This window comes from Balaenoptera borealis (genome assembly GCF_965194805.1).
Source record: "Balaenoptera borealis genome assembly, chromosome: 15".
Classification (NCBI taxonomy): domain Eukaryota; kingdom Metazoa; phylum Chordata; class Mammalia; order Artiodactyla; family Balaenopteridae; genus Balaenoptera; species Balaenoptera borealis.
In genome coordinates, this window is record NC_138871.1 from 2,373,164 (window position 1) to 2,595,540 (window position 222,377).

At 49.0% G+C, this 222,377-nt stretch overlaps 3 protein-coding genes, 3 long non-coding RNA genes and 1 pseudogene across 15 annotated transcripts; 3 read left to right on the plus strand and 4 right to left on the minus strand.

Moving 5' to 3' along the window:
* Window positions 1-44,117: 44,117 nt before the first annotated feature.
* LOC309612133 lies at window positions 44,118-75,023 on the minus strand. The gene is made up of 3 exons (XR_014234998.1): window positions 55,209-75,023; window positions 54,799-55,020; window positions 44,118-53,488 (listed from the first exon to the last, which is right to left on the minus strand). It is a non-coding gene; the product is annotated as an uncharacterized lncRNA (long non-coding RNA).
* Window positions 75,024-80,540: 5,517 nt separating this feature from the next.
* Window positions 80,541-100,085, minus strand: LOC309612135. The gene is made up of 4 exons (XR_014235003.1): window positions 99,389-100,085; window positions 90,837-90,971; window positions 89,555-89,771; window positions 80,541-82,602 (listed from the first exon to the last, which is right to left on the minus strand). It is a non-coding gene; the product is annotated as an uncharacterized lncRNA (long non-coding RNA).
* On the plus strand, window positions 92,500-148,374 carry FHL2 (four and a half LIM domains 2). Of its 5 annotated transcripts, none has more exons than XM_082357474.1 (6): window positions 92,500-92,603; window positions 133,921-134,097; window positions 141,610-141,784; window positions 144,878-145,047; window positions 145,786-145,972; window positions 147,948-148,374. In XM_082357474.1, the coding sequence occupies exons 2-6, from the start codon at window positions 133,942-133,944 to the stop codon at window positions 148,097-148,099; spliced, it is 840 nt and encodes a 279-aa protein (XP_082213600.1). In that variant the 5' UTR covers window positions 92,500-92,603; window positions 133,921-133,941; the 3' UTR covers window positions 148,100-148,374. The 5 variants fall into 5 exon arrangements, with proteins under 5 accessions (XP_082213600.1, XP_082213599.1, XP_082213596.1 ...); XM_082357473.1 differs by lacking the exon at window positions 92,500-92,603 and adding an exon at window positions 123,635-123,881; XM_082357470.1 differs by lacking the exon at window positions 92,500-92,603 and adding an exon at window positions 124,026-124,205.
* LOC309612136 lies at window positions 114,690-117,205 on the minus strand. The gene is made up of 2 exons (XR_014235004.1): window positions 116,995-117,205; window positions 114,690-116,914 (listed from the first exon to the last, which is right to left on the minus strand). It is a non-coding gene; the product is annotated as an uncharacterized lncRNA (long non-coding RNA).
* A 148-nt stretch (window positions 148,375-148,522) lies between the features above and the next one.
* On the plus strand, window positions 148,523-149,659 carry LOC309612130 (large ribosomal subunit protein uL22 pseudogene; annotated as a pseudogene). The gene has a single exon. The product of its transcript is annotated as a large ribosomal subunit protein uL22 pseudogene (transcript).
* Window positions 149,660-157,110: 7,451 nt separating this feature from the next.
* Window positions 157,111-165,996, minus strand: LOC309612129 (ashwin). Its single transcript, XM_082357476.1, has 4 exons — window positions 165,741-165,996; window positions 163,310-163,476; window positions 160,186-160,567; window positions 157,111-157,702 (listed from the first exon to the last, which is right to left on the minus strand). The coding sequence occupies exons 1-4, from the start codon at window positions 165,840-165,842 to the stop codon at window positions 157,646-157,648; spliced, it is 708 nt and encodes a 235-aa protein (XP_082213602.1). The 5' UTR covers window positions 165,843-165,996; the 3' UTR covers window positions 157,111-157,645.
* A 313-nt stretch (window positions 165,997-166,309) lies between these two features.
* On the plus strand, window positions 166,310-217,784 carry TGFBRAP1 (transforming growth factor beta receptor associated protein 1). Of its 5 annotated transcripts, none has more exons than XM_082357448.1 (12): window positions 166,310-170,174; window positions 184,326-185,026; window positions 192,741-192,935; window positions 194,948-195,102; window positions 202,903-202,985; window positions 204,365-204,706; window positions 206,404-206,461; window positions 208,833-208,976; window positions 210,559-210,702; window positions 211,261-211,420; window positions 212,974-213,407; window positions 215,256-217,784. In XM_082357448.1, exons 1-12 carry the CDS (start codon window positions 170,035-170,037, stop codon window positions 215,430-215,432), a joined length of 2,733 nt encoding a protein of 910 aa, XP_082213574.1. In that variant the 5' UTR covers window positions 166,310-170,034; the 3' UTR covers window positions 215,433-217,784. The 5 variants fall into 5 exon arrangements, with proteins under 5 accessions (XP_082213574.1, XP_082213576.1, XP_082213578.1 ...); XM_082357450.1 differs by having other exon boundaries at window positions 216,767-217,784; XM_082357451.1 differs by lacking the exon at window positions 166,310-170,174 and adding an exon at window positions 170,183-170,601.
* Window positions 217,785-222,377: the final 4,593 nt, after the last annotated feature.

Here is a 222,377-nt window from a genome sequence, read left to right on the forward strand (position 1 = left end):
TCACCTCCGGGGACCAGGCGCCCGACCTTCTCCCGACTCCTCGCACTGCGCCGTCCTGCCTAGCAGAGCGGCCCAAGGCCTCGGGCCCTAAAGAATCCGGGGGTTGTGCTTCACCCAAGGTTCCCACAAGCGGCCTTTGTGTAGCCCACTCCCCGGTGCCCCCAGCTCCGGGGGCTGCTCAGAGAGCAGGAGACCCCGTGGGGACCCTTCTGAGGTCTCCCTGCCCATCCTTCTCAAAAGGACACCAGACAGAGCCCTCAGCAGTGATGCCACCAAGGCCCAGCCAGAACACCCCCTGCACAGGGGCACCTGGAGATTCTGGTCCCTCACCACCATCGTTTCTCTTTTCTTATTATCTTTCTTGGAATTGATGGCTTTGTTCAGATCCTCGGCTCCGGTTCCTTTCCGGGGTGCGTCACAGCAGGTGGACAGGGGGACCGCTCTGCTGGGGGAACCTGGCCGGTCCCCAAGGTGTTGGGACTGGTGCTGCCCTCACAAAGCCAAAGAGCCCCTTGATGGCCTGCTTGAGGTCCTGATGGGCTCAAGCTGTCTTCTGGGCTTGGACATTTCTCTAGAAGTTTCCCATTAAATGCATATTATATGGAAAACTTAAAACTCATTGGTTTGTGTAGTAAATCATACTTATCCCTAAACAAGCACAATGTTCTAAAGAAATGAGACTCAGCAGTTAATTTTTGCTTGTGGGTACAGATTAGCTTTTTCACCTAAAACACAGAAGAGCTGGACTAATCTCTCAAGATGACTTTTAACAACAGATATACGCTTTTGGAGTCTAGAGAGGGATGTAGTGGAGAGTTTAAAGGGAAGAGCCCTGAGGGTCCCCATTTGTGGTACCAGGTTTAGGAAACCGTGCGAGGCCCTGCCAACCCCTCCGTTCCGGGAGGGCCCTCGGGATCCCAGTCGGTCAGGCTGGAGGGCTTCTCTCCTTTGGGATGTACCCAAACCCGGGGAAGGGTGCTGAGGAGCTTGACCTGGAGTGATATTCCTGGTACTGTGGTGAGTACAGCCCAGGGGATCCCCTGTCTCTGTGACGCCCTAGCTATGGGGGACGGGGGAGGAGCGGGGCCAGGTCTGCACGTTTGCTCTGTTTCTCTGAGCAAAAGCCCTTCTTTCCGGGATTCAGAAACAATCGTACACAGGCAGTCATGGGATTTAAAATGGCAAACAGTGACCGTGGGAAATACATTAACAAGACAATGAAGGAAATAGCCCCGGCAATGAAGTCCCGTTGTGTCACATGCACCGGGCTTGATGGCTCTGTTCCTGCCCCTCGCTGCTTGGACACATCACCACGCACATCGTGGCTTGAAACAACGCAAATTTATCATCTCACATTTCTGTAGGTTAGGAGTCCAACCTGGGCCTCACCGGACTAAAATCAAGGCGTCAACGGGTCTGTGTTCCTCTCTGGAGGTCTAAAGGAGCATCCACACGCCCCGGGTCACGGCCCCGTCTTCCTCTTCAAAGCCGGCGATGGCGGGTTGAGACCTTCTCACATGGTCAGACCTTCTCTGACCTACTCCTTTCTTCCCTCCTCCACGTTTAAGGAGCCCTGCGATCACACTGGGCCCACTCAGATGACCCAGGATTATCTGCCTGTTTTAAGGTCATTGGTTAGCCCCTTTAAGTCCTTTTTGTCATGTGTTATCAGGTGAGTTGTGTCTCCTCCCCCCAAAAATGGTACATTAAAGTTCTAATCCCCAGGACCTCAGAATGTGACCTTGCTTGGAAACAGGGTCTGGGCAGATGTAACGAGTTGAGATGAAGTCGTAGCAGAGTAGACTGGGATCCTGATCCCGTATGACTGGCATCCTCATAAGAAGATGTCCGTGTGATCCCACAGACACCAGGGAGAGCAGCAGGTGGAGATGCCGGCAGAGACTCGGGCGATGAGGACCAGCCAGTGGTGCCTGGCGACCTGGCACCAACGCAGATGCCCTGCTGCTGCTCTGGCTGTGACGTGGGAACCAATCCCATGTTTCTGACCCGGCATCTCACTTCTGCCAGACTCTGCGAACCTGGGGGCTAACAGGTTAGCTTGCAGGTAAGACGAATCTCAGGCCCCTCGGTTACTGACAAAGGGAGATGCAGGCAGAAAGTCTGCAGAGCGGGAGAGCAGCAGCGGAGCGTTGCCACCAACTGAACGATTCAACGTTCGGGTCAGACGTCCCCGCGCTTTAGCTCACCTGCTTTGGGCATCGCTTGTCTACCCCAGTGGCTCTCCCAGTGAGGCCCCCGGGCCCGCAGCATCGGCATCACGTGGGATCCTGTTAGCCACGCGGATTCCTGGGCCACATCCCGGACTCTGTGATGAGCCTCCAGGGGACGCAGATGTACCCCCCTGGGAACCACTGGCCCGCCCTGTGGTCAGCACTGTGGCTGCAGGAGCCTGGCGTGGGCACAGGGAGAGCTTTCGGGGCCACTGAGGCCTGGGTGGGAGAGAGGCCAGGAGACAAGACTTCCGCTGTCCGCTCTCTGAGGCTCCCCTGCCTCTGCTTCTGTGGACGGGATGGAGTTTCTGCATTTTCCATAAACTTTGTCCTCTCGGCCCTCACCCCTAAAGGAGATCAGGCCTTTCTCTAAAAGTACACGCTGAAACACGCGGTGAAATCTGGCCACCCATTCTCAAAGACGCAACCTGGACCCACCCGCTTGACTGTTTCCCCCCGGCTCTCCCCCGCCCCGGAAAGAAGGGTCATAAAAAGAGGGATGGGGGCTGGGAAGGGGATTTCTGGGTCTCTCAGAGGGAAGCTTTGCCCACAGTGAGAAGTAACCTGAGGGGCGCCCTGCAGACGTGCCCAGCGGGGTCCTTGCACATGGAGGGGGCCTCACCTGGCTGGGAGGGGGCCTCAGTTCTCTCCGATGGAGGCAGGGAGGCTGCAAGAGAAGAAAGGAAGTGAGCGAAGTCTTAGGAAAGAGAGGGAGGCGTTCCATGTGCGTCCAAGTGACCTCCAGGCCAGAGCAGAACACAAAGGCTGCAGGGATCCTCCAAAGGCTTTCAGGGGACCAGGGACACAAAACAGATCCCACAGTGCACGGGGGAAGTGCCCGTGTGGGCCTCCAAGTGACCCACGCAAAGTGTTTATTTTTCTTCCCTCGGGTGATAATTACCTTGAAAATCCTCCTCGGTCCCGGAGCTTCTGAACAGAGTAAATTAGGATGAACAATATTCTTACCACGAAGAAATAGCGTAGAGGAAAGAAAACCATCCCTGACAGGGATCTTAGGGGAGTTTTTTCCTAACCATGATTTTGTCCTCCCCCCACTGCCAGATAAATCACAGCACCAAAAATATCCCATTCAGCGCTCGCTTCGGCAGCACATATACTAAAGTTGGAACGGTACAGACAAGATTAGCACGGCCCCTGCGCAAGGATGACACGCAAATTCGTGAAGCGTTCCCTATTTTTAGGAGATATGGGGATATATGCATATGTATAGCTGATTCACTTTGTTATAAAGCAGAAACTAGCACACCGTTGTAAAGCAATTATACTCCAATAAAGATGTTTAAAAAAAAATATTCCATTCACTACACACAAAGAGCTTTATTTACTAGTTAATAAAATGCTCAGAGCGGCAGCAGAAAAAACTTTGATACCAAAGCTTAATTTATCCAGACCCTTTTGTCAAATCATAATAAAGGGTTTACAAGGAACAGATCTTGCTTGGAATGGGCTGGCCACCCTGTGGGGGTGAGCGGCCCTCTCTGTGCACATCGTCCTTCAGTCTTTCCATTGGCACCTCCCACCCTGGGAATGTGTCCTGGGATCTATGGGATCCTGCATTTAATCCATTAATACCTTAGCTTCCTGTGAGCGACCACAGACCGCTGAAGATGCCCAGTGGGTCCTGCTCGTGAAGGATGTATGGAACATTTTATTAGTGAATTACCGACGCACCTAGGGTTGCTCCTTACTGTGAACAAGCTTCTTCCGGGCGCGTTGTCTTGACTAGATTTGAGGCACCCCGTACCCACACGTCCACCCTTAAAACTGTCTATTTTTGTGGGCTGAGATTTTTTTCACTTTGAAAGGGACAGTCTAGGCCCATGCAGGCGAAGGCATTAGCCACCACCTTAAGGGAACCCGCATCGCTGGCCCTGCGTGCAGCCGTCATACGGGGTCACGTGGATGTGGCCCAGTCTTCTCAGAGTGGGGACCCGGCCCCTGAGCTGGGGCAGAGAGGAGCGTGGCCTCCGTCCATCAGCATCACACGACGGATCCAGAAATGTGGTCCGTAAGGGCTGCTGGAAGGGGCAGCAGGAGGTTCGGACCAGGAACGACCAGGCAGGTGTAGCCTTGGAAGAGAGAGGCGGCTCTTATCCGTGTTTGCAGTTGGGGTGCAGTGTCCGGGGCAAAGCCAGGCTTCAGACCTGCCAGTCAGCGAGAAGGTGGCCCGAGGCCATAAAGAGGAGGGTGTAAGTCGGCGTCTGTTGAAACCCTGGGAAAAGGAGTTTAAAATCCGGCAGGAGGACCAGGGGTCCGGAAGGGGTCCGGACCAGCTGGCCTTGGGAGGGAATCACAAGCAGCCCTGGCTTCTGGTCTGTCCTTCCAGCCAGGGGACCAGATCTCATGCCAGCTCTGCCCCTTGTGCTCTGCGGCCCTGGACGGCCACCTCACCTCGCTGGCCCTTGTGTCCCCGCCTGGAAAGTCCGCACCCTGTGCTCGCTGGGAGCCTGGGCCCCTCTGGCTCTCATCTCTCTCCCTGGTGGCCGTCCCTCATGCCTGTCAGAACCGTGGTCCAGCAGACACAGCCTCACCCCAGCTCAAGTGTTTCCGGAACACTCTGGCAGGGATTGTGCCTGCGTGGTCCACAGCGCCTGAGATTAAGCCCCCGATCCTGACTGCTCCGTTGCCGCACCCCTCACGGGGCTCCCTGTCTGCTCTGCAGGAAACCTTGGCCCTGGACCACAGGGCCCGGCCGCTCTCCCCTCCCCATGCTGGGCTGGCAGGTGAGGAATTACTCATGTGGCTAAAAAGGGGCATCAGGGAACGCCCGCCCCCCCGCCCTGCCTAGAGTCTCCCGACCTGTCTTTCCCCTCACTCTTTTCTTTCCTGCAGGGCTGATGCTGGGGGCGAGAAGCCCCCCTGAACTGACAGACTGTGGCCTTACTGGGGCCCCAGGGGCCTCCCCGCCTGACGAGGTGGCCCAGGGTGTGGGATGCTGGCCTGGAAGGGACCTGAGCCCAGAGACCCACAGGTATGTTCTCTCGTGTGTGCATTCAGACACGTATGAGCTGAGGAGACCTGCAGGTAAATGCATGTATGTTCGGGGAGGTCTGGAGAGCTCACAGTTCTGTATCTGAGACAAATCACCAAACAGAGCCTGGGTCACTTGCTTGTCCCTGGTCGTCACAGGGTGTGTTCTTTTGGTCTTTCGCTGTAACCAAGGACCAAAAACCAGGTGGCTTCAAAGAACAGAAGTGTATTGTCTCACAGTCTGGAGGCTGGAAGTCTGGAGTCAAGGTGTTGGCAGGGCCGCGCTCCCTGAAACCCCTAGGGAGAATCCTCCCTTCCTCTTTCCAGCTTCTGGAGGGTGGTTGCTGCCACCATGGGCGTGACTTGGCTTACAGATGCATCAGTCAGTCCTACGTCTCCACGTGGCCTTCTCCCTGTGTTTCTTCACACAGCCTCCCCTGCCTGTCTGTGTCCACATTTCCCCTTCCCGTAAGGACACCGTCATATTGGATAAGGCTGCCCTAACGACCTCCTCACAACTCGATTACATCTGCAAAGGCCCTATTTCCAAATAAGGTCAGAGCTGGAGATACTGAGGGTTAGGACCTCAGCATGGCATTTGCGTGTGTGTTTGCGGGGGTCAGGGTGTTTGGGGAACACCTCAACTTATAACAGGGCTGGGAAAAGCTAAAACAACGCTTGCCAATTTTTCCAAGTGCAAATTTGGTATAATTACAGCATCTTCCTCCTCGATCAATGGGAGGATTCCATGAGGAGAGAAAATCCGTGCAAAGTTAGGACCCCAGGGCCTGGCGCTCGGCGGACACACAGTTCTTGCTTTTATGATACTTTCTACCCTGGGGTCAAATCATACATGCATTTAACTTGTGCAGTTTCAACTCTGTGTGCTGAAAGAGAGGACAAGTTATATAAATTAAAGGAACCAAGTAATAGGGGCTCTTCCACTCAAAGAGTGGACGACCTTGAGAGAGAGGGAACTTGGAGTTGAGATTTTCTGTTTCCTCAGACAGCCTGGGGCCCCAGCGTGGCTCACAGGACGTGTCCCCCCGCCCCGCGCTGAGTCCACAGTGGGAAGGCGTCCTGTGTCCCCAAATGCAGCTGAGCCACGTCCGGCCTGAGGACCCACTCTGAGGGGCAGAGCATCCTCTTGGGATGATGTAGGGTGTTCCAAGGGACCTGGGCTGGAGAAACACCCACCTTTCCTTACTGCAGACCCTGGCCTGACACGCCTCCTCGCTAGAAAAACCTGCGTCCCTCCATGTGGTTATTCTAACTTTTCTTTATCCAACGTCCTCTTCCCCAAGTCCCCAACAAGTGTTTCCACCCTGGTACCCGCCTTCCCACCATCCCTCCTGCACCCTTGACTCATCCTTGCAGGCACGAGCTGCCTTTATCCATCTGCGTCCCAACCAAATGTGACCCAACTTTGCTGTTTGCTTGCGGGGGCCTTGAGTTTCAGGGAAATAAGAGCACAGCCAGCTTGCTTGTTCCTTCGCATCAGTGCTCGGATCCTTATGTGCAGGGCTAGCGGGTGAGTGCAGGGCCAGGGAGGGTGCCATGTGAGGAGGGAACCTCCTTCCTCCAGCGGGCGGGCGGGGCTGGGGAGGGGAAGCCAGGGGCACAGGCAGCGGGGGAACGGCCAGCGCGGTGCTCAGAACCACCAAGAGCAGTCAGCCCAGCCCCCCGGAGGTCGGGCGCTGCCCTTTCACGTCAGGTCCGCCTCTTCTCAGCCTTCTGTGGCGGTAATTAGAAGAGGCGAGGGCTTAGCAGTTACTAAATGCAATGCTGGTGCTGCGGTAAAGTTCTCTGTGCACCCAGGCCACTCAGAGCGGCCACTCCTGCCCCGAGGGCTGCTCGGGGGCCCCAGGAACACCCTGCTTCCCTGGCGCCCCCATCTCAATCAAGGAACCACCTCCTTCCTCACCAGTGTTCCTCTCTAGCCTCGTGGCCATGATAACTGCCCGAAATTATGCTTACTTTTGTTTGTTTCCCTCCTCTGTGTCCTCCCCCAGGAAGGAAGGGCCTGGAGGACAGACTTCGCTGGTGGGCGAGTCTTCGTTACCGGAGGCTGACGTCACACCACTGTACTTGCTCAGCTTTCTAAAACTTGTGAAACGTACATAAACGGAAATTGACCAGCGCTGACAGTTCAATGACATGAAGTACATTCTCACTGCTGTGCAGGCATCCCCACATTCCGTCTGCAGAACTTTCTCATCTTCCCGCCTGGAACTCTGTCCTCATTCAACACAACTCCCCGCCCCTGCCCCACCATCTACTTGCTGTCTCTATGGATGTAACTCCTCTGGGGACCCCAAATGAGTGGAATCACACAGGATCTGTCCTTTTGTGCCTGGCTTATGACACTTAGCGTAATACCTTCAAGGTACCTCCAGATTGTAGCAGGTATCAGAATGTTCTTCCTTTCTAAGGCTGGTTCATACTCCACTGCACGTATAGAGCCCATTTTGTCTCTCCATTTGTTGGGTGATGGGCGCTTGGGTTGTGCTCATTCAACTTTTTAATGGAATTTTGTTTCAAGAGTGCTTGCAAATGTGAGGTGTGACGATCAGAAGTGTACTGCCTGACCCAGCGCAATCGATGGCCCAACATGTCCAAGAGGGGGTGACGTCTGAGCAGAAACCTGGATGAATTCAGTGAGGTGAGTGGGATTTGGGGCAAAGGCTCACAGGGGGGGGGCACCATTCAAGAACAGCAAGAAGACCACGTGAGGGGTCCCACAAGGAAGGCGGTGCTGGTACCAGGGGACGGGTCCGGAGGGCGGCGGGAGGACCGTGGCCACTGTCCATTGGTGGATGTCGTCCTGGGGACGTGGAAGCCACTGGAGGGCTTTGGGCTGGAGTTATGGAAACAGGGCTGTGTGGACGTGCCTCTCCCTGCTGCTGTCTGGAGCGGCCACGGCGGGAGGAGGTGTGAGAGCAGGGGACCCGTCTGGAGGCTGGATCGATGTTCAGAGAGGGAGGCAGAGGCTCGGACCAGAGCCACCTCGTACGGGGAGCGCAGCAGGGCCTGAGGATGGAGGGGACGTGCGGTGCAAAGAGAGGGAAGCATCAGCTGCACCCCGACCGGCTCCTGGCTGGGCAGCTGCTGGCTGTGGAGCAATTTCCTGAAACTGGGAGCCTGGAGGGAGGATGGGGGCTCAACAGTGGACATGCTGAGGCCAATTAGACACCCGGGTAGGGAGGACAGGTCTGGAGTCAGGGATGGAGGCTGAAGGTTCCCAGGCACCGGCTGGAGCCGACACGAGTGACGTGAAGCCAGAGCCGGGAGAAACTCCCCACTAGAGCCCGAAACCCAGCCCCGGGCTCTCGGGGTTCAGACCCCACGGTCCCGTCCATGAGACACCAAGCTGAGCAGCGCCGCTCCCATGTCCTCTACTCACTCTGCCGGTTGAGGGGCCGACGGGCCTTCCCGTGCGGCCGTCACCCAGCTTTGCTGCCACTGTGCTGGGCGTTCCTCTACTGGCCACCTCCAGCCCAGATGGCCCTAACCCTGGCTGCCCAATAAATCACCCAGGCAGTTTTAGAAAATACCACTGGCCTGGGCCCATCCCAGACCAATTGAAATCTAATCTTTGGGCTGGGACTCTGGCACCTGGATGTTTTAAAAGGCGATTCTGACCCACAGTCGAGGTCGAGAATAGATATTCCGTGTTCCTTCGTGCACACGGATGTGTGTGTGCATTTGTGCATTTTCACTTGTCACCCTGCCCGTGACAAAGGCCCTGGACTCGTCAGAAAGAGCGTCTTGCAGCCCATCGACCTGTCCTCGGGTTTCTCTGGTCTTAGGTACTAGACTCAGGTGGATTTACTGTGGTTACTAGAGCGAAAGAAAAAATAACTCCAAATATATTAGGCAAGAGAACACTTTAAAAATGTTCTTTCTATAGTGCATTATACATTCATAACACACAAATAAATTTTCATTTTAAAAAAATTCAAACAAAGCTAATAAAGCAACAGACCTACTTGATCTCCCTTTCCTTCTTCTGGGAGGTAATTATTCTACTGGTCTGTTGGGTATAATTTCAGCCAATTTTCCTATGCATTTGAAAGCACTTAAATGCACGAAAGTAAGTGTATTGGTTTGTTTGGGGTGAGTGAGTTTTCATAAAGGGGTTTACACTAAGTACACAACACTGCAGTTTGTTTTCTTTTTTTTCATTTTGACAATATGACCAGGAGCTCTTCTGTTACAGTGTGTACTGGTCTGGTCTGTTGCCCCTAGCTACGTGTGGCTAAGCTTAAATTAATTAAAATTAAATCAAAAAGTTTGGTTCCAGGGGCTTCCCTGGTGATGCAGTGGTTGAGAATCTGCCTGCCGATGCAGGGGACACGGGTTCGAGCCCTGGTCTGGGAAGATCCCACATGCCGCGGAGCAACTGGGCCCGTGAGCCACAGCTACTGAGCCTGCGCGTCTGGAGCCTGTGCTCCGCAACAAGAGAGGCCGCGATAGTGAGAGGCCCGCGCACTGCGATGAAGAGTGGCCCCCACTTGCCACAACCGGAGAAAGCCTGCGCGCAGCAACAAAGACCCAACACAGCCATAAATAAATAAATAAATAAATTTATTAAAAAAAGACGCCGGGGGAAGTGGGAAAAGAGAGGCACCCATGAGGCTGACTTAATTGTTTAAATATTTCCAATAAAAATCCAGAATTTGTATGGCTGCTGTGCTGAATGTTTAGTTAGATTAATCCTGCTTATGTATTTTAACTGCCCTTGTTGGCTTGGTTTACAGTTATTCATTTATTCATTCATTCATTGCCTAACCTGGGCCAGGTACTGGGGACACCATGGTGAACAGGACTGATGTGACCTGGTCCTCAGGGGGCTTCCTAGGTTTGGAAACAGACAAGCAACCAGCAAATGCCCCAGGGGAGTGAGCTACTCCTGCAAGGAAGCCCAGCGCCCTCTGGGAACATCTGGACAGGGCAATTAGCCAGATTTGGGGGTCTTCCCAATGAGCATTTTTCCTGTACCTCTAGTTCATGATTTACAGAATTAAGTACAATGGGCTCTAAGCTCTCTCTCTCTCTCTTTTTTTTTTATTTCCTTCCTTTTCGTGCTTTTCAAAGGGCAAGGTAAGATGAGTCCTCGGTACCAGTGGAACAGGATAGGGAACCTGAATCTTCTTCCTGGCTCCACCACCGCCTTGTATCTGATCAGGAATATGTTTTCTCGACTTAAGAACTGCATTGGGTTCCTTCAGAGCTGGCGCTTTCAACGTGGGGTTAGCGATGGGCTCAGTGGCTCAATACACCCTTGAGGCTGTATTCCAAATGCTTTTGATGTGCATTTTCTTGGGAAGATCATCAGATTTTTGAAGGTCCACGATCCCGAAGAGATGAAGAACCGGAGATCTAGGGACTTGAGGTGTTTGGAAACAACCAACTCAATTTTTCAAAATGTTCTATCTTTCTCCAGCTTGTGGTGTGGGTGGTGCAGCTGATGCAGGTGGTACAGGTGGTGCAGTTGGTGTAGGTGATGCAGGTGGTGCGGGTGGTGAAGGTGATGCAGGTGGTGAGTGAAGGTTATGCAGATGGTGTAGGTGATGCAGGTGGTGCGGGTGGTGAAGCTGATGCAGGTGGTGAGTGAAGGTGATGCAGGTGGTGTAGGTGATGCAGGTGGTGCAGCTGATGCAGGTGGTACAGGTGGTGCAGTTGGTGTAGGTGATGCAGGTGGTGCGGGTGGTGAAGGTGATGCAGGTGGTGAGTGAAGGTTATGCAGATGGTGTAGGTGATGCAGGTGGTGCGGGTGGTGAAGCTGATGCAGGTGGTGAGTGAAGGTGATGCAGGTGGTGTGGGTGATGCAGGTGGTACAGGTGGTGCAGAATACATGACTCAACCTGAGCTGGGGGAAGAGCAGTGAAGACGGGGGCGTGGCACAGGACACAGCCCACCTGTGGGCTCCAATCCAAATACGCCGAGGGCTCTCTTCAGGTCACACATCCCCCAGAGGCCCTGTCCCCCACCCGTCCAGGTGCCCTGGGGGAGGCCCTAACTTCGCAGGCACACCTGCCCTCTTAGGCACCACAGACACTTCATATACCCTATCTTATTCTATCCTCAAGACAAGACTCTGGGGTCAATATTACATCCATCCTTTTACAGATGAGGAAATTGAGCTTCAGAGAAGTGCAGTGATTTCACCAAGGTTCCACAACTTGCCAATAACTGGGGATTTCAACTCAGGTCCATCTAACGCACTGGTCTCACCTTGGTCTTCACGTTAGAAATGCTGGGTCGGGCTTCCCTGGTGGCGCAGTGGTTAAGAATCCGCCTGCCAATGCAGGGGACACGGGTTTGAGCCCTGGTCCCGGAAGATCCCACATGCCGCGGAGCAGCTGGGCCCGTGAGCCACAAGTACTGAGCCTGCGCGTCTGGAGCCTGTGCTCCGCAACAAGAGAGGCCGCGATAGTGAGAGGCCCGCGCACTGCGATGAAGAGTGGCCCCCACTTGCCACAACCGGAGAAAGCCTGCGCGCAGCAACAAAGACCCAACACAGCCATAAATAAATAAATAAATAAAAATTTAAAAGAGATAAGCAAAACATTCTCTCTATAAATTTAAAAAAAAAAAAAAAAAAGAAATGCTGGGTCAAGTTCCCAGACCTGAAGCCAGCCTCGACGGGTTAAATCAGAATCTCAGGGCTGGGCCCCAGGTGCCAAGCGATCACTCTGTGCACCGTTTTCCGTTTTGCTCCCTACACCAGAGGTAACGTTCTTAGGAGCCACTAACGAGAATGAGAAGCCTCCAGCAACTTCGTTTCCCAGGCAGAGACTCAAAGGCAGGGCTGTCAGCAACTTTGTAACGGCAGCCGCGCGATGCACACGGCTAACCTCAGACAGAGCGTGCAGTGGGCAGTGTGGTGCACAGACGCCCTTTCCTGAGGTCCAGCCGGCGTGCCAGGAGCTACCGCGTCCACGGACAACAGCCCTTGTCTCGTTCTCACGGCCTGAGCCGCCCAGGGAGTCCAAACCCGCCCAGGCAAGAGGGGTACTCAGTAGGTGCCAAGTGAAGGAAGCCTTACTCCTGAGACAAAGGCTGCTTCGCTGAAGTCGGCTGGTTCATGACCAAGAATAGGTGCTGACCTGGGGTTTGGAGAGGAGAGAGAGAAGCCTTTCCTGCCGGGCTTGGTCTCAGTGTAGCCGGCTAACAGCTGTTGGCTGGGGGCGGCAGGGATTGCATCAAAAAGCCATTTCAAGCCAATTCCCAGCCCAGATGCACTAGAAATTGCTTGACTCAATTCCAGTTCCATTTATATCATCCGAGAGCCCCCTCAGATGCTGTGTCTGTCACCAGCGGGGGTGTTGACTGTTAGGCAGGCAGAATGAAGGGGCAGACACAATGGATGGGGGAAGAGCATCTGCACATCAGAACGGGCTGTGCGGACCAAGCAGGGCTCACGGCGCAGAGCCACAAGGCCTGGGTGGCCACTGTGTGCCAGGTGCCAGCCTAGGGACCCAAGTCCTTATCCCACTGAAGGCAACAACCCCCGAGGCAGGAATTCTCCTCACTTGATAGGTGAGCCCACCAACATCCAGAAAAGTCGTTACTGAGCCTAAAGTCTCAGAGCTGGCGGGCAGAGGAGCTGGGATTTCCCTGGATCTCTGCGCTTTGTGTTACACTCTGTGTTTCTGAGCTAATGGCCTCAGGAAGCAGCCCCACCCCTGCAGACTGGGAGCTTTCCAGAACTCAAATAAGCCCTTGTGCTGCTGTCACCACGGCACACCCGTGAGTCACGTGCAGCTGCGTCAGCCACCAAATCCCAGTTTCTCCCGCTGGGTCATTTTCTCACAGTTGGCTTCATTTCATCTCAAATCGCTCAACATGAGGGCAGAGCTATCTGGCGGGGAAACTCAGATGAATCCTCCATTGCAGATTACCATCTCGAGGCTACCAAGAACCGCTCTGCAGGGACAGGCAATGAAGGCATCCATTTACGGTCATGAGGAGCACAGTGTCTAATACTGATTTTCAAAGGAATGACTCGGGGTTTCTTGCCGTGTTCTCCAGAATGATCTGCCAGCCCGCCACACATCAGGTGTGATCTGCGACGACTGTACAAACTGTTCGGGCTCAAAGTACGTGAGAGGAGACGCAGGACATGGCGGGGGAAGGCGCACATCAGGCAGCCCGTGCAGAGTGGGTATGTGGCTGCGGTCTGGGGGACTTGCTGTGTGCTTTGCACACCCCCAGCCCAGGGGGGTGGGTGTAGCGCTCCCAGGGGGTGGAGCAGACCCCCAGGCTTACGCAGAGAGGTGTTGGCCAAAGGTCACACGGCAGGTGGCCGCACCTCAATTTCCCAAGGCAGGCCCCTCGATACCTTGTAACTGCCCTGCCCGGATGGAAGGGCCCGACCTGGGGCGAGGTGAGGCTTCTCAGACCATTTGGCTGGGTGCTTTGGGAACGGGAGGGGCCGCAGGGCTCAAAGGGTCCCCGTCTGCGGCAGAGAGCAAGCTCCCAGGGTCCTCTGGTGCTGCCGCAGGCCTTCGGGAGAGACCAGACCTTGAGGCTGCTGCTGTTTGCAGATCCCACCCTCAGCCCCGTAAGCCCACGTCCCATCTGATGACAGAGAAGAGTCGGTTCCTTTATTCTCATGCTTCTGCGACCCCTCCTTTCTTTGAACCCTAGGTTTTTGTTTTTGTTTTTAATTTTTACTGGAGTACAGTTGCTTTACAATGTTGTGTTAGTTTCTACTGTGCAGCAAAGTGAATCAGCTCTACGTATACATATATCCCCTCCTTTTTTGATTTCCTTCCTATTTAGGTCACCACAGAGCACTGAGTAGAGTTCCCTGTGCTGTACAGTTGGTTCTCATTAGTTGTCTATTTTATACATAGTAGTGTGTATATGTCAATCCCACTCTCCCAATTCATCCCACCACCACCTTCCCCCTTGGTGCCCATACATTTGTTCTCCACGTCTGTGTGTCTATTTCTGCTTTGTAAATAAGATCGTCTATACCAATTTTTTCAGATTCCACATATATGCATTAACATATGATATTTGTTTTTCTTTTTCTGATTTACTTCACTCTGTATGACAGTCTCTAGGTCCATCCATGTCTCTACAAATGACCCAATTTCGTTCTTTTTTATGGCTGAGACTCCTACCTTTAGAGTGTAGGTTTTAGCTCCGGCTCTGCTCTCACTTGCTGGGTGACCTTGGGTGGGTCAATTGACCTCTGTTTCCACGTCTGTAAAATGGGTTGTGGAGGAAATGAAATGAGATTCCTGGAATAACTGAGGCGGAGTAGCATAGCTGTTAGGCGTGTGGTTCTAGAAGTTGACCTGTTGATTTTCACCCCAGTTCTGATGCTTCCCAGCTGTGCAAACTTGGGCAAGTTACTTAGTCTCTCATAGCCTCAGTTTCCCCATTTGCAAATGGAGAAACAATAATACCACATAATATGAGAATTATATAGGTTAATACAAATAAAGCTCTTATTGGTGCCAAAAAAAAATTCTCAATAAAGGTCCATTTTGTTCCGCTGGAGACATCTGGCAAGGAAGGGACACATTTTTGATTGTCATGACTTGGACGGAGCAGCTGGCATCTAGAGGCCAAGGATGCAGTTGAAAAAATATCTCACAATGGCCGAGATGCTCCCACAGCAAAGAATCATCTGGTGCAAACTGTCGCAGAGCCGAGGCTGAGGAGACCGTGGTCCAGGGAAGTTTTCTCCAGGCTCGTGCGTGGACCGGCCAGCCGCCCAGATCCACACAGGGACAGAACAGCGTACAGACTCCAAGGTCTGGACGCTGGCGCTCATGAAGCCGCTGTGGGATGCTCCTAAAGTCGCTGGTGTTCCCCAAGGGAGGAGTTGCGATTCCGTCCTGTGTCGCCTGCTCTCTGGAGCCCGTGCCCTGCTCGTGGCGGACGCGCTGGGCTTCGGTCAGTTTCCCTTTCCTGGCGTCTTTCTGCACCTCGGGGCTGCGGCATCGCTGAGGTTGTCTGGGTCATCCCCACAACAACCCGTCCTGGGAGGACCCTCTGTGCCCCCGGCTCCCACTAACTGTAGCTGTTCTCTGTTACACGGGGCGCCCACCCCCCCACAGACAAGTCCTGCCCTGGGCTGCGGGGCTCGGCCCCAGGGGAGCCTCCAAAGGAGGCTGGGTGATTAGCCCACCTCTTCCCGCCAGGCCTGTGGGCCCCTGGCCACCGCCAGCAGCTACTCAACGCTCTGCCCCAAACTCAATCTCCTCCAGGAAGTTCAGCCTCCACAGTGTCCGTAGGGACGGGTAGCTCCTCCCCAAAGATGACCTTGGCACTAACCAGGCTTCGGTGGCCACAGGGCTGGTCAGCAGCTCAGGAAGATGGGAGGGACTCGGCGGTGAAGATGCAGAGGTTCTGCCCAGCAGACAAAGATCAAATCATTCGCCACCTCCCCCGGGGTGTGTGGGCCCAGCAGGGCCTGGGGCAGGGCTGGGCTGGGGTCGGGCCTGCCCCAGCGGGAGGGTGTGCTCAGAGCCCCCAGCGCTGCCCGCTCCCTAGTCTGGCAGAGGCAGGGAAGGCAGGCTGGCAGTGCCCACCGGGCTTGGGGCTTGGGGGACAGCTGGGGCCAGTCGTTGAGAGAGAGAGATGGACCTTGGCAGGGCAAGAGCAGGCCTCCACCTCAAATGCCAACATCAGGGATGGGTAGAAACAGTCACTGATGGTCAGAGCGTTGGTGGGCTGCCCCTGAGGGTACAAGCCCCTCAGAAATCCCATCACGGATTCCGACGGCAGCACAGGACCTCCTGGAACGTTCTTGGACAGGAAACGGACAGGCTCACTTCTACCCGCTGAGATGGCAAAAGACATTTATGTGACAACCTCAAGGGAAGCTCTGCTCCCCAAGGCAACGCATCCCGAAGCCAAGACCCCCAGCACGAGTGTGCTTTCCGCGTTTTCAACGGGGAGGGACACTGACTTACTTGTTTGGTTGTCTTTAGAGCCACACAGTTGAAACCCGGCCCGCAAACTCGTGCTATCAGGCCTCGTTCATTGGAGGCCGCGGTCCTGCGGGGCCTCACCAGGAGAGCTCTGTCCAGCTTGCGGATGCACGAGCTCCCCGTTCAGATCCAGTCTGATCAATAGACCCCAGGGGATGTGCTTTGATTGGCAGGCGTCCAAAACTGGACCAGCGAGGAGATAGGCGCATACCCGGGTTCACAGAAGCTTTGTACACAACAGCCAAGGGGGGCGGTGGGGGGGAGTAGCTGAGGGTCCATCGACGGATGATGGATATACAAAACGTGGTCCATGCATACAATGGAATATTATTCAGCCTTAAAAAGGAAGGAAATTCTGACTCCTGCTATGACGTGGATGGATTTTTGAGGACATTATGCTGAGTGAAACAAATCAGACACAAAAGGACGATTACTGTATGATTTCACTCATACGAGGTCCCTGGAGGAGTGAAATTCATACAGACAGAAAGGGGATGATGAGTGCCCGAGGCTCGGGGAGGGGGAGGGGGAGCGAGTGTTTAACGGGGACAGAGTTTCGGTCTGGGAAGACGAACAAGTTCTGGAGACGACGTTGGTGATGGTCTCACAGCAGGGTGAGTGTGGCCAGCACAGCTGAACTGTGCACTGGAAAGTCGTTAGGACGGTAAATTCGATGTTATGTATATTTTACCACAGCTTTTAAGAAACAGATAACTGAAACTGAATAAATAAAAGTCGAAAGCTACTCTCTACGGTCCCCTGAGGAGCCCCAGCCTGGGGGGCCTCACAGGCCTGCATTACACACACCGGGAGCTCACCATCCACACAGAGAAGGTCGGGGGCTGCCTCCGGTCGGCGGACCTCATCCTCGGGGTTAGGGTTCCCCAGTAACCTCCCCAAGGCGGCAGCGAGGGCACAGGGAGGGCGGCTCTTGCTTGATGGTGCCCAAGCTCAAAGTCGTCGCCTGGCTGTGCCATCCGCTGGGTTTCAACCCACAACGCGGAGTCAGTACCTTGATGCCGAAGTGGTGCCGCTGGAGTGGGTCTGAACATGAGGGGCTCAGAGGCCCCGATGGTAGGAAACGGAAAGGGACGGCCTCTTGAGAATTCAGGAGTTAGGACCCCACCGATTTACAAGGAAACACGAGGGCCGTCCTGGGCATGATGGTGGCAGAGTCCTCCCCAGCGGGGCTTCGGGTGGGCGTGGGGGAAGGGAGGGCGTCTGCAAACCTCAGGGCACCAGCCTGCAACCGCCGTGAGCCCGGCCGACAGCTCCCGAGTGGGGTCCAAGCGCTGCATCCCCTGCTCCCAGCAGTGAGGAGGAGGGGAAGGTGGCCAGTGGCCTCCTGGGGTCCACTAACAGGGAGACCCCGGCTCAGGCAAGACCAAGACGTCTGTGCAGACTGGTCTCAACCTGCAGCAACAGTGTGTGTCCTTGGGAGGGACCCTGTCAAGTTCTCAGCCGCCTTTGTCCCCATCACCCCAGACTAACCGACCGCCAGGCCGTTTCAGGCCTCCGGTCAGAGGGGTTTTGCTGAGGAAGCTGTGTGCGCCCAGGAGCCGCTGCTCCGTTTCTGAAGCAGGAGAGCCGCTGAGAACTCCCTCAGAGGGACCCAGAAAGCGCCAGCATCTCAGCTGACCTCAAACCAGGTGCCGAGGTAGCTGCTCAGGCCCTCCCGTGTCCCAGGAGTGCATGGTGCACTCGCACCCGTCTTCCCAGTCTCCCCAGAGCTCCCTCCGAGCTCTTACAAAGCTCGGTCCCTGCTTTGTAAGGACTAAAAGTCCTCCGCCTGGAGACTGGAGAGTCCAATCTCAACTTGAAAGGCCTCACAAAATGTCCAGCAGGGTAGACAAGGGGAAACCCACAAATTAGAGCAAGTGCGACCAAGAATTCTAATGGAAAAGGGAAAACTGCTGAACCATCCAGAGTGAAAAAGCAGGCTGCCTTCTAGGATTCCAAGCCTCTCTCAAAGCTTGAGAGAGGCTTAGAAACCAGTAAGTGAAAAATCTGACCATCACATTACACTGTGACGGAGGGAGAGTGACCGGACTTCTCCACTGGTTCTTGCCAAGCCCAAGCCCCAGGCAAACATAGACACCAATAAAGCCAGGCCTCTTGGCTCCTTGCAAGGAGGAAGAGGCACAGAACAGCAGGGGATTCACCAAGGAGGGAAAAGCTGGGGTTGGTACAGGACTTGGGAAGAAGGTGGCGTTGGGGTGAAATTGACAGGCAGCAGTGTCTTCCTAACTCAGAGCAAAGCAGGACGGATGTCCATGGGTCAGGTCTGGACTGCAGAGTCCAGGGTCCTATTTCCTTGGAAATCAGGAAGGTTAGAAGCAGGTGGAATTTGTGTCCAGAATCCCCACATCCGAAACTTGGCGCCTGCAGCCTCTCTGTGTCAAGCAACTTAGATCCAAGAGCGGGATGGGCCCTCGTACCACTAGCGTCTCAGGAAGCGGCGTTCCTGACGGTCTGGGATCGGAGAGAGGAAGGCTTTCCGCGCACAAGTCGCTCTGACGCCTCACAGTGTCAGCGCGTCCTTGGGAGGAACACTGTCGACTTCTCAGCTGCTTCGCCTCTTCGTCTTTCCCAGACTGATGAAGAGCCAGGCAGACTTTACGTCCTAGGTCTGGGCTAGTTTTTATTCCTCACCTTCAGATCTGCTCGCCACCCCTCTCCCGCCTGCCCTCTGCCCCAGGGCTGACCGACGGGAACCACAGCAAGGGTTCCCATGCCCCCGGCTTCAGCTCGGGATGGTCTGACCCGACTGGTAGGGGGCGAGGGAGGGAGCCGGGAGGAGGAGGGCAGGGGCGAAGGCCCTCCCCGCGGGGCTGCCTGGACCTGCTGTGTCTCCTGTTCTGGCAGCTGCTCTGTGCAGCCCCCTGCTTCTGGGCTCAGGCAGCCACTCTCTCCCCTCCCCTCCCGGGGTGGGGGGTGGGGGGTGGGGAATGGCTTGGCCACCACGAAGCAGGAGCTCTGCTCACCCACACCTCTGTCGGTAGTGTCTGTGTAAAGAAACCTTCTTGAACGATCCTCGTTTGAGAGTGCCACCTGTTTCCTATTTCCTGACACAGGAGGTATAGCCAGTAAAGGTAAACATTATTTAATAGCTCAAGCTTATTAACATGTCATTCAAAGTTCATCCATCCTTGGGCAAGTCACACCGTCTCTCTGAGCCTTGGTTTCCCCATCATGGAAGAGAGAGGGGTTGAAGTGCTGTGCTGAGGCTTAAGTGAGATAAAATGTGTAAACCCAGTGTGTTAACTTTGCAAGCCTGGGCGCAGCCTCCTTGAGAAGGACGGTGCAGTCAGACACGCAGGCGTGGTGAAGGCGTCCTCCCTCCAGGCTGCTCCGCCTCCACTGCGTCCGGCGGGACCCGTGTTCCTGGAACCCAGCTTCCCACCCATGCCTCCGTGCTGCTCTTTGCGAAAGACATTCTTGACTCGACACTCCAGTCCTCCCACTGAGCCGCAGATTTCATGTGGAGTCACTTTGATATAAAAGATTTGTCAGGGGCAATGTTGTCATTCTGTAGCACATTTCTGGAAAAGAGCCTTGATTTGTCAGTTCCCAGTTCCCTGGGGACACGGAAGAGCTACAGTGACCAAGTTGTGCCTTTGGAAACTCCCGTGAAGCCCAGCCAGCTGTGCACTCATCACAAGCTTTAACTCAGTCCCAAAGCCTCAAAGATCCAGACACAGCACTGGTTCAAAGGATGGCCTCTGTCTCAGCCCTGAGCTCAGGCTTGTTTTATAGGTTCTGGGTGTATAGGTCCAGACTCAGGTACTTCTCTTGGGTCTTCCAGCCCAGGGACTCCTAGGGGACCACTGCACGTTGTGGGTAGGTGCTTCTTAAGGATGCTGGATCAAATGATAGTGCATGAAAAGTGGATTTTAATCAACTAAGTTTGGGAAGGGCAACATACCGTACCACCCTTAGAGATTTACAATGCACGTTGATGTCCCGAAGGCTCTGAGAAGTTCTGCAGCAGAAGAGCCTATTCACATCGTCCAACCTAGCCTTTCTCAAGCTTATTCAACTTGGAAAACTATTTTTCCATCTTTATAACACATGTTGGGAAATACTAATGTTAGGTCAATCCCAGAAGCTCGGATCTAACTAAAAGCCTGAGGTAGAGGCATCAATTTCCCCCCAGAGTTGTCACAATGGGAAACAACTGGGCACAGGAAAATTATATAGAGAGTCTTCTTAAATGGAAAACTATAGGCTGCAAGAAAGTTTTGACCCAAAGATTTTTCTCTCTTCCATTCTTTCAAAGTATAAAGTTATGTGTACCCCACATGTCCCCAGATGAGGGGCTTAGAACCCAGCATTTTATGTCTCCAAATTTTTCAGCTCAGTAAGCAGATCATACCAACTTCCCTGCCACAAACTTAACAAAAATGCAAAAATAAAGTGATTGCTAGAAATTCCCTAAAATGCCACATAGCTAGACAAAGCAACAGAGGGTTTGGATAAGGAAACGCACCTGCTTGGGAATTCCTACTGGGAATTCCCTTTGTGCCATGACCCTGAGGGGCCAGACTCTTCTCTCACCTGCACTGGCCAAAAAAAATCCTCCTCATCAGATCCAATTCTAAAGACGCCTCCTTTCTTGTCCCCCAAACCACACAACTGCCCGAGCTTCTCCATTTCCATCACCTCTATTCTTGTTCAGATAATGTAATGGCAAGTATGTATTTCATCATCATCCTCAGTTCCTGGCAGAGGTCTTCAAACCCTTGGAATTTCCTGAGTGATTAAGGGCTTGAGAAGAGTCTTCTATTATTTACAGCAAGGCCCTTTCAACCATACCTGGGTTTATGCTAATGAAGTGACTCTCGGAAGATGGGCATCGGGATGATTCCAGCAGGATGAATCAACCATGTGATGAGAGAGTCGGACCCTACAGCTTTACCCCCGACCTCTGGGGAAGGGAGAAGGGCTGGAGATTTGCGATCACAATGGCCAATGATCTAATCAATCGTGCCGACATAGTGGAAACTCCATAAAAATCCTTAATGATGAGGCTCGAGGATCTTCTGGGTTAGTGAACACGTGGAGGTGCTGGGAGGGTGATATGACCAGAGGGTGTGGACGCGCGGGGCCTCCTCCGCCTTGCCTTGGCCTATGCATCTCTTCCGTTGGGCTGCTCCTGAGTTGTATCCTTTATAATAAACCATAATAGGAAGTACAGTGCTTTCATGAGTTCTGTGAGCCACTCTAGAAATTTCTTCAATGTGGGGAGGGGATTGTGGGAACTCCCGGATTTATAGCCGGTTGGTCAGAAGTACTGGGACTTGTCACTGACGTCTGATCGTCTTGTGGGACTGGGCTCTTACGCTATGGGGTCTGTGCTTAACCCTGGGCAATCTCAGCATTGAATTGAATTGTAGGACATCTAGTCGGTCTTTGGAAAGGCACCGCACATTCGGTGTCAAAGGAGCCTTACAGACGCTCCCATCTTTTATTCCCAGTTACAACGCTGCCTCCTCCGCGAAGCCCTTCTGGATTGACCTAGATGGAAGCAACCTCTCCTTTTCCTAAACACCAACGACGCTCTGTATTACCGCTTTACAACTCTCAGCACTTTCTTTTATCCTTTTTATGTACCCGCATGTACCATCTCCCGCATTATATTGTAAGATCTCAGAACAGGAGGAGCCTTGCTTGGTTTTGTTTTCTATCCCTCACAGTGCCATATACATTTTTTTTTTAACTTTATTTATTTATTTATTTGTTTATGGCTGTGTTGGGTCTTCGTTTCTGTGCGAGGGCTTTCTCCAGCTGTGGCAAGTGGGGACCACTCTTCATCGAGGTGAGCGGGCCTCTCACTGTCGCGGCCTCTCTTGTTGCGGAGCACAGGCTCCAGATGCGCAGGCTCAGTAGTTGTGGCTCACGGGCCCAGCTGCTCCGCGGCATGTGGGATCCTCCCAGACCAGAGCTCGAACCCGTGTCCCCTGAACTGGCAGGCAGATTCTCAACCACTGTGCCACCAGGGAAGCCCGCCATATACATTTTTTAAAAACTCAGTAAATGTTAGTGAGACTCAGACATAAAAATATTTGTATTTCTGTTACTATTGTCTAAACTGCAGATGTCATTATTCTAAAAAGTGTATCCAGCTGTCCCTTTTGAAATTCTTACTGCCTTGCAAAATAAAATTTAATTTTACAGGAAAAACTATATTCGTTTTGACTGAAGGATACTCACCTGGAGACAAGCACAAACGGATCGCCTGCCTCTGGGCTCCAGCAGGACGAGAACGGCCCCTTGTGCCAGACTTGGACCAGCGCTGCGGCAAAAGGGCTTACCAAAAGCGGCAGCCATACCTGCAGGCAGCCAGGTGGATGCCAGGTGGACAGTGGCCTCTGACCTGAGCACAGGTATCGCAGGACAATGACAGCTTCACTGACGCTGAGGACAGCCCTTCCCACCCTCCCGTGTCATCTGGGTCTTTAGTGAGATTTCCTAGGGTCTAGAGTGCTAACACCCACCCTGCCGGTGTATTGGGAGCTGTGAGTCATAGGTACACAAAGGCGGTGCAAAGAGGAAAAGAACAGGCCTGGAATGTGGTCGTCTCTTTATAGCTGTATTTTACAACAGGACAAATTTTGGCAAGCGATTGAAACACCATGGCCTTTTAGACACACGGAAAACTCCACTCCCTATTATAGATTTTTCTAAGTGGTCCCTACAGTAAATCGCTTTTCCTCGTGAAAAAGAAAAAGCGCTCAGTGCACCTGACTGAGGAATAGGGGGGGCATTCCACTTTTGGGTTAGCTTCATCCCTGGAAGGTATTTTTCTATCTTTGAGAAGAAGTCTTTGCTGTTGACCACAGCAACTCTCACATAATAGCTGTCCAAGTAAGTTTTAATAATTCAGACCAGAGGGACTTCCCTGGTGGTCCAGTGGTTAAGACTCTGTGCTCCCAATGCAGGGGGCCCAGGTTCGATCCCTGGTCAGGGAAATAGATTCCGCATACCACAACTAAAAAAAGAAAAAGAAAAAAGGATCCTGCACGCTGCAACGAAGATCCTGCCTGCTGCAACTAAGACCTGGCGTAGCCAAATAAATAAATATTAAAAAAAAAAGATTTCAGACCAGAGAAAAAGCATCGATACACACCTGCCTTATTCTTCTGATAGCTGCGTCATCTCACTATTTAAGGCACTGATCACACAGTAAAATTATGCAAGAAGAGAATAAAATGGAATAAATTTACATTTTGGTTGTTCATTTTGTCTCCTTTTAGAAAATGCTCTGAGTAAATTTTATAGTGGCCTATAAAATTGGTAAATAATTGATTTGATAAGCTATCATCACCTTGACATCCAACTAACATTGATTTTGCTGTGGTAGCTTTATGCAGTTGAGGGTCATCATGAACTTTGGTCTGATTTGATGAAAGCAGTAAACTTCTCCTTTGCCAGTTTTACTGCACAAGTTCTGTTGACTGTCTTCACAGGCAGCCGACGTGTGCAGTCACGCAGGGCCCTGAGCTCAGCATTGCCGGTGAGGACAGGATTCGGGTGCAGCCACTCACGGGAACCCAGCAAGACTCAAGGTGAGGACAAGAGAGCTGTGTCTCCTGCTGAGTACGGGGGCCGCTGACAGCCCCCAAAAGCCATGCTGTCTTTTTTTTATTGAAGTATAGTTGATTTACAATGTTGTGTTAATTTCTGCTGTACAGCAAAGTGATTCAGTTATACATGTATACACATTCTTTTTTTATATTCTTTTCCATTATGGCTCATTACAGGATATTGAGTATAGTTCCCTGTGCTATACAGTAGGACCTTGCTGTTTATCTATTCTATATATAACAGTTTACATCTACTAACCCAAATCCAACTCCATCTTTCCCCCACCCCCTCCCCCTTGGCAACCACCAGTCTGTTCTCTCTGTCTGTGAATCTGTTTCTGTTTCGCAGGTAAGTTCATTTGTGTCGTAGTTTAGATTCCACATATAAGTGATATCATGATATTTGTCATTCTGTGTCTGACTTACTCCACTTAGTCGGATAATCTCTAGGTTCATCTATGTTGCTGCAAATGGCATTATTTCGTTCTTTTTTACCGAAAGCCTTGCTTTCTGTTTGAACCACAACTTACTTCCAACGCAGAAAGCAGGCAACAGTATCTCAACAAACACAAACAGCCAACGAACCCTATTCGATCCTTTCTTTCTCTTACTTCTTTACATCAGCCCCTCTTAGGTTGAAAATGACAAGAAGGAAAGGACAACCCGAGATACCTTCATTCTAGTCTTTCCTTCCTCATCTGTGAGCCAAAGACGGAGAGTGGTGGCAGAATAGCCACGTATTAAAAAGCAAAATAAAAACTTCAATAAAAAATTGAACTAGGTTTGTGCAGTGTTTCCATTGTTCTGTTAAGAACGAAATATGTATGCATGTATGAACTACGAAATACAAATTGTGAGATGTGGGAGATTTCAAATATGAGTTAAATGCTCTTACATTTGCACTTAAAAACAGCATTGCACAATATAAATATGTACAGTAAAACTCCTGCTATTGATGTAAAATTCTCATTTCTCTTTACTTAGAGTGACATTACCTAGCAAATAATACCACGACAAGCTGAAAGGGAAACCACGGGAGGAACGAAAAAACTTTCTATTTGAATTCACTTGAGAGAACTTTTTTCTTGCTTTTAAACAAGGGACCCCATATTTTCACTTCGCACTGAATCTCACAAATTACGTAGCCGGGCTTCTCGAAGCCTCGAGGTATGAAAATTCATTTAGCAATCACTCCCAACAGCTTACTTGCAGTAGAAAATCAGTTGACATTGATAACGTTGACCAGAAGGGGTTATCTGGGCCCTTCAATATGAAAGTTTTAGAAGAATGAGGAGTCAGCGCGGGAAAGAAGGAAGTCCTGTGCTGGGGGCAGTGGGCCCGAGTTCAGACCCGGTGCCTGGATATCCATCTGTTGTGGATGCACACGTGACACTAACCACCTAAAGGTCCGTCCTTTCCCCACCTGCGCCCCCAAGGCCTCGCTGCCCTCCTGCAGACACCCCACCCGCCCCCTGCCGAGGGTCCTGGGTTTCATCACCAAAGGGGAGCGTCTCGCCATCTTTCAAACACCCAGCTGGCTTCCATCCCCGGGCCATCCACACTCTCTTCCCACCTTGGCCCCATCTTGGTAAACGCCAGCTGCTCCTGAAGCTGCTTGAACAAGCCTCCCCGGTTACTATAGCGGCGCTGTTTCCATTGCAAACTAAGCAAACACAAGGAGTAGGATATTTGTGGGCTCCCGCCCCTGGGCCCAAAGAACACAGCGAGGACCACACTGGCCTCCTTCCCTGAGGCTTGGTCTCCTCCCCGCTCCCTTCGCGGCAGCCCCAGGCCCCAGCAGCACCACCTAGGTCCCCTCCAGGACGACTGCCTCACCGTTTCTAGAGGCAGGGCCCACACTGCTCTTGAACAAGCTCCCCTGGAAAGTCTCAGGCACACTGAAGTCTGGGAGCCTCAGCCCTACGCCCTCCAGCCACTCTGAGGGCCTGGGTGATGAAGAGTGACCAAACCAGTCGGGCCATGGCCCCCATCGTCTGGATCTCTCTTCCCTTTCGGCCTCCTCAGTGAATCCCCCAGGCAGAAGCAGGCAGGGGTCCCCACTTCCCAGGTTAAACGTGCCAGCCTGGTCCAGCCGGGATGTGAGCCTCAACTCTGTACCATCAGCAGGCTCGTGAGCTCTCCGTTCTGGCAGGTTTGCCTGTAAAACGTAGACGATCAAACCTCACTTGCCCAAAGCCCAGAGGCCTCCCTCCACTCGTAGAACAGGTCACTGGAAAGAGTCAGACGACCCCGTGCCGGCAGCGCATTTTAGTAACGATGTGTTTGGGAAGGCACAGAATGGCATCCAACACCCTGTGACTGCGGAGAAATCAGTTTCTATTTAAGGGTGAAGGGTGGCTTTTGCCATTAGAACAAAATAAATAAAATAAACAGACTTAAGATAGAAGGGGCTGAGATGGGACCTGTCATGAGAGGCCTGGGGAACGGGGAAGCCTCATGACCTCCCTTCAGTGGAGGGAGAAGCTCAGCCCTGGAGCATGCTTTGAACCCCATTTTTATCTGAGCAGCAGTTACTGTCTGAGACTCTGATGTCACGCAGTTGTCAAGTCTTCCCGGGAGGGAATAGGCGTCCCTTGCTCTCCCCCCGTCCTCCAGGGAGGCCCCAGATGCTCCAGCACCCCCACACCCTGATGCCGCTCTTCCCCAGCCTCTCACATGCTTCCCTGATGTGAGTTGTCGTCTAGACTCCGATTTAGGCATCAGTCGTGGCTGTCCCACAAGAGGCCCTGAGCACGCGCTCTCTGTCCATTAACGTAGCGGGATGGCCGGAAACTTACACTAACTTCAGCCCAGAGCTTCTTTCCTAGATCCGGGCTCGGATGTCCCGAGTGCAGCAGCAGGGTGTGGGCACTGAGAGCGGGGCGCAGGCCACGCTGCCCCGGGGGACTCCCAGCTCCACCACCTACTGCATTCTCTGCAGTGAACGGCTGGACGGCTTTGGGCTTACCTTTTCCTTCTGAGAAGTGGGGGTAATGAGGATGCGCTCCTCTTCCTCGACTCCCTGTTGGTACAGATCTCATGGCCCAGGTGGCCCCCCGTGGCCTTGGAGGGATGGGGCCCGTCCTGAGGCTGCTAGGAGAATTAAAGGTCTTCAGCGTGAGTGGTGGCACACAGTAGGTGCTCAATAATTGCTAGGTGTCATTTTCATATGTTCAGCACCTCACAAAATCATCCAGTATTTACAGCACGTTTTCAATAAATAACATCTATCTGTGTGTGCGTATTTTTATACATTTCAATTCATATTTTTCCCCCTAGTTGAGGATGACCAAAGGCAGGTCCCTTGTGTGAGATGGGATCAGGAAAGTGTGTCATGGGAAATGAAGATGTGGCTGGTTTTGTGCGATTTCACACAAGTGAGATTTTCTTCTTACTACGTCTGACATCTCTCATTCTCTTTTCTATTTTTTATCCCTTTTTCTCTCTTCTGAACTGTTTTATCCACATTTATCCCATCTGTTGTTAGATCCATCCACTGAGTTCTTCATTTTAGCTGTTGTTCTTTTTTTATAGTTTCCAGTTGTCTGTTTATATTCCTCATCTTGTCATCTAATTTCATGACATTTTAATCATAGTTATCGTTAAATCAGAATAACTCCAAAATCTGGGTCTCCTTTGGCTCTGTACCTATTGTTTGACTCTTTAAACGTTTTATTTTGAAATCATTTGAGACTTAGAAATGCCAAGATAATACAGAGAACTCCGGTATCTCCTTCAATCAGCCTCCCCGATGTTAACAATTTACCCAACCATCGTACAAGTTTCAAAACCGAGAAAGTAACGTGGGAACAACACCATCAACTGAACAATGGACTCTGTTTGGATTCCCACACTTTTTCTGCCGATGCCGTTTTCTGGTGCAGGAAAATTTCATCCCTCATCCGTGGTATTGCAGTCAGTTTAAACAAAGATGCCAAGATACAGAGAACTTGGAATCTATGGGAGTGGCTTCCCTGCTTGTTTCTCTAAAAGGCAGGAAGCAATAGTACTCAAATTTGCTTGTTGTATCAGAAAACCCTGATGAGCAACGGTCGTGTACGTGTGTCTTCCCGAGGTGGCCAGGAGGCTGCACCACGTCGATGCTGGGAATCTGCATCCTGGAGCTGGCGGCTGAGCAGGGGCTGGACTGAACTGTGGGAAAGGAGGAAGGGAGAGAAGCGGAGCTCACCTGGGATGGGACGGCTTCAGGACGAGGCTCAGGGTGCCCTGCACATCTTACTAGCTTCTTCTGTTTGGGGAGACTGCAAGAATAACAAGAAAGGCAAAACAGGAAGAGGCAGAAAGCTAATGAAAGGGAAAATGTTATTTTAAGTGCATTCTGCATGCCGGGGGCTTCACACGGGTTCTCTTTACCCTCACGGTCCAGGGATGTCCTGAGCCAGAGCCTGGCGAGCTCAGACAAGCTGCTCAAGTGCTCATGACTAAGAAGCAGTGGAGAAGCCAGAGTTCCAACTCAGTTCTTTCTGGTGCTTCCATCTTTTAAGAATGAGGGGTTTGGACTTCCCTGGTGGCGCAGTGGTTAAGAATCCACCTGCCAATGCACGGGACACGGGTTTGAGCCCTGGTCCAGGAAGACCCCACATGCCGCGGAGCAACTAAGCCCGTGGGCCACAACTACTGAGCCTGCGTGCCACAACTACTGAAGCCCGCATGCCTAGAGCCCGTGCTCCGCAATAAGAGAAGCCACCACAATGAGAAGCCCACGCACCGTAACGAAGAGTAGCCCCCGCTCGCCACAACTAGAGAAAGCCTGCATGCAGCAACAAAGACCCAATGCAGCCAAAAATAAATAAATAAAATTTAAAATAAAATAATTAAAAAAAATGTTAAATGAGGAGTTAGAAGGCCTGTCTAGAAGACACTCAGGATAAATTAGGAATTTGGGAGTAACACATATGCACTACTATCTATAAAATAGAAAACAACAATGACCTACTATAGAGCACAGGGAACTCTACTCAATGCTCTGTAATGACCTATATGGGAAAAGAATCTAAAACAGAGGGGATACATGTATGTGTATAGCTGACTCACTTTGCTGTACACCTGAAACTAACACAGCACTGTAAATCAACTACACTCCAATAAAAAATTAATTAATTTTAAAAAAAGAAGACAGGTACTCAATAAAGGACACATCAAAAGAGATAATAGGGAATTACTACCAGTCTAGCATTTTTCGTAGTGTTTCACATCTAACACATCTTATTAGAGATAAAATGTCCCAGCTCAGGAGGAGTCCTTGCCTCGTGTAGCAATGAAAACTTGCACAGAAGCTGGGACGCACAATGTGTGTGGCCAAAAGAAACACAATTTAGATGTAAATGAAGTGAGAATTCTGTGTCCCCAGCAAGTGGTGTTTTGCAAATTAAGCACAAGTTCAGGGACTTTCCTAGTGGCCAAGGAGGAAAGTTCTCCACCTGGTAAAATGCAGGGAGGGTCCCGTGATCTTACCTACAGCCGTCCCCCTGCCCTGAAGTGAGCTCCGCTTGGTTGTATGTTTTGAATCACGGGAGTTTTGTGCATGAGTCTAAGGTGAGGTGTCTTTTGCTCCTGGTCAGCTGTACCCACATCTATCAGTATTGTTTAGAAGAGATGACCGGCAGGAAGTTACCCAGTGTCCGCTCTGTGCCCGGCCCTGTTCCCCTATGTTGCCTCGATCTCACTTGAGACCCCCTTTCCACACTGACAGCACAGGTGGAGAAAGGGGCGAGGCTCTGGGTCACCCCAGCTGCCAGATTCCCAGCCTCAAGCTCCAGCGAGCTGCCTTCTCATCTGTCAACTGCGATTGGTATGTGTCTCACTCGCGGGTGGTGATGACTGAAGGAGCTGAGATTTCAAGGGCAAAACTTTCAGGTCTGTACTTCCCAGGACGGTTAGTAACCTGGAAGGAAGCCCTTTCATTGTAAAGGAAAACTTCCTCCCAGGCCATGCAATGTGGCGTGCAATTGTGCCCTCGCTTCCCGTCATGCTTTTTGAAGCATCTTGTCATCCCTGCTTCCGAGTCGTGGAATTTGAGTCACGGGCTAGTGCTGGGCCCGGACATCGAGGCTCTGATCTCTTAGGGTGGATGGGGAGGAAGGCAGAAACCAGCAGACCCCTTGGAGTTAGACAGATAGGAGTTGGTGTCGGATGGGATGTGAAGGGTGAGGGAAGAGAGGCGTTCTCCAGCCTGCACTCCGGCGTGGATGGCAAGGCAGGAAATCAACGACACAAGCGGAGGCGAACCCCGGGTCCAGAATAGCTGTCAGTACGCAGCGCTTCTTCCCTCAAAGCTTCAGCCACAGACAACACTCACTGTGTAACATCCTCTGGGTCTTGTAAAATTTGCTACAGGTGATTCTCATTTCCAAAGGATGCTTTTTACCTGCTTTCTCCAACGTGGGGTGAGAAGTTTCCTGACCGAACTGGCATCACTCAACACGCCCTGACAGATGTCTTCCCTGACCATGATGGCAGAGACACAGCTTCAAGACGACGTGGGAAAAAAAGAAAAGAAAAGAGAATAGAAAAAACAGCAGTGGTGAGCCCAGGACAGAGCAAGGCTCCGGGAGTGAAAGCACGAGCTCCCCGCTATGCAGGCTCTTCCTGCCCCCAGCCGCAGGTTTCCCAGGCGTGAATCCAGACACAACTTCTCCCCCACGCCCGTGCTCACTGCACTGTGAGAAATGTGCCCTCCGCACGGTCTCAGTGAGGCCGAGCCAGGACAGTCACCTGGACCCCTGCCAGGCAGCCGAGGTGCCACCAGCTCCAAAGGCGGCCCCTTCCGCTCTCCTCCGGCTACCGTCAGGGCCCTGATATCTCGGTTGGTTTATTGACCCACTTATTCATTCATTACTAGTCAAATATTAACTGGGGACACTCGAGCCAGGGTACAATGGACCCTGCAGTAAGGTGCCAGTCAAAGGCTCTTTTTTTTTTTTTAATGGAGGTTCTTTTTTTTTTTTTTTAACATCTTTATTGGAGTATAATTGCTTTACAACGGTGTGTCAGTTGCTGCTGTATAACAAAGTGAATCAGCTATACGTATACATATATCCCCATATCTCCTCCCTCTCGTGTCTCCCTCCCACCCTCCCTATCCCACCCCTCTAGGTGGTCACAAAGCACCGAGCTGATCTCCCTGTGCTATGCGGCTGCTTCCCACTAGCTATCTATTTCACATTTGGTAGTGTATATATGTCCATGCCACTCTGTCACTTCGTCCCAGCTTCCCTTCGCCCTCCCCACGTCCTCAAGTCCATTCTCTACGTCTGCGTCTTTATTCCTGTCCTGCCCCTAGGTTCTTCAGAACCACTTTTTTTTTTAGATTCCATATATATGTGTTAACATACAGTATTTGTTTTTCTCTTTCTGACTTACTTCACTCTGTATGGCAGACTCTAGGTCCATCCACCTCACTACAAGTAACTCAATTTCATTTCTTTTCATGGCTGAGTAATATTCCATTGTATATATGTGCCACTTCTTCTTTATCCATTCATCTGTCGATGGACACTTAGGTTGCTTCCATGTCCTGGCTATTGTAAAAGGCTCTTTACAAGGAGAAGATGTCATCAAAAGCAAACTTAATCATTGCAGGAAAGCAAAATTGAATTGTTAACACTTAAGGTGGAAACTGGAAAAGCTTAGGAGTTATTCCACTCACTCAGCCTGTGTCATGAAGCATTCTGATGCTGGAAGGCCCAGCACTTCCTAGGGCTCCCTGGCCAGCAGAAGATGGAGAATCTGTAGAAAGTTGTGGGCCGTCACCTGGTCATTGGGACATTAGGCCAAGCTCTGCACGGGCTCATTTCCTATGAGGACGCTGTTGTTATAGTCGTTTGAAATCATTACATCTATGCCCAGAAAGGGAAAATTATATAACCAGAGAAATAAATCGAATATTCTAAGGTAATACTTTGTCTTAATTTTCTAGACACTTCATGAAAGAGAGTCATTTATTAAACTGAAGCATCATTAGAAAGTGGATTCAATTCTCCCCCTCATGCACTGTGCTTAGACCCTGTGCACGAAATCCATACCAAGCCGAGGCTAGAAGTGCCCGGATCTGGAGATTAAGACACAGACAGCACTGAGAAACCAGGAGCCCAAGTGTTTGGGTTCGGCATCTTTTATCACATACCCTGAGGTCTCGTTCTCTCAGCTAGAGTTTTTGGAGGGAGGTATTAGGGATTTTTAAGGCTCCCCTACACCCTGGGTTTATACCCCCTGCCTACGTCAAGGGCACATGAATCTACTCCACCAGCTGTAAGCTCATTGCTGAATCTGGGCTCTAGCCTCCCTGGGCAGAGACAGGAGGGAAGGGGCCGGAACCTGAAGGAGCCCACCGGTGCTGGCCATCCCCGTTCTCTTCCTCCATGGGCAGAAATTCCTCTTCCGCAGCCCCTGAGCTTTGGAACTGCTCCGGAGAGAGCTGTATTTGAAACTGCCGAGCGCATACGCACGTTGTGTGTGATCTCTCCGTGGTGAAATGATTTTACAGTCTCACTGGAGAGGCCAAGGTGGCATCTCAGAGCCACAGGGACCCTGTCAGTCCCAGGCTCCATGCCCTGGCAGGTGAGGGTGTGCCTTCGTCTGGCCTTGGCTCTGCCCCCTAGAAAGCCAGCCCTCCACCATCACCTGCCCCTTCCCAGCAGCTGCGTCCAGCTGCCAAGCGTGGATCAGCTCACAGCGACCAGCAACCCTTCCGCAAAGTTTAGAGCTTTCACCGATCCTTGCATGGTCCCCTTTGAGTCAAGGATCCATTATTTTTTAATTAAAATATGTTTTATTGTTTATTTGATTTTTCCTTTGAATTTTCATGTGTCGAAATGAAAATGTCTAAGACTTTCTATATATGTGTGTCTATGTGGGTTGTTTGTTTATTGTTTGTCTGTGTCATCGCACTGTGGCTCTACGACATGGCACGCTGATTATAATCCTTCCAGAAAGACTAAGTGTTTTGTGGTGGTTTTAAAGCAGCAGTCGGCAAGCTTTTTTCTACAAGGGACCAGATACTAAATATTTACGTTTTGTGCGCTAGGCGGTCTCTGTCACAATCACTCGGCTTTGTCCTGTAGCCCAAGAGGAGCCACAGGCAATACACAGAGAGGGCGTGGCTGTGTCCCAATAAACTTTATTTATGAACTGAAATGTAAACTTTGTAGATGGATCATGGGGCACCAAGTTTCCTCCTTTGATCTTTTTTTTCCAACTCCTTAAAAATATAGGGACTTCACTGGTGGTCCAGTGGTTAAGACTTCACCTTCCAATGCAGGGGGTGCAGGTTCCATCCCTAGTCAGGGAAATAAGATCCCACATGCCTCAAGGCCAAAAAGACCAAAACATAAAACGGAAGCAATACTGTAACAAATTCAATAAAGACTTTAAAAATGGTCCACATCAAAAAAAAAAAAAATCTTTAAAAAAAAATGCTTCTTGCAGGACATACAAAAACAAGGGGAAGACAGATGTGGCCCGTGGGCCATAGTTTGCTGACCTCTGGTTTCAAGTTTTGGCACAATCTGATAAATATAATTTCTCCAAAGCTTTAAAGTTGCTGAGGCAAATGCGTCTCAGCCTGTACCGGGACGCAGGGCTTAGTCACACTTGTCGTGGCTCAAAGCCCCGCTCGGGAACCCAGGGATGTATTTTTATTCACTGGCCCCCTGCATCCCTCTGTCCAGAGACAGAGATGACACTGTGGTCCCTGGGTTCACAGAGGGTCCCCACCCCCTCAGAGCCCTGAAGTCTCTCCAGCCTGGGGTCTGCAGAGCCCCGCAGGATGGGCTCCTCTGGGTGTGCTAGACTGCTGAGACACTCTGTCCTCTGCCCCTGGACACACATGCCTCCTCACCGCCCCCCAGACTCTCCAGGTGATTCTAGGAAGTGACCTGGGATCTTCCTCCGCATCTGGGCCACCCCAGCGTTTCAGGGACGGAGCCACTCCCGTTCCTGGAAACGTCAGGTCCTCGGTCCCTCCCCCAGGGCTCCTGATCGTCTCTTGGATGGTCATTACCCACTGTGTCAGGCGGGGGTCTCCAGAGAAAGAGAACCTGTAGGAGACACACAGAAAGAGACTCATTTTAGGGAACTGGCTCAGGCAATGGTGGGCTGGCAAGTCTGGCTGCAGCCTGGACCCTCAGGCAGGACTGCTTTGCTGGTCTGGACGCAGAATACCTTCTTCTCCAGGAAACCTCAGGTTTTGCTCTCAAGGCCTTCGGCTGCATGAGAGTTCCTCCCACGTTATCGAGGGTCGTCTCCCTCCCTCACAGTGCACTGACCTCGGATGCTGACCACGCCTGCAAAAGTCTAGATTAGTGTTTGACCAAGCTCTCCAGGGCTCAGTCCGGCACCCTATGAGCCACAGTGGGGGAAAGCTTGGGTCCAGAAACAACCAAAGCTGTGTGGCTTTTACCCCAGCTGCTGATTTCTGGGTCTCAGTTTTCTCACCTGAAAACATGCGTAAGCCATACCTGCTTTCCCGGGCGAATCAGTCTGGGTCCAATCAGGAGACAGGACCACACAGTGATCTAAACAGGGGATGTTTAGTTGAAAGAATTATTAAGCTATGATTTCAGAAAGTAAATAGAAGATGTAAAGCAGCGGTCCTCAACCTTTTTGCCCTCAGGCACTGGTTTCGTGGAAGACAATTTTTCCACGGACTGGGGTGGGGTGGGCAATGGTTCAGGCGGTGATGCCAGTGATTGGGAGCGATGGGGAGCGGTGGGGAGCGGTGGGGAGTGGCGGGGAGCGGCGGGGAGCCGCGGGGAGCCGTGGGGAGCGGCGGGGAGCCGTGGGGAGCGGTGGGGAGCCGTGGGGAGCCGTGGGGAGCGGCAGATGAAGCTTTGCTCACTCACCTCCTGCTGTGCGGCCCGGCTCTTAACAGGCCACGAACCGGCACCAGGACGTGGCCCGGGGTTTGGGGACCCCTGATGTAAAGAGATCTCTCTGCGGTTCCCGGGGCCGAGGGAGAACGTCCAAGGGAGGACAAGCTCGGGAGGGGGCCCCACCCCAAGGCCGGGTGCCGACCTCCATGGGGAAGCGTGGTTGCGGCCTCTGGATGGAGGAGCAGGTGGCGGGATGCCCAGGGGGAAGCCGGTCCACAGGCCCCGGGCAAGCAGGGAATAGCCGGGGTGCAGGTGCGCCACCGCCAGCATGCAGGTGGGAGGGGCTGCTACAGGTAGGAGGCCTGGAGCTCGTGTCGAGGGGCCGCAGGGAGGTAATCAGCGGGCCCCTTCCTCGTGCCCGGCCCCCCAGAGCCCTGACCAGGATAGCTGAGTATGATGTTCCGTGTGAGGACGGATGCTCTGGGAGTTCTGCCCCCGGCCGCAGGGCAGGCGCTAACGGGGAGCCGGGAGCTGAGAGGCGCATCACGACCACTAGCACGCGGAATGCTTGGAGGCTGAGGGAGATGACGGGGGTGACACCCCTGGACGCCCAGTTTCCACCAACGGGCCGCAGCGGCCCTAAGAGCAGGCCTTTCTCTTTAACCAGAGTTTGCAGTTGGCAAACCTAAACCTCTCAGTTACGGCGTCAGGCAGCCCGTTTCCGGAGGTCGGGAGACCTGCCTCCTGGAGACCAACGTGAGGACAAAAAAACACAGGGAAGAAGCCCAAGGCCAGGTCCCGGGCCACACAACTGCTCGCGGCCCAGGCACACTTTCCTTGCTGCCTCTGCCTGCCCTGACACGGCTCGTGTTTGAAATGCCAGCTGACAGCCCTGTGCGAGCAGAGAAGGGCAAGGAGAAGGAACCATTTCCTTCATCATTACCCTCCCCATCTGTATTCCTTTCCTAGGACTTCAACCAGGAGACAAACAACACAGGTGTCTTGTCTCTGTTTCTGGAGGCCGGACGTCTGGGGTGTCACAGACTTGGTTCCTCCAGCGGGCTCTGATTGGGACTCTGTTCCAGGCCTCTCCCCTGGCGTCTGCTGGTTTGCTGGCAACTGACTTGCCTCGGCTTGTAATACATCCCCCGGATCTCTGCCTTCAGGCTCACCTGGTGTTCTCCCTGTGTGCTATGTCCAAATTTCTCCTTTTCATAAGGAAACCAGTCATATTCATTAGAGCCCCACCTTACTCCAATATGATGCCATCTTAACTAATTATATCTTAACTACCCTAGTTCCAAATAGGGTAGCATTTTGAGGAACTGGTGGTTAGGTCTTTAAGCTCTGAATTTGGAGGGAGGGACACCCTTGGACCCATAGCCCCATCCTCTTGCCCTTCGCAGGCTGAGGGTGAAGCAGGCGCAGGGTTGGGGTAAGCGCAGTGGAGGAGAGCAGGGGCCGCGGCAGGACGAGGCAACGCCCCTTCTGGGCTGCAGGACTCAGTACTAAGAGTTCTTACGTGTCCCTTCACGTCTTCCCTCCGTCGTCATCTTTTTGGTGTCTCATCTGCTCCTGACCTGAGGATCCCATGCTGAGCTGACCTGTTGACTTTCTACCCTCCTTTTCAGGTTTGCCTCGCCATCTGGAGGTCAGCTGTTTCCAGCCAAACCCATCCCTGCCTCATGGTTTCAGGTTTCTGGTTTCCCAGCTCCAGCGGCCTGGCCAGCTCCCAGCTGGGCTGCACTTCAGAAAAGTGCAGCCCACGGGGCCACTGAGGGCAAGGCCAAATGTCACTGAAGTCTGGGGTTATCCCTGAGCTATAGGGGCAGAGCGGTAACTGATGTTCATATGAGCATCTGAGTCACCAAAGAAAGGTGCCATTGGGTTCACCATAGACAGAAAATGAGTCCTTGTCTTAGAAACATTCCCATCAACAATTTATTTATTTATTTATTTATTTTGGCTGTGTTGGGTCTTTGTTGTTGCGCACGGGCTTTCTCTAGTTGCAGCGAGCGGGGGCTATTCTTCGTTGTGGTGCGCAGGTTTCTCATTGAGGTGGCTTCTCTTGTTGCAGAGCACAGCCTCTAGGCACGTGGGCTTCAGTAGCTGTGGCGTGTGGGCTCAGTAGTTGTGACTCGCGGGCTTAGTTGCTCCGCGGCATGTGGGATCTTCCCGGACCAGGGCTCGAACCCATGTCCCCTGCATTGGCAGGCGGGTTCTTAACCACTGCGCCACCAGAGAAGTCCCACCATCAACAATTTTTTAAAATCTGTAACAGGCTTCAGTTACCCAGGAAAAACCAATAGGCCGGTATATCACTGTGTCATGATGATCCTTCATAAATGAAGAATAGCTGGGTTAGCTGTTATTTTTTTTAAGAAAGAAGAAGTTGCAGTGACCTGTTTTTACACCAGATGGCAGAGTTGATTTTCCTTTGGCTTTTTAAAAACAGACTTCCCAAAATAACGAATTGGTCCATATCAAGTTGATATAGTTTGGGTTACACCTTTCCATGCAAGGACACAGCACACTAGAATTCCTTTACCCTAAACCCTTTCTTGAAGAAGTAGAATTCCAGGCAATCTAAAGAATGTGATTTTGGTTAGTTCATACCTATTTTGTCAAAGGAATGTGCGTTTAAATGATACCCGTGGTTACTTTCAAATTGACACAGTTTCTCATGTGGTTTTTAAATTTTTTATATACAATTATACAACCTATTGGCCGATCATTCCAATAGTTTATAGAACCTCGACTACACAGTTTCCCAAACGCATTTTTAAGAAATATGTCTGCTACTCTTAGCAATTATAAGGAACTAATTTGCACTCTTTCTCCTTCTTTTGTGTGTTATTTATCATCTTCATTTTATTTTTTTCCCCATTAAACTTGAAGAGCAAAAACTAAAATACGAAGAAAGAAATTCTTTTTAGCCACTAGTGTAATAAACATTCAACATGCCTGCGATCATAAAACAGAACTCTCTAGTTCCAGCAACAAATGACTATTTAGCAGACATGAATATCCACGCAGCCTGTACTACCATACACATTTCAGAATTTAGCCCTAGATTTTAAGACTGCAATTATAACCAAACTTTGGGACTATGAAATGTCTTCGTTTATTTGTCGTATGTTGGCATTTATACTGTTTATATATATATATATCGTCTTAGCACTGCTCTGTGCTACGAGCACGGAGGCTAATTTGCCATCTCACTCTCCCTGGAGCGCTGGGCTGTATCACCATGTAGACGCCCAATGGCGCCTGGCGTGGGTGGACGCACAGACACACAGTGAGAGGAGGGGGCCACATCTGCTGCATATAGATTCCCCAAATGCTTACATTTCATCCCAAATACTCAACAGTTCCGTTCCTACTTATCCCACATCCTGGATGAGATCATCTAAACCCAGAGCTCTGTGCTTGGCCCGCGATCAGAACTAATAATATTAATGTCTTTCTGGTCTCTACTTTTCCTCGGTCTATGACGAGAGCCCTTGGGAGCACTGAAACCCAGGGTTTATTTTATATGAAATAAACACTATAGTGCTGTGTGTCTCTGCATTACTGAAAAACAGCTGAAAATCCGATCTCACCAAAAACTAAAGCTAATTTGGCTAAAACAAGCCCCAAATACACTCAAGGGACAGCTTTCTCTGACTCTGCACCAGCAGCAAACTTGCTAATTTTTCCAATGCCAAGTTCTTTACTGTCAGTCGAGAAATGAAGATTTTTATTTAAAGACAAACTAAAGGACAGTGGTGGTGTATGGTTTGAATGCTGGATGTCTTCCAAGAAGTGATATGGTGGGGACTAAGCACACTAATTTTTTCTGTGACATTTAAACTAACTCATTCTTCACATTTAATAAACTTTGAAAGCCACATTGGGCTGGAGGAGGGTTTTTTTTTTTGAGGTTTTTTAATAGATATGAAAGAAAGGAAACCAAAAGTCTATGACAGGCAAAGGTTAAATCGGACTTTTTCTCATTCCATTCTCGTGTATTATTTTAACATCTATCGAGAGTGTAATATTAGTAAGAGCCAACCTTATTAGCTCTTACTGTGAACCAAGCATTATTCTAAGTACTTTACCTGTGTTAACTCATCTAATTTTTATAAAATAAAAACCTTATGAACAAAATACTCCTTTTAGAAGATGTAGCACATATATAGAATGGAATATTACTCAGCCATAAAAAGAAACGAAATTGAGTTATTTGTAGTGAGGTGGATGGACCTAGAGTCTGTCATACAGAGTGAAGTTAGTCAGAAAGAGAAACACAAATACCGTATGCTAACACATAGATATGGAATCTAAAATTTAAAAAAATAAAAGGTTCTGAAGAACCTAGGGGTAGGACAGGAATAAAGACACAGACATAGAGAATGGGCTTGAGGACACGGGGAGGAGGAAGGGTGAGCTGGGACGAAGTGAGAGAGTGGCATGGACATATATACACTACCAAATGTGAAATAGATAGCTAGTGGGAAGCAGCCGCATAGCACAGGGAGATCAGCTCGGTGCTTTGTGTCCACCCAGAGGGGTGGGATAGGGAAGGTGGGAGGGAGACACAAGAGGAAGGGGATATGGGGATATATGTAGACACAGAGCTGATTCACTTTGTTATACAGCAGCAACTAACACACCATTGTAAAGCAATTATACTCCAATAAAGATGTTAAAAAAAAAATACTCCTTTTAGCCCCATTGTGCAAAGGAGGACAATAAGTGCTGATTTTCTTGATTAGCTCGTGGGTACTGTGCACACCCACCAGCTACCCCATGGGTGGGGCGAGTGACCTCAGAGAAGCACCAGCCTCTGCCTGGGGAGGGGGGCGGAGCTTCCCCATGGAGCTGACCCTTAACCTGGCGTTACAGGGGGAGGAGGAGGGTCCCTCAGGCCCAGCAGCTCCAGGTGCGGCCACAGAACCGGGGCGGTGGGGAGGCCAGGCGCTGAGCGGGGCTGGGGGTCCCTCTTCCGGGCCGGACCGAGGACTCGGAATTAATCTTGCAGAGCAAGTGGTGGTTTTGAGCAGAAATAACTCAGTCTGTGGATGCAGAGGACAGAGCATAGCTAAGTGGAAAATGAGCAACGGTGGGGGAACCCGGGGCTTTGGGATCTCGGGGAAGCAGATGGGAGGACAGCCGAGGGCAGGGGTCTGTCCCCTGGCGGGGTGGCCTCGGAGGCTTTGCTCCCCGAGGCTCGACCTGGGGACGAGCCCAAGTTGGTTGGGAGGACTGAACGAGAACAGTGCTTGTTCGGGGATTCATCACGTCAGATCCTGTCCCCCCTGGTACAGACCCGTACCCCTCCCGCTCCAGGCCCTCCCCACCACCGGGCAGTAATAATAACCTAACGAGGTCAGGCACCGCCGAAGGTGCAGACCAGCCGGTGCCTTGCCGGCCTTCGCTCCGTCAGCCCCCAGCTCCCGGTCACCGGGGGAGTCACCAGGTCACACGATGTCATCCGGGGCGGCCAGGGTTCCAGCCCAGGTCCATCTGGCTAACTCGAGCTTCACGCTTGCCCTCTCTACGCAAGCAGGTGTCTGCTTCCCGAGAGCCCATGGCTGCCGGAGGAACTCCCCTTCCCCCGAGCCGCCTGCTTGGGGCGGGTGGCCTTGCTCCACTCGGAGCTGCCTTGCTGCGTTACTGTCGGGGAGGCAACGTTAGCAAACCGAGGGGAGCCAGGCTGACACGGCAGAAGAGGTGCCGTGGGGGCCGCGTGAGGACGCAGAGGCGGTGTTTCCGCGGCCCCGCAGCAATCGTGCAGCCAGGGTCCGTCCGGTGACGTTGCCCTTTCTCTCACAGGTGCCAAGTTTCCTTGCAGATCCTTTCTCCTCACTCCCCACCGGCCCACAGAGCAACGGACACGGGCCCTTGTCGGCGAGCGAGGACGGAGGGAGAGGGGCAAAGGGGCTGGGCAGGTGCTGAGGGTCGTGTTGGGAGCAGGGCTGTGGGGACGGGGGACGGCAGGTAGGGAGGTGGAAGAAGGAGGCCGGACCGGCAGGTGAGGGGCTTGGCCTCCTGGCTAAGGAGCACGGCTGTCACCCTGGCTACGCCTGTATCAACACACGCAGCTCTGAGCAGGCCGGCCGAGCACCACGGAGGGCTCTGGCGCATCTGGGCGACTGAACTACAAAAGCACAAGACTCATGCTGCAAAAATACACGGTTAGAAAGGAACTCAGGGCAAGAACCTGAAATCCTTAGATTCAAACCCAGTGTCACTGGTTACGAATGTACTGCTGAATCTGAGGCTCAGTTTCCACGTCTAGAAAATGCTTCTGTTAATTCCCAGAATTTGTGAGACTCGAATGAAGTAATATATGCGAAAACTCTAAATCATTCCCAAATGCAAGCTACTCTGTCCCCAAGGCAGCTGAAGCAAAGAGAATAGCGACACATCCCGTGAGCCAAGCACTTGTGTCCTGGGAGGACCCAGGTGCCGGCAGGGATGCGGGTGGAATGAGGGAAAAGGCGTTGCTCCTTGATGTTATTGCAGATGGAGAGAGACGTAGCCATGCTGGGCTCCTTAACGGGGCGCGTGCCGGGCAAGTGGCACCAAGGAAAGGCCCGTGGACTGACCTGGGGCCCAGGAAATGATGTGCTGGGAAAAACCGACCCACACGGCTTCTGCTGCTGTCAGGTCCTTTCAAGTGACGGGAGATGCAGGAACTTCCCTGGTGGTCCAGTGATTAGAACTCCGCGCTTCCTCTGCTGGGGGCACAGGTTCCATCCCTGGTCGGGGAACTAAGATTCCACAAGCCACACGGTGCCGCCAAAAAAAAAAAAAAAAAAAGAACAACAACAAAAACAAACAAACAAACAAGGGACAGGAGACACTGCTCCGAGCCACCCCTCCCTGTGGCCTCCTTTGGGACCAGACGAAACTTAGTGCTTTACTCCACGTGCACTTGAGAGAGGCGTGAGATGGGGCACCTGAACTGCTTTGGCAGCGAATCCAGAAAAGGCGAAACGGACGAAGGTAGAAAGGAGATAAATCGGCGCCTTAGAAACTTGGAAGAGCGGGGAAGGTGCTGATTTCAACTAAAAATAATCCTTAGAAACAAGATCCCCCGCTGTGGAATTTGTCTGTATATCTCGTACCTGACAACGGCTGGCCCCTCGGGAGCAGGCAGGACAGACGCAGCTGGAGCAGATTTGATCCCGGATTTACTGGTGTGAGGAAGACCCAGAGCGGCTTCACCCTGAGGCCAGATGCGGGCCGGAAGCCGGCTTTGTAAAGGGAAGCCCATAAAAGTCAGCTGGATTTCATTTCGGGGCCCCGTGCCCTGTGCGCGAGGCCTGCCCCACCCCCAAGGGCGGCAGGAGGAGGGCTGACTTACAAATTTCGTCTTTGGAAGATTCATCCATCATCTCCGGCACAGGGAAGAGGGGACCAGCCTTGAAGAAGTCCTGCCATGCTCTTGTGAGATACGGGTGGCTGGGATTATCTGAATGAAAGTGTGAAAATGGATTTCCAGTTTTTGTATTTTGATGGCGTTAAGCCATTTGAGTCCCATTAAGGGACTCCCATTAGCTGGGCAAATATACTCTAAAGAAGGTCAACACCCACTCTTCCCGGCATTCTCAGCACAGTGGGAAGTGTGCTGAGCATTAAAGCTCCTGATATTTATAGTCTGGACTGTACAAAATGACCGTTCCTACTGGGCCTGCTTTTGAGAAGGCCCAAAGGAAGAGATATTCATCTTTATCTGACTATTGCCCACAAAGACTACTTGGCATAAGATGTAATTTATGTATTCACATTTGATAACATGAGATGTGTGTAAAATGTAAGGAAATGGGGGAAAGTTGGAACGGTTTTCATTTGGTTCAGACACAGTCCCTCCAGATCCAGATTCTCTAGTGTTTAGGTCAAATTTCGCATGTCATTCTCATGTGTCATAGCCCAAGCCACAGCAATTCAACAGACAATGACCGAGCAGAACCAGCTATGGCTCTGGAGCAGAGATCACATCACTGAGACGCTGAAACATGTCCAGGAAACCACAGCCTTGTTTGCCCTGCAGGGAAGATCTCTTGGGACAAGGTATTGTATGTGTTTGCATCCCAGAAAGTACGCCTCTTGGAAAGTGCCCCATGACCAGGGTTGTATGAAAAGGAGGGAGGTAGTATGTACCACAGGACGAAGATAAGGGAGTGCGTGTGTCAGGAAGCAAGAATTTAAAGATGCAGAAACCAGTAAGTAACCTTGGAGGCTCTCAACCAGAAGAGAGTGACTTGGGGGGTAGGGTCCTGGAAGAAGGTGGGTCTCGGCGACCATTTGCTTCTTCCTCTCAGTTTCCTTTTCCCTTCCACGTCACTCGTTTTGTCATGGTGCTCTGCTTCTCAGTATGTGGTTTCTTCTTGCACCAAATGTATTCTAATTATACAAAGAGCTTGCAGTGCTGCCATCTTCCTATAAAATGACATATGACAAAATTACCAGAACAGACCTAGTGATATTTTACTTCTCATACCTACACTACAAAGCAAAGAAAATTTCCTTCTTACCTCTTCCATGGAAGCCTGAAAGGTCCACCAAGTCCTACAATATCTGGAAACACCCCTCCACACACAGATATGGGAGGACTGACATTTTACTTGTAACCTTCTCAGACGTGTTTCCTTAATTGTTGCTTAAGATGCTCCCACACAATGACCTCCCTGGTCTCCCCCGTCGCTGTGGTCCATCCCAAGGCTCCGGCTGTGAATGATGGGAGGGGGCTCACGGGGCTCTACTCCGGGAGGGTGAGGCTGGCTGGGGGAGGATAAGGGCAGCGCCTTTAGAAACGTGTGGACCCTGCACACTTGAGCTGGGAAATGGTGCCTTGAACAGAAGAAACAGGACGTGGATACTGACATGAGGGAGAGGACCTATGTCCATTTTCACTGTTTCAAAGTATAGAGATTAAAGACAATCAAGCATAGAGATGATTTTAAGATAATGGTATGGTGGAAACTATTAACAACAGATTCGAAACAATGAAAATAATGCAGAAAAAATGTGACGCAGAAACGGGGAGACACAGTCCAGGAATGCTGCAGCCTAGGTCTGCAGGTGTTCATGGAGATGTGAGACTTACTGTCTTCCTTCCTGCCTTGTGGTTATCTTACAGGTAACCTCAGAGGTGAGTGGGTCTTATTAGTAGTAGTAGTAGTAGTAGTAGTAGTAATGTCATGCCTTGGATTAAGGAAGAGGTCCGTCTAGAAGCTTCCGTGGGGCAGTGACATACAATGGAGCAATAACATGTCAATGGAAAAAGAACACAATGGAGAAAACGAACCCCTCTCAGGGCGATTCCTACATGTTCTCCTAAGGGAAGATGGAATGAACATGTCAATAAACCACCTAGCATCATGACAGGAGTTAAGTGAGAAAGGTCATCCCCAAAAGGGGATGCTTAAGAAATAGCCAACAGTCTTTACCACTTGCTGAATTGGGTTGGACCAATTAATTTCAGGAGTTTGTTTTGCTGGATGGGGTTTGCTCTTTGGGAACCAGAGCACTATTAGAGGCGGGGGCTTTCCCTGTCCTCCCTCTTGGATCCTGTCCCAAACAAAAGTCATCCTCTCTGCTAAAGAGATGGTCCACTAGTACTTAAAGAATATTGGTTTGAAAGAATTGCAGGTCGCCAAGTCTCAGTCAGGATGTGTATATGTGTGTCCACATTCCTGATACCATGACCGAGTACACAGCTAGCCCCGCAACTCAGTGATATTAGGCGTTAGTGTGGGAGATTGTCGACTACGAGGACTTCTCCAGTTACAGAATTTCTTCACTGAGAAGTTTTAATAATTTATTGAGACAAATGGACTGAGTTTCTGGAACTGAATTATTCTTGGAAAATCTAGAATATGTGGTCCTCCTACCGGGAGTTTACTGATGTAGTCAAATAGAATCACAAAAGCACTAATCCGACATGCATATCATGCTGTAGAATTGTCACTTTGCTACATAAAATAGATACGTAAGAAGTAGAGAGTTTATATAAATAAAACCAACATTACTTTTGTGACACTAAATCAGAATCTTAGGGTTTTCTCACGTGTCCTCCAATATCTATAGACAGTGTGAATTTTAGTAAATTACCCTCACGTTCCCAAAGCCACATCACTGCCGCTTACACATGGGGAGGTAGAGGGGGTTTGGATTCACTTTTCTCCTACCCATTCGTGTCACAGGCCACACCACTCCCACTAGCTAGAGCCATCACCCAGCTAGCATTACGATTCTAGATGCTAATGTTAAGTATTGAGACTATTATAGAAGCATTCATTTACAACTCGTAAAAGAAAAAAAGCCCTCCTTTCTTTATTGATAAGCTCTTTCCTTTCTCAACCTTGTGAAAAAGTAAAAACATTGTAAACGTTCTACTTCCTTTGGACAATAAGGAATGAAGGGGTTTTTTTTTTGGTTTTTGGTTTTCTAAATATCAGAATTGTTTCAAAGATACTCATTAAAGGCTAAATGGAAAAAACGGACTCAGCAAGAAAAGAGATTCTTGCAGATGGGGAGAACCTGACCTCAACACACTGGCAAGAGACTGGTTTGGACTGTTTTGTTTTGTTAGAACACGTGTCAGGGGGCTTCCCTGGTGGTCCAGTGGTTGGGTGTCCGAGCTCCCACTGCAGGGGGCCTGGGTTCCATCCCTGGTAGGGGAACTAAGATCCTGCAAGCCTGCAGCAAAAAAAAAAAAAAAGAATGTCTGGTTCTCATTTTCTAAAATTGTTAATTGGCTCAGTTTCAATGCTCTTAGGATGGATTCATCCAACACCCAAACAAGCAAAATTACCTAGACTTTTGTGAACGCATTTTCCGTACAAAGAATCCATGTGATTGTGCTTTTTCCTCACTGTTCACCTCTCCATCTCTGAGCACAAGTGCTTTGTCAGGCGACTCACCAACCTGATTACATAAAATTCAAACTGGAATTTGAGCAGGAAGAAGAAAAGGCCTAAAGTAAGTCGTAACATGTTCATTTCTGGAGAATAGAGGAGGTGACAGACACTGCATTTCAGGAAGAGTGAGACCTCACTCAGGAGCAAACACTGGGGAGAGGAGTGGACACAATTCTTAGGGCTTCAGGTGTGCATACGCTTGCAATTAATAAATATGCACCTAAGTTCTGTACTCGAAATAGATACAACTCCAAGCGCACCAAAACAACACTGAAACGTATCATCATAAGGAAGGTCAATTAAGAGGAAGATGGAGGCATTTAAAGGAAACAGTGTGTCAGCACAAGCAAATCTCTGATTAGATTATGTTTAAATATAAATCAGGTAAGTGAGGGCCAACAGAAGATTAGCATGAACCCTTACAAGTAGGTAGGCTGAAGTCCAGCGTGAAATGATCTTGGAAAGATGTTGAGAGCAGTGAAAACACTGTTTGATGTTGTTCTGTTTTAATATTTGTGCTCCACTTATTTAACTTCTCAGTTCCTGTTTCCCTTCCAAAAAATAATGCTAATAATAATAATAATAATAATACCTATCCTATAGAGCTTCCAGAGGATTAAATAACTATCATAGATACAGCACTAAGAACAAAGCCTGACATAAGGATTCAATCAGTGTTATTATTAGCTATTACTGGCACTCTGCTACTTCTATCCATCCAGCTTGTTCCTGGTCTACCATTTATTTATCTTCTGTAATAAATTACTCTCTTCACTGGCTAGAAATTTGTAATAGATGACCTCTACAGTTCTTCTCCATCTTTCAACATTCTATAAATGGTTTCAGCATCTCTCTCTATATGCTGTCTCTCGTGATAGATTATTTGTTCCTTAAGGTCACAGCTCTGTGTTTTAGTTTATTTGATTCCCCAAACTGCCCCACACAGGGCTGGGTACACAGCAAATATTCATCAGATAGTGAGTCTGGAACCTATAAGTCCATGTGTAAGTCCTAGATCTGAAGAAGGTAAGTAGAAGGCTAGGTCTGTCAAAATAATTTATTTAAGAAGTTCCTACCTGGGCCAGAAAAATCTCTTCATCATGAGGATGGATGTGGGCGTTTTACATGAATTATATCATTGAATCACCTACAAATCAGGGTTAAATGTCACTATCCACATTTACCAATTAATAAAATGGAGACTTACAGAGTTTAGGTAACTTGCTCAAGTGCTCATAGCTGGTGTGAGATGAAGCTGAAATCAGATCCCAGGACTGTCTGATGACAAGCCTGTGTTTTACTCACTAGCTCAGACTAAATGCATCTATAATGTGGTAAAAACATGCAGATTGGTATAATCCTTAGTCTCTAACAAAAGGAAATAGGAAAAAGATCACTGTGTTATTTTATGCTAATAAAAATAAAGCTGATGCCTGAGAGTTCTGGCGTCTTATTTCAGGCTGCTGGTGCTTGTGGGGACATGGTAGGTTTTACTCCAGATCACGGACGAGGCTGTCACTGCCTGAACTTGAGCTTGCTGACCCTGCCACTGAGGTCAATAGGTACGAAGCGATTCAGACTGGGGCGCTGCAGTTAAGAGGTTCTGAGCAGGGCTGGAAATCTGAGCCCAGATCAGAAAGGATCTCATTAACAGGACAAGGTTGACGCATGTAGCATCAGCAAAGAATATAAGGCAATAATGTAAATTGGTACATTATGCATTCCTGACTACAAGTAAAATGGTTTCAAAGGAGAGGGCAGGAACCTCTAGGGTCTTCTTTCTATTGCCTTGGCTCCCAACTAGACAGGTATGTTCTATGAAGGTGAAGGCACCCAATTGGGCACATGGACAGCCATTATACACTTTTCAAACGATTGATTCAGGTGTGAAAAAATAGCCCGGATGAAGATGGAAATGTTCTAATACCTGTCCAGCCCTCTGGTCTTCTTTTGCTCTAGAACCGTAGTTCTCAAACTGTGATTCACAGGCCCCTGAGGACCCCCAAGGCCCTTTCAAGGGGTCCTCGAGGTCAAAACTATTTCTATGATACCGCTAAAATGTTATTATTGCCAAAGAAAGAGTTGCTAAAATTGGCTCAGATGACACTTTTTTAGCAAAAAGGTATTTGTTAATTGAGGTGTGTACATTGTTTGTTTAGACATAATGGTATTGCACACTCAATAGACTGCAGTATAGTGTTGACATAACTTTTATGTGCACTGGGAAACCAAAGAATTTATGTGACTCTCTTTATTGTGATATTCGCTTTATTGCAGTGGTCTGGAACCAAACTGGCAATATCTGTGAACCAATATTTTTTCTAATGGCCAACACATGAAGTTAGAAACTATGCATGGCTAAAAGACTTATTCAAAGTACAAGATAGACCTGTGGATTTTAATGTAATAGAATACAAAAAGTTCATTCATATGGTTTCCACTTTGACACTGCAACTAACCTCAAACAGCTGACGCTCGTCAATTTTCCACGCAGGATCAAAGCATATTACCTACAATTATCTGAAAAGGCTGATAAAAATCCTCCTCCTTTTTCCAGCTAAATATCTGTGGAAGCCCAGATTTTCTTCACTCATTTTAGCCAAAACAACATAACACAACAGGCTAAACGCAGAAGCCCTGAATGGACAAACCCCAGGTCACCCAGCTAGAGTGTGGACATCTCACACGTCCAGGTCTCTAAACTCTCTTCCTTGGACAATTCAGAAAAGCCTTTCCCTGTGTCCGCAGACACCCGGTCATCCCTTTCTTTTTTTAAATTTTTTAATTTATTTTTTATATTTTTAATTTTTATTGGAGTATAGTTGCTTTACAATGTTGTGTTAGTTTCTGCTGTACAGCAAAGTGAATCAGTTATACATATACATATACCCACTCTTTTTTAGATCCTTTTTTCATATAGGCCATTAGAGAGTATTGAGTAAAGCTCCCTGTGCTATATAGCAGGTCCTTATGAGTTATCTATTTTATATATAGTAGTGTGTGTATGTCAGTCCCAATCTTCCAATGTATCCCTCCCCACCCCCATTGCCTGGTAACCTTAAGTTTGCTTTCTACATCCATGACTCTATTTCTGCTTTGCAAATAAGTTTATCTGTACCATTTTTTAGATTCCACATGTAAGCCATATCATATGATATTTGTCTTTCTCTGTCTGACTTACTTCACTTAGTATGATAATCTCTAGGTCCATCCATGTTGCTGCAAATGGCAATATTTCGTTCTTTTTTTATGGCTGGGTAGTATTCCATTGTATATATGTACCACATCTTCTTTATCCATTCCTCTGTCGATGGACATTTAGGTTGCTTCCATGTCTTGGCTATGGTAAACAGCGCTGCAGTAAACACCGGGGTGCATGCATCCTTTCAAATTATGGTTTTCTCCAGATATATGCCCAGGAGTGGGATTGCTGGGTCAGGTCCTCCCTTTCTGTTTCCATATCAGAACCCTCTAGAGTAGAGAATTGACAAGAAAAGCACCTCCCTAGGACAGGAGCCAGTAGTTATTCTCAACGCTGTTCTTTTGACCAGGCGGACTTTGGCAAGACTGTTCACACTCCTTGCTTCCTGTCTGCTGCAACAGCGGAGACCACCGCCTCCGAGATGCTGCCTTTTGGGTCCCCGATTACCCCCTTAAATCCGTTATTTCCTATGTGTTCTTCATGTGATACTTTTTCATCTTTTTTCCTACATAAAACATTATTTTCTTATGAAAAACTATGTTCTATTAAAAACGTATTCAGAATGTAAGAGCTGATGTTGAATTCTTTCATTTGTTTGACCATCTCATTGTTGACTTTGCTTTATTACCAAAGTGCCTGCTTTTCCCTTTCATACATATCTAAATCTATAAATGGAGAAACTGAATCATTCACACTATGATCTCTGAGATCACAATGGGGCATTAAAATACCCTATTTGGATTTGAGGGCGTTTATCACTCAGCTGGGGAAGGGTGGGCAGAAGTCAACCACAATTAAGTTACCATGATGTTAGCATTATTCTGATGTTTGTTTGAGATAACTTCTCAGAAATGTTATTCCTCAGGAAGAGAGTTTGATGTGTGTGTGTCTGTGTGTGTGTGTGTGTGTGTGTGTGGGAGAGAGAGAGAGAGAGAGAGAGAGGGAAGATCTAAAACAGAAGATTGGGAAGGAATTCTAGAGATTGTTCTACCATGTGACAAAAATACTGGGTTGAACTACATGAAATTCCCAATATTATACAATTTTGAACTTCAGAACTGGCCATTTTATATGATTCAATATAACTGCATTAAAAGTGAAACAGGTGGGATGTGGGCAGAGGGAGGAGGGGGCCTGGAGTGAGGCAGGACAGGGTTACAAAGTGGAAAATATTGGTGGTCACCCCTGCAGATAGCTCTTGGCCCGGGCAGGGGATTATCTATTCACAATAAGGGTCAAGTCAGTCCAGAAATTTTCTGGGGACTTATTGAGGAAATTCCCTATATAAGAAAGTTCCAGGAGGGCTTCCCTGGTGGTGCAGTGGTTAAGAACCCGCCTGCCAATGCAGGGGACACGGGTTCGAGCCCTGGTCTGGGAAGATCCCACATGCTGCAGAGCAACTAAGCCCGTGCACCACAACTACTGAGCCTGCGCTCTAGAGCCTGAGAGCCACAACTACTGAGCCCGTGAGCCACAACTACGGAAGCCTGAGAGCCACAGCTAGTGAAGCCCCTGCACCTAGAGCCCGTGCTCTGCAGCAAGAGAAGCCACCACAATGAGAAGCCCGCACACCGCAGCAAAGAGTAGCCCCCGCTCGCCGCAACTAGAGAAAACCCACGCGCAGCAATGAAGACCCAACGCAGCCGTAAATAAATAAATAATAAATTTATAAAAAAAGAAAGTTCCAGGAGACTCATTTACTCCTGAAATTGAAGGGTGGATTTAAGGCTCAGGTGGAAAATTTCCCTGTGAATCCTGTGATCTGGGGCTGAGAGAAATACCTAAACCTCAAGGGTGGGGCTGTGATGAGGGAGGAACAGAGCCTCAGAGGGTCAGGTAGATGATGAGGGTTAACAGTGCCTCTGAGACTACACACACGCACTCACACACACTCACACACACACACTCACACACACACACTCACTCACACAGCCCTGAAATGCCCCGGAGAGCATGTAACTGGGACCCATCACATAACTGATTCTCAAGCATCCCCCAGTGAAAGGCCTGACCGTGAGTGTGCTGGGTGTCAACAAATAAGATAGTTCAGATAAAAGGACAACTGAAAGGTGACAGAGCAGAAATCAGGGCTGTGGGCTTTGAAAGAGATCCCCTTACCCCTCTCCTCACATCCCTGTAGCTGTAGGATGATGGTAGCCAGGAACATCCAGGCTGAGAAAAGGCCATGCAAAGTCCCACGTCCCGGTGAAACAGAGCAGGACCATAGCTATGGTCCTTGCCCTTCTCAAGTTCTCTGCCTGTCTTTTATCTGTGGAAAAACTTTCACCAAAGAATAAGTTTAATCAGAGAAGTGAGAAAATGCAGAAGCAAAGAAAAGCAGTCAAACAGGACTATAGTTTATTATTAAATAATAATAGTTTAGTCAGTAAGCAAAGTCAAGGACCTTTAGTTCCTCCTCAAGGGCTCTAGATAATATTCTGAGCCATATCCTGTGAGCTGCCTTGTAGATACTGAAACCTCCACCCAGTGGAAGAAGTGAACTACATGATGACCAGACTGTAGCCGTAACATAAGCTGCCACAATTCCGAGAACTGGCCTCCAGGAAATGGAAACAAACCGACCCTGGAACTGAAGATGAACGGTACCTAAAACCATCAAGATGCTGCTGGTCAGACCACTGATGACCAAGTTCAAGATGCCTGTCAGAGCTGCCTGTGCTGTTTCTGCACAGAGCCCCTTCCCTCCGTCTATAAAAGCTCTTGCCCCCTGATTGCCAGAGGGGCCTCCAAAAAAGCAAACTTTCCTTTCCACCAACCTGGCCTCTTTATTGGCTTCTGAGCAGTAAGCAGCCGGACCCCACTTGCGGTTACACCGGGATCCCTCTCCCCACCTGAGCCAAAATTAGATGGCTGTGCAGATGTTGATAAAAACTGCCGGTTGGACCCTAACTCTTCGCTTTTGAGGACTGAACTAGAGTCCTTCAAACAGTGGGCACGAAGAGTACAGACAGCCAGCCTCAGACTCGCTCAAAATATCTTCCCCAGGGGCCCTCATTAGGTAGCAGGCTGCCCTTTCCAAGAATGTGTTTATCAAAAAAGCAACTGGAAACTGTGCTCTCTCTAGAAGTCTGCTAACGTGCGACGTGAGATAGCCGCACAGGCCTCTATTTGGAGAGCAGGACTGACTATTTATAATAATACCGGCTCAGGCCGTCGGCTCCCCTCTGGGACCTGCCTGCCTGCCAGCAAGATCAGGACGTTCATTCGCCCCCCAGATAGGCGAAGAGCGCTTTGCTACGAACTGCAGAGGCCACAGGTTCTATCCGCAAGCTCTTCCCTGCAAGGGTGGGCCTGGTTTTTGAAGCAAAAGATGAGTTTCCAGGAAGAAACAGTCAAACGAGTCCCTGACAGGCAGCCAGTCTACCCTCCTGGGGATCCCGCCATGATGCTTTCATGAGCTCTCCGCCCCCGTGGGGGCAACGGGAGGGGACCAGGCTGGTTCCAACGTCAGGAGCTTCAGGCAGAACACAAGGGAAGAAAGACGATTCTGTCCTGGAATTTTCAAACTTCGAAGTCAGGCTTCCGTTGTGCGTTTAAATTTTCTAGCCCAAGGAAGGGACTCTCCCATTCACTGGAAGGGGGGATATTGTGCTCTCCTTCTCCAGCTGGTCACTCGCCATTTATGATTCAGGAATTCTGATCCCAGTTCCGTGTGCAACGAATGATCAAGCCCAAGTTTGTGAAAGTGTACAAGAGAAAATAGTATATCCTGGTAATTCAAAATTACAGACCATCTTACAACAGGACAGGTTTGCCCTTCTGCTTCTGGTTTTGCCAAAAGTGCAAGCACTGGGCCTAAACTGGGTTTTCATTTTCATACTTTCCTTCTTTGAGAGTGAAATCCTTGAAAAGTTTCTGATCTCCGCACACACACCCAGGTGGGTCATGCGCTCACGGGACCACGGTCTGAAGGGAGCCTTCGTGCACAGTTTATCACCTTGGAAGAACCATCAGCAAAGCAACCGGCTGACAATGTCCAGAATCCAGCTGCCTCTGAAGGGCCCAAGTGGTGTGGATTTGTGAAAGCAATACCCTAGATAACAGGCAATAAAAAGCTGCTGCTTGTTTTAGAGGAGAGTTCAAGTATAATCACAATGAAAACTGCATCATAAATAGGAAGATCCTGGGGTTTCAGCAACTCTATGAAAAGCTGGTATTGCCTGATTGGGACCAGAAGTCCAAAAGTGAAATGTACAGGGACTTCTCTGGTGCCACAGTGGCTAAGAATCCGCCTGCCAATGCAGGGGACGTGGGTTTGAGCCCTGGTCCAGGAAGATCCCACATGCTGCGGAGCAGCTAAGCCCATGCACCACAACTACTGAGCCTGCGTGCCACAACTACTGAAGCCCGTGCGCCTAGAGCCCGTGCTCCACAACAAGAGAAGCCACCGCAGTGAGAAGCCCACGCACCGCAACAAGGAATAGCCCCCGCTCGCAGCAACGAAGACCCAACGCAGCCAAAAATAAAATTAATTAATTAATTAGTTTTTAAAAAATCTGTTTTTAAAAAGTGACATGTACAAAAACACACGTTTCTGAGTAAGGCATCGGTTGCTCTATTTCCGTCTCCTCTTCCTGAAGTCACCAGAATCAATGTCCCCTTTATCATCCAGTCTGGAGGCTGGACTGTGTTCCAGGGTTTGGACTTGGGCAAAACTAAGCTTGAATGCCGATTCCATCACTTGTAAGAACTAGTAAATTAACTCTGTAAAATTAAGCATTTTACTTCACCTCCCTGAGCATCAGTTTCTTCATCTGCAAAAGAACAAAAATAGACCATAAAATTGTAACGAATAAACGAGGTAATCTAAGAGCTTTTCACCCACATGCTGGGCACGTAGGAAGAGTTTCATGATGCCAGCGATTCCCCCCGGTTCTCCACGGGGATAAGCCTTCCAGTTCAGGCAAACCACGTCCGTCTCCTCTTTCTGGAGCTAATGTCTAAGCATCTTCACCACCCCAGCCTCATTCTCTTCCCTCCCGTTTCTACTCTATACTTCTTTGCCACAATGACAAGCACCATGCTTCCTTGCAAGATGATCTCTGGCAACAAAGAACAAAATGTTAAACTAAGTCAATCCAAGAATATTTATTTTTAAGAACATTTTAGAGTGTAGTACTAGAGATGTATACTTCAGACTTTTCAAAATGGAAGTTATAGTTCTTAAAATACTTTTAAAATGTAGTATCAGAACTTTAATAATCAAAATTGAATTACAATGGATCAAAAATGGAATTTGATCTTCTTTTCCAAAGGCAATTTTGGCTTATATAAAATGAGTACTATTATGCTATAAAATAAAGGGGAGATAAAGGGGATTTACCTAAGGCTTCTGAAATCTTGCAGTTTATGAATGTAAAATCTCTAATGTAACAGGCAGCAATTAAACCAAGCACTAGAAAACCAGCTCATAAAAAAAAACAGAAAAAAATGCAGAAGTAGAAGGATTTTTTTTTAAATAGCTAAAATTAATATGCTGAGAGCTAAGGGAAGATATTATATTCATGAAACAAGAATAGGATTCAATGAAAAGGAGCATTCAAAGATCAAAACAGAGATTTAAAAAAACAAATTTATGATAGCAAAAATGAAAATTCAGTTTAAAGAGGCTGGAAGTTAAAAATTAAAGAAACTCATAGAAAACAGAATAAAAAGAAAAAAGAAGGAAAAATAGAGAAGAAAAATCTAAGAAAATTCATGGCTTCATTCAAGATAATAAGTTGCTCTTTCTTTCTCCAGAAAAAGCAAACAGAGAAAATGAAGTTGAGAAAATAATTAAAGAGACCCTTATCTACATCCTTATCTCTCTCAGGTAGATGGATAGCAGGGGTCCAGATGGGAGAAGAAAGTGTGATACAGGGAGAACTCTCTTTTGCCAGTAGTCCTCGGTGAGTTCTCCAACATCCTAGAACAAAACCAATTACCTCTTGGGTCATTTACAAGTAAAATGGAGATGGCATGGGTGACAAAGAAACACAACAAGAAATCAGGTAGAAGGAAGGGCAAGAAAGCTCCTTCTGGTTCAAACTTCCCATTCTTTGAAGCCTTCACCATTCCTACATACCAGTCACCACGTCAGGATCTACCGAACAGAAAGAACTGGGGAGAGGAGATCAAAGAAATTATGGGTGGGGGGGTCATCCCACCACAGCACTCCAGGAGACACCATTAACCTCATAGTCACGGGAATCATGCCCTCTGGTCTTGAGCAGTGCACAAACCACACAGCCGGTCATGGTGGTCCTGGGGTGGCCAGAACGCTAGTCAGGTGAAGGTTTCTTTATACCTGCTCAGAAATAAGGAGGGAGAGATTAGTATCAAAGTCCCAGAAAAACAACAGCAGTAACAACAACCAGCTACCTCAAAACATATTCAAACTTAAGATGTCCCTACTTTGCCAAACTGTTCTAAGTTACATTGTACTATCCTAATCTCGGAGTCAATTGTACACGGAGACCCAGACTAACTACGCACCTGTATCATGTTTCTAATGAGTGAATATCTAACCATGTGCCTTAGTCTTCAAATGCCAGGCTTGGGAAACCTGGTGGCTGGGTTTTATTTATGGTGCCCTGTCCAGAACTCATTCGGGGGTTCTGCTATGAGGAAAAGAGCAAGTGGAGTCAAGAGGGTCGTGGGTAACAGGGAGGAGGTGGGAGGCCAGAGGCGCTGACAGCCGAGAAGGGGCGGTGAGCACGTGTCAGGGCCAGCACAGACCCCGCACACCTGTCTATTTTTATACAGCACTTAGCTGCCGTGTCACTGAGTCCCCAAAGCCTATTTTAAGAGATTCCACTTCAATGACTGATACGAAAAAACATGCAAATTCTGCCAAATGACTTCACGGAAAGGAGGTCTGGGGCAGCTTTCATCGCTGGAAAAGCAGAAATAACGCCTCCCTGCAAGTGTGTGGACATCAAGGGACCTAGTGAGACCATCATCAAAGGAAAAGAGGCCCTGGGAAGCAGACTCCCTGTGTCCTGTGACACGCTTTTGTAATTTTGTCATTACAGGTGTCCTGTAATATACCTCCTCACCCTTCCCCAGCATAGGTGAAGCGTCTGTTGCTTTTATTTTCCTGTTACTTTTTAGCCTTTCTTTGTAAGTGGTCCATCTTTGGGGGCAAAGATTTTATATTTATAAGAAACAAATAAAGGTGGACGAAAGATCGTGCTCCTCCCTCTCCTAACTTTCTCAGAAGGATGACGGGTGACGGCTGATGAGTTCCGGGGACTCGGGCTTGGAGGTGGTTTCGTCAGCATAAAGAGGACGCTGGATTCCTTTCCTGGAAGAGGCCACGCACCAAAATGTCCCTCTCTCACTGACAGTTTCTCGTGTTCCACGCACGTCTAATCGCAAAGCTGAGTCTGCCAGGTTCACGTCAGCCCTGGAAGCAGGATGCACTTCTTATCAAAGCACAAACGAGGCACAAGGGCGCCCTTTCGCTATCTTTATGGCAGGTGCTGACTTTTAAGCTTCCTGCCCAGGCAAGTTCTCCCAGATACTGATGACGTCTGATGCTCAGTAAACACTGAGGGCTCGGGGAGGGTTCCCGATCAACACCGGAGAAGAACCATCACACCAGTTTCTCTGAGTGACCAGGCGGACATCGGGCAGCCTGGCTTCCCTCCCCGGCCTTTCACACAACACCAGGCAGATCCTTGCACTCAGGTGAGGGATAAGGTGGTGCTGGCAGTTGACCTCGAAGGCCTAAGAGGCTATGGACCAGCCTCTTAACCCAGAGGATGGCCCTCACACCCCAGCCCGGGAAAATGCTCCCTACCTGAAGGGCTTTGCTGCCCCACAAAACCTAAGTGACTCGAGTCGATTGCTTGGAAAGGAAATGGAAAACAAAACACGATTTGGATAATTGTGGTTAGAAAAATAGCTTCAGGATCCCTTGGCCTGAGTGTTCAGAAGACCCAGGGGGCCTGAAGAATGCAGTGGGTTCCGGGAAGGCGGAGATGAACACTCATTCCTCTAAAACACCCAATTACCAAGTTTTCATTTGTTTTCTTGGAACCAAAAATGTCTGAAGAGAGGTCGTCCTCTTTGGCTGGGGTGCAGAGACGTGTCTAAATTGCAGTCAGAGAAGACAAACAAGGCAATGGCAGAACATCTAATACTCATTAAACTATCATTTCAAACAAATTCTAATTCTAAGCCAACAAGAGGCAGGCAGTGAAGAGTCAGCTGAAGGAGGCAACGTTGGAAGACTTGTGCATTGCTGGTGGGAGCGCAAAATGGTGCAGCACCTGGGGAACACTTCTTCAAAACAGTACACACTGGGGCTTCCCTGGGGACACAGTGGTGAGGAATCCGCCTGCCAACGCAGGGGACACGGGTTCCAACCCTGGTCCAGGAAGATCCCACATGTCGCAGAGCAACTGAGCCCGTGCGCCACAACTACTGAGCCCACGTGCCACAACTACTGAAGCCCGCACACCTAGAGCCCGTGCTCTGCAACAAGAGAAGCCACCACAATGAGAAGCCTGCGCACCACAATGAAGAGTAGCCCCCTGCTCGCCGCAACTAGAGAAAGCCTGCAGCAACGAAGAGCCAACACAGCCAAAAATAAATAAAAATAAAACAAATAAATTTTTTAAAAAATTAAACATAGAGTTACCACATGATCCAGCAATTCCACTGGAATTGCTAGAATAAAAGTCAGTGTATAAATGGGCCTGTCTTTTACTTCCAGTCAAGAACAAATGATGAGATGGTCTTGAAATTCTTTAATCATTCCTGCTGATTGACTTGCAAATGTGCCTAATATGAATGCAGATGCATACGTTGAAATGTTTTTATTATAGAAATAACAAAGATTTGTTAAAGAAAGGAAACCAGAAAAAATATTAACAAAATAATAAAAATTAAACTAACACAACATTGTAAAGCAACTATACTCCAATAAAAATTAATTAAAAAACAAAACAAAACAAAAATAATAATAATAATAATTATAAACATTACCTGCAATTTTATCATCTAAAGATGACGTCTTAGATGTTTGGATGTATATCCTTTCAGTATGTTTTCTGTGCACATGGGTAGGTGTTTTTACGTGACGTCAGTGGAGTTGTGTTACATATGCATTTTTATATCTGCCTTTTTTCACTTAATATGACCGGGGAGCATATTCTCGTGTTGCTACCTACCTGTCCCTGTCTCGTGGGTAAATCATAATTCGTTAAGACATCTATTATTGCACATCTAAACTGTTTACAATTTTTTACTATTATAAATTTATTTATTTATTTTTTTTTTTTTTGGCTGTGTTGGGTCTTCGTTTCTGTGCGTGGGCTTTCTCTAGTTGCGGCGAGTGGGGGCCACTCTTCATCGCGGTGCGCGGGTCTCTCACTGTCGCGGCCTCTCTTGTTGCGGAGCACAGGCTCCAGACGCGCAGGCTCAGTAGTTGTGGCTCACGGGCCTAGTTGCTCCGCGGCATGTGGGATCTTCCCAGACCAGGGCTCGAACCCGTGTCCCCTGCATCGGCAGGCAGACTCTCAAACACTGCGCCACCGGGGAAGCCCTTTTACTCTTATAATGACACCACAGTGAGAGCACATGTCGCTTTGAAAAAGATATATCTGGTTTCCTGCAGTTGCTGCCCAAGCTCTGTGAAGTCGAGAGAGGCCACCGGGTTTTAAATACATCTTCCCAGCAAGCAAAGCAGTCAAATGTCTGCCGCTTGTTCGTGGAGTGAGGCCAAGCTGTTTTCACACCCAGATTAAAAGGGGAGACCAGCCAAACGCTCCTGGACTCCCTGTTCTCAGTGGGCTTCGGACATTCAGCAGGAGAGGTGACCCTGGAAGGCCATGTCCCCCTGCAGGCCCTGGGGGCGGCGTGGGTGGTGTGTCACTGGGTCCCGCTGCACCCAGGATCGGTGAGCAGACGTGGGCCCAGGACAGAGCCGCAGGCAGGCGGGTCCTTGGCCTGAAACTTTTGCCTTCCCTGTTGCGCTAGGTCGTCACGGTCGCTTGGAGAAGCAGGGCTGCTGGAGCAGGGCCTCCTGCCTGCGATCCCCGCCCACTCCCCTCTATCCCCCCATCTCCCCCATCCCAGCCATCTGCCCAGCAACTGAACCTTCCCCTCCGTCCACCCTGCAGGCTCCTCGCCGCGGCCACTGCTCGTCTGTCTCTCTGCTTCTGTTTAACGAGGTCGTCCTCCTGGCAAAGATTTAGGTACGATTTATGTTTGCTGGGGCGGGGAGAGAGGAACAGAACTCACAACCAAAATAGAACAGTTAGCACAACATTTTTTCCTGCTGAATGTTGTCTGGCACCGGATTATCTGGAATCCATCTGTTCCCAAAAGAATTGTAGAAATGTTCAGAAAATTAAAAAAAAAAAAACAGTTCGATAGGGGTCATCTTGCAAATCCAACCTGAAAGAAGAGAACCAGCCCAGGGCCTGCAGAGGGGCCTCAAGAGGAAAGCAAGAAGAAACGAACAGCGGCTCCCAGGCGGCATTCTGAAGGCAGTGCTGGGCCGCAGGCAGGCCCTGGGGTCACATTCAGTCCTCCAGCAAACACGGGTCCACTCGCACCACGGCCAGGCCGCCCTCGGGGACTCACCGACCACAGGCCTGCTTTCTGGGCCTGGCTGTCTGGTCGGCCTGTGGTCACCACTGTCACATCGATGGGCAGCTGACCACACAACCCGCCTGTCACCCAGACGAAGGAGCGAGAGGTCGTGTCCACCTGGGGCTGAGGCTCTCCCCCGGGAGTGATCATCACCCCAGCCCAGGAAGAACGGGGGTGACAACCCCGTGATAGAGACTGACGGCTGCTCCTGGTCACATGCAGGTGCGGCCACGTGCTCACCCACCAGGTGGCCCCCCAGCCTGGCCCAGGAACCCCAGCATCAGCCCCAGCTTCTCTGCCTGGGCACCACGGGTTCACCAGACGTCCCGGGGAGCAGGCGTCTCCCAGCACTGGGAGGAGGGGGTCAAGGCCAGCAGAGGCAGCACACCTGGGGCTCATAGCCCAGATCCAGATGGCGGATGGCTTTGCTGCAGCTTGTGGAGCATTTTGAGAAAGCTAGGCCGCTATTGAAAGATAAGTTTTTACAGAACGCTCTGGATTTCCAGATTCTCTGGGGAAATGGCAGGAGCTGGCACTGCCGGGCCTGAGTGTCCCCAGGGCAGGATGGCCCCTTGTGCACCCCCAGGGCTGCCTGACGGCTGCAGCCAGCGTGTCACCACCTTTCCAGCCGGGCCCCAGCAAGGGTCCTCCTGCGCAGTGTCACTCGGGCCAACAGAAGGAACAGAGTTGGGTTCAGAAGCAAAAGAAAGGGTTAGTTTTTGAGCAGAGAGGTGCTGTGATACCTTCATCCTTAAATGGAAAAACAAAGAAACTAACCCAAAAGGCCCCCTCCAGTTCCTTCTCTATTTTTCTGCTCCCCTCACAGCACGAGTCCTCGAAAGGGCTGGCTCTGGCAATTGTTGTCACTTCCTCACCCGCAAGGCCAGTCGGACTTTCATGGTCCATTTCCACTGGGACCCCTTGGTCAAGGTCGCCATGTCCTCCACTCGGCATATTCCAGCCCCTCAGCACTGGAGCCCCCATCAGTCCCTCCACTGGAAAGACGTCCTTCGCTTAGCTTTGGGCCACCACCTCCCTTGGTTTCCCTCCTTCCTTCCCTGTCACTCACCTCCACACCCAACCACCCTTTCAGTGATATGATTTGGTTACTCGGGACTTTGGTCTCTATCAAAGCTCCGAGCTCCATGCAGGCGGGGACTGATCTGGGCCATTTTCTTCTCTGTCCTGAGCTTCCAGACTTGCCTGGCGCTCGAGACAGGTGTGCTGAACAGAGAATGTGGAAACAGGCCATTGTTTGTGCAGCGCCCAGCAGGGCACAGAACTGTGTATGACTAACAATAGTACCTTAGTTTCTGCTGTAACAAATCACCCAGATTTGCTTAAAACAACAGAATTTTATTCTCGCGTTGTTTTTTGGGGAAATCAAAAGTCCGAAATCAAGATGCCAGCAGGGCCGCACTTTCTCCCAAGGTCTGGGAAGAACCCCAGGCTTTCCTCGGCTGATGGAAGCACAGCTCCAATCTTTGCCTCTGTTACGTTCTCCCTCGTGTCTCTCTGTGTCCAAAACTCTCTCTCCTTCCTCTTATAAAGACACCAACACTGGATTTAGGGCCTATCATAAATAAAGGATCTCAAAATCCTTAACTACATACACGTGCAAACAGCCTATTTGCAAACAATTCCACCTTCTAAGGTTCTTAATAGACATGAATGGGGGGGGGGCACTAACCCCCTACAGTCAGTTTGGATCTCCATTGATATTCAGATTTTCTAAATACCCAAAACAGCTTCTACCGATTCAGCTATTGTGTCTCAAAGATTTTTTGGTTCTTCAAGTCTTATAAAGAAAAAGTTTGTAAACTCGTGGAGCTGATAGTGGCATGACATTTTCTATCTAAAAACGTATCTTACTTTCTCTTATGTGACTTTTAATTTTACCTTGAGCTCCATTCCACCTAATGGAGAAGATCAAGTGGTCATTTCCAGGTGATGTCAGTCTGTCCTCAGTCAGTCCAGGTTGGAGTACACTGAGTTCCGGTTCCCACCCGCCACCAGCTCTCCCGTTTCTCTGTCATCCACAGTCCTGGCTGCTGTGTGAGCAGGGTCTCCGGGGTCCTTGCCCTCCGGGGACGTCCCTCAGGACTGAGAGCAGGGACCCCCAGACCCGCCGGCGAGGACAGACGTGGCGAGGACCCCACTCCAGCCCCTGCCTCCTGTCTGCCCTTCCTTCACTTTATCCAGGCTTGCGGGGTGGCGCAGGGGTTGGAGCATGTGAACAGCAGACAGGCCAGCTCTGCCCAATTGTGCTGTGCACAGATTTTTCCTTTTCTGAAACTGGATGGAGGTGTTTGGGGTTTGGCTTGGTCTTCATTTTTTAACTTAAAAGTCAAGAACTGTCTTTGATCTCGGTTTCTGCCATGCCCACTTTTGTCTGAGTTGGTGACGCATGCGGGCAGCCTGGTAAAGCAGAGGCCCTCTGGGCATGAGTGAGGCCGGTTACTAAAGCAAGGGCGGGGACCGAGTTTGGGTGCCAGGACACACCCCTACCTCACGCCATCCACACCTGCAAGAGAAGATCCTCCAGCAGACTAGACCCAAATGTTCTCCATTCACAGCACCCCAGGGTCTCAGACATTGTTCCATGGTGCCCCTATGTCAAAGAAACACTCAACAGTCTGTTTACTAAGTAGTTAGGTTCAAACAACTTGATAAGTGTTAATGCCCTAACAGCAGAGTAACCTATGAAAAAAATAATATGTATAAATTGAAAGAAAAAATAATTTTTGTTTCATTCTTTAATAAACACAATTTCTTACTATTTGGATGTGTGCCTGTCGGGCACTGAGCAACTTTTCAAACTTCAGAATCAGATGGGGGCTTCCCTGGTGGCCCAGTGGTTAAGAATCTGCCTGCCAATGCAGGGGACACGGGTTCGAGCCCTGGTCCAGGAACATCCCACATGCCGCGGAGCAACTAAGCCCATGCGCCACAACTACTGAACCTGCGCTATAGAGCCCACATGCCACAACTACTGAAGCCCACACGCCTAGAGCCCGTGCTCTGCAACAAAAGAAGCCACTACAGTAAGAAGCCCACGCACCGAAATGAAGAGTAGCCCCCGCTCGCCGCAACTAGAGAAAACCCTTGCATAGCAATGAAGACCCAACATAGCCAAAAATAAATTAATTAATTAATTAATTTAAAAAAAAAAAAAGAATCAGATGGAACACAGTCTGTTATGGACTGAATCGTGTCCCTGAAATTCATATGTTGAAGCCTTAACCTCCAATATAACTGTATTTGGAGATGGGGCCTTTAAAGAGGTGATTAAAATTAAACAAAGTCATACGGGTATGGCCCTAATTCAACAGGATTGGTGTCCTTACAAAAAGAGGAAGAGACACCTGGGACAGGTGTGCACAGAGAAAAGGCCAGGTGAGGACATAGCGAGAAGGTGGATTTAGGAGAAAACTGTTCCTCTACGCTCCTAGGTTCTATGCTTATGGGCCTGCAAATTAAATGAACAAAATACAGATTAATAGAAGAGCAACAATTTTTATTAATATTTACATGCATGAGAGTTCACAGAAAAGAAGTGAAACTCAAAAAGGCAGTTAGACTTGGGGACTCATATACCATCTTAACAAAAGAAGGGGGTTTGGCTTCCAGGGACGATAAATCCTGGGGAAGTTACTAGGAAATAGATGGGAGAACTAATGGAAGATAAGGGTTATGTTAATGAGGTCTTTTTATGCCAGTTCACCTGGTGTGACCTCCATCTATGACGAGTCACTCTTATCACCGGGGAGGGGGAGGGGCTGAGGGAGCACTTCTCAAAGTCTACTTTAGGCAGGTAAGGGAGAGCAGAGACCCCTTCCTGCAACTGTTGACTCCCAAATGGCTTCAGCTCAAAATAGTCCTTATGCCAAAGTGGCATATTTGGGGTGGCTTACCTGATGCCCTTCAACAGCACCCTGAAAGCCAAGGAGAGAGGCTTCAGGAGAAATCGACATCTTGATCTTGGACTTCCAGCCTCCAGGACTGTGAGAAAATAAATTTGTTGTTTAAGCCTCCCAGGCTGTGGTATTTTGTTATAGCATCCCTTGCAAACTAATTCACTATCACTTGTTTCCTTTCTTTTCATTTTATTTTATTACAGTGAATGTCTTTGGCAAAGAACAGAACTCTATCTGGTGCTGAAACCACAAATGACCTCGAGCTAATTGTCCACATGGGGGTGCAGATATCAAGGACGCAGTCTTCCCCATGAGGATTTGAACTATCTCAGGGCACTTCACCCACAGTGCAGGAACCATGGCATCAGACCAAAAAAATTAGGTCTCTCCCCTGCAAGAGGCACAGGTTTAGTAATATAGGCGAGTGTTTTCTTCTTATGTGTTCAAGCTTACTGCTTGCGTCTTCTGACTAATAACTTTTCATCTTTATAGTAAATATTATAAAACTTCATGGTTTTCAGTATTTAATATCAACCCATAAGCCAAGCACAGATACACCCATTCAATACCATTGAAGAAGAGAGCAAAACTGTTACGAACCCCATCCAAGAAAAGTGATGGAATTGCGAAGAGTTGAGAGGTGCAGGGGGTGGACGGCTATGACTTTCCTGCACTTACCTGGTGGAAACTCAGGAGGAAATGACTAAATGCAATGAAACAGAAAATAGAGGCTCAAGTACGTTGTAGACAGTTGTAAAAGTAGAATGAAAGCATTAAAAGAAATACTTTTAAAATGGAGAGGGACAGAGAAGATGGGGGAAATGTGATTGACCCAAAATCTACACCCACACTATGCAAAGTTAATAGATACAGCCTAAATCTAATAAATTACCAAATAGAGGAATAAACGTGCTTTTAAATTCCTTTAGAAGAACAAGAGGTAAAGGTGTGTCTCCCTGGGCAGTACTACTGTGTGTGAATGGGGAGAGGGGTGGTTCAAGTTGAAACAAGACTCGTTTACTTCTTATTTGCTGGCATTCCATTCACTTTATTGCTTTCAAAATAAAAGTTTGTTTCCTAAAAAAAAAAAAAAGTTTGTTAAATGGAAAGAATAGTATCCAAAACATAATACTGTATAGTATTATTCCAATATACTTCATCTATCTAGTTCTAACATATGTTCAAAAAAAAGATTGGAAGAAATAAATCATACTGCTAAGAAAGACTAATTCGGGATGGTGAGAACACCAGTATTTTAATTTCTGAAATTAGTAGGCATCACTCTTTTTTTTTTTTTTAATAAATTTTATTTATTTATTTATTTATTTATTTTTGGCTGTGTTGGGTCTTCGTTGCTGTGCGCGGGCTTTCTCTAGTTGCGGCGAGCGGGGGCTACTCTTCACTGCGGTGTGCGGGCTTCTCATTGCGGTGGCTTCTCTTGTTGCAGAGCACAGGCTCTAGGCGCGCAGGCTTCATAGTTGTGGCTCGCGGACTCAGTAGTTGTGGCTCAAGGGCTCTAGAGCACAGGTTCAGTAGTTGTGGCACATGGGCTTAGTTGCTCCGCGGCATATGGGATCTTCCCAGACCAGGGCTCAAACCCATGTCCCCTGCACTGGCAGGTGGATTCTTAACCACTGCGCCACCAGGGAAGTCCCTAGACATCACTCTTATAATCAGAAAAAAAAAATTATCTTGAGAGCTGGTACCCGGATTTTTCTCAGAAAGAGAACTGAAATTTCAGTATATGAGATTTTAGAAAACTCCATCTTAGCCCTTGAGGGATGGGTGAGAGCTGTAGGCACAAACACCTGATGACACCTGGGCAGCAAAGTAAAGGTGTCCCATGCCCCTTCTCAAGCTGCAGGGGCAGCTCATGCTCGACGACCACACCAGGTCACAGATACAGGCCAAAGCTCTGAATTACTCCTATTCCACAATCTGCTTTTCTACCAAATTCTTCGGCACTGTGGTCCCCACTCAAGACTTCAAATCTCTGTAAGAGCACAAAACAACCCCTTTCTGGAAGGATGGGTGTCAGGAAAAGTCTCCACGAGCTGTGAGAGAGAAATCAACACGGGCAGATTGATGCGAGGATCGAGGTCAGGTCAGGGTGTGTATCTGGGGGCAGGTGCGGGGCGGGAAGAGCTGTTGGCTCCATCAGGGGTCACAAGGAAAGCTCTAGTCCAGGACTGGCCTATTCCGTTTTGTCCAAGGAGCCCCCAGAAGACCCGAGCAGTTCTCACACCATGAGGCTGGAGTGGGCTCAGACTCACCCATGGTGGGCCTGTCTGGTTAGGTCAACCCAGACTTGAAACACGTTATAAAACCAAGGCTGTGTGCCCAAGAAAGCCTGCCAGGTAGGTGCCACAGCGACCATGAGACATAGCAGAAGCAGGCAATTTCTGCCCATGTTTTTGTGTCCCTTTTGAAGCTTCTCAGAATTCACTACTGAGTCTACCACCCTTAAGAAAGGGTCCAAGGGTTGCAGACTCTCATGCTTACAGCAGCCAGGAAAGTGTATGAATACATGAAGCAAACTGCTTAAGGCTGTAGGTGGAAGTGGGGAGACCCTGAGCTGGACGGGTGGAACCTCAGAAACCATGCGCACAGGATGTGGCCCTCCAGCGGCAGATGGGCAGCCATGGAGGAGAATCCAAGGCCAGGCTGATCAGCTCAGATCGTAAAGCCCCTGGAAACTCATGTCAGGCTTGGAGGCTTTGGCCCCAGCCGTGGCAGCCAAAACACAAAACCTTAAGTAGAATATGAGCTCCATCAAATCAGGTTACATTCATCAGCCTTTTACTCAATTGTTTGCTCCACTTTTTCCCCTTTCCTCCTCCCACCTACATTTTTCTTTCCAATTTAAGCCTTGAATTTCTTGCTTCTGGAATGTTACCGAAAATAGCTTACTCAGAAAACTTACTTTCCATAAATATACCGATTTATAAATGAGAGAACATGATAGCGGGAGCTGCAGACATTCCTAATTTGTTTTTGTTTGTTTGTTTGTTTGTTTGACTCTCTCAGGGACAGGATTATCCAATGCACACAATCTTTTCAGATCTGAACATTAGTTCTGGAGTCTTGACCGGAATTCCTTAAGCCAAAGGAGTTTCCACTAACAGAAATAAGCAAAAAAGTTTTATCCACATAAAGAATGTGGAGTTAATGGCACTTAGGATTAAAATTCCTCTTTTTGGTTACACTTGAATATGTCAGAACAAAAGATTAAAGAAGGAAAGATTATCTGATACCTTCACCTACCCCACCATGATGTTCTAGTACAGTTGGAGGATAGAGAGACACATAGTTTCTAGAAAAAAGAACTAATTGACAGAATTCACTAGTGAAGCCATCTGGTCCTGGGTTTTTCTTTGTTGGGAGGTTTTTGATTATTGATTCAATCCCCACGCTAGTTATAGATTTGTTCAGACCTTCTATTTCTTCATCAGTTTGTCTTGGTAGGTCATACGTTTCTAGGAATTTATCCATTTTGTCTAGGTCATCCAATTTGTTGGTATATAATTGTTCATAGTAGTCACTTATGATCTTTATATCACCAATTCTTCTCAAACTCTTGCCAAAAAAATTGAAGAGGAGGGAACATTTCCAAACTCAATGTGTGAGGCCAGCATTACCCTGATACCAAAGTCAGAAGAAGATACCACAAGAAATGAAAACTACAGGCCAATATCCCCGATGAATATAGTTGCAAAAATTCTCAGCATGATACTAGCAGATCTAATCTAACAGCACATTAAAAGGATCATATGCTATGACCAAGTAGGCTATGTCTCTGGGATGCAAGAATGGTTCAATATGAGAAAATCAATTAATGTGATATACTACATTAACAGAATAAGAATAAAAAGCACATGATCATTTTAATAGATGAAGAAAAAGCATTTGACAAAATTCAACCCTCTTCATGACAAAAAAAACTCAACAAACTAGGAAGGAAACAAACTAGAAGAAAATTATCTCAACAAAATAAAGACCATATATGACAAGCTCACAGCTAACATCATACTCAATGGTGAAAAACTGAAAACGTTTCCTCTAAGATCAGGAACAAGGCAAAGATGCCCACTCTCACCACTTCTATTTAACATAGTATTGGAAGTCCTAGCCAGAGTAATCAGGCAAGAAAAAAATAAATGAAAGCCTTCCACATCAGAAATGAAGAAGTAAAACTGTCTATTTGCAGATGACATGATATTATTTAGAGAAAACCTTAAAGACTATAAAAAACTGTTAGAACTAATTTTAAAATTCAGTAAAGTTGAAGGATACAAAGTCAACATTAAAAAATCACTTGGTTTTCAAAAAACTAACAAAGAACTATCTGAAAAGGAAATTAGGAAAACAATTCCATTTGCAATAGAACCAAAAAGAATAAAATATTTAGGAATAAACTAAGGAGGTGAAAGGCTTGTATACTGAAAGCTACAAAACATTGATGAAGGAAATTAAACAAGACAAAAACAAATAGAAATGCATATCTTTTCATGGATTGGAAGACTTCATATTGTTAAATGTCCACTTTACCCAAAGCAATTTACAGATTTAATGCAATCCCTATTGAAATCACAATGAATTTTTTAACTAGAAAAGGCAATTCAAAAATTTATATGGAACTACAAAAGACCATGAAGAGCCAAATCAATATTGAGAAAGAAGGATAGGGTATTTAAGGTGCAGGTTTTGGCTATTTTGGAGAGTTACTGTTTTCCTGATCTCTTCCATGTATATATGTTACTAAACTTTTATTTGATTTTCTCACATTTTAAAAAAAAAGAAGAAAGCTAGAGGAATCACACTTCCTGATTTCAAACTATATTATAAAGCTAAAGTAACCAAAACAGTGTGATACTGGCATAAATACAGACATATAAAACCATGGAACAAAATAAAGAACCCAGAAATAAATCCATGCATATACAGTCAACTGATCTTTGACAAGGGTGCCAAGAATACACAATGGGGAAAGGGTAGTGTCTTCAGCAAATGGTACTGAGAAAACTGGATATCCACATGCAAAAGAATGAAATTGGACCCTTATCTTACACCATAAACGGAAATCAACTCTTAATGGCTTAAAGGCTCAAACATAAGACTTGAAACCAAAAAAATCCTAGAATAAAACATAGGGGAAAACCTCCATGTCATTGGTCTTGGCAATGATTTCATGACTATGACATCAAAAACACAGACAACAAAAACAAAAATAAACAAGGAGGACAACATCAAAGTAGAAAGCTTCTGCATAGCAAAGGAAGAAGTTAACATAGTGATAAAGCAACTTAAAGAATGGGAGAAAATATATGCAAACCATCTATCTGATAAGGGGTTAATATCCAAAATATATAAGGAACTCCTATAACTCAATTTTTAAAAAAACTAATAACCTGATTAAATAATGGGCTGAGGACTTGAAGAGACATTTTTCCAAAGAAGACATACAAATAGCCAACAGGTAGGTATATGGAAAAAAATGCTCAACATCACTAATCATCAAGGAAATGTAAATCAAAATCACAATGAGATGCCACTTTACATCTGTCAGGATGGCTATAATTTTTTTTTTAAAAAGATAGTAAGTGTTGGCAAGGATGTGGAGAAACTGGAATTCTTGTGCACTGTTGACGAGGACGCAAAATGGTACCCCTGCTGTAGAAAACAGTACGGACGTTCCCCCAAAAAATAAAAATAAAACTACCATATGATCCCACACTCCATTTCTGAGTATTTATTTATTCAAGAGAATTGAAATCAGGATCTCAAAGAAATATCAGCACCTCCATGTTCATTGTAGTGTAACCGAAAGTGGGGTCTGGCTGCTCGCTTCTCAAAAGCCAATAAAGAGGCCAGGTTGGTGGAAAGGAAAGTTTGCTTTATTTTGGATGCCAGCAACTGGGGTGTGGCGGGGAGGGCGGACGCCTGTCCAAAGGCTTTTATAGACAGAGGGAGGAGGCTCAGTGCAGAAACAGCACAGGCAGCTCTGACAGGCATCTTGAAACTGATCATCGGTGGTCTGACCAATCAGCGTCCTCTTGATTGTTTTAGGTACAGTTCATCTTCAGTTCCAGGGTCGGTTTGTTTCCATTTCTTTGAGGCCAATTCTCGGAATTGTGGCAGCTTATGTCATGGCTACAGTCTGGTCATCATGTAGTTCACTTCTTCCACCGGGTGGAGGTTTCAGTATCTCTAAGTCAGCTCACAGGAGATGGCTCAGAATATTATCTATAGCCCTTGAGGAGGAACTAAAGGTCCTTGACTTTGCTTACTGACTAAACTATTATTTTTTTGGCCTCCTTTGACTGTTTTCCTTTGTCTCTGCATTTCCTCACTTCTCTGATTAAACTTATTCTTTGGCTAAAGTTTTTCCACAGACAAAAGCAGGCTGAGACATACAGAGGGGGGAAGGCACAGTTTCAGCAGCACCGTTTCAGCAGCACCGTTCACAACAACTAATATGCAGAAGCAACCTAAATGTCCATCATCAGATGAATGGATACAGAAAATGTGGTATATATACACAACGGAATACGATTAAGCCTTAAAAAACAAGGAAATCCTGCAATATGAGAGAACCTCCAGAACAGTATACTAAGCAACATAAACCAGTCACCGAAAGGCAAATATTGCATGATTCTGTTTATATGAGTTACCTAAAGCAAATTCAAAGAATCAGTGAGTGGAGTAGTCGTTACCAAGGGCCAGGGGAAGCGGATGATTGTGGAGTAGCCAATCAACAGGCAGAAAGTTTCTTTTAAGCAAGATGAAAAAGCCCTAGGGACCTGCTGTACAACGTCGTCCCCCATAGTCAACAATACCATTGATATATTGTGCACTTAAAAATGTATTAAGAGGGTAGAGCTCCTGTTAAGTGTTCTTACCACAGTGAAGTTTAAATTTTTTTTTAAAAGAAGAACTAATTGAGCACCTGGCTTACAATGTAAGGAGTGTGTTTTGATACCAAATATCTAAAGCCTCATTTTCTTTCTTTTTTTCTTGAGTCTTTATTGAATTTGTTACAATATTGCTTCTGTTTTATGTTTTGGTTTTTTGGCCGTGATGCATGCAGGATCTTAACTCCCCCACCAGGGATCGAACCCAAACCCCCTGCATTAGAAGGCAGAGTCTTAACCACTGGACAGCCAGGGAAGTCCCTAAAGCGTCATTCTCTACTGAATTAGTTGGCTTTTCGATCCTTGGCTTCAGAGCTCTGGAAGTGATCTTGACATGTGCTGTTCACCGCCCCCCCCAACCCTGTCCCCGCCCTCACGGGCTAACCCACCTTCTTTGGGGAAGATTGGTTTTCGAAAGAAAGAAATAGTATGTTTTCGTTTTGTTGGGTTTTTTTGTTTGTTTGTTTTTATCTGACCTCCTTTTTCTACTTCCCGCCCACCTTAAGGGTTTTACAATCAATGAACATCTTCATGCTAGAAAACAGATTTTGACTCCTTGCTCAAAGCCCCTTCCAGTTCCTCCCAAAATAGAATAGAAATTTGGGAAGTCTTCTTCCCCATGATCTTTTGTGACGAAGTAGATGATGATGGAAAAACAGGGCAAACAAATACATGTGTCACAGTCGGCAGCTGTCACCTGTTCAACAGCTGGCGTCTGTTTTTTCAAGACAGTACGAAACCTGCGTGTAAGGAAATAAGTGCCATGGGAAGAAAGGGGGCCTCTCCGATCAGCTCCTCACCATATGCTTAGGAAGGAAGGTTTGTTATCTACTTTATCTTTGTCTCCTTACCAAGTTAATTGTTGGGGGGGGGGATGGTGAGTAGCATTTTCACCAGACCTTTATTTTCTGGTATCGTCTAAATCAGGACGAGACGGCTCTGACCCCCTTCCTCCTGTTTGCACGTCTTTCATTTCTTTCTCTGGTCGCCTCTAGCTCCCTCTCTCCTCTCCCGGACCTCCTTTCCAACCCTCCCACTTCCTCCTTCCCCCTCCATCCATTCCTGGCCCTCCCACACTCCTCCTGTTAGACACTAAGCCCCTGGCTTCCCACCAGATGGTAGGATTCCAGCCTGAAAGGACTGCTAACCTCTTTTCACCACCCTTGACCTGGGTCAAGGGTCAGTCTTTGTGCCTCTGTTAAAATGTCTTCGCCATAGTACCGATGAAACGTCAAATAATCAGCTAATACTGACGTCCCTCCCTGTGTGTTTGGAGAGTCTTACCGGTGAATTTGTGTTGCCCTAAAACCTTCCATGTTTTCATAAGTTACAATGACCAGTAACATGAAGTGATTTAAAGGACAGGGCCCCTTGTTTTATGCAGGTAAGAGTTCATTTCCAGGACAGGCTGACAAATACCGTAACATCTTGATTTTGTCAAATGTTCACCAACTATTTTTCAACTATCTTAGTTCAGGAAAACCAAATCTCTCCCTTCCCGGACTTGTAAACTCATGTGTACTTTAGGTGAAATATAATCCCTATGTTTCTACTACATTTGCACTTAATACAGCCAGCTATTGTTTTCTTGACGTCCAAGAACACTTTAAGGATTTCAACAAGCCTCTTTTGAAAGGCTTTCTTCCTCCCAGGCCCCTAAACAGGAAATTGTATTTTACTCAGGGTAAACAGATTTTATAGCTTCCAGAGTTCAAGTGTGGATTCATGCCAAGCGCCCAACATGATTAAAGAGGCTCTTAAATTTGACAAAATGTGTTCTGTTTCCTCTGGTTCAAAAGTGTGCAGATGTGAAATTCCCAAATTTATAATCTTACATGGATATGTACGATGATCAATATATTATATAAGTGCATTTATATCTTTATATCGCTCTCTCATTGAATGCTTTCTTTCAAGTTCTGATGCCAAGGTCTATGAACAGTTCTTTACTCTGCATGCAAGCGTAATTAATAAAAAGCTTTGCATTACATATGATAAGATTTTAACATTCAAATCAGGACACATCTGACTTGGAGGGCTCTGAAGCCTTCTCATGGCCAGCGGTTTGACGCCACTGCTTTCTGATTTCTGACACACCCTGTCCTACCCCATTCGCAGAGTTTTATAGCTAATCACTTCATCATATTAACGAAATTGGATTCCATGCTCTGAATGCCATTGCAAAACTCATTTGTAATATGCCTGCTGCCCTCTTAAAAGTGGTTATTTTCCCTCCAGCTAGGCTGGGCTATCCAGCAGAATGTAAGCAACAGTGTGCTTGCCTGATGGCGACCAATCCGTTAGTCCTGGCATGCTTGGAAACTCTGCCTAACAATGCCAAAATTCTGTTAAACATGTAAATATCACTCAAGACCTATGTTTCTAAAAACTCAAATTAACTATTTTCATGCATGGGTATACAGATCTTTGTCCAAAAATGTCAACCCCCATTTCAACTTTCGTGGTGTATCTGAAGAATATAAAAAGCATAATTAGGAAAATGAAGATGTATTATTAAATACACAGACCTTGAGGAAATCCCTGAAGCATCCCATCAAGGCTATCTCTTGATATAACTTTGCTCCCTTAAATATATGACTTAACTGGAGCTTTTCTGTGCATCTAAGCCAAGTGGTGGTGGATGTTACCTTGTACTCAAACACCTGAATCCAAGATTTACCTTTTTTTCTTTTTTTAATAATCCAGCCGACCTACTGGTTCATTGCTCCATAGCCCAGTTCTCTGAGCTAGGACAGGATTGAGTGTCCCCAACTAAGCCCAGCTGGAAGATTCTGAGGCTACTCCAGCAATATATTTTCCTGCCAGCAGGGCTATCCCCAGGTGGTTTTGACTTATTAACCCCAGATAGCATTCTTGTCCCCTAAACCCTCAAGAATATCTAATTCTTGTCCTCTAATCTCACCTTTATGGTACAGCCAACAGCCAGACCTCTGAAGCAATCATCAGAAAGAATAGGAGAGGCAAAGGCTGGAAAAGGCTGGTATTTGTTTGCTCATTCAGAGGAAGATCATTCACATTAATGGTTCATTGTTGGCAATTGTTCCCTGAAAGTCCTGAGAGCCTTTACCTGGTACTTGACAGCTTTCCTGCCTCCGGTGTCTCTTACTTTAGTTGGAAAAAGAAAGAAATGAAAATATAGGAAGAGGATGCATGGCCCTGATGATGTTTGTCTGAGGCTAGGAGAATCAAAATGAAGTGGAGAAATGCAACTCACTTTTGCATATTGATTTTGTATCCTGCAACTTTACTGAATTTGTTTATTAGTTCTAGTAATTTTTTGGTGGAGTCATGGTTTTCTGTATATAACATCATGTCATTTGCAAACAGAGACACTTTTACTTCTTCCTTTCCAATTTGGATGCCTTTTCTTTTTCTTGCCTGATTGCTCTGGCTAGGACTTCCCATATATAGGGGAGCAAAATTTGCCACCCCCAAATGCGTCTCTTGGTATGAGGATTAATTTACGTTGATTATTTTAAAGAAACAGACTCAGGAAGAACCCTTGACCTCCCCCCTTAGCTGCCTAAAAAATGTAGATGGAGGACCTGTTCCGGGAAGGGAGCTGTCACATAGATAACTCTAGTGTGAACTAAGCAGGTAGGCAGGGAGGAACCCAGCAAAGTCTCTTAAATCTCCTTTCTGTATCCCACTGTCTCTGTCTGGCCCAGCAAACATTTGTTTACCAAGCCTCACTTTTCCATCTCCATGTGAATTGCCTGCCTCCCCTTTGAGACCCCAAACCACTAACTGAATAGATACTTTTCCAAAGACATACAAATGACCAACAGCTACATGAAAAGGTACTCATCATTGATCATCAGGGAAATGCAAATCAAAACCACGGTTAGATATCAGCTCACACCTGTTAGAATGACTATCATCAAAAAGAAAAGAGATAAGTTCTGGAGAGGATGTGGAAAAAAGGGAACCCTTGTGTGCTGCTGCTGAGAATGTAAATTTGTGCAGCCACTATGGAAACAGTATGCAGCTCCTCCGAAACTTAAAAATAGAAGCACCAGATGGTACAGCAATCTCACTTACGGGTATATATCCCAAGGAAATGAAATCACTACCTCAAAGATTGCAGTATTATTCATGATCAAGATATGAAAACAAACTAAGTTTCCATCAATGGATGAATGGATAAAGAAGATGTGAGATTACATATATTATTCAGCCATAAAAAAAGATGGAAGTCCTTAGTTTATAGCAACATGGATGAGTCTTGAAGGCATTATGCTAAATGAAATGTCAGACAAAGACAAACACTGTGTGATCTCACTTATATGTGAAATCTAAAAAAGCTAAACTCATAGAAACAGAGAGTAGAATGGTGGTTGGCAGGGGCTGGGGTAGAGGGACTTGGGAGATATTGGTCAAGGGGCACAAACTTCCAGTAATAAAGTGAATAAGTTCTGGGGATCTAATGTCCAGCATGGTGACAATAGTTAACAATGCTGTATTTTATACTTGAAAGTTGCTAATAGAGTGGATCTCAAATGTTCTCACCACAAAACAAAGGTAAATATGTAAAGTAATATTTGGGTAACTAACCTTACTGTGATAATTATTTCACAGTAGATGGTATAATCACATTGTACACCTTAAACTTATACAATGTTATATGTCAGTTATATCTCAATAAAGCTGGGAGTGGGGAATGAAGTGGAGACTCACAATTTTAAAAAGAAGTGAGCAGGGGCTTCCCTAGTGGCGCAGTGGTTAGGAATCCGCCTGCCAATGCAGGGGACACAGGTTCGAGCCCTGGTCTGGGAAGATCCCACACGCTGTGGAGCAACTAAGCCCGTGCATCACAACTACTGAGCCTGTGCTCTAGAGGCCGTGTGCCACAACTACTGGAGCTCTCACGCCACAACTACTGAAGCCCGCGCACCTAGAGCCCGTGCTCCGCAACAAGAGGAGCCACCGCAATGAGAAGCCCGCGCACCGCAACAAAGAGTAGCCCCTGCTCACCGCAACTAGAGAAAACCCGCACGCAGCAACGAAGACCCAACACAGCCAAAAATAAATAAATAAATTTATTTTTAAAAAAAATAGTGAGCAAAACTGGAAACTCTGACAGGGAATATGGGATTCGCAAATTAGGACAGACATTTTTTAGTAGAAATTTCTTTGGTGCAAATCCATGATCCTTGGGGCTGTTGGAGATCAGATGACATATAGTCCCAGGGTTATGGATCATGGATTCAGTTGTCTTTCAAAGACTTGCCTGCCTGCTGCCTGACTTCTGTTAGTCGCAGCCGAATGTCAATCACCTTGTGGGTTTTGGGGCGTTGGAACTTGAAGCATCTGTGCTGTGTGTTTCACCCAGTGACAGTAACTAGGGGAAGTGGTTCAAAGTCTGCAATTGACGATCCACATTCCGTGGATCCATTTGACCCTCGCTCTGAAATGACCTGAATACTGGTTCTACTTGACCAGATACTCCAGTGAGCGCTCAATGAGAAAACTCAATTAGAAATACGGTTTTCGGGGTTTTTTTGTTTTGTTTTGTTTTTAAATTTATTTATTTATTTATTTATCTTTGGCTGTGTTGGGTCTTCATTTCTGTGCGAGGACTTTCTCCAGTTGCGGCGAGCGGGGGCCACTCTTCATCGCGGTGCGCGGGCCTCTCACTATCGCGGCCTCTCTTGTTGCGGAGCACAGGCTCCAGACGCGCAGGCTCAGTAGTTGTGGCTCACGGGCCCAGTTGCTCCGCGGCATGTGGGATCTTCCCAGACCAGGGCTCGAACCTGTGTCCCCTGCATTGGCAGGCAGACTCTCAACCACTGCGCCACCAGGGAAGCCCCAGTTTTCGTTCTTGAAATGCAAACCTGATGACAGTATGATGAGGAAAATAAGACAAAAACCATGTGAGCACATAAGCAAAGGCTTACTGTCTGGTTGTTAAAATATTGAAATACTTCCTTATCCACTGGTGACAGCAGCTTCGCAAGCTCCCCAAATGTCCCACTGTTGCCTTCAGATGCTTGCCCCTCCCCAGGAATCTTCTGGGCTGCCACAAGATCCAGCCACAAAAATGTTAACACCTGGCACCTGGCACAGCAGGAGGCCCTGGACCTGCTTCCGCTCTGGTTGGGCGGTCATTCCAGGGTGCAGATCTTCTAACACACAAATCCCCGCACACATTACCATGAATTCTTTCTTTAGGAATTCTAGTTGCTACAATTCAAAAAGACTCAATGAGGGAATTCCCTGGCAGTTAGGACCTGGGCTTTCACTGCCTAGGGCTTGGGTTCAATCCCTGGTCAGGGAACTAAGATCCCACAAGCCATGGGGTGTGGCCAAAAAAAAAAACGACTCAGTGAAACTGGAGTTAGAAAACTGGGGACTAGCCCCACGACAGCAGAATATAACTGAGAATGTTTGTCAAGAGGGATAAAAGCCTTGAAAAGACGATTGTTGATAGCCAGCATGTTCCGGGGGAATGAGGACGAAGTGCTTTGCCCCTAAAGTAGAAATCAGTGGGGTACGACGAGGATAAGTACAAGGATAAGTACATGCTGCTTTGTTCAGCCTGTAACGAGCTTGGGAAAGTAGCATAGTATCAAAGGATGCTGGAGCTGAAGGTGTAAACAGGTCCAAAATGCATATTCAGTTTTTTTAATGTGAGCATTTGGTAACTAAGGGAAAACTGGAAACCTCAATACGATTGTAACTGTTTGAGGCTGATGTCAGGAAGGATGGCTCTCCTCTGCAACTATTATCTTGGTGCTTCTACAGAAACAGAATTTTGAACTTGGCCTGATGCGTCCTCTTAGACAGCACACACTTTTGGCATTATTGTCATTGTTGATAGCGTGGTGATCAGAAGGGGATGGGAAATTCTCTACCCACTGAAGGTGGAGGAACCTGGGAACCTTCCTGTTTTTCATCCCTCACCTCCCCCCATGCTAAGGACCCACAGGCAGAACCTGAGGCTTTGGATTGTTGAAAGGTAAAGCAGCAGCAGGACGAGTGGGAGAGGGCGGGACAGGGAAGCTGGGAAGTGGGGTTTGAGTTCTAGTTCAGCCGTTGAACCTGCATGAAAATGTATTATGTTATTAGAAATACATTTCCTCTTTGTCTGTTTAAAAATTATATATGTTCATTATAAAAATAATGAATGATAATCCAGAAAAAATATAAGGCATAAAATAAAAACTGCCCAATTTTCCACCAACCCCAGAAAAAAGCCCTGGGGTCTAACATTAACAATCCACTGGACATACTTCTGAATAGCTCTCTCCATGGTCCATATATAAACACACAGCATGTAACATGCCACTTTACATCAACGGAATCCTGCTTTACATGCTATTTTATAATATGCCTTTTTTTTTGGCTGTGTCGGGTCTTAGTTGTGGCACGAGGGATCTTCGTTGAGGCATGTGGGATCTTTTGTCGCAGTGCGTGGGTTCTTTGTTGCAGCATGCGGGCTTCCCTCTAGTTGTGGCGTGCGGGCTTCCCTCTAGTTGTGGCGTGCAGGTTTTCTCTTCTCTAGTTGTGGCGTGTGGGTTCCAGAGCGCGTGGGGGGGGCGGCACGCAGGCTCTCTACTTGAGGCGCGAGAGCTCAGTAGTTGCAGCGCACAGGCTTAGCTGCCCCGAGGCATGTGGGATCTTAGTTCCCTGACCAGGGATTGAACTCACGTCCCCTGCATTGTAAGGCGGATTCTTTGCCACTGGACCACCAGGGAAGTCCCTATAATATGCCTTTTTTACTTAATATATGCTGTAGACATTTTTATTCAGTCAATGTATATAGGTCTGTTTCATCTTAAAGATTGAATTATGCTCATTGTTATACTGTTTTGATGTACAATAATTTACTTGATGAAACTGTAGATGAGCATTTTGATTGTTCCCATTTTCTCTACCCTAAGTAAGTCTATGATGAAAATCCTTGAATCTATATCTTTTCACAATTATCAAACATCTTCTTAGAACAAAGTTTCAGAAGTGGAATTTCTACATGAAAGGGCGTGCTCATTTTAAATTTTAAGAAACATTTGCCAAACTGCCCTCCAGAAACTTGACCTCATTTATACGCCCACCGACAGTTACAGGGAGTTGCCTTTTGATTCTGGAGCCATCAACACTGAGTAAAGTCAACTTTTAATCTTTCCCAATTTGATAGAAAAAAATGACATCTCAGTTTGGCTTTTATTTGCATTTATTTTATTAGTAGTGAGGTTGACACATTTAAATAAGGTCACTGACCTCTTTTATGGTGGTTGCTTGCTAAATCATCAGCTTTATGTACTCTTCTATTGGATTATTTACCTTATATTAATTTATGCAAACTGCATTAGGTATATGAATACTTGATCATATATGTATAAATATTTTCTCCAGTTTGTGTTTGCCTTTTAACCTTTGCATATGATATTTTTTGCCCACATTTAATGTGGCCCAATTCAGTGTTTTAATATTCCATGTCTTCCCTTATCTCGAGATTATAGAAAGAGCCCACTGGATGTTTCAGCCTCTGACAATTAGATGGATCCAGCGTCCAAACTCAGAAATTCTGTGTTTCACTTGGTAACTTACACTCTCTCTAGTCTTTGCCTCTCAAGCCAGTGTCCACTCCTGTTCCTGAATTCTCTTCATAGTGCTAGGGGATCACGTTCAACCTCTCCCTGTCACCGTGGCTGCAGAAGCTCTCCATCAGCGCTCGGCCAGGCCAGTGCCAGACTCAGGTTACCAGCTTGGGGCCAGCACTGACTTCCACATGGTCACAGAAAATAAACATCAGTTATCACAGCAACAGCTGCTGTGGCCTTGCCTCCAAGACCTCTTTCTCACTTAGGGCCCCACGTCTTGAATTGTGCTCAAGAGGTGAGCTCAAGCTACTGTCGGTGACGGCCATCTGAAAAGTTAGCCCCTCCTGGGACCTCAGGGTGCTCGTGTTTCTTGTTTGTTTCTTTCTCTACGATTTCATCTATCCGAGACCCAAACTTTTAATTCTGCTACACAAAGCTAAAGAGTGGCTAAAGGGAAAACAAGGTGAATAGAAGTCAATCGGGGGTCAGGAATGAATCACTAAACATGGATTTCATGGGGAAATTTCTCCTTAGCATGGCAGGGCAAAGGTTTTCTGAGGTAATGGGAAGCCGTTGTGAGGAAAGAATGCCCAGGGCTGTGTGTGATAGCACATCACCTTTCACATGAGCGGTGACCGTGAGGATTCCCTGAGTGATGAAGGCATGAATAATGCAGGAATGAATGAAGAAATGAACGGAACTCCCCAACTACACTCTTGTTGGATAGAGTAAGGCTTAAATTCTATACTGTGGCAGTCGTGATAAAGGAATATGAGATTCTGTTCTCTAGTTTCTACTTAAGACAGGATTGTTTTAAATGCCTCTGAGGCCAGTTCTCAGATGGGGAAGATGGAAGTGGACGTGGAGATTCATTAGAACCACCTGAGCAGCTTTTTATTTTTATTTATGTATTTTTTTAATTAATTAATTAATTAATTTTATTTTTGGCTGCGTTGGGTCTTCGTTGCTGCCTGCGGGCTTTCTCTAGTTGTGTCGAGCGGGGGTTACTCTTCGTTGAGGTGCGCGGGCTTCTCATCGCGATGGCTTCTCTTGTTGCAGAGCACGGACTCTAGTTACGTGGGCTTCAGTATTTGTGGCACGTGGGCTCAGTAGTTGTGGCTCGTGGGCTCTAGAGCGCAGGCTCAGTAGTTGTGGTGCATGGGCTTAGCTGCTCCGCGGCATGTGGGATCTTCCCGGACCAGGGCTCGAACCCGTGTCCCCTGCATTGGCAGGCGGACTCTTAACCATTGCGCCACCAGGGAAGCCCCATGAGCAGCTTTTTAAGCTGCCCACACCCCTGCTTTCTGCAGATGCAATGGTGTGTGTGGTCCCACCTCCCTGTTCTGGGTTCACTGCACTTGCTCCTCTGGGGGGAATCACGCCCATCTACAACTCTGGACACTGCCTGGGGAGCTCATGCTTTGTTACTATGAGAATCCCTGCACCACCACCCCCCTCCCCAGTGTGTCCACAGACCTCCAGGGCCAGCACTGGCCAGACCGCCTGAGGCTCCACCGTATCAACAGCAGCCTCCTTTGCTTCCTGGTGACGCTGTAACAGGTGGGGCAGCAGGAAACCTGTGCTCTCAGGAAGTCTGGGCGCTGAGCACCTGCCGTGTCTCCGCTCACGTGACCGACAGCTCTGTGAGTTAACTAGATGTTCACGAGGCCCCTTACCTTGCACACCTGCGGCCCCTGGTGCGTGGAAGGAAGTCCTGCATCTGGCCTGGGTGCCGCAGTCCCGGCCCCTCCCTGCTCGCCCTTCATGAACCGGTTACGCCCTCTGTGACCAGCCACGCCCCTGCTCTCCCGCTGACCGGTATCCATTCACCGACTTGACGCAGTTCACTACCACTTATTAATTTTATATTCTTTCTGTTGCAGTACAGTATCTCTTTCTTCTGATTGGTACATGCATCAAAGTGATTAATTAAATGAGTGACTAGTGTAGATATACTCCAGTTTCCAGGCCCTCTCCGTAGCTAGTCTGGGCTCTCCTACTTTCCAGCTGCCAAAGCAGCCTCTTCCCTAACTTGGGATCCATGTAGCTAACTCCCTCTACAAAGGGCTGTATATGTTGACTGATGAAAGCTAAGTAAGGAACTCGCCTTCTCAAAGCATCCCTCCGCGTGTCTTGGAGGACACAGAGTTCACATAAACATGAAAAGATCAATTAGGTCAACTCAGAGGACAGGGATACGGGTTTTGTTAATTTGTCCAGATATTTGTATATAATGAGACTTTAATGAACGGAAAACCTTGGACTTCTAGAAACAGTTGGAAACGTCTAAATAGGGAAATAAAATCTACTTTAGGTAATTTAGTGGGATTTAACGCCGAGGAGTGGCCACAGGGGCTCTGGAGGGGGCGCTGAGAGGCCAGATTGGGAGGGTGAGGAGGAAGCCACTGCGCCTCCATGGGAGCCCCAGAAGCGGGGGGTCCCCCGAAGGACGCCGGACCCGCGGCAAGAGCGGCACCTGCGGCCCGAGACACCGCCGTGGGCATCGGGGAAACCTGCCTGTCCCGCTGTCCCCCAGCCAGCGCCCCCTAGCGGCTGCGCCCTCGGAAGCAGCAGCCGCAGGGGCAGGGGAGGCTCCCGTGGGGCCACGTGGTCCTGCCGCGAGCAGAGCGGGCAGGGGCGGGGGTGGAGGTGCATCTGGGCGAGGAGATCCAGAGCCAGCCTTGCAGGCCTCGCCCGCGTCGTGGACCAACACAGACCACGCGATGTGAGGAGTGAGGCTGCACCGAGAACTCCTGGGAGTCGGGTCTGTCCTTCGTCCCTCTAGCCTGGCAGGTAGCAGGAGACAACTCTACAGCCCTTACATTGAAGAAGAAACCGTCTCACCTCCCCTGAGAGCCTCAGCGGTCAAGCCTCTCAAGGTGTATTTTTAAACAAACTGGTTTATGCTCCCTCACTGGTACTGGGGACTTTAAGGTAGGGAAATATCCACAAAACGCCCACTCTTCAGACGTTTCTCCTAACTGAGGCACAAGGGGCAAACTTTTCGGATTCTTCAATTATGTTTATGTGTATTTAGTCTAAAGAGTATGAGATGACTTAACGAAGAAATCACATATTTACCTGTGCCACCCACGTGTCCATCAACCGATAAATGGATGATGGAAAACAAAATTCAGCTGAGTAAAGTTGAAGATCTAGTTGGCCTTATCCAATGACTCATGAATCAGGCAGCACCCCTCCTAGTAGGTAGAAGGTGCTCCAGGGAGTTGTAAAAAATGGAAGGTTTGTATAGGTGGAAGGAGGGGGCGGGACAAGGAAGTTACTAGCTGGAAAGGGAAGAAAGGGCTGTTTCAGGGCAGGTCACCTTCCCCTAGGGGGAAGGGCAGGGGTCTTCTTGTGCAAATGACCTCACCCCAGTGCTGAAATTTCAGATTGTCTGTTTAAAGGTCACATTTCTGGGAGAGATTGAAACTGCAGTTGTCTTTCTTTTTTTATATAAATTTATTTTATTTATTTTTGGCTGTGTTGGGTCTTCGTTGCTGCACATGGGCTTTCTCTAGTTGCAGAGAGCGGGGGCTACTCTTCGTTGTGGTGCGCGGGCTTCTCATTGCGGTGGCTTCTCTTGTTGCGGAGCACGGGCTCTAGGCGTGCGGGCTCAGTAGTTGTGGCACATGGGCTCAGTAGTTGTGGCTCGCGGGCTCTAGAGCACAGGCTCAGTAGTTGTGGTGCACGGGCTTAGCTGCTCCGCGGCATGTGGGATCTTCGTGGACCAGGGCTCGAACCCGTGTCCCCTGCATTGGCAGGGCTCGAACCCATGTCCCCTGCATTGGCAGGCAGATTCTTAACCACTGCGCCACCAGGGAAGCCCCTGCAGTTGTCTTGATTGCTGTCCTGGAGGCAAATGACTCCATGTGGGTACTGTGGTTTCTTTCTAACAAGATAAACAAAATGTGTATGTGCATACAATGGGATATTACTCAGCCTTAGAAAGGAAGGAAACTCTGATACCTGCTATAATGTGGATGCACCTTGGAGACCTTGTGCTACCTGACGTAACCCGGTGTGAGATGTACAGTCATGTATATATATTGTCCCCAGCTTTATGGCCAGAGCATCTAAAACTCTTGTAATTCCTTAAGTGATAAGAGCAAAGGGGCATCCCTTGTTATCATATTTGGGTTTTGTCCCAGGTCCTGAAATAGCTTCAGAGGGTAAAGGTGAAAAGAGTGTCCTGTTATTCACAAGCCCCTTTCAACCACACCAGAGTTTATATCAGTGACGTGACTTTCTGGAAAGCCCCTAAGGATGGGGGTGGCTGGTTGCCAAGGGAACCAACCATGTGATTAGCGGATTGGAATTTTCAGCCCCACTCCCGGCCTCAGAGGAGGAGAAAGGGTCTGGAAGTTGACTTAATCTCTAACTGCCAATGATGTAAACAATTGCACCCGTGCAATGAAGCCTCCAGAAAACCCCAAAGGACGGGGTTTGGAGAACAGGGAGGTGCTGGGAGGGTGGTCAGCTCCGTGCCACCTACCCACACCTTGTCCCATGCATCTCTTCTATCTGGCTGCTTTTGAGTTATGTCCTTCATATTAAACATGTAAACATACGAAAAGTGTTTGCCATTCTAGCAAATTGTAGAACTGAAGGAGGTGGTCATGGGAAACTCTGATCACAGCCAGTTTGTCAGAAGTCAGAGGGAGGCCCAGACTTGGGACAGGCTTCTGAAGTGGGGGGCAGCCTTTTGGGCCTGAGCCCTTCACCTGTGGGATCGGACGCTATGTCCAGCCGGACAGTGTCAGGACTGACGTGAGTTGTAGGACACTCAGGTGGTGTTCACAGAAGATTGGAGAATTGGTTTGTGTGGGGAAAAAAATGCATTTGGTGTGGAAGTGAAATGTGAGAGCATAAAGGAAAAATAGTTTTGTTCTCTTTAGCCCGTCACAATAGGACAAATCCTGCATGATTCCACCTACACGAGGTACCTAAAGTAATAAAAATTGTCGAGACAGAAAGTAGAATGGTGGTTGCCAGAGGCTGGTGTGGGGAGGGGGGGGAGAGAATGCGGAATTAATATTTAATAGGTGCAGTTTACGTTTGGAAAGGCGAAAAGTGCCAGTGAGGGATGGTGGTGATGGCTGTGAAACAGGAGGGAAGGGGGCAGGGCACAACCTTTGAAAGAAAGACATAGCCCGAGGACATGACATAAACTGATTAGAACCAAATGGGTCCAAGATGGCGGACAAGTCGACTTCCACTAGACCTTGAGCCTCAGCATATGCTCACTGTAACACATCGGCAAGCTAAATGACACACCCACAGGCGCCATGACAGTTCCAAGGCCGACCATAAGGGTCAAAAAGTGGGTGGTGGCCCAATTCCTGGAAATCCCCACCCCTTCCTAAAATAACTGGAATACTCCTCCCCTTCATTAGCCTATGAAATTACCCACCCCTATAAAAACTGACAACTCCAGACCCTGGTGCTTTTCTCACCTTCCGAGATGGCCCACACTCTGTCTGTGGAGTGTGTTTCTCTCTAAATAAATCCACTTCTTACCTATCACTTTGTCTCTCGCTGAATTCTTTCTGCTATGAGACATCAAGAACCTGAGCTTCAATATGTCCTGAAACCAGGTGTGTGATCTCAGTTGGAAGACTGTGAGTTTTGGCCAGGTTCGAGTCCTAGCCGAGTGGGTTCAAGTCCCAATCTGAGGTGCACAGTTTCAGTTGCACAACAACGTGAATGTACTTAATGCCACCGAACTGTCCATTTAAAATGGTTAAAATGGTCACTTGTATGTTATGTATATTCTACTGCAATAAAAATATTCGCATTTAAAAATGTATCTACCTGTGGTTTTCCTCCTGAACTTGTATCCGTAAGTCTGGGCATTTAGGACGTTTTAAAATGACTTTGCAACTGCGTCGTGAGTTATGAGGGCTGTACTTTGAGTGACTCATGAAACACTCTTTTTTTTTTAAATTTATTTATTTATTTATTTATTTTTATGGCTGTGTTGGGTCTTCGTTTCTGTGCGAGGGCTTTCTCTAGTTGCGGCGAGCGGGGGCCACTCTTCATCGCGGTGCGCGGGCCTCTCACTATCGCGGCCTCTCGTTGCGGAGCACAGGCTCCAGACGCGCAGACTCAGTAGTTGTGGCTCACGGGCCCAGTTGCTCCGCAGCATGTGGGATCTTCCCGGACCAGGGCTCGAACCCGTGTCCCCTGCACTGGCAGGCGGATTCCTAACCACTGCGCCACCAGGGAAGCCCTCATGAAACACTCTTGCTTACATCAGCTGGACATGGGCTTTTGGCAATCAGGGGATGCTATCCTGGGTTCTGAGGAAGGCAGGCCTGCCCCGGTCCGTCCAGATGGGGCAGCTATCAGAGGGGTAATCAGAGCAGAATCAGTAAATGCTGTAGTCACCTGGGAGAGGAATGAGGCGTGCCTCTCTGATGATGCAGGAAGCAGAAGGTGAGTAATTATGTCCTCTCTGGGCTCTTCAGTTTCAGCTTTTCTTTTTTCTCTTTGAATTTCTCTATTTTATTTTTTTAAATTTTTTAATTAATTTTTATTGGAGTATAGTTGCTTTACACTGTTGCATTACTTTCTGGTGTACAGCAAAGTGAATCAGCCATACATATACGTATATCCCCTTTTTTGGATTTCCTTCCCATTTAGGTCACCACAGAGCACTGAGTAGAGTTCCCTGTGCTCTACAGTAGGTTCTCAGTAGTTATCTATTTTCTACACAGTATCAATAGTGTATATGTGTCAACCCCATCTCCCAATTCATCCCAACCCCCTCCTTCCCCCCTTGGTATCCATAAGTTTCTTCTCTACATCCGTGTCTCTATTTCTGCTTTGCACATATGTTCATCTGTACCATTTTTCTGGATTCCATATATGAGCGATATGATATGATATTTGTTTTTCTCTTCCAGCTTTTATGAATGCGGGAGTGAGCAGAGCTGACAGGTAGATCTGAGGAGGTGGGAGGGAGTGTCCACCTGCGGAAGGTGTGCTTTCTCTCCATCTTTATATTGGTCTGGCTTCAAATGTCAGCCCCTCGAGGACAGCAGGTGGCATCAAGCAAATGGGAAGTTGCCAGGAACTCGGGTGGCCCCTGTGAACCGGCGGCCCCCTGCTGTGGAGGCCCCCTCTCTCTTTGGGGCCGAGCTGGGTTTGCCCTCAGGCCTTCAGCCTCCTGCAGCTCCGAGGTCCCCTCACCACCCCTTTGGCGGAAGAAGAAGAGGCAGGTGAAGAGCCGAGGGCTTGCACAGTAAGGACAGTGGTGTTTCCGCAGGCTTCCGAGCTCCTTCTCGAGGCTCCCCTTGAAGGGAAGGGGCAGGCAGCGTGGTGTTTACCAGCATAACTGTGCTACCGACCGCACGACAGGCCAATAAATCAGAGACGAGGTGCTGAGGCAAGGAATAACAACTTTATTTGGAAAGCCGGCAGACGGAGACGATGGCAGACTAAAGTCTCCAAAAAACCATTTTATCAAAGCTTGGATGCCAGTTTCTTTTATAGCACAGACAGGGGGAGGAGATGAGGAAGTAAAGTAAAAAGACCATAAGATTTGCAAATATCCCCTGGAATGGCCAACCTCGGGGAGGGGATGCGTTCATTTCTTCTTTCTTGCCGCCATCCGCCAGGTGGATAGGGTCCGGATGCTTCCCTGAACAAAGGCACTTTGGTTTAACCTTCAGGCAGAGGGGCAGGGTTCCCCAAGGCAGGCCACTGTGTACAGACAGTCTCCTTTCAGTGAACAAAGGCAGCGGAAAGCAGAGGTGAAAGTAAAAGAAACAGAGCCAACATGGAGTCAGATTTGGCTCTTCCCTGTTACGACTGCAGCTGGCGGTCGCGGCCTTCTAGGCCTGCCCCACACGCGCTGGCCGAGCCGCAACTGTGTCTCATACATCGCAAGGGCTCAATAAACGGCAGGTGGAGTTGTCATTAAACAGGTGCACATCTCGGTCTAGAAACACAGCTATGCAGGAAATATCACTTTATTTTCCTTAGAGTAATTTAATGAGGACCTTGGGCACCCATCCCCGCACAACACAGTAGGAAATTCTCCCCCTGGCAGTACTGGGTTCCTTCCTGAATCTGGTCCAGAATCTGGAGGACTGTGTGGACCCCCACTGCGGGTAAGGCAGTCCCATCACTGGACACCATCTCCTGGTCACGCCCCAGCCCTCCCTTCATTCACAGCCCCGCAGGGCGAGGGCTGGGGGCACACGGGAGCCACTCTCTACCTGCTTCTCAAGACACTCGGTCTTTCTCCTCTGCATCCGTCTGGGTCCAGGCAGGTGAGAGGCCACACCTGACCTAGGTAACTGGAGGAGAGTTTTACCAAAGGTACTCTCTCCAAAGGTGTGGGCAGTTAGGGAAACCAGTAAGGGAGAGTGAGGACCTTGAGTTGGCAACTGCGGAGGTCATCGTGTAACGGGGAAGAGCCAAATCTGACTCCATGTTGGCTCTGTTTCTTTTACTTTCACCTCTGCTTTCCGCTGCCTTTGTTCACTGAAAGGAGACTGTACACAATGGCCTGCCTTGGGGAACCCTGCCCCTCTGCCTGAAGGTTAAACCAAAGTGCCTTTGTTCAGGGAAACATCCAGACCCTGTCCACCTGCGGATGGCGGCAAGGAACAAGAAATTAACTCATCCCCTCCCCGCGGTTGGCCATTCCAGGGGATATTTGCAAATGTTATGGCCTGAATTTTACTTTACTTCCTCATCTCCTCCCCCTCTCTGTGCTATAAAAGAAACTGGCATCCAAACCCCGATAAGATGGTTATTTTGAGACTTTAGTCTGCCATCTTCTCCGTCTGCCGGCTTTCCGAATAAAGTTGTTATTCCTTGCCTCAGCACCTCGTCTACGATTTATTGGCCTGTTGTGGGGTGAGCAGAGTGGGCTTGGACTCAGTAACAATTTCCCCCTCAGCCCTTAGAGTTCAGGAGAAGGAACCAGAGCCCGGAGAGGGCTTCCCTAGAGGGACAGAGCCAACCACAGTGGGGACGGGGCACTGAGGGCCTGACCTCACTCTCCTGTCTTCTGCCCTCAGCTGGTACTGTCTACTGGCCAAACCCAACCAAAAGCCAGAGAACAAAGGCAGAGGATAACCTTAGACAGAGAATCACGATGCTGTTATCAACAATGTGAATTGGTGTAGATGAACATGGTAAGAGCAGATCTGATAGGGATTCAGGGGAGAGAATATCAGAGTCCACAGTAGGTGGAGTTTGAGGAATGATACTTCCCGCTATGGGTAACATTTTGTGTGCCTTTGGCATGTGACTTGAAGCAGAGGGATGGGTCGGATCCAGGGGTTCTTAAATGAGGAAAGCTTAGCCCAGTGCTGAGCATGTATGAGCTTTCTTCCTGTGGTAGCTATCAGGACCCTGAGACCCCAGTCATGGCTCAGTTAGCTCTCTGACTCTGTAAGCTGGTTCATTTCAACACCCAAACTAGCTCAGCCTAAGCCAAGTTCAAAAGAAGGGATGTCTGGATTCTCTCACACCAAGAAATGGTGATGCTATTTTTCAGGTTGAAACTTTCCAGAGCTGTTCACAGCCGTATTTATACTCTTGGACGTTTATGCAGCCGTTCTTGCCTGTTTATTGTTCCGGAAAGTGCGGAAGGAATGTTTATAGAGAGATTTCTGTCATAGTGCACGGAGCAGACAAGGACGCGGCAGCAAAGGCCAGCCTTGTCCTCCTGGCTCCGTGGATAGACAGTCAGCAGGAGACGGGCTTCGTTAGCCTCCCCCGCATGGCCTCGACCCGCGGGCTCTGTATCCAAGAGCTTCCCAGCACAAGGGAGCAGGGCTTGATGCTGTTCCCTGCCCCTCCTCCAAAAACGCTGCTCACTGCAGCTTCTGGCCTTATCACTAAGCGCCCCTGCGCCCGGCCTGTGCTTGTCCTTCTCTGGCTGCCTGGTTAGCTCATTTTCCGCTGTCATGGAATCTGCTAATCCAACGAGGGAAAATCTGTCCAGGGCAGAAGAGACTAGCTCCCTCCCACTGGGGCAGGTGCATTAACCCCTGTGCCTTCCCACTCAGGGAGGGCAAGGAGGAAAAGGTTGTCCCAGCGGCAATCAGCCCGGTGACAGCCCTGGTGACACCCAGCCTCAGCAGCAGGGCCCAGGGCTGCACTCAGCTGGCTGGGAGAGGCGCCCCGCCGGCAACTTACAAAACTCAGCCCTGGCAGGTTCCAGGAGCAGCAGGGCCAGGTCCACAGAAGGATGAAGGCTGCTCACCCCAGAGCAGGGAGCCCTGGTGGCAGCAGTCCACAAGAAGATGACAGTGGTAGCCCAGCAGGAAATGGCAGCAACAGTGACCGGGAGAGAAAGACGCTCCAGGTTCAAGGTGAGGGGCTCAGGCTGCGACAGTAGCTCACAAGAGACTGTAAGCTCCTTGAGGTGAGGTTTTTTATTTTGTTCAGGGCTGACGCTCCCAGATCTATCACAGTGCTTGACACATGGAAAAAGCACAACGAATATTTATTTTTTAAAAAAAGAATGGGGCTTCCCTGGTGGTGCAGTGGTTGAGAGTCTGCCTGCCAATGCAGGGGACACGGGTTCGAGCCCTGGTCTGGGAAGATCCCACATGCTGCGGAGCAACTGGGCCCATGAGCCACAACTACTGAGCCTGCGCGTCTGGAGCCTGTGCTCCGCAACAAGAGAGGCCGCGATAGTGAGAGGCCCGCGCACCGCGATGAAGAGTGGCCCCCACTCGCCGCAACTGGAGAAAGCCCTTGCACAGAAACGAAGACCCAACACAGCCAAAATTAAAAATAAATTAATTAATTAAAAAAAAATTTTTTTTTTTAAAAGAATGAATAGTACAGATGGATGAACAAGGATATTTCCTGACCTCTTGGGCAGAGGGCCTGAGAGCCGAGACAGTAGCAGTGCTGGTGGCTGGGAAAAAGGTCCCGGAGGTCCTGGGCCGCTGGTCTCCATCATCTCTCTACCCTTGTGTCTCCTGGTTCTGGTTCCCAGTGCGGGCTCAATACACAGGTGCTGGATAAATCAAAATGTTTGTCCCAGACCTCGATGTCCGTCAGTTTCGGTCCCCGAGTTTTTGGAAACTGGACCAAGAAATGCAGGTCAGCCTTTCTGTGATACTGTGGGAGAGAGGCAGCGCCTCATCCACATTCAGTGCTTCTCCCTGCACCCGCAGTCCTGGCCACAGTCCGGAATCCTGGGCCTCAGCCCCCATACGTGTCTGCTCCAGGGGACACAGTCCATCACGTCCCACCCGCCTCCAGGACTGTGTGCCCCCCGAAGGAGAGTGGGCCAGCACAGAGCAAGGGAGAATGTCACACCAGGATCCTTCTGAGAGCACTCCTGGAGTTCAAGGAAGAGTCCTTAAACCGGCCCTTACAGAGGCCGCCCGTTACGTGGGCACCCCAGTTCCTGCCTCAGGCCCGTGTCCTCCAAGAGAAGCCCTCATTCAACCCGACCCTGCACTGACCTCTTGTTTCATTTGGGAAACTGGCCTGCGGCTGGAGTCCCCCCTTCTCACCATGGCCACGAGTTAGCACTGAAGTCAGAGGCAGGCGTTAGGTAGACTTTAGGGGAACCAGCCAAGAGGGGCTTGGGCTCTGAAAGCTCCAAAGAACTGTCTGGAGGGTTCCTCAGCCTCCAGGTTCTGGCCCTGGGTGGGGTCTGTTACAGGGCCCCATCCTGTAACAGCGACTCCACACAGCGCTTTGAAACTACCCGTTCTGTGCCTTAGACCAGGTCCTCTTCATAGAGGGGGCAGACCCCTCTGGTTTCTGCATCAGGAGAGAGGCAGTGAGAGGATGGGGCCCCTCTGTACCACGACCCGGGAGCCCAGTGGGAAGGGAGGCTTCTTCCCCTTACACCTAGCAGTGAAATGTGCTCGACCACACAGGTTTGGAAGTCATCACTAAAGTCAAAAACAATAAAAGAGGAAGTTGTCATCAGAACGTACAAATCCTACAAATAAAAGGCAGAGAGGTGCCTTTGTCATGTCGTGGTCAGAGTATGAGTGGGGATGTTAGGTTGGATGGGGTGATCTGGGGCTGTGGGTGTTCTCTATCACCCCCATTACACACACTCTCTTATTTTCTAACTCCTCTTTCTCTTAGTGTTTTCTTTTCTTTTCTCTCTCTCTCCTCTTGACTTACCTTGCCTTGGCGGGCGCTCTTGGGGACCCTATTGGCCTGGCTTCATCACATCGATCGTATCGGCATGAAGAAAGGCTGCTGAGTGCTATAAAGGTCTTTCCAAAGACCAGGGAGACTCTGAGGAATTCTGTAATCCTAAAATAAATGGGGGTTCATTAATGCAGGGACACAGAGCGCTCTCTTCTGATTCTCAGAAACTTCGATTTTAAATGAAATTAAAGGGGGGAGGGATAAACTGGGAGGTTGGGATTGACATATATACACACTACTATATATAAAAGAGATAACGAATAAGAACCTACTGTAGAGCACAGGGAACTCTATTCAATACTCTGTAATGACCTGCATGAGAAAAGAACCTAAAAAAGAATGGGTATGTGTATAACTGATTCACTTTGCTGTACAGCAGAAACTAACACAACATTATAAATCAACTGTACTCCAATAAAAGTTAAATTTAAAAATAAGTGAAATTACAGTTCTTATTATGAAAGCAAAATGAGATCACTGTAAACAATTTAGAGATTGTGGATAAGCCAAAGAAGAAAATGAAATCAGCCATAAATCGACCATCCAGCCATAGCCTCGTTTTCTCACTGGGGGCGTGTTCTTTCAGAGGGTCTGGGGGTTGGGGACTGCGTGTGGTCACTTACTGCAAATACCCCATCTTCCCCTTAAAGTGGCTGCTTTCTTAGTACCAATTATCATAGTACTGTTTCTAAATCATTAAACCCTCTGCTATGGCATTTAAGGTTGCAGGGTGTTTCCTTTATGGACATACTTGTCCTCGTTTAACCAGGCCTCTGTTTTTAGCCATTCAGGTGGTTTCCAGCTATTCCCAATTCTGAAAAGAGCTGCAAGAAATGTCCCTGTAGCTGCATCTCTGTCCACATTCATGGTTCTCTCCTTAGAATAAATCCCCACACCTGGAATCACTGCCGTAACACAGACAGCGGTCCTCGGATGAAATGCCTTTCAGAAGAAATTTAATGAGTGAGAAATTTAGGGATGAATCAGAAACAGTCGCTCCCCCAAATTAGTCTTCTCCCTTGTCTCCCAACAAATGATTTGAAAAGGCTCTAGGAAGATTGCATTTTCTTTAAAGAAGGTGACTTGAGGTTCCAGAAACCCTCACCATCAGGCTGGGGCGGGGAGGGTGGCAACCAGGACTTTCTGTAAATGCGTTCACTCCTAGCTTCCCGGAGGCCCAGTGGTGATTAGACTGATCCCTGGTCTTCCCAGAATCTCCACCCAAACAAATGTCCCTGAAGCCGGGGTGGGGTTAGGGGGGGCTTGCGGGGGAAGGTGGTGGTCAGCTGAAACTCCACTCAGGCCACAGAGGGCTGTGTGTCCTGGGGAAGTTTCTTCCCCCTTCTGTGCCTCAGTGCCAACCCCCAGGAGCTTGCTGCATGGGGCCTCGGAGGCTCTTCCACTTGTCCGACAAAGCGAGATCCCTCCCTGGCGCCCTGGCTCTCCCCTCCCCTCCCGCCGCAGGAATACGTGCCAGGCCTGGGATGTCCTTGAGGCCGGCAGGCCAGATGGGGAGCTGGTAGCCCCTTCCCCTCTGGGGGCTGAGGCTCCTTTAATTTGCATACCTTAAAAGGCTTGCAGGAGCGAGGGGCTGGGTTCTTATCTCCTGTGCTCTGGAGGGGCCTTATTTATAGCCCAGCTGGCCAGCAGCTGCTTGCACGTTGGGGTGAACCCACAGGGCGGTTGACCTCCAGCCGCTGTCCCCCCTGGTTGGGCTGGAGGGCAGAAAGCAGACAGGTAAGGCTCCGGTTTCTCTTCTCTTTCCCTTCCCTTGCCATCCTTCCTCTCGTGTCTGCACAGCTTTGTACCCCAGCTGTGCAGAGGGATTGTCCAGCCCTGGGAGGGAGCTCTCTGGCACTGTGGACCGCAGACCCAAGTAGGACCCAGGGGGCAGGGACAGCTGGCTCTTCCAGCAGCTAAGCTCCTGCTGCCCCCAAAGTTGCAGCAGGTACCCACCGGGACCTTAAGAACTTGCAGGTGGGAGGGAGGGAGACGCAAGAGGGAAGAGATATGGGTACATATGTATATGTATAACTGATTCACTTTGTTATAAAGCAGAAACTAACACACCATTATAAAGCAATTATACTCCAATAAAGATGTTAAAAAAAAAAAAAAACTTGGAGGAACCCTAGTTTATCTTACTCTCTCTCAGTGGGAATCAGGAATCTGCATTGAGTTTTGACACCGGAAAGTTTTTTTTAAAAAAAGAGGAAAGAAAAAGAAAAAAAATGATAAAATCAACACTGGAAGGGGGAAAAACCACAGTGCCCTTGAGCTGCTTCTCCCTGACAGAATTTCCGGATGGCCTGGGGTAAAAAGGCAAGTTACTGATAAGTCTGATTATGCTGGGGAAGTGTGTTTATACAAGATGACTTGTTACGGCTGATGGTTTGAAAGTACAGATCACTGTTGTGTGCTTTACAAAGGAAATGCATTAATATTTTACTAATTTCTAGAGCAGGATATATGCGAAAGACAAAGTACTGAGGAATGTTCTAATGCTCGGCCATCCGCGTAATAATGTTAATACTGATAGAATGACACATATGTGATAATAGGTATCATAGGTATAAACATCCTCTAGCCAGACCTCAAGCAAGGCATTTTATCAGGTCCAATCTAAAAGGAAAAAAAATTGTGACATCAGTTTTTTAAAAATAATTCTGAGGTCAAAAGATAGATTAATAGCTGTGTTATAGGCTAATGCTACTTTATCAGGTATTTGCTCTATTTAGATTTATTGTTTTGTTTCTTGAGGAATGTTATTTGAATCTTGCTTTATTGCTGGGTTTATAACAACAAAATGTGCTTTAATAGTCTATTACATTTTGGGATCCATTCTACTGTAAAAAAAAAGTTTTTGTTTTTAATGGAGTAGCCAACTTAATCAACTCAGATGATTACATTTTGAAGGCTTTTTCTAATATTAAGGAAATATTAATGTATCACTTCCATGAAAAGCTGCATATTTTCCCATAAAGTGTACCCTGACCGCTCACCACCCCCCCCCATCTCGCCTGTCTTCGAGAACATTTTGCACCTTTAGATTTCATCATCTTCTTAGTGCTTCTGTTGATTTGGGGTCCCTGAGGCTGGGCCACGCCGTTCTCTCTGCGTCCCTCAGCTCCAACACAGGCACCTACACACCTCCTACTGTGTGTCCTAAAACACTTCATATTTAAGGATAGATGGCCGAGAAACACTGATTTTAAATTCTCTTCTCCACATCTGTTAAAAAACATTCAACTAAGTAAACTTTTAAAGATCTTATTGGCTTTATTCAATGATTCATGAATCAAGCAGCGTCCCATCCAGCAGGTAGAAAGAAGGTCTGAGGAGCTGGGCAAAATGAAAGACTTTTCCTGGCAGAAGGGAATGGCAACAAGGAAGTTGTCCTCGGCAAAAAAGCAAGTTGGTTATTGAAAGTTTACTTTCCTTTAGGGAACGGCAGGGGTCTATCAGGCAGGTGACCACACCAGTCCTGGTCAAGCCATTCCTGATTGACTGGGTTAAGATTCCATTTCTGGAAGAGCGGAAACTATAATGAAGTCTCAGTTTGGTGACGTGGGGCTTACAATAGGTGACTCCATTTGGGGCCTGTTGTCTTGGGTTTTTTTTTAAAGAGCTCCTGACTTATTTATTTATTTACTTTATTTATTTATTTATTTTTGGCTCTGTTGGGTCTTCGTTTCTGTGCAAGGGCTTTCTCTAGTTGTGGCAAGCGGGGGCCACTCTTCATCACGGTGCGTGGGCCTCTCACCGTCGCGGCCTCTCTTGTTGCGGGGCACAGGCTCCAGACGCGCAGGCTCAGTAGTTGTGGCTCACGGGCCCAGTTGCTCTGCGGCATGTGGGATCTTCCCAGACCAGGGCTGGAACCCGTGTCCCCTGCATTGGCAGGCAGATTCTCAACCACTGCGCCACCAGGGAAGCCCTGTTGTCTTGTTTTTAACACCACAAAAGAAAGAGGTGAAATTATATTCATAGTGTTTATATTTTCTTTTGTTTTTTCTTACTGTACAAATATATGTTCACCACAGGCAGTACAAACCAGCAGAGAGAAGAAAATGGAAAATGATGTGCAGTCTTACTACTCAAAGATAACTCAGCATTGCATTGTGAATCTTAACTATTTCTTGATTCTAAGAGGTCTTTGATTGTAACATCAACCATTAATTTAATGCTAGCTTTAAAAGAGAGGGGAAAATTTCCCCCTATGTTATACAGATTAAGATGAATCCAAAAACAATAAATTGGGGGGAAAATATAAATTGTAATTAAGGAAAAATATATATATGTTCAGGTTATTTGGTAATCTACTTTTTGTCCCATGTATAGTCAGTGTATTTTTACTGTGCATTCAAGCTCTAATTCTTTGAAAATTGGTTTTCAATTTTTTTATATACTAAATTATGACATTTTCATTTAGCCAGAATATTAAAATATCCATAATAGCTGGATAAGTGGGACATAAAAAAATCATAAAATGAGATTTAGATAAATAATTTTTATCAACATATAACTTGTTTCGAAGTATGATCTGCTGATTTCTACACTATTAATGCTACCTACTGAATAAGAGAAACAACTCAACCGTCTAGGACCTGGATCTTTATTCCCCCCTCAATTTTGTTTTATTGATTTTTTTCATTATCATTGATTTGTCAGTCTTCATACTTAGTCTCCAATATACCAACGTAAGGTTGAAAAACAGAAAGAAACATAAGTTCTGAGCAATATGATATTTAACAGATATATTTCATAAATATCATTAAATGTTTTTAAGTGTAAGCCTATAAAAATAAAATCAGTTTTAACTTTGAGGACATTTTTACAACTTGGGACTTTGTTTAAATCTAAAAGAGAAATTTTAGATAAAAGACAGATAAAAATTTATTTTAACAGAAGACCTTGTTACAGTTAAACTGTAATACTGAAAAGTTAAACTGAAGTAAAACCCTATCCAGCCAACAACACATAAAATATGCTCCAGGTGTTTTATTAAGAAGGCTGCAGGGACTTCCCTGGTGGCACAGTGGTTAAGAATCCGCCTACCAATGCAAGGGAACACGGGTTCGAGCCCTGGTCCGGGAAGATCCCACATGCCGCGGAGCAACTGGGCCCGTGAGCCACAACTACTGAGCCTGCGCTCTAGAGCCCGCGAGCCACAACTACTGAGGCTGTGTGCTACAACTACTGAAGCCCGCGTGCCTAGAGCCTGTGCTCCACAAGAGAAGCCACCGCAATGAGAAGCCCGCGCACCGCAACACAGAGTAGCCCCCACTCGCCGCAACTAGAGAAAGCCCGAACGCAACAATGAAGACCCAATGCAGCCAAAAATAAATAAATAAATTTTTTAAAAAAAGAAAAAAAGAAGGCTGCATAATTAGGTTTTACGGGGAAAGAGAAAGAGTTTTCGTTTGGTTTTTAAGAAGTGAGCCCTCTTTTTCTGCCTGGGACCTGCCTGCTCAGCATGGAGGGCACCTGAAGGGGCAGGGGGACCGACTGTCTTCATGGAAGTCGAGGTCACCAGAGCACTTCCTGCCTGGGTTCAGGTCTGTGCTGACAAATCCTGACCAGGATTTAGCATGAATGCAAAATAGAAAAGTAAATGGTGTTGATTATTCTACTTCTCTCTAATTCATAGCCTTTGTAGGAAGATAAAATGGGTAATATGAAGGCACAAATAGTTATATGACAACATATTATATGTAATAACTAAAATGGTCAACAGTGAGATCGCTCAAAAGCCAAGTATGGTTAAATAAATTATGATATAGCCAAGGTATGGAAGATGTACAATCATCAAAAATTAATGTTTGCACAGAATTTTTAATTTAAAAAATCAGAATACAAAGCTATAGTCTTATAATTAATGATCTTAACCTATATAATATATAAACACTGAAAAAATATACCAAAATATACACAATTATTGTTTTTGAGGGATAAGATTAGTAGTGAGTTTATATTCTCTCCACATTTTAAATAGTTTGCTACGTTTTCTACACGGAGACTAATCATGAAAGTTTTTTATGGCAAAATTCCACGCAAATGTAAAGGATTCTAATTATTGCCACCAATTATAAAAACTGTAAATAACCTATCAGAATGATCAGCCTCTTGAAACAGGAGGTAAAATTTACTGAGTGGTTACCATGTCCAGGAACTATGTATTGGCTCATCTAACGTACAACCAGCCTACACGTGGGTATTATTATCGTTGTTGTTATTGTTATTATTCCTACGTTCAGACACGGAGGCAGGCTTAGAAAAGTGTTATCAGTGCAGAAAGTGCAACCCAGTGAAAGACAGGGCCTGGGATCCAGCTGGTGTTAGAAGCACAGGAGCACGCTGAAGGCCTGCGGGAATGTTACAGGAATGGGGGCTGGTACTCCTGAGGAACGTTACTTGGAGCAGGAAGGGAGTACTTGGGTAGAGGCTGCATACACTGTGGTGTGGAGACAGGAAGTAAGGAATTCTGAAAGGGGGGCAGGTTGTCCTGCCAGGTGCAGGGCGGGGCCCTCGGGAAGCAGAGATGCTCTGTGTGTGTGTGTGTGTGTGTGTGTTGTCTGGGCGTGTGTGCGAGTGTGTGGTGTGGGGTGTTGTGTATGTATGGGGCAGTGTGTGCCGTATGTGTGTACAGGGTGGGGAGGTGTGGTGTCTGTGTGTGTGCTGTGTGTTTGTGTGCCGGGGGAAGGGAAAGAGGGTGGAGATGATAAATGTTAAATGCCGTAAGCTTCCTTTTTAAAAAACTCTCCAATTTTGTTAAGAATCGCTTAATTTATTAGGAAACAACAACATTTTGCTCCCTTCAAATATAGTTCAAGAGACGAAAGAGCAGGTGAGAGAGGAGTCCCCTTATTTCAAAACCCCAATTTTAATTACAGTGAATTATAGACCAGCTATTATGTCCTTCCAACCCCTAAATCAAGACAGAGGCCCACAAGACTTCCAAATCAGTTAGGTTCCATGAAAAAATAATCATGTGTGTGCAACACAAAGAAAGCTCAGAGGTTTTGAAAGTGCGTGAGACAAACTCCTTTTAGGCACCTCTCTCTACTCCTGCAAATTGAACACGCAAAAACACTATCAACAGGTGCAAACTTGTTGGCATCACATTAAGCTGCATGAACAACCGTCCGAGTGAGGGAAGAAATACTTACGACCACAATCCCACATCTAAAATACTGTCAGATGGAAAAACTCTCAAGGCAGCAAGGAAGGCTGAGGGAGCACCTTCTAATTAAGATAGAGTTCTCTACAAGTCGGAATTCATACCGGCAAGTTCAACATCATTTGAATAACGCAGTTTGGACAGAAGAATGATAAGCCCTTCGGCCACCGTTTCTGAGCAGCAGTAGCACGAACCCTCCAGCCTGGCGGGGGATGAGCTCTGGCAGGATCCTGGAGCCCGCCCTGAGCTGTTTCTACTTTGCCAGGACACACTTCTCTATCTCCTGGGAAGTGTCAGCAAACCTCAGCCAGCCTCAGGCAGGAGCAGCCGGGTAGCTCCAGAAGCCCACGTGAGCTCCATTGAACCTCACGTCTCTCTTTAAATTTCGCTCTCATATTCCAACTTATATCAGACCGGTCTCTCTTCTGCTCAAAACTCTCCAATGGCTTCCCAAGTCAAAATAAATTCCAGTGTTACATAGCCTCCAGAGTCCTACAGGATCCAGGCCCCGGAACCTGCCTTCATCTCCTTCCTTCCTCCCTCTCCACCTAGGATGCTCCCGTCCCACCGCCCTACCCCAACTGTGCCACACATGGCCCTGCCCCAGGGCCTTTGCACCTGCTGGTGCGCTAGCCGGTCAGGCTCTCCCCCAAGGAAACCACACGCCTCCCTCCCTCCTTCAATCCTTCAATCACACCACATGTGAGAGCCAGCCCCGAGGGTCCCATCTGAAATCACACCCTCTGCCGCTCCCTAGCTCCTTGCCCTGATTTACTTTTCTTCAAATCACTTATCTCACACATGCACACCCACAAAGGGACGTGTAGGCGCTGAATGAGTATCTGTGAGAGACGAAGGCTCCAACAATCCACCGTCATAAATTTCATTTGAATTCTTAGAGGCTTTTCCAGTGTCATTCATGTATCAATACCCTTACAAAGTATCCTTATCAGGGTCCAAGTCTCAGGCTTCCCTGTCCACAACTTGAATCTCATTTCAAAAACGTCCGCTGCACTTGGAGTTTGTTCAGGGAGAAAAGTGGGAGCTGGGGGGTCAGGCTGCCTGGGTTTTGTCCCCAGCTCTGCCATTTACAGCAGGCCGAGACCTCAACCTCCCAGAATCTTGTCTTTAAAAAAGAGATAACAATAACAATAACCTCTTAAATACGTGGGAGGATTCAACAAGGCAACAGCCACAACAATAATAATAGCTACGGGTAATTGACAGATGAGGACAAACTGAAATCCAGAAAAGTATCTTAGACATAGTTACTATATTAGTTTCTTGTTGCTTTTGTAACAAATTACCCCAAAACTATTGTCTGAAAACAACACAAATTTATTACCTTATAGTTCAGGAGGTCAGAAGTCTGCAAGGGGTCTCCGTGGGCTAAAATCAAAGTGTGGGCAAAGCTGTGTTCCTTCTGGCGGCTCCAGGAAAGAATCTGTTTCCTGGCTTTTTCCAGCTTCTAGAGGCGCCTGTGCTCCTTGGCTGGTGGGCCCTCCCCCACCTGCAAAGCCAGCACGGTCACGTCTTCAAATCTCTCTGATTCTGACTCTCCTGCCTCCTTTTCCCACGTTACGGACCCTCGTGATGACATTGGGCCACCTGGATAATCCAGGATCATCTCCCCGTATCAAGAGCCTTAATCTAATCACACCTGCAAAGGCCCTTCACAAATTCTGGAGATTAGGACATGAACGGTGCTGGGAAGCCGTTATCCTGCCTACCAGTTACTAAGAGACAGAACTGGGGCTGGCATCCGGCTGGTCTCTTGACGGCTGCGCTACAGAAGGACACGGAAAGCCCTGGGAGTAACGAAGGCGGGGTGGAAAACTTGCACCTCAGATTCGGGTTTTTGTCTTCGACATTGAGCAAGACGATTCATCCCCTCGGCCCTGCTCACCGGCTGTGGGTGCCAGAGCACAGCACGGCTGACTCTAAAAGTCACTTTATCTCATCGAGGCCAGTTTTAAATTATCAGTCTCACTTCAACCTCAAACATAGCATTGACTTTCAAGAAACCACAGACAGGGACTCCCCTGGTGGTGCAGTGGTTAAAAATCTGCCTGCCAATGCGGGGACACGGGTTCGATCCCTGGTCCTGGAAGATCCCACATGCCGCGGAGCAACTAAGCCCATGCGCCACAACTACTGAGCCTGCGCTCTAGAGCCCGGGAGCCACAACTACTGAGCCTGCGCTCTACAGCCCATGTGCCACAACTACTGAGCCCGTGTGCCACACTATTGAGCCCGCGTGCCACAACTACTGAGCCCATGTGCCACAACTACTGAGCCCGCGCACCTAGAGCCCGTGCTCAGCAACAAGAGAAGCCACCGCAATGAGAAGCCTGCGCACTGCAATGAAGAGCAGCCCCCGCTTGCCGCAACTAGAGAAAGCCTGCACGCAGCAAGCAACGAAGACCCAACGAGGCCAAAAATAAATAAATTTATTAAAAAAAAAAAAAAAAGAAACCACAGACACTCCATAAAAGTCGGTTGCAGAGTGGGAATGAAAGCCCTGCTTGGAGACAGGCCATGCCGCACCGCCCATGGGGGTCGGGGTAGAGGGGGTGCCTGGACGCAGGGTGCGGAGCAGCTGCCGAAGACCCAAGAGCCGGGACACGCCCCGCCCCCATAAGAGAGCAAGCGGCAGGGGCCGTGGCATGAACACCTGGGCGGCACCTGGCGGGCTGCGGGGGCCACATGAGAGGCAAAGAGGACGCTTTTCATTAGTGCCCAGGTCAGCAGTGTAAACGGGCCGGCCTGGTGGCACTGCCGGGCAGGAGCCGGGCTCTGGGTCCCAGACCTCATTCACGGGCACCAAGACCCCGGATGGAGCCGCCTTGCCTGGAAACGTGATCATTCAGAGGGGTTTTCAAACCCTGTAGGCTTCTTGCAGCCTCAGACATTTCTGTTCCTTTCACAAGGAAGATAAGAAGCCACAGGTCAAGTTTCGTACAAGGAGCATCTGGGATATGACCCTTACACTGGCCACCGTGTTAAAGGCAGGTGTCCTTTCTCCAACAGACAACTGACACATTTGAGAGTTCTGAGGTTTCTTCTGTGACGTTTTCCTGAATCGGTTGCTTTTTTTCTCTGCTGTCTCCCCACACATTTGTGAGGGAACCACACGTTCACAAGAAGTTCTCCTTTGCCTGACTCTCCCCCAAATGCAAACTTTTCAAACTGCAGGTCAACATCATAGGTCTTAGTGAGTCACGAAATCCATCTAGTGGGTGGAGACCCGCACTTTTTTTTTTTTATCTGAAATGTGTTTATATTGTAAAATCATTACCATGATAAGTTTAGTGCACATACGTCACCTCGCAGTTACACATTATTTTGTATATGATGAGAGCTTTTAAGATATACTCTCTTAGCGACTTCCAATATATAATAGAGTATTGTTAACTGTGGTCGCCATGATCTATATTACATCTCCAGGTCTCCTTTACAACTGGAAGTTTGTACATTTTGATCACCTTCACCATTTCACGTTTCGAAGAATAAAATGTAAAAGACTAGAATACGGAAAAGATAGAATAAAAAAGAACAGAAAGCATAGTAAGGGTAAGAATTATTTCATGACGATCTCTCCCAGCACTGCACGTGGGGCTGGGGGAAGCCGTGGGGATGTAAAACTGTACTTCCTAGTTTGCGTTGCTGTCAAAGACTTGGAAGCACTGCTGTCAACATGTGCAGGTTCCCTTTCTCCTGGGTCCTCTTGACGCCTATGAGCCCCCCTCGGATACTCCTCTCTCTCTGCAGATGGCTTTGCCCTCCTTAAGGCAGGAGCCAATGAAATGCTTTCCTACTTGATCAGCTCTACAAATGTGAGTCTTCATGGAAAAAGGAAAAGGGAAACAAAAGACCAAAACACAACCACCTGTGCCATTCATCCAAGAGGGAGACAGCCGTGTGAGCAGAGCTCTGGGGGAATGGCTAGACAACCCTCGCCCCCTACCCCAGCATCTCCCCTGCAGCACCACTTGCGCCTGGCGTGGAGGTGCATGAGTGTGTGTGCTGCTCTAATTCACCTCCCTTCTAGGGCCCGAAATAAGTAACAACACCACAGCCTGAGGGACCAGCCCCTTCCGCATTGTTTCATGGTCTCTGCAGCAAAGCAGCCTCTTCCTGTAATTTGGCAGAAGGGCTGGGGGGTGGTGCTCACTGGTTCCCACATCAAAGGCTGCCTTTGGTGACTGCCGGCCAGGGGAAGGGAGAAGAGGGGCCCCCCCGTACAGAGCAGAAGGGAGCAGGACGTCTGGAAGGAGAGAGAAAGCAAACTGCAAAGGTATTTTAATAGACGTGCCGTTTCCATTCTTGGCCCATGTGTTTTTCATTCTGATTTTGGTTACTTTTGACTTGAATTATGGAGCTCTGTCTCTTGGTTCAGGCAACTTAGATGCAATTGCTTTTCTATCTCAAAAATGAATACTGACTTTTGGGGCGGGCGGGGGTGCTGGGGATGGTGGGAAGTGAATGAGACAGAGAGCGTATCTCCTTTCAGAAGGCAGGGAATTTCTGTTTTCCCTCTTCCTCAGGGGACTAGAGAGCGTATGTTTCCAAGAGCCCAGGGGACTTTGACAAACGCAGAGGGTAAAACATTGCATCCTCGTGGAAGAGATCGATGATGCGACGCTGCGGCCCTCCTGCTCAGAGGAAGCAGCTCCTTTCCCCAGAGGAGCAGGACGTAGAGATAAACAGCCTTCCCGCTGCAGAGACATGGCGGACCCATCCCAGGGCTCCTGCAAGCACTTCCTCACTTCTCCTCTAAGATGCAGATAATTATGTTTGTCAAGGGTCGTTGTCATGAAATACGCTTTTGAAATCTTCAAGTGGCTTCTGAATAATTGAAAGTTGAGCTACAATTTCCAGTCTTCAGTGAGCTGCCCCGTGGCCTGTGTTGGAGCCCTGCCGCTCTCTTGACCATTCCTAGCATCTGGGTATCAGGAACTCCCTAGTTCTGTGGCAAAATACAGAAGTATCCTCACTCCTCTGGGGGCAGAGATCAGAGATGGGGAGGGAAGAGGGGCCCCAGGGACACCACTGCCTGAGTCAGGCCCATCTGAGCTGCAGGAAAAGGCAAGAAACAAGAGACAGAGAAAATTAACACTCTGATACCGAAGTCCTCACCATGCTTCCCTAGCCATCTTAGGGACACAGTGTCTACTGAGTGGAGAAATCAGAATGAAAAACAGTCACACTGCAAAGATTTTGGTATCTTGACCAATGCAACCCATAGTATAACTGATCCAGCCAATTGTTTTCTCAACCAATCAATCAATCATCAAATAAAGAGGACACAAAAATCACCCCCAAAGACATAATTTGGTGGCTGTATTAAACTGCAGGCCGTGTTCAATGTCACTGAGATTTCTTTCATCTGGGGCATTTTGTTGTCAGAGATAAGTCACCATCTGTTTGGACAAAAAAAATATCGGCAGAAAATTTATTTTAATAGTCTTGATGTATTTAAATGGCTGGTGGTTCAGTTTGTAGATTCATGTCTAATCTAGAGCTTTAATCCTGTGATGAAAAAGTAAATCAAACCATGAGGAAACTGTAAATCAAAAAAAAAAAAAGATAGCCTGTCCTTGTCTGTGACCCATTGTTCCATCACAGTTCTGCTTCTTCAGTGGCTTTGTCTTCTCTGAGAAGCTGCAACTATCCGTCTACTGGCCCTGGCCATTCCCGCACGTGTCCACACATGACATTCATCTCCACGTCCATCTTGCCACCCACTTGGGAAAGCCAGGAATTAGTTATGGTTTGTTATTCTTACCAATGACACCATTTTAAAATCCCAAACCAAAAAAGCAAACAAGTTACAAACACAAGCAAAACAACACGTCTTTAAACCAAAACAGGTTCTTCTCACTATGACTTTTCCTTTCTGATCTCATCGTGGCCTAGATCACTGCTGAGCAAGCCTCAGGCTGGGCGACCCGCTCGTGGGCAGCTGGCCACTCATTCTTTCCTGGGCAAGTCCTCCGGGCTGACCCTCCACTCAGCCACAGGCAGGACCCCAAGGGAGGCAAAGAGCTGATGGGGACGAAAAGGTGCAGTATTGAACATGCTCTAAATATAAAAATAGCGTGGTGAGGAACTAGAAATGTCGTTCCTATTAAATCAAAGAAACAAATCTGGAAAACCAGATCTGAGAGGGCTGAGTCCCGATGGCAGGACTGTCGTTTGCAAGGCTGGCACAGGGCCGAGCCCTCTGCAGGGGAGATGCGTTGACCTCACAGCAGACATCAAGGTCATGCCAAGGGATGCCTGCGTCTTGCTGCTTAGAATGCGTTTGCTTTCTGACCTCAGGCACTGGGCTTTCTTTGGGGCAGTTGTGAACCCTCCAACCCAACGCCCAGCATCCTGTGACCAGCGCTCCTTCCCCAGGGTCACCCTGGCCTGTGACCCTGAGCAGGGCAGGACCCCATGGCGGAGCCCCAGGTCACTTGTGCCTAATCAGGACTCTGTCCATGGTGCTCCACAGGGAGCAGGCCATCCTTCCAGCCCATGACAAGTGGTGACACCGGGAAACTGAGCCCTGCTGGGGTGGGCTTTGGCAGCTCCCCAAGACAGAAGGGCTTTAACTGACAAGATGTGTGGTGGTACCAATGGATGTGATTTGGAAGAGCGACAGAACCAGTATTTCTAAATATTACAAAATAACCAGTAAGTAAAAGATCCACTTAAAGTTCAAGACAGACCAAATGGGTTTTAGTGGAAAAGAATATGAAAAGTTTATTGATGTGGTTTCAGATTGCACATTGGAAGTAATCTTTAAGAAACTACCATTGGCCAAGCTTTGGTTTGGTAGTAAAAATATATACCTTGACAGTTACCTGAAATGGCTATGAAACGCCTCTCTTTTCTAACAACATATCTGTGTGAGGCTGCATCTACACTTCAAATAAAAACACATACCTCAAAAGACGAAGTGTAGAAGCAAATATGTGACCCCAGCTACCCAGCTGTCTTCAATTAAGACAGACATGAAAGAGATTTGCAAATATGTTAAAAAAAAAAAAAAAAAAGCCACCCTCTCACTATTTGCTTTGTTTTTGGAAAAGAGTCATTTTTCATGAAAAGAAATATAAGTTAACATGTAATGAGCTGATTATTGTGATTTTTGAAAGAATTAATTTTTTGTTTTCTCCATTTTAATTTTTAAATTTTTATTGGAGTATAGTTGCTTTACAATGTTGTGTTACTTTCAACTGTACAGCAAAGAGAATCAGTCATACATACATACATATATCCACTCTTTTTTAGATTTCCTTCCCATTTAGGTCACCACAGAGCACTGAGTAGAGCTCCTTGTGCTATACAGTAGGTTCTCATTAGTTATCTGTTTTATACACAGTAGTGTATATGTCAATCCCAATCTCCCAATTTATCCCACACCCCTTCCCCCCTTGGTAACCATAAGTTTGTTCTCTACATCGGTGACTCTATTTCTGCTTTGCAAATATGTTCATCTCTACCATTTTTCTAGATTCCACATATAAGCGATATTATACAATATGTTTTTAATTTTTAATGTAGTAAAAAATCTATAGGTGTAACTCACAGAAACAAAAGCCCTTTGGGATCCTGAATAATATTAAAGAGAGTGAAGGGGTTCTGAGAACAAAAAGGTTGAGAATAGCTGGTTTAATTAAACTTGAGATTGATTGAATATGATTCCACACACAGAGTTTCAATTCCCTTAATGTTCCTCACCTACCCCGTCGTATGAAACACTGAGTCACAGACTATTTTTTGGCTTAAATAACCTAGATGATTGTACTGTACATGCTGTCTCCTCCATTTCCATCAACCCCTGCTGCTTAATTTGGGGTTAAGGCCGCAGAGAAATCTTTCAGAGGTGCCCGAATCGCTTGTGCTTCTAAGAAATTTGCTTCAGTGACTATTTTTTTGTTGTTGATCTATTTTAGGTACAAATTTTCATTGGGCTTATTTTCCCAACACAGGCTAGTGCAGTTTCCAGAGACACAGTTTTTGTTCTTGCAAACGGATTATCCCACTGCCTGTTGTGAAGCCATTTTCCTTCTCTCTTTAAAAGCATTATTGAATTTTTTTTTAATAAATTTATTTATTTTTTCTAGTTTTGGCTGCATTGAGTCTTCGTTGTTGTGCGCGGGCTTTCTCTAGTTGCGGCGAGCTGGGGCCACTCTTCGTTGTGGTGCGTGGGCTTCTCACTGTGGTGGCTTCTCCTGTTGCAGAGCACAGGCTCTAGGTGCACGGGCTTCAGTAGTTGCGGCACACAGGCTCAGTAGTGTGGCTCGCGGGGTCTAGAGCGCAGGCTCAGTAGTTGTGGTGCACGGGCTTAGTGGCTCTGTGGCATGTGGGATCTTCCCGGACCAGGGCTCGAACCCGTGTCCCCTGCATTGGCAGGCGGATTCTTAACCACTGCGCCACCTGGGAAGCCCAGCATTATTGAATTTTATTATTTAAAGACATTATTTAAACTGTCTTTGCTCTAATAGGAGATACCACATTTTATTATTCTATTTTATTTAGTAGATCATCAATGCACACGGTGCAAAATTCGAAAGGTACAAAAGGAGAAATGATGAAAAGTGGTCCCTCCCCCGACCTCCATGCTCCCGCTCCTCCACAGAGGCAGCTGTGATTGCCAACTAGAGATAGTCTAAACGTGTCTGGTGGGCACGGGTCCTTTCCTTACGCACATGGGGTGGCGTGCTCTGCAGCGGTTTGCACTGCGCTCTTTTCTCTCACACCCCACTTGGAGATTGTTCTGAGCGCACATGCTCCATATGCAGCGAGTCTGCCTCACTCCTTACAGCTGTCGGATCCCACAGTCAGGATGAGAGATTTATTTGACTCTCCCCTGCCTACCAGCATTTAGATGGTTTCCCATCTTTTGCTACCGTAAACAAGGTTTTAATGTCTTTGTACATGTGTGTTTGTGTATAATAAATATATACAAGTACAGCACAGGGCCTGTCATACGACATCCCTGAACTGCAGTGTATCGCAGAAGGTGATGTCCTGGGTCCCGAGAGCGACTGGTAAGGAGCTGCAGGGCAAGTAGCTCTTAGCTTAGTCGCTGTCAGCGCAGCTCTGGGGACAGGAGGTGGTCTTCCCTTTAAAAACACAGTGGAAAGGAAAAAAAAATAGAGCGTGGAAAGTTTCCTTCTGTGACTAGGAAGAAAAATCAGGTTTTATGCTTCTTTTTTTTTTTTTAATGAAAGCTTATTTATTTATTTATTTATTTATGGCTGTGTTGGGTCTTCGTTTCTGCGTGAGGGCTTTCTCTAGTTGCGGCGAGTGGGGGCCACTCTTCATCGCGGTGTGCGGGCCTCTCACTGTCGCGGCCTCTCTTGTTGCGGAGCACAGGCTCCAGACGCGCAGGCTCAGTAGTTGTGGCTCACGGGCTTAGTTGCTCCGCGGCATGTGGGATCTTCCCAGACCAGGGCTCGAACCCGTGTCCCCTGCATTGGCAGGCAGATTCTCAACCACTGCGCCACTAGGGAAGCCCCAGGTTTTATGCTTCTTGATCTTGGAAAGTTTCTGTCCGTTTTTGCCTGGAGGGTGAAGGGAGAGAGGAGCCTTGGAGAGAAAAGGGACGGGAGAGGCTTTGCCTTTCTCTTGGAGGGTCGATTCCTGTGCTGGCTGCGAAGGAAGAGCTGTGAGGAGAGGAGGCGAGCCGACCCAGGAGGCAGCACAACGCGGGCGGAGGACCACAGGCCGTGGAGTCAACCTCCCCTGGTCTGAGTCCTGTCCACACCGTGACCTCCGATGTTGGGCACATCGCTGACCCTCGGGCCTTGGTTCCTACCTGGGTGACCACCGCTGCTGCTTCTGTTTATTCCCATCGTTACTAACCCAGATTCTTGGCCTCCTTAATCAATAGAAATTGACGAGAGGCCAGACAGGAAACTCCGGCAAGGCTTTATTGGGGCCCCTGCTGCAGCTCGGGGCGGGGGCGGGGGCGGGGGCGGGGGGTGGGGGCGGGGGGAGCAAACAACAGGTTCCCCTGCTTGCTCTCTCCCTGAGATGGGGACGAGCTGGTGACGGTAGGGGTGGGTCCAGGGGTCGGGCCAGAGGGCTGGCTTAGGCGTTTCGCCCACCCCTTAGGTGTTGCTGTGTGCAGGGGGCATGCACAGTACCCTGCTTTTGTTCCTGACAGCCTGTTTTTGCTCCAGGCTCCTCAAAAGTGGCAGTTGGGGTTTTCTGGTCTCTTTGTATCTTTTGGGTCCAGAATTTGCGCCGACTGCGCATGCACGCAGTTATTTTTAGTCCCATGCAGTTTCTCTGTATTTTGTTGGTCAAGGAGAGGTGTGTCCAGGTGCAAGCACCGCAGCAAAGGGTCCCAGGTCCCAGCCTGTCTCACTGTCACACTTCTCATACCGCCATCGCCACATCCTCAGTTGCATTGACTTCAGCCTACTGAGGCTTGGCCTCTGTCCCCCTGAAATACATTTCAGAAGCCACCAACCATCTCCACGCGGCCACAGCCCACCATCACCCCCGGCCACGACTCTCAGGGATATGTCAGTCACTGGTGTACCGCGCTCTCTCCTGGTCCCCCACTGCTGCTGGACAGCCCTCCTCAGTCCTGTGCCTCCTCCTCCGCCTGCCCCGCAAACCCTGGAGCCTCCTGGAACTTGACCTTTGATCCACTCCTCACAACCCACACCCTCTCTTGGGTGACTTACTGTGTTTTTTAACTGCCATTTAGCCTCCCATCCACATCACCTGCTTTCACCTCCCCCAAGCGTTCATACAAATTTGGAAAATATTTCTATTTGGATGGCTGTCCCCAAAGTGCTTCAGCTTCAATAGGTTAAAACCCAGGAATTCCCTGGCGGTCCAGTGGTTAGGACTCCCCGCTTTCACTGCTGAGGGCTCGGGTTCAATCCCTGGTGAGGGAACTAAGATCCTGCAAGCCACAAGGCCAAAAAAAAAAAAAAAAAAAATCAATAGGTCAAAACTGCATTCATCCCCAACCAAAACTTGTATTTCCTATTTTCCTGATACTGGTACCTTCCAGTTTTCCAAGCCAAAGAAATTATCTTAGACTCATCCTCAGTATTAGCATTTCTACTGAGTCGACATGTTTAAAATTCTTGAAGCTGACACCCTCCCCCCCCAGTTACTCCCACCCTTGCTCATCGCACACCTTCTACCGAGCGGCCGCCACCTGTCGCAGGTTGGGTTTCCCAGGAGCAGAGTGTGGGCTTTGTGAGGAAGTGCCCCCCCTTCATAGGAAGTGGGGAAACAGGACAGGGAAGGGGAGGGCTGAGCCAGGACGTAGTTTCAGGTCAAGTCCCAGCCTCAGCCTGATCCCACAGGGATGTGCGTGAGTGTAGACTTTGCCTCTGGTTACCAGACTTGCAGGAGGGGGCTGGGCTTCCACACCCCCCCCACTCCGGGGAATCCACACAGAAGCACTAAAAGGGATCCAAAGGGACCCCAGGGGGTCCAAGCAGAGGGTCTCCTGCACCTGCTAGATGAGCCACTGGTAGACTTCTACACCTGAGCCAGAGTCGTGTGGCCCAGGGGTCCCCATCCTGTCTGCAGCCCACGGGGCCGCACAGCAGGAGGTGAGCGGCAGGCGAGCGAGCCAAGCTTCTTCTGTATTTACAGCCGCTCCCCATCTCTCGCGTTACCACCTGAGCTCCACCTCCTGTCAGCATTATGGTGAGTTGTATAATTATTTCATTATATATTACAATGTCATAATAATAGAAATAAAGTGCACAATAAATGTCATGCACTTGAATCATCATGAAACCATCCCCCGCCCCCAACCCCCTGGTCCATGGAAAAATCGTCTTTCACAAAACTGGTCCCTGGTGCCAAAAAGGTTGGGGACCGCTGATGGTGCCAATCAAAGAGCTGAGCAGGGCAGGCGCCACTTCAGCCTTTTCAGAGGCCTCCAGTGTCCCAGCAGCACCCTCTGGGAACTGGCTTCCTTCCCCATCTTAACAGGGATCAGAAGTAGACAAGGGGAGGACTCGTGTTAAAATCCAACATCCCCTCCTGAACATGTGCGCGGCACACCGGCTCATTAAAGGCTCTGAAACATCCTGCAGTAAAGAAGCCTATGAACCTTGCTTAACCTGGGAATGACCCACCTTCTCTGACCTCGGCCTTGCACGCTAGCTCGCTGGTGGGACCTCTAGGTCCCTCATATAAATGGAATCATGCAGTATTTGTCCTTTTGTGTGAGGCCCTGTTACACACTGCCATCTGCAGACCTCGTGGGAGATGCTAGCCCACAGGATAAAGCTCCCTGACGGGGCACACGAGGTTCTCCATGGCCTGGCCACACCTCCACACCCTCATCCCTGGCTCTGCTAATGCTTGACCTGCCACAGGGGCCTCGGTGGCCCATTCATGTCGGCCAACTGGCCACCTCGTGCCTGTCTGTCAAGGCTCAGATCCAATGACATCCCTTCCAGAAGCCTTCCCAGGACCCTATCTCAGTCAGTCAGTCAGTGTTCTCCAGAAATAAATCTCCAGAGATTTATTATAAAAAATTGGCTCATGTGATTTTGGAGACCAAGAAGTCCCAAGCTCTGCAGGGTGAGTCGACAAGCTAGACCCCCAGGAGAGCCTGTGCTTCAGTTCTAGTCCAAAAGCAGGAAAAATACCGATGTCCCAGCTTGAAGGTCATCACGCAAAAAGAATTCTCTCTTACGCAAGGCAGGGTCAGCCTTTTTGTTCTCTGCAGACCTTCAGTGGCTTGGGTGGGATCTACCCCCATTAGGGAGGGCAATCTACTTTACTCTACAGATTCACATGCTAATCACACCCAAAAACACCTTCACAAAAGTCCCCAGAATAATGTTTAACCAAATATCTGGGTACCCTGTGGCCCTGCCAACTTGACACACAAAATTAATCATTAGAGACCGTCAGGTTGGGCTAAGTGCTTTTCTTGTCTTCCCATCACTTTCTACACTTGCACTTTTCCGTAATTTTTTTTTAACCATCTTTGTTTATAAGTGTACAGTTCAGTAGTGTTAAGTATATTCACTGTTGTACAACAGATCTCCAGAACATTTTCTTCTTGCACAACTGAAACTCTATACTCATTAAACAACAACTCCCTGCTCCCTTCTCTTCTCAGCCCCCAGCACCCACCCTTCTACTTTCTGTCTCTATAAATTTGACTCCTCTAGGTCCCTCATATAAATGGAATCATGCAGTATTTGTCCTTTTGTGACTGGCTTATTTCACTCAGCATAATGTCCTCAAGGTTCATCCGTGTTGGATCCTGTGATGAACAGGATTCCCTTCCTTTTTAAGACTGAATAATCTTCTGCCATTTGTATCGACCATGTTTTGTTTATCTACTCCTCCACTGATGAACACTTGGGCTGCTGCCATCTCTTGGCTGTTGTGAATTACTTTGCTATAAACATGCAAGTGCAAATGTTTCTTTGTGACTCTGCTTTCACCTCTTATGAATATATACCCAGGGGTGGGATACACTTTCTATATCTTAACCCTGACCCTATGGTATTGGGATGTCGTCTCTACCAAGCTGGCAACCTCCCTTCCGGTCGTGCTAGACTTTAGGCTCTGGGAGCTAATGGCCTGAGCTTTATTCATCTCAGTGGCTTGGTGAGGATGACTCACTCAGCAAACAGCAAGTTCCTGCCTGATAACTTCCTCTTGCACATCCTCTTCAATCCAATAGCTCTGAGAAGGATGTCATCTGAGCTTTTAATATCAAAACAGTGCCAAGTTCCAGGCACAACTTTTTCATTTCAAAGATTAGAATTCTGGGTGATTAGGGAAAAAAGATTCTAACTGAAGCCAGCAGTAAGAGACAAGGGCTATTAAGTTGTGCTCCAAACGAATCTTGAGAAAGCAATGTTACACGTGACACTTAGTTTTCTTTGAAAACTTGCTCTAAATGTGACAGCATTGATCTTTGATAATACTCTTTCTAGAGTGATAATTTGTGTTTATTTTTAAAAGTTACCCTTTTAAACTTTACCTCAAAGGTAATACCAGGAAATTATGCTAATGTCCTTTAATTTTGTCTACAGTTTAAGATATATTGGGTGTCAGACTGCCTTAATTTTAGGATCAGTTTTACTGACTGAAGTGAATGAGTTTAAATATCTAAAGTGATGATATTAATGTGCATGTTTGTCCCCCTAGAGGCCCATTTGGAATTCTTTTATGTTGGTTCACATTACTGCTTGCCCCCCAGCCTGCCCTGCCCTTTACATTTCATGAGGATTTAATAAACAAGCCATGGGTTCAGGGCCAAAACGGTGAACGTTTTGTAAATGATGAAATGGAACTTGGAAATATTAAAATAAAATCCTTCTATGTACTGGTCCCGTGACATCTTACCTGAGGCTGGTTTAACATGCAGCGTGTCAGGGCTTCCCTGGTGGCGCAGTGGTTGGGAATCCGCCTGCCAGTGCAGGGGACACGGGTTTGATCCCTGGTCCGGGAAGATCCCACATGCCGCGGGGCAATTAAGCCCGTGCACCACAACTACTGAGCCTGTGCTCTAGAGCCTGCGAGCCACAACTACTGACCCACGTGCCACAACTACTGAAGCCCACGCACCTAGAGCCCGTGCTCCCCAACAAGAGAAGTCACCGCAGTGAGAAGCCCGTGCACCGCAACGAAGAGTAGCCCCTGCTCGCCGCAACTAGAGAAAGCCCACGCAGCAACGAAGACCCAACACAGCCAAAAATAAATAAATAAATAAATAAATAAATAAATAAATAAACATGCAGCATGTCGCTTCCTGAGATACGCAAGCATATTCATCACCTAAATTTTCTAAATGCTCACCTCCTGCCTTCAGCTTTGTAGCGCTGTTAACTTTTGTCTAAAAGGATCATTCATTTCACTGCTCCTCACCTAAGCCTCTCAGCATTTCTTTCCACCTGTGTGGATGCCAGCATCACAGAAGCACAAGCCGATACAAGAAGATGTGCGTCCCACACGCTGCCCTCGGGCTCCCGGTGCCAAGAAAGCCTCCTGGGCTTAGTAAGACCATCCAAAGTGCTGGTTTCAGACACCAGCATCAACTCGCAGGGTAATGCATGACATGTCCCAGAGGTGAGCAGTGAGAACAGACTTCAGAAGGCCTTGCCCTCCTACATCTGCTGCCAGGTAGAGCAGTGTCTGCTGAGGACTGGCCTGCCAGCCACGTTCCGTTAAAGTGGCCGTGGCCCTGCCGTGGATTCACGCAGTCTAACATTCAGCTTAACCCTCTCCTCTCCATGTCTCGGGACCGGCCCTGGACTCTCCAGATGCCAAGAGGAGAAAATCATTCACCCCTGCAGTTATTCGGGGTTATTTCCCTTCCCGGGGCAGGTGCCTGCTTATCACGAGTACCGTGGAAGGGGGTCGACAGGCCAGGAAGCTAGAAGGTGAAGGGTTCGCCATAAAGCTACCCCGGGTCTCCTTCCAGCTGACAAGCTGCTTCCACGGGGGCACAAAGCCCTCCTGCTCGCCTGTCCTTGCTGGTCCGGCCTCTCCGCCCCCAAATCACAGACTTTGCTTTCAGCTTCGCTGGGGGTAGAGCGTAGTCTGGGGTCCATCCGCTACCTCCCAGCCTGGGAACCGCCAGGCTCCTGGTGTTCCTTTCCCCCTGGAATGTGCCTTCCCCGGGGTTAACTTGGCCTTGGGCCCCGTGGCAGGGACCAGGCAAGAGAAGGCTTGTCCTCCTGGCAGAGATGCTGGGGAGGCCCCGAGAGCCTCGCTGAGTAACCTGCTCCAGGGAAAAGCGCAGCCCGGGCTCTTCCAGGCGGCTCCAGACTCCAGGGGAGGCCAGAACAGACCTGAGATGCTGCAGGGTGGATTTTTTATCCCCGCTCTGCCTCCTCTTTCTGAGACAAAGAGCCTTGACAGGCGTTAAACAATAATATCACATGATTTGCTAGCGTCCTGAGCAGGCGTCTGTAAGCGCGGACCAAGGGCCATCAGACCTGGTTAGTCCCGCACACAGCTGCGCCAACCACTCCATTCAACAGAGATGCAAAGTTCACCATGAACTTGCGGCCGATCCAAACTGCCAGGTCTCGGTCCCCTTCCCCTTCCCTCGGCTGCTGTCTTGCTGGGCTTAGTGTCCTGGCCTCGCTTGGAATGGCTGGAGCTGAGTGTGAAGCTAAGGGGTAGGGAGATTTGGGGGTAACTTCAGCTTCTTCCCCAGAAACCATCCCAACTGCCAGGCGTCACTGGTGAACAGTGGCCTTATTTGCCGGCGTCCATTAAGCAGCCCCCTCCAGCTTCCCCAGCGGAAGCTCCCTGTCACCTGTTCTCACCACCTTCCCTCCTTCCTTCCCTCACTTCCATCTCTCTGTCTTTCCTGCCAACACTGTCCCTCCGTGCATCCAGGAGGCCCCTGCGGCCCCTTCACTATGTCCCAAGGCCTTTCCTGCCACCATCTCCAGCTGTTTTCTGGCCCCATCGGGAGGGGCCCCCCGTGACGGCGGCTGCCGCGGGCTCCCACCCGCGCTCTGCTCCCCCCGCCCCACCGTGGATGCAGAGCCCACCTCACACCGCCTCTCCTCCTGGGGTTTCAGGGGGAGAGGGGAAGCCAGGAATCTGCACAGACCGAGTCTGAATCTCAAGCCGAATCCGGCCTCTGGATCCTGACACCGAATTAATTTTTGGAGACAGAGTTTTGGGTGAAGTAGGAAAAAGTAGCTTTATTGCTTTGCCAGGCAAAAGGGGCCACAGCGGGCTAATGCCCTCAAAATTGTGTGTCCCGCCCTGGAGGGAGTGGTGAGGAGTTTCATAGTAATGGTTCAAAGAGGGCGTGGTCAGCTCGTGGACACTCTTCTGATTGGCTGGTGGTGAGGTAATCGGGAGTGGGCATCAACAACCCTCTGGTTCCAACTGGTCTGGGGTCTCCGTGCTTGTGAGCAGCAGACAGTTAACTTCTCGCACCTGGTGGGGGCTTCAGTGTCTGCAAAACAGCTCAAAGATACTGTTGTGTGCATCCCTTGAGGGGGACCAGGACCCTGGCCCAAGGCTGCACTATTGTTTCCTGACTGCTCCTCTATTGTCTCTGCGTCCCCTCCCTTCCCTGATTAGTAACTGTTTGAACCTGCCCATTGGAACTCAAGGAAGGTCCTGGAGGCTGAATGAAGCCTATTTCCTGTAATCAAGAAATGGGGGACATGGAAAGGCTTTCGTGCCCAGGAGCCCACACCTGCTCCGTATCACATCCACACCCACCTCACCTTTCTCTACAAAACATTCCGCCACATCAGCAGTCAAAAACAAACAAACAAACAAAAACATTTGTTGTAACGGTGATGATGAATCAGGGATGTCAAGTTGACGTCCATCGACCCTCCGACCCTCCGCCTGATCAGCTCTGCTCCAGCAAAGAGACGTGTCCTCTGTGTGCTCCCCGTGCCTGTGAGCAAGAGAGCTCTGTCCAAAATAAGCCACTACTTCTCTCTGCAGCCCCAGCTGGCTGTGGAGGGTGTCCGTCTCGTAAGCACAGGCTGTCACTCTGCCAGTGAACGGTGCTGGTCCCAATCCCAGTCAGGAAGGGCTCTCAGACCCACCTGCTGGGCCCCCATGGTCGCCTCTGGCCAGGTGTGGCTGGCCACGGTCAAGGGAAGTACCAGTTTATCACTCTGGTCCACCTTTGGGAATGTTTATACATCAGTAAGATGAGCCGCACGACAGGCCCATGAATCGGAGACGAGGCGCTGAGGCCAGGAATACGACTTTATTCGGAAAGTCGGCAGACCGAGAAGATCGCAGACTAGTGTCTCCGATAAACCATCTTATCGGGGTCTGGATGCCAGTTTCTTTTATAGAATCAGAGACGGGGAGGCGGTGAGGAAGTAAAGTAAAAGGGCCATAAGTCTTGCAAAACACCTCCAGGAATGACCAGCCTCAGGGAGGGGATGTGTTAATGTCTTTTTTTCTGCAGCCATTCACAGGAGGGCTGGGTTCCCTGAGGCAGCCTATTATGTATGATTATAATAACAAAAGCAACGAAAAGCAAAGGTTAAAGCCAAAGAAACAGATCCAAGGTGGAGTCCCATTTAGCTCTTCCCTGTTACAAGTGAAGGAAGAGAATACAGCGCTTTTCCTTCTGAGTGGTTCTGCCTGAAAACAGTCTGGCGGATGGAGGTGAGCGGTTTGCTCCTCTCTGGGCCATGTCCCAGGCCTGCTCGTCAAAGGCGCTCCTCCAGGGTCGGGGCCCCTCTTCAAAGCTCCAGCAGAGTCGCTGTTGGTAAATAGGCCACTGATTTCAAGAAGACGCTCGCACAGACGGTCTGCAACCCAGGCTCGGACAGTTATGGAGGAGGGAACCTGGCTGATTTCTGTGGGAGGGAGAATTTGTTTTGTATGTTCCCATTTGTGTAGATGGAGTTTGCTGAAAGCGTTTAATAGGAAATCAAAATGCCCCAAGTGTTATTTAAAGACACGAATAAGGCCAGTAGGGGGTGAGGGCAGGAGCGGGTCAGGAGGGACCCCCCTCCGCCCCTGGGGAAGAGCAGGAATACCATCCCCAGAGCGGCCACGCTGACCCCTGTAGCCTCCTTTTCAGCGTCCGTACCTGCAGATGCTACACCCCTGGGCTTCCTCCAGGTAATGCAGGAAGCGTGATTACAAGTCCTCGTGTGGCCATCTGGAAGGGCAGGCCCTTCTGCTTTGCTTAATTCAAGCTGTCTGCAAGTTGCATCTCAGCACAGAGTCCTGGTAACTGAGCCGCCCAAAGGGACCACGGGCCTGATTTGTTTGCTGCAAAGAGGCCCATGTGAGCCTGTGTATGGCGGCCTTTTATTATTTTGGGCATTTTCAGGAAACCTGATGTGAATTCAGCAAATATTGAAATATAGAAACAAATGTCCCAATCCTGGCCCATCAGAAGCTCACACTCTCTCCTCTGTTGTCATAAACGAACGAAAGATGAGGCAGTGTGGAATGATGAAAATGAGGCTACTGATGGCACCCCACACAGCCTCCCTAGGCCAGGTGCTTTATCTGGGTTATACAGGGTACACTGGAGTTTGCCGGGCAGAGCAGAGTGAGGAGAGGAGTTGCAGCAGGTCACAGGATGAAAGGCATCTTGCTCCCAGGCTGCAGGAGGACCTGTGGGCGGGGCCTCGAGACCGGCTCGCCAAGGTTCTCAGTCCCCGCGCTCCTGACCCGATAACTTTCCAGACACGTCCTAACCTCTCAAGCGTTTCCTTCAACTGATGCTAGCAAGTCCTGGGGACTCAAGGAACCAATATCGATGTAGGGAAACAGACACGCCACAGAAGAAGGTGGGAGAGAGAGCTGAGTCCACAGAAGGTTAACAAGGTTGGGGAGCCCGGTTATGGTGAGGCTACCTGCCATGTAAAAAGAGAATTGCAAACTGCTGAAAAGAAGGGGAAAGAAAGAAAAGAGGGAAGGAAGAAGGAAAGGAAGGGAGGGGGGGAGGGGGAGGGGGAGGGGGAAAGGGAGGAGGGAGGGGGGAGGGGGGAAGGGGAAAGCACCTGAATGCCAGGGCAGCTAGATGAACGTTTTGGACATCTGGCGGTTAACTTGCCCCTGGTCCATCCCTGCAGGAGGCGCATGAATAATCTGGTGCAGTTATAGAGTAATTGCTCAGCATCTAACTGTGCAGAAGTTTCCCAAAAAATATTTGTGCAGTGAGGATGGCCTAGAATTTTAAAAGACGTTTTGAGGGGCAAAGTACTGCCAGGAGAGGCTGAAGGTCAGACGATTTAGACAATCTTTTCCTGGTTTTTGAACAGTCCACTGTTGCAATGATGTAGAAAGAAGCTTGACTGTTCCAGAAAGCTCTGCCATGACTCTCGGGTCCGGTGTCAAAGCACTTTCTGAAATAGGTGGAAGATAGTCCTTAACTTGTTTTTTAGAGGAACGTAAATCAATTTAAAATACAGTTCTTCATCACACTCAAATCCACACCATGGTGAAGAACCATCCACGGGAGACATTCCAGAAATCTTTCAATTATTGATTAGCCATAACAGTGAGCTGAATAAAAACTAGATAATTAACCCTTGAAGGTAAGAAGTGAGGTGGTACATCCTTTGTCTCACACGTCAGGTGAGGTTGAGGGTGTCTGTTACCTGTGGCCATACCGCTCCGTCAGAGGTCCTGGCGCCCAGGCTCTTCCTGGCTAGACCACCAGGTTTTCTGTTAATGACCCTGATTTAGGGGGAAATAGTACAAAAGGACTTTGGTGACCAGGAAGAGAGATGTTGGGATTTTAAAGTTACAGGGTTGACTCATAAGGTTACTTCACAAAGAGTAACTGCGATTTCAGTGTGGTTTAAAATCAACATTCTGAGAAATAAGTGAAGCATGAAAATCTCCTTTATCAAGGATGCCAGGAAGGACTGTCAGAAGACCCAAACACGGTTCCTTTAAAACAGGATTTTGCCAGGTTTGCACAGACCTGGGACATTTATGTGTCCTTTAAATGGATTTTGGACTAACTGACAGGGAGAAAAAACACAAAAAAACTGCTGGCAAGCAGAGAAGTGAATTGACTGCTACAGAAAAGGACTGGAATCAGAGACCAAACGATCCCAAAGAAAAAGCAAGAGGCAGAGTTTTTCTGGGCCCACAGTAGAAATAGTTTCATCTGAAACAGCCCAGCGTTTCCTGATCTGAAACAGACCCAAAGGAGCTGCGGTGGGAACGGCTGCCGTTCATTGGACGTTAAGCCACCGGACAGAACCGTTCCTACTGACTTAGCAAAGGCACCCTGGAAACTTGTGTCAGATACTCAAATATGCAGGAACCAACGATGGGAAACTCCGGGATCCCAGAGCTGCTTGTGGATTTGACTCCAAGTCAGATGTGTTTGGAGGTTTTACACACTGTTTGCACCCAGTGAGTCAAAGTTTATGGAAAGGAGCACGAAGAAACGGGATGTGGAAACTCTGCATCTTGAGGAGGAACCAAGCATCTTCCCTCCAAACCAGAGCGTGCGGGGCAGGGGCAGGGCCAGGGTTTGTCTTTTGTGAGGGCTGAGCTTTTCCTGAACGTCCACCAGGCACAGGAACAACACTTGGGTCCTTCACGAGAGAGCGATCGAGCCATTGTAACCAGACCAAGATCTTTCTGTGTGCCCTGTGAGCACCCTGCCTGCCGGCCGGCTCCCACACGATCTCCTGCGCTTTCAGTAAGAGGGAGCGCAGGTGTCCTGAGCCCCCTCCCCTCCCCTCCCGGGAGCCCCGCCGGCCTTGTGATCTGAGACATTCCCTCCCTCTCCAATCACGAGGCAACTACGGATGATTACCTCTGAATCAGGGTCAAATCATCCACCGGCTTCCTGCCCAGGGTTGGAGTGGGCGGAACGAACTGCCTGTGAGAAATCCTCTCTGCAATGGGAGAAAAGTGTTCTGAAGATCTCCGCTGAGATGGCGGGGTAGGGTAACCAATCCTCTCCTCCTGGCGGTGGTGAGGGCCCGGGTACCCGTGGGTACCCACCACAGGGGTCTGCAGCAGGCCCACCCTCCGGGCAGCTGGCCCTCCTCTCAGGGCCGGGAAGAAAGAGTTCAGTTTCAGCGTTTGTATCACTGAGAGGCGTCTGGAACTTCTTGTCCTGTAAGGTTTCTACCTCGTGCCTCCCTCACAACAAGTGTCCGACAGCCTAAGTGATACTTGCAGTTGGATCTGAGTCCCTGGGCCTGCTCTGTGATTAGTCTATCCTCATTCCCGCCCCCATAGAAGCTTCTGGTAAATTATTGAGTCCAGAGAGGGAGTCCCTGGCGGGTATTTCACCTCAAAGCACGATCAGTCATCCGCATTACCTGGAGCGCTTTGTGCATACACAGAGCCGGCCTGAGAACGTTTTCTCCTGCCACGTTTCGGGCGATGCTAATACTTCTGGTTCCAGGTCACTTGGAGAAACACTGGCCTACCCCACAGAGCCTTCCCTTTCTTTCCTGTTCTCCCTGAACCTCTCCCTGAAACCCCCAACAAGAGGGGAAGGAGCCACTAGGGCGGTGTTGGCTGGTGCAGGAATTTCAGGAGAATTGAAATAAACTAGAGGAACTTGGGTAACCCAGCAATATTGCCACTGGATCCCTCTCCCAGGAAATATAATTTCTTAATCTTTTTCCTTCTGTGAACTAGACTTGTATCTGTAGCAGAGAATTTTTCCCTCAAAAAGACCATCTTTTATCTTTAGAATAGGATCTAAACTGTAATCCTTCCTGAAGAGAATTGTGTTTCCTGCTTTTTCTTTGTTGAGATATAATTGACTTACAACATTATATTACTTTCTGATGTGCAGCGTGATTTGAGATTTGTATATATTGTGAAATGACGAGCACAGTATGTTTAGCTAACATCTATCACCTCAAATTTTTTCTTGTAAACAGAACTTTTAAGATCTGCTCTGTTACAACATTCAAGTATACCATACAGTATTGTTAACTAGTCACCACGCTGTACATTAGATCCCCAGGACTTATAACTGAAAAAGAAGTTTGTACTGTGTAACCACCTTCACATTTCCTTCTTATTCAGATTCATCTCTCCTTTACCCACAGAATAAAAGCTAATACTTACTGAGGGCCTACTAGGTACCAAGTGTGTACTAGTGGTAAGCGGTGTATATGCAGCGTGTCAAAGGATCTTCCCAACAATTTTGCAAACGATATGTCATTGGCCCATTTTACATATGAGCAAACTGAGGGTTAGGGAGGTTTTGTGTTTACCCAGGGCCACAGAGCTAGTCACAGGTAGGACAAGGATTCAAATCTGGGCCTGATTCCAGAGATCGGCTCTATTGCTGCAGATACTTATATTTTCTATAGTATTCCATCTGCTATACTATGAAATAACCTATTACAAAATGAGAGACATCACGTATTAAACAATTCTTCTGTGATCCAACCATTCATTCAAATTCTGTATTTAATAAGCGCATACTATGTGCCATGCCCTATAGTTAGGTGCTGAGAATACAGTTGGCCTTCTATATCAGTGGGTTCTGCATCTGAAAATTCAACCAACCTCAGATGGAAAATATTGAAAAAAAAAAAAAAATTTCCATAAAGTTCCCAAAAGCGAAACTCGAACTTGCCAGACTGGCAGTTAGTTACATAGCATATACAACTGTTTACATAGTTTATGTATTATACGTAATCTGAGATGATTTAAAGTATACAGGAGGTAATATGCAAATACTACTCCATTTTATGTAAGGGACTTGAACATCCTTGGATTTTGGTATCCTCAGGGGTCCTGGAACCAATACACCTCGGATACAAAGAGACAACTGTACAGTGATGTACAAGATAGAACTTTACACAATATATTTTCCCAGAACGTCTAGTGAACTATTTTTTTAGTAGTTTGTCCTTTGGTTAAAATTGTTCAGAAAAGTACATATGTCATTAAGCTCAGAAGGCATTCCGCCTTCCTCTATTTGCTTTCTAGCAAACCACTTTTGACTTTCTAAAAACTCAGTTTAACAAATTTGTTTCCTATTTTTCTTAAAGAAGGAGCATGTGTTGCTTTAACTTTTAAAATACTTTTATTTTTGAAGGGACAATACATACGTATAGCTCAAAATTTCAAAAAAAACGAAGGATTTACAGTAAAAATCAGTCTTCCTTGTACTCCTGACCCCCAGCCACCCAGAACTCCCCAGAGGCAACCACTATTATATGTATATATTGTCCTCCCTCTTCCTTTCCTTATTAACACAAATGGTTGGTTACTATTGCCAAATTAATAAATATACTTACCTCATTCTTTTTAATAGCTGCATATAGAAATAATTCTAAAATGTACCATGTGATATTTAATTAGGCCCAGTTGATGAACATATAACATGGTCCAATATTTTGCTATTACAAACAATTCTACAATAACTACTCATGTATGTATATGAATTTACGCATGAGCAAGTCTACCTGTAAGTTAATTTCCTTTAAGGGGAAATGCTGGGTTAAGGGGAAATGATATGTGCATTTGTAATTAAAATTTTTTTCATTACTGAATATTTCAAGCATTCAGTAAAGAAAGAGACCAGTATCATGAACTTCTACCACCTTTCAATGGTTACCATTAATCTGTGGCTGATACTATTTCATATATATATATATACCCTTCAGCCCAAATTATTTTGAAACAACCCCAGACATAATGTTTTTTCATTGGTAAACATTTTGGTATTATTTCTGAAAAGTAAGGGCTTTAAAAATGTGTGTGTGTGTGTATAATTTCATTATCATGCCTAAAATAAATTAATATTAATTTATTAATGTCACCATGTGTTAGTGTTACACTTCCCAAGATTGTCTCAAGAAAACTTATTTTTCCAATAGTTTGTTCTTTGATTCAGAATCTAAGTAAGGTCCATCCATTCACTGCAGTTGGTTAAGTCTTTTTTTAATCTATTGGTTTCCTCCTCCATCTCTCTCCTTTCTTTCTGTCTTCTTCTTTTTTTTTTTCCTGAGTGATATTACTGTAGAAACTGAGTGAATTTGCTTCCAGAGTCTCCATTTTGCTGATTACATCCCAATAGGGTCATTTAATATGTTCCCCTATCCTTTAGGTTAGAGGAAATATACAAAATTAAACTGTAGAATTTCTTAAAATAATAAGAAAACAACATATCAGAGTCTGTGTGGCATAACTGAAGTAGTTATTAGAAGAAAATTTATAGAACCAAATAACTATCAATTAAAAAATTAAAATAAATGAATTAAACATTCAACTCAGAAAGCTAAAAGAAAAAGTAAAATAAAATCAAGTAAGCCAAAAGAGAGCGAAAAGAAGATAAATGCAGAAATGAATGTTTCATTATTTTTTCAACTTGTTTTTACAAACTGAAACTTTAGGCTCATCATTTGAGAACTAGGAGATCATTTTGTAATTTGCAACTAAATAGACAACATACCTAGGTAAGTGTCAGAGGGAAAGGCTTTTCTACACAGTTTGCCCTGGATTTCAAGATAGGGCCTGCTTTGACTGTCAGTGGGAAATCAGGTCCGGAGCCCACACTTCCGTTCTTGGTGAGAAGCTGCAAGGTTCAGGCAGGAAGCAGGCGAGGCAGAGTTCTGGGGGCTCAGGTCTGGGGCGAGTCTCAGCCCCTAGGGGCCCTGGAGTGACTGATGGGACTAGGGGTACCTCCTCTCCTGCGAGATAACAGGGCTTGGCCTTGACAGACTCGAGGTCAGATGGCAGCTGCCATAATTATTGCTCAGCAGGCCTTGAGCAAACCTCTCTTGAGCTGAAATTTCTTCATCATAAAACGGGGGTATTATTAACCTCTAACTTTTAAGGGGCGAGAATCCAATGAGATGCCCGGTAGCGCTAGATCTCAGTCGGTGGTAGCTAATAGGATGGCGCTCAGGTTCTGTGATTCCGTGATGGAGGCCCATGGGGGGCCGCTGAAACATCACGGGACACAGAGCATCAGAGAAGGGAAAGCAATCAGAGAGCTTCCCTTCTTCTCTGAGGCCCACTGATGCTAAACGCGACACGCCTGCCCACGGTCCTTCTGCCCACCTTGCGCCCCGGCTGCACGCGGAGGACGTTTCCATCCCGGCCGCCGTGAGCTCTCCGCCTCTGACCCGCCCCCGGCCGGGCTCGGGGGCCTGGGCTCTGGTGTGGGAGGCGCTTTCTCCTCCTCTGCTAGGTCTTCCCGGCCCGGAGGGGGCCACAGAGCGTCCGAGGAGCCCTCGGCCTGGAGTGCGGGCGACTGGTCCTTCCCCTCCCCTCCCCAGCGGGACAAAGACCCGGCCTTCCCCATTCTTCCTGCCATCGGCCGGCTCACTTGGTGGCAGAGGGGCCGCGGGGGCCGCAGAGAGACGCCCCCCTCCGCAACCCCCGTCCTCGGCGCGCCTCCCGCTCCTCCGGACCCGGTAAGTGGCCGCCCCTCCGCCGCGCGTCCCCGCACCTCCCCGGTCGGGCCGCCGCGCGCTCGGGACCCGGCGGGAGCCCCGGAGCCGGCGCCCGCGACGCCGCAGGACGGAGGAAACGCCCGCGGCAAACAAAGGGCCGGGGTCCCCAGCGCCGCCCCGGAGCCCAGGGGCGCTCGCCCGCCCGGCAGCGCCGCCCGCGCCGCCCGGCGAGCGTCTCCTTATTTGGTCAAATGACACGCGGGGTTCTCCGGGCGGGGCGCGCCTCTCCCCGGGCCCAGCCGCCCGGACCTCCGCTGCCATCCGCCGTCCGCGAGACGCCGCGCGGTGAGTGCGCTCCAGCCGGGCCAGGGCCAGGGGGCCGGCAGTGGGGGCCGGGGGCCGGGGGGGCCGGGGGCGGAGGAAGACCTGGGGGACAGGGGAGCCTGGGCGGAGGGGGACCCCGGGGCAGGGGAACCGGGGGCGATGGGGACATCTGGGGTGGGGACATCTGGGGAGGGGGTGCTGGGCAGTGGGGGGACATGGGGACAGGGGAGCTGGGCCACGGGGACACCCCGGGGGCACCTTGGGTGGGAGGGACCCCGCCCCATCCCGGAGGGAGGAAGACAGCCGTCCTCCTGGAGAGGAGGGTCACGAAGCCAGTGGTCCCAGAGGGCTGGGCGCCCAGGCTTTTCCCTGCGGTAGGAAGGAGTGGAGCTTGCCGGTGGCCTCAGGCATCGACCCGTGGGGAAACTGAACTACTGAACCACCAGGGTTAAAAAAAAAAAAAGGGGGGGGGGCTTGTTTTAGACGAACACAGTGGTAATCTTAAACTGTACTCGTGTGATACCTTAGCATACCTAAAATTGCAGGAAGAGAGTGTTAAATGTTTTATTGACAAATGAAGAGAGTTCTCTTTACTTTCTGATACCCATTTGGGTTTCCGTTCCCACCAGTCTAACCAGGTTAAATGAGCTGCACTGGGGCACTTAAATCACAATAAATCACAGCTGGGGCTCACAGCCGGAGAACTCTGTTCAGAACCAATGCCAAATACTTCCCAGCCCTTTGGCGCTAACTCCCGCTTATGTGTGTTTTGTAATAATACGTTGGAGGGAGAGGCTTTGGTATCCTGAATGTGATTTCGACTAAAAAACATTTGGGGCAAGTCTGAGAAGTACAGGAATTCCTAGGCTGCCTGTTAAACTCCTATAAAAGCAAACAGTGAAGAACATTTTATTGTGCATGTATATGAATTTTTTCACAGTGTTTTTCATCCTGAATTTTTAAGGCTTATCAGTTAATATTATAGAATGGGGTTTCTTCAGTGTTTGTTATCCTGGCGTGCCTCAGTGCTTCTGCACAGCTGCATGTTCAGAGGGCTGCGTTGGCTTACCACAGGCCAGGCAGTGCCAGGCACAGTGGGGTAGGCTCAGGTACAAACGTGCCACGAGGCAGGTGTGGCAGGTAGCCCGTGTGCTTGGGCTGGAGCTAGGCTGCCTGAGCTTACGTTCCCGTCCATCAGCCCCGAGCGGTGCAGTCTTGGCCAAGTCACCTAATCTCATGGTGCCTCAGTTTCAACAGCTGGAAAACACAGATGAGATGGTGGCTTGCTTGCAGGGTTGCTATAAAGCCTGCACATCAGAAGCAGTGTATACAAATTGGCTATTACCCTCGTTTTTACAGATACACTGAAGCACAGAGAGATCAAGGTAACTTTTCTCAAGGCTTTCCAGCCTAGAAATGGTGACCCTGAGAGGTGACCTCAGGCAGCTCTTAACTTGAGAGGCTGAGTTCTAACCACTAAGCTATGGCGGATGCACCCAAACATTTCAGTGAGGCCTTAGTCTGCATACTTTCACCCAAGGTTGTTGTTAAACCACTTCCAGTACTGAAATGACTCTAAATTGTAGACAAAAGGGCCCACCCAGCAGGATATTGAAAAAAATCAGACTGGGCTCAAGAGGTCTGGGTTCTCTTCCTGGCCGGCACCGAGAGCCGGTTCCCCAGCCTCTGGAGCTCAGGCTGCCTCGTTATCAGCAGGGGGCTGGAGTAGGCAGGTAACTTACCTAAGCTGCTCTGACTCAGCGCCAGGAGATACCCAGTTCATTGGATACATTGGATACTTCCTGGGTGGTTTCCTCAGGACAGTTTTATCAGAGCCACATTGGTCCCGTGGACTAATTTACTGAGCGGTCCCTTCCTGAAGATGACCAACTTGAACTGAACGCACAAGCCCTTCTCTAGTGGCTGAGAGCCCAGTCTTCCGGAGTCCAGCCTCCATAATGATATAAGCCAATTCCTAATATCAATAATAAACCTCTTCATATTATATATATATATATATATATATATATATATATATATATATATATATCCCCTTGGTTCTGTTTCTCGGGAGAACCCTGACTACTACCGTTCCCCAGTAACTTTGCTTCCCAGTTCTCCCCACCAGCTCTCAGTCTTGTTTTTTTTTAAGATTCCACCACCCCTTTGCTACTGGTGGTCCTCACTTTCCTTTCGCTGTAAAATGTGCTTGCCCACCCTCTTGGGTCTCTGATGAGAGGTTCAGGGCAGCCTCTGGTCTGTGCATCTTTAGTCCACTTCTCATAGGTGATTCTTACACACTGAGTTTGGACATCACATGTCACCCTACTCATCCTTGGCCTTTGTCAGCCACACGTTGCCAACCCTGATTTAGTCTGTTTCTAAGTGTCTGTGCCCACAGGAGAAGTGGCTGCCCGTTTTTGTTTTTAATAAAATAAATTTATTTATTTATTTATTCATGGCTGCATTGGGTCTTGGTTGCTGCGTGTGGGCTTTATCTAGCTGCTGAGAGCGGGGGCTACTCTTAGTTGTGGTGCGCGGGCTTCTCATTGCGGTGGCTTCTCTTGTTGTGGAGCACGTGTGGGCTTCAGTAGTTGTGGCTCACCGGCTCTAGAGCACAGGCTCAGTAGTTGTGGCGCACGGGCTTAGTTGCTCCACGACATGTGGGATCTTCCCGGACCAGGAATCAAACCCGTGTCCCCTGCACTGGCAGGCAGATTCTTAACCACTGCACCACCAGGGAAGTCCGTCTGCCCTGTTTTTATGGGTAAATAAAACCAGTGTAAAAGAGCATCCTTGAAGCCTGTAAACATTTAGGTTTCAAGAAAATAGGTCTATGTTTGGTGGTACAACTTTTGGAACAAATAAGAATTAGCCAACTTAGGCAGCAAGCGAAGGGAGCAGCAGGAGGTGTGCACGCCTGTCGTGCCAGGGCCCTGATGGTGGTGCTAGAGAAACACCACGGGGAGCAGGGGTTCGAGGACAGTGAGGGGCCAGCCTTTCCTGGATGTTGGGGTCATTGCAGATGGAAGGCCAGGCAGATGAGAGCAAACCGGAGCTGCCTTTTGGAGGCGGGAGGAGACACATGAAGGGCAGTGAGGGTTTTTCCTTTTGTTCTTGTGCAAACAGACATGGATAACTGGACCACACGTTCCCAGGAAGCAGAGGGAGAGACGGTGGGGTGCACGCCCTCCCCGCCACACCCACACACACACACCGCACACACACACACACCCCCCACACACACCCACACACACCACACACACCACACACACACCACACACACTGTACACACACCATACAGACAACACACCACACACACACACCACACACACACACCACACACACACCATACACACCACACACACACCATACACACCACACACACACCATACACACACACCACACCACACACAACCACACACACACCACACACAACCACACACACAACACACCACACACACAACACAACACACACACAACACACCACATACACACACCATACACACCCCACACACACCACACACCACACACACACATACACACCGCACACACACCATACACAGACAACACACCACACACACACCACACACATACACACCGCACACACACCATACACAGACGACACACCACACACACACCACACAACACACCACACACACACCACACACACATACACACCACACACACACCATACACAGACAATACACCACACACACACCACACACACACACCACACCACACACACACACCACACACACACCACACCACACACACAACACACCACACACACACCACACACACCACACACCATACCACACACACACCACACACACACACACCCCACACACCCCACACCCCACACCCCACACCACACACCACACACACACACACGTGCTAGTTACGGACCGGAGGCCGATCGCCATCCTAGCCCGCATAATGATGCTTGTCCTGCGTAGACAGAACTGACACGTTTAGAGATTAAATATCCAGATCGTATCTTAAAGGTGATTTAAACTCTTTGGAGCTAGAACTAAACTCGTTCGGAGACTGTGTGTTTTATCTCAGTCTCCCAGGGCCTAAGACGGTACCTAGAAAAGAGAGGTTACTTAATATATCCTTGTTGACTGGATTTAAAAGTCCGCAGGACATCAAAACAAGTGTCACTATTCTTAGTTTATGGTCTTAAGGTCAGAAATCTGACATTTGTAATTTCCCATTTTCAGTATCCAAAAGATAATTCCAAAGACAGCAGTTCACCTTACTCAAGCCTTGTCTCTCACACAAAACATTTCTTAACATGAGCATAGACAAATCAAGCTTGTTAAACGTTTTTGAAAGTTACCAGTTTATATATCAAGGTATAATAATACCTCCCTGATCCCTGCCTATATAGTCAGAAAAGGCTCAGTAAATGAAGCCATAAATATACAGCAGTAGGCAGAGTCATTCTCAGAAGAATCCCAAAATGGATTTCAAATGAATTTTAAATATATTATAACACGTTTTTAAAAATAGCAACATCCCTCAAGCTGGTGTTCCTCTGCCTTTCACCAGAATTTTTATTTAAGAGAAAACAGTTCCGCTGGACTAATGGAAAGAGTGTCGGGGTAGCAGAGCTGGTTCGTGTGTTGATCCGTCTGTCCATAGAGAAACAAACTGGCGCAGAGTGCTCTCTGGCTTCCCTTCTGGTGTGAGAGCCCTTGCCTTTGGACAGAGGATCTCTGATTTATAGGCCGCTGCGCCCGGCTAGGACACCCGGGGCCCCGCTGGTACCTGGAGCCTGGGTCAGGGGAGCTGGCAGTTCCGCGCAGAGATGTCGGGAACATCTCTTGGTGAGGCTTGTGCTTCTTGGCCTGACCAGGCCCCATCCGGGGCTGTGCAGCTGTGTGTTCACATGGGTTTGGATCCAAACACAGTAAGAACAGTTCCACCCGCTGTGGAAGCAGCAGTGTATCTGGAAGGGGGAAGAGGCCAGAGGTGGAGGAGAAAGAATGCAGCTCAGGATCTGTTGCATTAGAAATTGTACCAGCATCGGACGCCAAGCCCCATTACATCTGGGGTTTGCTATGCACAGTGGGTTGTTCACATAAAACATTCCTCGTTTCCACTCTGGATGTTGCCTACATGTTTGTGCTCTGGGATATTTGTGTTCGCCCGCTGCCCATCCGTGTGTCCGTTCATTCCTTCCCCAGGTGTTTATGAAGCGCCTGACCCGTGTTTGTCACCTGGCGTGGCCCCAGTGACCCTAGGGCCCACCTTTGCGGGGCTTATGGTTGGGGGCTGTGGGGTGCACGGGCAGTCAGCATCCTGTGGTGTCACAAAAACACTGCATTTTCCAACACATTCTTCAGAAGAGCGAGCCCACATGCAACAGACCAATTTTCTTAATTCTCTCTGAAAAGCCCTGGATGTTGGTAAGCCATGGCGTTTCCCACCTGGGACCCCGGGTGGCATTTAAAGCTGGGCATGGCTTCTTCGGCACTGACTTACTGACGCTGCTTCCTGCTTGTGGGAAGGCTTTTGGGAGTGTTTGCAGATTTCTCTGGAGGAATCGAGGATGTTAGGGCAGTCTCCTGGAGCAGCGTGGATAGAGAAAGACGTGTGGGTTTCGAGGGGCAGGAGGCAAATGGCATCTTTGGGGTCAGATTAAAGTACGTAGTTGAGGAAAGGGAGCATTGAAGAGGGTGCTCCACGGACACTCGTGCGGCCCAAAGGGCCTCCTGTTCAGGAAACACCTGAAACTCTGCCCCTCCCTTGATTCCCAAGAAGTGTTTTCGGTTAAAAAAAAAAAATGCACGTGCTTCCTGGGCTCTAAACACCCTCCTTCCATCTCCCTACTCCTTGCTTTCTCTCCTTTCCCCACCTCTCCACTTCCTCTCCTCCTCCCTTTTCTTCTTGTTTCTCTTCTCTCTTCCCTCCCCTCCACCAGCCCGCAACTCCAGACACTGATAGTTCTTCAACCTGAGAAGATAAAAATAGCCCACACGTATAAGCCTGTGGACCTTGCAGATAGTCATTATTTTCCATGGGGGAGCCCTGCGCGTTGCTGCCCACTGCGCTCTGAACCCGTGTCCTTGCCTCTGACTCAGCGCAGGTGGAGAATGGGTTTTAATCGGAGATCAAAGCTCTCCCTGTCCCGCCACCCCAGGCCTGTCAGCACCCACCCCTCACCCTGGGACTTTGCTCTCCCAGCACTGTGGTCGGTGGCTGGGCCTGTGGCCACAGCTGTAAACTTGCCCCCTAAGATCCGGGTGTTTGTTCAGAGCCGAGGGGGATGACATCAGAGGATGACTTAACCCCGGGGGAGGGGTGAGAACTCCCCGACGCTGGGATTTGGGTTTGGTTCATGAATAACAAGTCAGCAGTCACACCTGCGGTCCAGATGTCTCCTCGCTTGCTGCTGCTTCATATTCTCAGCACCTGTGCACCAGGTGATGGGCAGGAGTGACAGGTAACCCGCGGGGAGGGATACGGCAGTTGAGAGAGGGTAAGCAGATTGTGCACAATTAGGTTAAAAAAAACCCCAAGATGTTCTGTTTTTTTTTTTTAATTAACTAATTAATTTATTTTCGGTGGCGTTGGGCTTTGTTGCCGCACGCGGGCTTTCTCTAGTTGTGGCGAGCGGGGGCTCCTCTTCGTTGCGGTGCGCGGGCTTCTCATTGCGGTGGCTTCTCTTGTGGAGCACGGGCTCTAGGGGTGCAGGCTTCAGTAGTTATGGCGCACAGGCTCAGTAGTTGTGGTGCATGGGCTCAGTAGTGGCACATTGGCTCTAGTGCACAGGCTCAGTAGTTGTGGCACATGGGTTCAGTAGTTGTGGCTCGCGGGCTCTAGAGCGCAGGCTCAGTAGCTGTGGTGCACGGGCTTAGTTGCTCCGCGGCATGTGGGATCTTCCCGGACCGGGGCTCGAACCCGTGTCCCCTGCGTTGGCAGGTGGATTCTTAACCACTGCACCACCAGGGAAGCCCAACCAGGCATTTTATAAGATTACAAAATGGAGTTATAGGAGGCGTCTAATGCAAGGCTATAGCTAAGTTTTTGCCATTAAAAAGAGGCTTAAGATGGATCGTATAACTTTAAATACACAATTTTGTATAATAGTTTTCTATTTGGTAGCATTTGATTAAAGAAGAATTGGTTTTAAACACTTTGTGGTGGAGGGGACGCTCTTAGTCTCCTCAGTAGCTCGTGGGCTACTGATTCTGACGCTCAGGGTTTGTGCTTCTTGTAACTTTGCTGGAAATGCGGCCAGATTTGTGTCCCTCTGCTCTGCCCCTCGTTAGTGATGGTCTCACTTTCCACCCCAACTTGTTGGTTTAAGCAGAAGTGCTGTCCTAGCCAATAAAACTGGAGTGACTTCTCAGAGGAGATAAGGAACAAGATGAGAGAGAGATCCACCAGCGTCCAAGACAGTTCTGCAGAAACGGGGGCTGTCGGACCCTCCGGGCAGGTCGCGGCCACACGGGTCCTCCTGGGAGTTGGTTTCAGTGATGGGGGCGTTGTCTCGGGGTCACCTCGGTCCCCTTCAGCTGACATGGAGGCCTGTGTGTTCTCACAGTTTACTCTGTTAAATGACTTCTGTCCCAGTCCTGCAGAGTTGGAGGAGGTAGAAAGCATATCCCAGGTCTGAGCACCACCAGGGCCTTACCTGGGACGACAACAGTTCCCCACTTCGACGGCTCCAGAGCACAGGAACGGTGCCCAGTGGGGCTGGTGCGGTCTGTGGTCTGTCGTCTCCTTTCCCCTGCAGGGCCTGCGCTTGTCCAAACCCACATGGAACCAACCACCTTTCCATTTAGATCGGGAGTTTCTTTTTTCCAAGTGAGATGGCTGTTTGGGAATGCTCATATGAATCTTCTGTTTTCATTAATATTCCTGGCCTCCAGTTTTTCCATCCATAAAATGAGGTAGTCATAGATAATCTCCCAAATTGTTTCCAGATTAAAAAATTTTATGATCTATAGCCCTATCTCCTTTCCTTGTTCTTATTTCAAATCCTCAAGTCATTATTCTTTAATTTGTGTGACCAGAACAGGCAAATAAGCTTCCACAGGTAAATGGCAGCCTTTATTCAAAAAATCTATATGTTGGAGGGACGGCGCTTAACTGCGATGAGCTAAATAAACGATGGCCACTTTCAAGGCCAGTAACTGAGGAATTACAGGAAAGCATTGCATCTTCTGCCAACATAGCCGCTGCAACCTGACGGTGGCCTTAGGACAAAGGATATTTACATGTTGTGTTTCAGAACAAAAATTCAAACGCTCAGGAGCCTCATCTTCTGATGTTATTGCAAGAATTTCCAGACAATGTTTTCTTTAACCCCAGGAAAAGCAATTCAGAGGGCTGGCTCTCGCCACATGTGTCCAGCTGCATGCTTCATACTTTTGGGAAAAAACTGTCCTAATAAACACAGAAGTAACCAAGTATGGATGCTTGAAAGCTGTCCATTTCTTTGCTTACAGTTGTCAGGATCTTATATACACAAGAGTACAAAATAAATAAACACTATCAAATTAGCTATTATCTCATAAACCAGGCAGCAATATTTCATTTGCATCCTGGGGTATTATTTTGGAATTTCACTCTGAAGTGGGTGGAAATGACTGAAAATGGAATCAAGTTTAATCAGAGTTTGTGAAACATCGCTCAGAGTTACACAGTCGACCTGTCTCCATATTTAATAATTTATAAAGCTTTTTCACTTGTAGCGAATCAAATATTGCCACTTGAGAAGATACTTCTAAAGAAGTTGGACCATGTTTCTAATGGCTCGGAGGCGTTTCTCCACCCCTAGTCTTCCCAGGGTAGACTGGCTCTTTCTGGGGTAGTGCTGACATGTTTGTGCAGGAATCACATGGGGGGGGAGGGGGAAACCTCCCGCCTTCCTCTGCCCCTACCCTGTCCTTTCTGCTCAGACACACACCACACTCATCCTGGAAAAATGCAGCTCGAGGTGTCGCCTGGAGTGGCCGTTGACTGCCGCCGTCACTGTGTTTCCCACCGTGATAATCCCTGTCCTTGGAAGCCAGCCTTTCCCTTTCTCCTGCTCCCTGGATACCTGGGCTGGGAGAGGATAGTCTTGTCATCTGGGAGGAATGAGGCCCCCGGGGCGGCTCCTCTTGGGCAGGGGCCGGGCGTGCTTCCCAGTGAAGCCGGGTCGAGGTGATGCTCTGACACCCCTCCCTTGGCTTCTGTGGTTTCTTCTTATTCAAATGCATGAATCATAAAGAGGAGCTCATGGAAAGTCTTTTTATAGCAATGAGCATATTGTTTTCTATCCCTGCTGTGCTATTTTGGGGGCAGGGAGAATGGGAAGATGTGAGGTTGCGTCCCACGTTTGAAGCAGGCACTCCTTTCCAGGGGATGAGGGCTCTGATGCCAGCTCTTTCTTGGGTCCAAAACTGAGATCACGTTTTCTGACATGGTCACCCAGAATTGGGACTTTTAAAAGAAGTGGAATGCACTCAGACACAGAACTGCCCCCAGCAAAGTTCTTAAAAGTATCATTGAAAATTAACACCCGCTTCAAGGGTGAGTGTCGATTGCTCACGCGGAGGATGTAGCCACCGATGGGAAAGGTGATGGGAAGGGTGACCCTCACCGAGCCTGTCCTTTGTCTCCTCCCTGGACACGGGCCATCGAGCACGCTCACTGAGCCTGTCCTTTGTCTCCTCCCTGGACACGGGCCATCGAGCACGCTCACCGAGCCTGTCCTTTGTCTCCTCCCTGGTAGGTGCAGAAATCTGGTGCCAGGATGACCGAGCGCTTCGACTGCCGCCACTGCGAGGACTCCCTCTTCGGCAGGAAGTACGTCCTGCGGGAGGAGCGGCCCTACTGCGTGGCCTGCTTCGAGGCCCTCTTCGCCAGCACGTGCGAGGAGTGCGGGAACCTGATCGGCTGCGACTGCAAGGTACCCGGCCCCTGGGCGTCCCCCAGCCCCGTGCCCCCCGCCCTCCCTCGGGCCTCCCAGCCCCCCTGGACACCCGCACTGGACTCCCTGAGAACCACACGCTTCTCAGCACGGTTGTGCTCACGTCCTGGTCCTCATCAGCCTGGACACTCTGCAGGCCCCTCTGCTGGGCTCGGACCCTCCACCGGCCTTTCCCAGCCGCCTCCCCACGGGCGTGGTCTCTGCCCGTCCCAGTCCCGCTGCCCCTGGTCGGGGCTTTTCCAGGACGTGTGCGCCGAGCCTCCCAGGTCCACCTGTGATGGCCCCGTGGTCCGCATCCTTACCCAACCAGCCACCTGCCGCCCAATCCCGTGCTCCCCCGAGGGCAGCGCTCTCCCTCCTGGGCTGACTCGTGGGGCAGGTGCAGGCGGTCAGTGTTGGCGCAGCGAGTGTGCACGTGGGAGAGCCGGCGCCCACCCCCGGCTGGAGGGGCTGAGAGGCCCTGCCTGCACTGGGGCGTCAGGGGAGCTTGTCTTCTTCGTGGGGAGGGTCAGGATGTGTGGCTGCCGGCTGAGCAGGTAGGGCTGGCTCTGCTGGGGGCGATCCGGAGTGGTCCAGCGCGTGTCTGCCCTATTTCTGTCGCATCCGTCCTTCCCATGACGGTCAGTAAGCAGCCGGCTTACTGGCGCTAGGTGTTCAGTGACAGTCGAGGGATAATTCCCGTCTTACGGGGAAGAAGCCTTTGCCCTGAGCAGAGACAAAGGGTGTGGGATGGCCCCACTTGAGCCCGAGCAGTGGCACGTGGAGCGGAAGGGACACGGGACTCGGCACCTGTCCCGCGGAAGCCTTAAAGCATCCAGGGCCTTGGCTACGACCACGAGCAAAAGTAGCTGGTCCTGCTTGTCTGAAAGCCGCCCGCCCTCCGACCTCCAGCTCTGTGTGATGTGTGTCCGAGTCCCTCTGCCTTCATCTCCAGGCCAGGCACAAGAGCTCAGACACCACGCTGCCCCGTTCCATCCTAGCTCTGGGTCTCACTGGCCGTGTGATCGCGGGCCCATGGCTTGACCCCTCTGTGCCCGTCTGCACGTTTATAAAAGGGAGCTACAACAAGGGAGGCTGCGTCATGGGTTCTCGTGGTGTGTAGCTATCACGCAATCAGTGCCCTGAGGAGCAGCTGATGGTGTGGAAAACTCCAACCCCCTCTAGTCTTCCGACTGCTTCCCTGCAATTTGCTCCCTCCCCCTGCCTCTCGAAGCTTCGCCCTGTCTCTTTTATCAGTTTTCACTAGAGAAACATCAATAAAGATGTCCGCTTTGAGGAAGAACTAAGAAGCAGAGAAAACAATTATTATTTTATAAAGGCTTTACCTGGAAAAGACATAAGTAGGTGAGAGGTTCAGATATCATTCTGACAAACAACTGTGGTTTAAAGGAGACGTTTTGGAGATTTAGGGCTCATCATCCTTGCCCCGGGGGCTAAAGTAAAAACAAAAGCGAAATCACTGATCATTTCTTCAGTACGATTTAGTGGGCAGACCCTTGAAACTAGTTATCCTGCAGCACATGCCTTAGGAGCAGATAAACAAGAATTCCCCAAATGGGGCCAAAATCAACAAGAGTGCTGCAAAGTCAGGCGTCAATCACGCTGAACTTTTCAACCCGGATAACGGTTCACTCTCTGGAGTTACGCCACGTGATTCTGCGCACGTGGGAAGGGAAAAGATGTGAACTTGCAGTTAGACCTTGCCACTTGGGGCTTCTGAATACCTGGAACGGCTTTCTTGGCTTTCAGAAGTAATTACGCAGTTGGTTTTGTGGAGGCAGTGATGGCAGGAAAAATGTGCCCGCACCTGGGGAAGAGGGGCCCCAGCCTGGCAGGCGGGGTGCTGGGCAGAGCTGGCGGGTCTGGTGGCCCTTCTCTCGTCTGAAAATAGCAGGGGCGCCACAAGCCCCACTTGGGTCTCCCTCCGAAGGACATGGGTGTATAACCTAAAATGCTGCAAGCCACCGGGGATTAGGCTGATGTTGTGGGTATCGGCTGACTTTCAAATGAGGTAGGCAGGACTTCAGGATGACCTGCTTCCGTAGGTAGCTTACCTGTGTTTGAGCATCATTTCTATGCAGACTCTCTTTCTGTTCTTTTTTTCCGTTTAGTTAACTCTGAGGAAATGCTGTCATCTCCAGGGGTAAAAATCATTCATTTGTATGGCCAGGGGAATAGTTGACAACAGGTAATACAAATAAAAATGTATGATCCTCTGACCTTATGCTCTTCCGGAAATTTTTCCTGGACACCTGTGGATACCAGCAAAATATATGTTTTTTTTGCCTGATTACAGATGTTTTTCGGGGGATAGGTCTACCTAAGTCCCGGGCTTCAAAAAGTCAAGAAACCAAAGAAAAGATAAGCTGGGCCAGTACTCAGAGGTGGCTGCTGGCCCCTCGCATCAGCAAATTGGTGCCTTTAGCAAACTCTGGGCCGCAAACCTGGCTCAGACTTTGGGTTTTCCGTGTCTCTGCGAGCAGCGCCATAAAGTCAGACGGGCCTCCAAACCCACCCACCCGCGTGCCTGGAGGGGGCCGCGAAGAGGAAGAGGTGATAACAGTCAAAGGACCTTCTGCAGGTCTAAAACCAGCATTGGGGGCTTCCCTGGTGGTGCAGTGGTTAAGAATCCGCCTGCCAATGCAGGGGACATGGGTTCGAGCCCTGGTCCAGGAAGATCCCACATGCCGCGAAGCGACTAAGCCTGTGTGCCACAACTACTGAGCCTGCGCTCTAGAGCCCACGAGCCACAACTACTGAAGCCCGCGCGCCTAGAGCCTGTGCTCCGCAACAAGAGAAGCCACCGCAATGAGAAGCCTGCACACCGCAACGAAGAGTAGCCCCCGCTCACCACAGCTAGAGAAAGCCTGCGTGCAGCAACGAAGACCCGACGCAGCCAAAAGTTAAAAATAAATAAATAGTAAAAATAAATTTAAAAACCAAGTAAACAGGTCCCCTTGAGGGCACACCTGGGACAGGCCTGCACAGCGTCGTTCTTCAAGGATTTGAAAGGATGTGCAGTTGGGGACATGGTAGCCTGACAGTCTCAGAGTGCAGAACACCTTTTCAAAGCGCTGAGGACGAATAACACGGCAGATCCACCGATGAGGTGAAATCCCGTGGATTTGAGGACCGGCTAGTTTGGGAATCAGCATCTGAGTTTCCCCCAGCCCAGGAGGGATAGACAGGGTGTAAAGGAGGGTGAGGGAACCCCCTGCCCACAGCTGCCTTCGTTAACTGGTGGGCGAGGGGGTGCTCCAGGCCGCTGACCCCCCACTGCGGCTCAGCTGAGGTCTCAACGAGGGCACATTCAAAGCAAAGCCACAAGCGCTTCCCATATTAGGAATATTTCTGAAATGGAAAAATATAAATTCTGAAAGGAAGTGTTTGGGCCTTATCTTACCTTGTGTATCAGACATTTTACTGCAATTTATGACATTCTGCGTGCATAAGATTAGCATTGGTCTTTTTTCTGGGACGTGTCAAAGATTTTTTTTCTTCCTTTTTGTTGTTTCTCCCCTTCATGCTCTCTCTCTACAGAACCTGAAAACCAGGGTATTTCTAGGACATTTCCAAGTTCTTGAAAGTCAGTCAGTGCGTCCATATGTCTTAGCCTTGAACCTCCAGCATCTAAATGGTATCTTTGGGGACCATCTGGCATACTCGACACATAACAGAATTAAGTGAGACGAGACTAGCTCGGTACTAAAAACCAAAACTAAAACTCCGTTTGGAGCCGTGAGCACCAGAGGTGGAAAGAGCCGCTAGGAACCCAGCATTACACACGAGCATTCAGAGCCGCCGTGCGTTTCGGTTCAGGCACCGGGTTGAATCAACCTAACCTAACCTGGAGCCTTGGCCTTTCTGTGCCGTTTTCCGGTCCGTCCCCACGAGCCCCGAGCCCCCAAAGCCAGTGGCATTTCCCACCTCTGCGCCCACAGGGCATGGACTCTGCAGAAGTGAGTTCAGGAGGAGGTGGTGACGTGAATTATCAACTTGACTCAGACTCGCTTTTCAGGACCCCACAAGAGAAGGAGGATTACCGGGAAACCCGACAGCACAGCAGCAGATGAGGGCTTCCGTGTGTGGTCCTGAACGAGCTGCATGATGTGGGCTTTTCCGGGGGTGCCCGCGGGGGTGGCACCAGGGGCACAGCGTCCTGCAGGGCCAGCATCACTCATGGCCACGCAGGCGTCACCGAGCGGCTGGTGCCCGCGCGGGGCCTCACAGCCGAGGGGGCGGAGGGGCGGGCCTCCCGAGGTCAGGCACGGGCACGGGGTGAGAGAGGAGACTGGGGCAGAGGGTGAGGCTGGGCGAGCTTGCCGAGACCTGCTTGCAGAGATGCTCCCGGGCCGCACGTCAGCAGGAGGGATGCAAGAAACGGGGTTCACGGCGTCTTGGCATTGTTACGTTAAACTTGCTCACCTATCAAATGGGAATAAACCTTATTCCGTGGGGTTACTGTGCGGCTGAAATCAAGGAAGAGGAGACTAAGAATTTTAGAATCAGAAGGGCTGCGGAGGCTGAAAGCACTGTACAGAGCAGTGACTGAGCCAGGAGCTCGGAGCTTAGGTGAGGGCGTCCGTTCCATCCCCGTCTTCACGGGTAAATGTGATCTCAGCAAGTGACGCTTCGGGGCACCTGCTGTCACCACGAGCTGGCATCTAAGACCGACATTAATCGAGCCGTTACAATGTGCCAGGACCGTTGTCAGTGCTTCACCATCATCCCTGTTTCCCCGGGCGGATCTGAGGCTGGGAGAGGTCAGGTGACGCACCCCCAGCCCCACGGCAGGTACGTACGTGGCAGAGCCAGGGTTTGAGTCTGGAGCCGTCTGCTTTAAGTGCTGGGATGAAATACATCAGGCGTTTCAGACACTGTGCTCCTGGGTCCCCGAGGGCACTGGTGGCACAGCAGGTGTGCAGGGCGGTGCCCGGAGGGCAGTCACCGCTGGCTGCAGCTGGAACAGGGGTGGATGGTTCCAGTTCCCCACGGCCCCACCCTCGACAGTGACGCTAGCTTGTTCAGAGACGTTTGTGACTCACCAAGGCTTCTGAGAGCAGGAGCGTGGGTTGGTATTTGTCTCGAGGAGAAACATTTCATCAGAAGGTTTGAGAATTATCAAATGCCCCTGAATGCACATTTCAGGGCTATGGAGTGTTAATGCAGAAACTGTGTGTGTGTGTGTGTGTGTGTGCGCGCGCGCGCACGCGCGCGTCTGAGAGGGGCAGACAAGGGAGCAGCTGTGTGAGGGTCACGGTGCTCCAGGGAAGGGACGGCTGGTAACTCAGCTGCGCCGGCATCCGGGAAGGACAGAGACTAGCTCCCTGGGGCGGGATGGGGGTGGGACCAGGAAGGGGGGATGTTTCCATGTGGCTGCTGTTAACCAGCCTGGAGGGCTAGGCAGAAGCCAGGGCGTGAGCAGTCCTTCCCTCGAATACAGGACGCGGGACGCAGGACAGCAAGTGACCAAGTGACCAGCAGCCTCGGGAGAGTGGAGCTGGGCCTCCAGAAGGTCTAGAAGTCCTGCCTGGGTGCTTAGGGTCTCATCAGGACAGGGTGGTGGTACCCAGATTTCGAGGGAACTTTCTAGTGTCAGATGTCTGTCAACACATGAGCTCTTGTCAACCTAGCTGATGTGTTTTCATGCCGGAAACGTTCACCGTAGGCAAGTGGATTTCTGCAGTGCTTTTGAGCCACGAGATCGTTTTAAATGAGCTTTCCCCTGACCGTCCAGTCACCTAACGATGCGCGGCGCTGTCCTCCTATGGGACTCGCTAACCAGGGCAACTGGCGACAGCTGGTGGCTTCGCTCTCACGATGTCGTCCGTGGAGGGTCCCCCCTGGGCTGTGTTGAAGGTCAGGCCCCAAAGGCAGATGTCCTTGGACTTGGCTTCCTTTCTTCCCCGTTCACTCGCAGCCTCGCTGTCCCCTGCCCTGCCCTCCCGGGCTCGCAGCTCAGAGGGGTGGGGCTCACGGAGGGGACCTGCTGAACTTCTGGAAGGGTGCTTTCCACATGCCACGTGATAATCAAAACTTATTTTTTAATTGTGGTAAAATACACATAACAAAATGTGCCATCTTAACTGTTTGGAAGTGTACAGTTCAGTGGTGCTAAGTACCTACACTCTGTTGTGCGACCATCCACCTCCAGAACCATTTCATCTTGTAAAACTGAAGCTCTGTCCCCACTAACACCCGCACTGCCCCAGCCCTGGGTACCCACCCTGCTGCTTCCTGTCTCTGAACTTACCTCCTCCAGGACCTCATATAAGTGGAATGATTCAGTATTTGTCTTTTTCTGACTGACTTATTTCACTTAGCATGTTCTCAGAGTTCATCCATGTTGTAGAGTGTGTCAGAATTTGTTTCCCTTGTGAGGCGGAATAATAGTCCATGTTTATCCATCATCTGTGGATGGACGCTGGGGTGGCTTCCACCTTTTGGCTGCTGTGAATGTGGGTCTGCAGATTCCTTCTTTTGGTTCTTTGGGGCATATACCCAGAATTGGAATTGCTGGATCATATGGTAATTCTCTTTTTAATTTTTTGAGGAACTGCCATACTGTTTTCCATACAAGAAACTGTTAAATGCATTTATTCTATAATCAGTGTTATAACAGTGATCCCATGATCAAAAACTCCTACTCTTCTTAAATTAGGCTGATTACTGTTCTTAGTTGACAGGGCATTATTTATTTAATTATTTAAATTTTTTGGCCACGACGCTTGTATCATGTGGGATATTAGTTCCCCGAGCAGGAATTGAACCTGTGCCCCCTGCAGGGAAGCACGGAGTCTTAACCACTGGACCACCAGGGAATTCCCAGCGGACGGGACTTTAAATGGTTTGTTCGACTTTCAAAGTCTCAACAAAGACAGTGCTGAATTGCATTCATTCATTTGGCCTCCTTGGTCCAGCCCGGCGGGAACTCTCCCAGCCGGCTGCCTGGAGCCGCGGCACAGCTCCGCCCGGCGCCCCTCTGTCTTGCCCTCCTGGTCTGTGCCCTTTCTCTGCCCAGCTCACTGTATCCTCGGGTCTTCGACGCTCAGCTGATGGCACCTACTGGATCTCTCCTGACCTGCTTTCCACCAGGTTGACCCAGGGCCCCATCCTCAGGCTCTGCCTCTGAGCTTCCCAGCAGCCCGGGCTCCCTCCCGCGGGGATCACAGCCATCATCCAGCACAGTTGGGTTTGCCCAGCGTCCTCGCGGCCAGAGGACTCCCGGGGTCTGTGTGTCCAGGAGAAGCGCTGACGAGTTTCATGTGCCGTTTCTCTTTCTTACGGTCCCCAAGGGAAAGGCACTCGTTTTTCAGACGCATCTCGCACACACCCCCGTCTAAACAGTGGCCCCAAGAACAGCAAGGGAAGCATCCTACCTGACTCATTCCAGCCCCTCGTTGCCCATTTGCCCCCCTCGCTGTGGGTCCAGCAGAGCCCACGCCCCCGGCCCCTCTCACGTCTCACGTCTCGTGTGCTCTGGGCCTGCAGGACTTGTCCTACAAGGACCGGCACTGGCACGAGGCCTGTTTCCACTGCTCGCGGTGCAGGGGGTCCCTTGTGGACAAGCCGTTCGCTGCCAAGGAGGACCAGCTGCTCTGCACCGACTGCTACTCGCAGGAGTACTCGTCCCGCTGCCAGGAGTGCAAGAAGAGCATCATGCCAGGTGGGCACCCAGCCGCTGCCTCCCTCCCGCCTGCCTCCGCAGAGACAGAGAGTGTCTGCGCGTGCGTGTGAATGTGCGTGTGCGCGCTTCCCCCGCCCCCTCTGCCTCCGTCCCGCCCACCCCCGCAGAGCGTGCGCGCGTGGGCACGCGTGAGTGCGTGCGCGTGCGTGTGTGCGCGTGCTTCCCCCGCCCTCTCCGCGCCCTCTGCGCACGCGCGGAATTCCTGCCCCGTTGGTTACTGCCGCAAATGGGTGCTGGGCCGAGAGCTGGGCGCTGTGCCCTCATGCAGGTTACCTTCCCGGCAGGCTCGGCGGCAGCTGCGTCCAGTGCCAAGGCCAGTGATGGGTGACCTGTCTGTTGGTGGGGGAGGATGGGACTGTGTCCCTTGCTCTTTGGGGGGACTTTAGTTTCTTTGTTTTATGGCAGAGAGGAATCTTTCATTTTAAAGAACAGAGTGGACAAAAATACTTAATGGAATTCTTCAATACAGAATTTAAAAAACGAATCTTGTTAGACACGCACACAGTGCGGGCAAGAAGAGACTAAGATTTGGACCTTGGATGGTTCATCGGCTACTTAGGGTCAGTGACGTCCTCTGTGTGACCAGTAAGGGGTGGCTGGACGGTATAGCCTTGCCAGATTTAGCAAATAAAATACAGGACTCCCAGACAAATCGGAATTTCAGCTAATCCCACCTGGGACCTCGGTAATCTGGCATCCCTACCAGAGAGCCACCTAAAACCGGGAGAGGACTCCGTCCATTGACCGTCTTTGGGGATGTGGCCTCCGAATCAGGCTCAGGCTGGGGGAGTGGGGGTCAGGGTCACAGGCCGGGACCCCCAGCTCTTAGGAAGCTCAATACAGCTGTGCAGGGAGCCCTCAAATTGCCCTGGAAGGCATCTGTCCTCAAGACAGCTTCTTTGGTAGATACGCTTCCTTTAGTCCTGGGAAAGTTTAGAATTAAGGGCACACATATAAAGAGAATCCAACCCAGAGCAATAATAGTGTGTTAAATAATCTGGTAAAGTGTGGGTGAAGTGTAGAAAAAATTTCATCTAAAGAGTAAATTAACCTTATGATGCTGACTGAAAGTGTGCAATCAAGTAAGTGATTTAGGCTTGTGGTTTTACACTGGAATTTTCTTAATTTGTAAATGGTTTTGACGCTTAAGATATTTTAGGATTCATCATATTTATAAGTTTAATTCATTTCAACAACAATTACTTAAGAACTTGAGGGACTTCCCTGGCGGTCCAGTGGTAAACAATCCGCCCTCCAATGCAGCGGATGAGGGTTTGATCCCTGGTTGAGGAACTAAGATCCCACATGCCCCGGGGCAACTAAGTCCACGCGCTGCAACTACTGAGCCTGAGCGCCTCAACAAGAGAGCTCGAGTGCCGCAGACTACAGAGCCCACGCGCTCTGGAGCCCGTGTGCCACAGCTAGAGAGAAGCCCGAGCGCACCAACAAAAGATCCTGAATGCCGCAACTAAGACCCAACGCAGCCAAACAAATAAATAAAAGAAATAAAAGAAAAGAAAAATAGGGGTTACTTTAAAAAAAAAAAAAAAGGAGGAACAACTTGAGGTCCAGTTTGCTAGTTGAGGCTTGGTTTGCTAGTTGAGGTTCTTAAAAGGCATGTCAAATACATTAAATTTTCAAGTGTCCTTTTAAAGGAGTTCATTTCACTACATTGGTGAATGGAACTGAACACAAAGAAATGCACTTTAAAAGTAATTTTTAGAATTCTCTGTATTCATGAATGCAGGATAAAGATGTGCAGGATGAACTTCAACTGAGGGTTTTGAATTTTCAGCTTCAATAGAATGAATGTCCATTTGTAGAAACCAAGGTGCCCTGCTGAGTCCTCCTAGTCTGCACAGCGGCTGGGGTCACACTGACACGTGAAGAGAATCAAAGCTACAGGGGTAATTTAGAGTCAGACTCCTGACTCCGCGGGGAGACTGAGCAGTGAGGATGCCCAGCTGCCTGGACCCGAGCTGTGGGCCACACGTTTGGGGAAAGGCACAGCTTCCCAGGGTAACAGCCTGCAAATTCCAGATTGGGAAGAAAGATATTAACTGCCGCTTTGACAAGGACAAATATATGTCTATCTTAGAGTAGAAGGTGGATTTTTCTTGATTCTGGCAGGCTGGTCTCAAGACGATGCCCTCCTCCTCCCCAGGGATGTGCATCTCACCATCTCTGCCGTAGGGGGTTTTAGGTAGAAACGGTGGAGAAGCCTGGCTGGTACCTCCTGTGACAGAGGCACAAGCCCAGAGAAGGGCAGCCAGGAAAGGGAGCCTTGGGGCCGTCACCTTTGAGCAGTCTTGAAGGTCAAGCTGATTTTAACAGATGGAGAAGTCAGGAGAGGAAACGGACCGGGCACCAGAGGCAGGGTGCCTGGAAAAGGCCTGGTGTGTGGAAAAAAAAAAAAAAAATGCAAGCACTAGATACTTTTTTTTAAAAACCAAAAAAACAAACCTAGACCTGAGCACTAGCTTCCTTCCTTGGTCTGATTTTAGAAAGTGCTACAACCAAATCAAGGTGAAAGCAGTGCAGACCGTCAGTGTGGCTTCTGCACCGAAATCAGATAGAGGACAAGCGGCCCCCGCTCAGTGCAAAGCTCACCCCCCTGCCCACACCTGCAAGTCACCAACCGCGGTGCACGGCTCCGTCCCCACCCAGGGAGGCTGAGCCCCACCTAGCAGGTGCACCACGGCCTCCGGGCAGGGTCACGCTGTCACCAGGCCTTCACCGGGTTCCTCGCTTGCTCCTTTGAATCAGAAAACGACACCCCTTCCACCAGGCGGTGGACTCTGTCCGAGGCGCGTCCTCATCCGCAGCCCGTGAGAAGGAGCTTTGCCGCCCTCTGCTGGCGATGCTGCACAAGGACCACACGGTCTGCGCCCAACCCCCTGGGGCTGCGGGGTGCCGGCGGGCGCCCTCCCACGGACCTGGGACGGGACAGTACCCCGAGCTCTGGGGTGGACAGAGGACTGTCCTTCAGAACGTGCAGAAGGCACGCGTGGTCTGGCCTGGGGCCTTTAGTGAGAATCACGATGGTCCTCCTTTCTCCCCGACCCCTGACAGGCACCCGTAAGATGGAATACAAGGGTAGCAGCTGGCACGAGACCTGCTTCATCTGCCATCGCTGCCAGCAGCCCATCGGAACCAAGAGCTTCATCCCGAAGGACGGCCAGAACTTCTGCGTTCCCTGCTACGAAAGGCAGTTTGCTCTGCAGTGCGTTCAGTGCAAAAAGGTGCCTCTTACTCCCCCGGCCCTTGCACACCTGTTGTCCTTTCCGAAAGCGCGTCCACCTATCCCTAAGGCGTCTTTGTTCATCGCCCTCCTTGAACAAACAAGAAACAGCCCTAGACCTAGTGGGGGGCGGGGGCGGGGAGGGGAAAAGGAAACTGGAAAGGCCTGTCCCTGGGGTGGGGACAGATCCCTCGTCACACTCCAGGGCTGCGTCAGGTTAAAGAAAGAAAAGCGTCCTAAGACCACAGACAGGGTGGGAAGGCAGGCTCTGGGCTCGTTTTTTCCACCCAGGAAGCCAGCCCCACGGTGTCTGTTAAGCCTCTTCCTTCTTCCACCCGAGTAGCTGAGGCGGCTGTCGGAGCAGGTGCACCTGGTGCTGGAGAGACGCTCACAGGGGTCTGCCCGCGGGGGGCGCTCAGGAGGGGCTGCGCGCCATCAGATCCCGGCCCCTGCGCTGCGGTCTCCCTGCTTCGCCCTCCTGCCGGCCAGGAGGCAGTGCTGTCCCGGCAGACACCCCGGAACCCACGTCACGAACGGGGATCCGGGGCCTGCAGCGGGGGCCTGGCAGCTTGGGGAAGGGGCGGCGGGGTGACCTTGCCGTCCGGAGGACAGCGTCTCTGGGACCCGGGCGCCGGTGCGGCGTGTCCTGGGCGAGGACCGCGCGTCCTCCAGAGGCGAGGGCCGGGACAAGGGCGCCAGGCACGGGCCCCCGCGGGAGCTGACGCCCTTCTGCCCGCAGCCCATCACCAGCGGGGGCGTCACGTACCGGGAGCAGCCCTGGCACCGCGAGTGCTTCGTGTGCACCGCCTGCAAGAAGCCGCTGTCGGGCCAGCGCTTCACGTCCCGCGACGAGTTCGCCTACTGCCTGGGCTGCTTCTGCGACCTGTACGCCAAGAAGTGCGCCGGCTGCGCCAGCCCCATCAGCGGTGAGTGTCCCGTCCCCGGCCTGCACCACCCGCTGCCCCTCGTGTGGCTGCCAGGCTTTGGCTTGTGGATCTGTTCACGTGTGCGGACTCCCCTGGGTGCGCTTCCCTGCCTCCCCCCGGTCCCCGCGGCCTCTTCTCCACGGCGGCGTTATTTCTGCTTTCGGCTGGGTTCTCCCCAGACCGCAGGCTGTGGGTCTCTGACATCCCCGCACAGGCGCAGAAAAGCAGCTGCGCTGTGCACATGCTCCCCGGCCTCTGCGGGGGGCGCGCTCTGGGTCGTCCCTTCCCACCCGCCAGGCGCTCGGTGGAGCAAGAGCCCGAATCTGGGCGACTACAGGGCGTGCCCCAAATTCAGAGCGGAGACCAGATGGCTGGCGGGGCTCCGGTCCTGGAAATGCTCCCACTTCAAACACCCCTGGGGAACTCTACACACGTCTGCTGCCGGGTCATGACTTAACTACTCCGGGGGACGACCTGGGTGTTAGAATTTTTAGAAGCTGCTCAGATGATTCATATATGCAGAAAATCCTGAGACTCTCTGGCCTGAATCACTGGTTTGGTTCTGCCTCAGGGCCAGGGCCCGGGCTGTGCGATCTGCGGGTCTCTCGTAGTCATTGTGGGCCTAGGATGGGTAAAGGCAGTTTAAGATGTTTAGGGGAAGAGGTGAAAAGCTTTGCTGGTGCAGCTCCTTCAGTAGCAGAGGGAGTGTGGTATCAGAAAACTGGCCTCAGTTATACACATATAGATTCCTTTCTTGATATTCTTTTCCATTATGGTTTATCACAGGATATTGAATAGAGTTCCCTGTGCTCTAGGGTAGGACCTTGTTTATCCATCCTATATATAATAGTTTACATCTGCTATTATATATAATAGTTTACATCACACGTCAGTAAAAAAAAAAAGTTAAATTAGAAAAAGTCCCTATCTAGGTTTCAGATCATTAAAAAAAAAAAGAACTAGCCTTGGAGACCTGGGTTCACCCCCCCCACCCCGTCCTGTCACTCACTAGCCCAGGGGATTAGCCTGAGGCCGCCCACGTGTGAATGGATATAACGCCAGACATCAGGCAGTTAAATTACAAAAGGAGCTAACTGCTGGGTGAATGACAGACTTCTCCAGCTCCTCTGAGACCTCCAACCATTAGCCAGTGTTGTTACTTGTTCTTAACATGGCAGATTGAGCCGTTATTTCTGGAAAGAGTTTGTAATCGCGAGTCATGATCCAATCCTTTCACCAAGGATTACCCCGTGTATCTGATTCCATTTTGTTTCAGGGGCCTTGGTGGCCGGACAGACCACCTGTGTTGTAACAGGTGGCCAACATACCTTAAACATTTGATAAGAAGTAGACATCAGACAGAGTCAGACACCCCAACTGAAATGAGTTCCTGCTTCCGTTGTTTCGGTGAAGGATGGCTTTCTCCACTGCCCACACGTCCTCCTAACCCGCTCTCACGTTCCACCACCCTCACTAGACCTCCGAGTCTCGTGCATGGCTGAGGCTTGTTCCCGCAGCAGGCGTGCCCATCCCTCTGTCCCCCGCCCACGTAGCGTCTCTTTCGTGAGGCCGTTCTGGGCAGTTCCAGAGACAGTTCACATCTTCCTCGTCTGTGCTCCCTTTGGCGCCTCATTCATTAAATCGCCAAATTTTTGAGCACCAGACCTGAGTCACCCAGGGAAGGAAGGGGTGGGAGAAATCGGCTCCGTGACTCAGGTGTTTCACTCGGGTGGGAGGGACACACACACCCCGCAGGCTTCTTATAATTATGGTGATTGTCATGTAGCTGTGGAGCCCGTCTGTCTCTTTCTCCTGCGGTTCGGGAGCTCCCCGACCTGAGCACAGGATGGGATTTAAACGTGGAGCCCAGCGCTGATCATATCGCACCAGCCGGGCTTTGAACGGGTCCACGCAGGACTCCTCTCCCCCCCGCCACCCCCCCGTCCTCATCCGTGTCCTTGTCCTCCGTCCACAGGACTGGGAGGCACCAAGTACATCTCCTTCGAGGAGCGGCAGTGGCACAACGACTGCTTTAACTGCAAGAAGTGCTCGCTGTCGCTGGTGGGGCGAGGCTTCCTCACGGAGAGGGACGACATCCTGTGCCCCGACTGCGGGAAGGACATCTGAGCCGCTCCCCGACCCCCCTGCAGCCCCCCAAGCCCCTGCTCGCGCTGCACCTGGCTCCACCAGCCACCTGGGGACTCGCCTCCGCGCTGCTCAGCGGCATTCACGCCTGTTTACACCCTTCATCTACCCGTTATGCTCGTTCTGTTAGAGGAGGAGGAAAGCCATGGAAGCCTGAGGCGGGAAGAGGGTTTTGAGTGTTTGTAATCAGGCGAGGCCAATCAAAGTGTAAAAATCCTTTTGAGTGATACCTTTATAAACGCTTTTCTTTCACTGCATATTTAACTTTTAAGTAAGTGCAATGAATGTGTCACGAACTTGAACATTTCCAAGCTACGTTAAGGTGATGAAGAGTTGGTATTTGCAACAGTGTAACTTCCTGTCGTGCGGGGCCCAAAGCAAGATTATATGGCTTACAATGAAGTTACCCAGAGCAAAATCTTTTGCCAGGCGCAGTGTGTGAAGTGCTGATGCAGCATTCAGGCTCTGAGTACGAATAACGCTTTACCACGGGTGCCACTGATCACTCTGGCGGGCTGGGTGGGTGTCGACTGAAATGGCGTCACACCTTTTATTTAAGAGAAAGTCTCAGTTGGAATTTCTTTCTCTTGGAATTCAGTGCTCCGCCTTTGATGCAGTGACACAGGCCCCGCACATGGGCTAACGGCCTCGCAGGCAGCATGGGGTCACTTTTCTGGACAGAGCTCGGCGCCCTCCCATCATCATGGGTCCGGACCTGACAGTGGCCTGCCTTCTCCTCCGTAAGTGGAGGGGTGCAGAGGGACACAGGCACCTCGAGGCCAGAAATGACATCTTGGTCGCCCGTGTAGTTATCAACACCCGAGCACCTGAGGGCATCCTGGGAGATTTCAGTGAGTGTTTCTGAAAAGAAAGACAGTAAAGAGAGAGAGAATCGCTGCTATCAGAATAACACTTTTTTCCAGTAAACCTCTAAAAATGGTTCGCTACTCACTTGACCCAGAAAACCCCATAACATTGTGCAAATCAAGAGGTCCAAATCTTCGTGTTCACTTTAAGAACACGCGTGAAACTGCCCAGGCCGTTAAGGGTATGCATATCCAAAAAGCCACCAAAATATCTGAAGGATGTCACTTGACGGAAGCAATGTGTGCCATTCCGTCGTCAGAATGGTGGAGTTGGTAGGTGTGCCCAGGCCAAATGGTGGGGCTGGATGCAAGGTCGGTGGCCCAAAAAGAGTGCTGAATTTTTACTGCACTCACTCAAAAATGCAGAAAGTAATGCTGAACTTAAGGGCTTGGATGTAGATTCTCTGGTCACTGAGCACATCCAGGTGAACAAAGCCCCCAAGATGTGGCGCAGGACATACAGAGCTCACGATGGGATCAACCCGTACATGAGCTCTCCCTGCCACAGTGGATGATCCTCACTGAAAAAGAGCAGACTGTCCCCAACCAGAAGAGGTGGCTGCACAGGAGAAAAGGGTATCCCAGGAGAAACTGAAGTAACAAAAGCGTATGGCCCGGGAATAAATGCCGTAAGAAATAAATGCCAATAAAAGTAAAAAAAAAAAAAAAGATTTAACGCTTAGAGCCCCTAGCCTGGCAGGAGTCTGTAAACTCGTCTTGGAAAGAGCAGTTTACAGTTGGGAAGCACTGAGCCAATTTATGAGGTAGGGCATTGCATGCTTCTCTGTTTATAGTAACAGTTGTGACTTTTTGTCCTGAGTTTTCTAAGACAATGCAATATGATAAAATGATAGACTCTGCAATAGAAACATCTGGTAGAAATCAAGTCCCATCTGTGCGGAGCATGTGTGAAGTCAGTTTCTTGACCTGAGCGCTGGTCGGCGCGGGAAACCCTTGATCACGGCTGAGACAGGCCTCTGGATGGACAGTCAGCTGGAGGCTTTGCTTAAAACGAATAACGCCCCCCATCCCTTGTGAGTTGTTTTGCCGGCTTCTTCTACTTTATGATACAAAAGTAAAAGCATTCTTGCAGATGTGCTTTTTAAGATAAAAATAGCAAAATGTTTTAGAACAGTAAAAGCTGCCTAAATCTTGTGATGGAGCATCTCACCGGCCCCTCATGATAACCACGGGCCACTAGACACAGCCACCGTTAAATTACCCAACCTTAAATGAACGGTTAGGGGAGTTCCATGTCTAGGAAGTAGCTCCTATTGGAATAATCCTCCCACAAGTAACAACCACTCTGCACAGAATATTTTTAAAGATCTGAGAACACTGGAGTATGACCCACAGCAGGGGGACACTGAGGGGCGTGGGCCCTGGAAGAAGAGGGCAACCGGCAGGTTTCCCATTCTTAGGGCTTTTAGGTCAGGGCAGGCCCCACAGGGCAGCTACAGCTCTGTTAGAAAACCTGCAGTCTCACCGGCTTGAAGAACCAGAGGCCAGGGTTTGGGACCCACAGCCTCTGGAAAGTGAGATGGAAAATTCTAGAAAGGAGAGCCCCAAGTTATGTGTGTGAAATCCCTACAGATCTCTGGCTGAACCACCGGACTCCAAGCAGCCCAGCCAAGCCTCAAAGAACTGACTTCTTCGAGAAGGAACTTTGGATGGTGGTGTGCACCACCATCAGCCCAGGTCAGCTGGGCTCAGCTGACCCTCTGCCCAGTGAAACAACCCTTTAGCTGGGGAAACTGTATACAAACTAAATAACGTAAAGTCTCTGAAAATGTCCCTAGAGGCGTACAGCACGTGGAGAAACATTTATTCAGGAAAGTCGACTGCATGTTAACGAGACCAGTGAAGTCTGTGGCATTTGAGCCCCAGCTGATCCCACCCTACCCCCACTCCCCAGTGTCACGTGGCAGAAGCTCTGCTCCAGGTTGGTGCTGCCCGGAAGGGAAGGGCTCCTGTGGTCAAGGGCGCTGCCCCAGGGGAGATAGGCTGAGAATTCCGGGGCTGCAACCTCTCATGGGGTGAAGGTTCCACATTCAGGGGGGCAGTCTGAGAAGACCAGGGGCTACCCCCCCACTTCCCCAGCACCTACCTGGGAGAAGGAGTGTTAACTCTAGGAGAAGCCAACACTGTCCAGCCCCAGGGGGGAGGCAGGCTCTGTGAACCTCTGCAGGAGGGCACCATCTCGTACCAAGAATGGAGAAATCTGCCGCAGGGGACTGTCAAAAACAACAGAGATCTTGGTGGCAAGCAGTCGAGAGGGGGCTGGTGGCTCCATGATACTAAGCGAAAAGCAAAACGGCAGGCAGGCCTCAAGTGTAACTGAAAGAACTGGGGAAAGAGTTGAGGAGTGCGGTCCTGGGATCCCACTTAGCCCTGGGGGCCCGGAGGCTGTGGGCATGCGCTGGGCTGCACCCACCCACTCAAGAGCAGCCAGAGTGGGACGTGAACAGACTTGGAAGCATTCTCCAAGCCACACCAGCTCCTCAGCAAAGGGCAGAGGTCCTACTAGCTCAAGGTGCTTACACAGACCCTCCAACCAAACACTGCTGAACGTGTGTTATAAACACGTTCAAAGAGGGGCTTCCCTGACGGCACAGTGGTTAAGAATCCGCCTGCTGATGCAGGGGACACGGGTTCGATCCCTGGTCCAGGAAGATCCCACATGCTGCAGAGTAACTAAGCCCGTGCGCCACAACTACTGAGCCTGTGCTCTAGAGCCCATGAGCCACAACTACCGAGCCCTCGTGCCACAACTACGGAAGCCCGCATGCCTAGAGCCTGTGCTCTGCAACAAGAGAAGCCACCACAATGAGAAGCCCGCGCACCGCAATGAAGAGTAGCCCCTGCTCGCCGCAACTGGAGAAAGCCCTTGCACAGCAATGAAGACCCAACGCAGACAAAAAAACCAAAAAAACCCCCAAAAAACATGCTCAAAGAACTAAAGGAAACCACATTTACAGAACTGAAGGAATATGTGTGAGAACAATCACTCATCAGACAAAGAATAACCAAAAAGGAGATAAACATGATAAAAAAGAATCAAGTGGAAATTCAGTAGTGGAAAAGTATATCAGCCAGAATGAAGAAATTCACTAGAGGGGTCAATAGTAGATTTGAGTTGGGAGAAGATAAAAAACCAGTGAACTTCAAGATGGATCAACAAAGATTATGAAACTGAAAAACAGAGAAGAATAAAGGAAAATGAACAGAGAAATGTGGACATCACTAAGTGAACCAACATATGCGTAATGGGAGCACCAGGGAGAAGAGAGAAAAGGGACGGAAAAAATATTTAAGAATTAATGGCCAAAAACCTCCCCCGGGTTCAATGAAAAACATTCATCTAAAAATACACATCCAGGACTTCCCCAGTGGTCCAGTGGTTGGGACTCTGCACTTCCACTGCAGGGGGCACGGGTTCGATCCCTGGTTGGAGAACTAAGATCCGGCATGCTGTAAGATCCCTGGTTGGGGAACAGCCAAAAATATAAAATAAAAAAATAAAAACACACATCCAAGAAGCATGACAAACTCAAAGTAGGAAAAATGCAAAGGGATCCATACCCAGACACATCACAGTCAAAATGTTGAAAGCCAAAGATAAAAGGAAAAATCCTGGGCTTCTCTGGTGGCGCAGTGGTTAAAAATCCTCCTGCCAATGCAGGAGACACGGGTTCGAGCCCTGGTCCGGGAAGATCCCACATGCCGCGGAGCAACTAACCCCGTGTGCCACAACTACTGAGCCTGTGCTCTAGAGCCTGCGAGCCACAACTACTGAGCCCACATGCTGCAACTACTGAAGCCCATGCACCTAGAGCATGTGCTCTGCAACGAGAAGCCACCACAGTGAGAAGCCCCGTGCACCGCAAAGAAGAGGAGCCCCTGCTCGCCACAACTAGAGAAAAGCCCGTGCACAGCAGTGAAGACCCAACGCAGCCAAAAATAAATAAATAAATAAACAAATTAGAAAACAAAACTAAGGACATCTGAATAAATCTATGGACTTTAGTCCATAATAATATATCAATACTGATGGATTTCAACACATATACCACACTAACGTATAGCAGTAACATGGGAAACTGGGTGTGTAGTATATGGCAACTCTCTGTACTATCTTGGTGATTTTTCCATAAATCTAAAACTTACCTAAAATAAAAGGTTTATTTAAAAAAATTATATAGCAAGGCAGAATAGATATTAACAGAAGGCTTAGCTAGATGATGGTGTTTTTATATTTATGAAAACTATCTTTTACCTTAACTGGTATTTTAGTCTCTCCTAAGACTTAATTATTAGCCATATTTTTAAAATGAATATTTTAATTCAAATATGCTAAAACAAAAACAAAAACTTAGATAATTTTATTAGATAAAAAAATGTTTAGGTCTATTATATATACTTATTGAACTAGTCTTATTTCAGTCTTCTCATTAAACTGAACGCTTGGTTAAGTCTGAACAGTTAACAAAGAGCTTCCAATTGCTCTTAGAATCAAATCCAAAGTCCTTACATGGCCCGTTTAAGTCCTGTGTGGTCTGGCTCCTGCCCCCTGCTTTGGGGTCATTTCACACTAGCCTCCCCACTCTCTCACTGACCCTAGCCACACCAGCCTTTCTGCCATGAAATCCTGTCCAGCCTCAGGGCTCCACTCTGCCCCTGGCTGGCATCTGAGTTATCCAGGGCTAGGCACAAAGCACCCCAACACCTAGTGGCTTCGTACACCCCTCACTCTGCCCCCTCATGACTCTGAGTCAGCTGCCTGGGCTGGTCTCACCTGGCAGCAAGTGGGGAAGGGTGACAAGCAGTCCCAGGTCTGGGGGTTAGTGCTGGCTGCGGGATGGGACACGTTTCTCCGGCAGGCTTTTCCCACGGCTGCCGCAGGGCTCCAAGAGCGAAAAGCAGTGGTTTGATCAAGGCAAACTACCAGGCCAGCCCACACCCAGCGGTGGGACGCGGATCCCGCCTTTGACGGCAGGAGCAATAAAGACCACGCAGCCCTTTAAAACCCACCGCAAACAGGACGCTCTTCCCGAAAGCTTTCCCAAACCGCCTTCCCTAACCACTCCTCACCCTCCCCCCTTCCCTCAACTGTTTGATGACTGGTTTTCTTCCCGTCATTACGATTATCCATCATTCGCTGAGCAGGAACTTACTAACTCACGTCTTTAGCTTTTCTGCCACAGTAGGGAAGACAACCAAGGTCAGCACCGACAGCACAGAGCATGTGAGCCAGCAGAGGGCACTTGCGTAAAAAACCATCTAAATGGAAATGAGATTTTTTCGTCTCTTCTGTCCAGACAAAAAATGAAAGATCTACTTTCAAGTTCAAGGTAGAAAGTTACCTGAGGCTTTTCCAAGTTAATTAGTTAATTTAGAGCTTCAGTCTCCAACAGTAAGATACCAGTAAAAAATATTAACTTCTTCAAGATCACTCCAAACACAAACAACCCCTCGACCGAATCTCTGGTCAGTCCCCACCCCCCCCCCCACCCCGGGCAGGAAAGCTTCCACAGGACAGGTTCGGGGGACGGCGTCTCCATCCCACGAAGTGCAGTGGCCGCCAGCGAGTCAGCCGTGCGGCAGGCCGCCCTGGCGACCCAGCACCTCCCGCAGGCCCAAGACGTGGCTGGACTGTTGGCACCAGGGCGGAGCCCAGCTGATCTGGGTACAGGAGGCTGTACATAAAGAATAAGTAACACTTTTTGACATAGTTTAGTGAAACAGAAAGAGATCAAATCACTACAGAGTGCGTTTCCATTTTATTTTTTTTTGTGAATGAGAAACCTACTCAATAATTTTATTCCTTTTATTTAAATAAGGATAAGCCTCCTTAAAAGACTTTTTACATACAAAAATGGACATTACAAGGTTAAACTTTCTGTACCAAATTACAAAACCTGCACAAGCATTTAATAAAAGAGCACACTTAAGAACGTTTTGACCATTTTGGAGCCTCAGAATTACTGAGGTCCCACACTAGTAAACAAAGGAAGCTCTTACATACATATGATTTAATCCACTGGCAGTTTCACTTAATGTAAGTTTTTAACAGGTTGTTGCTATTAAATGAGTCTCTAGATCAGTTTTAGAATCACCTCTCAAAACTTAAGTTAACCAAAACACTCTTTCAAACAATACCTGCAATCCTGAAGAATTTTAATACTAGCAGAAATACTACAGCCTCCCAGCAGTAGTTGAGCCAGCCTTGCGGAGGGCCTGGCAGCCGCCCAGATCAGTGAGTGGGCCCTGGTAAACCGCCCCGCCTCCAGAGCCACTGCGGCAACTCAGCGCCCGGTGCTGCAGGGCCTTGAGACTCGCAGACCCCCGCGGCAGCGTCTGTGGTCCTCAAGAAGCACGGGGCTCGCCTAGCTCCAGCCCCAGCGACAAGCGGGCCGAGCAATGCGACTTGTAAACCTAAGCCTGGAGCTCAGGATCTACAGGGTGACAGAGAAGGGGCAGAGCAACTGCACTGTGGGAGGGGAGAGTAAGAAAAAGGAAAACAGGGAACAAAGAGGAGGAGGAAGAAAAGAACGAGACCACCTGCTAAGGGCAGGAAGTGGACACATGCCTATTCCCCGGGAGCCGCCTGACTCGACCGACTGCCCTTCGCTGACCCCAGGAAGGAATCCAAGCAACCAGATCAGCCCACATTAGGGGGCGAGGGGTAGTCCAGGTGTGCGCCGTTCACATCAAGGCCTTGGGAGCTCTCAAGCCCACAAAGCACCACCTCGGAGCCCTACCACCGCCCATGGAGCTGTGTCCGCGCACCGCAAGGAGGCCTAGCGCTCGGATGTCAGTGTACGTGACACACAGCACAGGGTTGAGGCTTCCCCACTTTTCAAACTCAAGATAGCTCAATAATATGCTACTATATGAGCACTGATTCTGAATGTTCATAATATAAACTTCAATTTGAAGCAACAATGTTACACAGTTCAGCTGTTATTACCAACCTACTCTGTAAGTTAAATACACAAATTAAAAATTAATTTTATTGAGTAACTAAAAACAAGTTTCCACTGACTTAAAACTGTCAAATGGCTAAATCTCTCTTAACTAAGAGAGAAATGCAGATGGAAGCAGAAGAGACAACAGAATGTAGAATATAATTTGTCATTCTACCCTGAAATCTGCACTTTTAAAATCTCCCTTAACACAGCTGTGTATAGGATTATGGCTGTCCTTCAACAATATTCCAAATATCAGCCCTGCAGACAACCAAACATTTAACAATTTAGCGTAACATTAACAACTTATGCCACACTCAGTGTCTTTCAGTTTCGTCTTACGGGTATGGATTTATAGTCTGGATAAAGGCAGAAAGGCTAAAAACTGCAGGGTTAAAGTTTTAGTACAGTACTTACCTGCAAGGCTGAATTAATTTTTTGTAAGGCTATTCAATAGCTGAACTAAAATGCTTGTTTTAACATATCAAAAAAGCAATGGATTGCTCTAAAAAGTGTTGAAAGGCAAACCCCATTCGAAGATCAGTCGTACAAGGGAAGAGTATAAAGTACCCTTGGCTTTGGTTAGAAATACACAGCAGGAAGTGGACACCAGAACTCGTGAACGTGAGGGCTAGCCTAGCTCCCCGCTGACTTCTGCTACACAACTGGAGTGACACCACTTAACACCAACGAAACCTCGGCGGTGCCTCCGCGGGTGACGGGCCCCTGCCCCCGTGCTGCTCTCTCGTGACCTCCGACTCAGCAACCCCCCTTCTGCCGACTGCACGTCGCGCCGAGTTCCCCTCACTGCCAGGCTTCCTGGATTCTCAGGTTCTAGAATTCTACCCACCCTTCCTATCCTGTAAGCTTTCTGCCATCAGGTACCACCTCTAAAGTGATTACTTCCCCTGCAGAGTTTGAAGTCGGCCTCATTTGGAAAAGATTAAGCTCCCAGGAGACAGTGAAACCAGAGCTGAGAGGGAGGTCAGAGCCGCCGTGAGAAGAGGAGCAGGGCTGCCACGTGACAGGAGCGTCCAAGGGGTGGGCCGGTCTACTCACAAGAAATCAATTCACAATAAACGGGAAGGAGCAATAGCAAGCGCCCATTTCCCTTTCGAGTTTATGGAAAGAGGCAACACAAGCACTTAAAGAACAGCAATTTCATCTGTATATTCCGAACAGTTTATTGGCAGCACTACTAATATGCTTTCCATGGGGAACCTTGAGGAGGAGTTTGGCAGAATTCACTAGAATATTGCAATGAACTGTTATTTTCTTTTGCTTGGGAAAAGAAATGAAAATTGTGAACTTCTAAAATATCCGAGTTTAAAAAACCTCAAATTTCCCCAAAGACCAAAAGAGACTAATGCGAATAATTCCTAAAATTCATCAAATGCTTTATACCAGACTTGCAGCTAATTATTTGAGTAGGGCCAATATAAATGACTTATACTAAACCATTTGTTTAAAAAGAAACTCTTTCCTAATAGGAGCATGAAAGGCAAGATTTGTTCCCCCCAAAGGAAGGAAAAGGAGGGAAAAAGGAAAGGAAAGGACTTTATTATTTTGAACCTAATTTAAACCTCTTAAGAAAATTCCACAATAATCAGGATCTCTGTAAATACTGTCAGTAAATGTGAACTTGTTTGAAAAACTACAGTTACAGTTATATTTACATTTTTGGAAACTTTCCTTCACGGCCACGTAACATGCTGTATCTTCCTCTTTGCTTCTGGGGGCTTCAGGTTATTCTGAAAAGACATGAGAAGAAGTCAGTTTACACTTGCAGAAATGTCAGAGAATACCCAAAAGGCACATTTTAAACCACCAAGCCTGACCACTGATGCAGAAACGGTGGGGCACTGCTGCCATCTGGTGGGGAAGGTGAGGAAAGAAGGCGAGCCCCGGGCTCCCGTTTTGCCAGCGGTGGTTCTCAGGTGTTTACCCTGCAGACTCACCCACGGTAAAGTTGACCAACTGACCAACATGCCCAGGCCTGGGCCCTATCGCAGAAGCAACTCAGTCAGCACCCACGGGAGGTGGCTGGGACGAGGCTCCGACTCGGGCCAGGTTTTCTGGAAGCCCCTCGAGGTGACCTCAGGCACATTCGGAGTTGAGAACCACTGACTGCTCCAGACCTGCTTCCTCCCTGCCGAGCCCATCTCCTCCCAACCTCACAATCTAAGACCTTAATACAAGATTTAAAAGAGAAAAAAATCACACCTCAGAAACAGTAAAAGCTTTCTGGGTAGAAAAATGCTTTCCAAGAGACTGGGGGAGAAAAAAATCCTCAAAGCTCACTCTTATCCCAATATTCAAGGTCTGGACTGCTCTTCCCGCTCGTTTCCGACACCCCCTCCTCGTCCCACAGGAGTGAGAGAATGAGGGCAGAGGCAGCGTGGTGCCCTCAGAAGTGCGTCCGCTGAGGCCACACAGACCTGGATTCAAACTGCGGGCCAGCCACTTACTGACTCTGGAACCTGGACAAGGTTATTTAAATTATTTAAGCTTCTTTCCCCTCATCTGTGAAATGGGAAAAGCTATTGTACCTCCTTCACAGGGTTGCTGAAAGGAGTCAATGAAGAACTAACACAAGAACTTTGGGCGGCTCAGATACAGAGCAGCTTTCTTTTTCCAGGGTCTGCTATTTTAGGTTTTTTTTTTTTTTTTTTAATTAATTAATTAATTTAATTTTTGGCTGTGTTGGGTCTTCGTTGCTGTGTGCGGGCTTTCTCTAGTTGCGGCAAGTGGGGGCTACTCTTCGTTGGGGTGCGCGGGCTTCTCATTGCAGTGGCTTCTCTTGTTGTGGAGCACGGGCTCTAGGCGCATGGGCTTCAGTAGTTAATGCTCACGGGCTCTAGAGCGCAGGCTCAGTAGTTGTGGAGCACAGGCTCTAGGCACGTGGGCTCAGCAGTTGTGGCTCGCAGGCTCAGTAGTTGTGGCACGCGGGCTCTAGCCCACAGGCTCAGTAGTTGTGGCTCGTGGGCTGTAGAGCACAGGCTCAGTAGTTGTGGCACGCGGGCTCTAGCCCACAGGCTCAGTAGTTGTGGCGCACGGGCTTAGTTGCTCTGCGGCATGTGGGATCCTCCCGGACCAGGGCCTGAATCCGTGTCACCTGCATTGGCAGGCGGATTCTTAACCACTGTGCCACCAGGGAAGCCCCGGATCTGTTATTTTAGAAGGTCTGAACCACTCAGAGTTTTGCTCCCTTTGACACACAACTTGAAGATGATAATAAAGCCAAAGTATACTTACAGGAATGCTATGGATGGAATGTTTGTGTCCCCTCAAAATTCTTGTGTTGAAACCTAATCTCCGATGTGATGGTACCTGGAGGTGGGGCCTTTGGGAGGCGCTTATGTCATGAGGGTGGAGCCTCATGAAGGGGATTAGTGCCCCCATAAGGGACCCCAGGGAGCTCCCTTGCCCCTTCTGCCATGTGAGGACACAGTGAAAAGCAGCTGACTCTGAACCAGGAAGTGGGCCCTCACCAGACACTGAATCTGCCAGCGCCTTGATTTTGGACTTCCAGCCTCCAGAGCCATAGGAAATAAATGTTTATTGTTTGAGCCACCCAGTCAATGGTATTTTTTGTTATATCAGCCTGAATGAACTAAAATAAGGAATAAAAGCTATAAAACTGCTGGATGTTTAAAAGTGAAATCACTTTTCTGAGAAGACTATGGGAAGATCAAATATATATAGATATGTAAAATCTCATAATTAAACTCAAAATAAACCATGTTATCTATAGAAATCTGCCGTACGAAATCCAAGCATCCAAATGGTAAGTCTAGTAGAGCGTAACGGAGGAGACTCCATCCTTCTAAAGATAGGTACATGTGAGGGGTAGGGGAGGCAAGGGGTAAATCCTAGAGATTCTGGTGTGATTTTAAGGTAAGTGCAAAACAGACTTAAGGTCAAGCTCTAAAATGCTACTTCATAAATGCGTGACCCTGGACAACTGAGTTAACATTCTAAGCCTTGCTAACAAGGGACTATTTCTCTCTTTTAGTTCCAAGATAGTTAAAGGATCTAAGTGAGGAAAATCTAGGAAAAGGGCCTAAGAGACACTCTCTTTACACATTTTAAGCAGAAATAAACTGAGTGCACTTTAAGAAACATTAGCTTATCATCATGGATTCCAGGGCTCAAACACACGAGAAATGAGATGTACAAGTGAGACGGATCACTGACGGGCTGGAGAACGATCACATCTCCTGTCCACACTCACCGCGGCCTCGGCCTCGGCCTCCTCCTTGGGAGCGGCTCGCTTTAACTTCACTGGAGTAGTTCCTACAGGCGACAAAGGCGGCGACTTCACGGGGCCGGAAGGACTTTTCCTATGCATTAAGTCATGGTTCTGTTTAGTGTCATTATTATTGTGTTCCATTCTATTGTTCGTAGGCAAATTGGAAGACAAAATTAGGGGTGAAACACCTGAAGAGGAATCTGACAATTTTCGAAAGGCATTACTGGTAGCGCCGGCCTGAGGCCGGGACTTGAGTCGGTCATTGTCTCCGTTCTCGCTCTTCTTCACTTTTATGCTTGTACTTGTTGAACTCCCGTCAAACACGATGAGGGGTCTTTTCCGAAACCCGTCTGCGGTGCTACTCCTGAAATCGGAGGGATGTGTCATGAAAAATACCCTCTGGACAGCAAACCAGTTCCCTGGGACTCACAGGTAAAACAATGACCGAAAAAGATTTATTGATAAGTAGGACTACTGGAAGTAGGGCTACCAGAAATGCAGTTTTCTATGTTTACTTTAAGTGAAATGATAATTTTCCAGTGCTTTTAAGTTTAAAATATTTATTGACAAAAATGTAGTTACCTTTCATGTATACACAGTTATTTTTAAAGCATCAATCCACCAACTAACCCCAAAACTTAAAACAGGATTTCCTAGTAACAAAAAAAATTTTTTTTTAATTTTTAAAAATCACCATCCTATTGATAGGGTTATCTTACCCATGTATCAATGATTATTTAGAAAGGAAACAGACTATAAAACTATACTAAACTACCATAATGGCAGTCTACAGACGATGGGACAGGACATCCTACTCCATTCGTTAAAGGTCTTTAAAGCCACGGCATCTTCGAAACTAACTGTAACATCTGTATAATTTTAAGTTTATAACTTGGCAAGTCTTCACATTTAGCTTCCGAAAACCTAACTGCCACTCTTAATCATAAAGATTAATAATAAAAGCATTCATTTGTTCATTATTAATTATACCTCAAATGAAACATAGATTTGTTTATTTAAAATAAACACGTTAAAAGGACTTGAGTCGTCGGGAAGGACACTTGGGCTTCGCTGCTCAGGGGCCAGCAGCACCAGCGCCATCTCGGGAGCTCGAAAGAATCGCAGCAGCTGGGGCTGTGATCCGTACTGACTGAGAGTCTGCACTTTAGCCAGACCCTAGGTGACTGGCCAAACTCACCAATTCTTAGGCCACCAGTGAACACCATTTGGTAGAAGATGAAAAACAAGCTCACCGTCCACCCACCGCCACCTCCGAGGGCAACAGACAGCAGGACTGAGGGCAGGACTCTCCAGCTGGGGAGAGGTCAGCCTGACTCAGGAGCACGCTGAAGTTTGAGAAGCACTGCACCAGAGAGCCGGGCCTAGCGTGGTGTGCCCTGGGGGACATCACAGCACCTCTGGAGCTCAGCTCCTCCGGGGAAAGTCACAAGCAATTCAAAAAGGCCTGATGGTCTCTTAGATACTTCCAGCTTTAATGCTCTGATTTGAGAGCCAAACTGTGATGTTTACAAACAGTCAAAGATCCTTTCCAAAATGATATAGAGGAATTAAGAGGGATTACCATAGGGAGTAAAACATAACAGCACTGAAAGCTTTGCTCACGACAATGTGCCTGAATGTGCAGGTCAAGAAGAAAATACTTTCTTAGTAAGGGCCACCGAAAATAAATTAAAGGTACACACGGCATAATCCACAGATTTAGCACAGTTACCGCTCATACACGGCCTGTAACCACAGAGTTAAAATGCTGCTCACCCTGAGCCGAATGCGCTCCTGATCAACCGTGAGACTGTACCCGTATCTACTCTCCAGAACACTATACACAGGTGAGCACACACGTCACGTTCTTCAGCTGTTCTCGGACTTGGGGAACAGCCTCCCTATCAGTCATGAATTCTTCTTTGTACCTAGAGAGTAAAGCCACTAACTCAGAGCTGGCATTCTCCTCACGCAGCCCTCTCACTCCATCTCCTCCCACTTTCTCTAGTGCACTGCCTGTGACAGTAAGGCTCTAAAAAGAAATTCAGCAATTAATCAAGAGCACCCACTTGTGATAAACAGACACAAGAAAAGAAATAATTAGCCCATTTAGGGATCTTAGGATACTTGGTCCTCACTAACCAACTACACTGATTAGTTAAATGTAACTTTCTTTATAAAAGGAAATTCACTTGCTTGTGGTTTTATGAAAAATTTTCTGGAATTTAAAACTTTAAAATAGTGTACCTGAAGCTACACGACCATCTCTTCATTTCTGTTTTATTCAAAGACCTCAGAGTCTTATCTGACTCCACTTTTTTCTGACAATTCAACAAATCTTATTGGCTCTGCCTCCAAAACACATCCAGACCCCAACCGCTTCTTACCAAGTCCACCACCTCAGTCAAAGTCACTGCCATCTGCTGCTAGGATTACAGCACAACCCCTTAAGTGGTTTCCCCATTCCCCTCCCCCAACCTTAAATCATTTCTCAGTACAGCAGCCAAAATAAACCTCTTAAAATGTACATCAGATGGTGTCATCACTCTGCTCAAAATTCTCCAATGGCTTCTCATCTCAGAGCAAAGCCAAGGTTCTTACAACGACTGACAACCTCCTGCACTCAACCCTGTGCACCTCCTTCCCTGCTCTGCCTTTGATGCTCCCCGCCCAGCCTGATGGCCTCTGGGTTGTTCCTGGCACATCGTGTGGACACACTCCTGACCAGGTTCTCAGGTTCGGCCTGGGACGCTGGCTTGCCCTCTACCCTTCTACAGGTCTCTCTACTGAAATGTCACTTTTCAGTGAAGTTGTTCCTGGCCACTTTACGTAAAATTGTCCTCCCTTTCCCTGTTTCACTTTTCCCTTAGCATTTACCACAATGTAGCATACCTTGTATTTTACTTAACTTTTTTATTGTGTTTCTCCCAATTAAAATATGAGCAAGGAATTCTGTCAGTTTTATTCATGCTACAGCACAGTACCTGGTGCTCAATAAACAGTAGCTGAGTCAATACTGTTTACCTAAGTTTATCTGGGGAAAAAAGAAAAGCAAAATTGTTTAGTCATATAAGATAAGATGATAACCAGAACGACGCAAAAGTACCTTTTCGTCTCATTTTTTATCTCATGTTGTTCTCTTTTCTTTTCCATCACTTTCCCCCATCTATTCTTTGGCAAATTTCTCTGCGGCAGTGGTATTGCATGCTGAACATAAAGATCGGTAAGACTGTCTTTGTTTACTCTCATGTCATTTTCAACAGTTATGTTCTTCTGTAGAAAAGGAAACAAAAGTAATTTCAAAACAACATCTCTCATTTTAATAACTAACCAACTGCCTACCTAACAGGGTAAAACATGACTGCTTAAATTACAAGTATAAAACCATTTTCACGTTTAGACACATGCCTAACATTCTATATGATACTGCAAGAAACAGTATTATAGGTCTTCCCTGGTGGCGCACTGGTTGAGAATCTGCCTGCCAATGCAGGGGACACGGGTTCGAGCCCTGGTCTGGGAAGATCCCACATGCCGCGGAGCAACTGGGCCCGTGGGCCACAACTGCTGAGCCTGCGCGTCTGGAGCCTGTGCTCCGCAGCAAGAGAGGCCGCGACGGTGAGAGGCCCACGCACCACGATGAAGAGTGGCTCCCGCTCGCCGCAACTAGAGAAAGCCCTCGCACAGAAACGAAGACCCAACACAGCCAAAAATAAATTAAAAACAAACAAACAAACAAAAAAAACCAGTATTATAAAGACGCTAAGCTCTTCAAATTTTGGTTCAGCTTCATCTTAAAGACAGTGGTCACATGTCCTCAGTGCGACAAGGACAGCTGTCCACACTGCTCAGCCCACACAGGAGGCATAAAGACCATTTCCAGGAGCAGCATCTTAACCTATGAACAAAACTGAAAATGAGGGACCTTCTGGGGAGACCAGACAAAAGAAAACAAACAATGATAACAATTACTACATCCTGTCAAAAAGTTATCTAGAGTGTTACTATCATGATCAGATTAGCGGGCTGGAGGTCTCACCCTGTATATTACTCCCCATGTTTCCCTAATAGTGCTTCTTAAACTGAAGGCCACCACCCAGACTTGAATGGCCCTATGGACGGAAGCTGCATTCGCCTTCCTGATGATGGTCCTGGTAACAGCACACACCAGAACAAGCGGCCCCTCATGTCTGCACCAGTCCTTTCAGTGGCTCCCGGTCATCGTCCAACTCTCCCTCTCTGCATCACCTCACTTTCCGATTTACTCTCAACAGAAAACATATGGCAGAAGGCACAGGAGCAGTTACGGACAGAGTTGGATTTAGGAAGGAAAATAAGGATGGAAAGGAGACTGTGGGCTCAACAATTCAGAAAGGCTTGGAAACATTTGTGTTTAAAACTGACAGAACAAATCCAATCAGCCCTCTGATAAATTGATCCCCTTTCTTTTTGTTCTTCAAGATTTAAAAGCACAAACTTTCCTTCTTTTATCTCTTATAATGTCTCTGGACCATTCTTTATTATCAATTTTCACCTGTACTCACTCAGAAGAATGGGGAAACGCTAGGGATTCTCTTGGACAACATTCCTACAGAATCCATAGACACCTTAGTTAGGGAAGCACTGCCCCAGGACAGTGGTTCTCAAACTGTGGTCTCTGGACCAGCGGCCAGAACTCGTTAAAAATGGCAATTTCCAGGCCACACCCCAAACTACTGAATCTGAAACTCTGGATATGGAGCCCAGCAGTCTGTGTTTTCACAAGCCCCGGGGTGACTGTGACCTACCTAAAAAGTCTGAGAACCACAGGTAAGAAAGGTAACTGACATCCCTAAAATAATCTACTTAGCAGGGGAGCTTGAGGAAACCAGAGAAGGAGTACCGAGGGGGAAAAACACAAGGAAAACAACAAAACACGCTACTTAAACCCCTCCAAAAGCTTTCAGTAATTCTCTACCACTTTAAACAAAACTCATCACTTCTTTGGTCTTATTTCTCTTCTGCTATCAGAGGCCACACCAGCTGAAAAAGAGCAGACGCTGCACTGAGAGCCAGTTCGCCTGTCTGCACCATCTACCGACGGTGTGACCTCACAGAAGTAATGCCACTTCTCTGGGACTCAGTTTCCCCATCTTTGAACGCGGTGAGAGTGGAGAACAGTCGATTTCTCCGATGCCCTCCAGCCCTGGCAGTCGGGGACCACCACCCGTCATTTCCGTTCTTCTACGACCTACCCCTCTCTTCGGAGGCCCTTGCTTACATCCAGGCCGCGGGGGTCGCCTGAACTCCCCTTTCCGAGCCATCAGGACCCAAAAACGTAAGTCCTAACTCCCGGGAGTTCCTGATATTCTAAGGACATCTCTCTCCCGGACAGGGTAGTGAGGAGACCCGGCCGGGCCGAGCGGGGCGGAGAGAGGCTCGATCCGGCGGCAGGCGCGCCGGCGGCGGGTGTGTCCGGCGCCGCCGAGGACGCCCCGGGGCGAGCTCAAGTCCCAGCGCCTCCCCCAAGCAGGCCCGCCCGCCCCGGCGCGCCGCACCTGCTCCAGGGTGAGGAGAAGGAACTCCTGGGACAGCAGCTCCGGGTGCAGCAGCAGCTCCGAATCGGGGCAGCTGCGACCGCCCACATCCCCCGCCATCATCGTCGCCAGGAGACCCCGGCCGGCTACCCACAAGGCCCCGCGAGGAAGCGCCCCGGAAGTGACGTCCCAGCCGGCGCGGCGGTCTCGGGTGCGTCGTCACTCTGGGTGCGCCGCCCGTCCCGTTCCGCCTCTCAGGGTCGGCTGGGGTGCCGAATGGGCTCTCGCCGGGGAATATCCCCGGGGGCGAAAGAAGTGAAAGGTCTTTCTGCCGAGGAAACGATTGGCGTTTCCAGTCTGGCGGGAAGAGACGGAAAGGCGAAGTTCACGGAGCGGTCCATGATTGGTCACGGCCGGTCGCGCCTCCTGTGACGTCAGGGGCAGAGACCAATGGGAGCCCCAGGACGGCCTCGCGGGAAGACGGCGCGGGAGGCAGATAGACGTTATCCCAAATATGGCGCGGGTAGCGTCTCGGGTTTCTCTTTTTACCCGTTTTATTGTTTGTTTCTTAATCCTCCTTCAATATGATGTAAGGCCAGAGGGTTTAATTCCCTGAAATCCCACCGCCTGGCACATAGTAGGCACTCAAGTATTTGTTCCCTGAAATAATACTCGGATGAAACTGCTCAAACATGAAAATAACGGCTGAGAAGCGCTGGGGACACGGCCGCATTTTTGTTTAGCTTCCGCAGCTGTGAAATGGGAATGATAACGCCACCTCACAGTGTTGTGAGGTTGGAGCCAAAGCACGGAAAGTCCCTTCCCTGTTACCTCTATCTACCCGGACATTTGTTGTAGCCTGTTGACTGTCATCAGGGGAGAGAGGTGGCAGGACGGTGGTGTAGGTTGGGGGAAAAGAATTTGTAAGAGCCTGAAAATGTGGTTACCGGTTCTTGCTGTGTTCTTTCTCCCTGTGGTTTTCAGGACTTAACCTGAAGCCTCAAGCTCTTCATCAGCAAAAATGTTTTATGGCGGGTGAGATCTGCGCGCTTTTTTTCTCCCGATATTTCCCAGTTTAAAGCTAAAAGTACTTCCCTGCTTAAAACTGAATCCATTAAGATAACTCTTGGTGCCTCTGAAACAAACATCTCAGGATAGAGGGAGCGTCCCCTGGGCAGAAGAAAAAATAATCAGGAGTCAGAGAGGAGGGAGTAGAATTCGGTTCTAACACCGCTCCCCGCTCCAGGGAAGGAGAGACTATGTCTTTGGTAACGCCTGCCCCGGCTCCATCCTGGGCAGAGGCTTGCAGAGTGGAGCCTCCGAGAACATGTGGTGTGCTGTGTTTTAATCAGAGTTTCTGATGTAGGAAATAGGGCAGGGAGAATTTGCGTTTCTAACAAGTTCTAAGGTGATGTTTCAAATGTGTCCAGGCAGAAAGGCCACCTCACAGAGACTCCTGTCACATCGAAACAAGGAAGCTACAGGTTTCCCGACCTTCAAGCCAGGCAGTTACCGTGATTGGAAGGGCCAGGCCTGTCAGCACCAAAACCAAAAGACAAAACCAAACCCCAGAGTGGCCAAAGAGCATCTCAGAATCTATGTGGGGACCAGGGATGCGAGGACCTGACCTCTCCTGCTTCTCCTCATCTCTGGCACTTCACAAATTCCCTAACCAGACACAGTCCTGAGGAAGGGGGCCGGCCTCCGCTGATAAGATTATTGTCACTGCAGCCGAGTGGGGGCTTAAAGTAGAAATAAAGCTCAGTTACAGAAAAAATTCCATTTGTTGCATATTTAAGTTTGTAGACTGAAGTTTATTCCTGCTACAGTATTATCTATGAGTATTATATAGTAACCATAAATGCTTAAGTTTTTTTTTTTTAATTTAACTTTTTTTTTTTTTAAACTCTCTAGGAGTTAAGCCAGCATTTTATTTATTTATTTATTTTGGCTGTGTTGGGTCTTCGTTTCTGTGCGAGGGCTTTCTCTAGTTGCGGCAAGTGGGGCCAGTCTTCATCGCAGTGAACGGGCCTTTCGCCGTCGCGGCCTCTCTTGTTGCGGAGCACAGGCTCCAGACGCGCAGGCTCAGTAGTTGTGGCTCACGGGCCCCGCTGCTCTGCGGCACGTGGGATCTTCCCAGACCAGGGCTCGAACCCGTGTCCCCTGCATTGGCAGGCAGACTCTCAACCACTGCGCCACCAGGGAAGCCCGATGCTTAAGTTTTATTATGAGAATTTTCCCTTCACTCAAAGATCATGAGGGTTTCATTAACATTTTTATTTGGTGCCTGTAGTCGACAAGAACAAAGCTGAGGGAAACCAACAAACACTGCCCTGCCTGGCATCATCACCTCACTGGGTTATGAGCTCCTCTGGGACAGGGTGCATATGTGTCCTTGGAATCTCCGCCCGGTCCCTAGCACGCGCAGTGCTTGTACTTAGGCACTCAGTAAGTGTCTACTGAATGAATAAATTGTGAACAAGATACAAACTGAGAACCTGGGGTGTTGATTCCTCTTGTTGGCAGTGTAATATTTAAGAGACTTACGTTATAAATATTTTATCAGATGTATTGTCAACTGTATCTGAGCATCCATAAAATGCTTCAAAGTGAATATAACAAAAAACAGTTCACGTTTTGGACCCATGTTTTTAGCTATTTAGAACCACAGTTCTGCTATGTGTAAGTGAGGATGTTAAGTTTTGGGAGTAGATAGCAACTATTAAAGTATTCGGTTGTACCTGTTCAACGCTTAATCTATTAGACCATTTTTTTCAAACTCTATAAAATACTCTAACGTGTAGTATGGGCCCAAGGGATATTTAATAAATATAATAAATGAAGTTAATTAATAATTCCTTTGAAAATATTACTTTGATCATTCATAAATATGACCAATCAAAACAACATGAGAAATATTGAATTAGCCTGATGTAGATCTTTGCACATTTATGGAATAGTTACTTACATACAGCTGCCGGACATATGTGAAATAGATTCCTCAGAAAGTTCAGGAAGAACAAATGTTTCTAGATGGAATAATGAGCACATGTGGAGTTTGCCATTTTAAGAATCTTATGGCAAATCCTTTGAAAAAGGAAATAATTATTTCTGAATTACCTCCTTTTACTCCCCTTTTTTGTTAACACGTTTGCACTCCTAGATTGTTTAAAGCAGAACACAAATATTCCATAAACCATTCAACCAACAAAACAATTTTATGTATAAAAAATTTTATGGTGTTATTGAGTTCTGGGTTCTTATCCTTGCTCTTTTCTTCCATGGAATTTGGGAGAAGCCTTTCACTTCTCTTTGCATCTGTGAATTCGCGTGTACAATGCAGAAATCAATAGTGCCTACTTCATAAGGATATGGCGAGGCTTAGATGAGATCACTGCCCTAAGCCCCTTAGCCCAATGTCCAGCTGGCAGTCAGTAGGTGTCGCCTCTGCACCTAATCTCACGCCAGGCCATGGTAGAGCGCTGAAATGAAAAAGCGCAGAGTGGACTCTAGGCCCGGCTGGGCCAGTGATGAGCTCATGACCAGTCACATATCCTCCACAGGCCTGGGCCAAACGAGGAGACGGCTGAACGTACTCCGGTGTTCTCCAGCTCCCTGGCTGCGCTAGACCCGGGAGTCCATTCATTGCCACTTGTCTTTGAAGCACACATAGCTGTACACTCTGGGAAACCCCTTCCCTGCCTGGAGGCTGGGCCAGTGATGCTGGATCCGCTGGGTCAGGGCTGAAGCACTGTCTGGGGCTGGGGCACGTGTGTGGCCACGAACTCCGAAGGGAAGGGCGTAAAAGGCCATAGAAGAGTAATTCCTGATGGTTCTTTATTTCCTTCACTTAACTTTTTTTGCGGGGGGGGTCATTTGTTTTTCGCCATTTGAAGCAGAAGACCACAGAGTAGAATCTGGTATGACTCCTGGTTCTGGAGGACGTTTTTATTCTGTAATCCCCAGGGGCTGGAGGAAAGCTGAGGTCACAGGGGACCTCTAAAGTCAGGGGAAATCATTGAGAAAATTGGGCTTTTTATAATTTATGCTGATAATTGAGCACTGACAGCTCTGGAGGGAGTTTTCTAATTTTTTCATCGTGAAACTGGATTTTGACTATATATTGAAGAGAGGCGCATGGATTCTTCGTAACCTAGGAGTCTTCACTGTGGCTTAACCCAAAGGAATAGCTATTGATGAGCTTTCCTTAAGGACTGGGTAAAATAGTCCCAGGACTCCCTGCTTCAATAAGGACACCTTGGAATACACTGCCCCTGGGGCTCGGGGCTAGCGGTGGGCCGGAAGCGGGCGGCTCATGCCCAGCAGTACATTTCGGTTCCGGGGGGCCACGAGCAGCCGTCCACTCCTCCAGCCCGACTTCGTCAGGTGGCAGCGCCATCCAGCCTTTCCCAGGAGTGATGGATGGGTGGATGGATTCATTCATTCCTTCAGCAGGTGCACTGCCCAGCGCCGTCGCGATGCTAGAAGCAGGGCGGCGGGCGAGTCCGGCAGGCCGCGGGGGAGGAGAAAGCGCGGCCCCGGCAGCGGCAGCTTCGCCGCGTTACCGACCCCGCCCTGCGCCCGGCAGGCTCCGCTCGAGCGCCCGCGGGGATCGGCGCGTCTCCCCCCGGACCCCCGAGGCAGGCGCGCCGGGAACCCTGCAGACCCCCGGCACCGGAGGCCGGAGGGGCGCCCCCCTCCCCGTAGCCCGGCCCGGGGCGGGGTCTGCAGGCGACGCGGGCCGCAGGCCGGACGGGGCCTGGCGCTCCCGCCCTCGGCCGTCCACGTGACGGGAAGCGGCGGGGCCGGGCTGGAGCCGGGGCCGGGGCCCAGGAGCGCGCGGCCCGGGGCGCGGGGCCCGGAGCGGCCGGAGCGCGGGCTGGTGAGCGCGGGGCGGGCAGGGAGCGCGGGGACGGTGGGGCTGGGGTCGGCAGGGGCTGGGGGTCGGCGGCCTGCGGGCAGGTGCGCGGACAGGTGCGCGCAGGCAGGTGCGCGGGTGGCGGGCGCGCGGCGCCGGGAGGGGGCGGCTGTGCGGCTGCGCGCTCTCGGGGCTGGGAAGACCCGAGACTTGGTCCCGGTTTGGGTGGGCTTTCGCTGTTCTGGAGGGAGGAGCCCGGCGGGACAACACCCCGTGCCCCTCGCCCGTCTCCCCTCCACCCGTGCGTACGATGGTTTTGTCGCTGTGGTTGACGTTTTCTGGAGCTCGTGGGATTTGAGAGTGCAGATTCCGGGCCACATTCGGGCCTGTTTGGCCTGTACTGGGAGACGGGGCAGGGGTGCGATGGGAGGAGGGGAGACCTCGCCCCTGTTCTCCCCTGGGACGGAGGTGCGGGTGGAAGGAAGTTGAGTTCTCCGCTTCTCGCCTCCTGTGTTTTAGGGGGTGGCTTTCAAGACACAAGCTCCCGCCTGCAATTTCCCGCACCTGCCATTGCTTCCGTCACGGGCTGCTGGGTGACCAAAACCCCCCCAGGCCCTGCCTGGCCGCTGGACATGGGGGTTCACCCAGCGCCTCTTAATGCACACGGACTGTACTGGGTGCTGGGGTCCCAACCTGTCGGATCAGGGTTCCATCCTTGAGGAAGCGCTTGGGGAGGGCAGGCAGCCGCGGGGACAGTGGTGGCAGGCGAAGACCCGGGGAGAATGTGTGAGGAGGGTCCGCTGCGGTGTGAGCTGGCAGACCCTGGCCCAGAGCTCACGGCTGGAGGCGCCCCCGAGCCCACTACCCCTCCTCTGGCCGCGCTTCTCTGTTGGTCAGCCGGAAACTCCAGCCCTACGGTCAGGTAGGAAGGAACATCTGGCCAGCTGCTTCCTTTTCTTTTTCCTTCCATTTCTGACAGGCACGCAGCCTCAGTGGTCACTGGAGCGGCCTCTTTGGTGTGTGGCCCTAGAGGCCGTCTACCACTAGCCTTCGCAGGCCCCGTTCCTTTGTGCAAAGGGGCAGTGCTGTTCCGTGGCAGTGGTGGGCTTGGAGCTGCAGGTGCAAACCCTGACGCTGCCACTTCCTAACTGGGAGCCCAGGGCGTTCACTGGACGTCCTGAGCCTCAATTTCTTCAATCAAAATAGGGGGACTATGAGAAAAGATACATGCATTCCAGGAAGAAAATGTGCGTTGGGCACAGAGCCTGGCACTTAGTAGGTGCTCGATGAATTATTGTTACTAAATAGAAATGAGGATGTGGCGTGGTGGCTGTCTCAGTTTTGAAGGCGGTGGTCTCGGCTCTGAGTAACTGTTAACCCAGTGAGGGCTCTCCTCTGGGGTGAGGCTCCCCGGGGGCTCTGAACTCCAATTTGCTGTGCACATTTTACAAAGACGTGGAGGACAGGTGTGGTGCTAGCCCTCGCCTTCAGGTACGTCCTCTGCCTTTTCTCTTCCACTCAGACGGTGAACAGCAGTCCTTGGGTCCTACAGGTGGAGGCAAGTTGCCGTCCACTGCGGGCTCCCAGGACGCTCTAGCCTCTGCCTGACCCTCCAGTGACAGGGCTTTTTGTCAGGAGCCTGTTCTTCCCTCAGGCAGCTCCAGTTGACAAGCTTTAAAAGCACCGAGCTCACTGTTTAAAAAACGTGAAATTTCCAGGCCTGATTTGCAGCTAGCATTTCTGTTCATAAAAAAAAAAAAACAACTGGTTATTATGGTTTATTCCTTCACGCTAATATTAAAATTTTGTGATCCTTTAAGAAAACTCGAGGAAATTTGACGTAACGAGTTAAGCATCTTCATCTTGGTCTCAGTTCTCATTAGAAATACATTAATCATTTGTGGCAGCCAGGTGTTTGGATACCGCCCAACAATTTGGCCTTGATAACTCATCTCCTCTGTGGCAAACCTGACCCGTTTTTCTTTCTTAAACAATACCGTACTACAAAGTGAGCGTAGAAGTAACAAGTTAATTTGGCGCTACCCCGAGTGAGCTGGAGAGCTCCATGCAGAAGGGCAGGAGTGGTCACTGAGTGTGTTGTGAAATCGTGCAGGTGATTTGAGATCAGGATCTTTTGATAGGCAAGTAGCTGCTATTGGGTAAATTAAAGATTCAGGAAAAATAACATGTGAAAGAGGACAATTGCCTAGCATCCAGTAAGCCCTCAATAGTTCTTATGACGGTTTGAAGGTCCAGTATTGAGGAAGATGTTACAGAGGAAATGCCCTGGAGAGCCATACCCCTCCTCTGCAGTTTGTCTGCCTCCCCTGCCCTGCCCTTCGCAAATCCCTGCTTCAGTTATAACTGCTGGTGTTGCTGTTACAGGACGCATATGATATGTATACACAGAGACACACAAATGCATATATGTGGTATGTGTATATATGTATGTGTACATACACTAGTGTGTGTATATTTACATATATACGTATTTAAATAATTCTGATTAGTATTGCCCAGGAAAAGGGTCCCAACTATGAATAGTTACATACAGGTATGTACTGGGAAAAGATCAAGATGACAAGTTAGTTGTTTGGCCTTAGCTGTATCTTTTTTCTTCTTCTGTTTTAAGATACTCTTTCAGGTCATTGAAACAGGTTTATTGTGATGTAACTAGCCTTATAATATCTCTGTCACATGAGTGCAAAAGAGAACATTAAATGGTCATCCAGTGGTGTCCTGATTTTCAAAAGGGGGAAAAGTTGTCTTTGGTGCAGGTCAGTAAATGTGTTGTGGATTCCTGGCGGATTTCAGGACCGGGTCACTGAGCATCCGGCTGTGAGAGCTGAGAGAAGCACAGGGGCAGCATGGGCTGCCGTCCCTCAGAACATTTGACGCCACAGAAACGTGTGTCCCGTTTAGATGAGATTACCGGGCTGGCGGAGAGATGTGTCCGCGTGTCACTCTGTATCTGAGGTTGAGCAAGGCAGTGCTGGCTGCGCTCCATTTGGGAAGAAGCGTTTATTTGTGACACAGCTTGTTTAGGGGGCGTGGGGAGGGGGGGAGGCGTTTGGCCACAGAGAAACGTAAGAAGGGAGGGTGAGGCGGGTCCTGGGGGCCCTCTTCTAGCCTCGGGATGGAAAGCGAGGACCTACTGCTGAGGGTCCCTCGGGAGGAGCCGCGGGAGGAGCCGCAGGAGAACCCCACCTGTGGGCCTCACACGACGGTGCCCCCCGTGTCTGGGGTTGTCTGAGTTCTCTTCGGGGATCCGAAGTCACACTCGCCCCCTTTGGTTAATGCAGTAGGAAGAACATGGCCTTGGAGTCAGAAACAGAAACGGGGGTGAAGTCCCAGTTTCTTCACCTGCGGCTGTGTAGCCTCTGTGTCCACAGTGACACCCGCCTCTCGGAGTGAAGCATCCGTCCAAACCCGGGGCCCAGGGCCGCAGTCAGCTGGTGCCCATCCTTCATCCAGACTCAGAGCGGCCTTGACCCAGGGGTGGGCGGTGTTGCGCAGTGGTTAGGGCCCCGCTCTCCGTGGTCCTTCAGCCTGTGAGAGCTCCACCTCCCCCTGCGGAGTGGAGTGACGAGAGTGCTGGCCTGGTCGGCCACCGCTGTGAGCTGAAAGAGCCCACTTGATCCGGAGCCTGGAATGTGAGGAGCATCCCAAGGGTTATGGCTTCCCTAGGATACTGTTGTCACTACCCTGTCCTCCACAGGAGCCAGAGAATAGCCCAGAGACAGCGTGTCATCCACCCAGATTCAAAGAGGGGACAGGCCCAGAGGCTTTAAGTGACTTGCCAGGAATACACCCTCTGTCCACCTGAGTCCATCCCAGACGTTCCCGGCTCCCCTGGTCCGGTGTCTGCTCAGTCTTCTTCCTTCCACGAGAAACTGGCCTCGAGCTTGCTCCAGCCTCCACGGGAGTGAGGCCAGGTGACCTGTGGTGTCGTGAGACCTCCTTTGCGGCCCCTCCGCTCAGCTCCGTCCTCTGGGCCTCAGCTGTCTCTCCTGATCTTATGGGACCAACGTGATAACCTGTTGACGTGGGGTTGAAAACAGCCGATGAAACTTGGGAGGCTGTGTATCTCCCCCCAGCCCTTTCCTGGAACGTGAGAATGTGTGACAACTTTAATTCCCTTGTAGGTTTGATATTTTCAGACCTGATTTCAGTAGAACTGCTATTTTCAGTTTTCCCAAAGATCTCCCCCTTCTAGAGTGTTGGTATCTCAGGTCTTTATAAATGCGTTTACCCAGGTTAATCGAGAAACTTCTTACGAAACTTTTTTCTATGAAAGTCTGTTGTTAAAATGGCAAAATAAAAATTTTTTAAAAGTTGCATTTGTAGAAATACTGTAAATGACAGGCAGATTCAAGGAATGCAAGCTCTCTTACAGCTAACGCCTGAGCTCCTCTGACCAGTGGCAGGCTCTCGGAGGGTCTCTGCCATGCTCCCTGGGCCCACTTCCGAGACTCTGACCCCCAATCAGAGTCTTTCTTTCTTTCTTTTTTAATTTCTTGGCCGCACCCTGCGGCATGCAGGATCTTAGTTCCCCAACCAGGGATCAAACCCGTGCCCCCTGCGGTGGAAGCGTGGAGTCTTAACCACTGGACCACCAGTGAAATCTATTTTCTGATGAATGGTTTCCGTCCCTTGAAACGGTGCCCAGGGAGTGGTTTTTGCTCCCGATCCCTTTTGACAACTGGTGGGTTTGTAGAGCACCTCACATGCTTGCAGATGTAGACATGGCTTTCCAGCTCAAGTGCCTGAGGAATTCAAGGATTCAGAACTGAATGTAGCTAATAAAGCAAGTGACTGATGTGGAATAATATGAATAGGTTAATGACTGTAATTTATAATTAAGAGGAAAGATTGGCCAAGTTTACATTTTTAAGGGCTTCGCATCTTGTGATCAGTTTGGAGTTTATCTTTTAGGCAGTGGCACACTTTCCGAAGCGCTTTAAGGGGGGGTGATGACGTGGTGTTTGAGATGTGAGGTCCGTGGTCCTGCCCATCTTCCTCTGTTGGCTTAGAATCAGGCCTGGCTCTGGTCCAAACGTTAGAATGACCGTTTGATCTCTATTCACTTATAAAGGACTATCAGAAAATTTTAAAAAAATGTAAACTGGGACAATAGCAAATCTGCCTTTAGGTAAAGTGTCCTTTTTAAAATGTAGGTAAGAATTAATCTTTAGCTGGTCTATAGGGAAGCACCTCCTGTGATAGGGCTGTGATACCCATTGATGGGTTTTTACCTCTAAAGTGATACATCTCTGATGCACATATGCTGCGTAGGGCTCTATAGAGTTTGTTTTATTTTAAAGTGTCGATGTAATCCTCAAATGTGTGATTCTTTGCAGACACACAGGATGCCATGCCCATCTTAAGGCTGTTCTCATATTATGTGAACGTTCTGTGACAGGAGGTAACAGTGTCCTTTGGTTCAAGAAAAGTAATTATTGGCGAGGATCCCATCATAATAAACAGCACTTTGTCATAGCATTCTTTTAGCAGGATATATTTATTTCTGGCTCAGATCGGGAGTCTATATGTATATATATATTTTTTTCTTTGTTTAATCTTGTAACCTTGGGTCTACGAGTGTCTTTCTGAGTCTAGATAATCTTTCTACTTCAAACATTGCCTTTATTCCATGTTTATTCTTTCTGCTGTGACTTTTACCCGCAGCGTGGAGCATTTCCATTGCTCCAGGTTCTTGAAAATCCCCGGTGTCATAGGACTTCAGAGGTGTTGTCCGCTTGATGGGTATGCAGCGAAGTCTCCTTGTAGCTGCAATTTGCAATTCCAGATGGTTCTGCAGGTTGATCACTCCTCCACGGCTCCTGGCCATTCACGTCTCCGCTTCTATGAGAAGCCGGATCGCCTTTTGCCCGTTCTTCTGTGAGATGCGTGTTATTTTCTTCCCGTGCGAGTTCCCTGGACCATCCAGGCGTCTTTTCGTCAGACGTGTGAGGTCAGCGTCTTCTCCCCCATTCTCATGTTTCTTCATCTTAACTTCTCACTTTCTTGATGGTATCTTTTGAAGAACGTAGGTTTTACATTTTAACATGAATAAATTTATCTTTCTCCCTAGGGTTTGTGCTTTTTTATCTTATTTTAGAAGTTCCTCCCTACCTTAAGGTCATTAACATATTTTCCCCCTATTTTCTTCTCAAAGTATTAAAGTTATGCCTTCCATACTTAAGAATCTTCATCCATCTGGACTAATTCTGGTGTATGGTATAATGTAGGACTCTAGTTTATCTTTTTTCTTCTGTGTGGATATCCAGTTGCCCAGCACAGTTTACTGAGCATGTGCGTGCTCTGTATACACCCCGTGATATACAGTGCCACCTCTGTCGTATTCTTAGGTTCCGTATATGCACGGTCTGTTTCTGAGCCCTCGGGTATGTTCTCTTGGGTTCGTCCTGTACCAGCACCACATTATCCTAATAGCCATCACTTTATATTTCATCTTCTCTGTTGAGTCAAGTCCCCTTACCTTACCTTTTTCAGAAGTGTCTTGCTTTTTTTGGTCCTTCTCTGCATATGAATTTTATAGTCTTGTTGAGTTATACACACACACACACACACACACACACACACACACAGATACGCACATTTTACAATTTTATTGGAATTGCATTTTTTTCTCTGGGTCTTTTAGGGGCGAGTTTGCTTTTTTATGGAAGCAGAATTTGCATACGGTAAAATACACCGAACCTAAGTGTACAGTTCAGTGAATTTTGACAAACCCATACACCGGTGCAACCAATACCTCAAACAAGATGTAGGATATTTGTGTCACCCCAGAAAGTTCCCTTGTGTCACCCCTTTCTTTCCAAAGTAACCACTGTTCTGGCTTCTATCACTATAGATGAGTGTCGCCTGCTTTTGAACTTCATATACATGCAGACATACGTATGTGTATGGTTTCCTTCATTCAGTGTTTTTGAGATTCATCCATGCTGTTGGCTTTAGCGGTGGTTTATGCTTATTTCCAAGTTGTATTCTGCTTTGTGAATACTCCACGTATGGGTACGAATGGGTAAAACTGAGCTGTTTCCTGTTTTGGGCTATTATGAATCAGGCTGCTATGCACATTCTTGTACAAGTCTTATTGTGGGTGTTGGCATGTACTCCGGAGAAATGGAAACATTAAGAGCGGAACTGCGGGGTGACAGGATATATGCATGTTTAACTTTGTAAAAGACCACCAGATTTCCAAGGCAACAGTACCATTTTATCCTCCTTCCAACAAAGTATGAGGTTTCTAGTTGTCTTTTGTCCTCATTATCATTTAGTGTTGTCAGTCTTTTTAATTGTCGCCATTCTAATAGGTGTGAAATGGTATCTCATGGCTTAAAATAGATTTCTCTGATGACTAATAATGGTGAACATCTTTTCATATTCTTATTGGTCATTCACATACCTTCACTTTTGAATCTTTTTCCATTTAACAACTAGAGTTGTCTTTTTATTATTGGTTGGTGGGAGTTCTTATATATTCTGGAAATGAGCCCTTTGCCTGATATGTATATCACAAGTTTTTCTCCCAGTCTGGGGCTTGCCTATTCATTTCCCTAATTGTGTCTTTCAATGGATACACATTTTAAATTTTTATAAAATACAGTTTATCACCTTTTTTTCTTTTCTGGTTAGTGCTTTTTGTATCCTAAGAAATCTTTATATACCCTGAGGCCCCAAAGATATTCTTCTGCCTTTTCTTCTAGAAGATTTATAGTTTTAGCTTTTGGTTTTAAAATAATTTGATGCATCTCAGATTAATTTCTGTACATGGTATGAGGTAGCGATAATTGAGGTTAATTCTTAACCCCATTTAAGGTTATCCACATGTTCCAGTGCCATTGATGGAAATGACTTTCCCCACTGAATTTCATTGGTGCCTTTGTCAAGAACCAATTGAATACATATGTGTGGGTCTAATTTTGGACTTTCTCTCCTGTTCCATTGATCTATTTGCCTATCTAGATATCTTAATTACTCCAGTTTTATAGCAATTGCTGAAATCAGTGTAGGTCCTTCAACTTTGTTCTTTGTTTTCAAGATTGTTTTGACTATTCTAGGTACTTGGATTACCATTTAAATTTTAAAACCAGCTTGTCAATTTCTGCAGAAATGTATGCTGAGATTAAAAATCAGGTCTTCCTTAATATCTAGCAATAAGATTTTATTATTTTCTCCTTGAAGTTCTTACACGTCTTTGCTAGACAATTTCTTCATACCTTAATTTTTTTATACTACTGTAAATGTCCTTTATTCAAGATTAAAATTTCTAATTGTTGTTTGTGTAGAAATGCAGATTACTTTGGTATACTGATTTTTTTGATTAAAGGATATTTCTAACCTTTTATTAATTCTAATAGATTATTTGTGAGTTTCCACGCAAACGGTACTATCACCTGTAAACAATTATAGTTTTATGTCTTTGTCTTCAGTTCTTTGTAACTATTCTTTTTCAACTGGCGAAGACTTCCATTACAATGTTGACTACAGATGGTGTATTAGTTTGCTAGGGCTGCTGTAACAAAGTACCCTAAACTGGGTAGCTTAAATAACATAAATTTTTGTTGTCCCACAGTCTGGAGTATAGAAGTCTGAGATCAGGGTGCTGGCGGAGGTGGTCCCTCCTAAGGACTCTGAGGGAGAATCTATTCTAGGCCTCTCCCCGAGGTCCTCACAGCCTTGGGTGTTCCCTGGCTTGTAGATAGCCATCTTCTCCCTGTGTCTCCACGTGTCTGTCCTCTACGTATGTCTGTCTTGAGTCCAAATTTCCCCTCTTTATAAGGATACCACTCATATTGGATTAGGGTCCACCCTAATGACCTCATCTTAACTTGATCATCTGTAGGGACCCTATTTCCATATAAGGTCATATTCACCGGTAATGGGAGTTAGGACTTTTTAACATATTTGGGGAGACACAATTCAACCCACAAGAGGTGATAAGGGTCTTGTTCCTTCTTTTATGTGTTTTCTCTTTTAATCTTTAAATGTGCTCAGTTAAACTGGCAGATTTTATTACCTTAAACCAGTATTGCATGCCAGCTTATTCATATTGTGTTCATATATACACACACACACACACACACACACATACATGTATTGCTTGATTCAGTGTGCTAACATTTAATACTTTTGCATATTTATTTATAAGACTGATCTATGATTTTCCTTTTTCCTATATCCTTATCTGGTTTGGATATCAAAGTTATACTTTACACTGGCTTTATAAAATGAAGTAGGATACGTTCCTTCTTTTTTATTCTCAGGAAAATGTATTGTGTGAAATTGGAATTATGCAATTGCCAAAGGTCTGGTAGAACTGTTAGGAGATCCATCTGGACCTGGTGCTTATTTTATGGGACAGTGTCCATGAAATCAGAATATAGTCCGAGGTCTAGCATTGTGTAAACGCATCAGCTCTCCCAGGCTCGGCCAAGTGCTACGAAGAGAAGTAGGGCCTCTAGAAGCCTATACGGCTGTTGTAGCAGTTCTTCAAGTAAAGAACACAGAAAAACGTTTTTGAAGCTTATGGGTAATCTCAAAATCTGCTGCCCAGCTCTCTGTGTAGCAGCAAGAAGGGACTTACTGAACTGAGGTTTCCTAGGAAACCTAAAGGGACCTAGGAAGTTGGCAAAGCAACAGGTTCTTTTGACAGTGTCTTCAGGTGTAACTAAAAGATACTGTGTACATCTGTAGAAGAAAACTAGTATTTTTTTTTTGAAAACTAATATTTTTACATTAACATTTTCAAAGACACTCAGATTCTGATTATCACTAGTGGTGGTGTGTATATTCTTAATTCGGTGGAAAGTAATCACTAATATTTAAATTTTGGCCCTTAGCACACACGTTGCTTTATACTGTTACTTGTGTAGTTTTCTATTATGTCCTTAATGAGATTGGGAGACTCTTGGGAAAGGCACAGTGTCTTGTAACTTTTTTTGCACACATACAGGTGCTTGTTGCATATGTAATGTTATCTTTTTTTATTGTCCATGAGTGTATTAATATTTTTCCATTTTTTTTCTCTAGGTATATATTTTGCAATTTTGAGAAAACTGAAATATTGATCTTTTAAACTACAGCCATGCTTTTAAGGTGCAGTTCTAAGAAAAAGTTAGTTTAAATATCAGATCAGTTTGCGATCACACGATAAAGTATGAATTGTACACTTTAGAGAAATTTTTAATCTTATTACCATGTTAAAACCTCTCTGAATTCAGACCCCAGTAAGTTGGACTTAATATAGGGAGGTACAGCCTAAAGTTTATCTTTCTGTGATTCATTATTTTATCCAAGTAAATTTATCATGTGACTAGATCATGGAGGAAATTTTCCTGCTGCTTAAAGGAATAAATCATTTTTAAGTATCAGAATGTTTAGTGTCAGCTTTCATTTACCTCCATGTAATTCTGTGTTAGCAACTTTGGAGTTTATAATACACTATTGTTGACCTTCGTGCTGTGAATTGGCTCTCCAGGACTTATCTAGCACTAGATACACACTTGCACCCTTAAACAAAATCTCCCCAACATGCCCCCAGCACCTGGGAACCACCATTCTACTCTCTGTTTTCAGGAGTTCAGCTTTTTTAGACTCCACATATAAGTGAGATCAGTCAGTGTTTGTCTTTCTCTGCCTTATCTCACTTAGCATAACGCCTTCAAGGTCCACGCATGCTGTTATAGATGGCAGTATTTCCTTTTTCTCATGGCTGAATAATACTCCCTTGTATAGACGTATATGTATGTATGTGTGCGTCTGTGCGTGTCCATATATCTCACATCTTCTTTATCCATTCATCCATTGACAGACACTTAGGTTGTTTCCATATCTTGGGTATTGTGAATAATGCTGCAATAAACATGGAAGTGCAGAGATCTCTTCGAACTTCTTTTTTCATTTGCTTTGGATATATACTGAGAAATGGAATTGCTGGATCATATGGCATTTCTATTGTTAATTTTTTGAGGAGCCTCCACACTGTTTTCCATAGGGGCTACACCAGTTTTCCACCGACAGTATGCAAGTGTTCTCTTATCTCCACATCCTCATCAATACTTGTTGTCTTCTTGATCATAGCCATTCTAACACATGTGAGGTGATGTCTCATGGGGGTTTTGATTTGCATTTCCCTGATGATTAGTGATGTTGAGCACCTTATTGTGTACCCGTTGGCCATTTGGATGTCTTCTTTGAAAAAAACATCTATTTAGTTCCTCTAAATAGACACATTTTTTATTGGATTGTTTGGTTGTTATTGTTGTTATTATTATTATTTATTTTTTTTTTTGAAATAGATTGAGAAACTGATTGGAAATTGAATGCAAACTAAGACCACTTGACTGTTACTGAAATGAATAGCCCAGTTTGCTTTTTTTTTTTTTTAAAGAAATTCACGTTCTTTTATTTATTTATTTATTTATTTATGACTGTGTTGAGTCTTCGTTTCTGTGCGAGGGCTTTCTCTAGTTGCGGCAAGTGGGGACCACTCTTCATCGCAGTGCGCGGGCCTCTCACCATCGCGGCCTCTCTTGTTGCGGAGCACAGGCTCCAGACGCGCAGGCTCAGTAATTGTGGCTCACGGGCCCAGTTGCTCCGTGGCATGTGGGATCTTCCCAGACCAGGGCTCGAACCCGTGTCCCCTGCATTGGCAGGCAGATTCTCAACCACTGCGCCACCAGGGAAGCCCTGTTGTTATTATTATTGATTTGTATGAGTTCTTTATATATTTTGGGTATTAATCCCTTATCTGATATATGGTTTGCAAATATTTTCTCCCATTCTGTAGGTTGCCTTTTCATTTTGTTGATTATTTCTTTTACTGTGCAGAAGCTTTTTAGTTTGATGTAGCCCCACTTGTTGATTTTTGCTTGTGCTTGTTGCTTGTGCTTTTGGTGTCATATTCAAAAAATTATTGCCAGTCCAAAGTCAAGGAGCTTCCTCCCTATGTTTTGTTTCAGTTTTATGGTATCAGGTCTTATGTTTAAGTCTTTAATCCATTTTGATTTAATTTTTGTGAGTGATGTGAGATGGGGTCCAATTTCATTTTTCTGCATGTGGTTATCCAGTTTTTCCAGCACCATTTGTTGAAGAAACTGTCCTTTCCCCATTTAGTATTCTTGGGTCCCTTGTCAAATATTAGGTGATTGTATAAGTGGAGGATTATTTCTGGGCTGTCGATTCTGTTTCATTGATCTGTGTGTCTATTTTTATGCCAGTACCATACTGTTTAAATTACTATAGCTTTGTAGTATAGTTTGAAACCAGGAAGTTTGATGCCTCCAGTTGTGTTCTTCTTTTTCATGATTGCTTTGGCTATTTGGGTCTTTTGTGATTCCATACAAATTTTAGGATTATTTTTTTCTATTTCTATAAAAAATGCCACTGGAATTTTGATAGGGATTGCCTTGAATCTATAGATGCTTTTGGGTAGTAAGTACATTTTAACAATGTTAATTCTTCCAATCCATGAACATATTCAATAGGTATCCTTCCATTTGTGTCCTCTTCAGTTTCTTTCATCAACATCTTGTAGTTTTCATTGTACAGGTCTTTCACTTCCAGCCTTTGCTGGAACGCATCAAAGGATTAGGGGTTTGGTCTCTTATGAGGCAACGCTTTTGGATACGGGAAGTGAGAAGAAGTCCAGCCAGCCTCCCTCTGACTTCCTCAGGCCCTGCAGTTCTCTTTAGAGCTGCATAATCCCCCTCTCCTGCTTGGGGCTATCAGGGACTACTGGGCATGAGTCTGCTTTCTGGCCAGCGGAGACATCAGGGAAAAGCCATCTTGCTTATTTCTGCTGCCTCTAACTTTGTGGAGTGTGAAACCAGAGTCCTTTCCGGAGGAAGAAGTAGAAAGCCCAGCGTTAGAGTGTGGGGCAGTCTGTCTTCTGGTGGAAGTAATCCATTAACTGACCTGTCCGTAACCTCACAAATCCACTAAGTACCTCAACTCACCACCTGCAAGACTTGGAGATTTGTGGCACATCTTTTCTTTTTTTCTTTTTGGCCACGCCGTGCAGCATGTGGGGTCTTAGTTCCCCAACCAGGGATCGAACCCACATCCCCTGCAGTGGAAGTGTGGAGTCTTAACCACTGGACCACCAGGGAAGTTCCGAGGCACGTCTTTACTGCTCCACACGAACAGGTTTCCTCTGGGAGCCAAATATGGTGCTGGGGCAACGGGCGTACCTCAGTGGGAAAAATGCAAGGGAATTTGGGGTGTGATCCCTGCCTCTGTGTCTCCTATGAGATCTGAGGGGCAGGAATGAACCACACAATAGAGGTTGCTCCCCACCATTCACTTAGACACCGAGTCAAGTGACTGGTGTGGCTCAGGGGAACATCAATGAGAATCGCTTTTGCCTTTTTCTGAAGTGTTTTTGTTGCGTTGTCTCTGGGGAATAGGTGTGCTTGTCTTCTACCCACAGGTGTGTTTCCCAGGAACAGGAGACTCCCTGTAAGTCTCAACTCCTTTGAGAAGGAGCAGGGTGGCACTTCATTAGTAGCACGCGTGTGCTCTCCTGCCAGGGTCTCTGTTTACCTGGTGGGAGGAGACCAAGTGGGAAACGTTTTCTTTCCTTCACTTTTTTCCAACAGTGTCGAATGATTTCCTTTCACTGAAATCAGAGCTGGGAATCAGCGTGTGTTTATCGTGACCGGAAATGGTTCTGCTTAGTCCTTGTTCCTCTAACTCACCTCTCTTCTCCTCTCCCGCAGATCAGCCGCGGACATGATGAGCACCAAGGCCTTCACCCTGGTCCCCGCCGTCGAGCGGGAGCAGCTGATGGGCGACAGGGAGCGGGTGTCCCTGGAGTGCGTGGAGTGCTGCGGCCGGAACCTGTACGTGGGCACCAGCGACTGCTTCGTGTACCACTTCCTGCTGGAGGAGAAGGCCGTGCCCGGCGGGTCGGCCACCTTCACGGCCACCAAGCAGCTGCACAGACACCTGGGTTTCAAGAAGCCGGTGAATGAGCTGCGGGCGGCGTCGGCCCTCCACCGGCTGCTGGTGCTCTGTGACAGCTCCATCACCTTGGTCCACATGCTGAGCCTGGAGCCCGTGCCCTCGGGTGCCCGCATCAAGGGGGCCACGGCCTTCGCCTTGAACGAGAACCCGGTGAGCGGAGACCCCTTCTGCGTGGAGGTCTGCATCATCTCCGTCAAGCGCAGAACCATCCAGGTGTTCCTGGTGTACGAGGACCGCGTGCAGATCGTCAGGGAGGTGTCCACTCCGGAGCAGCCCCTGGCGGTGGCGGTGGACGGCCACTTCCTGTGCCTGGCCCTCACCACCCAGTACATCATCCTCAACTATAGCACGGGCGTCGCCCAGGACCTGTTTCCCTTCTGCAGCGAGGAGAAGCGGCCCATCGTCAAGAGGATAGGGAGGCAGGAGTTCCTCCTGGCGGGCCCCGGCGGATTGGGTGAGCAGGATACCAGGCGCCTCGGCTCACCTCGCCCACCTCTGCCCGCTCTCCCTGCGCTCCGTCCTTGAATGCATGCCGAGATCGGAGAGGGAGGTGGCGGTTCTGAAAGCTAGACACTCGTGCAAACAGAACTGCACGTCCGGTGCTTGCGCAGTTTTCATTAGATTGTTCTGTGAGTGTGGGTTTAATGGAACAAAAATAGACCACTCTTAGAATCACATTTCCTTTGTGCTAAAGTAGAGCCTGAAGGTGGCTCTGGGGAGAGAATCCCACTAAGGGGATAAGTACACAAAGAGGAATCTGTAAGACTTCTCTATAAGATTTTCTCCTGTGGGTGGGTTTCCTAGCGGATTGTTTTTATTCTCCATTCTGAAAGGAGCTGAGGGAGCTCACTTAACAGATGATTTCAAAGGTGGAGGCTCCAAGGGTATGTCCCTGATTTTCTCTTTTTTTTTTTTTCTTTTAATTAATTAATTAATTTATTTTTTATTTTTGGCTGTGTTGGGTCTTCGTCTCTGTGCGTGGGCTTTCTCTAGTTGCGGCAAGTGGGGGCCACTCTTCATCGCGGTGCGCGGGCCCCTCACTATCGCGGCCTCTCCCGTTGCGGAGCACAGGCTCCAGACGCGCAGGCTCAGTAGTTGTGGCTCACGGGCTTAGTTGCTCCGCGGCATGTGGGATCCTCCCAGACCAGGGCTCGAACCCGTGTCCCCTGCATTAGCAGGCAGATTCTCAACCACTGTGCCACCAGGGAAGCCCCCCTGATTTTCTCTTACTGACTGCAGTCTCGTCCCACCAAAAAGCGTCTAGCAGCTAGCTCCTTAAAAGGGCTTTAGCTGTTTGCTGTGTCCTTTCTCATTCTCTGCACTGCCTCCTAAGAATCAGAGCTGGCAGTGCCATCTGTGGTCATGGTCGTGGATGGTTCATAGTGTGTGTGTCTGGGACAAGCAGGTGCTGAGATGAGTGTCTCCCTTAACACCCATAGTCTTTAACCTGTCTTCCTGTCCTCTTACGACTTTGTGACGTCCGTGGCTACGGATGAGTAGTTCCTGGATCCTTTAAGTCACAAGGGGCTGCCGAAGGGCAGCATTCTGTTGCTGTCCATTCCTCCTTCCTGTCGACTGGAACCTTCCGCAAGAGAAGCCTCTCATTAACTTGGTTTGCCCCCAGGATCATCGTATAAGAAAGGCAGGAGAAGGAGGTTTTCGCAAAGATGACCTTTCTCTCTTCCCCAAGTGAAGTGTCACCATGAATCATGGGTGTAAATGTATGTGGTGTTTCAGTCCATCTGCCCTTGGGGGTGGTTTATTCAGGTTGACTGCAAGCCCCTTCCCCGCGCCCCTGGAACTTTGGTATCTTCCGTGTCTTCTGCTGTGACAAGGTGTCCGGGGTCCCTCCGTACGTCTCCTGCCCTAGATCTGGTTTCCGCCATTTCTCCAAGGACCCCTGATGTTTAGAGACCACAGTCTGGGTGCCGGAAGTGCTTGGGGTCCGTTGTTTCTAGGCCTCTTGGGTGGACAGAGCTGGGAAGTTTGCATTATTTAAAGATAAAACCCATCGTGAGAGCGTATCGATGGAACAAGTTTGGGGCTACTGGGCGCTGACCCCGTCTGTCTGCGTGCCTGTGTCTCCTCCCACCCACCCCCAGATTCTAGTAAATTCCCACCGTGACATGGTTGTTCCTTTGATCTGCCCCACAGGACACAGAGCTGAAGGACAGGACCGACACCACTGCGCCCACCATGTAATCACCAGAAAACGTTTAATTGTAGTTCTTTTTGTCCTCAGGGTGGGGGCCGTGTAACCCACTAGGAACGTGCAGTCAGTTTCTGCGTTTAAGGTCACTGGGAATAGTTCCCATCCGTGTGGCTTTGCCAACAACGGGATATACAGTTAGACGGAAGTGTTTCGTTTCACTTTCCATTTCTAGAAATTGCTTTCTCTTATTGTTTTCTTCTGTAAATATGCACAAGTTTCCACGTCAGATCCACACAGCAAGGTACATTCACCTACTCTCTCCTTCCTCCAGAGGTAACCTTTATGAGTGTTTGTCCTTTCATTTTCAAACAAAAATTATAAATGAATATGTAGATATGTGTATCTCCCTCCTTCAGAGTTGCAGGCTGTCTCTCCTGTGTGGAGGGACCACCGTGCATCAGTCAGGCCCCGGTGGTGGGCATTTGGTTTTTTTCCAGTCCATGGTATTAGTAGGAGCTTATCTGTTTGGATTTTTCCAGTGTATCTGTGGGAAATCTTTCTAAAGATGGGGTTGCTGAGGCCACATGTAAACACATGTGGATCTGGAGCGGGACACTGCCAACCCCCCCCCCCCGACAAAGGTGGTAGGTACCATTTTTTCTTCCCCTGGTGCCTGTTTCCCCTCAGCTTTGCCAGCAGCGTCAATATATTGTCAGACTTTCGTGCTTTTGCCCATCTGGCACATGAGGAACAATATCTCAGTGGTGTTAATCACATTTCTCCTCTTATGAGCAAGATGGAACATTTTTCAAGAATTTAAGAGCCATTTGCCTTTCTTTTGATGGGAATTATCCCTTCTCACTAGCTGTTTACTTTAGCATTTGTTATATATTTGAGATACCAACTTCTCTGAGACATGTTTCAAATATCTACAGTTTTTACCCTGAAAAAGCATTTCTTAACACGTTTCTATATAATCAAATGTATTAACCTTTGTACTTTATTGCTTCTTTTTTGAGTCATAATTATGAGGGATGTTTCCCCCTCTCCCAGGTTGTAGACAGATGCACCCACATTTTCTGCTGGTACTTTTATGGTTTCATTTCTTATAGTGAGGAGCGAATTCGATTTCATCTTTGTCTGTATGGTTGTCTGTTCTCCCCACACCTGCTTCAGGAGTCTGTCTTTCCTCGCTGGTGGCAGTGGCTGCTTCTCAGGTACCGTCAGTTTCCTTATGCCGTTGGGCCTCGCGTAATGGGTTTCCTGTTTCGTTCCGTTGGTCCGATTGCTTATTGATGAGCCAGGAGCCTGCTTTAGCTGTAAAGGCTTTGCCGTGAAAACATTTGACTCCAGTATCCTGTGTTGGTTTTAGTGTTCAGATTGAAGGGAAATGGTAGTCAGTCATGTTCAGGCCTCATTTTTCCTCAAACTTAATCTGTCTCAACTACCTGGACATCATGGTAAATGAACCAACCTTCCTAATTGTTGTTCTGCTTGTAATAGGTGTGATTATAAGCACATTGGCGATCCCCTGTAAGCTCTGTAATACATCACTCTGTGCAGGCTCTGTGTACGACACAGTAATCACCGCCATCATTAACAGGCTTCAGAAATTAAGTTCAAGCAAATTGCTATAATGAATGCATATGCACCATCAGACATATGAACGCTGTATGTTTTCATTTTGCCCACTGCCTTCCCCCCTGAAGATCACATGTGCCCACTCCCCTGTCATGAGAAATTGCTCTTAACTTTTTGCCTTAGTTTTTTGTTTTTTGTTTTTTTTTTTGCTGGGGCCACGCAGCTTGTAGGATCTCAGTTCCCCGACCAGGGATTGAACCTGGGCCCCGGCAGTGAAAGCCCAGAATCCTCACCACGAGGCCACCAGGGAACTCCCTGCTTTCGTTTAAATTTTACTATTTTAAGCAGTGCTTTGTTGAAAATTTCATAATACAATTGATTATTGTGACTTTAAACTCTATCCTTGGATAATGCTTCTTGAAGAATGCAGATAATTCAGCTACTCCTTACCCCTCATGGCCCCCTTCCCCCTCCCAGCTCAGATAAGGGGGTCCACTGATATTTAGAGGGTAGAAACCCTCTAAATGGGAAAATAACCCAGTGGAAAACAATGGTTTTTAAAGGTGTACCATTTACAAACGTGGTACATTTGCAGGTTGACAGCACTTGTGTGCCTTTGACAATATGGAAACAATAGCGCGTGTCACCTGCTTTCAAGCATAGAATCAGTGGGTGGGTGTCGACAACGGTGCCCCTGTTCTTGAGTGGACCTGTGGCACCTTAACTCTACCTGACCTGGACCCCTGGTTGCCAGTTACTGATCTGCTCTTTTATTCCAGTGAAATCCTCTGCTTCTCTTTTTGTGTGGAAGCCTCTGTTCTTGATCTCTGGTTTCTGCCCTTTGCATTGCAAGAACACTCATGTCTGGGCCTCTGCTGCACAGTCCCTGGTCGGGTGATGCCCGGCCTTTGCGGGTAAGTGCGGTGACGCTGATTTAATTCCAGGGCGAGGCTGGACAGCGTTTTGGTGTCCGTGCTCCCATGAGAGCTGTGTTATCCAGAACACGGTTATTTGACCTGAAATTCACAGGCTCCTTGGGGTTGCTGTATGCTTGTCCCGTCACCAGGTGACATTTGCCAAACGTCTGGGTGCAGATGGTGTGCTTTTCTCTCCCTTCAGGCTCTTTCGCTGGCTGGTTCTAAATGCTCGGAAAATTCTAGAGAGTGCGAACCTCATTTCCTCCTGCAAAGCTCAAGCTTTGCACCTCGAGTTTCTCTCCCTCCGCATGTTTCATGCTCTTTGAATACTTTGGAGATACAGTCGTCGGGTAATTCAGACCTTAGTTGCGTCCTCTCGGTGACTGTACAGTATCAGAGATGCCAAAGTCGTGCGTTCACTCTTGTGCCCTCTCCACCCCTGGTGCAGAACCCACTGCCCTGTCGGCCCCTCTTACCCGCTGGCGCTGAGCTTTCCGGCGTTTTCCACATTTCCACCGAGCTCCTTGCCTCCTGGTCTGCTCTGGGAAGAAGTAAGGAGGAGCCCTCGCCAGCCTCAGGGGAACCTCCTCTGCCCATGGCCTGGCCTCGCCTGGCTCTCCTGCTGCAGGAAGGGTACCCTCACCCCTGAGGATGCACTGGCGCTCCAGGCGCCCCTCCCAGAGGTCCACGCCCTGCCAGCCCTGTATCCTGACCCCGGCTTGGCCTCAGACTCGCCCGATCATGTTGGTGCTGATACTGATGGCGCACAGTGGCCTTGACTCTCGCTCCCTCTAAGTCAGGTGCCCAGTTCCCTGATTCGCCCTGGAAGTTACCCCTCCTCGGTCAGAGCCCCCGGCTGGCCTGACTCAGGCCTCCTTCCTGGTGGCTGGCGGCCGCCTGGCCTCCCCCGAGTTTGGGTCTGTCCCTCCTTCCAGGCTCCTGCCAGGCCAGCCTTCCTCAGGCCCCTGTGACCCTGTAACAAGTTCAGCCTGACTTTCCTGATCAGCGTTTCCTGCTCTGCCCCGAACTTGAACTTGACTTTCTGACCCTCAGCATCCCAGGCAGGGTTTGCTCTCTTCTGGGGCCACGTACCCACTTCCCTGCATCCCGGGGACCCTCGTGCTTCTTGCTGCGGGGGCCCTACTGGCCTCCTGTCGTCCTCCTGTGTCTGCTTTTTATCTGGGAGGTGGTTACCAATGCATCTCCCTGAACCCCTTCACCGCCGCGGAGCTCCTGGGCGCGGCTCAGGTCGGCTGCCGCTTTAAGCTGACGTTCAGCGTGCTGACTTACAGCTCTTCTTGTTTGTTCTCATCTAATAGATGAGCTTTCTTTTCTGTTCGTGGTGGGTTCACCCGAAGTCACGTACTGTTTCGGTGCATTATTCTCAATTTTACACTATCCTTAAAAACACCCCAGTGACTGTTGTGCTTGTCAATTGGCCATCGATTTAAAAGTAGAATCACCAGATTAACATGTCAGTGTATATTCAGTTTTGATAAAGAATTATTCTCCAAAAGTGTTCCTCATACCAAACCAACACTTGGTGCTGTTAGTCTGTAACCTTTGGCCAATCTGATGGGTATAAGTTGGTTTTTTACTTTTTTTTTTTTTTTTTTGAATTTCTGTTCCCCTGGTTACTAAGGAATATGGGAACCTCTTCAGGAATTTATTAGCTATTTGCATTTTGTTTTCTGTGAATTACTGATGCATATCCTTTGTTTTTCTCTTGAGTTAGTCTTTTTCGGAATGATTTTAAGAGACTTTCAAGGGTGGAAAGGAAATACTGAAGGGGAAGGAATGTGTTTCCTTAGTAGGAGATGCACTTACACACACACACAACACACACACACACACACACACACACTCTCTCTCTCTCTAAGGCTCACTTCTCTGTCATCTTGACAGGGTTTCGGTTGGTGCTACTTACGTGACGAGAGCCAATATTTTAAGTGTGAAGCAGAACCAAACAAGTGTTGTACGTACAAGTGGCCCCTGCAGGAGGTGCCCCAGATTGTGTCAGGCAAGAGCACAGCGTGGACACGCATGTGAGATCCCACCTGATACCCATTTTCTCTTTTTATAAATTTATTTATTTTATTTTATTTTTTTGGCTGCATTGGGTTTTCATTGCTGCACATGGGCTTTCTCTAGTTGTGGTGAGCGGGGGCTACTCTTCATGGTGGTGCGCGGGCTTCTCATTGCAGTGGCTTCTCTTGTTGCAGAGCACGGGCTCTAGGTGCGCGGGCTTCAGTATTTGTAGCACACGGGCTCAGTAGTTGTGGCTCGCGGGCTCTAGAGCGCAGGCTCAGTAGTTGTGGCTCACGGGCTTAGTTGCTCCGCGGCATGTGGGATCTTCCTGGACCAGGGCTCGAACCCATGCCCCCTGCATTGGCAGGCGGATTCTTAACCACTGCGCCACCAGGGAAGCCCCTGATACCCATTTTCAAGAACAGCCTACTTTAGAGGAAAAGAGCTATGTTTGTACTTGATTAAGTACAATACATTTCACTCTTTGTAACCATGGAAAATTTAGGAGGGTCAGTGATTTCATAGGCTTAGGGATTTTGCTCCTATCATATATTTGAGATACTTTCCATTGTTTTAAAGTACTGTCTGTATTTCTCTGTCTCTCTCCCTCTCCCCGCTTCTCTGTTGTGTAATAGAAACCGTTTTTCTACTGTAGGAATATCTAATCATTTGCAGGCAATAGCACGCTGTTTTTTGTTTTTATTGAAGTATAGTTGATTTACGTACCATGTTTTTGAAGGTGTTTTATGTCAAGCACTTTGAAAACTGACTTAAAATGGATTGACTTCACTGGGTAAATGTGAATTTTCATAAACCCCAGTATCTATGGACTCTATCCAGCTCATTTGGAAATGTCGTTTAGTGCTTTATATACAAAATAGATGAACCGTGGTTGACTGTGGACATTATCATTGACAAACACTTAACAGCTCTCTGTTTTCAGTTGCAAGATTGGTTGTATCCCTGCATCAGAGAGAACGTGTATCCAGAATTAGACTTGAACTCTGAACAGAGACAGTTCTGGATAGGAAGCCTTGTAGAGTGCCCGGCACACAGTAGGTGCTCAATAAGTATCTGAATGAATGCGTTCAGTGTTGAGTGAATGTATAGGGAAGAGCTGGCACTTAGAAATGCAAACCCGTTGGAGGACCGGATATGGAAGCAAGCTTGTGAAGCTTCTTAAATTGTGTGAAAGTCACTTTTCCCCACATGTGAGGACATGAGCTGTACATACCTTCATGTGGGTACATGTACACGTTTTTAACGTCATGTTTAATTGGAAGGAAATACTGATGTAGACATCCTGGGGAAAGCGGTTCTCTTCACGAGAATAATCGTGGAGGGTCCTTTGCACACGCCACTGTTATATTATCTTTCCCAGCTCGAAATGTAATGAAGGGGCAGGTATTCTGCGTTCAGACACATCTACAGAAAACAAACAAGCAAAGCCCAGCGCTTTGAAGCCCTCCTGACCCTTCCTGTTTTCCCAGGCATGTTTGCCACGGTGGCCGGGATATCTCAGCGCGCGCCCGTGCGCTGGTCGGAGAACGTGGTTGGAGCGGCCGTCTGCTTCCCGTACGTCATTGCCCTCGACAGCGAGTTCATCACCGTTCACAGCATGCTGGACCAGCAGCAAAAGCAGACCCTGCCCTTTAAGGAAGGTCACATCCTCCAGGATTTTGAAGGTACTGGTTTCCACGGAATCTTAACAACATTTAGCTGTCAATCTTTTGTGCTTGTATTTCTTCACTAAATGCTATTAAGGGTCCATTGGGAACTTGGCCTCTTGCTGAGCATGGAAGACCCACAGGCAATGGTAATACAGTCTCTGTGCTTCAGGGGCACCGAGGTTAAAGGGAGATAGTGAAAAAAATAGCCACAGCAGTTTGAGAGCTTGATAGCAACAAAATAAGGCCAATTGGGAGAGCAGAGGAGGAAGTGTTTCCTAGAAGTATCAGGGAGGGCTTCCTGTAGGAGGTAGTATTTGAGCCAAACCTTTAAGGATGAGTAGGAATCTGCCAAGTAGATGTGGTGTGAAAGAACCTTCAGGCAGAGAGAAAGACACGCGCAAATCTGCACAAGAAGGAACTCTGGGCTCCGGGGCATGCAAGTGATTCACCGGGACTGTGGTGCCTGTTGTATGAGGAGGGCTGGCCTGGGTGAGGCCGCAGCGGACCAGGGCAGCCAGGGAGGGAGGGATTTATTTTACTTCTCCTTAATTTTATTATGAGCATCTTCCAATGTGCTGAAAAGTTGAAAGAAAAACAAAGTGAATCCCTGCCCCCCATTCACCTAGATTTCGTACTGGTTCACATTCTGCTGAGCAGTTTGGAAGTAAGTGGAGGAGACCATGGCACTTAATCCGGAATCTTTCAGCAGGCATTTTCCCGCGTGACCACAAAGCCGTTTTCACACCCCAGAAATGTGCTCTCAGCCCCTGCCTGTGGTCAGATTTCCCCGGCTTCCTAAGAATGCCCTTGATGATATTCTCTTCAAACCAGGAGCTAATCTAGATCTGTGCATTGCCCTTGCTGTGTCAGGATTGGGGCTCCCCAGACATTGCCCTTCCTGTGTTAGATGCTGGGGACGCAGACCTGCTGAGTCCCGAGGTCCCACGTGAAGCATGTTAGTGCTTGACTGGGGCCCTGACACGCGTGCCGGGAGAGCTTATTCATGACAGTGTTACGTGCTGTGCGCACTGAGGGGCGGAGGTGGGCACAGGGGATTGGTTGCGGGCACGCAGAGGCTGGGGACATAACCCACCCCCGGCGGGAACATGGGGAGACTTCCCAGAAGGAGGGATGCCAGTGCAGAGCAGGGGCAGAACCTCATCTGAGTGTGAGGACTGTGACGTAGGTTGACATGCAGGACAGATGACGCAGACAGAGAGCCGGGCAGGGAGGCCAGGAAGGGGAGATCCAGGCGGGGAGAGACCAGGTGGTGGGACTGGGATGGACACGGTGATTCCCAAGGAGGGAGGAGCAGAGGGAGAAGAAAAGGCTCGGCTGACCCTGAACGACCTTCAGACAGACAGACAAGGTCGTTCCACTGCTTCCTGGGAACAGGTGATAGTTTAGCTTAAGGCGTGTCTCCAGAGGGAGCAGAAATCGCTCTCAAAGCTTGGCAGGAGGACCTGTCTTGGGTGGCAGGTCCGACTCCCCAGTGGACCGTGCCAGGCATCACGGTGCCACGGGGCAGTGGAGGAAGGGAGAAGGTAACGCCGAGATCGGGTGATTCTGGATGACGGGCGAGTGTGAAATGTTATCTTGTGGTTCAGAATGTTGCGTTGTAATCTTAGTTTCCTGTAAACTGACTACCCTGGAGAGAAAAGAATTTTTCAAAAGTTTTATACGAGGGATAGCATAATTCTTGCTGCTTATTTTCCAGGACTGAGCTCTATAGCCTCATTATGGATTTGTTCAACTGGTTTTAAATTTATCAGCACTTCAGAATAAAAAAAGGCCAAACATTTTAACATCCCATACTTCGGAAATGTAGTGTTAAGAGTTCACGCTTTTCTGATGGTGGGAAGAAGGAAAGAGAAGCGTTCGTTTCTGGTTGCTGTGGGAACTCGGGGTTGGGGCACCGTGATGACATGGGTCAGACATCCGCCCGTGCCCCCCTTTGGGCGAGGCGGTGTGTTTTCTTGCCAGCGCTGTGTTCTTCCCGTTTCCAACCGTGTTCCACTTCTTCCCAGGAAGAGTGATCGTCGCCACGAGTAAAGGAGTTTACGTCTTGGTTCCGTTACCTCTGGAAAAACAAATACAGGATCTTCTAGCAAGCCGGAGAGTGGAGGAGGCTCTGATTCTAGCGAAAGGCGCCCGGAGGAACATTCCAAAGGAAAAATTTCAGGTTTGTAATCAGCGGGCCCCAGGCTGCCGGCTTAGAAAACGTTAGGCTCTAAGTGCGCCAGGCCCCCGCAGACTGCTCCCTGCCTGTCATTCAAGTTTCTCTGCGTCTCCACGTTGCACAGATAAGGAAGCAGGTTGCAGAGCAGCCGGACCAACAGCTGGATGAAGTCACGCTGCCGGCAGAGGCCAAGTCGGGATCTGAGCCTCTGACATAATTCCCGCGCCTAATACACCAAGTTGTATTTCTAATCAGCGTCCTTCTTCCAGAGGAGACTCAGGGCACAGTTGTTAGAGACGAAAAGAGGAACCTCAGGTTAATTTGTCTCCCAGTTCAGAATGTATATTTGTTGGGATGGGGTTGAGTTTGTAGAGTTTAGGTTTATGTTATCTACAGAAAAAGCTTTGTGAACCATCTAATGTTGTCGGAATCCATCTAATTCATTTCCTTAGGAGAAGACTTTTAGTGCATTTAAGAAACGCTAACTTTAATATCGTTGGTATGATCAATACCATTGATGAAACAAACACAAATTATTCTCATGTCTGATGACATCAGGTTTCCTAAAAATTGCTCCCTGATCAGTCGCAAGGTGGGTCCGGGTTACTCTATGTATTTGAGAATAATAAAGCGTAATATTGGTGTGTGCACGCTTCGTGTGAACACCTCAGTCCATCATTAAAAGTTCTAATGAGTTCATAGCGATCCCCTTCTTGTTTCTGTTGGCCAGGTTTTCAGGACGCTATGGTTTGTGGGATGTAGCTGTGCTTTCTGGCCTCTGTGGCTTTATGCTGCAGAGGGTAGATTCCGAAGGTGGAAGTCAGGACGTGTCATTTATGGTCACCGGATAAATATTGATAAACTTTCCATCTTTACTCCTCATTTTAAAAAAAAATTTTATTAAAGTATAGTTGATTTACAACGTTGTGTTAATCTCTGCCGTACAGCAGAGTGACTCAGTTATACATATATATTCTTTCTCACATTCTTCTCCATTATGGTTTATCCCAGGCTGTTGACTGTAGTTCCCTGTGCTCTGCGGTAGGACCTCGTTGTTCATCCGTCCTACGGAGAATAGTTTGCATCTGCGAAGCCCCCACTCCCAGTCCTTCCCTCGCCCACCGTATTCCTCATTTTTTAGTGAGATGATCTGTGAGCATTCAGCAGGGGGCAGCAAAAGCGCAAGGAAGAAACCCGTCAGTTCAGGGCGTGTTTCGGTGCTGAGAGCGCCTGTTTCTGCCGCGTTTTCCTTGCGCGTCCACGTGGGGGGGCGGGTGCTGAGGCGGCCTTGGCCTCTGCTCTGCTGCTCTCAGCTCCTCTCCGTCCCGAGAGCGGGCCCCGGGAGCTCATGGGCGTCTGGACGGGCACGTGTCGGGTGCCCCCTCCTTGCACACACCCATGGTGTGCCCATTTTCTTACAGAGGCTGCCCGTGTTCTTGGATTTTTGCTTTTCTCCCCCCGTTTTCCTGAGAGCAGCTGCGCAGTGGGTAGTGGATGGCGTTAGTGCTTGTCTCGCTCTGCTGTCCGACATCCCAGTGGGGGTTTGTCCACCCAGCACGCTCCCCGCCTTCCCCCTCTTGTATGCGCCCCAGACGTGCACCCCCAGTGGCCTTGAACTTGGCTCTCGTTCTCATGCCCGCGTGGCTGCCGGGGCCCCTTCTCCCGTTGTGCCTGAATTATTTTCACAGCCCCCTTTCCTGCGTGTCTGCAGTCCGTCCTCCACGGCCCTGCGGAGGGCGCTCTCTGACGTGTCCACCAAGCCCTTAGCTGGAGATCCTTCCGCGGGCGCCTTCCTGCCCACAGTCAAGTCTGCAGCAGGTGGCCTTCGCGGCCAGGCCCTGCCCGCTTCCCCGGCCCCCCGCTGCCTCCTTCCCCCCCCCCCCCCCCGTGACCCCGGCCTGAGCTGCCCGCCGCCTGAGCCCTGCACTGTGCAGGCAACTCCGGGAGCCATCCTAAAACACTTCTAATCCTGAAAACAAGTCAAGAATGGCCAGTGCCACCATCCAAAGACCCACTGCAGAGATGGCTGGCCTCTGGGCATCCCTGGGTAAATCCAGGCCAGCCTCGCTGCCCCATCAGCGCCCCGTGCTTTCACCCACCTCCCCGCCCTCCCTGTTTCCTTTACTTGTTATTTGTGCTATTTTCTATCAGTGGAGTGAACGTCTAAACTCCGCCAAGTACAGGTTTCGATACCTTGCTCAAATATGCCCTTCTCTCTGAATCCCCCCCCATCCCTGACTGCTTGCTCTGTGCTCCCACAATTACACGTGTTAACCTGTGACCCAGGGCCCTTTTCTTCTCAGCTTCTGCTCATCCCTCCCCGAGGTCCTGGGCAGACGCCTCCTTCTTTTTTCCCTCACACTCTGCTCGTGCCGGGGGCTGGACCACGAAGGACGCTGGATGAGCGACTCAGAGCTTTGAACTGGTCTTCAGACAGCTGGGCTCTGAATCCGGGAGCAGGAGGGTTTTGTTTAAAATAGAAGCATGAGAGGAAAAGAAGACAATATTGACAAAAACGTTCAGAGGTCATTTTTCATGCATGTGTATGCATTTTCAAGGGTTGCATGCGACTCTTAACAATGATTAAGTACATAACTTATTTTAACTTCAGGAGGCTTGTGACCAAATGCTAGACCCTGGGCTCAGAAAAACCAGAAAGGGAGAGAGAAAGGGACCAGAAGTTCAGGGGACTGGCTTTTCACAGGTCACCTTTCTCTGCATTAAAGTGAGCATCAGTTTTGCTTCACTGAGTTCTGAACCAGGGAGGGATTTATCAAGAAGTTTAACTGTGGAACTTGGATTAAAGGAATATCCCTTCCATACATCCAAAGGGCGAGAGAGCTTAGATCTTTAAGGAAGCCGAGCTTAAACCATATTAAGGTTTGGGATGCCATACAGAAAGAGGCAGTAAGGACACATTTACAGACACAGGTTTGGGTCAAACAAAAGGTTTGCTTGGTTTGTATCATGTAGTGTGGATGATATCATGTTTAAGTTTGAGCTCTGATACCTGTTTTGTATTTTTTTTTTTCTATTTCATCTAAAAAAGATTTCACTATGTATGTTCCAAAGACAAGAAAGCCCCCTTTGAAATGTAACCATCACATAAGTCTCCAAAATCAACACTAATTCCTTCCTAGATTGGGGTGTCCCATCTGCCCACATTTCCCCAATCATCCTGTGAATGTTTGTGTCTTACGTCCTTTTTATCCTTGGGGGAAAACCCACTAGGGCTGTATGGTGAGATTTCTCTGTTTCAGAGTCACGTGGGCCTGTTCTTCTCTGAGTGGTTCTGCCACCAACATATGACTTTTGTTTCCATTTGAATTTGTTTTATAGGGATTGCTTTTTAAAATCTAATTTCATTTTATAAATATGTTAAATAGGTACATAATTCAGAAGTCAAATCAACAAGACACAGTATATTCAAAGAAGTCTGTATTCTCTCTCCCCCTTCATCCAATGTCTTTGCCCTCCCTGACTCTTTCCTCCTCACCATCTGTCTGTCTGCTTTTGGTGTGAGGGTCGGTGTTTTGTTCTCATGGTTACCCTAACAGTATTAGCTTTGTAAAAGCCCTTTGGTTTTCTGGGGGTTTTTTTTGCAGGGGGTGGGGCTGGAGCTCCTATTGTCTGTTGTTTCCCCACTTCGAGCCGTATTTGGAATTGGCTAGTAGCCTCTTCCTCATCTTTCCCCCAGCATCTGTGCTGATGTAACACCCCTCTATCCCAGTCAATACCTGGCAGGCAGTCGGCAAGCATAGTGTGCTTTGCGCGCGATCTCCCCATCCTCCCCTAACCTTGGGGGTTCTGCTGTCTCCCCGACTCAGAGCGCATGGACGCCCACACTGTGCCGTCCCCCTTGTACCTGTCAGTCCTGCTTCTCCAGGCGCACGCACATTGAATGCTCACCGGCACCTCTCCTGTTGACAGCTCTGCAGTCGCTGGTTTCTGAAGCAGCCCAGGCTTCGGTCAGGACGGGCACCTGGGGACGTGCTCCCCGTGTGTCTGCATGTTGATTACGGCTCCTCTGAAGCCTTTGTACAGCCTTGAAGGGCAGTTGGGCTGGATAGAAAATCTTGGACTCCTGTCATCTTTCAATGAGAAACTTAAATAAGTTCCACCATTATCTTTCTTTTTTCTTTAATAAATTTATTTATTTAATTTATTTATTTTGGCTGCCCTGGGTCTTTGTTGCTGCATGCGGGCTTTCTCTAGTTGTGGCGAGCGGGGGCTACTCTCCGTTGCGGTGCACAGGCTTCTCATTGCAGTGGCTTCTCTTGTTGCGGAGCACGGGCTCTAGGCATGCGGGCTTCAGTAGTTGTGGCACGTGGGCTCAGTAGTTGTGGCTCGCGGGCTCTAGAGCGCAGGCTCAGTAGTTGTGGTGCACAGGCTTAGTTGCTCTGCGGCATGTGGGATCTTCCCGGACGAGGGATCGAACCCGTGTCCCCTGCGTTGGCAGGCGGATTCTTAACCACTGCGCCACCAGGGAAGCCCCCCACCATTTTCTTCGGGCATAAAGCATCTGCAGTCGAAAATCGGTTGACAACCTGAATTTCTGTCCCTTGTGGCGACTTAGTCTTTTGCTTGAATCCAAGGATCTTTTCTTTGTCTTTAGAGTCCGGTATCTCAGTGCTGGCCCTTCCCAGCAGATGGGGCCTGGGCAGTCCTTTTCACTCTCCACTGTGTCTCGAGGGGCCCCCAAGCTGCCCAGTGTCTCCTGGGGGGGACCTGGGGACCCACGTCCTCTTTCTGTTCTTCCCAGTCCCTCCCACAGTTTCTGACCCCACCCAGGTCCTGTAGCTAGTGGTGGCTTGTCCCAGTGGCTCGTACTGTGGGTTTGTGGGCAGGCCTTGTTGTTATAAATGGTGTCAGTGAGCTTGTGATTTTCTATCTCAGTTGTTTTGTTTTGTTTTTTAAACTCGTGATAAAATACACTTAACATAAAATTTACCGTCTTAACCATGTTTCAGTCTACAGTTGAGCGGCATTAAGTACATTCATATTGTTGTGCAGCCGTCCCCACCATCCGTCTCCAAAACCTTTCTCATCTTGCAAAACTGAAACTCTGTCCCCATTAAACAGTGACTCCCCGCTCCCCTTCACCCTACCCCTGGCACCCACCCTCCTACTCTCTGTGGATCTGACTCTTCTGGGGACCTCGCATGAGTGGAATTGTACGCTATTTGTCATTTGTCTTTCTGTGTCTGGCTTATGTCACTCAGCGTGATGTCCTCCAGGGTCATCATGTCGTAGCAGGTGTCAGCCTGTCCTTCCTTTTCAAAGGGGAATAATTTGCGTGAGTTGAGAAGTTTGTATTTCACCTCGGCAGTGCATATTAAGGAGGGGCCAGAAGATGAGGTACACTTTGAATCTGGTGCCAGAAAGACTGTTCTCTCCAGAAGCTCTTGTGTGATATTTAACTTAGTACAACCTTGAAAGCAGGTTCAGAAATCTCTAGAATAGAATCTTCTGTTTCACCAAATTTCCAGTTCCCCGAATCACAGACAGTAGAAATGTCAATCCAGAAATAAAACACTAGGAACGTAGGTGTGACTTCAGCCTCACCTCGCTTCCAGAATGCAGGCGCCCTTTACACCTGGCTGGCATCAGGCCCACAGCCTTGCACGGAGCAGGTGCGGAGTGGCGCTGCGTAGAGGTCTGTTTTGTTCGTTTTCCCTCTTCCCCTGAGAGTTTTGGCAGCCCCCTTACACTGATGGACACACTCATAAGTGCAAAGGACAGCTGATCCCGTCGTGAGTTAGCTCTGATGTTGGGGGTCTCGACAGACTTTCTGGTTCTCTTCCCCACACACCCCATGTACTCACCCCTCTCCTCCTCCTCCTGCCAGCCTCCCTGGCCCCAGGTCTTGTAGTTCAGCATCACCTGAGCAGGACCAGGAGGAGGTGTCAGCCACAGGGGACGCTCTGGGAAGGAGGCCGTCCCCTTCAGAGACCCAGGAGTTGGCTGCGCTGGGTACAGGTTCTGATTCAGTGGTGTTCTCGCCACAGCGGCACGACTTCAGCATCCAGGATGAAGGACTCTCCCTGGGCTTCTTCCAAGTCTACGTAGCATTCCCGGACTAGACTATAGAGAGCGACCCCCACACTCTTGGAAGTCAGGAGTGTTAGCAAAAGTAGTTTTTGTTTCCCTTTAGGAGGGGGAAGAGGGGGTGACATCAAATCCTGCAGCCACGAGGAAAAAATTGTCATTCAGCGGATTTCTCATCAGCAAGCCTGGGTGTGAATGAGAATTCTTCTGCCGCAGCTGACGGGTCCTTTCTATCCTTCTTGCTAAGTGGTTGGCCTTTGTTGCTTCTTTCAGAGACGGAACTGGTATTCCCTCACAGCAGAACCTGGCCTCGCTCCTCCTGTCTGCTTATTGCTGGCGGCATACAGAGGCCAGTTTTCCCCGTCAGACGTAGCTGGTGTCGGGGAAGAGAGTCATGAAAAAGCAACTGCCTTTCCTGCCGTCTCTGCAGGAATTGCTCTGCAGGGGCGGGAGGAGATGCCGCTGTGCTTTGGAGAACAAGCCCCTCTGAAAGCTGATCGGAAGGAACAGCCTTTAGGTGTCTCCACCTCCCTCGTTTCTGCAGGGGTAACAGTGTTAGCCGCCTGCTGTGTACCTGGGCGAGCCAGTGAGCGGGAAGAACGGGGCTCTAGAAGCAGGAAGGTCCGGGGGTTTCAACCCTGGCTCAACCACTTACACGTTAGTAACTCTGGGCTAAAAACTTAGCATCTCTGAACAGGATGTTCCTATCTGTAAAATGGGCTCAGCGAGTGACAAAGTGGAGTTTCATAAAAACTGATCAGGTCAATAGGTGATTACTTAAACAGCAGGTACTCTGCCAGGGTGTGGGGATGCTGAGATGAATCATGTACATGCCTTCAAGGAATGTATGGCGTTTCAAACGGCAGGATGGATGGAAAGGGGAGGAATTGAAGTCCTAGGGTCTTAAGCACAGTTAGAGTCTTTAGTTGTGAGGTGGTGAGGGCCCGGGCTGAGGTGATGGAGCCAGTGAGGACAGAGCAGAGATGGGTCCACAAGGCCTTTCAGACAAAGGTGGACAAAGCTTGAAGCTGACCGGCTGGATAGTGATGGGAAGGGGGTGGAATTACACCCCAGGGCACCTTCCTTAAGTGCGTTGCTATTTCTGGAAGTTACCAGAACAAAGGGCTCTGTGGTCCGGGAAATTTGGGTAGGACTGGATTAGACACAGATCAACGGCACTTTTATGGCAGAAATCCTCGGGCTGCGGTGTGGATGGGGCTGTGTATCACCGGTGCGGGGAGGGGACGGAACGCAGTCTCCCAAGCTTCGGCAGGAAAACCTGCGTATTTATCTGTTTATCGTTAAATGGGATGGGCCTTGTGCTCTGGGGGCGTGCTCAGAAGTGCTGGTGTGAAGAGTCAGCTCCACGAGAGTAACGAAGGATGGGCAGCTTCCGGGCTCCCAGGGACACCGGCGACGTTCACATCCGTCCGAGCACCGGAGGTGGAAGCAATCGAGAAAGCCAGGGAGTGTGGGAGGAGGAACACGGGTCGGGATGGATGGGAAATCCACGGAGGAGAAAGAACGATGCTTAGACAGAGAACCACTTGGTCTCAGGAATGAGGGGCTGATTGACATGTAGACGTGTATATGTTGAAAATCATTTCGTATAAGCCTCGTTTTCTCCTTACCTTGTAACTTCAGGTTTCCATGTAACAGTTAACAGTTAGCCTGGATTATGACCAGAAACTTCGTTCCTCCTCCTGTCGTGGTTCCAGGGCAGGTCAGAGCGGTGAAACGTGTCTTTCCCTGCAGGTCATGTACCGGCGGATTCTGCAGCAGGCGGGCTTCATACAGTTTGCGCAGCTTCAGTTCCTGGAGGCTAAAGAACTCTTCAGGTAATCTGAGGTGTCGGTAGCCAGCCTTGCAAGCGTCCCTCCGCGGTCAGACCTCCGCTGTGGCTGTGATGGGAAAGGCCGCCGTAGGTGCTGTGCTCCGGGGAGAAGTAGCGAGGCCGTCGTGCGTACACCCCTCACGCCCCCTGCCCCCCTAGCCCGAGGGTCACTGTCCTGTGTCTTGAAGGTGGGGCAGATAAGGGGCATACAGAGTGGTCCTCTCAGAGGAAAAGGCAATTCTTTTTTTTTTTTTATAAGGAATGTGGAATTTTTATTTTTAATTTATTATTTTATTTATTGATTTATTGATTTTGGCTGTGTTGGGTCTTTGTTGCGGCGAGCGGGCTTCTCATGGCAGTGGCTTCTCTTGTTGCAGAGCACGGGCTCTAGGCACACAGGCTTCAGTAGTTGTGGCTCACGGGCTCTAGAGCGCAGGCTCAGTAGTTGTGGTGCACGGACTAAGCTGCTCCGCGGCATGTGGGATCTTCCCGGACCAGGGCTCGAACCCGTGTCCCCTGCGTTGGCAGGCGGATTCTTAACCACTGCGCCACCAGGGAAGCCCGAGAAGGCAGTTCTAAAGAGCGTGTTCGATGCCCTGTGAAGGATTCCTAGGAAAACACGATGGCTCACTTTCCCTTTCCTCCAGAGATTTTACCAAAAGCTCTGAGTTTAGAGAAAGAGCAGGTGCTTCTGGGAAGACTTGAAAAACTGTCCTTCTTCTGAGGACATTGTAAACGGCGTGCTCCTGGTCCACCGTCTTAGGAAGCTGAGGTCCCTTCCACGTGGCATGGATCCTGCACGCGTGGGCCGCCCCCTTCACCAGCACCCACCCCACCCCTCTCCCTCCCCAGCCCAGGCCTGTCTCAGCCCCTCCCCCCTCCAGCGGCCCTTCCTCTGGGCTGGGGGTCAGGTGCGCCCTGGGAAGCAGTGGCTCTTCACGCTCGCTCAGAAGATGAACTTAAACCCGCTGTGATCGCCCTTCAGTGTCCCACGAAGGCATCGCCTGTAGAAGAAGTTTTCCAAATGTCCACGTAGAACAGGTTCTGCACGACTCAGAGCCGTGAAGGAGGAGGTGTACACGGGGCCTCCTCCGAGTCTGCCTTTGATCAGAGCTGCTGTGCCTCCTGCTGTCCGCACCCCCCCCCGCCTGGGTTTGCGGGGACCCACGTCCCACCGCAGCACTGGAGGGGCCGCGTCTGCGGCCGCCGAGCCCGCTGCTGTGTCGTGGGGTCTGGGGGTGGGCGGTGCCTGGCTCGTGGTGCTTTGCAGCCCGTGCAGCTGCGGACGGCGTGCAGGCAGCGCGCCCGTCCAGTGTCGTCTTGTGTGCCTACGTGCACTCTCTCTCTCTTTTTGCTTCATTTAGTTTGACACTGTAATTGCAGAAGCGGCCAGCTCGACGTGCGGGAGCTGATCTCGCTGTACCCCTTCCTGCTGCCCACGTCCTCCTCGTTCACCCGGTCCCACCCTCCTCTGCACGAGTTTGCAGACCTCAACCAGCTGACCCAGGGCGACCAGGAGAAGGTGGCCAAGTGCAAGCGCTTCCTCATGAGCTACCTGAACGAAGTCCGCAGCACGGAGGTGGCCAACGGCTACAAGGAGGACATCGACACAGCCCTGCTCAAGCTGTACACGGAGGCTGACCACGACAGCCTGCTGGACCTCCTGGTCACCGAGAACTTCTGTCTGCTCACCGACAGCGCCGCCTGGCTGGAGAAGCACAAAAAGTGAGTGTTTCTGTCCCCCCGACGCTCCCCCCGAACCCAGGGCTCCCTGCCTGGCCCTTCCCCGTCCCCGCGCACGGGAAGCTGTCGTGCACTGAGGCACCAGCGTGACTTCTGAGCCCCAGGCGTTCATCAAGGGACCACCCGGCACCCTCGGGATCTATCAGCCTCATCACGGTCTGCAGATCCACCACAGGGGTCTTAGAGGGCACCAACTCTCGTGCCAGCTCCTTCACGACAGATCGTACAGTCACAGGCCTTGTTAGGCAATGGTGTGCTTGTTCAGTTTCCATCTGGGTGGGACTCAGCTGTGCGAGATGCCACATGTGTGTCAGTAAAATGATAGCGCACTTCAACCACTGATGGCCAGACTGAATGGACAGGTGGGCATCTGGATAAACAGATAGAAAGGGAGGCTTCTGGATCTTGTGGATAAAAGGTTACGGGGTCAAACTCCTTCATTACAGACGTGAGCTGGTCGGCACCCATCCCCTTGCCGACCGGCCACCGGGTACGATGGGGGCCCGTCTGCAGTGATGACGTGATTAGATCTGGCAGCTTCTTCATCCTGGGGGCAGGCGGTGGTCTAACCCCTCTAGGCCTGAGGGGGTTGAGTGCTCCCTGTAAGATTCTTTGTCTGTGACTTTTGGTATGCGTTTGACATGGCGGAGATGCTGGTGAAATTCCACGGAGACCCAGGCTCACGATCCAGAACCTGTTCAGATGCAGGACGTCATGGGCTGGTGACTGACCTCCACGTGGGAAGTGGCTCATTCAGCCGTTTCCCTCAGTTTCCCGAAGGCACTGTGGAATGGAGTGATTTATTTAGGAACCAGAAAATGCACTGACAGCTCATGGCAGTGACTTGGGATGGCAGGGTCTGACGGAGTCAGTGTAACTTCCTAAAAGCTTTTGGGAGAAGAGAAGGGTTCTAGGGAATAGTTCAATATCTTGAGAGGTTGCTCTTTGAGGGAAGAAATCCGACGGCCCCCTGGGGCAGCTTGACCTGGTCACCTGCTGGGGAAGAGGACCAGGAGAGGACACACCTGTGAGCGTGGGAGGGTGGCAACAGCTCACGGCCCGGGCGATGCCCGTGTCATCACTGATCCTGTCTGCTTATAAATGAGGAAGCAAGGGCCAAGGAAGGTAACCTACTTGCTCAAGGTCACACAGTCCCTAAGTAATGAAGCCTGGATTGAAAGTCAGGGCCTGGAACTCTGGGTCCCCCCAACCCGACTCTCCCTGACCTTCTGTTCTCTGCAATGCCTGCGTACTGTTGGCATTTATTGCCGTTCAAAATCCTTACCCCAGAATGGCTCAGACAGCATCCCTTCCAAACAGTCTTAATACCTAGTGATAAGTTAATAATGGTTAACTGAAGAGATGGCAAATCATACTAGTATTTGAAGCAAGTTGTAAAGCAATTCCAAATGTGATTTTCCATAGTATCATTACAGTTTTATTTTTCAGCTCATCTTAGATGTGAATACGGTCCTTTCTGGAAATTGATAGGGAATACATTTTCAGACTATAAGTAAATAAACAGAAAGGAGGATCTTTCTGGTGCTTGAAATTTGTTGTTGAACTGAGTTGAATAGCACATGTGGGGCTGGGGGCCCAGGGCCGGGGGCGTTGCTGTGGGGGTACTGCCCGCAGTGGTTGGTCGGGAGAGGGTGCACTTACCCCGAGTTTTCTTGCAGGTACTTTGCACTGGGGCTGCTCTATCATTACAACCACCAAGACGCTGCTGCCGTTCAGGTGAGTTCAAAGGCATCTCAGCACTGTTTAAAAATCACCACCATTTAACTTAGCAACTAAGTTGCTAAGCAACTAAGCCCGTGAGCCACAACTACTTAGCCTGTTTGAAAAAAAATCACAAATTGATAGAGACCAGTCTTGCCTGATCTACAACCTTTTTTACGAATCCTTGAGAAATGTTGGCCAAGGATTTTCTTTTCTTTTCTTTTATTTATTTATTTATTTTTGGCTGCATTGGGTCTTCATTGCTGTGTGCAGGCTTCTCATTGCGGTGGCTTCTCTTGTTGCAGAGCATGGGCTGTAGGCACGCGGGCTTCAGTAGTTGTGGCTCGCGGGCTCTAGAGCGCAGGCTTAGCAGTTGTGGCTCACGGGCTTAGTTGCTCCGCGGCATGTGGGATCTTCCCGGACCAGGGCTCGAACCCGTGTCCCCTGCATGGGCAGGCGGATTCTTAACCACTGCGCCACCAGGGAAGCCCCAAGAATTTTCTTTTCTTCATCTTTCCATCTCTTTAAAGAACATTGTCAAGACTGAGTTGTTTAAAATGTAAGAAAGATAGGATTTCTTACTGAGCCACAAGGCCTGTGACTCCACTACCTTATCAAAAATTAAGGCTGTAACAGGTTGTAATTTCCACTGTTAATGACAATAAGTCTTGCCAGAGAGCTGGGTTGTCATGTCATCTGTGACAAAACTAAAGCTGATCAAGGCCAGTCACTTGCCCGGGTGGCACCCCTGGTCAGCAGGAGAGCTGGGGACTGAGCCAGTGCTCAGGGCCCTGGCAGGGGCTCTTGCGCCCAAATTTCTCATCTTGTCTCTTGTCTTGCATCTTCTGTGAGCGGCCAAGAGCATCAGCAGTGCTCACCAAACTCACCAAGCATATCTGGTTGCTTTGAGAAATTACCATGGTAACATGATTGTGGAATAGGTAAATAAAAAAAAAGTTCCCATCAACACACACCCCATGGCTAAGAGCAGATTTGGGTGTCAAAGCTAAAATGTTTATTTTTTTAAAACACCATGTTCTGAGAATTACAGTTTGTTATAAGTGTGTTAATAACATTAGCAAAGCTATATAGACAGGAGTTTACAAAATTGAAATAATATGGAATAAATCACCATATATGGCAGAATTTTTTTAATGACACATTTCAATGGCTGTGTGAATAGTTTGATTTGGGGAATTCAGCGCTGAAGAAACTAGTAACAAAAAACATTGGTGTGCTGCTACCAGAATTACAGGGTTTACACTGCCTGCCTGTTTCCTGGGCTGCTTGCTGGTGTGGTGTGGTTCAGAAGTCAGTGTGGACATGTGGGTGAGGTCCACGGCACAGACGATGGTGCAGGGAGCTCTCAGGCAGCCTCCATCTCTGCCACACCTCGTGATGCCACTTCATTCTGAGGCTCTGAAAGTAAGATTCAGTTTACAGGGGCTTCCCTGGTGGCGCAGTGGTTAAGAATCCGCCTGCCAATGCAGGGGACACAGGTTCAAGCCCTGGTCCAGGAAGATCCCACACACCGTGGAGCAGCTTAAGCCCATGCACCACAACTACTGAGCCTGGGCTCTAGAGCCCACGGGCCACAACTACTGAGCCCGCACACCTAGAGCCCGTGCTCTGCAACAAGAGAATCCACTGCAATGAGAAGCCTGCACACCACAATGAAGAGTAGCCCCTGCTTGCCACAACTAGAGGAAGCCTGCGCGTAGCAACGAAGACCCAACGCAGCCAAAAATAAATAAATAAAAATTAAAAAAAATAAAAACAATAGTACATATGCACAGTGGAGCATTAAAAAAAAAAAAAGATTCAGTTTACACGGCAGGGAAGTGTCTGGATGAAATAGCAAAGGACTTTATTATTAAAATCTACCCTGATCCCCCATGCAAAAGACAGTAGGAACACCAGGGCACAGGGTCACCAGAGGTTTTGAAAGCACATCAGACTCAGACAGTCCCAAAAGGTCTTCAAAATCAGAAATTCCTGTGACAGAGTAGGCTGAAACAGCCCGGCTGATGGATGTAAGTGAATTTCTTCTGTGTCCAAACATTGTCAGTGATGATTTTATTTCAGGAAGAGACATTTTTTAATGCATCCAAGTCTCCTCATATACTATATTTACTTTTTGTATTACTGTGATCTCATTAAAAAGGAAAGAAAAAGAACTTGGTGCTTTATGTTCCTGATTTCCTGGACCGTGTCCTCTCTTTTTTTGTGTGTGTGTGTGTGAAAAAATTAAAATGGATTTAAGCCTCTAAAGTTTCTCCTGCCACTTTGAAATATTGAAAGGCCAAACAAACACTTGCCCTTTCTGAGCTAATTCTGAGCTAAGAGGTATGTAACCTTCCCTACCTTCTTTTTTATTCCTCTCCAGCTGTGGGTGAGCATCGTGAACGGGGATATTCACGACTCCACGCGCTCAGACCTGTACGAGTACATCGTGGATTTCCTCACCTACAGCCTCGACCCAGACCTCGTGTGGCACTATGCTGACTGGGTCTTGCAGAAAAATCCGGAGGTTTGTGCTTCGTAAACGCATTCGTTCAAGGGCGGCAGTGGGGCTGGTGAAAATGGACAGAAAACTTGATTCTAGGTGGGAAAAGAAGCTACACTTTAACCCTTCTCTCCGCTTTTCCCCCCGCTCCGCCTTTTAATACATGGCTTGAGCCGTCTGAATCCCAGCTCTCGAGGAATTTCTGCATTTCAGTGCTCCTGCACACCTGTGTCGGGGGCAGGCCACTGTGTAGGAAAGCAGAAAGCACCGCAGGTCAGGTCTTAGCATCTTCTTAAACACCTGTGTGTTGACCCCCGCCCCTAACGGCATCTGGTCCCTTGTTCTCTGTGGGCTGAAGCAGGACCAGACTGTTTCCCTGCAGGGCGTGGAGCCGGGCCTGGGCCACACCAGGCAAACCGTCGCCCTTGCTTCTATGTCCCCAACCCCCTTTGTGGGGGGTGGGTTGGGGACATAGAAGGGCCCTTTTTGTTTGTTTGTTTTCATCAGTCATTTTATTAATCCTTAAGGGAAATGTAAATCAAAACCATTTCACACCCATTAGGATGGCTAAAGCTTAAAAGACAACAATAGTACATGTTGGCAAAGATGCAGAGAAATTAGAACTCACATTCATTGTTGGTGGGAAAGTAAAACAGTACAGTCATTTTGAAAGACAGTCTGGCAGTTCTACAGATGGTTAAACAGAGTTATCATATGAGCCAGCGATTTCACTCCTAGGTGTGCATCCAAGAAAAATGAAAACCTTTATTCACATAAAAACTTGTACATGAATATTTATGGCAGTACTAGTCACGACAGCCAAAAGAAAGAGAACACCGTGTCCATCACTTGATGAATAGATGAATAAAATGTATATGCACAAAATGCAATATTACTTGGCAATAATAAATGAAAGGGGTTTTTTTTAGTATTTTTTTTGATAAATTTATTTATTCATTTATTTAGTTAGTTTTGGCTGTGTTGGGTCTTCGTTGCTGTGTGTGGGCTTGGGTCCCATGTGGGTAATGCACGCGGTGGGTATGGGCGTTTGGAGAATCGAGTTCACTGAATCTTCAGCCGCTTGTATCTTCTTTCACTTATGATCCAGCAAGTGACCGTCCTTGTTTCGGATGATCTAAATGTTACAGAGTTGTTGCTTCATGGATTGTCAAAACCTACCACCAATAAATGTTTGGTTCCTTAGTTTCTGACCCTTTTAGAAGGAATTTCAGCTGGAGCTCTGCGGCATTTCCTATCTCTGTCAGTGCTTCATCTGCACTGTTTTTCCGAATCATCATGTTTTTTTGTTTGTTTTTTTTTAATGTGGACCATTTTCAGAGTCTTTATTGAATTTGTTACAATATTGCTTCTGTTTTATGTTTTGGTTTTTTGGCCATGAGGCATATGGGATCTTAGTTCCCCGACCAGGGATTGAACCTGCACCCCCAGCATTGGAAGGCGAAGTCTTAAGCAGTGGACCACCAGGGAAGTCCCGCAAATCATCATTTTTTTAACAATGATTTTACCCAAAGCGTACAGTGCTCAGAATGAAGATAAGATGGGGTGTTTGCAAAGCACGATAAATAAATTGCTATTCTTCTTTCAGGTCGGAGTTCAAGTTTTCACCAAGAGACCTGTGGACGAACAGCAGAGTAGATTTAACCCAGATGATATCATCAGTTGCCTTAAGAAATACCCGCAAGCCCTGGTTAAGTACCTAGAACATCTGGTCACGGACAGGAGACTGCAGGTGAGGCCCCAGCGCGCAGGCTGAGCTGTGTGGGCTGCGGTGGCATCACCGGGACCTGAACTTGGCCCACGGGTCTAACGTAATGTCTCGTGTTCCCGGCGCTCAGTCTGTACGCGTGGGAGGTCAGGGAGGGAGCCGGATGTTTGTGAAAGAGACCGGCGGCCTAAGTAGCTTTTTTCTCACCCTCCATCTCTTGTCCCCTCCGCTTATATTTTCTTCTCTTTTCCTTCCTTGTTATTCTTTTTTTTTTAGAGTTTTTTTTTTCCTTGTTGTTATTCTTAAAGGAAATGAGGAAAGCTGTCCCTTTTTTGGAGAATACCTAAATCCCGTGGCCCTCACTTCTCAAAATGAGATATTTTCCCATAGATTTTAGATTCAGCTTCTCTGTGTCGTGGTTTCTGAAAGCTTTTGCCCCGGTACGCGTGTTCTGGGGCTGTCCTGTAGCCCCCGCTCACCTTGCACGTCCCGTCTCGGGCACCTGCTGGCTGGTTGGTTGGGGGGCGTTCTCTGGGCTCCCCTAGCAAATGCTGTCTGTCTGCCTGTCCCCCTGTCCTGCAGAAGGAGGAGTACCACACGCACTTAGCCGTCCTCTACCTGGATGAGGTGCTGCAGCAGAGGCCCAGCGCCAATGGCAAGGATGCAGAAGTGACCGAGACGCAGGCGAAGCTGCGACGCCTGCTCCAGAAATCCGATTTGTACCGAGTCCACTTCCTGCTGGGTGAGTGGATCTCGCTGGATAAACGTCACCGGCGGGGGCGGGGGGGTGGGGGCAGGGACGGAGGCCTTGGCATCTCTTCGTCTCTATTCGGGGGGAGGGGGGGTTTGTGAGCCTCTGTGACACAAAGTCAGCCTCCTGGAGGGCAGGCGAGGCTCCTTGTCCGTCCTCCACCGTCTGGGAACGGACAGGGCCCCTTAGCTGATGACGCAAAGGCTGCCCTGGGCGTTGGGAGGTCTGCATGTCTGCTGCGCCAAGCTGCTTTGAGCTTGCTATTCGCCTTTGAAGCCCTCGGGTCAGTTCCTTCTGAGGCTCCAGCTCTGGTCACGGCTTTGAGGGTGGCACTGCGCCCAGCAGCCCACTCGGCTGCCCCAGGCTTGGAGGAAGGCGGGGTTCCTGGAGGGGGTCTGGGTTTCATTTCCTCCAGGGCAGAAACCTCAGTGTCCCTGTTGTGTACGAGCCTCAGAGCAGCACCTGGCACACTGAACTTGTCCCTTGCCGTTTTGGGCACCGTGGAATTTCCAGGTTGTCCTGACTGGGTTAATACATTCCTCTTTAGCAGCTTTTAACACCACTCTCTGACCATTAACTACACCCATTCTCATTGTTCGCGGTAGTTGTGTCCTGTAGAGTCTCCACCACTGAGATCACGGACACTGAGCCATCAGACCTGGAGGGATGCAGGGTCAGGCTCCTGAGAACCTCTGGTCACATCATTTTCACCAACCGATCAATATGTAACCTTGTTTATGTGTGTTTCTGCTTAAAGACACCTTATTTAATGTATGTTGTTGATTCGATGACACTGAGCTCGTGGCCAGCAGCACACGACTCAGGCCTGAATGATGCTCGTGTGACACATGTACTTTGTCCGAAGGCACGTGGCAGCCCTCCTGGGAGGCTACGTGGGCACCCCTAAACTCTGCCACCCAGGCCAGGGTGTCCAGGTAGCCTGGGTGGTAGAGTTCAGGGGTGTCCAGGTAGCCTGGGAGGCAGAGTTCAGGGGTGTCCAGGTAGCCTGGGTGGTAGAGTTCAGGGGCGTCCAGGTAGCCTGGGTGGTAGAGTTCAGGGGTGTCCAGGTAGCCTGGGAGGCAGAGTTCAGGGGCGTCCAGGTAGCCTGGGTGGTAGAGTTCAGGGGCGTCCAGGTAGCCTGGGTGGTAGAGTTCAGGGGCGTCCAGGTAGCCTGGGTGGTAGAGTTCAGGGGCGTCCAGGTAGCCTGGGTGGTAGAGTTCAGGGGTGTCCAGGTAGCCTGGGAGGCAGAGTTCAGGGGTGTCCAGGTAGCCTGGGAGGTAGAGTTCAGGGGTGTCCAGGTAGCCTGGGAGGTAGAGTTCAGGGGTGTCCAGGTAGCCTGGGAGGCAGAGTTCAGGGGTGTCCAGGTAGCCTGGGTGGTAGAGTTCAGGGGCGTCCAGGTAGCCTGGGTGGCAGAGTTCAGGGGCGTCCAGGCACCCAGGCTTGCTCTGCCCATTCTTAAGCGCGTGGCCCATGCAGTTGCGGCGTTGGATTGGCACCGCCTGGCGCGGGCCCTGCCGTTTCTAACCAGCGGTCCCGCCTCACAGACCGGATCCGGGGCGCCGGGCTCCCCATGGAGCGCGCCATCCTGCACGGGAAGCTGGAGCGGCACGAGGAGGCCCTGCACATCCTGGTCCACGAGCTGGCCGACTTCCCAGCGGCGGAGGACTACTGCCTGTGGCGCTCCGAGGGCCGCGACCCGCCCGCCCGCCAGCGGCTCTTCCACCTGCTGCTGGCCATGTACCTGGGCCCCGGCCCCTGTGCGCCCGAGCTGGCCGTGGCCGCCGTGGACCTCCTGAACCGCCATGCCGCCGAGTTCGACGCGGCCCGGGTCCTGCAGCTGCTGCCGGGCACGTGGTCGGTGCAGCTGCTCTGCCCGTTCCTGACGGGGGCCGTGAGGGACAGCGTCCACGCCCGGAGGACCACTCAGGTGGCTGTGGGCCTGGCCAAGTCCGAAAACTTGATCTACAAATACGACAAGGTGAGAGCCCGGCCCTCTCGGGTGAGACGTGTGATTTGAGGTCGGTTTTACCCGTGGAAAAATAGTCCTTGTCCGTTTTTTCTCTGTAACTTCAACACACGGGATTTCTTCACACAGACCCAGGTGTGTGAGCCCAGGTGGGAGCCGGGCCAGCAGGTGTACGGTTGGGGCAGCTTCCCGCCCCTTTTAGACACTGACGGTGCCGAGAGCCGCGCTCCGGGCCCTGGTCCACGCTGCACGTCACGGTGTCACTGCATCCGCACCGCGCTTCCGGGCAGAATTGCCTCCCCGTCACAGAGGAGGGCAGGGGCACCGGGAGGTGACACAGGACACAGAGGAGCCCGGGTGTGGACCGCAGGCCGGTTCAGAGCTCCACGTTCCGGGTCCCCATCGCTGTCTCGTGGGCTTGCTGTGACTAATAATAGCAAATCCCACAGGCCCGGGGCTCAGACGACACACATCCAGTTCTCACCGTCTGGGGGCTGGGAGCCCGAGATCCAGGCGCTGACAGATTCGGGGCCCCGTGAGGCCCCCTTCTCACTGAGCTCGCGGGGCCGGGAGCCAGCGCTGGTCTCTTCCTCCTCCATGAGGGCCCTGAGGCCGTCCTGGGGGCCCCGCCTCCAAACACCATCCCACTGGGGGTCAGGGCCTCGACATTTGCTGAGAGATACGGGCATTCGGTCCATAACACCCCCAAGCTCATCCGGAGGAGGCTTCTCTCTGGTGAGGCCCAGACGCCCCGCAGCCAGCAGGGTGTCCTTCCAGGGCGGGAATCCGCCACGTTCCTCCCGCTGGGAAGCCTGCACTGACTCCCCAGTGGAGAAGCCGAGGCCGGGAAGATTCAGCCTCCCTCCTCTGGCCCGTCCCTGCCCGTCCCAGGGTGCTCAGAACCTCCCAGTGGACTTGCCGTTTCGTACGTACGGCCTTTGAAGCCACCGTTGCCTCTGCCTGAGACGGCTCACCTCTTCCTTTTGTGCCTGGGGAACGCCTGCCTGCTCGAAACCCCGCCTAAGTCTTTCCTTTGTGAAACCGTCCCATCCCTCTAAGCAGACGGGCGCCCCGTGGGCCGACTCACGTGCTGCATCCGTAGCTGTCCCCTCCCCTGTGAGGCTTTGGGTTCTCTGAGGGCAGGAGCTTCCTTTACTTATCTCGGTACTCCTGAGCCAACCTGGCATCTTGAAGGCATTGAATGTTTGTTGAATGACTAAAGAAACTAATGAGTAGGGTGAATTCAGTAAGCCGTCACTCCGTCCTGCCACTAGGCTGACTTGCCGGGCTGATTCACGTGAATTGTGCAGAAAGGCTTTTAGCTTGCAGAACTCAAGTCCTGTTTATCAGACAAGAAATAATAAAGTTTTGTTACTTACATTTAAAGAAAGGAAATGATGTTTCCTGGGGCCAGTCAGGAATGTGCCATGGATGGACCCCATCACTTTGACCCAGTCTCTTATTTGGGCCTTAACTTTTCTTGTTTGCAAACGAGGGGAGCAGGGGATTAGATAGCTTTCATGGTCTTGTCAGCTCTAACGCCCCATGATTCTGTAATAGGCCTTGCTTGAATAGATCAGAGCTCAGAGAATGTTTGAAAGAAGATCTTGGTGAGAAATTCCTCCGCCAGACAAGCAGCAATTACTTTTGTAAAATAAGAAGGCAGTTTCGTAGCTTTTTTGACTTGTCCAGTTCCGAGGATGTGTTTGTTTATTTTCACCGCTGATACTCTGTTTCGAGAAATTGATATTAAAGCTGTCCTCACCAGTGATAATAACAACCCATGGGGTAATGCGTGTCAGCTCTGAAAACCGGTGTCACTTATGTCACAGGCGTCCCTGCCTTTGTTTCTTTTTGCAGATGAAGCTGAAAGGAAGCTCAGTTCGGCTCTCAGACAAAAAGCTTTGCCAGATGTGCCAAAACCCCTTTTGCGAGCCCGTGTTTGTTAGGTATCCGAACGGTGGTCTCGTCCACACCCACTGTGCGGCCAGCAGGCACACGAACCCCAGCTCCCCCAGCCCCGGGGCTCGGACTTGAAGAGGCCGGGCCGAGGGCTCCTTACCAAGCCGGCCGGGTGCACAGAGCAGGAGGCCGCGTCAGCCGTCATCTGGTGCTGGGGGGGCTTCAGTCCGTGGGAAATGGGATGCGGCCGACCCCCTGCATCGGATGGAAATGGGTAATCCCCAAAATAGAGACATGCCAGATTCACCCGTCCAGGGACATCGCCACCCAAAACAGATGTCTGCTCTGAAAGGAAATAAGCCTTCCTGTGCCACCCGGACAAACCGGGCCCCGCACCCCGAGCCCCGATCTGTAGACACGTATTTGCACTGGAAACGTTTGCTCCGGTGGCACGGAGGGGACCGCGTCCTGGCGGGCGAGCGGCCAGGGCGCAGAGCTCTCCATCCTCCCCGCCTGGCCACCGGTCGCCCTGCGGGCTCTGCCTTTGCCCTGAGGGACAGCTGACCTCAGGGAGGTATCTTTGTTCCTTCCCACTTCCTATCTGGCTTCCAACCCCTAAAGGTCTGCCTGGGTACCCAGGCCCTCCCTTTGGGGTAAATGCATTCGCTTCTGGCTGCCTCACAAGTGAAGGCCCCGAGAAGCTGTGGACGTGCCAGGAGGAGCCGCTCGCAGGTCTGGAGCCGACGGCGGGGGCAGGGGCACACGGCGCATCGCCCGCCGGTTTGTAACTCCATGATTAACATGTTCAATTAGAACTTTTAATTTGGCGTTATATCTTCTTTGTGACTTTTCTCTCTTTTGGAAATTCACCTCCGTCATGTTCATTAGGGACGTTTTTCTTTGTTACCCCCCATTGATTCCTCGAGCAATGAAAAGGGAAAGGTCGTGAGCACAAGCCAAGCGTGTTTTCCGGGGCGGCTGGTGGTCACCTCCGCGCTGGCCAGGGCGGGCCGTGGGCGACAGCTGCCCTGCGCGACGGGGGCGTCACCCCTCCCGAGGGAGCGCCGCCCCCAGAGGAAGTCCAGGCAGGCTGCCTTACCTCTAGCACTTTACACGCCTGCCCTGCGGCTTCCTGGACACACGGGACAGACGCCTCCCGCATCACAGACCCCGCGTCCATTCCGCGTCTCTGCCCAGCATCGCGGAGAAGCTGACGCTGTCGTTACTTCACTGCCCTCTCCTGAATTTCCTCCCGGTGATTATCGACTCTATCAGGGACTAAGAAGAAAGATGCCGTGACGCCTGGCAAACGTGCGTCGGCTCGTGCGTGTGACGAGGGGACCCCGGGACCCGGCCCCTCTCCTTCAGCCCAGGCCTTAACAGACGGGGTGGAGAGCTCGTCCTCCCTGCTGTGAAAACGCTTTCTGTACTATCACGGTCGCTGTTCTCTCTCCTCTTGTGATTCCAAGGGGGTCCAGAAACTCTTCCCTACGGTGTCTCGATTTCTGAAGAATAAATGATGAAGGAGTTCTTGCAGCTCAGCCGTGTGCTGTGTAAGCTGCTGTGAATGAATGCCCAGTCACGAGTCTTCACCCTGCGGATGGCTGTGAAGGAACGGCCGTGTGCCTGGGGACGTTACCATCACGACTCGTGAGTTTGGGGTTATCCCTCAGAGAACAAGCGGCTAGGACACGGAAAACTGCACCTGTAAAAGCACTGTTTCTCTCCACGAGATGGGTACAATCCTGGAAAAGCCTTCGGATTGTTCCTTTCTCACTTGGGGGCACTTGTCTCTCTTTGCTCTGAACACTGATCAGTATTTTGAAATGTTTGTTAGCCTTTAGAATAATGGGAACTGAAGTTGAGCAGTTTTCTGTCTCTACTCTAGAATCCGCTAATGCAGCAGAATTCTCTGACCCTGTGCAGGATTGTTAAAAACCTTGCCTTTCTCTAACTCCCACGAGGCCCTTTTCTCAAATCATATTTTTAAAAGAAATATGTGGTTCTTTCTAAAGACCTGCTCTCTTGTGATTGTGCCATTGGTTAGAGGAATTGGAACCATCACTTGGCCCTTGGCCCCCTGGGTCGGTTCGATGTCACCATCCTAGTTAAAATAGCGTGAACTGGACTCAGCTGACATTAGTATTCTCTGGGCAAGACTCTTCAATTTCATGAGCTGGTTTTCTGCTGTCGCTTATCAGGTGTCCATGTGGGAGTGGCACGTGGGCTACGGAGCCTTGAGCCCGCGCTCAGAGCTGGAAGGCCCCGGGCCTGAGCCCCGGATATGCTTGTGGTGGGGCTCCAGGGGCCCTGGGTACCACCCTTGAGTCACTGCCTGTCACACAGCCGGGGTAACCTGGGCTTCCCCCTCGCCCGCCTATGGAAACCTGGTCCTTTCAACTTTACCCTCTGCCCCTGGTTGGATCCCAAATACACGAGATGTACAAATGTAAACTTGTTGATTTTATTAAAGTTCTTTTAATTCTTCGTCCCTCCTGTAATTGTTTTTTTTTTTTTAAGAATTTCAGTTTATTTATTTATTTATTTTTGGCTGTGTTGTGTCTTCGTTTCTGTGCGAGGGCTTTCTCTAGTTGTGGCAAGCGGGGGCCACTCTTCATCGCGGTGCGCGGGCCTCTCACTGTCGCGGCCTCTCTTGTTGCGGAGCACAGGCTCCAGACGCGCAGGCTCAGTAGTTGTGGCTCACGGGCTTAGTTGCTCCGCGGCATGTGGGATCTTCCCAGACCAGGGCTCGAACCCATGTCCCCTGCATTGGCAGGCAGATTCTCAACCACTGCGCCACCAGAGAAGCCCCTTGTAATTGTTTTTTAAATAAAAGTTATCTTGGTGACGTGATGGTTTCCGCTGGCAGGGCACCTAGCCCAAGGGGCCATAGAACTTAGTCATCTGCCCTGGTGGTGCCTTCCCGCTCCTGCAAGGACTTGCATTGGTCGCTCCTCACATCCTTTGGTGTTGCTTCACTACATTTTAAACAATGCACTACTGACTATCTCCTGCATAATCTTAAGGTGCTCCTGGATGTTTGTGGCCTTCAGATTAATCCTGCTCTGCGGAGTTTAACAAAGGAGATCTCCGGTTACTTCTCCGATATTTCACCTTTTAGCCACATGCTCCCAAGGAAGCCTGCTGCCCTTGGATTTCTAGCCCCGAATATATTCAGGGAATAGAACTTTGTTTAAATCTCACCTTTTAAATTTTAATTCATCCCTTAGAACCCCGTTCACAGCAGGCCTTTGAGAAATCCTGCCAGGTGAATGTCATAGCCCTCTTTCGTGTTCTTTCTTTCTTTGTGGGTACTGCGCTAGCCCGAGGATGGGGTGTGTGCACAGCTGAGCACCCCTGACTATTCTTAGCCCCTGCTCCATGTCGGTCGGGCTGGTCAGCTCCACGTGTGTGTGGGTGTGTACGTGCGTGTGTGTGCCTGCGTGTATGTGCAAGCATGTGGATGTGTGTGTGTGTGTGTGCATGCATATGTGCATGTGTGTGTGGGTCTGGGATGGTGAGGACTGCCGTCCACCACTTCTTCCAACATGCTAATCAGGGAAGCAGGGAGTTAGACCAGCCCCTGTTTCCTCCCGTCCGGCTTCTTTGTCTGCTGCTGGGAGGAGTCGGGTGCTGTTCCCACATCTGCACTCAGACCTGTGTGGCGGGTCACCTGCAGCAAGGGTTCCCTAATTGCAGGTGGGCAGCTGGCTGTCCCGGCACGTGGCACGTGTGAGCCCCCGTAACCCAGCATCACCTCTGCTCCTCTGACCGTAATTTCATGCAACCGCGTGTTGGAAACATGCAGGGGCTGTGCCACCCTCCTGTTTGTGCTCGGTGTAATTTACTGGTGTAATTTCCAGGTATCTGGTGTTTGTACAAATACTAGAAAATACGCTGCTTTGTAGCAGCTGACAGAGAAGCTCAGCCATTCCCAACCCGCCTCGGCCGTGCCAGGGTGCACACCCACCGGGCCAGGAGCTGAGGGGCTAAAAGACTCACCTTACCAAGAGCTGTACGCAAGGTGCTGAGGGGGCGGTTTTCCTTTTTCAATCCATGCATTCATTTATTCGTATATTCATTCATTCCACAAGTATATATTGGAAGATGCTCCGTGCCAGACATCGTGCTCCGTTCTGCAGAAAAACTGGTGAGAGACACATCTGGTCTCAGCCCTGCTGGAGGTAATGACAGCCCCAGGGGACAAATGCCGGAGGATGCAGTGCCGGTGGACCAGATGCGCGGAGTTGGAGGGAGAGGGCTGCACTCAGGGTTGGGGATGAGCGGGCTTATGGCCCCGTGGGGATGGAGAGAAAGAGGATCCAATGACTCTGCAGCCCGGGAAGGCGGCAGGGGACAGTGACAGATGAGGCTGGAGGCCGAGGCTTCATCCCGGTTCTGGGCGGAAGAGAAACACGGGTGTCTGTGCTGTAGAGAGACCAGCAGTCCCCCGACCAGGGGCAGCCTCAGCCAACGTGTCCATCTGGTATTGGGTCCATTCATCTTGGTCTTTACATGGTTTTTAATTATATGGGAAAGGACTCCCGCCCCCCAAAAAAGAAACAGAATGTAGTGGCCAGTTTATTTGGAGAATCCTTTGTATTAAAATATAGTACATGGAGGGCTTCCCTGGTGGTGCAGTGGTTAAGAATCCGCCTGCCAACTCAGGGGACACGGGTTCGAGCCCTGGTCTGGGAAGATCCCACATGCCGCGGAGCAACTAAGCCTGTGCGCCACAACTACTGAGCCTGCGCTCTAGAGCCCGCAAGCCACAACTACTGAGCCCACGTGCCACAACTACTGAGCCCACGTGCCACAACTACTGAAGCCCGCACACCTAGAGCCCATGCTCCACAACAAGAGAAGCCACCGCAATGAGAAGCCTACTCACTGCAACGAAGAGTAGCCCCCGCTCGCCATTAGAGAAAGCCTGCGTGCAGCAACGAAGATCCAATGCGGCCAAAAATAAAATAAATTAATGAAATAAATAAAAATTTTTTTAAATGTTAAAAAATAAAATAAAATATAGTACATGGATAAAAAAATTGGAGGTATAGTAAGGCCAACAGATCAGGAGACAATTGCCACTGAAAAGATAGTTTTTATGCTCACGGATCCCGGAGACCCTCCTCACAGGGGAGGGGGCACACCAACCACATGGGGGAAGCACCAGGGCAGGAGAGACAGGGCAGGTCGGGGAACGTGGGCAGGAGCCTTTATTGTGGTTTCAAGGCAAGGAGGGGGTGAGGAGGCTGGGCAGGCTTGGGGCTGGCTAGTTGGAATGATTTCCATGGGCTCTGGGCCCAGGGGCTGTCCCTGGCTGTCTGGCCCTGGCCCCGGGGGATGAGAGCAGGCGGATAGCAGCTCGGGGTGTGAGCGCCCACAGGGGAGGCGGTGGGGTGTGGGCGCTGGTTGGGCTGGTTTGTATTTGAAGGGGCGCTCGCAGGCGAGTTGTTTACTGTCTCCAGGAGCTAGCCAGTCCTGGGAGCGGCAACCTCTCCAGGGTCAGCCAGGGCCCAGACGTCAAAGCATCAGAATACGGAAAATCAGAGAAGTGGTTAATACAGATTTTCGATTAAACCACTGGGGTGGCCACATTGTACTCTGCTTCCCAGGACAGAGAATTGAACGTGACAAGGTTAACGTACTTCTAACAGCAAGATAGGAAAGGCTGCTCAGAGTAGCACAGGGTGAGGACAGGAGAGAGGATGGTCTGAAAACCCTTCCCAGGCCCCGCCTGCCAGACGTGTGTTGTGGTCAAAGGGTTTCTCGAGCCTGAGTGACTCAAGTTGGCTTATACTTGCCGTGAATAAGACTTTCAACCCAGATTGGTTTCTAGAGAGGTGTAAGATGCCTTTAATAGTTGTTTCTCTGTATAGCTACTGTAGAGCACAGGGAACAATACTCAATATTTTGTAATAACCTAGAAGGGAAGAGAATCCAAAGAAGAATGTATAATATATATATATTCTGACTATAACTGAATTGCTGTGCTGTACACCTGAAACTAACATGATATTGTAAATCAACTATACTTCAATTAAAAAAAAGGAAAACATTAAAATATAGTTGTTTCTCATGCTTTTCTATATATAATTAGTGAATATATATTAATTGGCCGAAACCTTTGCAGCACTGTCAAGCTCTTGAATAATTAATGTCTCCTCCGTCAAACAGCTGTGGGCTTTCTCTCCCGGGCTCCTTCATGTCCCAATTCATAATCCAACCTTGGCCCAGCCTGTTGGCGGACGACCCGTTGGTGACTGCTGAGAAGAGCTTCACAACCTACCTTAAGAGTTTCCCGAGTTTTTGGTAACTTTCAAGCACAGCTGGTTAGAGAATAAATTGCCATGACCTTTCCAAAAAAAAACAATTTTATTATGGCATCAAAAGCCACCAATTCCACTTTCATAAGTTTATTTTCGGAAAATAATCAGCAGCTAGGTAGGAAGATTTATGTCAGGGATACTCATTATAGGATTTTTTTTTTTTAATAGTGGGAAATAGAAAAAAACAAAACCAAACAGGGAGTACTTAAGTAACTTAGCTTCTGGTGCAGCCACATAATGGATGACTTCCAGCCACCAGAAATCACTTCAAAACATGAAAAAAAAACCCTACCAAAACACTAAGCTAAGTTGTGGGGTAGTATGATCCAAATTTTGCAAAAGAAGTACACATTTTTATATGTAAGTTTAAAAAACTAGAATATCTTTAATTTTCTTTATGCGTTTGGGTAAAAAACAAGTTTTCATTTCTACAAGGAGCACATTACCTCTATAATAAAAATTATTCAGTAGATATGATTTTTAAAACTTGTCTAAGACTAGAGAACATTTATTCCTAAGGATGGAAAGTACTCCATTCTCTTACAGAATCTAAATCTAAACTTTAAGGTATAGCATCACCTCACGTCTAGTTAAGAACTTACCCATATCTGCTTATGGCATCATTTGAGAAGGAAAGATTCAAGGAAAACAGAGCGGGGGGTCGGGGAGTGAAGAGGATGTGGGGGAAGAAGAGGGTCTGTAGGTTCACGTGAAGGTATCATGGAGATTTAGACTCTGGGGACAAAACCCC

Coding starts and splice junctions, on each gene's coding strand:
- TGFBRAP1 (XM_082357448.1), top strand. CDS start 170,035: ATGCCCAGCAGTACATTTCGGTTCCGGGGGGCCACGAGCAGCCGTCCA. Junction 210,703..211,260: donor TCACGGACAGGAGACTGCAG/GTGAGGCCCCAG, acceptor CCTGTCCTGCAG/AAGGAGGAGTACCACACGCA. Junction 213,408..215,255: donor TGATCTACAAATACGACAAG/GTGAGAGCCCGG, acceptor TTCTTTTTGCAG/ATGAAGCTGAAAGGAAGCTC.
- FHL2 (XM_082357474.1), top strand. CDS start 133,942: ATGACCGAGCGCTTCGACTGCCGCCACTGCGAGGACTCCCTCTTCGGC. Junction 141,785..144,877: donor CAAGAAGAGCATCATGCCAG/GTGGGCACCCAG, acceptor GACCCCTGACAG/GCACCCGTAAGATGGAATAC. Junction 145,973..147,947: donor CTGCGCCAGCCCCATCAGCG/GTGAGTGTCCCG, acceptor CTCCGTCCACAG/GACTGGGAGGCACCAAGTAC.
- LOC309612129 (XM_082357476.1), bottom strand. CDS start 165,842: ATGATGGCGGGGGATGTGGGCGGTCGCAGCTGCCCCGATTCGGAGCTG. Junction 163,477..165,740: donor TTCTCCTCACCCTGGAGCAG/GTGCGGCGCGCC, acceptor CCTTTTCTACAG/AAGAACATAACTGTTGAAAA. Junction 157,703..160,185: donor AGGCCGAGGCCGAGGCCGCG/GTGAGTGTGGAC, acceptor ATGTCTTTTCAG/AATAACCTGAAGCCCCCAGA.